Here is a 224,821-nt window from a genome sequence, read left to right as displayed (position 1 = left end):
GGCTGCATTACCACCTTTGGTGTGCATTATTTTTCTAATAATTCAACAACTCGATGTCAATTATTCTGCTTATACTACAGTTATCATGCCTCAAGGCGTTTTTGGGGGTATTTATTTCAATACATTTTTCAGGTTTTGTCGCTGAAATGCTCTTGCATGTAGGACTAATTTCTATCTTCTATCTTATCTCACGGCATTTTATCTCATTTAATTTTAGAGTTTCCATACATACTTCTAACTTAATTCAATTTCTAGGTTGTCTTCACAACAAATAATATCTATACCTTATTTTTATTTTTTATTTTTTGGAGTAATATCTCATGTATAGTTCAGGTGTAGGTATATACTGGCAGAATTAAAGGCAAAATTAAATGACTGGAACGATGTTAACATTGGTTAATCAGATTTGCATATAGTCTTTGGCATACATTAAATAAAGTGTCTAATATGTAATGTCTGTCTTGCACTAATATGTTATGTTATGTTACGTGTTATTGGCAAACTCCTTACTTTGATATATTAAAGAGGTATGCAAGAAACATTTTGACAATGGCATATGTATTACAAGACAAAGTGGTAATTAAGCTCCACAAAGAGTTGCAATTGTTTTTTTACTTTCTATAAGTAATTATCAGAATAGCTACTTTATAGTTCAATTAAAAATTCTAGTAGTTGACCATTGGAATGCAGCTAACGTCTAATAAATAGAAACAAGTGCATATTTTATAAGTACTAAGAATACTGGATAAGACCTAGGCTATTTTAAAAGTTACCAATAAGTAAAGAATGATTACTCGCACATAATGTATAGTTCTTAGTAAAACTGCAATTAGTATCAGCAGCAAGTGGAATGCATAACATTCAAAAGGCAAAAATGTGATGTTTTTGACTAACAATTGAATCGTTTCTTGCCACTATTGGAATAGTCAGCAACAGTGAAGGAAAAATACTAGCATCTAAAAATTAAAAAATAAATAAAAAACAATATTAAAGAAACTGAAAAATTTTATGGCTAGTACATTAGAAGATAAAGTAAGAAAAAATGAACGCGGCTTGCCATAGGGGCGTGACCTGATATGTGGGCGAACTAAAATATAGAGGGGAATTCCCAGTCAGTACTCTTCTGTGTTGAAGAAGAGTTACTGTATATCTGTTCAGCAGTTCAGAGCTCGGACGTAAAACCTAAGACAAGGGTGTTCGCATAACATGGATGGTGAGTGTCAGTATTTATTACATTAATCAAGTAACTGTCTTTTTCCTTTTCCCTTTCTTGCTTTTTCCTTTCTTGTATTAAATTATGCGGACAGTTCAAGTCAGATAGTCGATTCAAAACAGCACTGTTGTTTTAATGAGTTGTTTAGAGAGCCAATTAAAGATACTTAATGTACCAACTCATAATTATTAACATATAGAATCTTCTCAATAATAACGACTTTCTATGCTATTTTTTGGTGTGTTTGTAAATCTTGACAATGTAAATTGTAATCTTACAGTATACCATGTTCCGCATTTTCTAATCTGATTCTATTTGAGAAAAAAACATACAGGCTTGTCGTTTTATATATTACAGGGAATAAAACGCAGAGTTTTCTTTGTGGAAGTGTACAATTACAGAAAACACTTGCGAAACAAAAGCATTAACTGAAAACAAAGTTCTTAAGACCTCTAAACTCTAGATAAATCATATGTAAACTAAACAAATCAAATGAGTTGTCAGTACAATACACGAGGAACAAAGTAACACCAGGAAATAAAAATGAGGAACTTTTAAAAGCTGTTTCAACTCTGTTATTCTAATCTGCACTTTTGTTAATTCTTGTACAATGTATTATGCATTATAACACGTATTCATCTATGTTCTTCTATTCATGCTTTTCCGTACAGTGCATACCCTCTCAATGCACAGGGACCCCAATCTAAGTAAGTACATTAAATTCATCTGTGCCAAGTGTAAAACGTATTCTGTCGTTGCTAGTAACATGTTTTGAGTCAAGTGTAGGGTGGATCATAAACTTTGCCTAATTACTCAAGTATGTTTAAACGTCACGCAGTTGCCCTTGTAAAAACGATGTAATGTTCAGATTTCCTTACATTACTTCCTCTTTTGTTTGATGAAGATATGACTTCCTGTAAGTGACAAGTCTCTTGAGCAGGCTGTAGTGAGTGACATCTGTACACTTTACTAAATTATACATTGGCTCTATTTCATGCATTATAACCGTTTTCCCCAGCTTATGACATTTCACAGAGTAAGAATGCATAGGCAAATAAATCTCATCTGTGCCTGGCAATGTCAGACGCAAGTGTGTTAAAAACAACCAAATATATTGCATGCCAAATGCAGCTGTTTGTGCAGGTGTTTGAAAAAGTTATGATATGCTTAGTATAATGGCACCTGGATGAGCTGGTAAAGTTCTGTGCCCACAGGTGCAGAGCGCGGGAAATTATTTACTGGCAGGCTGCGTTGTTTGTGGTCAGGTTCTGTGAAAGACGCATGATGTTGTTTCTGCAGGTGTTTCGAGGCCATTGTCTTCTTCTTATGCATCTTCAATGCTGGAGTTTTAATAAATAATAAGATGACATGCTTTTTACTCTAATCATTTTGAATATTTTGAAATGAATGATATTCAAATCTCTGACGTCATTTTGCTGCTCTGTGCAGTGGGAGAGCCCGGTGTTCAGATCTTCGAGCAGCCAAAACAGAGAGGCATGCGCTTCAGGTACAAATGTGAGGGCCGTTCAGCAGGCAGCATACCTGGAGAAAGAAGCTCAGACAATAACAGGACCTACCCAAGCATTCAGGTACCTGCTTTTAAAGTCTTGCACCACTGAAGAAAGAATTCACTGTATAATTAAACTTTAAAGAAAATGTGATTACTAAACGGCATCTCTCTTTATATATCTCCCTGTTAGATTCTAAATGTTACCGTGAAAGGAAAAGTACGTGTTACCCTGGTGACCAAAAGTGAGCCATATAAACCGCATCCCCATGACTTGGTGGGTAAGGACTGCAAGGATGGATATTATGAGGCAGAATTTGGACCTGAACGAAGAGTCATCGCGTAAGTTGGTGCTTTTAATGTCAAAATAATTTGAATGTTACTTAAATACGGGAGATTAAAAACCTTTTGATTGCAGATATGTTATCTGCATATTTTGCTCTAATCTCGTTTTTGTCCTGTTACCATTTTCCTCCTAATGAAATGAAACATATCTGTGCCCCACATCAAAGCCATTCCAATGTGCTTTCCGTATTACTCCAGCCCACACACTACCACAGTTCTCTTCCGAAAGGCTGTCCATTCTTCTTCTTTTTATTTTTTTTTTAAAGAAGCATGTTGTTTCAGAGTAGGGAGCCATGCAGGGGATTCCCCTGATATGCAAAATGAGAGCCTTAGAGCTCCAGTCTGCCCTCAATTTTAAACAGTATGTCAGTATGGTTAGTTTTAACCTCACTCTTCCTGTTAGCTTTAGTCTTTGGGATCAGTGTTCAGGATGGACAATACATAGAACTAAACACATCTGACCGCTCAAAACCAGGCGGCACAGTTTAACAGATTGTTTCTTTGTTTTTTCCAGGTTTCAGAATCTGGGTATCCAGTGTGTGCGAAGAAGAGAAGTGAGAGATGCCATAATGCAGAGGATTGCGCGAAGAATCAACCCCTTCAATGGTGAGAACAAATGCCACTTTTTGTCTCTATGCCCAAATAGAATCTGCATACACAGAAAGGTCCTCAAAGTAAAATTATTTTTAAAATGTCTACACTTGCCCCAACTAATTTGTTTTATTATATTTATTTGTATTAATTTAGCTTTTATGCATAGATTAATTCATAGATTTATCAGCTTTATCCTCAAATTTTGCACGGAAAACATCTGCAAATTCCATCTGGGCCTTCTAATCGCCTCTCTTACCTCTTATCATTATTACTGACCCAGTTTCTTTCACTTTCTCTTGTTATCAGAAATTGTGTGTTTAGATGATGGCCAATGTTAAAATCACGAAAGCTTACACATTTCTCTCTTTCCTGTCTTCAATACTGTATGACACAAACTGTCATCTGACAATGCAGTTAGGGTAGGAAAAAATCACTTCTCTTTATTTAGTGAAGGTCCAGTTGCACAAATGGCTGCGGTATTGAGTGGCATATGATCAGGGGGAATTTATTTAGAGAGGGAGGAATGTCAGGAGGAACTGTAAACTATACGTTTTTGTGTAACTGACAACTTTGGCTTATTCTGCCTCGAGTATGCAAACAGCCAAATACTTCAGGAATTCCATGCAAATTATTGTGTGGGAGGAAATTACAGCAGGGTCAACATTTTGAAAGCAGCTCTTCTAGGTAATTTTCTTTTTAAAGTTTCAGATTGTGTCTTGCCACCACCAGCAGTGTTTTTGGGATAAACAAGTCTGACTAGCTTACCCACAGAGTGAGTAACTTTTGGAAATGCTTGCGCTTTAATGTTGAGGATATTCTTAAAGGTTTTATATATGAAGTGATTCAACAAGCATGTCACATTATGTTAGCAGGTGGTGTAGAATCATCATGTAGTGTCATACCGCTGTCTAGCCAAATGATATTTGAGAAATTATGAACAGGACTATTGCAACAGGACTTTACACAACATGGTTAGTGAACATAGGGAATGCTAGATTGTGAACTTGCTTCCTCATGCTTGTTCTGCTGTTCTCTGTGGTGACTGGTTGTGTGAGGGACTGCTCTCGCTTCTGCTGTGATACCCAAATAAAGATCTCTCTCTTTGGCTGCGTAACACTGACAGTCCCCTGAAATTAGGTAGATTAGTCATGGTGGCAGTTGTAATGAGATTAGTTTTGATATTACTTTTGGTCATGTGTTGAAGGGATGACCTGCCAGAGGTGACCTCATTTGCACTGACGTTATCCAACAATGATTGAACTGATGACGCATGCATATACAGTGTATGCTGCCATTCATTTCATTTATTGATTAGGTAATCAAATGTTTTTTTGCGAGGAGGTATTCGTTTTGTGGTTAGGGCTGTCACAAACATGAAAGGATAGCTGAGAATTAAATGTCATACCAGTAATTGTGATTAATTATGTAATTGTTTCATGTTCTGCTTAATACTTCTACAATGAAAAAAAAGTTTTCACTCCAACGTCGCTAGTAAATTTAAAAACAGAGAAACCGCAAGTAACACACTATATAATTTAGTAGAAAGACTGAAATAGTTTATTCACTTTGGACCTGAAGTCATTCTCTAAAATATAGTATTACCTGTCATGCTTTATGATGTGAATAATAATATAAAAATATATATATATATATATATATATATATATGCCATGGTCTGTCTGAATACTCAATTCTGATTGGCTGGCAGGTGTTGATTAAATTCGTTGAACTGCACAGGTACTTCCAGGTCAATTTAATCACGTTCTATATTAATGCGCTTCCTATAAACATTGGTAACCATAGTAACATACAGTTACAGTTGAATAATAATACAGACGAAAATAACCGTCATTTTTATCATTCCGGTCAAATATTGCAGCACAAATATTGTTAACATCTTTAATATGTGAATGCTGGGAAATGACAATGGCATAAACGGGATAATCAACGGCTAGCTGTGCATTAAACGATTTGAATGCATTTCGCGGAGGCAACCACCCTTGTTGCAAGACGTGGAGGTTCTTCGCCTCCACGTCATGCATTCAAATCGTTTAATGCACAGCTAGCTGTTGATTATCCCTTACATTATATATATTACAATATAATATAACATTAGAATATTTTGCAAGTAATATATTTGTTTTAGTAATTAATTTTGTCATTTTCATGCATTAATGTGATCCGAACAGTAACATCCTAAAATATTTGACATTACATAGCACTACGTGTTCATGTTAAAACCTGAGGGTTTGAGGGTTCAAATTATGCATAACTGCACATCAAAAAATGCATTTCATGACATTTCTACATTTGATTACAATGCCCTTATTTGGCTGGTAATATGTGACTGTTCACAATAACTCGAAATAACAACTAGTTTAATCAGTAGGCATACGTCTCATGTTGGCGAAAAAGTATGTAGCTGTAAAAACGCGTGGCGTCTGTGAGGCTGCCCATAGTTGGATTTGCCGTGATGAGTGCTGAGTGGGTGTTGAGCGCACAGTATGGTGTTAGATGTCATAGATGGTGGGTTCAGGTGACGAGAGATGAGTGTCAAGCTTGGGAATGGTGGTTTGCCCACAGAATGGAGAATCTTCACCTGCCTGCCCCCATTTCTTTCTACAACTCGAACACTTTGCTTCACCTTCCAACAGCCCACGCTAACCTAAATCGTCCCCCACCTGCGACTGCTGTCCACTTGCTTCTCTTGCTCTCTGACTTCACTAAATGCAGAACCAGAGGCGCACATATACGCAAATAAACATGACCACACCACGGCTCGCAGTTGCCTTTCTCACACTCCGCCTCTTGCTATCTTCCGCACCCACTCATCTCCTCCCACCTTATCTCTGCTTCTTCTTGTCTGTTTTACATCTGTCTGCTGTGCTCCTCGCTGCTCAGCTTCCATCTCCATCCTCCTTTCCCACTTCTGGGCTTGTGGTCTGGACAGAGGTGTCTCTTCACGTCAGGAGGCCGCCCCCTTTGCTGCAGAGTCGTCAGTGATACTCTGTCACTCAAGCTCTCTTTCTCTATTTCCACCTGCTGTGACCTCAGAGTGCTCAAAGCTCGTCATTGCTGTGGGCAGGATAACCGTGGGGCGAAAAGAGGCAGACTCCTGAGAGTAAGAGTGTGGGCGGAGGTGCACACACTAAGAGATGTCTACACCAGCAGAGTGTGGGCGGTTGTGCATTCGTAGGCTGTGTCAGTGGCATTTCTGGTGATGCTTCTGGGTGAACTCTGCAAGTGCACTGCATGCTGCTTGCTTTTCTGACTTGGACAACAACTACGCTTTGTATTAATGCTGCCTTTAAATGCATCTTGGTCAGGCGTTCATTATTACATCATGCGTTTCAGTCCAAAATATGACTTGGAAGCAGTTTAAACAAAATAAAGGAATTATATTGTGAGCAGTAATGCCATATTCGAAATATTCATTTATATCACTTATCTATATGTGGTATCACAACAAAAGTTGAAGTAAATCATGCACAATGGCTCAGATAGTCAAGTATTGTTTAGTCAAAAAATTACTGTAAAATTTATTAAATGTCTAAAATGATGATATATAATTTATTTATATTTTATATTATGATATATCATATATTTATCTTTCATTTTTAAATATGTATATATAAACGTATATATTTTGCATAAATTACCAATATTACAATAATTTACTGTAAAAAGTACAAAACAATACTGTATTATGTTCCAAGTTCTTTGTAATGTACTCATTATATACACATTAAATATGTGTATATATAAATATGTATATTTTTGAATAAATTATCAACATTACAAAAAGTACGAAAAATACTATATTATATTAAAGTAAAAAAGTTAATTTATTTAAATCATCAAACAAAGGCAATACAGGAAAATAAATAAATACATTCATTTTAAAATAATATTATTTATTTAATTGTTTATTCATATTTTGCAGAACTGTGGTAAGCATGCTTTTTTAACACAAGAAAGAATTCTCATGTTAAAAAAAATCTAAAACTGTCAATGCTGCTACTACTGCTCTCAAAAATCAATTTATTAAAATCATAACAACATTTAGGTCTTCGTCAGGCAAAGTTGTGTCACAAGTGTGTCAGCTAGTTTTAAACAAACTGGCCTGGTTTTCGTTCTCGTGCCTGTTTCATTTTCTTCTCTCTCTTCCTCTTTCCTCTTCATTCACCTCATTCACACGACTCTGTAAATCTTCTGCTCTGTTTTGACACACAAATTACATCTGGGATTAATGTGTTATGTTTTTTGTGCGCACTGCAACTTTGAACGTATGTTTTGTGTCCACAGTTCCCCGGGAACAGCTGCTGCAGACTGAGGAATATGATCTGAACGTGGTGCGTCTTTGCTTCCAAGTTTTCCTGCAAGATGAGACTGGCATGTACAACACGGCACTGCCTCCCATCGTCTCCAACCCAATCTATGACAACAGTGAGTTCACACAAATAAAAAGAACACACTGCCATTTCTGCATGGCAACAAACGGAGTTGAAAACTGTTTGTTTGACTGCATACCAACACTGACTCAGCCAGTGACAGGGTCACTAGTGCAAATGTTGAAATAGAATACAATATTTATTACTCACCATGTTAGTTATAGTTATATTTACTGTAATGATTTTTATATGAGTATAAAAAATAAGTAATGAGCATTTTTTCAGTAATGTAAATTTCAAACTAAAAACTAAATTTGATATTTATTAGTGGTTAAAAACATTTTGTGGAGTTTTATATCATTTTCAAGTATAGAACTTGTTCAAGTATTTGTTCTATATCATGTTCTATAAATTATAATCAATGAAAATTATCAAAAATTGGTTTTCAATATCTCCTATATTTTATAGTATTTTGTTTTAGATTGAGGAAAAACATGGTATAGCGATACCCTTCAGCACACAACTTTTGACTGATTTACTGATGCAAGTCACTGCAGCCACAGTGCATGAAGCTGTGGCAATGCATTGCTTAGGTGACAGATCTGTCAGTGGCCACATCCCACACTACAGGAAGTGAGCATGGTCCATTTCAACACTTCCTCACGTGATGGTGCTCTACAGCACGAGCAGAACAGCAGTGCTTGCAGAGTGTTTTTGTGTGGCTGTGAGATGCTAAAAAAACAAAAAACAAAAAAAAACAAGCTCGGGTCATGACTTGGTTAAACCCTTTCATCTGCTTGTAGATGCTGATTCTCAAGTCTTTAATGTTGTTCTCATGACAATGCAGTAAAACTAGCCAGTATTAATATGGCAAGCTGTTCTTTGCCATCACAGAAATCAGTCTCGTACAACCCAGAAAAGAGGAAGCAATAAACCACCCCGCCCTTACTTTGTAAATCATGACAGGTTTGGCTGCTTTTTGAGTCTCGGAACATAATGTTTGCAAGTGCAGCTGTGCCTGCAGATACTCTGATAAAGTCAAAGAATGTGAAAAATGATTTCCTACTGCTCATAGCTGTGCATGTCTGCGTTTCAAATTTAAGATTTTCTAATCTTCAATCTCAATGGCCTGTGCTTGTTCCAGGGGCCCCGAATACAGCCGAACTGCGAATCTGCCGGGTGAACAAGAACAGTGGCAGTGTGAAGGGAGGTGATGAGATCTTCCTCCTCTGCGATAAAGTGCAGAAAGGTACGGGAACATTTTAATTATTTGAAAAAAAAATTCAAAGTATTATCGATTTCAGCCATTTTGCTAATTGAAACAGATCTGAAATTCATGTTGGTATTTATTCAGTGAATCAATCAATCTCATATGTCCTTTTCTTTTATTCATCATCCATTCATTTTATTTTATGGAAATTACCTATCCATCTCCCATTACTAGTTTTTTAAAGGCATTCTTTTATTTAATACCATCACATCACCTTTCTCTAGATGACATTGAGGTGAGGTTCTTCACTCAGACCTGGGAGGCCAAAGGCTCCTTCTCTCAGGCAGACGTACACAGGCAAGTGGCCATAGTGTTCAAGACACCCGCCTACTGTGACACCACCATCACAGCCCCTGTCACAGTGCGCATGCAGCTGCGCCGGCCCACAGACCAGGAGGTCAGTGAGCCCATGGAGTTCCGCTATCTGCCCGATGACAAAGGTAAAAGATCACCCTGCAGATTTATGACACCCACATCATGGATTGCTTTGTCCCATGTCTTCTTTGTTGTTACAAATGGGTCAATGATAAATAAGACTATCCACAATAAAATAAATGCATGTGGAAATATACTTTATGTAGTCATGTCAGTCTCAATTGGTTTTGAAAATCTTTTTATTCAAAATATCACATTTTTGGGCAGTTGCACCACATGACCTCTTTTAAAATTCTGTGTACACACCATCATTATTATTTAAAAAATGTAAAAATATATTTTTCAAAGTAAAAATTATTTCTTTTACAGATATCTTTAAATGATTAATTACCATAAATACCATTTTTTTGAGGAGTTGCCCCTCAACCTGTACTAACCCTGCCTTGTTAAAAATAGGGCAACAGATATTAATATAATGTACCGTTTTATGTCACTTTATTTTGCTAGTAGATTAGAAAGACAAACATGAGTGTAATGTCCCTTTTCTTTTTCAGATCCATATGGCTGTCAAGAGAAGAAACGTAAAATTGAAAGCCAGATGAAATCCTTCTCTGGCTTCTCCCAAGGAGCCATGAGCTTCATGAACAGACCAAAAGCAGTGCCTTCAACAGGTTTGATGAACCAGAGAATCAAAATGGGTAAGATGCAAGGCACTATTCATGTAAGCCATACTAACTAGCAATATAGCAAAATCTTCTATATATATGTACTTATATACGTATTCTTTTTACAGAGCCAACAAATTATTATCGTCCATCAAACCATGGGGTGATGCGCCAAAATCCAACAGGCTATTATAACAAAGTCCCTCAGTCCTGCCCCATGATGCCACCCCTAACAGAAACCCCACCATCAGGAACACACAGTCAAGCATGGTCCAGTCCAATCGCCAACACCACCAGTAATGGAGTGGGCCTTCAGCAGGTGAACCCAAGTCCCAGCATGCCCACCACAGGGGAAAGTGGAAACAGCCTTCCTCTACTGACCGATAGGGATCTGGAGTTTCTTCACTCTAATGGCCCAACCAGCAGCCAGCCTCGACAGGACCAACGGAACCAGCAGAACCAGCAGGTCCAGCAATGCCAACAGCCACCTCAAAGGCAAGGAGTAGAAGGAGCCCATAACTGGTATAACTATGGCCAACAACAGCCTCAAAGCACCCAGAATGGGGCAACGTGCACCGGTGGGTCAATGGGAACAGGCTACTTGTATACAGGCAACATAGATGATGATTTATTTCAAAACCTCATCGGCAATCATCAGCCACTGAAACAGGAAGCTCAAGGGTCAAGCAACATGGCTGTGCTGGGGCCCAGCTCGGACTGTGCGCAGTCCTTTACCGCGCTCCTGAACTCCACCACCCCCAATGGAAGTACCGCAGAGACCATGAGACAAATGGAAGCTAGTGGGCCCAATCAGAGGGTCTCGCAGATTTCCTACCCTGCCAGCGGCATGGGGCAGGAGAGCCATCTTGATTCTTTCACCTGGCAGTACTTCCCCGAATAGAGACGAATTCCATAAGTGTTCAAGATGTTCATGATTTTGTTCTTTAAATGTAGACTCAGATTCATGTTCACTGAATGTATTTTCTGAAAATCAGAAGGGCTCGTTGTCCTGGAAATACTGTAAGATGCTGCGACCAATTAGGTAAAGCAGTGAGATTTTATGAAATGTTTATGTACATAAGTCTAATGGTCATATTGGAGAAGTTTGGGACCAATTGTCCTCAAACGCTCACTTGTGACAAGTTAATTGTGTTCCTTAAATTGGGAACTAGCAGGGAATTGTCCCTGGGTAATGGCTATGTCATTTTAAACATGCTTCTTATCCTAGGTTCTCAAATGTAGTTTAAACAAAGGTTTTTGTTCTGTTTTTACTTTATTCAACATACACAAGCTTTTACATAGCATTTTCTATGGGGTTTTTAGTTTTTTATACAACTGAACATGGATTTTGTGATTTCTTATATGCCATGTTTGATACATTCTGAGCTGATTTGTGGCTACATTACTGATATGTGGAGATGGCCAATGCTTGTTTTCATTCATACTGGTAATTTGAATGCATCATCTGTTTCTGTTTCACATTCCAAAGTTCAGGTAAATAAAGGATTGAACTCTCTAATTTGGTGTACATATGTCTTTTCATATAACATTCAGTTATAAAAATTAAGAAGAGACTGGCTTTCCTATTTCTGAACCTGTTATGCTCCTAACAATGGAAATATGAAAACCAGTGAATCGGTCATTGTGTCATTCAAGTGGTTTCAACACCCAACAGGGTTATATATATAATGCTTAGAAACACATTATTGTTATGCTGCTGAGTTACTCAATTGATTTTGAAACGTTGGAATTTTTTACTTCCTAATGAAATTTTTTGATTCACTTTTTTCAACAATTTGGAAATATACTCTTTGACTTTTTGTTTCTCTTTTTATGTCATTTCAATACTGGGCTATTTTAAAATAATGATCATTTTTATATTTTGTACATACAGGGATATTGCATACACCATCAGTTAAACAAACTGCATTAATGATCAATTAGAAATGACCTACATGGGTAAACTCACTATCATATAAATTACCAACACCCTCCTGAGATAGAAGTTATATGACTCTGTAAAAATATAAACTACCATTCAAAAGTTTGGGGTCGATAAATTTGTTTCTGAAAGAAGATTTGGTCCCACTTTATAAATTGTTTTTTATTTTAATAAATAATATTTATTTATTTATTAGGTGGCCTTAACTACTATGTATTTACATCAAAGAATAAGTACAATTTACTTATTGTGTTCATATTGTATTGCAAAACACTTTTACTGCTATTGAGGTGGGATACGGGACAGGTTTGGTGGTCTGGGTAGGTTTAAGGGTGGGTTAAGGTATAAGGAATGTGTCAACGGTGTAATTAAAAATGTAATTACATAAATTAATTACAGATGTAATTACATGCAGGGATTTTTAAAAATATAAGTACAATGTAAAAACATGTATGTACACAATAATTGCATTGTATCAAATGATTAATTTAAATGTAAGTACATAGTAGTTAAGGCCACCTAATATAAAGTGGGACCGAAGATTCTTACATTCACCAAAGCTGCATTTATTCGATCAAAAATACAGTAAAACCAGTAATAATGTTATTTAAATTGAAAATAACTCTTAAATATATTTTAAAATGTAATTTATTCCTGTGATCGCAAAGCTGAATTTTCAGCAGCCATTACTCTAAATCATACTATAAATCAAACTGATTTGCTACTCAAGTAACATTATTATTTCTTATATTATTAATGTTGAAAACATTTGACTGCTTAATATTTTTGTGAAAAGCAGAATATTTTTTTCCATATTCTATGATAGATAGAAAGTTCAAAATAACAAATTACAATGACAAATGTCTTTACTGTCACTTGATCACTTAAATGGTGAATAAAAGTATTAATTAAATAATAATAATAATAATAATAATAATAATAATAATAAAAAGTCTTCCTTATCAGATACATCAGAACAAGTCAATTTTAGGTAATAATGTCACCTTTCACACAGTTTACACAGTTTAGAGATACAATCAGTTTTAAAGAATCTTGTAGAAACAGCCCAGAATGGATGATGCAACACCTACAACCTCTCAAGACATCTCTGTCAAGTACTCTATCAACATAGAGATCATAATGGACTTCTCACGAATGTTAGCTTCATTTGGCAGCCTTCAGCACTAACAAAAGCCAAACCATTGAATTGTGTTCATTCAACAGTGTGATTAATACATTAAAGGAATACATTAAAGAATAGTTTGCCCAAAAATGAAAATACTCACCCTCATGCCATCCAAAATGTAGATGAGTTTGTTTCTTCGTCAGAACAGATTTGGAGATTTAGCATTGCTTCATCTTCTGATGCAAAAGCTGCATGTTTGAAAGAAACAAATCCATCATTAAGACGTTTCACCATCAAGTCCATCTCCTGTTGTCCACTCACATCTAAATACACCACACTCTCAGAAATAAAAGTACAAAAGCTGTCACTGGGGCGGTACCTTTTCAAAAGGTACATGTTTGTACCTAAAGGGTCCATTTTGGTTCCTTAAAGGTACATATTAGTACTTAAAGTGTACATATTTAAACCTAATAGGTACAAAAGTGTACCTTTTGGAAAGGTATCGCCCTAGTGACAGCTTTTGTACCTTTATTTCTGAGAGTGCAACATATTTGTTTAGAATTGTTTTGACTGGGGTTTTTTTTTCTTCGTTTTTTTTCTGTTATTTCTCTCCTGATTCAGGCAAGACAACTTTTACTGGAGAAATCGATATTTTGGTTACAGGATTATAGTCCGAAGCAAAGTTTTTAAGTTAAAAGCATTTTAGTGATGGATATGTTTATTACAAACACGCAGTTTGTGGATTACTTAAATCACTTGTGAATTATTAAGATGTTTTCATCAATTGTTTGGACTCATTTCTGACGACATCCATTCAATGCAGTGTATCTCCAAATCTGTTCTCATCTATGTCTTGGATGGCCTGAGGGTAAGTTTTCAGAATTTTCTTTTTAAGCGTCAAAGAAAATGCTTTCGGATCCTGTACATAAACACAGGAACAATCACAGGCCTTCAAGCCAAAGGTGTGAGTCATTCATTTTTTAGGTAAACATTTATAGTAAAGACGTCACTACATGGATTTTTTAAACAATCTCTTTCTATATTCTGATAAAGCTCACAAGATTTCTTGAAATTGTGTGGTTTATAGCCAGTATGAACTAGAGCTGCTTTCCCCAGAGACGTCAATACCTGTGAATACAGGACACACTTGAAGACAGACTCCTCTTATGGTCTTATCTAGAAGATATGCCGTTTAAAATCGTGGCTTCCTGTCTGTCTGTAGCAAACCACAATGCAGCTCCTAAACAGAAACGACAATTCATACGCAGGTACAGTACAAGCATTACTGTGGGATTTTAGTAAGTTGTGTTTCATTAGAAAAAGTTGGCAGTTATGGATGTTAATGAGGGCAAAGGTAACAGGTTAATGACGCAACAGAGTTCTTTTGATCATATCAGATCATAAGTCTTAATGTTGTCATAACTACCATCATGAGGTAATAATCGCACAGATCTTGGTGGAAAATACTTGAGCAGATGTCAGTGAATAAAATAAGTGACGTTTGTTTGTTTTACCTTCCTGGAGCTAATGAAGAAAATGAAAATAAAAACCACTCACAGTTAAAAAACAACTAATATTTGCACATCATATTGATCAAAAATAAGCGGCAATTCTGGAAAACACAAGGTGTTGGGACAAACAAACAAAAAATTGTGACCACAGTGATGCAGTTGCTGTATAATCCTAATACACTCCTACTTATTTTCCAGTATATGCATTGTCATATCTATAAGTGCTTCTGTGTTTAACATGAGTTGGCTCCCAGCCAAAGCATATAAACCTTTAGCACAATACCATTATCTTGTTACCAGCATTCAACGCTGTGCTGAAAAGGGATTCCTAAGTCTTTTGTCATTTGCACGTCTACATTAGAATGATACATGTTCGGTCAGAGCATTTCTGCCCTGGAACAAAGCCAGGGCAAAACACAACAGAGCCAAACTTCTCAGTTCCAGTCAAGCTCCTCCCCCTGTCCTCCGTCATGAGCACACACACATATCGTTGTGTGATGGGAAATGGATGACACGCCTCACAGAACTGCCTTTTCTTGTGCGCTGCTCTCACCAGGAGAATGAGGAAGTTCACAAGGAAAGATCACATTACTTTAGTCTAATAATGTACTGTGTTTATGAATGGTGATTGAATGAAAGCTGCAATGCCAAGCTTTGCTATCTGGCGCCGGTGAGAGACAGTGATTTCTTTGCTATAAAGAAAGGCAATTCGGAAAAGGACTGATACAAAATTTCCCCCCAAAAACAAAAAGGTAGACTCCTATACACTAAAATTTGAAAATAAAGTTGTAAATAAAAAGGATTATTGGAGTATATTTAATAAGAAAATACTAGGCCTGCTTCAAAACTGCATGATCTGCATGATTTTTGGTTTTTCCAGTGCAGCATGTGCCTGTTTATAATAGATAATAAATCATTAATTTCCACAGAGCTGTAAGTACTTAGATGTTTGTTAACATTTACTAACAGTGTGTAGTAAATGTTAATATTATTTAGGGAAGTTTAAATTAGTGGATCTTTTAAGGCTGCTTTATTTAATTCGTGTAGTTCCTTAGTGCCAAGCTTAAACTGCAAATCAAGAATTTATGTAACGTATCTCATTTGTGCATTAATAGCTCTTAAGTTGATTCCTCTCCCTTCAGACGCAGTGATGCATGTGTGCTAAAAAGGTGGGCTTTATTGATGGATCCGATATAAACCAATTTCAAATTATGTGAAAATCCTTAAATATTAAGGAAAATCAGTGAAACCGATTATCGGTCAATCTCTAGTTGAATTCAATGTGTTACTATTTGACTATCGATTTCTTAGTGAAAATTGCATATGCACCTTTTTTTTTTTTCCAGTGTAGAAACATTAATGTTTGAATCTGAAAATCCTGCTTAATATGTTTTATATAAGCTACACAAAATTATTTGAGTAGCAGATGAATCATGCCACTTTCACACTATTCTGATCTAAAGGTCACAAAGCCCATTCAGAATCGCTTCAGCAAGCAAATCTACCTCACACAACTGCAAATTCAGGGGTACTCATTAAACAGTTTTGCTTGGAGAAAGAGAGGCGTGTGTAAGTGTCCTGAAGGTCTGTCTAATTACATATTGCCTGTGTGTTTGACTGAAAGGCTTACCTCATGTGCCATGAATCTCAGATTTCAGCAGAGAGGGAAAATCCCTATAACCCTACAGAGAGACCTGCATTAGAACAGTCTGTGCTTGAAAATGATCTGACTCAGATCTGAGCTAAAATCGATACATACTGAACTTATCACTATTCCATTCATAAATTCCATTCATACTTAATGTATTTTCTTCATTCAGTGCCACACCTCCTAACACTTTCACTCTCATACACACTCTTATACTTACTTTGAAAACAGTATATAACACGAGCTAAAACACATAGACTTACAGTACAGACTAGGTTACATACACCAGATGTAACCAGAAAATTTTGAGAATGAGAGTGAAAGAGTTTGTCAGACACTTTTGCAAAATCAACATACAATGCATTTAAAGGTTAGCCTATATTGTAAAAGTTACATTTTAAACTTTTACAATTTTAAACTTAGTTGAAGCTAATTAATTAGCTTAATAAGATAAAATAATAATTTATTAAAAGGTATTTTACGTAAAATATATCCAGTGTTACAAAATAAGACAAAAGAAAAAAACATTTAAACTCTTACACATGAATTAATTGCATAAATTGGTTATAACAACAATAATATGTGTGTGTGTGTGTGTGTGTGTGTGTATTTAATGAAATACTATAAAAATGTGTGGCATTAATGACCATTTTGATTTCAATTTAATAAAATTTTTACAAACATTTATTTACTTATTTATTGATTAATTGGTTGAAATATTTTGCAAAATATTTATGAAATAGAATATTATATTAAAATTTACATTTAAAAAATATACTTTTATCTTAATTTAAGTAATTTAATTATATTAATAAGATTATGATTTTATTAAAAAAACATAGTTTTTTAGTTTGTTTACAGCTGAATTAATTGCTTAGCTAAATCTTTAGCTAAGCCTTGCATTGTATTAAATACCTTTTATATTTTATTTATTTTTTTTATTTATTTCTTTTTTTTTAATTGATTGATTTATTTATTTTTTTGTACCGACAATATATGTCCTGCCCCCATCTCCCTCTGTATCTGACCACTGAGCACCTGCTCGTACTGTTGGTCAAACCCAACTGCGTCAGTCTGTGGGTTGGAGAGGGAGAAGGTGTTAACAGCTCAAAATGTCACCGTTGGCCCCCGTACTCAACAAAACGACGCCCCCCCAATCTCGCTCTCCCGCATGACGTCTTCTGACAACATACTCCTGAGCTCCAACTCTCATTATTGAACTGAGTCCCACACAATGACATCACAAGACACCTTTCTAGCTCTGCTCATGATACATTTGAGGGGTACCAGGGGCAGAGGGGCCTCAGCACTAACCACAGGACTGAAACACAACATAAAGTCATACTTTCACCAACTTGTACTGATAGTTTCAGGTCACATGCTTTACTTCTGCTTTTCAACAGAGCTCACAGTCAAAGAGGAACAACATTAATACCGTGTCTTTAAAAAGAACAGCATAGGGAACTTAGAAATTCTCTATCTTTATATTGTTGTCTCATGCAAACACTAAAATATTCATTTTTTTAGAAGGCGTGCTAAACACCGTGTTTCAGCTTGGTGTGATGTAGGTACACTCTCTAGAAGACTAAAATAAACTTCGTGAACTTCAGTGGTGTTTTGATCTCGCGCTCAAACGCTTTAATTATTGAGGTCGAACGCAAACATTATCATTTGAGAACGAGCAGTGTGTTTGTGGTTCTGTCGTTCACAGTGCTGTCATCACGGAAAAAATAAGTGGAAACGAAAACAACACTTAGACATTTCAAAACTGCCCGTATGTTTGAGTGCGAAGGGTTGAGGATGACCTCTGTTGGTCATGGGTTTACAGCACATTTGATTTACGCACTTCAACTCAGAGCTCGTACGCACATTACGCACCGGTGGTGCCGCCAACAGGCTTCTTCAGTGTTAACAGGCTGTAGCCTTCAACTTTTAATGGAAAGAGAAATTTTAAATTCTGTTAGGGATTAAGGAAAATTTTCAGTTTGGTTCTCTTTTTTTTTTTTTTTTATACAAAGAGGCCAAATTTCTACTTATAGATTTATTACATAAAATTTTTTTAAAGTAATTTTAACTTATTATTTAACTTAACTTTAATTTTAAATTATTTTTATTTTAATAAGATAAAATAATGACTGTATGCAAAGTATTATGTGTATTGGTGTAAAGTACTCCTTTTTATTTAATTTTATTGCTTTTCTTTTTTTTTTTTTTTTTTTTTTACTTCAAAGTTACCTTTTAGTTTTTAATAAAGGAAAATCTTTAATCCGGTTCTCTGATGTTTATACAAAGAGGCCAAATTTCTACTAATAGATTTATTACATAAAACATTTTTTTAAGTAGCCTAATTTTAACTTTAAGTAATTATTTTTATTTTAATAAGATAAAATAATGATTTAATGCAAAATATGTGTATTAGTGTAAAATATTCCTTTACTTTAAAGTTACTTTTTAGTTTTTAATAAAGGAAAATATTTAATCTGATTCTCTGATGTTTATATAAAGAGGCCAAATTTCTATTTATAGGCTTTAATCTTAATTGAAGTAATTCTTTTTATTTTAATAAGACAAATTAATGATTTAATACAAAGTATTGGGCCAATGATATTAAAATCTATCCAGTGTAATAAATGTAAAAATGTATGGTGTCAGGAGACAGACAAAGAGAGAGATTTATTTTTAAAAATTGTATTCAATTGTTGCTTTTTATTTATTTATTTATATTGCTATTTTCTTTTCTCTGTAGCTACTTTATTTTGTACTTATATTTCATTTTATTTGTTCATTATTTATTTATTTTACATTATTTAACATTTCACAACATCTCATTGCAAGCAAACACTATACACTTTGTTACACTTTGGGTTGACTGGAAATGCATGTATGTATATATGTATAATTGACTGATAGATAGATAGATAGATAGATAGATAGATAGATAGATAGATAGATAGATAGATAGATAGATTGATTGATTGATTGATTGAATATATTTTATCTGCATTAAATTACACACAAAGTCAACACTGATTTGCTGTGGTTTCTAATGCAATTTGTTATTGATATTTCCTAGTTTACTCTCTCTCTCTCTCTCTCTATATATATATATAGATATACATATTAGTGCTGTCGAACGATCAATCGCAATTAATCGCATCCAAAAAAGTTTTTGTTTACATAATATATGAGTGTGTACTGTGTATATTTACATTTACATTTAGTCGTTTAGCAGACGCTTTTATCCAAAGCAACTTACAAATGAGGACAATAGAAGCAATCAAAACCAACAAAAGAGCAACAACATGCAAGTGCTATGATAAGTCTCCGTTAGCCTAACGCAGTACACATAGCAAGGTTTATTTTAGGTTTTTTTTAGATAGATAGAATATATCTATTTTTAGGAAGCTATAAAAGCTATACATACATCCATAAGTCTCTTGAGAACATGTGTACTTACTATGTGTATATTATAGAAATATGTATGTATAATGTATATTGTGTACAACTGTATATTGTTTATTGTATACTGTGCAAATGTGTATATTGTGTAAAGTGTGTATATTGTTGTATATTCTTGTTTATGTATATTGTAAATTTTCATATCTTGTTGCTTGTACTGCCATGGCACAGAGTCTGCACCTAAGAATTTCACCATTGGTACACTTGTGTACATGATGTGTGACAATAAAGAGATTTGATTTGATTTGATATATTAGGGGTGGGAATCACCAGTGGCCCCACCATAAGATATTATCTTGATATTTGTGTCAAGATACAATATTATTGCGATTTATTACCTTTTTCCAACTTCAAATTATGTCCTCAAAAGAAAACTTTGGCAACATCTGTTTTAACTATAAAGAAACATTTCTCAGTTTGTTTATCTCACTTCAATTTTATTGCTGCAGTGAAAAAATGGGATTATCAAGCAGACAACCTGACCAACACTTTCATGAAAACCTGTCATAAATGTTGTATGCACCTGGCAAACTCAATTATTCATATAACAGTCTAATCTAGTCCACCTTAATTAAATGTAAACAGGTATGCACTATTACAGGTATTTTGAACAATGAAACTTGAACTTGTACAAAAAAGTTGTGCATACCCTTCAGTAAGTGGGGCTTTTGAAAGTAAATTACTGTTAAATTTTAAATAAATAAAACAGGATTGCATCCGATTTAAACGCAGACGGGTCTTTCCTGATAACTTTCCGCAATGCCGCGCCGCCATCTTTATTTTACTAAAGCCCGGCTCACAATGTGCGATTTTGGCCACGATTTGGTCGTCTGGGACAAATTTTGAAAATCCTAAAAGATTCCTATAATCCTAGGCTAAAATCCGTAGTCTTTGATCGCTGGTTTGACATGTTCACCGACAGCCGATTAATGGCTGTTGCGATCAAATTTCACCTCCGACGAAATTCTGGCAGTGTCAGAAGATTTGGCAAACAGTCCTGCAGTGTGACTACCCCTACGATGGATGTCAATCTGTCTCCGTTTTTCAAGGCAAGCTATGAGCAGAATTAATGATAGAGAATTATTCTCTCAGCCATAAACTCCGGCGCTCCCGTCCTCCGCTCACGGAATTCATCTGATGGTTGCGCCGCTGTTTTCATCTGCGTGTGTATGAATACATACACTATTCTTCTTAAACACGCCGGTATTACCGCCGTTCGTACACTTTTCATGACAGCCAACATTTCGGTCCCGCATGCAGTGCAGTTCGCGGTCACTGGACGTGTATGGGTTGATAATGTAAAACTCCGGACAAGTTTTCTTGCGCGCAGCCGTTTTTAACGTGTCTTGACTGTCGTACAGTCTGACATTAATGACAACTGAGATCCCACAGTGTGACATGATCATCATGTTCGTTCAGTCTGACAAGTACAGTCCCAAAGGATTTTTAAAAAATCGCACAGTGTGAGCCCGGCTTAATTTACCTCAAAGACTATAGAATAAGAGACTTTGCCTACGTCATGCTGAAGGTGACCCAGCTGACCTCACCAGAAAAAAAAATCAACACTGCCATCTAGTGGACTGTAAAGAAATTGATTTTATTATTCTACCAAATAGTAAAAGATCGATACTTGGCGTCCGTGTATACAGTATTGCCGCGGAAAATATCGCGATACTGCTGTGATTCCCCCCACATATATATATATATATATATACATATACTTTATTTTATTTAATTCTACTTTTTTGGCACAATTTCTCTTTGCAAATGGGTTTGCTAATGGTTTTATCAGACTGTGACGATGTATTTCTGCAATAAATCAATTAGTAGCCTAAATTTAGCTTTATTTGTGTGTTATGCTAGCATTAATTTACAAAAAGAAATGTCAACACTGCTGTCGTGAAGTCTCTAGGCTAGTTTTTGAGGGTGTAACTGATTGTTTGACATATTTCTCTCCTCTTTGCCATAGTTTCTCACTCTCTCTCTCTTTTGAAAAGTCATGGGAATGCAAATGTTGAGCAAATGTAAATCCCAAAATTATATAGGCTATATGGTCTACTTTTTACCTCTTTAGGAATTTATCCTGCTACAAACCCGAAAATGTGAAAAAGGTCCATAAAGCACATTGAAATCGAAATTGTATGATCTCCTTCTGGATCTCCTTTTTGATCTCCATTCATCAACGTTTTGTTAATACCTGAAACTGTTACTGACAGACTTTAGGACCCCTTTAAATTTACAGGCAGGTGTGATGTGATCAGGGTTAAACTCTGCGGGGGTGTAACCGAGTAAGAAGTTAAGAATGTTCAGTTCAGTCAGTGTTCCCCATGACATTCTAACTGCATCCGGCATAGTTACACAGATAAGCCCCTGGCTCTATATATAACTTGCCAACTCAGAATCCTTATCTGTTTACTAACCATTATTTTGCTTGGGAAACAGAACATTTTTAAAGTGAAAGAAATTAAGATAGGAGGAAGTTGTTTGTAATACAGCCCCTGGACAAAGGCAGTTCATCTGAAAAAGTTTGAGTGAAATGTCTTAGCATGTTAAAAACTGACTTGAAGAGCACATGAAATGTCCTTCTCATTATTTCAAATGCTCATAAAATCATGTGGCAGCCTGTCTTTACTTGTACTGAAGGCCGTTCTGTGGAGGTGCTACTGATCTTTATTAAGTTTATACAACTTTATAGCCTTTAATGTAAATCAAATATTTACATTGTGCTTCCGCGTTGCCTGTTTTGTCTCCACTTGTTCCACTTTTTGGGAATGCTGAGAATGTGATCCATAGCCTGGAAAGCATATATCTTGCGCGAGCCCTCCTTGCCAGGAATCCGACTGGATTTGGGAGTGGCACATACCAAATCTTAGGATTTGGCTCTTCCATACATGGTAAACTTCAATATAAGATGACGTAACGGTCCACCCCTAAACAAACATAGGAAATAAGCTCTTATCAGCACAGAGACCTGACATTATTCGCTCACTTCTGAGGAAGCTCCGCCCAGGTATGGTCTCTTCAACGTGAACGCCCTGTCCCGCTACAGTTAAGCTACTCCAAACTGCAGAGTTCATAGCACAGTTTACACTTCACTAATTCAGTATATCCAGCCATTTAGGCTACGTGTTGGAAGTATAATGCCTTTACGAGTTGTTTTACAAGGTCCCGGACCGTGGGGCTTCCGTCTGGTCGGGGGAAAAGATTTCGAACAACCTCTGACTATCTCGAGGGTAAGGAATTAACTTTGGATTTGTTAATCATTTAGCACAGAGGGAACATAGCTTTCATAGACATTACTAGGCCAACATATTATACTCCACAGACTGGTTAAACTTTATGAAAAACGTGTCACGCCTGCATGCAGCAGCATCCATCAGAAACGCACGTGAACGCGACCATATAGATCTGAACTTCAGTGTCGCAATGTGTCGAGCACTTGGAATAAAATGTTCAGGAGTCAGTCTCGTAGAACAAATTAGCGAATAACTAGCTCATCCTGAGGCAAAATCAGTTTCTTTCGCAAACTAGTTCTGTGGGTGATTCCATATGGTTTCGCAGATTAGTTTCAGTCATCTAAGCTTATTCATTTAAAAACATTACAAGTATTCATGGCATGAAAGCATGTTATTATGGTAATGTGACACTCAAGCGTGCGTTTCAAACTTGTACCTTCAACCGCAACAAGATGCCGTTCATCTCTTAAAGGGGCCCTGAATATTTTGGATAAACCTAAAGAAACACTACTTTAAAAAAAAAAAAAAAAAAAATATTAAAATGTTGTTCACTTGCATTAGTATCCCGTCATCAGACTACTAGAATAAGCTACTTTATTTTACATAGAGTGGGTCTCCCTTTCATGGGTGCCACCATTTTGAGATCACATGACCAAGTGTAGTTTGTTTCATAGCACATCCTGCCAACGCTCAATGTAAAAATTAAGGCCTGATCACACCAAGAACGATAACTATAATAAATATATTAGTGTCCACAACAATGCACACATGTTCTGTTTATTGTAAGTGCGTACTGAAGTTGTCATCTGTGATTCTACTGGTACCGTTACTCTGTGTCATTATCATTACAGTCGTGGTGTGGACTTTCCTATTCTTATAGAATTAGAATGATTAATTTAACTTTATAGTTACAGTTATCAATATAGTTACCATCCTTGATGTGAAAGGCCCTGTAGTTAGGGTTGGATCCAAGAGTGTCCAGAAAATAAATAAACAGTTTGTGTGAAGTGGAAGCAGTTCATAAACAAACATCTTGTGTTCTATTTGATATAAATCAAGCTTTCTGAGTGCATGTTTAACCATAACGTTTTTCTCAGAAACAAGGTGCACACCCTGACACTTTATAGAGGAAGTCATCATGTAACAACTAAAAGATACATCAAAGAGAAGTTATTTTCAAAATGATGCCATATTCTTTTAAGTTTATATTTGGGCAAGAAAAACTACACAATTTTATTCTAAAGCCTTTTAGGTTATGATGATGACCAGTTTTGATTTTTTTTCAGGTGACCCCAGGAAGCAAAGCGGCTCAAGCTGACCTTTGTATGGGGGACATGATCCTGGCCATAGATGGAGAGTCAACAGAGGGCATGACTCACCTGGAAGCACAGAATAAAATCAAAGCTTGCATTGAGGAAATGGTTCTTTCCATTGACAGGTGGGGCATTACTTTGCAAAGGCGAACATGCAGTGGTTTGTCTGAATATATTGTTAGCTGAGAGTATGTAGAGCACCCAGAAAATGAAACATCTTCCAAAAACAAACAGAAATGTAGGCTTTTATTAAATTCTTCCAGACATTGTATATTTGATATAATTAACCATTAAGGTGCCATTACTCCACTGGTCCTTGTACTGAGGTCATCTCTTACGTTTTAGTGCATTGTTTACATAAAAAAAGCACTGAATCCTGAGTTAGAGGTTGGCAGTTTTTTTTCCCACTGGTCAGGTAATTTGTACCAGAAAAAGTTCTTTAAAAGTGACAAACATCACTAAGGTTTTAGTTAGATAATGGCATACAGTGTAAATTGTTGCTGGGTCTATTTTTCAGCTCTTTTTTTTTTTTACTGAAGTCTGTAACAAGTCATTCTCACAATTTCAACATATCCTTATCTGTGTCAGTCAGCTAGATAACGTCACCTGGGTGACAAGTCTAAATCAGCAGAATTTGCAACAATGGTGTTCAATATATGACAGACAACCCAATGTGTTTTTATGCATGCAAACTTATGTAATACATGATCAGTACAACTGCATCAACGTGCCTGAAACTCACACTGGGCCCAGGCTTTTTTTTTATTGTTGAGCCATGATGGTTTTATATTTTTACTTTAATCATTTACTGATTCACTGTATGAAAGTTTTTAATTTTTTGCTTTTTATAGATCAGAGTCGAAAATGTGGTCTCCACTGGTCACTGAAGAAGGAAAGGCCAATCCATACAAGATGAATCTGGCCAATAAAGAAACACAGGTGTGTTTTAACTCTGCTTATCTGGGAGCTGAGGGATTTTTAAACGGACCCTTGATAATTTTCAATGAGCTTTAAAGGCCTTCATGGTGTCATACATAAGACTGTCATACATAACAGAACCATAGCCGCTAAACAAATAAAGGCACGGCACCATAGGCTGCCAAAGTGAAGTCATTGTTTATGTCCTAACAAGCCTTATCCATGGAGACCAGTAGGTTTATCAGCCAAAACCATGACGCAAGACCCACATCCTGTAGGCTATGTTGGAAATTTAGGGTCAGAATGTGAATGATCATAGGAAGTGTGTGGAGTTTGACTACATAGTTTGGGTGTTATAAATGTTTCCTAATTTAAGCAGAGAGAGAAACATAATAAGAAACAACTGTTAAATATGTTGTTAACAGAGGAAAGTTTCACAATGTCATTAAAACCTTAGTCATTAGTGTCGAAAAACTTTTCCGCGTCTGTTTTTGTCCTGTTGTTAAATGGTCTGTTCACATCAACTTGGTTATAATATCTACAGTTATAAAAAAAAAAGTTATGATTGATTCTCAAACCTTTTTTTCTGGTCTGAATAGTTCTTCAATTCTTATGTCTTTGGCTTTGCTTTTGTGTCATTCCAAATCTTTATGACTGTATTTCTTTTGTGAAAAACAAATGAAGATATTTTGAAGAATGATTTTCTTCATACAGTGAAAGTTAGTGGAGTCCAAAGCAACATTAGAGTTCACAGAATTTTTTCATTGTATGGACAAAAAAGAAGAAAGTAATTCATACAGGTTTGGAATGACATGAGGGTGAGTAAATGATCAAATATTTTTTTGGGGTGAAATAACCTTTTAAAGTTACTTTTCTGTTTGACGTGTTTTTGAGATTTGTACACTCATAGTACCTGCTCTTTTTCTCTGTAGGATGTGAAACAAATAGGCTCTGCTCATAACAGGAGCGCCATGCCTTTCAGTTCTGGCAGTCCAAGGGTGGTCACCAACATGTACAATAACCCCTCTGGCCTGTATTCCTCTGAGAACATTAAGAGTTTCAACAGTGCAGTGGATGACGTTCAGACTTCTGCTGCCTCCATTGAAGCCAATAAGAAGTATGAAACACACCTCACTGACATACTTGTCACAAAGTTATGTGGTACAACCAACAAGCAGAAAAAAAAACATAAAACGGGAAATTATATTACAGAGAGTCCTCTAGGTAACCTCCAGACCTTCATGACTGATAATGATGATCTGACATGACGAGGCAAAGTTAGTTCAGATTGCATCTCCCCAAAAATCTTATGTTTTTATTAATTAATAATATAATATAATTATACATTTTTATTAAAAAACATATTTTTAACCTTGAAATATACACTACTATTCAAAAACTTGGGATTGAGAATTTAAAAAAATAAAAATCTTTGAAAGACGTTTCCTATATTCACCAAATACACCATGATACATTTTTTTTTTTTTAGGAATCTTCTATAAGTACATGCATTAAAAATATCTGGATGGCTACACCACATGACATTTAAATTTTAAACTTTGTAGTTTTTCAAAAGTTTTTCATAGGGGTCCTCCGATTGATCAGCTACCAATCACTGTCGGCCGATAATCGCGTTGAGATGTTTGATCGGGGGTCTCTATATAGGCCGATCTCAAGCTGATGACTCGCCAGCAGTGAGAGGTTTAGCATGACATGCAGCAGCACCGTCTCAGTCTCTGTCCGGCGCGGGTAAAATGCAGTAATTATAATGCTGGAGGTGAGGTACAATTCATATTTCTTCATTAAATAACTTAGAAAGTATTTTGAAAACTTTCTGTGAGACGTAATTTCACAAACAGCGTGAGTGTTTAGATAAACAACAAGGCAATAATAGATGGCACTCGTGGAGGTAGGAAAAGAAAATTTATTAACCGCAGGATTGCTTGAAATAAAGATTTAAATGCAAAAGAAAAGGCAGTAGAGCTGACTGTTTCTGTCAGTGGTAAGTTTTAATGTTTGTGATGATGCAAGAAAAGTAGTTTAAATGTTTTGCCACTTGCTTGAGCAACTTAATATGTAAATCTAGATGTAAAAGTAAAAAGCATTGAATAATGTGTTTCTTATATTTATTGCATTTAAACACATATGAAAGACTGTATTACTGTACTGTGTAAAAAAAAGTTTTCTTTTTTTTCATAATGCGGAAAAAGTATTTTCAGTAACAATTTGAAATCAAAATAACGGGTAAATGTTGTGTTTGTGGTAAACAGTCATGGATCAGTAGCGGACTCTGTTCTGCTTCTGCACCGCTTGCGTACTGCACATGGACTGCATATGCACTGCAGATGGAGTATGTATGAACCTGCCGTAAACCTAGCACATACAGTTCATGAAATCAGGCTTGTGCTGTGTGTAAGCTATTGTGCAACAAGTGCATGATTGAAAAAGATAAAAATGCGTTGCATGATCAAACATGATCTCCACCCCTCAAGTAAAAAAAAAAAAAAAAAAAGTCCCCTCTCACAAGAGTCACCTAAGAGGGGAATTCATTTTCAAAAATGAAATTCAGGCCCTGAATAAATGTCTAAAAATCTTTATTGGATCATCACTATAAATAATTCTAGATCGGTATCTGTGATCGTATCGGCAAAAATCCTGATCGGAGCACCCCTAGTTTTTCAACTAGATTTCTAAAAGATGTTTTTTTTTTTTCAACTTGTCATGATCCATTGTACATCATTATGTGCTACACTCATTCCATTTCTGTGCTATATTAGTATAGTTATTTGAATTTGTCTGTCAGGGACAAAACTAGGCAGTTGGGATTGAGTTGAATAATATAATAATTTTGAGATAACATTGTTTGTCTTGTGGATGTCATCAATGTGACCTATTGCATATTTTATAGCCCAGATCCCTGTATACCTGGCCAGCCAAAGCCTGCGTTAGCTGCAGACTCTGAGGTGTACAAAATGCTGCAGGAGAATCAAGAATTAAATGAGCCTCCTCGCCAGTCTGCCTCTTTTAAAGTTCTGCAGGAGATCCTGGAAACCGGTATAATCTCATACACACCTTGTATACCGTACTACATTATGTCTGAATTACCCATAGGTCACCAGGCCTCAACTTCTGTTGACAAAATTGGTGTCTGTGATTCTGGTCATTCGTAATCATCAGTTTCTAAAGCCATGTCTGTTGCTACAGCTGTGAAACACATTTTGAGTCAGATATTTGGGCTTATAAAAGAAAGCCTCCGCATTAAATGGATTTCTGTGCCTTTGTGTCAGGTGATACAGAGAAACCCTCAGGCTTCAGAAGTGTCAAGGCTCCCAGCACAAAAATTGGAGCCTCGCTTGGGAATCCTGAAAAGCTCTCTCTTTGTGACAAATGTGGTTCAGGGATTGTGTAAGTTTCACTTTATTGGTTTATCTTTCTAGGAAACATTTTAAAGAAATGCATCTTGGAACATTTGCTTGTACTCTGCTGTATAGTGCAGTTGTGGTGTTATGCCATCTAGTGGAACATTTTGGAACTCAATCTTTTTATAATGCCTGTGGATTCTGCTGTAATTATTTCACTATAATTGTAGGATTTTTTTTTTTTTTGCAAACATGTGTTTCTAAATAACTTTGTTTCTCTTTATTTGGCTATAAAGAGGAATGACGGTCAAACTTCGAGATAAGTTTCGCCACCCAGAATGCTACGTCTGCACAGACTGCGGGATCAATCTTAAGCAAAAAGGACACTTTTTTGTCGAGGACAAGATTTACTGCGAGAAACACGCACGTGAGCGCTTCACTCCTCCAGAGGGTTATGATGTCGTCACCGTTTTTCCTAAGTAGAATGTTTCCCACGTTCTACTATAAAACTGCACATTCCCTTATGTGGGGAATTCCTTTGGAAATCTGTAACACTTTATTTGAATAGTCTTCCAGCGGGGCTGCTTTGTTGCCAATATGAATGTTTGTCAAAACTCTTACATACTCCGAAGTGCATAGATTATAAATGGACTTTGGCAACAGTAATCAGGAAATTGTGATTAGACATCACCTGAATATGTGAATATAGAGTCTATCCCAATTAAGTGCTATTGTTATCATACATTCCAATGTCTTCTTCATTCCATACATTTATCTCATTGTATAAAGGCTCATTTTATTGGTGCTAGGGTATCTTAAGGCCACTTACTGAATTTGCAGATTTTCATAAAAGGTTTTAAATTGATGATAATTAAAGTGTATGTAATCATGGTTGTATTCCCCACGCACACCAGTATGTAAAATCTATTCCATGTTTGTATATTGTCTTTTGGAATCTCCATATTTTTGTATGAAAATAACATGTTCAGCCTTGCTAGAAAAATAAAATGTTGCATATCCATTGTTCAGCTTCTGTATGGTTTATTTCTTTGAAAATGTTTGTAGGGTTTTGTTTTGTTTTGTGTTAGGAATGTTTATTATTTTGAATCATGCTGGCCTTCCAATAAAAGCCTTTCTGCAAAAGCATTATAATTATAACTAATACATTTTACAAAATTCTATAGTGTTGTGTTGTAAGCATCAACCCACACCTACTTCAGTCAAAGTCAAATATAGTATTGACCAACATAGCTAATTAACAGAACATGCATTACATTACAACATATGCAATACATGAACACCAAACTAAATAATAATAGGTAAAATCATCTAGATCTACTTAACGAAATTTATATATATTGAACAACATTGTTAACATTGATCAACCGTCTACCCTATTTTGAGCAACTATTTACCTGTTGCTCTGGGAAGCGCAGCTGAAGTAGAGCGCATGCGCAGAAAGCGAAACGTTTCATAAACAGGACAAGAGTTAAAGCTTCTTAACTAAAGTAGATTCGATATTAATTTGTGATTTTTACAATTTCTAATCTACGTGTGCACACGAATGAAAATGGATTAAAAAAAAGTGTTTTTCATTTATTTGCTTGAATTAAAAAGAAGGAAATAACACACACTATAAGTCATAAACTATTATATTTCAGTGTTAAGAAGTTTTAAAAAAGGAGCTATTTTGCGTTTAAACTTCCATTGCTTATTGGCATAAACGAAAAAATAACATTTCTACACTTATGACATGCCCAATGTGTCAGATTCGTGGTCTTTGCAAAAAAAGTCATCTTTTGCCAGATTTGCGTTGCTACTCGCAGATTAGATTAAATGTCAGATTGTCCTGAAAATTGCTGTTAAATTCCTCTAGTAATAAATCAGAGTAGTAGCCTTGAGCTTCTTGGCAATTTGATGAGTTTGTAGAGTGCCACTTGGACGCGCATGCGCTGGACGCGCTATAGCGCACATCCAAGCAAGCGCTTGGCACGGCGAGGTTCTCCTGATCCCGATCGTGATTTGAAATTTGTCGAACATGGTCTGCAATTCTCAATGTTTCTGACAATGCCCAAATGTAATTGTGCGCGAATCTCAAAGTCTCGATTTTAGTCAGTTTCGCGTCATCGGGAAAAGTTGGAAGCACGCTTCTCAGAGTATCCAGGGCGGAGTTCAGCTTATGCATGCGGTGCCTTTCTCTGTCGTTTGCCTTCACTCTGCGATTCCCACGTTGTCTTCTTGCTGATTTAACTGTCATCTTTTTCTTTATTCTTTTATTTCTTGTGTTCTCTTCGTTGAAGGTAGATGCGCAGTCTTTAGTCGCTGAGTCTATGCTGCCAAGCTCTAATTCTCTGTTGCATTTGATTTTTTGGCACTTGGTAATGTCTGTGGATCCAGACTTGAAATCTAATGCTGAACTCCAGTTAGATTTAAAGGTCCCATCCCTTCCTACCGAAGTGCACGTGGATCTTGGAGTCATTCTGTACATAAAAACATAGCAGAACATCTTCAGCCCAAGGTCTTGGATAACAACCTATAAGAAACCTATCATAATTCAGATGCTTACCTCTTGGCTTGCAGACTGGCTCAGTGAAACCGAGGTTCCGTGAGGGTGTTGGTCTACAGCACTGTCCACCAGTGAGCAACATGCAGTCTCTTATTCATTCCCTTAATATATAAATCAAAGGGACAATAGAGGGTGATGCGCCCAATCGTCATTTATGTCCCTTTATCCTATCTGCGCTCTAGGACAAACAAATGGAATCAAGTGGCCAATCAGAGACGGCCCTTTCAGAAATTTACCTTCGGGTTTAAGAAATAAACTAAGAGAAGATTTTAAAAACAGGGTAGAATATGTCAGGTGAAGTTTTCTATAGCTGTCTGTTGTTGTTGTTGTTTTATAGTAGCCTAGCAATCATGCATTCATCTATCTAATCTATAATAATTAAATCTATTTCATCAAGAGAAACAGCTTATTGCAAATATAGTGTCTTATAAGCATTTATTTTGCACAGTGAATTCTATAATTTATCATTATCGAATTATAATAATTTTACTCTATATGCATGACGTTTTCTCAAACATCAACTTCTAGGAGATAGAATAAGTTCACGTATCTGTAGAAGGAATAATCTTCTGTGATTTGCATTGACAGAAATCATGTATGTATTGAACATACATTATGGACGTTTTATTGGCACTTAACATGACAGTTTCAACAATTATTAGAAACTGAAAAGAATTACTGATAAACAATATTATTTTAGTGTCATTACCGTTGTGCGCTTTTTAGCGATATTCCTGTGCGTAAATTGTGCTGTAGTGCACAAAACCCTGGGGCAAATAATATTTTATCGAAGAAAATGTGGAATAACTTAAATTTGTGTCCAGCAGCAGTTTCACAGTGCAACGAAAACACAGAATATTATGCAAAAAAACATTTGCATAAAAAATTGAATGCGTGCGCACTGGTGTCTCCAAACGGAGTCCTATATTAAGAACATCAAGTGCGCGTCGTAAATATGGTCGCGGTTGCAAACAAAAGACTTTCAACATGGTGGGGTAGCACAAGTTTACACTTGCCCCCAAGTCTTGATAAATCTTCATTTATTGGAGAGACCAAGAGCACTGTAATGGGCGCAAAATATTTACCGTGGTGCCAAAGTGTCCACAAAGGCACTCATCGCCAGTCTAACTAAATATGTATTTTGTAGGACATCTGATAACCATATGCTTTCAATAAAATGGACAAATAAAGCAAGGAGATAGGGAATGTTGTCGTGCTGTTATAAAGGCCTCGAAATAATCCAAAGTAAACCAAAAATTACCGCTTTACAAATAACTTTTGATGCCAGATCCATGTTGGGATATCGCGGGACAGGTGTGGGTTTGGGACTGTCAGATTTGTCCCCCGATTTTTTATCAGTGCCTAGTAATATCTTGCTTGTTATGCAAAGTATGGGCAAACATAGGCGACCTGTTGCTGTGGAAATCATAGATATCGCAAAGAACCTGTTTTAACAATAAATGCGTCTTACTGAAGAGCAGGTGATACCTGGCCTCGCTGTCTTGACTGATACTTTTTCAACTGCTGCACTTTACAATCTGTTGTAATTATTTATGAAACGAAATCTATTTCTTATTATTTTAGCAAACAGAAGTACCAGGTGGGGCTTTATTTTCATCCCAAGCCTTTGTTTGAAGGGCATCTGAAGAAGGCAATCAAGGACTAAAACTCGCTGACCAGCTTTTTGCCATCCATTTGTCCCAAACTGGCAGAAAAGCTATTTAATTCTTCTCTCTTGTTCAGACGCGGAAAAGGCTGCACATAAAGAAGAAAAGGAAACTTCACTGCGAAGACAAAAACAACAACTTAAAAACATTTAATTACAACCCGGATGCCATATGTACACCTCTTGTTAAAACTCAAACAATGTCAACTCTTTTGTGTGGTAAAACGTGCACCTTTGGAGACGTGTGCGCTTTTGGAACGGTGTGCGCATCGAGACCAGAAAGATCTTGAGTACACTTCTTGGAAGAAGTAATGCAGTTTTAATGTGCTGTTGAGGTTCCTTTTAGAGTCCACCCATTGTGCTAAAACGCATATGCTTGTTATGACCGAATACACCAATTATAATTGAATAGCCAAGAGCTTCTTGCTAAAACTCTATTTGGTTTGAGCAATCGGGGGTCACCCTCAATAATTAAGCTTTGGTGCTGCTCTGAATGCCTGGGTTCAACTGCAGCTTTTCTCTACATAGTGCCCACATTCAGTGGCGCACACAGACTTGAATCGAATTTATCTTTCTAACTTGCCAGTTTTGGGGTGGAAAGCCATTTTTTTCATGGGAATGATGAAAATAGAGGGGACAAAATAGTAAGAGTTATAAATAATTTTGATAAACTAGCTATTAACACTTAATAAATAAATTTGCAGGATTATTTAAAAAAAATAAAAAATAAAAAATAAAAATAAACATCTCTAAATGTAGCCCCTTTTCCATTTCGTAATGCACTTTTATGTCCCAGGGATATTGTTTTTCTTTTTATAAAATTAATAAACTTTTTTTTTGCTATATGAAGGTGACATTGAAATTGTCTCAGAAATGCCTTCATCATTTATTTTCGATACTTTTCAAATGCATTTCTGTTTATGTTATTTTATCCTTGTCCCAGACCAGTTTTTTAAAACTATTAAAATATTAGGATTTTTCATCATTTAGTGTAGCCTATAGCCTATAATTGGTTAACAAGGAGACGACAATGTCAGTAAAAGGGCGTTGGAGTGGAAACTTGACAAAATGACAGAATTCCACGTGATATACGTGTATACACTCGTTGACATTCATCTGGTACATTTAATAAATTAGTTAAAGTGTGTAAAGTATTTTTAAGCGAGTTCATTTTCTGCCCACAGAATAAACACCAATATTTTACAAAGTAGTTTTAAATTAGCCCAAATTATTATTTTTAAGAAGAAAAGAAAAGAAATGTAATGAGATGATTTATTTGCTTGCTTTTTACAATCACACACAAGCATTTAACACAACGTTACATATTATAGTTGTAAAACTGTTTTTAAACAATGAAACCTAATGTTACTGTTTGTGTAAGCCTACTCACGAACATGAATGAAAATGTTCACTCTATATAAGAGAATATACTATAAAAGCAGTTGAAATAATACAAGAACCTGACCATTTTATCAAAATACGTCTGTCCTTCAAAAACTAATAGCGCCATCAAGCGACCGTGCAAAGCATTGCCTGTTCAACGAACCTGTGAAGTATAAAACCAACACAAAAAGAAAAAGAAAAAAACAAGGCAGCCCAACTCAGTAAATCATTTACTGTAAATAGCCTATGATGAAATGTTTTTAATGCACTGAATATGAATCAAGTTTCCCATGTTGCCCTTTCTTTACTAGTTAAAAAACCTTAATTGTGGTGCTTTCTGATTATTAAAACTTTTAATTATTATAAAATGAAAATAAAGGCTGCATAAATAATGAAATAGGCTATGCATCATCAACAACAACAGTAATAATCCATAAAAATAATAATCCGTAAAAGTAATAATAATAATACAATTAACTTAGAACTCTCTAAGTCACTACAAGATTTATCAAAAAGGAAACTCTACACTGACCTCCCTGAAAAATATCATGTAACTGTGGCGAATCTGCGAATCGTCAGGACGTTGTGAGGTTCACATCACATCTACTAACAGCATGTGTGCTGGACTAATCGCTGTGATGAAGGACGCGTGCAGTGTTTGAAGATCAGCGAACGCGGTGACACGCCTGAACGCAAATCGCGTCCCCTTTTACTCACACTGCACTTCCTGATATAAGCTTGCGCCTCTGATTGTGTCATGCAACGGGGCATTCGCTCTCACAACAAGCCGAACAAAGATCTTTCTGGCTGTCTTCCCTGTTTCCCCCAGAGCTGTTGAAGAAGCGACTTTTTCAGACAGGGTGTAACCTTGGCAAACAAAATGGACTACAGGGTGAGTGGGCATAATGTCAATTAGAAATCAGCTGTGCTTTAAATGTAACGTTAATATGTTCCAGTTATCCAAACATGATGCAGTTATGTCACAAAGAAAGCATCTCGTATTTTGTTCCTTTGTTTTGTTAGTCAACATACTTCATTTACACTGTAGAGCTGTAACAGTGTTTCAGTGTATCAGACCTATAAGCGACACTTTTATCTGATATAACAAGTTTCCCTTGCAGTGCTGGGTATTCAGGTGATTTTATTGTTATTGTCCTGCTATGTCAAATTTTGTGAAGCCTGTCTTCTGTGATGTGTCAAAGGAGACTTTAAAGTGATATAGGTGAGAGCTATTCTACAACTGTTTTTCCTTCATGTAATTCTCTGTAATAGTCGTTCATCTTTGTGCAACAACCAGGTGCACAGAGGGAAATTTTATGTTTCATTGTGTATGTGTTCATCAGAAGACTTCCTGTGACAGTCTCAAACACAGAGGAAGTACTATTCTTAACAAGGGGGTGTACAATGGGGCCAGATCTGTTTTGACTGCTGTCCAGCAGCATCTGTTGGGGCTGTATTTTGGCTAGTCTGATGCTCATGTGATGTGCTGAGAGATTTAATGTGTGTGAATGAACTGTTAAAGGGATAGTTAATCCAAAATTTTTAATTAAAAAGTCATCATATACTCACCCTTATGTCATTCCCTACCTGCAGGACTTTATTTTTTCTGTGGAACTCAAAGGATATATTAGAAGGATTGAAAGCCTCAGTCACCATTCACTTTCACTGTGACTTGGATGACTTTTTAATTATATCCAGTGTAACATATTTCTGTAATATTCACTATTACACTACTATACACTTCTTTTGCTATACACTTGTTTTTTTTTTATTTATTTATTTTTTAAGTGTCTTATGCTTGTAAGTCTCAGAATGCATGTATTTGATTAAAAAATATAGTAAATATTATTACAATTTAAAATAACTGTTTTCTATTTTGCTATATTTTCAAGTGTAATTTATTCCTGTGATTGCAAATCTGAATTTTCAGCAGCTATTACTCCAGTCTTCAGTGTCACGTGATCCTAATATGCTGATTTGGTGTTGCTCAGGAAACATTTATTATTATCGTCAATGATTTAAAAAAAAAAAAAAAAAAAAAACAGTTGTGCTGCTTTAATATTTTTTTGTACAAACTGTGATACATTTTATTTTTAAATTTTTTTTCAGAATTATTAGATGAATAGAAAATTCAGAAGAACAGCATTTATTTAAAATGTTGTTGTTTTTTTTATATGAATTTATAAACTGATCAGTTTAAAGCATATTTTGCTGAATAAATGTATTAATTTCTTTAAAAAAATGATCCAAAACATTTGAATTGTAGTGAATACATTGATAAAAGCAGTTGTATATACTTTTAGCTGTTTGGATCAAAATCAAACCAAAATTTTTTTGTCATGTGCGCCAAACTTTTATTTACTAAAACCTTTATCATAGTCATATGTTACAGGATACATAATGGAAGATCTTGAGTGTTTTAAAATATGGACTTAGCTGCTATAGCACTTTCAGTCTGATCCAGCTTTAGACATCTAAACATTTCTGTTGGAAACATGAGCTCTTTGACTCAACAATGAAGAAATAATCAAAGCTCAGCTAGAGAGGGTGTGAATGTCTCCAGTACACTAGGAGCTGAAATGAAGCAGTTTGCGGTGACTTCCTATTTTATAGAAACTTTTACCACGGTCATGTTATCTGTCAGGTTGAGAAGATGTGTTTTACAACATTGCAGACATGCACGTCTGTTCATCTCTTTTGCAATGTGTCTCTGCTCTTGCCTTTTGCCCCTTTTACAAGATAACATAATCTCAGCATTTTATGGCACGCTATGCACTGAGAAGTTGTCTGTAGTTATTGTTACATAATTGACTGATAGGGATGCTGCCTTTAAAGATCTTGTTTCAGCACAGTCAAGTTCCACATTTCACACTGTTGTTATATTTGGATCCTGAACGTGTGATGCACCTCAGTCCTGGTCAAAGTTTTACTTGCTCACTCACATGACCTGTTTACCTGCTCCTCTGAATCTGCTGTATTTGGCAAACCCTGCTAAACCTGTCGGAGAGCTTGTCATGGACTTGGAACTCCGTTTAGGGGGTGTTGTTTAGCTCCTGCCTGATTCATTCATTATCTCCTTGACAAAATGATTGAAAATGAAAATATAAATACCTTTTTAAGTTTATTTTTTTAATTACACCTCATTTATTGTGCTACATTCAAGGTAAAGTATGGTTCTTAGTATAACTAGTACGTTTGACATGCTCGGAGTAAACAAAATGTAAATTATAGCTTTTAGTCAGGCTTTTGAAGACTAACTTAGAAGCTCATTCATTGTAGATGACGAGGAGTTGACATGCTCATGAATATGGTTAGCTAAGACTTTGTTCAGCTGACCTCCAGATTTCCTGTGTGGTGTTATGGGGATGCTATTGGGACACAATCTGCGCTGTTATCAAGAAAAACCACATTGTGCTGTAATAAATGGCGATTGTGAAAAGCATCTACCAGATATGCTTTTTACTGCCTTTTTAAATGACACAAACTAACCATTTAGTCCATTAAATATGGACTTTTGTGCTGGTAGCCTTTGAGTTTTGTATGGCCAGTTTTTTCTCATAATGAATAAGGTGTGGCCAGTAGGAACAGTATCTCATTGAGTGAAAGTTATCTACTAAGCTCTCCTTGTTTCTTGTGGCTGAAGTGTCATTAGTGAATCCAAGCTCCTGAGATAATCAAGTATGACTCAGTCTGCTATAGTAAGTATTTAATTGTGATTTTGAATTGTTCTTTTTATTAATGTTTTTTTGCTACTAGCTGTCATTGTGCTAATCTGGGTATAGATAGCCAACATTTTTGTGCTTATTTTTCAAATGGTGCCTAACCCTGAAGAATTTTAGTAGTAGGGTGTTTGTTGAATCTTCTGTCAATGTTTGTTGATTGATTTATGCCTGTTGCTTGTAATTACAGGTAAGCAGCCAGTTCTTGCTTTCTGTATATGTTGTTTTCTGCTTAGGTTTTCTAGCTGTTAACTGAAATGAGAAGTTAGATTGGGGTTATTTCTGTAACATTTCTCCTTTTTTCATGCAGAGTGCCTTGGAGGTGTATAAGGAGATGATGCTGCTGTACATAGAGGAGGCTCGGCGCTTTGTGAATTCTCAGTGTGCTGGTCTGGAGCCATGGCAGATCATTGCGGCCACTTTGCTGTCCACACTTGGTGCAGTGTGGCTAAAGGGCCTCCTTTTCCAACAAGAGAGTAAGTGCTACTGATAACTCGTGTTTTTTTGTTTGTTTGTTTTTTTAAATATCTTGATATGTTGATTAGTTTGAGGTCGGTTTTTTATTTGATAAAAATAAAGTAAAAGAGTAATATTGTGAAAAATCAATACTATTTAATATAACTATTTTTAATATACAGTATCTCACAGAAGTGAGTACACACCTCACATTTTTGTAAATATTTTATTATATCTTTTCATGTGACAACACTGAAGAAAGGACACTTTGCTACAATGTAAAGTAGTGAGTGTACAGCTTGTATAACAGTGTAAATTTGCTGTCCCCTCAAAATAACTCAACACACAGCCTCAACTCAACAAAAGTGAGTACACCCCTAAGTGAAAATGTCCAAATTGGGCCCAATTAGCCATTTTCTCTCCCCGGTGTCATGTGACTCATTAGTGTTACAAGGTCTCAGGTGTGAATGGGGAGCAGGTGTGTTAAATTTGGTGTTATCGCTTTCACTCTCTCATACTGGTCACTGGAAGTTCAACATGGCACCTCATGGCAAAGAACTCTCTGAGGATCTGAAAAAAAGAATAGTTGCTCTACATAAAGATGGCGTAGGCTATAAGAAGATTGCCAAGACCCTGAAACTGAGCTGCAGCACGGTGGACCATACAGCGGTTTAACAGGACAGGTTCCACTCAGAACAGGCCTCGCCATGGTCGACCAAAGAAGTTGAGTGCATGTGCTCAGCGTCATATCAAGAGGTTGTGTTTGGGAAATAGACGTATGAGTGCTGCCAGCATTGCTGCAGAGGTTGAAGGGGTGGGGGGTCAGCCTGTCAGTGCTCAGACTGCTCAAATTGGTCTGCATGGCTGTCATCCCAGAAGGAAGCCTCTTCTAAAGATGATGCACAAGAAAGCCCGCAAACAGTTTGCTGAAGACAAGCAGACTAAGGGCATGGATTACTGGAACCATGTCCTGTGGTCAGATGAGACCAAACTTATTTGGTTCAGATGGTGAGGTGAGGAGTACAAAGACAATTGTGTCTTGCCTACAGTCAAGCATGGTGGTGGGAGTGTCATGGTCTGGGGCTGCATGAGTGCTGCCGGCACTGGGGAGCTACAGTTCAGTGAGGGAACCATGAATGCCAACATGTACTGTGACATAATGAAGCAGAGCATGATCCCCCTCCCTTCGGAGACTGGGCCGCAGGGCAGTATTCCAACATGATAACGACCCCAAACACACCTCCAAGATGACCACTGCCTTGCTAAAGAAGCTGAAGGTAAAGGTGATGGACTGGCCAAGCATGTCTCCAGACCTAAACCCTATTGAGCATCTGTGGGGCATCCTCAAACGGAAGGTGGAGGAGTGCAAGGTCTCTAACATCCACCAGCTCCGTGATGTCGACTCCAGTGGCAACCTGTGAAGCTCTGATGAACTCCATGCCCAAGAGGGTTAAGGCAGTTCTGGAAAATAATGGTGGCCACACAAAATATTGACACTTTGGGCCCAATTTGGACATTTTCACTTAGGGGTGTACTCACTTTTGTGGCCAGAGGTTTAGACATTAATGGCTGTGTGTTGAGTTATTTTGAGGGGACAGCAAATTTACACTGTTATACAAGCTGTTCACTCACTACTTTACATTGTAGCAAAGTGTCATTTCTTCAGTGTTGTCACATGAAAAGATATAATAAAATATTTACAAAAATGTGAGAGGTGTACTCACTTCTGTATATTTAGCGCAACTGTGCTTGGCTTGTGGCAACCCGAGTTCAAATCCCATCTCGAGGTCCTTTGCCGCTCCTGTTCCTCTCTCTGCCCAATGCTTTCCTGTCACCTCTTTACTGTCCTATCACATTAAAGGCATTAAAAAGCCCATAAATACAACTTCAGAAATCATTCTAATATACTGATTTGTTGCTTAAGAAGTTATCGCATCCCAAGTTAAATGCATCCCTGCTGAATAAAAGCAATAATTTCTTGATTTTTCTTTTTTAAAATGGTAGTGCACATAATCTTGAAGGTATCAAGAAAGGAAAAAATTATGTAATTGTTGAAAAAGTATAATGGGTTATCAACTTTTCACAGTCATAAGCTACTTGTTTTCTTTGCCACTGTGAAACAATATGAAACCCTGCATTATGTTGCAAATTAATTGTAAGTAAATAGTGATGTTGTCCTTTCTTGCTATTCATCAGTCAGGAAGTCTTAAAACAAAGTTGCAAAATGTCAAGGCCTCTTGAACAATAACAAAGTCTTTGGCACTTGTAAGCTTCATACGCTACCGGTGACCTAGACACCATTTTTTTTTTTTTATTTATCGTTGCATGTTATGGTTGAGTCATCATCCAGAAACAATGGTTTCACATGAGCTGAGGGAGGAAAACCCAGACATTTACACTGAGGTCTCTCAATTGTTTAATTTTACATGGCAAACTTTAGATTTTGTACATTTCTCTGTTGAAAATAAAAGATTGTTTGAAAGTCTCAAGCAGTCACATGCTTTTGAATGTTTTTCACAACAACTCAAATTTAGAAAAATGTCATGCCATGTAGACATTTCATGTCAATGTCTTCACTACTGTTTTCTAGGTCTGACGTCAAGGGTAAAGAAGCAGTTCTTTAAAATCATCAGAAAAATCCCATTTATTGGAGCAACAGTAAGCATCTAGTGGTTTTCTAGTTCCCTTTCTTCCTTCAGACTTCTCTTTCTGACTCATTGATCGATGATTAAGTCACCACTGTCATGCTGAAGGGGAAATTAAGCCTTTAACATACTTTCACATTATGGCCCTGTGATTATTCCAGGGTTTACCTTGTGTCATTAACCTGAACAAGGTGCAACATGTCTGGTTCAAGTCAGAACCGACTGGAGGGTGATTTTAATCTCTTTGTCTTTTACAATTTTTATTAGAATGCAACTAACCATCTTAACGTTACAAATTACAACCTAAACACCCATCAGAAAGGGATCTTTTTGACTTAAAGGCCTCCATTGTCCAACACAATATTCAAAGGCTGCTCCTATAAACTGTAATATTTCCTCTGGTATGTTGTTCTGTAGTTATGCTAAAGCTGCTTGTTTTCAAACTTTTTTTGCAATAAAAATTAAGAAAATAAGAAAATACTCATTTTACACCATGATGTATTTTTAGCATTTTAATCAAGTTTGGCTATTTTAAAATAATTTAAATTAAGTCATCCTGCAGCTCCCTTAGAAGTTTGCCGAGGCCCCCTAGTGGGCCCCCGAACCAGTGATTGAGAATCACTTCCTTAGAGCATTGGTAGTCATTAAAAGATATCCTTTTGAACATGCAAATGGATTATTATATCAACAATGCAGTAATTAATTGTTTTTATTTTCCCCTCAACTCCTCTATTCCCTGTATCTTTTGTATTAATTAAATATTCAGAGGTTTTTATGACTTTTTTTGTTTTCTTTCCCTCATCAGATTCAGAATCAGCTCAACAAGGCATTGGATGACATGTCAGTGAGTCTATGCACACTGAAGGAAGGCATGAGCTACACCAAACTCCTGCCTGCACAGGGCCTCACCCACAAAGAGCTCCTTGAGAAGATCAGGGAGTATGAGACACTGAGTGAGTCACCTGCAGCCTGTCCTAACTCCCATTTGTTATAATGAGGGATAGCTCAAAGGCTTTGAGCATAAGTCAGATCTCTTAAAGTTTCAGCCAGATGTTCTCAGACTGAATTTGCCCTACAGTGTGGGTGCAGTTTGTTTACTAGGGTATAATGCCACTGGTTTATATGGTATTAGAAGTCAGTGTCCCACCATTGCTCTGTCCTCAATATTTTTTTTTATGATACATAACAACATACTTATGATTTCAGGTGAGGTAGACTGGGCAAAAGGCAAAGTATCAGGTGCAGTCTACTGGGGGGATGAGAAGCTCACAGATCTCCTGGTGAAGGTATAGTGGCCTTGTAAAGCAAAAATTGTGTTTTGATCAAATACACAATATTTGTGCTAGTCTTCGTACGTTGTTAACTCGGTTAGCTGGATTTGATTGTTGACGTTTTGTTCTTGATCTTGGATCATTTGGTTCTTCGAAGCTTATCCTGGCCTTGCTGTCATACCAGCAGGTCCGTAAGCTTAAACCTGCTCGGGAGCAGGCTTATTTCATGTAAACAGGATTAGATCGCATCTTTTTAAGCAGAATTGATACTTGAAATCTGTCCCAGCCACCGCTACTTTATTACAAGAGTAGCCTACTGATCCAGGGACAATCATTTAAAATAATAATTTGAAAATAATATAATAAATGTTGTGTAGTCTATAATACTATAGACACAGCCACTTTTACTCATTGAAAGATTTATTAGTGATTTAAATAATTACTTTATAATTGTATTAGAGTCTTACACACATGCTATACAGTTAATCTGAGCCATGCATTAATTTGAGTGGTGACAGCTATTATGGGAGTGGCTTGATGGATTGCAGGAGAGGCAGATAACATGATCTTGACCCTTAAGAAACTTAAGAATTAATGCTGTCACATAACAAATCTGCTTCAAAGATAAAATTAAATGAATTGCTAATTACTACATTGAAATAAAAATGTAAAGCCTGTACAAATACTAGAAATCGTGAATATAAATAATTGGGAATCATGTAAAGAAAATACAAATAAATGAAAAACGGTGCACATTTCATTTATCTATTATAACATTTATGTAGTTTTGTTAGTTTCCTTATCAAGGTCCAGAAATTTGTAATTATTATTATTTTTATTTTTTTTCATCCGGTATCTTTTTTTATTTTTTGTATTATGTGACATCATTATGTTGCTGTCTTGCCGCCAGCCAATCGCTGAATTGCTGATCATGGTTTCGAGTATCGATAGATCTGCCCTTTTCGGGGAACACGACAACGCGCAGTAATCTTAGACGACTTAATCCAGATATTTTAATCAAATAAGCAAATTCGTTTGAAGAACCAAATTAGCCAGAGGTCAGTTATCAGGATTAGAAGATCTGGAATCTTTCAAATCAGATGTAATAAGCGATGTACGAAGAACGGGGCCCCTGGTGTGTTTTTGATTCACCCACAGTATTGATTTTCTTAAAAAAAAAAAAAGTGACTTTAATAAAATGATGATGATGATGATGATGATATTAACAATCAAAAATTATACTGGTAATTATTAAATTAGATAAATTAGGATAACAAGTTAGATAATTATCCAGAATAACATCTAATTTAATAAAATACACAGTACCGTTCAAAAGGTTGGGGTCGGTAAGGTTTTTTTAACTTTAAAAGAAGTATCTTATGTTCACTAATTCTGCATTTGGTTGGTTCGATGAAAAAAAATATTATTACAGCACAATAACTGTTTTCTACTTTAGGATTCTTTGATTAATAGATAGTTCAAAACAGCATTTATTTGAAATAGAAATCTTTTGCAACATTATAAATGCATTTGCTGTCGCTTTTGATTAAGTGAAGGCATCCTTGCTGAATAAAATAATTTTTCAAAAGAAATGTACCGTTGTTGAAGTGCTCTTGATTGGGGTTGTGGGTTGATACATATGACAAACAAGGTTGGGAAACACTTGCTTTGATTTTCACTTTACCTTTGAATCAAGCAGAGACTTGGATTTTGTTTTGTGTTCCTCTGATTTGCAGGTATATGGGGAATTTGCCTGGACCAACCCCCTCCACCCAGACCTGTTCCCTGGGGTTAGGAAGATGGAGGCAGAAGTTGTGCGGATGGCGTGTGCCCTCTTTAATGGAGGCCCAGACTCCTGTGGCACAGTCAGTACTTCTCACTGTCTTCCCTGAGGGAACAATGTAGATGTGTGAAGTTCCAAAAATGTATCAAAAGTCATATTATTCCAAAAATGATGTAAAATACTCATGGTTTCCCTCTCACTTAGCTCATTTGAAAAAAGGGTTTGTTGCATATTATTAATAATTGTTTGCACTTGATTTGATAGCTGAATGTTGAAAAATATCATCTTAACAGAATCTGAGGAAAGCTATGAGAGTCGCTTACATTGGCAACATTCACACAGCAGCAGAATTAAGTTGTGTTTTTACGTCTACTGTGACAATAGAAGAGCGGCTCGACTTCAGTATTTCATTCATCTAGACAGTTTTTGATACACTCCTGTAAGCTGTTGAACAGTATGTTTGGGACAATTGGAGAGTTGCTCCGATCAATACCAAACAAATCTCCATTTGCTCATTTATCAGTCCATTGTTTAAAAATCTGAAGATTGTATTGTATAACAAAAAGTTTCTTCTGTTCACTCAAACAGAACCATTTATTTTGTGTGTTCCTTTAATGAAAAGGTTACTTCAGGTGGAACAGAAAGCATCCTGATGGCATGCAAGGCATACAGAGACATGGCTCATGAACGTGGCATTAAACACCCAGAAATGTATGTACTATCTCAGTCTAGTAAAAACATTCAGCCTCTGCAGTCATAATACTCTGTTTAGGTCAATTTACAGCAGTTGTCAACCCACATTGTAAACAATATAAACGTGTAAGTGGTTTGCTATGGATGGTTACTTATTTACAAAGGATGTATAAACAGTGCAGCATTATATTTAAGTGCGCTCAGTTTTTACTGCATTTACAGTTTTATTTTACTTGATAGAATTGGTGCTCATTACTGCACCTTAAAGGCAGTTGTTTTATTCAATCCCATTGTGTAATTCGTTTTTTTTTTTTTTTCCCCTCATCATTTTATTTTGTCTATGCACTAGTATTGCACCAGTGAGTGTCCATGCAGCGTTTGACAAAGCAGCACATTATTTTGGGATGAAGCTCATTCACATACCCCTGGACAAGAAGACAATGAAAGTCGATGTGAAGGTACTTCTGTCTGGATTACCCAAAACAAACAGGCACACTTTTGTGAATATTGATCAGCTTGATATCTACCCAATTTTTTTTTTTTCTTATGGTCATAGGCAATGAAGAGGGCCATCTCTAGAAACACAGCAATGCTGGTGTGTTCAACTCCTCAGTTCCCCCATGGAATTATGGACCCTGTAGTAGAAGTGGCGAAGGTAATATTTGCTTATTCAGATGAGCATGTAATCCAATAATTTTGTATTGTGGTATAAATTAATCTGCAATATATTCTGTATTCAAATATAATTAAATATCATTTATTCTTTTAGCTTGCAGTAAAATACAACATCCCATTCCATGTGGATGCTTGCTTGGGTGGGTTCCTAATAGTTTTTATGGAAAAGGCGGGTTTCAAACTTGATCCCTTTGATTTCCGGGTCAAAGGTGTGACCAGTATCTCAGCTGATACACATAAGGTGAGAACCTGATAGTGTGAAAAAAAAAAAAAAAAATTTATGAATCAAAAATAAATGGACTACTACTAAAAAAGTTTGGGGTCAGTAAAATTTTTATTTTTAAATAAGTTTAATAAAACCCAACTGTAAACAACAGCATATTAGATTGATTTCTGAAGGGTCATGTGACACTGAAGACTGGAGTAATGGCTGCTGAAAATTATGCTCCCTCCCATTTTTACTGTATTTTTCATCAAATATACTAATTTTATTATCTGACCAGATGTCATCTTAAAAGGTTAAATGCAACATCTTTGTCTCTACAGTATGGTTATGCTCCCAAAGGTTCCTCAGTGGTGCTCTACAGTGACAAGAAATTTCGCCACTACCAGTATTTCGTAGCACCTGATTGGCAGGGAGGAATTTATGCATCTCCATCCATTGCTGGCTCTCGGCCTGGAGGCATAATTGCTGCTTGTTGGGCTACTATGATGTATATTGGTGAGAAGGGATATGTTGAGGCCACCAAGAAAGTTGTTGAGACAGCCCGCAAAATCAAAGCAGGGTCAGTATTAATATTAATATAATAATGTGATTCTATAACACATGAAGGACATGGGCAAGGTATTGATTTGAATGTATATAAACTGTGGTAAATGTAAATTTGCATGGCAAGGTAACATTTACTTGCCAAGAAAGGCACTGTACACGGAAACATCTTAAAAAAAAAAAAACACTCTTTTTTTCCCCACAGAATCCGTCAAATAGATGGGATGTTCGTATTTGGGGACCCAGAAGTGTCTGTGGTGGCACTAGGCTCCGATGTTTTTGATATCTTTCGCTTATCCAATGCACTGACTTCAGAGGGCTGGAATCTCAACACTCTGCAGTTCCCATCTAGGTATGGTCAAAAAAACTAAATGTGTACAATGTGGAATGTGCAGGTTATGCAAACTAGTGTGAAGGCATCCATGCATCAATTTTAGGCTCTGGTTAGAAAAATTGTTCCTTGTTGTTGCCTTTCAGCATCCATATTTGTGTCACAATGCTACACACACAGCCTGGTGTAGCTGAGCAGTTCATTAGCGATGTGAAGAGAGAAGTAGCCATTATCATGAAGAATCCTAAAGAGAAAACCACAGGAATGGTGAGTTTCTTTTTCATTAGACATGCCATTCACTTCATATTTTACTCATAAGTTTGGCTTACAATAAGAGTCTACAATACTGTTTAAAAGTTTGGGGTCAAACTTCTAACATGCTGATTTGGTGCTCAACAACCATTTCTTATTACCAATATAAAAAAATGTGCTGTTTAATAGTTTGGTGGAACTTTAATTTTTCAGGATTCATTGAATAGAAAGTTCAAATGTAAAGGTCTTACTGTCACTTTTGATCAGTTTAATGCATACTTGCTTGAATAGAAGTATTAATTTCATAAAAATCTTACTCACCCCATACTGTATTCCTACATGCTGACAAAATTCACCTACAGTACAACAGTACAAATTTAAACTGATTTTTATCCAATCAAATTCTGTCTAGTCTTTAGGTATGACTGCTTTGGTACGTCTCTGTTGAACTTCACATTTCAAGTTTATATATAGCCATTTTTTTTCTGGCAATTGTGTAAGAACACGGATGAGTGAAATCTTCACTTGGCACTCCAGTCCCCTTCAGTCTGTTTGTACATGTATAATCCCATCTGATAAACCATAATGAAATAACCCTGAATTAACTTTCCCCTTTATGTTTGTAGGGAGCTATCTATGGCATGGCCCAGTCCATTCCTGACCGATCGATGGTGACTGAGGTCTCGCAGGGCTTTTTGGACTGCCTCTATAGCACTGAGGTGCCCAAGATACAGAGCAAGCACCACAAAAACCATAAGAACCACTTGAATGGCAACTCCAAAGCGCACTGAGATTGACTGTTGGGGTCTCCACCCTTAGCTGGCTGAAGGGATGTTCACCACAATCATCTAATCATTCATTTACTTCATTATGTCATCTATTTACAACTAACTATTTTATGTATAAGCCATAGTCACCTGACATTTTGGGATTTGTGACTACGGAGCGACAGTCCGTAAGGCTATAGAGACGGCTGCACAAATATCTATGAGTCTGTGAAGGGTCTGGGACTTATTCATTTAATTTTGGTGACCAGTGAGTGCAGTTTTACTTGTTTAATTTCTTATTTTTATGACCAGTGCACACCATATGTATTTGATTTGCATTTCCACTATTATCTTTGGAAGTGTTTTCTGCCACTTAAACCTCAGGACCACATCACATTGATTTTACATGTTATTGAAAAGCTGTTTCCAGGAATTAAATAGTGCAGATTAGACCATGGGTGTTAGTATTTTAAATATTCCCAATATCTCCTTCACAATAGAAACTTGAAAACATTACAGACCATTTTAGGATGGGAGTACTGCTCAGGTGAACCTGTATAGCAAAAGTTTTATTTTATTTATTTTAAATTCCCCATAACCAGGATAGATTTCATGATCCAGTCTTAAAACATTCATCTTATTTAAGAGAAAATATCTCTCAGTTTTTAAGTTACCTATGGAAAATTACATCAGGGCAAAATTTAACAAATCCACCCACCAGGTTGTGTAGCTCAACCATATTTCCAGGTTCAAATACCCATCCATTTGGGTTTTCAATGATCACATTTCACCCTATCTACCTCAGATCTAAAATAATTGTACACGTAATCATTAATTGTTTCCCTTAAGTCCAAATCCTGAAAAATGTCACGTAAGTGGGCATTTTGATCATCAGTCAATGTCATGCTCCAGGTTATGGTTCTCACTGACAACGGTTTTCAGAGAGTCAAAGACCCCCTTGATTCATGAGACTTTCTTTTGTGTGTTCAACTGAATGATAGCTAAGGCCTGGAACAGCAAGAAGGGAAATTAATTTTGTGCATGAAGTCTGTGATATGAGGAAGTGATGACATGGTACCACAGAAACATCACACCAGATCTTGTCAGCAGTGTAATCCCTTAAGCACTCATAATATTTGTGACCACTGTGTGTGTTTTTATATTTTAAATCACTAATATACTGTCTCATATTTCAGTGTGTGTGTGTGTTTTTAATTCAGTAATTTCCATGTACTTTTTTAAACCTCTTTTTGGGGTGCTTCAAGTAGGAGGTAGGACAGTTTTCTTCTGTATGATACCACTGTAGTACAGTGTAGTCTCAAGAACTGTAACATGCCTTAGGCTAGGACATAGATGTGGATATTTGTCTTTCAAACAGTTACTCTTCTTGCCTAAATGAAGCATTTCAATGTCTTTATGCAATAATCTGTAATTACTGTAACTACTGAAACTGAGGCACCTTGATCTGAATTTTTGAAGCATTACATGACCTTAACCGTTATGGTTGTATAAAGCACAAAACTAACAGCATTCACCTAAATGCCTTCCACTGACGTCAGGGTGTGTGTCTATTAGGTTAACACATCAGCCTCAGGGACTAGGCCTTTACCACATCTGCAGTCCATTTAAATTTTGTCCTGTGTTTTTGTTGTTCCTATATAAATCAATAAACTCTGTCTTGAAATAAATATGCTGGTCAGCTATAGATTTACTTTTCACTGTTTTACTGAATAAGGGGCTGTTCACTCAGAACTCGTTTTTGCCTTCATTGCACTGCTTTCCATTATTTTGCTATGTAAAAGTGCTTGACAGACATGTTGAGCTTGTGTCTTTTGCAGCGTTATAAAAACATGGCACTCAATTTAACTGATCTTTATCTGAACTATACATTTATCTTTATACATTTACTTTTTTCTGAACTATATACAGTGAGGAAAATAAGTATTTGAACACCCTGCTATTTTGCAAATTCTCCCACTTAGAAATCATGGAGGGGTCTGAAATTGTCGTCGTAGGTGCATGTCCACTGTGAGAGACATAATCTAAAAAAAAAAAAAATTTATTTGTATGATACAGCTGCAAATAAGTATTTGAACACCTGAGAAAATCGATGTTAATATTTGGTACAGTAGCCTTTGTTTGCAATTACAGAGGTCAAACGTTTCCTGTAGTTTTTCACCAGGTTTGCACACACTGCAGGAGGGATTTTGGCCCACCCTCCACACAGATCTTCTCTAGATCAGTCAGGTTTCTGGCCTGTCGCTGAGAAACACGGAGTTTGAGCTCCTCCAAAGATTCTCTATTGGGTTTAGGTCTGAGACTGGCTAGGCCACGCCAGAACCTTGATATGCTTCTTACAGAGCCACTCCTTGGTTATCCTGGCTGTGTGCTTGGTCACTGTCATGTTGGAAGACCCAGCCTCGACCCATCTTCAATGCTCTAACTGAGGGAAGGAGGTTGTTCCCCAAAATCTCACAATACATGGCCCCGGTCATCCTCTCCTTAATACAGTGCAGTCACCCTGTCCCATGTGCAGAAAAACACCCCAAAGCATGATGCTACCACCCCATGCTTCACAGTAGGGATGGTGTTCTTGGATGGTACTCATCATTCTTCTTCCTCCAAACACGTTTAGTGGAATTATGACCAAAAGTTCTATTTTGGTCTCATCTGACCACATGACTTTCTCCCATGACTCCTCTGGATCATCCAAATGGTCATTGGCAAACTTAAGTCGGCCTGGACATGTGCTGGTTTAAGCAGGGGAACCTTCCGTGCCATGCATGATTTCAAACCATGACGTCTTAGTTTATTACCAACAGTAACCTTGGAAACGGTGGTCCCAGCTCTTTTCAGGTCATTGACCAGCTCCTCCCGTGTAGTTCTGGGCTGATTTCTCACCTTTCTTAGGATCATTGAGATCCCACGAGGTGAGATCTTGCATGGAGCCCCAGTCCGAGGGAGATTGACAGTCATGTTTAGCTTCTTCCATTTTCTAATGATTGCTCCAACAGTGGACCTTTTTCACCAAGCTGCTTGGCAATTTCCCCGTAGCCCTTTCCAGCCTTGTGGAGGTGTACAATTTTGTCTCTAGTGTCTTTGGACAGCTCTTTGGTCTTGGCCATGTTAGTAGTTGGATTCTTACTGATTGTATGGGGTGGACAGGTGTCTTTATGCAGCTAACGACCTGAAACAGGTGCATCTAATTTAGGATAATAAATGGAGTGGAGGTGGACATTTTAAAGGCAGACTAACAGGTCTTTGAGGGTCAGAATTCTAGCTGATAGACAGGTGTTCAAATACTTATTTACAGCTGTATCATGTCTCTCACAGTGGACATGCACCTACGATGACAATTTCAGACCCCTCCATGATTTCTAAGTGGGAGAACTTGCAAAATAGCAGGGTGTTCAAATACTTATTTTCCTCACTGTATCTGTAATATCTATATCTTTCTACTTTTAAAAAGCTTTAAAAAAAACATTCCACTGCCCTGCATCTAACTTCTATAAAAACAGCGTATCAAAACAATGTGATGCTCAAATTAACATTACAAAAAAAAAAAATGTGTATTTGTTGGCGCCGATAGCCTTGAGGGCAGCGTGCTGACAAACAGAGCCGCTGCACTACAGGCATCCTTAGTTTGAATCCCATCTCATGGACATTTCCCGCTCCCACTTCGCTTCCTGTCATTACACTGTCCTATATAAGGCAAAAATTATATTTAGAAAAAAAGTGTATATTTTTATTCCTTTGCGTCTCATGTTTTTACATGCAAAAACGTGACCGTCGTTCACACAAAACAGCACTACAAAATGGAAAAGAATGCAATGCCTTGAGACGGGTTTTAAAATTTGAACGTTGCATGTAATTAGGCGCAACCATCACTCTTGAGCACATTTACAAAAACATGTTCCATGTAAACCAGCCCTTATGTTTACATAAGTTCAACATGTTTTGAGGCGCTGCTGTGTTCTTTTTGCATTTTTTTTCCCCAGAGCTGATGATACATTGATTTCACAGTGCCAAAGTTGCCAAATATTCAGTTTAATACAATTCACTGAGGCACTATGTCATCGCTGGATCACATCAAATGGAAATAAAGGCACCATTACTTAAAACTTTTTTTTAAAGCCATAGAACACAGTAAGGTAATAGTGCTTGACCGGTCTCTTTAGTGTGCTAGCAATTCTTATCTCTGATCTATAGTACGTTTATGTACTGTGTGAATGTAAAATGATGTAAAAGATTACATTTCTCCTGACTGTTCCATTAATACTTATTGGGAAAGGATTAAGCGTAACAGGCAGACTACACACAGTCAAAACTTATAGGGTGATAACTGTGGTAAATGAAGTTTCACAATATTTTTGGTCCAGTTTCACAGGCTACAGAGGTCGAATGACAAGCTGTCAAGTAACAGGGTCCATTCAAAGGACAGAGGCCTGATCTATAAAGGTTGCGAGTGTGATGTCACGCTGTGAGAGTCCTCCACATTCATGAGTACTGAGGGTGATCTGAACCTACCAGAGAGAAAACAAGCAGACAGTCAATAGAATTCAATTAATACACATTCCTTATTGACAATTAACCAGTGCATGTTTTTTCCAACTAAAAAAAAAAAAAAAACATCAAAATGTAATTAGTTTCTTCTCTGAAACTTTGTCTCTTGACTTTGGTATTTGTAAAAAAACAACAACAACATTTTTCTAAATTATACAATATAATTATTTTCTGAATTATATTTTTACAAGAATACTAAATATTAATCATTTATAATTAATATTTTAAAAATTAAACTACTGCAATCACAGCCATGACCCTCAATGTATTAAAAAAAAATGGTACACTAATGAGCGGTATTATCCATTTACCTTATTATACACGTTAAACCATTCAGGGTGATGATCCATTTTCTCAGCCTGTAGTGCTACTCTGGACATAAACCCAAAGGCCTAAAGGGGAAAGAGCATGTCCTAACATTGTGCACACAGTACATAAAAGTATGATGCAAGCTGTATGTATATGAACTGTGAAGTATATGTATATATATATATATATATGAAGTAGATAACTTGGAAGAGGTTATTACCTGATTGAAGTCTTTGAAGATGAATTCCTTGTAAATGGCATCTCTCCCCACCACCTCCACCCACTGAGCGTTCCTCATCATGGGCAGGAGGTGCTCCCTCTCCTCCATGGAAAGAGTCTGGATCTTCCCAGTCTGAGTGTTTAAAACAGTTCTCGTTAGAAAATATCCTTTAATTCCATGTATGTGGGTTTTGTGTGCTTTGTAAAAATGTTACAAATCATGCCAGCTCTGTGAGTAAAATGTAGTGTGTGCGCGTGTATACAGTAAAAAAAATAAATAAATACAGTAAAAACTAATAATGTCAAAGGTTTTGTTTACAATTTGTGTTCAGTTATGTTATCTAATGTTACTTAAAATAGCTTACAATAAAATTAATAATAATTTCACTTTAATAATTAGTGTGTGCATGAATATTTAAATAATATTTAAATATTATTTAAATAAGTATTATAATAATTATATTGAACTTACTTAATTGTTAATAGAACATAACATTTAAACAGTTTTGCAAACACTCATACTCTTAAGCAACCATTTCAAGGGGGATGTTTCGGAAAAAAGCGCTGTGATTGGTTGTTGTGAACCCCATATGGAAACAATGATGACTTGCATTTTCAATTTTAAGAGCTTCCACCATATTCCTGTGGTGGTTGGAGTAATGAAATTCCTCAGCTACTTAACTCTTCCTCTTGCCCTTTCAGTAAAGATCACATGAGCTTCAAACACATGTCTGTTACAAGAAGACATTAAAATATACATTTGTAAAAAGGTAACTGTCCTGAAAATATAGACTTTCTATATAGGCTTGTGCTAAACTTTGTTAGAAATTTTGTGCACTTTTAATTGAATGAAAGGAAAATGAAGTTGATTTGTGTCAGCATTTTCTTTTGTACTATACACACACTATTGTCCCTGACTTAACCATCAGTATATTGCGCCAGAGTGGCTGTGCAAACACGTCAGTCATAATGAAGCTCCAACACTGATAAAGCTGGCTGACATCAACAGGTCTCTTAGCAACAGTCTAATCTGCTGAACTAATGCTGCTGCACGAACAGACACGGATCGAAAAGAAAGCGAAGTAAAACCACGAAAGCTTTATGATTGTTCTATTAAATGATTAACAGTGATGAACATGCGCACTATAGAACGTGCTTTTAAAATCTACCAGAACAGTATGGCAAAATCCTGAATCGGCAAAAAATCCTTTACTCGATTATGTCTAAAAAAAAAAAAAAAAAAAAAAAGACAGTTAATGGAAATCGTGTAATAGGACAACAAAACCTCAGATTTTAAACATGAATGCAAAAATAAAAATAACACCATACCTGCCCAGCCATTTCCAATATATTTAAAGCATTTTGTGTAATGCTTTTATTTGCAACTTTGAGAGTTTTGCACAAAGTGATTGTTAGTCCGCGTGCGATAAGAATAATACAATTAAAAAGGTTTTTATATGTTTTTCTTACCATGTTGTGGGTGCTGTGCGTGTTGCGCTGATATGGTCTCGTGCAAGCAGCTGGATTTCAACCTGTTTCCACAGCGTTTACCAATCCTACTACGGTGAAGGGACGTCTTATGATTATTAACTAAGTTGCGTGATTGGACGCTCTTGAAAAGTCACCAGGAAACGTCAGTACGCACTATTGAATATTAATATATGGGCCCTCTTGCTGCTGCGGCTGCCCTGCCAAAAGCCTGAACGAAGTAGGAAATTAGGAATGTGTTTGAGACTGAGAATCCAGACAGTGAGAGCTAGAGAATATGAACAAGCTGGACACAGAAGAAAGGACTTCATGCAGGTCGTCAACTGACAAAAACAGATAAAAAAACAAACAAACAATGACTTCTAATAGCAAAGGCTTGTTCAGGAAAAAAAGCGTGTCATTTAATGTTAATGTGCCTGACTGGATGTGGCAAAACGGGAAATTATCCCTCTTGAAATAAAAGATCCATCCAGGGTCACACAGACACTCACCTAACATGACAGAGAGTGCAAGTCCTCATTTTCCCTCATCTCTTTGCTTTTTCTCCTGAGATAAGATAAGATAAGATTAATTTGAGCAAGATCATTTCTGTTATTCTTTTTTCTACATTTATACAATAAACATAACATGTTTTGGATACAGATAATTGTGATTTGTGTCATTCTTACTGTTTTTAGCTGTGTTCTTTATTCTTTTTACCTAGCACGTGCTACTCCCTAGTCAATTATCCTTCCTATCTTCATTGGTCAATCTTCTTTTGGTGTCTTCTAGTAATAAAATTGTCCAACACATCTCAAAGATCACATGTAATCACATGTAGCCTACAGTACAGTGATCTTTGAGCGCTCTTTATTTTCATATGCTAAAAGATACAGCAGATTTGGGATTAACAATGAAGACAATCAATATCATGCAAGTTTTCTCTTTTTTCACTCTTCTCTCAGCAGGGCTGTGTGAGAGACGCCATAATGGTAAGTCATGGGTATGATATTGAAGTTTTTAAAATATGTATAAATGAGCATATTCACTGTATTCATAGGATACTGCAATTTCTGTCCTTTTTTAGTTTACAAGCTGAAAATGGATGAGGCATTGCTAATATTCCATAGCGAACTTCCGTACATCGTTAGTGTTTACTACACCTCAGATTACTGTTTTAAGGTATTTCAACATTTTTTTGTCTTGATAGTGGCTTGTACAGAGAGAGAGAATTGTACAGGTTGAACTTTTATGCATTAAATGTTATGTGAGCATTATAAACCTTTATTTAATATCTAATAATATAAAAATATATAATAATATGTATGTAACAAACCCGTATGCCTGCTTTAATGGTCAAAAAAGGCATTATGTTAAGTGAATATTAAATAAATACTACTAAATGACAGCAATCTACCTCTTCGACAGTGTCTTTATCAGCCCCTTGCCACAGTTGGGAATGGGCAGAGCAATATTTCTGTGGTGGTGAGCACACATTTCACACTGACTCTAAAAATCACACCTGTGGATGGAAACGGCACTCTTTGCAGGTAAGAATCACCTTGAACTACACCTCAACTTGCTACATTAATTAACCTCATCCTAAATAATGATCCTTTTCAATAACCCTGTTAAAAAAAATCAGGTACAGAAGGACCTTACATAGGCTAGATAATAGCCCTAATAGCAGTCAATTGCGTTTGCAGTCACTGAGACTATTTATGACCATGTGTTTGAATGTGACCTGGCTTTAGTGCTGCCCATTGGAGGAATACCTCACTATGTATTGATTGCACTGCATTTTGGGGTTAACAAGCTGACATTGGAATAATGATGAAAAAGACCATTAAAACATCCAAGCTTGGGGGCCTCTCACAAACCCCAGCTGGGATGTTGGAAGGAGGAAACCGTAGCAATATTTACAAACAACTTGGGCCTCAAACAGTCATCAAGGTTTGGGCTGTTTTCAAGTAGGTTGTCAGGAGTGTCTGATTTCATAAGACAAGTCACAGTATCTCTCCCACCGTACGGCTGGGGTCTAGTCCTGGGCTTCTTTAAGATCGATACCGAGGTCCCTTTCCAGACTGAGCCATTATCGATTTACTTTCTCCCCCAAAGAACGTGCCGGGCACTATGTCATTCCCAGGTCGATCAATAAAGGCTTATAGTGCACATTTTGGGGGATGAAAAAGGTGAAATGGGTTCAAATGTTGCAGTTCTCCCTGTTGCCCTCTAGATGGCCCCCTTCAGCCTTTTCTATGTCTTTGTTTTGTTATTTTCAACTCCATTTATATATACAATACAATCATAAAATACAAAAAATTTGGTGATGAACTATATAAATCAACTTGTTTTTTGTAAATGTAAGGTGAAAGTTGATTTTTGGACTACTTTAGTTTAACAGTTACATGACAGGTTGCTTACATCAGTCAGCAAACAATTTATGGTTAACAAGAAACCAACAAATTCATAAATCTGAAAATGTTGGTGATGATGTGTAACAGAAATTGTAAATAATGTTTAAAAAGAGGAAAGCTTTTTAAACAAAACATTAAAAATTCAATAACCATCATCACGACTATAACGATGTGATAGATGGATCAGTGTTTTATTACATGTTGATGACATTATTTCTCCTCCCTAGTCTGAGTCAGACATTTGAGGAAGCTGGCCATTATTCTCTCTGGATGAGGCAGTCTGGATTGCTAAATGATGTAACCTGTTCTCTCACTGTGGATAGGAGTCCGAATAACACATACCTGCGTAAGTATGCATGTTGTGTAATTAAAAACATTAAATAAGTCATCAAAAAGACATATACTGAGTTCCAAAGTTCAGAAGGAAAGCGCCTCTCTCATATCCCAGGAGTCAGATGAGATTGTATTGATCCGCTAAACTGCTCGTTTCTTGAAAAAACAGCTCAAAGAAAAGCTTTTCTTCCATGTTTGTTTTGGAAGATGCCCCGGGAGGGGAGCATTGTGGGAAATACATTAGAGGAGCGTGAAGGATTAAAGCATAATGGGGTTTTGAAAGCACCACGCTCCATAATGCGCCGTCTACTTTGCAATAGTGCAGATTATGTTGTAGATCAGACTTTTAAGGGCAAGTAGCCATTATCTGTCAGATATATGGCCAGTGTGACTAAACTCCCGGCTATATGATGAGCTTCCATTAGCCGGACTGGCTGGTGATTACACTCCAGCTCCAAAGGGCTCTCACAACTTAAGTGATGGTGCTAGTGATCAGCAGATGTTAAGAAGAACTGATGAGGGGACAGCGAAAAAACAAAACAAAACCCAGTCTGTTTTCAATTGAATTGCACTACCCAGAGTGATCACGTTAGTGTGTTTTTTTTTTCTCCAGACTGATATTTTAAGGCTGTCTTGGACTGAAAAATATAAACTCTGACCTCAGTCTTGAGTCTGTGATGACTACAAGCAGTAAATTATACAAACATACACTAATTGGTCTGCTTAACCTTAAACACTAATTAACATTTGGACTGAACTGCGCAAATTAGAGTAACTTTAAGTGTTTCAGATTTTCAACTTAAGCAATTAGTGATACATAATTTACTGTGAAATAAGAGTAGAATAATTTACTGAGGATTGAGGATAATTAGACAGTGATGATCAACATTAACTGTATTACCTTTATTATAAGTGTATTACTACAAATAAACACATGACAGCAATTGTCCTCAAAGCTTGTTTTCAAAGGAAGCTTGGTAGCTTTTGATTACAGTAAGAGTTTTCAAACATTTTGATGCCATGGACCCTCAAAAATTATTACCGCTTTTTAAAATAAAAAGGGATTTATATATTTTCAGGTATACAGACTGATTTTACTATGCATGTAAAATGTGTGATATTATAAAGATGACATGCCTCTGAAATTAAATAATTAGCTTTTATATTGTGCTAAAGAAAACTGTACATTCCTGGAATGACCCCCATATCATATATGCAGATTAGTTTTTTCCTTACTGTACTGATTAAAAACTGTACTGTCAAATTTTATTTAAAAATTGTGTTAAATGTATTTTAATTATTAAACTAACTTTGTAAGCCCTAAAATATTTTGTACCTCACAAAACTATGTTCAGATTTTCTACACTGTTAAAACTGTATATAGATTAAAAAAAAATATTAATCTCATTATTTTCAACTTGTTTTTAGAGAAAGACAACAATCTAATAATATTAAACTGAATTTAAAAAAATGAATGCATTATTTTATTTAGGTTAACAAATTTTATTTGAATTAAATTATTTAGGGCTTATATATATACAGCCATGGCCAAAAATATCGGCACCCTTGGTAAATATGATCAAAGAAGGCTGTGAAAATTAATCTGCATTGTTAATCCTTTTGATCTTTTATTTAAGAATTCACAAAAATCTAACCTTTCATTGGATATTAAGCATTTAAAATGGGGGGAAATATCATTATGAAATAAATGTTTTCTCTAATACACATTGGCCACAATTAACGGCACCCTTTTATTCAATACTTTTGAAACCTCCATTTGCTGTATATATATATATATATATATATATATATATATATATATATATATATATATATAGACCCCAGTTTGAACACCCCTGGATTAAATTACCTGTTTTAGAATGTTGGTTTATTTTTACTCATTTTCTCACTAGCAACCAATTAGTTTCTCTTGCCTCTTAAGTTAAAGGCACAACAAACATGACATACTTAAGTGGGCACAGTGTTGGATGTGCATGCAGTGTTTATTTATCTCAGGGCCAGTTTGTCCAGGCTCCTGCACTCAGTCATCACTATAGTATCATCACAGCTTCACTGTTTCCCCTTGTGTCATCAAGTGTATTCACACTTTGATCAAATGGTCCTTTCTGTGTTTATTTTTCCACAAAAGGTCTCCATTGTCCAATTGAAAAGTAATGGCTTGAGATCACCGAGTACAGCATGTCCATTTGATTAGCCATGATATTCTGTTTTTGTCCATGTTTTGATTATAAAAGATGATAAATGGTGGGCTTCCAATTTAGGCCTTATGTAAGCATTATGTAACAATCTTGAACTCAGTTTAGTTTTATGGAAAAAGTATATCAAATCCTCCTGATCTCACTTCAGTCTGATTTTTAGTTTTATCTTGCAGTATACACAAACTCAATAAAGATGTCTGTACAGCTTCCAAATACTTGGAATATGATGCATTTTTGCTTCCTGTTTTACACCTTCCCTTAAGCAGTCAGTATCATGGAGGACGGCCTCTGACAGCCGATATGATCCATTCCATCATGCACTGTGAAAATATTGCCTCAGTACATGGCCTTATTGGAGACCCAAGGCTAGGGTTTCATAGATTGATTGTACGCCTATAGACTGGTTTCAGATAACATAAAAGGACACTGCTGGATTCTTGAGAGCTCCCTCGTGGCACAGCATGGGTGACAGAGGCTGTTCAGAGCAAAGGCTGAGAAAATTGTAGAAACTGAACATGTTTGTAACCCTTTACTTTTTAATTAGCCTACTGTAATGGTCTAAATGCTGTCTTCAAGAAGCATTTATACAATCCTTATTGATAAACAATAAAAATAAGTTCTCCTTGAAATAACCCCCAAAAACAAGACGCAGTAGAAGTTTGTATAACCATTGCTCTGATTTATTTGATATTGATTCCTCAGCGCTGTTGGCGGCATTCTTGATTCTGGCTTCTATCACTGTATTTTGGGCCTCTTTGCCTTATATACTCAGGTAATAATATTACCTGTTTTTTCCAATTACCCTGCTGTTCAAAAGTTTGGGGTCAGTTTTTAAGTAATGAATACTTTTATTCAGCTAGGATGCATTAAATTGATCAAAAGTGACAGTCAGGATGTTTATAATGTTGAAAAAGATTTATATTTAAAATTTTATTGAACTTTCTATTCGCCAAAAAATCCTGAAAAAAAAAAAGATCAACTGTTTTACATGAATAACAATAAGAAATGTTTCTTGAGCATCAAAGCAGTATATTAGAATGATTTCCGAAGGATAATGTGACGCTAAAGTCTGAAGTAATGGCTACTGAAAATTCAGTTTTGACATCACAAGAATAAGTTACATTTTAAAATACATCAGTTTAAAGAAATCAGTTGTTTTAAATTGCATTATTATTTCATAAAATTACTGCTTTTACTCTATATTTAGTTTGAATAAATGCAGCCTTGGTGAGCATAAGAGACTTCTTCCAAACTTCTGAACAGTATATAAACATTTTTTTTTTTTTAAAGTTGATTTCAAAATAAAAAAATTATTTTATACCACTACAGATGCAGCTGTACACAGAGGCTAAAGAACCGTATCTACCGTCGCGGATCTCAAAACTCCATAGAACTGGTGAGGGCAAAACGGTTTATACATGATACAATAGGAACAGATGTTATGCATCATACACTGTGCATTTGTTTATGCTTAGTTTATAGCAACTGTAATCTGCAATTTCCAGGATGATCACATCTAAAAAGCAAACAGCTGATAGAGATATACAAGGAGCCTTGTAGCGGATACCGTTTAATTTTCTGAGATCTTGTTTGATTGTCCTGGTCTGAATGTTTGATTAGCTTTGTCTGCGGACTTTCATCCAGTTGTGTGGAGAGCCAGAGCAGGAAGAGGGTAATGCTAATTCCTTTGTGATGGATCTCACTGCCATCACAAGACCATATGGTGAATGGGAACATATTTCTTTGGAAATGAGAGAAACTATTCATGCTTCCCAAACATGTGCTAGGCTGCTCATGCTCCACAAACAAGGCCAAAGCAACGACTGATTTTGAACATTTATTTATAGTATGCTCATTTGACAAACTATCATCAATATTTTTCCTGACAAAACAGTGTTTTTCTAAAACTGTAAATGCTTTATGATATAAATTTCATGTGTATTTATATATATTCATATATATATATATATATATATATATATGTGTGTGTGTGTGTGTGTGTGTGTGTGTGTATGTATATATATATATATAAGTACCAGTAATATTTAAATTTAATATTTAAAATATTTATTTTTTATTTAAAATTAAAATATTTAAAATAAATACATTATATGTGTGCGTGTGTGTGTGTGTGTGTGTATATATATATATATATATATATAATATTATATACAGTGTCTTGCAAAAGTATTCATACTCCATCATTTTTTCACGTTTTATGTTGCTGCCTTATGTTAAACTGCTTTAAATTACGTTTTTTTCCACGTCAATCTACACAAATGTGCATCTGCCCACATCCAACCTGACAGAGCTTGAGAGGAGAAGAGATGAGGAGAAGAATGGCAGATAATTGCCAAATTCTGATGAGCAAAGCTTGTCGCATCAAACAAAAAAGACTTGAGACTGTAAAGGTGCTTCAGCTAAATATTTAGTTAAGGGTATGAATACTTATTCAATGTACTTATTTCAGTTTTTTATTTTTAATAAATTTACGAAATTTTGACAATTCTGTTTTTGCTTTGTCGGTATGGTGTATGGAGTGTAGATTGATGTGGGAAAAAAAGTAATTTGAAGCATTTTAACATAAGGCAGCAACATAACAAAATGTGAAAACAATTAAGGGGTATGAATACTTATATATATACAGTGCCCTCCAAAAGTATTAGAACAGTAAAGACAAAATTGCTCTGTTGGCTGTGGAGTCAAGACATTTACAAATATGATTAAAAGATGAATATAAGACAAAACTACAGAATGTCACATTTTATTATTAGACGTTTCAACACATATATGTTTTACCAAATAAAAAGAACAGCACTTTTAGAGTTCATCCCACTCATTGATGTGAGCATAAGTATTGGGACAGTTGAACATAAGGCAGATATAAAAGATTAAAAGCTATTATTTAGTTGCAGATCCCTTGCGCACAATCACAGCAGTGAGTCTGTGACCCATAGACATCACCAGACTCTTGCTCTCATCCTTTGAAATGCTTTTCCCAGCCTTTAATGCAGCCAATTCCAATTGTTGCTTGTTTTGGGGAGTTTCTGCCTTTACTCTCCTCTTCAGCAGGTGAAATTCATGTTCAATTGGATTTAAATCTGGAGATTGACTTGAGTAATCTAAGACGTTCTATTTCTTTGCCCTTATAAATTCCTTGACTGAACTGGCAGGGTGTTTTGGGTCATTGTCCTGATGCAATATGAAGCACTTCCCAGTGAATCTGGTGGCATTTTCTTGAATATTGGTAGGCAAGATGGTTTTGTACCCTTCCAAATTCATTCTGGTACTGTCATCATACATTAAGTCATCAGTAAAGTTGAGAGGGCCAGCCATGCATGCCCATGCCATGACACCACCTCCACCATGCTTTAAAGATGCATGTATGCTTGGGATCATTGCAGTTCCCTTTTTTTCTCCACATTTTTGCTTTCCCATCACTTCGATAAAGGTTCATCTTTGTCTCATCTGTCCGTAAACACAGTTCCAAAACTCTTCTGGCTCACCTTTGTGCTTTTTTGAAAACTCTAATCTTGCCTTTCTATTTTTGGAGCTGATCAGAGGTTTGTGTCTTGCTGTGTAGCATCTGTAATTCTGTGTCAAAGTCTCCTGAGGACAGTAGATTGTCAGAGCATCACCCCAGCTTTCTGGAAGTTGTTGGTGATTTTACAGACACGTCTTTTAGGGTTCATTTTCACAGCTTTTATGATTTGTCTGTCATCAACTACTGTTGTTTTCTCAGCCGATCAGGTAGTTGTTGGTTGCTGGTGTCGCTGGTGGTTTCCAAACTCTTGATTTCTCCATGCCCTTTGTTTTTGCTAGAGCTCTAACTGACTTCCTCTTTTCTTTTAGCATTCAAATTGCTTGCTTTTCTCTCAAAGTCAGCTCCCTCATCTTCATCCTGGTTTGTGTGTGTCATCATCGAATGCAAGATTCAGAATGCAGAAGTAATGGATATATAACTGATACGACATATTCCCTGCTTTTAATATCTGAAGAATTAATGCAACAGGACACAGCTGATCACTTAGAAAGACCTGTGAGGCAACTGTTCCAATACTTATGCTCACATTAGATAGGGGGATGGAACTCTAAAAGTGCTGAACTTCTTAGCTGGTAAAACATCTATGTGTTGAATCACCCAACCTTTACTGTTCCAATACTTTTGGAGGGCACTGTATATATAGCTTCAATTATGTTCATGCAAATATGTCGCTCCTATGTTTCAAAGCTAATGAAGAATATATATATATATAAAAAATCCTAGTAGATATGAAGGCCTATTTACAAATACACCTTTGTAATCTTAGAACTGACCTTTTTTAATGTCATACTGAATTGATTATTTATGCTTTTTTAGGATGAGGTGAATAATGAACATTCTGTGGACAAAAGAAAATCAAAGTCAACAAGGCTGAAGTCACTGGACACATTTCGAGGGTATGTGCCAAAAAATGACTTTTCAGTTATTTGGCCTAAAATGGTATCTTAATTTTGAACGTGTTGAACTCTCTAAATTCTATGAACCTATTAATACCTATCAATTGTCATTGGCTTGACAGCCGCATTCGCTCAGAGAATGCATTGTGGGACTAAAGAGATTGTAAGGGGTCACAAGCTGGACATACACTCACTCGAGCCATTGTTTACAGAGGTTGCTCTAGGCATCATCTCTAATATATTTTGCCTCTGTGGTGGGGAACAGTGGATTGCTGTTGAGCAAGGGTGATGTGATTTAATCGGGAAGCCCAGCAGGGCTTGATAGTGGCTCGGGGGCAAACGCAGAAGCACGCCTCACCCGAAACAGGAAGCTGCTACGGCTTTGACCTCTCACTTCCCAGTAATTGATGTAATAATACAAGGAGCATATCAGCACATATTCAGCGGGTTGTAGATCTGGAGCTGGAGAGGATATGACTTCCCAGATCAAGATTTGTGTAATGGATAATCCATGTGTGTTGCAAAAGTGCTTTTCAGATAGCAATCACCAGTGGCAATTTGTACTATCAATGGCAGTTAGAATAACCAAACTTTTATGGTTCTTAGAATTGCCATACGTTTTGTTCCAGCCTCTTTAGGTGAAACTTTTAGCGCAATTCATAAATGCTCCATTCACATTCGTAATCATATTCCTTGTAAACCGCAGTGCTGATAAAAACAGATGTTCCACTCAGTCTATACCTGCTTTTACTCTTGGATATGAAACAGTCCATTTCCTTGTTAAGCCTAATGGTTTTATCAGTGTGGCTGGAGACTTTGGTTCTTTGTTTCAACGTTTCCTTCATTTCAGCCTAAGTATTCTGTAATCTGGTACTAGAGTGCTGAATTTGAATATGATATAGACATCATCTCATACATATAGACTCAGAGGATGACATCACAGCTGGCTTGTCAGGTCCGTTGATTCATGATGCCGAGGTAATATTGGATTCTGCAGCAAAAGCATGATATTTCACAAGAGCTTTGCAGCTATTGTGGGTCCAAAACAAAATCAACACTACAAAATACACATGGGATCCCTGATTTGGCTATACACGGAACTTAATAATGTCAGTGGATATCTTTGGCTCTTTGTGAGGATATCAACCTAGAGAAAGCCTGTAGTGTTGCAACTCCCTTGCTGTATAACATGAAATATGGCCTGTCCAGCAACGAGTCAAAACTTTTCACTGAAGACAGAAGCATCTGTCATCTGCCCACCGCCCTGGTGAATTTGTTGCGGCTACGGTTTTTCTCAGAGCTGAAGAACAGCACCCTCAATTCATCAGTTGCCATCAACATGATATATAGTATAACTGTAGACTTTGTTTGCATTTTAATTTTTTAAAAAGGATTTGGTTTTTAATCTCGCCAGCCAAAAGCCTGCAGCCAGTTTCCTCATATTTGTGATTACAAATTGACGCTGGTGGTTTTGTGATGATAAGTTACGCTAACAGCAAATGTACTTCAAAATGTGCCCATTTAGTTAAATATACCCTGTATTTTCTAAGCAGGAAACAAGTCAGTTTGCTAACGTGCAACTCTTTCGTTTTGTTCTTGGCGACTGGAAGGATAGTTCAACCAAAAATGAAAGTTCTGTCATCATTTACTCACCTTCAAGTTGTTCCAAACCTGTACAAATTTCTTTTTTCTGCTTAGCACAAAAGAAGATATTTTGAAGAATGTGGGTAACTAAATAGTTGATGGTCCCCACTGACTTCCTCATTGATTTTTCCATACTGTGAAAGTCAATGGGGACCGTCATCTCTTTGGTTCCCCACATTCTTCAAAACATCTTCTTTTATGTTTAACAGAAAAAAGAAACTCATACAGGAATGGAACAACTTTAACTTTAATTATGTCATTTAATTTGAATGTTAATCATACTCCCATTGAAAGCCATGTTTTTCAACTCCTCGATTTTAATAGTTTGACATATTTAAGTATTTAAATTTTACCTGCACTAGTTTTATATGATATCTCAATCTTGTTACAGTGGAAACTGCTGTTTATATAAATCACAAATGTGTTTATATACATTACAAATCACAAATGATTAGCATCAACTACGTAATTTAATTTGAATGTAAATCATTTTCAGATTGTACTCCCATTGCAAGTCATGTTGTTCAACTCCTTATTTTAATAATTTAAGTATACAAGTGTTACCTGTACTAGTTTTATTTGAAATCTCAGGCTTTTTGAAAAGTGAAAACTGCAGTATGTATAAATTACAAATGTGCTCACTCAGGAATTACAAAGAGCTATAGCTCTGGGATAAAATGACAATGATAAATATACACTGGGAGTAACTGCCAAAATTCACTTTGTACTTGTTAACAACAGTTGTTAATAAGAGGCAACACAAAGACACAACATTGTTTTAGTGTCTGTTGTGGTTTTTTGATAACTTTCAGGTTATGACAGAAAGACAAAGAAAGCTTAAAGCAATAAAATACTTAATTTGTTTTGGAAGGTTTTTTTTTAAGAGAGTCAAAGCCTCCCAAACACTGAGGGGTTTTTAATTAAAATGACTGGCTATAACATGCTATATTGCAAACATTGTGCTATAGTCTCATCTTGAAAATGACTTAACCTTTGTCATCGTTACTATGGATACTAATGGATGCAGTCGCAAAGTGTGTGTGAGAAAGACTGTGTGTGTAAAAGAGAGAGAGAAGAAAGACAAAGGCATGCTTACTTTAATAGTGCTCTTTAGAGGATGGCATGTGATTAAAATCTTGTATCAGCAGGTTAGGCCTAAAAGGAGCAGTAATGGTCTCTGTTCTGGTCTCCTAATTGAATTTGGTGAGGAAAAATTTAGATCGGTTAGATAGAATGAAGTTTATCTGAAGGTCCATGCAGTGCTTTGGTTTCTCAGTATGTTCTTATACAGAGAGCAAAGAGAACACTTCAACGCCACGATTCGAGTGTTGTCAGTTTAATAGCTGAGGTGTTGTCTCAGGGTTTGATCACAAAAATCAATTTCATGTCCACAGGTATATTTATGTTGTATAGTGCAAACATGCATTTTCTGACGTGCAATAAAAAGCATCTCCTGCTGTTGCTAATTCAATGTAGTGTTCCATCATGCACAGTAAGTTGCAGCTTGGCTTCCTTGCGCTAAGTTACACGTCTACAATAAATTACTGCAGAGGGCTTTAGTCAGCACTTCTGGGTGAGGCGATTCAGAGGACAACCGTTCATTTCCTGAGTGATTCATAATGCTTAGGTTGCATTACCTTACACAGCATTTCGTCTCTGATATATATATAAAATAAATGCCACACCTTCTGGCCTTATGATCCATAATACTGATACAGTTTACCCTTAAATGTACAAGTGACAGTTGAGGTACCAAAGGATATTGTAAAAATAACTTCTCATTTTTTCTTATTTGTTTTTACACAACTGTTCAAAAGTTTAGGGTTAGTGCAATGAAAGACGTCTCTTATGCTCATCAAAGCTCATCAAAAAATGTGAAGTCTTCAGGGTCACATGATTCTTCAGAAATCATTCTAATATGCTGATTTGCCACATTTCTTATTATCAATGTTGAAAACAATTGTGCTGCTTGATGCATTTTTTCAGGATTCTCTGATGAATAGAATGTTCAAAAGAACTGCATTTATTAGATAGATAGATAGATAGATAGATAGATAGATAGATAGATAGATAGATAGATAGATAGATAGATAGATAGATAGATAGATAGATAGATAGATAGAACGATAGATAGATAGATAGATAGATTGTCACTTTGATCAATTTAATACCTTGCTGAATGAATGTATTAATTTCTTTAAAACAATATCTTACTAACCCCAAACTTTTGAATGTTAATGTATGTTGTATGTTGTATAAACTGTAAGAATATTCTGAATCTCAATTGAACAAATGAAAAAGAGAAACAAATGAATTGAAAAAAAAAAAAGAATCAAAAAGGCAAAGAGTTTCTGACATCTTTTGTCAAAATCTTTTTTGAAATTCTGAAATTGTGCTTGTTAAAAATATTAATCATTAATAGTCTTAATATTTGCTTAATATTACTTTTAGATGATATATTTTCATTAAAAATACTCCATATTCTGATTACATTTTTTGTGTCATTTTGTTTACAGATTTTCTCTGACGGTCATGGTATTTGTGAACTATGGTGGAGGTGGTTACTGGTTTTTCCAACATGCACCTTGGAATGGTGAGTTATTTTGCTAATTGATTACATACAGTATACTTTGAGCTGGGATGATCTCTCTAATTGTTACTCTATACAGGGCTCCATATTGCAACTGACGAACGAGAATAATTCACTCATTGTCTTTTAATTTGTCAACTTAAATAATTTGCAGTCTGAATGATTCGTTTAAACATTTAATATTTTCAGCTCTTGTTGTTGTTGTTTTTATTTTTGGCTGGAACCGAGTTAGCAATATACACTTACAAATGTGTCCTAAAGTTATTAATTAGACATTTTTAGATCAGTACCACTAATTAAGTGCATCCAATAAGAAATAAAAGCTAAAATGATGCCCCATAAATCTTCACGGACTACCAAAGACATAATCTACTGATATCAGATACTTTCATTTAAAGTGCTGCTTTATCAAAGAGACACTTTAATTCAACATGCATTTTATACTTCACATCTACAGTATAGCTTTTGGATGAACATCCTCAAAGGACGCAGATGAGAAGGGGTTGCATGTTAAATTTTAATGGGGGTCTATTACAAAGCACATCTCCTGGAGTATTCACAGATGAACCCAATTTAAGGCTCATAATGGCCTCTTCATCATATCAGCAGAATTGTATTGATCATAAGGGAAAGCAGATGGATTTTCATATTACTGTGAGGCCTCCTCTGTCATGGCTGTATGAGCGTTTATAAATCATTTGCTGTCTGAAAATCGAAAAATAATGAGAAAACAATGTTTTTAAAGGCACACAATCTTTTATCATCAGTTGCTACGCTCTGAGTGACAGCATTAGTTTACAATTAAGTGTGATTATGAGGATAAAACTAATTTTGTCAGTCATTCAGCAAGAAGATAATGCATTTCCTACATGTCAATCAAACTTTCCAGCAACTGTATACAGACATGCACCAGATGTGTGTGTGTGCACGTGTTTTTGTGACAAATGAGGACAATGTATAATGACAAGAGTATGACACAGGTATTACAAGGAGAAGGTGACTTTTAAGGACATTACCCCATGTCCCCACTTTTCAAAACACTTATAAATCACACAGAATGGAGTGTATTGAAAATCTGAAACAGCACAAAGTTTCCTGTAAGGGGTAGGGTTAGGTGTAGGGTTGGTGTAGGGCAATAGCACATACAGTTTGTACAGTATAAAAACCATTACCCCAATGGGATGTCCCCACTTTTCACAAAAACAAACGTGTGTGTGTGTGTGTGTGTGTGTGTGTGTGTTTTCATGTGTGTGAATGTCTTTTTCCATGTACGTTACAGGTCTCACAGTAGCTGATCTTGTGATGCCTTGGTGAGCTGCCAGCATGTACTTAATGAATCGATGGAGAATTATTACTTTCCATTTTTGAAATTAATATGGAAAAGAGTGGGACTTCAGTCCAACAGTTTGGATCTGCCTTCAGAACCTTTCAGATTTAAGGCTTTTCCAGCCCACCACCATTTAAAATGCTTTGCCTAAGCTAATTAATCTTTCTTTCTCTGAGAGTACACATAAAGCTTGTAATACCCAGAGACTACTTTAATTCATGATGAATGGAATGCAGATTCCTCTATGTATAACCACCTTGAATTGTGGATTTGTTTGCTATGGAAAAAAACCATACGTACGCAATCTACCCCTCATTTGACATACACATATCAGAATTACTAAAAATCTTGAATTAACCAATGCAAATATATCCCAAAAGCATACATATGTAGTGATGTACAGTATGTTATGTACAATAATACTATCTTTAATTCTTTGGCAAGGTTTGTGTTCATCATAGGTGCTTCTGTAGTGCTAGCATTCTCCTCGATGCATAGGAAAGGTGTCCCGTTGCTACAGCTTCTTCGCAAGGTTACATGGAGAACCATCGTCCTGATACTCATCGGTTTCTGCTTCATGAACTACAGCCCAAGAGATGGATATTGTGAGTAGGCTATACAAAGTTTCCAGTCCTTTTCTACAACAGTCATATCATAACTTTTATTTAATATTTTATTTTTGAAGGGCACCAGTGGTGGTGCTGGCTCACATGGTGGCCTTTTAGTTACAATTTTTTTTTTTTTTTCTATAAATGTAAGATGGGATAGTCAAGTTAGGTTTTTTTTTTTTTTAAAGAAATAAAGGGGATTAATTTTCAATAATAATTTAGTTGCATCGACAGTCCACAAAAGTCAATTATGCACATGCCTCCTCTATTTGAATTGGCATGATGCTTCTGCTTGCAATGCATTGGATTTATCATGGTACAATATAAAGCTAGAAGACTCATTACAGTTGTTTTATTCTGACTAGCAGTGACTGATACCAGACAAAGAGTGACATGCACCCTTCAGTCTGCCTCCTTATTAACAAAGACTGTGAACTTTTTCTGAAGTAATACGAAAGCGTTACATATTCAAATCACCATATCCTCGCTTTGCAAATGAAGTCCATTAGCTTCTGTTAATGATGAAAGAAAGAAAGCCAAAATTTCTAATCCAGGGTCTCACAGCAGCACATTAGGACTGTCAGGGTAAAGCGAGGAGGGTAGGGAGAGTCGTCTGACAGGTCAGTGCAGAGCATTGCTCATACATTAGCCAAAGAAGCTTAGCTGTCTGGCAGGATGGATGTGTAACTAAGTTAATAAAAATATTGTGATACTTTCCAGTGATCCAGTGGCAATCATAATATCTGGAGCCGTTGAACAGAGGTGCACAGAGCAAAAACAAGCCTGGCGTTAATGGTCAATTATCACAGATAGGGTTTCATCATGCCAGCTGCACAGCGGATTTTATGGAACTTCGTGTAATGTAATTACAGCTTTTGCCCTAAACTGCGAAATTTACTCTCTCCATATCTGATACCTCAGCCTGTGAATCACTCAGAATGATGTTTAGAAACCATTTTCCCCCAATATACCTGCATTCAAATGCAACAAAATATATTACAATTCATTGAAAATCATTTGACTAAATTATCTATTTAAACATGGCACCAGTGAGGATTTTAGTTGGTCTGTCTCTGCTTGGCCACTGAAGCCATTATCATCCTTGGAACTTAAAGAACGTTAATCTTAGAAACATAATGCATTAATGCTTTTATCATTGCAAATCTACCAAAGCAGTCCCGCTTCTGCATAATAATTACCCTCTTTTCATAATTTAACTCACACTGAGCTACAGTGAACACAGGTAAACACTTCTTTAAAGCATTACGATGTTGATTGTAAACTAATCTTTTTGCAAAATTACTGACTGTCAATTCTTTGATTGATAAATTTGCACAGTGGATTTGCTCTAGAAAGTGTGTGCATATGAGATTTAATTGACAGATACCATTAGTCACCGAACCACTTCCTGTCTCCATGCGCAGAGGTGGAGTGTTTCCGCTTTTTATTTGATTTGTTGGATCAATGATCAGTATTATATTGTTTCTTGTGGCCCTTAGTACGTGCCACAAAGAGGTTTTCAATTAACTAATGTGCAGATTACCATCAATCTCTCGCTCTATATCACTCGCTCCCATCACCCTCCCCGCCAGCATCTCCTCAGATAAGCATTATTAGTCTCCGGCAGGGTAGATCACACCTCTAGAGTCCTGCAGTGAAAGACTTCTCACCTCAGCCTGGGCCTGTGTCAGCATAATCATCATTAGACTGTGTTATGGACGTTAATCTGCTCTTCAGTGAAAAACAACACAACACCTAGAAGTGTTCAGACCTTAGATGTACTATAAAATTCTTCAAAATAGTATTACAGCTTAAAAGAACAGTTTTTTATTTTAATATATTTTAAAATCTAATTTATTCATTTTATGGCAAAGCTGAATTTTCAACAGCCATTACTCCGAAATCATTCTAATATGCTGATATGATGCTCAAGGTTGAAAATAGTTGTTCTGTTTAATATTTTTGTGGAAACTGGTATTTTTTTCAGGATTCTTTGATCAGTAGAACTTCTTTTTTTTAAATCTATTAGGTTGTATAGTTATATGGATACACTTAAACTGTTTATATATCAGTTTAAGTAGTTTCTAACTCATGTTAGCTTTAAAAGTACATATATTAAATATAAAAGTGATATGTATTATTATGTATTGCAAATATTATATACTATTATCCAACAATATAGTGTATTTTTAGATCATTTATGTTATGACAAAATAGATTAGCCTGCACTGGTTTCATAGAAAAAGTTTTACTATAAGAAATTCCTGTTAAATCTTATAAAATCCTGACAGTATTTTGCAGTAATGTATCCAAAGAGGATATAAAATCTATAGATAAAGCACTTGTACAGCTAGAGAAACAAAAGCCCTCCACTGACTTGCTTGCTGACTTCTATTAAATGCAACCCTATTAAAAATACATTATATGTGAGTGTGTCTTTCCATGAATAGTCTGTAAGAGTAATCGTATGTTTATATTTGTGTGTGTGCATAAATGTGTTAGTATCCTGGTCCTGGCTACGGATACCCGGAGTGCTCCAGCGTTTGGGTTTCACCTATTTTGTCTTGGCACTGACGCAGACTTTCTCTCCCCACAGAGAGATCCCCTTGAGGGAGGTGGGTTAAACTCTATGGCTCACATTTCTCTCAGATCAGACTTCTGTACAGGAAGACACTTGTTCTGAAATAATGATTAATTGCTAGAGGTTACAGAAAGATGATGTCAATATGTTAATATGTCAAATAATTGTTTTTGATTAGCTTATTACCATTGAGTCTTATAATATATACATGCACGACTGAATGATTACTAACCCTGTTTGCTTTCTGCATGTTCTCCTCAGCATAACTGGTGGAACCCTATTCAAGATTTGGTTTTATACTGGCCTGAGTGGATCTTCATTGTGTTGCTGGAGACCATGTGGTTGTGTCTCACTTTCTTACTGCCTGTTCCAAACTGCCCCACGTGAGTTCATATTAGCGTCAAGCTTTGACCGTACACATTTGTGAAGAAGATTAACTATCACAGTCAACAATACAAACACAATAATATCGAATATAAATCCTGTGCATTCAATAATTAATGTGTAATGCATCTGTCGAGCCTGATTTAACTGCAGTTCATCCCTTTATTAACATAATAATAATGTCATTCATACATCAAGCTAATTCCTTGGGTGACATATATGTTGGCATTATTACACAAGCACGCCTCTGAGAATATATACGGGATGGAGGTTATGTTGTACATTTACATCACGAATGCGCATATATTTTCATTGCAATATGGTCATTTGTGTAGCGTTGTGTTTGTGAGTTGGTGAACGCACAAGGGTGCGTGCCGTACAAGCCCGTGTTGTGCGGCTCTTATGAGATCTGTGATTAATGAGTGTTTGGCGGCCGCTTCAGAGGGGATAATTAGCCAATCTCAGTCTGTCATGTGCACTAAAAGGAGGCAGGGAGAAAGGATTCATCTTCCTTTCTCTGCCTCTCTCCCTTTTTCTTCTCGTATCCGCTCAACCTTCCATTTACGTCCTCCTTCTCCTCTCCTTCAAGATTTTTTTCAATGTGTCTGACCCATCATGACATTGACGATCACATGCAGAGCGCTGATAACTCTGCTTGAATAAAAAACATTTTGACCTCGCAGTCATTGTCCTTGTGTTTTGCTACCAACAAACACACTCCATTCTAAATAATTAAACCAAAGACTTTTCAATATATGTTTTTCTTGTCACTGTCGCCTTTGGCTGTTTCTTTGCAAAGCTGTTTTGGAACAATATGTGCTTTGAACAGCGCTATCAAAATTAACTGAATAATGAATTGTTACATTTCTATAATATATTCATTTGAATGACGAGAAACTCATACATTACCCTTCAAATGTTTGGGGTCAGTAAAAATAAATTTAAAAAAGTGAATTTTATTCAGCAAGGACGCATTAAATTGATTAAATGTGACATTAAGACTTTTACATTGTTACAATAAAATTGTATTTCAAATAAATGCAATTTTTTTAGCTTTCTATTCATTAAAGAATCTTGAAAAAATGTTTCATGGTTTCCACAAAATTATTGACCATCACAACTGTTTTTAACATTAACAATAATAAGAAATCTTTCTTGATCTTAATATCAGCATATTAGAATTTTCTAAAGGATCATGTGACACTAAAGAAAATTCTGCGCTGCCATCACAGGAATAAATTACATTTTAAAATATTTAAAATTTTGAAATATTGTAATAATATTTCACAATATTACTGTTTTACTGTATTTTCATTCAAATAAATGCAGCCTTGGTGAGCTTATAAGAGACTTTCAAAAACATAAAAAATAAAAAATCATACCAACCCCAAACTTTTGATTTGAAAGGTAGTGAATATTACATTGTTTCCTCTGCTAGTGGTTATTTAGGAGCTGGTGGTATTGGAGATGATGGTTTATACCCCAACTGCACAGGAGGAGCAGCCGCGTATATAGACAGGTGGTTATTTGGGGACAACCTCTTCTGGTATCCAACATGCAAGGTGTGAATCATTTACGGTCATCTTTAACCAGTTCAATGCAGTAAATATCTGACACTGAATACTTGATTCTGATTGATCAGTTGGCTTTGTTATGTATTATAAGAGCAAAAATGTATATTTGACCATTGCCCCTGGCAACCAATTTCCTGTACTGTGATATCATTGTGTCTCTTGTATCACTCCATGGTTTCGCAAATCAATATGTCCATTTATTGACTTAGTTAGTGACTAGTCATGTAGGAAGCTTCACGCAGGGGAATATTTGCAATAATGGCCGATCTGATTGTACATTATCACTCTCTTAAGTGAAATCACGCTGTAGTTATAGCTTTTATATTGGGATTGTATGGATTACATTACAGAAAATGTATCTTTTCTGTTTCTGTAGGTCTTGTATCGTACAACCGAGCCTTTCGACCCAGAGGGTGTTCTGGGTACAATTAATTCCATAGTCATGGGATTCTTTGGCATGCAGGTAATTGAAGATACAGTATTTAAGCAATATCTAAAAAAATGTGACCCTGGACCACAAAACCAGTCATAAGGGTCAATTTTTTCGAAATTTAGATGTATACATCATCTGAAAGCTGAATAAATAAACTTTCCATTGATGTATGGTTTATTAGGATCTGACAATATTTGGCTGAGATACAAGTATTTGAAAATCTGGAATCTGAGGGTGCAAAAAAATCAAAATATTGAGAAAATTGCCTTTAAAACTGTCCAAATGAAGTCCTTAGCAATGCATATTACTAATCAAAAAGTAAGTTTTAATATATTTATGGTAGGAAATTTACAAAATATCTTCATGGAACATTATCTTTACTTAATATCCTAATGATTTTTTGACATAAATGAAAAATCGATAATTTTGACCCATACAATGTATTTTTGGCTATTGCTACAAATATACCCATGCTACTTAAGACTGTTTTGTGGTCCAGGGTCACAAATATTGGCGTTAACATCAATAGTTCTATAAACAATAAGTTAATCTATAAGAGTAATCTACATTTTATGTACAATATGCACAGTTATTTTGTTGTTTTAATGAATAGTGCAGAATAGTTCCAATGCAATGCAATCCAACATAAATGAAGAAAAAGACAACAAAGACAACAATGCAGCAAAGACAACTCCACAAAAGTGATCCAGTGACAAATGAGAGAGAAAGCCTAAAACTAATCCAAAGCCCAACTTATCCAAACCGTGTATTTCACAGACTATAGATCATTGACTTTTCAGCATGTTCCCTTCTTGTCTCTCTGATTAATTTCACTTTTAGTTCACCGAACAATCAAATCTATAATATTGGACTGGATTTGCTGGCAGCTCTCTTAGACAAACAGCTGTTCTGTCTCAGTGGTCCTTGCTGCTGTGGACACATGTGTGCGTCTCTGGCAAAGGTCAGAAAAGTTTCTCACCCTTTGATGGTGACAGTGCCCCGGTGACCGGTGAGAACTAGACGTGCAAACTCAGTTGCATTGCTGAAATCCCTGTGGGCGGAGGCAAAAAACAGTTAGCGCCAAGCCCGTCAATCAACATGTCTTTGAGAACACGGCAGGTGTCGGCCTCTCCGTCTGTGTCCGTCCGCTCCAGCATCCTCGGCTGAGGCTCATTCGTCATCACCGAATTAATCAGTGAGCGCGGCCAACTTCACAGCCGTGCATGGCTGCATGGGGAGCGTTGAAACTTGAGCTCTTTTTCAGGGCCACAACCACTGCTCACATCCTCTCTCTCTGTGCGGACACGATATCAGTATGATGTATGATAAGCATTATTGTCCAGCAGTCTATTTGCTATTAATTATTTTTGTTTACTTAGAGGATTATGACCTATTTGGCCTAAAGTGCAGGCTTAACATGCATCATTTTGCTATGAAAATAGTCAAACGTTTAAGTATTTAGTCTAACACTGGAATTAATCTTTGTGTCCACAGGCTGGAAAGATTCTTCTGTTTTTTCGTAAAAAGACTAAAAGTATCCTGGTTCGATTCCTGATTTGGGCCCTCATCCTGGTACGTGCACACACACTTGTAAAATGTTAAATTGCTTGTAGTTGTAGACAGTTTATGAAATAGGTAGGCGTCATATGATATGTGTATATATGCACTGAATGAATTCCAAGGCAGAGATTGCTATCACACCCCTCTTGGGACTGAACTGGATTGGTTGTTGAACTCACGGATGTCTGATGGTTTTTGAATCTGGAGTTTTACAACTATTATTGCATATTAATTTCCACTGGTTCTTTCTGTCATGCATGACAGAAAAAAAGTTTTAATTCAAGTATTATTTAGCATGTTTTATACCTTAAGCCATGTTTCATAACTTAAAAAAACATACTTTAAAGAATATATATATATATATATATATATATATATATTTAATAGAAATGCTTTAGATGTCCTAAACGTAACATTAAAGCATTATTACTTTACATTACGATTTAAAAGTTTGGGCTTAGTACTTTTTTTTTTTTTTGAAAGAAGCATCTTATGTTAACAAAGACTTGTTATTTGTTATTATCACAATTGTGATCACAATATCACAGTTGTGTTGTTTAATATTTTTGTGAAAACTGTTTTTTTTTTATCAGAATTAGAATAGAAATATGAATAGAAAGTTCAAAAGAACACCATTTATTTGAAATTGAAATATGTTATATAACATTATAATGCATTATTATAAATGTCTTTACTGTCACTTTTGTTCAATTTAATGCATATTTACTGAAGAGTAGTAATTATTTAAAAAAAAATTACTGACTCCAAGTTTTAAATGATATACTGTAGTATAAGTATATAGTATAAGTTTTGGCTCTCAGAATTATTTTTTATTTTTTTTAAATTAATTATTTTTACACATACAGCTTTGATGTCTCTGGGACCCCAAACATGTAAAATCTCAAAAAGTCAATAATTGCAGAACACGAGCGTTAAACTAAACTATGACCTCTGTGCTACAGGTTGGCGATGAGATTTGAGTTTATAAAACAAAAAAGTGATTAGATCTTAGATTGAGATGACAATAGTGAACGGCTGGCAGATTTGCGGATTAAGTGCTCCATTTGGGTGGTCCCACAGACAAAAGGAGCAGAAGCTGGGCAGGGTGGGAAGTGCATGAGGATGTTTAAACCCCTGTCTCAGGGGAAATGGCCATGTGCTACTAGAAATGTTTTCCAGGGACAGCACAGTTCACTTACTGCTGTCCTTCGCTTGCAGAAAGGCTTTTTTATTGCACCATGTGGGGTGAATTAACCCTCTCTGCATTACCACTCTGTATTTTTCGGTCTTTGTCAGTTTTAATGAGCATGACGAGTTAAGCGAGCTCAAGTTATATGGTGTGTTTAATCTAAAGCGAATTGTGTATTCATTTATTCAAGGTTATTAAGCGAGAATCATGTTTCTGCACAAAGCAGCGTATGTTGATCACAGAATCTACACAGAAAGGGAGTTTGCAGGCTTCTCTTCCATGAAAGACCTTGCCTCTGTGTTTTGTTTTGGACTTCTGGAGGCAGAGCTGCTGGAATGCCCTCTCTAGAGACAACAGGTGCTGATGGAGGGCTTTTGTCTGGCAAACTCTGGACATAAAGCTGTGGATGACGGGGGCAAATGACCTGCATTTCTCAGCAATGGCTTCTCTTATGGTCATTTCTTGCACGGCTCATTATTAATATGAGCAAGAATGTTGCAGCTTAGCAAAGCTTGTATCTCATTTGTTTTTATATATTAAGGACTAAATATTTGATGTTGGGCCATTTATATGAGTGTGCAAGTTTTTTCTAAATGTCCTTTTCATACGACATCTGTTTTATGAGTCTGATTCATTAAATTATGACAGACAAATGTTACCCTCAGCTCCTCCAGAAAGCTGACACAATGTCCTGTTTTTACTCAAAGGATCTTTCACTTGTGCCAAGATATATATCCTTTTGCTTCCTAGGGAACTTGTTTTTTCAGAGCACATTTGTTTTTTCTTAAGGTGTGTAATTATTTGATGTTTGAATACTTATCCCAGCTTAAAATGTAGAGAAACTATCATTAAGCCATTGGTAGGTTGACTTTTTCAGAAAACACTTTCAAAACATTGCTTTGTTTGTTTGACCTGCCCAACAACAGCAACACTCATTCAATGGCGTGAATTTGGGGCAGGGCTATCTGTTTATCCAACCAATGAGAGACAGAGGGAATGTTGGGGAAACCTGTTTGAAAACAGTGACTTTAATATTTTATGTACATTTTTGTAGTCTAGTCATTTACTATGTAGCCTTATGTTTGTGGAATTGCGAGAAACGCAAGGTCTTGAGAAACATTTTTTTTAAATTTGAACTTTTTTTGACTTGAGTGCTGCTTTTAGAACAGCGTGTCATGCACGTGTGAGTGAAATGGTCAAAAACGTCTCTGTCGTGCATTTTACATAGGAAAACAATGTAAAAGTAGTGCAGTGGAATGAAAAAAACACAAGTTACTATAAATCTAACATCATTTAGTGAGGTTTATACTTAAAACAAAAAATAAGTAAAAAAACAATTAATTAAAAATTAAAGTGAAAATGTAAGTTAAGTTTTTCTTTTTTATAATTAGGTTTTTACCTTTTTTTCATACCCTGTTGTTAAATTATTTTGTATTTGCGTATTATATTTGAAGGATATTTATATACGTAGATATTTATATACTGCTTTACATACATTTATTTAGTATGTACCCTAATCACAGTCCTCCTCTTCTTCTCACAGTGAAGCATTTTGAGTGTGCTTTTTGTGAACCCAGACCCACAGTACGCAGATGCCTGATCCCAGTATTTTAAATTTCATTATTCCCAAGCCCTATGACAAATCGGGCCATTATAGCTGTATGTTGAATCATATTGGCCAGCGTTATGGGGCCACACTGCTCGGGGTGCTGAAATAAATGAACAGAGATCTATTTCACTTTACCTAGAGGCACAGCATGATAAAATAAACTAGCCAACAGCAAAAAATTATGCCACCGCTATTCACACACTGCCTCTGATTGTGCAACACAAAGATGGTTTATGTATAATATAGCACTTGCATAATATTTAAATAAATTTTCCTTTTTTTTATTCAGATTTAGTGATAAGCCATCATGTTTTCCGAAGGTGGGGAAAGATTCCTTATTTGTATATGCTGTAAAGCATCTGTTGATGTTTTATTCCTTTCCTCTCAACTTTTCCTCAATGCTGCATCCCTACGTTGACGTCAAAGAAAATATAGATTGTGGATTGGACCACAAAGCATATAACTAAGGATTTAGGCTACCAACAAGACCGTTACAGGCTTCATGCTTCTCGATAAACACTACGCATCTCATAGCACAAGCAAACAATCAATTATCATTGACATCTCTGGAGAGCTCTGAGGTCTGAGAATGTTTTAAGCAGCACATCTCCAACAGCCTCTTGTGCTGTTAATGTGCTCTTCACACATGTTATCCTGGTTAAACAAAAATGACCTCCCACCACATCAACAGTCATAAAACGCTGTGCGTCTAGAGGGAGAGGTTGTCTTGTCATCATTTGCATGAGTCCTTTGTCAGATTGTGGGATGATTTGAAGCTGTTTGTGCTTCACCGTGCCAATAAACAAGGACCCTGAGTTAATTAAAGTTCAACGATCACTACTCCGCAGTTTGAGATTGAAATTGAGCGATTGCCCCACATAGCAATGATTGTCCCACATCCTGCCTGCATAGCCTGGAGACTCAATCTAGAGCCAGCCAGGCTATTTCCACACCATTGATTCTGTCATCTATACAAATGATGGATATCCTCCTAACAAGCAGGTTTGGATGCTGAACTGTCTATCCTCACAAAAGCACACTATTCCTTTAAATGAGCCCGATTTAAACTTTTTCAGATATTATGCTTTTAAGGCAAAACACAGCAGTCAAAAACAGTTTTTCATGAACTGGTCAGTTTTTAAATTTTGGCCTACACTCTTACAAATAAAGGTGCTTCAAAAGGTTCATCAAGCCATGCCATAGAAGAACCATTTTTGGTTCCACAAAGAACCATTCAGTCAAAGGTTCTTTAAAGAACCATCTCTTTCTTACCTTTTTTATAATCTGAAGAACCTTCTTTCACCACAAAGAACCTTTTGTGAAACAGAAAGGTTCTTCAGATGTTAAAGATTCTTTATAGAACCATTTAGACAAAAAGGTTCTTCTATGGCATCGTGAAGCACCAAAAAACATCCAAAATAATTGTTTAAGTGTTTATTGCACATTATCTATTGTTTGTAGATTTCATTAAAAATAATACAGATATTTACAGGCTGCTTTCTCAAAATGAGTTTTTCCCCATGCATTGAGCCAGAAATCCCTACTTGAGTAGCACTTATATACTCTAAACTTTACAGTTTTATGCCTATCTGTATTTGGAAGGTTTTTACAGAGGGGTCTGTTCAAATATCATTTGATTGATTTTATATGTTTTATTCCTAAAAAGATGATAATTTTGGTCATTTGAACAGTATTTTCTGATTTATAGAATGATAAAGAGATATTCAAAGAAAATCCCCTCTGCAAAAACCTTTAATATGTCAACAAAATAAAAACAAGCGTTTTGAACCTGGCTTTATCCAATGTACAGATTTCTGTTTTGGAAATGTATGTGAATTAGTGGATATTGAATTATATAATGCCTCATTTGCATATTTAAACATATTTAAGAAAACTTGTAATACAGAAAATGTTTGCAATTCCTAATGTAATCAATAAACTGGGAAAGTATAGAGATATCGATGAGCTAAGTTTGTACCCAATTACCTAGGGTGTTAATTTAAAAAAAATTGTAATGTAGAAATGTGACGCTTGAGAAGAGAGCTTTTGCGTAAGACATGAGGAGATGGATCTGTGTTGCGTGCGTTAGTTGGAGGGGCTTCACCTCCCGGGAGCGTTAGCTAATCTGCTTGATTCTTTATAGCGGTGCTGCATTTGGGTTGTCTGATAGTGCTTGCTTTACAGGTCTGCATTGATTTGAAATCTGTTTTATTCTGATCCTCAGGGAATCTCTGCAGCCATCCTTTCTAAGTGCACAAGAGACGAAGGATTTATACCTGTCAATAAAAACCTTTGGTAAGTGCTTCCTGACCCTCTAAATCCAGCTACTTCTCCATCCACAAAAGAAGGGATGAGACTCCAACAGGCACAAATCAGAGGCTGCTAAAACACGCGTTTACTTACCTCTAACGACAGAACGTCCTGTAAATAATCACCCCCACTGGCACAGGAGTGAGACGCGGCGGGTGATACATCCACTGTCCAACTAGATCACTCTTCTTTACAGCCAAGAGAGAGTGAGCAGTTTTATTTTCCCAACCATATATCTTGCCGAACTCTGGCTTATCTCATCCGCCTGTTGTGAAATTGAGCAGGATGAGGTCAGCCCTACATCTTCAGAATGTGCACATTAAATTATTTGTCATCTAACACCTCAGAATAAATAATGGCATGTAACCGAAATGTTCAGTGGACAGTCATACGATTGTTCATCTCTACATGCAAAAAAAGAAAGAAAAAAACAACAAAAAGGATTTGTGAGGTTTGCGGTATGGGGAAAAAAAACTGGGGGGTATGGGGAAAAATTTTAATTTAAATAATTAAAAAAATTAATAAAATACATTTTGGTATTATTTATGCTATTTATATACTACTATATAATATATTGCATTATTTAAATACTATTATAGGATTTTCTGTTTTAATTTTAGTTTGAGTTTCAGTAATGTTATGTGCTTTTATATTATATTTATTTGTTATTATTTTAGTTTTATTATGTTATTTTTAAAATTTCTCTTTAGTTTTAATATTTCTATTTATTTTTCAGTTTTAGTAATTTTAGTACTTCAACTTTAACTGAATTTAATTTCACTTCACATCATTTTTATTTAAAGTTTATTTAATATTTCATATATTTTTGTTTAATTTCATCATTTTAATTCATTTGAATTTAATCTCTTTTTTTATTTTTACAATTTTAATGGTTTTAGTTTACTCTAACAACATTGTTTTGAGAATATTTAAACTGGGAAACAAAGCAAAAACACTGATAATTTTTTTCTATATGAGACCTGCGTTAAGGTTTTTACATTAAATTTGACCTCTGCTGTAGCTTTTGCTGTATGCACTCTGTCTCTGTGACCCTACTGTACCTGTTTGAGTACAGACATACCTGCTTGAATTTATATGGGCAGTTCATCATGCCAGCTTATTGAGCCCCTGAGTATGTCTGTCTTCATCCCTAAAAGTAATTAACTCCCAGCCAAGAGTTTTTTTTTTGGCTCAACTTCAGCTGACATAAACGATGCTCTGGGACGCAGCCATTTTACATTAGATAAAATTCCATCGAGCATCCTGGCACTTAGGAACACAGAGGCACATGACTTATTGACATAGTTGTACTGAGCAGGTGCCAACCCTTCACTTTGGACGCTTATGTTTCTTATTGGCTTACTCTAAGCACAGAAACTACTATACGTCCATCCATTATTTAGTCCCTGGTTCTGCACTGTGTTGTCCTCTCTGTTACAAGAAATGTTTTGCAAAGCACAGTGCACCTCTAAAGGTCGTTTTTGATATTTTTTGTGGACTGATATGTCTTGTTTGCACTATATGTTTTCCTATATGTTATGCTGTCTTTTTCAGGTCCCTGTCATTTGTTACTTGCATGGGCTGCATGTCCTTTGTGCTGCTGGGTCTGATGTATTTCGTTGTAGACATTAAGGAATGGTGGGGCGGACAACCTTTCATTTATCCTGGTATGATAAAATATTTGCTGAAAATGGACTTACCCTCAGACCATCCAATTTGTGCATGAGTTTGTTTCTTCTTTCAAAAATTCACCAATGGATCCTCTGCAGTGAATGGGTGCCGTCAGAATGAGAGTCCAAACAGCTGATAAAAACATCACAATAATCCACAAGTAATCCACACAACTCCAGTCCATCAGTTAACATCTTTATCCAATGAAAAAGTCATCTAGTCTGTATCAGGAGAGAAATATGCACAGATCAAGCACTGTTTACAAGTGGAAACAGTCCAAAACAGTTCTACACATATATATGTGCATATATGTCGGTAGATTCTGATATGAGAGGACAACAGAGAGAAGTGTTATTATGGATTATTAAATTGATGGTTTTGTTTCTTACAAACACACGGCATTTCACTTCACAAGATGTAAATTAATGCACTGGAGTTACTTGTGGATTATTGTGATGTTTTTTATCAGCTGTTTAGACTCATATTCTGACGGCACCCATTCACTGCAGAGGATGCATTGGTGAGCAAATGATGCAAATCTGCTCTGATGAAGAAACATGAAGAAGAGAGATGAAGAAAGTTGAAGAAGCTTATCTACATCTTGGATGGCCAGAGAGTGAATACATTTTCAGCACATTTTCATTTTTGGTGAACTATTCCTTCAAAGCATAATTTTATCAGCCAGCCCAATCCAGAAAAGCTTACTGTGCATTTGTTTGCAGGGATGAACTCTATATTTGTCTACGTTGGACACTCTCTGCTGGGATTTTACTTTCCTTTCAGCTGGGAGATGCGTTTTCAGGACAGTCACTGGGAACAGCTTTTCCAGAATATATGGGGTACTGCACTTTGGGTCTTCATTGCCTACCTGCTCTACCGCAAAAAATTCTACCTCAAAATCTGATGCTGCTGATATTTTTGTCTCATAAAAGTCCTTGTATTTCTCTTTCATTTAAGTTACAGGCTAAAATAAAGTTTTAATTAGGAAATTTTTAAATAAGTGCAACTTTCTGTTTAGGTATTTCATATTGTGCATGTTATTTAATGAGTATTAAATTTTATATTTAAAAACAGGACTGTCTTGGATCCAAATTCATGTCTGTAAAACTAAATTTGGTGTATTCCTATGTTCAATTAGTTAATAGGCATAAGAACCGAGACCAGAGGATCAGATTTACTGTCTTCCATGGACACCTGCAGTGTTTTATTTGATGTCAGTTGTGTTAAGACCTGAACGTAGTGATTAAATCAAATTCGCTGAAGTGGTACTTAACAAATTAGAACAAGCGATTCTACCACTTGAGGGGTAGCCATTATGTATCGGTTGCCATGGCCACCCCCCCTCGGTGCTGTGAGACAGAGAGTGGGTACCATCTGCTCTTCAACTGACAGCCCTTTAATAGGGGTCAAGCTGGATGGCTCACTGAGGAGTGTTTCTGGGGCCAGCACTTTTCATGCTCATACTAATGCAAAATCAGGGAAATTACACCAGCAGATCTCATGCACATACGGAAATGACTGCGTTACACAAAAATCCCTGATGTTTTCTGTCAAGTCATATTCATGAGATCGAATAAAGTCACAAACACGACCTCTGGAAGCTCTGCGGCAGTGGTTTTCGGTTGGTTTTGAATTGAGATATTAATTTTAGTAGAAAACCAAGATTTGTTAGTAGGAATGTGTGGAAAATTCCCAAAAGAACCTGATGTCTTAAAGGAATAGGTCACCCTAAAATTTTAATTCTGTCATCATGTATTCATCCTCATGCCCTTCCAAATACAAATGTCCCAGACAAATGGTGTCCCGTCCTCAAGATGCTATTTTTTGTTATCCTTATTATGATTGTTCAATCACCATCTGTGCTAAGAATACACTTCTGTTACTAAGCAGATAATATTAGATTTTATTGTTAGTGCAAATATTTCCCAAATTTAGATTAGTTCTCTTCAGCAGTGTATTATATACACTCCTAAAAATAATATTGTTAACCCTAGCTATCGATATATGTATGCATTTTTTTTTAAATCAAACATGTTTTGTTAGATTTTATCCTTTATTTGAACTCTGTTTTGATTTATTTTATTAAATCAATAATTTGTCTGCACAAACCATGTTTATTCATTTTGGAAGAGACAACATATTTTTCAAATATGAGGGCATCTGTGTAAATTTGAGAAGTGTCAAATTACAGATAAATTTGCACCAAAATACTGTAGAGTTTGATTCGGTTGAAGTCAACAACACAATATATTAATGTTTTCTGCTCCTTTTTAAAAGTGTGACAAGCTTATTTATTTTGTATTCTTAACTATGCATAGCAAATTTGGTTAGCTGCATTTTATGATTTTCTTTTAGTTTCAAACAGACTTGCGACCCTTTTTTGGGTCATGATCCACCTGTTCAGAACCACTGATCAACTAATAAATTCGCTCAGAAATTAGCCATTGTGTGACTCCAGTAATATAATAGTAGAGGTTATAAGAGTCCAAGAGTATCACTAAATTTGGCTGTAAGTGTTCAGAAGATGAGAATCTGTCAGGATGCAAAGATTTTATCTCAGAGAGTTCTCGGAAATGCTCTGCACTGACCTCTCACTTATAAACAACTTGTGAACAAACAGACTATGTTATCATCACAGCAGCAGTGTTTAATTTCTGTTTGGAAGCATAAAAACAAATATAATGTACAGTTTATGTACAGCTTTTGTGTTATTTTCAATCTAGTGCACCAGATCTCTGGATTTGTAGGATATTTATGATCTACTGAAGTGGCTGAAACATGTGAACCTGTTCACTCTGCATGGAATTCAATTGAACCCTTTCTCTCTGTTAGTTAATGAGAAAGCTTTTCATTTTGAGGATCATATTACCCATTTAAACTAAGTAGAGCCTATGAGTGAAGCAAACTGGTCAACTGATTTTGGGAATGGACTAATGACTAGTGTTGCGCTACTGCATTTCCCAGTGGGAATATGGACTTTGTTCAAGAGCTGTAGCTTTATAAGCACTTTTTGAATTAATATTTTATTAATAAAGTTCTTATCGTCGTTATTATTTAATGCAAGGTATATAGATGCAAAGCTCTATTAGCAAAATACCACTGAGAATAGCTCCACCATGTTTGATGCAAATGCTTTTCTATACTAATGAAAATCCAAAAATTGTGATTGTATCTACTATAAGACAAGCTTTCATCTGAAAATGATCTTGTCAAGCAACCACATTCAAAAGGAACTGATGCGATGGTAAATGTCATGAATCTGCCTATGCATTCCCTTATCTATATTGGTTTACATTGACCATATATCTGAAAATACCACCGTGTGACTGGTTTAGAGCAGTGGTTCTCAACCTTTTTTTACTTTTTTACAAAAAAAATTGTATTCTAGTGTTATTACCTTTTAATTCCATGTAATTATTTTTAAGCTAAACAAATTCAAGATTGGCTTAAACATAGTCTTGTATATCACTGCAGATATTCTTTACAATTTAAAAGTACTTGAAAGTATGTGAAGCTAGATTATACAGTAACGTTAACAAATAAGCACAAGTCAACCTGCCATACCAAAAAAAAAAAAAAACAAAAGACCACAGGGAGACAGAAGCCCCTCACTGCAGAACACGAGATCCAGGGGGCATGGTTGGATCCACATCTAGGGGGTGGAGATTGGTATGTTTGGGGGTGGAGACGGGTAGGTTTAGGTAAGGTGGGAGGAGTTGGATCTGGATCCAACCACGCCCCCTGGATCTTGCGTTCTGCAGTGAGGACCATCTCCAGGACGAGATGCATGTAGCCACTATACGGATCTATTCAGAATAACTAAACACACCAAAATGCAAATGAAAAATGAAACCATGCTAAATTTGTGGAAACTCAGCGATCTGAAGGCGGCTGGATGTCATCAGTCATCAGTCAACAGACAGGTCCTCTGTCAGAACAAGCTTTTTGGAGCGTCTGATACCCATATGTACATAAACCACCACTGATTCTCACAAACTTCCCCAAAACACACTTCTTCGGCTAGCATCCGTTATAAAACACTCGCTGTACATTAATTTTGACAGCAATGTGAATATACTGAACCGTGTTCAAGCAGAAATACGATGTTTTAGATGTGCCAAGAGCGCACATACGGTTTGTTTGCGCATCAGTAATAACGGGTAAACGCGCGCCTAATGCACGACTGTTGTATGTCACTATAATCGTCTTTACCTTGATTACAATCGTCATTCATCCAAACCTTGCTAGTGCAACACTGGCTTCTTTTATACAACTGAGAGCTGTAGTTTGCGTATCATATGCTCATGCAGCGGTCATGAGCTTTTTTAATCCGCATCATGTAATGTATATGGTGATGAGCCTACATGCTGCTATGTAAACAAAACCATCCTGTGGCTAATATGCAGAGTAAGTGAAATATTTATACGGCATAACAAATATCGTAATGAACAAAAAGGTGGAGCTTGAAACAGCGCCTCTGCATGCATGCCATGGTTATAGTTGTTATGTATTGTTCACATTTGACCCCCATCATTTATGTGCATTTAAAATACATAAACAGTATGAGGGCAGAGTTACTGTGACCCACTGACAAGAAGTTATATCTTTCTAAAAAAAAAAAAAAGTATTAATATAATTCCGCAATTCCAATTCTGTACTGTCATTGAAATCATTTAACTTAAACAGTTATAAAATAATTGTTGTTTATATAAAATATTATAATAATCATTATTTATATAGAAAATGTTTAATAAATAATATACTCAAATATTAAAATTTATTATACAGTATATAATTTTTATATAAATAAATGTATAAATCTTTAAACACAGTATTAGTTAAATTTTTGATTCCTGGAAAATATGGATTTAATTCAAGTAATAAGTATATCATTACACTTAATTAATTATGGAATATATTTATTACTTGAATTGAATCCATATTTTCCAGGAAAATGTATATTCCATACTGTCTGGCTCTCTGCTTTTTTATTTCATATTTTATTTTATAAAAAAGAATAGCCTTTTTTCCTATTTCCATACTCCTGCACTCCCAATTTTGAGGGTTTTATGAATGGAAAATACCTCAATAACTCTTTTGGATCTTTAGAAACAGAGAATTAATTTTGTTACCAAAGCATCTTTGCTTGGCCTCTTTCTCTTATGTATGCTTAATTTGAGGTCTCCACTATAGTTTGATTTGGCATCCATCAGGGCAGACGTTGATTGGAGTGATTGCCCTGTGATGCACTGGTGGTTCGCCCTAGAGGCAGAGTAATGCATCATGCTTACCCCTCTTCACAGAGAGCTAAGCAGTCATCTGGTCCAAGAGCAGCCCAGTGCAGACAGAGACTGGCTTACACACTGCCAAAACGGGCCGACACCATCTTGAACTCACAACAACTCTCTTAAACCTTGGCCTTTACTGACAGTATTGAATTCTCTACAGAACTGTTGTTTTGGATGTTTCGGAGGATGTGAGGAACAATAGGCTTGGGTGTGGTTTGTCCTTAAAATGCCATGTGGCGCTGTTTGTTGATCATTGTGCCTGTGCACCTGATTCTTATTAAACACTATTTTGGGGAGCAAATAAAATGTTCCTGCAATAGTTTATTTACTTTCATTTATTTGTTTTATTGTGATTTTTTGTCAAAACTTATTTTGTTCATACTTTTGCCCTTCACCTCTGTTTGACATACAACTGGACCTGTTCATTTCGAAATGCATGTATGTATTACACAGTTCAAGCTAATATAAAGAGGAAACTGGGACTAGTTGTCATACGTTTTACTCTTGTGAACCTTTTTTTCAATATTTAAAGTCAATTTATGTATCGACATTAATGTCTTGGCTACAAAAAAGAAGCTAATTTACACTCTTACTGACAAGGAAAAATGATGAGATCACAAAGCAGTTCATTACTCCAAACTAACACTTATGAAATTGCCATTGTTTTTTTGAGGAAGTTATTTACTTTTTGAACTGTTTGAAACTAACACAGATAATTAATACTGTAACAAAATAATAATAATAATAATAAATAAAAGCATGCATGTAGCTGGAATTTTTTTAGTTAGGCCTACTGAGATGATTACCCCTATGGCAATTTCCCCATGTGACAACTAGCCCCGGTGTTCTCCTCAACACAGATATCTGTAAATGTATCTGTAGGCTACTCTTTAATTTTATACTGAGTCACTAAACTGTGTGGGCTGTGCCTGCACTGCATATTTAAACGGACAAAGCCTGGAAAATTTGTTTGTTTATAAAAACTATCAATAATTAATAATATAGGCTAATGCATAACGTAGTTGAAAACCATAAAGTCATATTGTCCAGTTACCTGTTCCAATTTACGCACATATTATTCGCATGCCCCCAAAATGTAGATTTATGTCATTAGGAACTCTTTGGCTCATTGGACAGCCACTGATGTGATTCAGGACGGAAACACACATCTGAGGAAATTGGCTGGATGTGATGTGAACCTCCCCCTGCTGCGCTCTGTGTGTGTGTGTGTGTGTGTGTGAGAGAGAGTGCGCGCGCGCTGACGGTCCAGCAGCTCGCGCTGCAGTCACCCGTCAATGGGACACTCACGTTAAGGACTTTTGTGGCTCCTTCGCGCGAATCGTAAGCACTGTAAAGTTCTATATTTTAGGAATCAAATCACTTTTGCCTGTTCACTGTGAAATTACACTTATGATTGACAAGTATGGGAACTACGCGTGGAATCGTTTGGGGAGACATCGCGGTGCTCCTGCTTCTTCTGTCTGAAGGTAAGGATTTACTCATTATAACAGTCTGATGTCACCTCGCGCTAAGTGTACGCTATTTAGCCCTCTTTGTTTGGGGCAAATAACTGTGTTGAGAGCTAGAATGGGTGAATTTCTATTCAGAGGCTGTGCTTGAGCATTACACTTGTCGTATTTTAACTTAAATAGAATTGTCGCCTCTAGAGTGCATCCTTCAGTGACAACACAGGGGCTGTGTCTCAAAACCTAGATAGCTGTCTACCTAGACTGCGTTTTGAGCAAAGTCTTACGTTGCTCAAAAACATTTTTATTCCATTGTTCTTTAGAAAGCATCCTACAACCCAGATCATAAGAACCTGTAATGTGGCATCATAAACTTTTTTAAATAACAAAAGAACCATAGTGTACATTTTTAGTTGGGTTAAGAGGGTTATTTGCAGAACCTAAGATCCTGAAAAACAACCTGTTTTAAGGTTGTAGGTAGTTTGCTCACAAGGTTTTGAAACAAAACCCTGCTCCACGCAATGGTATCATAACATAATGTAAAGTAACTGGTTTTATATATCATTAAATATAAATTATGAGACCTCTTAATTTATATGAATAGATCTATACATATTGAAACACAGTAAGCTATGCAGAACCTTTGAAAATTGTGTTCTCGTGTTCAGGTTTTCTCAAGGAAGTTTTTGATTTATGGAAAACATTTACTTTGGTTTATTTGTTGAAAAATCTATTATTATTCTGTTTGTTGAAAAGTATATTATATTATTATTATCATTATTATTAAGTGTATTATATAAAAACAGCAAAGGTATCAGTCAGTTTTGCTTTCTGGAAATTATTAATTTAATTCAAGTAAAGAAGAGATAAGATTTTATGGTAAATCCTAAATTTTGTGAAATACATTTTATTTGTCATTTTACTTACATTTAGTTTTATTTTGAATCCTCTTTTCTATGTAACTATATGCTGGCTCCGAACAACAGACAATACATCTGTATATCCAGGGGGTCTGCATCTGCCCCCATTCACAGACCACTGAATGCTACCAGAGAGATTTACCAGGCAGATTCGTAGAGGCAATCTGGTGCTGAAACCAAAATATGTACAACCCTAATGTACCACATGGTTCCTGCAAGCAATACGCATGTCTCTATACGTCATTATATTGTAATCCCATTTAAAACCCCTCTGCCCAACTGTACTAACACACCTCTCTCAAAATAACTGGAGTTAACTAGAGTCGAACTTGTTCCTGAATAGATCTTAAATCACAGTGTGTGGCCAGTTGCATTAAAAAGGAATGGTCACATCGCAACAGCTTGAATACAGACCAAAGTGGAACATGGCAGAGGTTTCACAGCTATTCTGGTCATTCGGAAGACATTTGGCAGTGTGTGAATGCAAAAGTGTTGCATTTGTCTTCACTCAGTAGTGGTTCCTGAATGGTGTTGATGGTGGTGAGGTTATTTAATGATGACTGAATGAACATTATTTAAAGAGTCAAAAGTGACAAAAGAACCATAGATGCATTCTGATGTTAACTGAATCTCTCAGTCTAGATTATGACGGGAAATTGCATTTTAATGGTCTCGTTGACTCATGAAGTATTCATCTGTCCAATAAACTGCCAGGAATTGCACAGTCAAAGCTAAATTTCCTGAAATACAAGTAAAATCAGCAATGATATGGTCTGTTGGAATCAGTTTATTCTTAACTTTTTCAAATGAGCTGTGTGCATGTTGTCATGCAAGTTTTTGTGTAGCATGATTATACTGACGGGGAATTGTGATGATTATTAAATAACTTGTAATAAAGCATTTTATTAAAGTAATAAAGTAAACTAACTATATAAAACTTGTTAGTACACAGAAAAAACAGGCATGTTTTTGTTTTAATATGATATTCTTATGAATCTTTTTATTTATTAATTGGCATTATTTGTCATTTTCAGAAAGGCTTGACTTTATATATATTGAAGTTTGCATGTACGAGTCTGTTTATTTATTTAATGTCTGTTTATTTTCTCTGGGGGCAGTGATGTCGTATTTTTCAGTGCAAGTTTACATTTTAATTAATAATTCTCAACGTGACACTTCTTGAATTTACCTTAAATAAACATTTCAATGAAATTTTGCTTTGATAATCACCAGGTGGTAAATATGAACAATATGATTAGATTTCATCCTACTGAACGGCTCCTGTTTTAACCTTTGTTAGAGATGATGCGGAAGCACCTTGATTCTTTGCCGTGAGGAAAAACAAAAGCCTGATGCCGAGAGGTGGTCAGAGGGCAGGTGTGCAGCAGGTGTGCTTAGCTCTGGGCAAACACAATGTGTTTGTCTTCCGAAAGGAAAATACAGCCAGTAAAATAATAGAGTACACAGCTATGATAACAGATGAGGCTTAAAACCCCTCATTAAAGACACAGGATGGTTGGCAGCGCCTCTTGCAAAATGGATCTCATCTATTTTATGACAAGCCATCCCATGAAAATGGATGATGATAAAAGCGCAATGGGTTTTGTCCATGCTGGGGAGACATGTAATCACGTATCTCTGTCTGGTGTCACCACACTTTGATTGTTTGACATATAAACAACATCTTTTTGGCAGTATTAAACAGTTGTTTGTCCTTGAATACAGTGTAAAGAGCACAAGCTCTTGTTTGCTGTTGATTAGACATCAAGTTTACTTTCTTAGCATAATTTTTTTCTTTATTTCCTATTAACCTTTAAAAATAAACGTTCCAAAAGGGGGTTTTCACAGTGATGCCATAGATACACCATTTTTGTTTCCCCAAAGTTTTTATTTGTTTTCTTATTCTGAAGAACATTTTAAAAATCTTCAGAACCTTTTGAACACTGGAAAGGTTACATGGATGTTAAATGTTATTTATGGAACCAGATGCCAACAAAGAACCTTTAGAACCATCTCTTTAGAAGAACAATTTTTGGTTTCCCAGTGAACTTTTGAGTAAACCATTTTCTTCTTAGTGTGAAAAACATTTTAAAAATCCAAAGAATTGTTTACCACTATATAGAACCTTTTGCGCAATGGAAAGGTTCCATGGATTCCAAGGTTCCAGTTAATCATTTTTTGTCAATATCATCTGTGCATACTGTTTACTTTCAGCAGTGAATGTTGCATGTGTAAATGAATGAACGACTAATAAGGTGATGAGCTTCTTTAATGAAGGAGAGTATGTGCGATTGATAATCAAATATATCATTTGACCTCTAAAGTCACACAGCTGTCCATAGCTTTCCATCACACTAGTTGTTTGCATAAAATAAGTCCAGACCCCATGTCATGTATTGTGTGCGAGACATTGATTTGTGGATACACAGCTTTGACCCTGTTACTTTATCTGTTGGAGTGCCATGGCTTCTGACCTCTAAAACCCTCACCCAAGAAGTATTGCCTGATGATCAGGCCACAGGAGATCAACCATCCGATGGGAAGTAACATTAGGGAATCAAGTTCAGACCACATCACAATCCTTCCTGCATCAGCACAATCATTTTCATCATCTGTCGTTGCAGACCGATAAATCTCATTTGATACATTACAATGTTTTATTTTGAACTTAATTGCATTAAATGATTTAGTTTGGTTTGTGTCTTGAGCAGTGTATATAAATCCTGCCAATTTCCCCTTCGTCATCTCTACTTTTAGCATGATTGGAAAAACAGATTTGATGTCGGTAGTTACTTATTCTCTATGTAGATTGTTCATACCCTAAAGAAAAGGATAAAATCTCGGCCAAATCTTTCATTTCATTGAAATCTTTAATGAAGCTCAATGACCTGCTATTTTCAAATTTTAGCTCAATTTTAAACTGTATTTTTAAAAGCATATTATTTAAGGTTGTAAAGGTATTCATTAAACAGTTCAATATAAACCATAAGATGTATTGTATTGTTCACATTGAATTATACTGATGAATCTAATTAAATTAAGTCAAAAATATTATTTATCTGAACAATTAACTATGATTTATCACTGAATCATTCTAAATGCACTAGAATACACCATCAAAAGTAAACTGCAGGGTTAGATCAGGTAGAAATAGTGCCTTAAGTGTGGTTTCAGTGCACTAGTGCCATTTCTTGATTCTGTGTCATAATAAAGGCTGTTGTCCTCATGATAATCCATTGTGCATGGACATTAATGAATCTACCAGAAACCACATTTGGACTAATTGCCCAGCTTTTGTACCTATTGGAGTCGTAGCCCAGATCCTTCAGTTAGTTATGGGTCACATTTCCACCCCGTGCATCAGTGGAATCTAATTTGCTTTGGTGGAAGGACAAGAAGACATTGATTGAAATTGTGTCCCAAGGGCGTTTGGGGCTCTCGATTTCTACATGGGTCTTTACGTGTTATTTGCTAGTGGTCATCGATGCATGGTGTGTTTGACTGATCATTTACAACAATGAGGACTTAGGACTTAACTGTCCTCGTTTGGTCTTTGGTGGTGTGTTTGGAGGGGGAAGGGCATTTTGAGATTCATTCATTACCTGGAAATGAGTCGGTGGAGTCTCAACTTTAAAATGCAGATACAACCTTGGCATTAATACTGGAATCCCTTTCACTGAAACATTGGTAATTTGCTTATTCATGCCTGATCTAATCTTTAAATTCAGTTTGGTTGGTGTATCAAATATATTTAGTTTGTTTCAGCGATGTTAAATAATATTCTGACTCGAATAAAATCAATTCATTTACATTTTAGGTTACATGGTTGGTTTTACATTGCACTTTTAAAATGCAAGACTTAGCATTTAGGAAATGCCAGCTCTTGATGACCTAACAGCTCAAACTCACTAGTCCATGTAAATTCACCCACTGGCCCATTTCAACCATCCACTGTGAATTTTAAGACTCAGCAGGTAAAAGTCATAAAATTTGTGAGTATGTGTTTGAAGCAGTGAAGGGGAACACTGAGGAACATACTGAGTCGTGAATCACACTGGAGGTTATTTCAATATACTGTCCAAAAAAACGTAAGAGGAGTGGAAAAAAAGGCCTCCAGGTTTCGTTTCGGTGTTTAGTCTAATCTTGATTGTTGTTTTGTCTCTGTCTCAGGCTTGTATTATAACATTAAGTGAATAATGTTGGTAATTGCTTATCATAATGATACCATCCAAGAGAACATGTTGTTCAAAGGTCCCTCATTTATGAGCTCTAATGTCCCATCCAATCCCAAAAGAGATTATAAAGTAAATACAAACATACTGCCTTTTCCCACAGGAGATATGAAATTAGATTACTTAATGACAAACGTCCATTCCGTGCTTACATTGATGGGATGCTGAATTACATTTCTGACATTGCATTTCTGATGATGATCGATAATATTGTAGTTGTTTGATAACAGCTTTAGATATACACTTTAGATATGTCTAATTGTACTCTTTTCTGATTCTATTATAGAAATCTACCATGCTGCATTTGGCTAATACAATAATTGTACGATTCTTGTCTTTTAAAACACTCTTCCATTTTAAATCTTCTCAGTGTCGCATACTGAAGAAAAGAGACCCATGCACATTAGAATGAGGGGAATTTAACCATAATAATCAATAATAATAGTTCCGTATTGAATTATAGCGTAATTGGCAGCCTTTTAGTTAATTAAATCGTTGTGGTCACAGAGTAATGATTCTCATTACTATATTATAGAGATGGAGTCTTAATAATTTTGCTTAGTAATTAAGTATGTTTACTTTGATTAGTCCTCTTACATCCATAGTGTCTCATATGGATCTGAATTTAGGGAAAAAGATGGAACATTCTGCTTTTTTGTATTTGTTATGATTTATTAGACACACATTTAGATGAATTTTAATGTGAAAAAGTTTTATTGTTGTTATTATAAATAATAATATAATTCTTCTTCTTCTTATAATTATTATTAATATAGCTTATCATTTTTGATTTTTAATCATGAATATGTCCATTTATGGATGCTGCTACTAAAGTACTATATTCAGGCTGGACATTTATTTAACATATATGCAACATGAGAGCATGCGGCATCCTTTACATACGCATCCTTACATGTGCTTAATGCAGGACGGTTATCGGCTGAATGTGCTTGGCTGTTGATTAATATCGCTATTGATTGGCCTGCTACTTCTCAGTTTGGTCATCACTGGGGACAGACGCTCTGCACATTGACCTTGGCCGAAAGGGCAGGGGCCAAGAGGCAGACATCAGCATGCTTTATGATGATCCCAAAAAAAAGAAGTTCTGATTGTCAGACTGAATCATTATCAAGATTACACTACAGTGATATTTACAGCCGTTGTAGCTGCAGACATGAAGCTAGATGGGAATCCTAGTGATTGCAACAAATACATTCTTGTGTTTACATACAGCATGTCATGAATGGAGCCCTTTGAGGAGTAAGTGGATTATGGAAAGTGGATTGCTCTGACTGCTAGCTTGTTTCCGCCTTTTGACGAGTTCAAGGAAATGGCAAGAAAGACCCATGCACTCTTCCAGCTCCCATGATCTCATAGATGGTACATTTCTGCGGCGGTGTGCATGTTGAGCTAATTGAGTTCCTGTCTTTGAGCAGCCCGGTCCAGAGGTCGTCTATCCATTAACCTGTTCTCTCGCTGAGAGATCTTGCTTGAAAACATGCAGGCCACACCATCTCAGAGATTGACGCTAATTCAGGTCATCACATATGTCTGTTTGATTTCAAATGAATGCTCTGCAATGACCGTGGATTTATTTATATTCAGAACTGATTGGTCTCTTCTTGTCATTTGATTAGATTGTTGCATCATCAGAAATGTTTCAAGTAGCAGACTCAAGAGTCACTCTAGGTTACGATGAAGAGAGCTGGCACACCTTCTTTTGACCCATAACAACACTGAATGAATCGCTGATGGAAATTAAGTGCAGATGTTTCATATAATGTCTAATTTAAAATTAATATGACACGTGATTTGGGTTGTTAAGCTTTTCCTGTCTCGTTTGTGCGTATATGCACGTTAGGTTCAAAGTCAATTTGCCTGTGAGCTGAAATCAATATGTCAGATTGCATCATAGTGTTTACAATCATGATCCATGATGTGGCTGTGAGAGGTCAGAGCAGTGAGCCCAATCTGATCAAGTGATCAGTCATAACTCCAAACATCTGCCCTTCTGCCGTCACCTTAATACTCGCATAATGCTCATCCACGTGTCACATCCCGTTATACTTGACTCACTGAATACTTCATGTCAATCTTGTGATGTCACAGCATCATTCTTGCTGTGTACTGCTTTTGATTCTGTGAGTTAATTAGCTTGATATAAACTGCTTTCTGTTGGCTTCCGGCCTGGAAATAAATTGAATTTGGAATGATTCAAATCAGTTGGATAGCTGTAGTTTGCAGCTGCCACACCACAAAAGTTTAGAACTCAAATGACTTGAAGTTTGCTTAAGATTATTTCTTACCTTGGCTAGGACCACCAAAACACTGATTATTGAGCTTAAAAGTTTTTTGGAAAGTGTAACAATTTGAAAGTTAATGGTTTTCTTTAAATGCTTAATGTGAAACGAATGTACATACTGTACACACACTGACAAAGACCAACATATTTAAACTTTACTTTGTTCTTCATTACATTTAATCACACAACATTTACGTGGATAATTAAGGAGAGACACTGATCAATACATTGAAATTGCAGTTGCTACAGTGTTGTTACAGCAATTTTTGCTTGTTGTATCCTTGTCTACGTTTGGTCATTAATCACTGCAAACATTTGGTTTTGGCCAGCACTTTTTACTTCTCTCTCTTCAGATTGGAAGAGTAGCTTGATACTTACTGAATACTCTGTTTACAATTGGCATGATCATGCGTTTACATTTGTCTCCATAAAGTAGCTTCTGTATCCAGATAACAGGCCAGATCTCCTTTCCCTGCATAATTAGTGCTGCAAAATAATAATAAAAAAAAATAATAATGCAATTTTGATTTTGGCTGCTGTGATTAACAGTATTTAGATGTACTCAAACTCTGTTAAAAGTTTTCATTTACAACATTTTTTTTTCCCCCCGCACTGAAATTTGTTGCCAATCACAGCTGTTTGTATAGCCATAATGGAATGGCCAATCAGAGCAGATCTCGCTCACAACCAGTTTTGTTCAGCGCATGCTTTACTCTCGCAAATGCTCTCATTATAACCAATATATTGTATACACAACATAAACAAGACAACTTAGACATTTTTAACTGAAATTATCGGGAAAGTGCTCTCACTGAACTGAAGTGCACGTACTTTTTCTTTTCATGTGAAATGTTAACGTTTCTTTCAAAAACAGAAATATCAGAAATATACAGTTGTTAAGTCTGATGTCATCGTTTCTGGGTCCAAATGGCAAAGACCAAAAGTAAATAACAAGTGGTGCTAATAGCCCTAACCCTTACTGTTGTTACATGTCTGCTATGTTTCATTGCGTTTTGAGTTTTGTCTTCCTTGCATTGTGACCTGAGTTGTCTGATTAGTTATCCTGTCCACCTGGTGTCTATTTGTTAAGTCATTAGTACCCTTTATTTGTCCTGTGTATAAAAAACCTGAGTCCTCCCTCTTCCTCTGTTCATCCTCATTTGAAATAGTGTGTGGTAATGTTTCCTTGAGTGTTTATTATTAAAAGACGTCTCCTGTATGTTCTCCTTTGTCATGCGCTTTCACATTCTGTGACAATTGTATCTCCATAGTGAAAGCTCAGTTGCCCATAGAGCTATTCATCTTTTCTGAATCGTGAAAATATTGTTTTTAAGAGTTTTTAAGCTTAAAGGTGTGCCATAAATGAATCCTGACAAACAGCTGTAGAAAAAGCATTCTCACTTGAAACGCAGTGAAGGCTTGGACCCAGAAACAATATTTGTTATGTCATGACTTAACACATGGATGATAACTAGATTACACTGATGATTTAGATTGTATTGATATCCAATCACAATGCATCCTCAACTACCTTAGGACCAGAACAAGCATATATCAAAACATTCCATTTGCAACTGCATTTACGCTTGCATTTTCAGTGCATATCTGGATGACATCCAGATGAAAGTATAGTTAATGCAAATGTAAACGGACCACTGTATACTTACTCTTCTTGAAAAGTAGTATGTGGAACAGAATCTATTTTTCACATTATAAAGTGGTTGTCTACATTGTTGCCACATGCCTTCATCACATTGCATATTTAATTCATCAAGTTATCAAGTTGGAAATAAAAATGATTTCATTTAGGATGCACTGTTATTTACATTTTGGCTGATATACTGATAATCCAATAATCATTTTCTAGCTAATAACCAATAAATGGCTGATACTAAAATTCTGTATAATTTATTCTAAATAATTTGTTTAAAAAAAATGGCTTCACAACATTATAATGTACAGTACAGTATTAAAAATGGATATTTATTTAGAGATCTGCTAAAGATGACAGTGTCTTTAAATTATTAGTGTTTTTGAAAATGAACTTTATGAGGGTAATGTAAAAATAGAGGAAATTACTGTAGCGTGCACAATTAAATAGCTATCCAATATGTACATTTAGAGCAACCAATAATAATAAATTAAATCTTTAATGCTGACTGATAATTTATATGGCCCTGAGTTTTATTGCATTTTTAATCCACTTCATTGGAAAATGTATAACAATGTCAACTCTCGGCTGTCTGATTAAATCATTTTAAAAATCATGGCTGTAATTACTTATGGTTTATTCATCACACAGAAAATGCTGGGTCAAGTTAAAAGCATTGCATTGTGGCATGCGGTGTTCAAGTGTGCTTTGTTGCATATAGCACATGTTTAAAAGATATTCCACACATACAGAAAATATGCCTACTGTGCATAGTACACTGTGGTATATAGAAAAATGTGGATACGTGATCGCTCTTGCCTATATGCTTCTACAATTTGGGTAGTTTCCAGATGTAAAAAGCTGTCAGTCAAAATCCCTGAATTCTACAGTGGAACAACAAGGCAAAGGGTTTTGCTTGTATTACAATGTTCTTAGTCTGGGAATCCTTATCCCAGGAGGACCAAACAACTACTCCAATTTCATGTGTTTATTTAAGTACAAATGAAAGTAAATGCTATCAGTGCTGCTCTGAATCTTAGAGTGGCATAACGCTGCTAAGCACTCCACCTGATACACTGACACAGGATGATGAATGAGTGTCACAGCAAATCCAGTGGCTTGTTCAACACAGTATCTGCATCAGCTAAGATTAATGCTGCCATCCCTCAGCTCTCCTGCGGCTATGGTTTATGAACCAAGCACACAAGCCTTACTTTGTACTATCGACTTTCACTGAAAGACGCACCTGAAATACAACATGGATTTCACCTTCCACGGCTCAGACAGCTTCTTTTAAGGCAATGATTTTCAAATATTTTTTATTCAGGGCCTGGTCATGTCACACCTGTTACAGATTTATCACATCGTAGTCACTTTTTAAATGCATTTTTTATATGCATCATATTAAAAAATGTTTAAATGGCCTGTTGACTTCTTTCCTAGGTAGAAATATTTTGTACTGAGAGAGGAAAATAAGGTGGGACATATCCAAGAGTGTGTCCTTTTTTTTAGGCTATATCCTTTAACTGGAAGTTAGCATCCCTTGACAAAACAGGATCCCCAATTGGATTTTTTCATTGTTTTTGGATTGCCATTGCTTTTTGCTTCTTTCGAAGAAAATAAGCTCTGTGACCAACAAATGATTCCAAGTGAGTCCCATTTAGCTACTAAAGACATGTTGAAGCTTCAAAATATCACAAGGGTGAATTAGTAATGTATTTTATGTAATGGAATAAAAATGAAAATATGAGTTCGTTGTAACCACACACACTATTTCAGAGAACAAAAAAACATTGACAGAACGCTGGAACCGGAAGTGCTAATATGGCTGGGTTTTGGAGTACAAAACTACTTCATCCCTCAACACTTTATTGCTTTTGCTATTCAGGTGATATTAGGGGGTGGGGCATATCCGTTCTTCAAAGCGTTTGATTGGATACAAATTTGAGTGTGTGAGATGAGTCATCAACATTTTTTGTTCCATTTCCCTACATGATAAATGTAAATGTAGAAGTGTGTATCTGTATCTGTTAAGCTTTTTATCATGGCTTCAAAGCTAGAAATCCACTACAAACCGCAAAAGTTTAATTTTGAACACATGAGGTCTTCAAAGAATGTTTTATGTCTGCAAATGTGACTGGCGACCCCATAAATAGAGGAACACAAACCAGTTCTGTGTTGTCTTTGTGTCTTGACAAGGCATTTAATAAAAAGGGTTGTAGTGTTCCTGACTGCGTCTCCATCCTTCAGGAAGGTTGGCCACATTGTATCCATCAATCCGGCCTCCTGTCATCCCAGCACAGCTAAATTAAATCAATGTCTGAAACCAGAGACAAGGCTTCAACTGCAGCAACAGAAATAGAAAATCTAGTTTTGCTGTCTGCTAATGATATTAGTACGTTCCTAAGTGGCCGCCCACCGTCGTCGGACAGGAACACAGGAGAGATATAATTACAGCCTGAACACTTGCATCTCCATTTACTGGTAAAACACATGGGGATCTTACAGTGTTTTATAGATTACCCTTCCCCCCCACCTCCATCCACACTCGTCCTGCAGGTAATGATTCATTTCTAGGCAGTATTATGTTATCCACTGTAATTAAACTTCCCAAGGTGAAACCAAGGAGAATCGGAGACCGCATCATATTGACCATGTGAGAAATTCATTAAAAGACCAGTGTCAATGTCATATGAGACGCTGTTTCATTTTTCGATGACAGAGGAGCGAGGGCTATTTCAACAGAAAAGCGGATGTGTTTAATGAGTTCATTGTGTAACCTGTCTGCTTGCGTGGACGTTTCTGTTGTACAACAGATTTGAGATAGGAAGCAGATCAATAAAGGAAGATTTGATAGAGTTAATTGCAAACTATTGAGTGCATCGTGAGCGCCAGAGGTTAAATTTGTTTTTTTTTAATTGAATGTTTTTTATCATTTACAGAGAATCAACAATCCAGTGTTGCTTTACCAAATGCACAAAATACCTGTAAACATTACTTGAAGGACTTTTTTTCTTTTTCTTTTTTTGAAAAAGTAGCCTACAAAAAGAGGAAGGCGAAATTAAAGAAATATGCAATGATATGCAATTACCACAAAAACAATAATTTGACCTGTCTGTCATCTTCTTTAAAACAAAAAGAAAAAAATATTGATGAGGCAATAGAAGTGAAAGGGACCCATTTTTAATTTTTTGATTAAAAAAGATTATACTTATATAATTATTTTGTTAAAACTTATGTATTATTTGAGCTGAATCGTTTTTATGGTCATTTTAGAAGTAAAGTTTTAATGGCAACAAAGTTTGTAAGCAATTGAGTATATTATTATTTATTCTTTTCATGTCAAAATGAATTTTTATGCCACAAATGCTGTTGATTAACCTCAATTTGTATTGAACCCAAAATATTGCTTTAATGTTGATTAAATTGCTCACATTTGTTCATTTTTGATTGGTGTTTTGAGGATAAATGAATGAATGTCCACGATGCACGCGGTGTGACATTTCATGTGTGTTTTGGACAGGTTCACTTGGACTGTATTTTCCTCAAAGGCTGTACACAGAAAGCATCTATGTGGGTCAGCCACAGGGATCACTGGTCCTTCAGGTCCATTCATTGCGGGAAAGCACTACAGAGAGACCCTATTTTGCCCTGTGCTCCCATAGAGACACTTACGCATCATGGTTTCACATGGATGAGGCAACTGGGGTCCTTTCAATGAACAAAACCCTGGAGTGGAGCGACTTCAGTAGTATACGTGAGTTTAACACAGCTTTATTTTTTTGTATGTTTTCCTATATGCCAGTTTCATCCGTTTACATTTATATTCTCAAGTTTTAACTCTTGTAATGTTACTCAATATTTTGCTGATATATCACGTAATCTAGTATAGACCGTTATTTAAATGTAAGTGGTACTGTCTCCTGTATCACTGAAAGTTTTGTGCTTATATATTAAAGTAATATGAAAGTATTTAATATATTAAATATATTAAGGTTATTTGTATTTTTTCCTGTAATATCTAAACATGATTAAAACATACTTAATGATATATTTTAACTAAGAAAAATTAACCTGAGATCCAAAAAGATTTATTTCCAAGATTATGTCTTTATTTATTAAGTTTGCTAATTGTTTATTGTTTCTCATCTTTATGTGTATTTAGTTTATGCTTAAAACAATATAAACAATTTTCCAATAAGGTAACTTAATTTTATTTTTCAATGCAATTCTGTATATTTACAGACCATATTTCATAACAGTGTCTCAGTTGATTGATTATACATTGGTATAAATGACACTCTTGTTAAAGGACACATGTCTCCTGATGTCTGTCCTCCAGGCAGCAGCTCGGTCAGGTCTGTGAAGGATCTCAACCTGAAGGTCGGAGTCTCTCCAGTGCCCGTGCAGAAACAGTTGTGCCCGTTCCTTCCCGCAGTGGAGGTCAAACTGATGTTCATTAATGACACAGCGCCCTCCTGTGGTCAGGTCGAGCTGAAAACGTTGTGTTTCCCTGACAAAGTTTCAAAACCCCACATCACAGAGAACCGTATGCCAGGGGCCCTGCGGCAGCTCCGGCGCTTTACACGCATGAACATTTGCCCCAACTACACCATCAGTTATGGAGTGGAAGCAGGTACAAACCAAACCCAGTGTAAATGTCAAGGCAGCATGGTGAGATGAATTTTCTCTTATAACTTGTATTGAATTCAGTCTCTCCAGCTCCTTTTGCTGTCGACGGCTCCACTTCAGAACTGGTGGTCACGGCGCCCGTGGACCGTGAGGAGATGGAATCGTACCATCTGGATTTAGTGTGTATAATACGGACAGAAGAAAAGCTGGAGAAGTTCTTCAGTTCTCTGCATGTGGACATCTATGATGAGGACGATAATCCTCCTTACGTGAATGGGACTGACACTGAGGACATCAAAATAGAGTTTAACCGCAGTGAGGTTGGTATCAGGCAATGTAAACAACTGTCTCACATCTTAATAGCCTTCTTAGGATCATATACTGTAAAAGACATATGAAAGTATTGAATAATGGTAGTCTGTTTCTTTTGTAGGGTACTGTCTTTGGAACTCTGTTTGTATACGACAGGGACACAACGCCCGTTTATCCCACAAACCAAATTGAAAATAAATTAGAGGGCACCTTAATGACAAATGACTCCTGGATCAAAAACACTTTTACTATTGAACACAAATTTAGGGAAGAAAGAGCCATCTTTGGAAATGTCCGCGGGACAGTTCATGAATACAGTGAGTACAAAAAAATAACATATTACATATTTCTTGTCGTAAAGGTGCACAGAGTAATTTTTCCATAATAGAAAACTAATTTTTTATATGTAAATAATCATATACTGTACTCTCACATGAGTGATTACTGCACTGAATCTGTTGACAAACATGTTTGATATTTTGAGCCAACTGTAGAACATTTTTAGTTTTAATCTGTCATGCGTCAACAAGGCACATGTGTTTGGAACAAACTGAAAGTCTAGAAAGTCATTTAGTTTTTCTCTACATATAAAGCATATGATGCATATTGTTTTTGTTCAAATATCAAAAGTTCCAAAAGCTTTGAAACTGCTGCTGCTAAATAAATGTGACCTGTTAGTCCAAGACGACTGTCATATCGGCCAGTGAAACAATTACTGAGTGCACCATAAGTGAATAGCTTTTTTACATTATGTACTGAATTGTCCTTTATTCTGTTTTCTGCCCTCAGAGTTGAAACTCAGTCAGAATCTGTCTGTGACAGAGCAGCGCTCATTTCAGTTGGACTACCTGCTCAATGACACCACTTTCCCTGGCCCAGAGGGAACAGTGCTGTTACATTTCAATGTGACTATCCTGCCGGTTTCTATTCGCTTCTCCAATGTCACCTACTTCTTCACTGTGTCACTGAAAGCAACAACATACTCCCAGGTGCATTAATGATGTTTTTTAATCAATTTGAATCTATGCAAGCAGGATTAGTGAAGTTCTTTTGTAAATATAAAGAAATAGTTCATCTAAAAATGGAAATTTGCTGAAAATGTGCTCACCATTTGGCCATCCAAGATGTAGATGAGTTTGTGTCTTCATCAGATTTGGAGAAATTTAGCATTGCATCACTTGCTTACCAGTGGATCCTCTGTAGTGAATGGGTGCCATCAGAATGAGAGTTTAAGCAGCTGACAAAAACATAATAATCCACAAGTAATCCACATGACTCCAGTCGATCAATTAATGTCTGTGTTTATAAGAAACAAAGCCATCATTATCCACATAGTCATGTGGATTACTTTTGGATTATTGTGGTGGGTTTATCAGCTATTTAAACTCTCATTCTGACGGCACCCATTCGCTGCAGAGGACCCATTGATGAGCAAGTGATGCAATGCCAAATTTCTTCAAATCTGTTCTGATGAATAAATAAACTCATCTACAACTTGGATGGCCTGAGGTTGAGTACATTTTCAGCAAATTTTCATTTTGGGGTGAACTATTTATTTAAAAATAAAAAAAAGATAAACGATTCCTGAAGAAATGACCAGTCTTTGCAAAAGAACTCTTTTTAATGTAATGAAAAGAAGCATTTTAGGCCTCAAAGCTGTTGTTACGACACTGAACACGCAGTGTCTTGCTTTCTATAATACAAACACGATTAGATTTGTTGACTCTATTGCTGTGTGAAATAGCTATAGGTGGTTAAATAAGAAATTAAATTTTCTTTTTTCCACTAAGAAAAACTAAAACCATCACAATTCACAAATATCAATACATTTCTATGTACTGTTTGCAAGTGCGTAATGTGGAATTACAGCATTTTATTGTTTCTGTTGCTGTCTTTTTATTTGAAATTTCTCATATGATAAAAGAAATTGCAATTTCCGTGACAGATTACTCCAGAGGATTGACATTAATGTGTCTTTTATGTCTTTTTTAGATTGGAAGTGTCTGTGTGGACAACTGTCTGAAGTTTAAGGGCATTGATGTCACGTATCAGTTAGAGATCGCAGACAGAAACATATCTGCTGATGCTCAGTCATGTTATAGGGCAGTTGGCCTTGCCCAGAACCCAAATGAGAAGACCGGTGTGCTCTATGTGAACGACACTGAGGTGTTACGCAGACCGCAGTGCCAAGAGCTGCAATATGTAGTTATTGCAGAGGAGCAGCAGAACAAGTTTCAGGCCAAGACGCAGCTTGTTGTTATTTTTGAGGGTGAAGGTAAGGACATTAGCTCACAGGACTTTATCCAGAAAGGCAGTGGTGAATGCAACAGCTCTTGATCCAGGTTTTTCCTAACTGATTGTGCCATATAGCAGACCTCATGAGGCTGGACGAGCAGCGGGTTTTGGCTTGTGCAGAAAAGAGACAGCAAAGGGAGTGTGAGGCGTCTCGAGGCCTGGCAGCCCCAACGGGCAGATGCCAGTGGAGACAAAGCAGAGATACAGGTTACCCACAATGCCCTTGAATCCAATACACTGCACTTACCATATTACTGTGGAGCTGCTTCTATCATTTGAAAGGACAAATTGTGTCATTGTATTACCTTTGCAGGAATATCTCCAAATTACTCCACCTGTTCCCCTGACCTCCGCACGTGTCCAGATGGTTACTGTGATGCCATTGAGAGCAAAAACATATCCATATGTCCTCAGGATTGCTCCAGTGAGAGAAATTAGAGTTTTTATTGTTTTGTTTTTTTTTGTGGCTTGTGCCATTTAGTATTATTTAGTTAGACCAGCATGATTCTGCTTTTAGAAAGTGCAGCAACTATGACAATGTGTCTTTTTGTCAGGTCAACCTGTAATCGGGGGTTACGAGAGGGAACTGTATGGAATCAGAGCTGGACATGGGACCTGCTACTGTTTTCCAGAAAGGTGCTTCTGTGAAAAGGATGAATTAGAAGGTGAGCTGATGATTTTTTTTGCCCTTCAGAAGCATGTAGAAATACATAATGTATTTACAAGGTTCCCAGAAGAGAAAATAAGTACAATTTACCCCAACCATCCAATTCAAAAACTTTGCACCCTGCTGCTCTTAATGGATTGTGTTTCCTTCTTGAGCATCAGTGAATATTTTCACCTATTGTAATAGTTGTGTTTGAGTCCCTCAGTTGTCCTCATTTTAAAAAGATGTACCTCAAAATCATAGTCACTGTTATAAAGGGTTGGGAAAGTCACATTTATAGAATATGTTAGAAAAACAAAGAATGTACAGGACATGGAGGATTTTTCTGAAGAACAGCAGGCAGTTTAACTGCTCATGACAAACAAAGGACACATGAACAACTATCACAAAACATAAAAACAGTCATTGATCATCCAGGTAACAACACAGAGTATTAAAGGTGACACTTTTTCTGTGTTAATGCATCTACCAACCCAGAAAACGCGAAAAAGAACAACCCAGTAAATTTTTTGGTAAGCCTTTCTCTGCAAGCTTGTGAAAAAATGAGCTGCTCAGATTTTGCTCCCCTTGTGATGTAGAAACGGGATCTTATTATAAAATTACCGCCCCTTAATCTGTAGGTTTCCACCCACGGCGCCACCATTCTGTTTTCGCAAGCGACAACGGTGTACCAGTACTAATGCCATGGCGAAAGTTCAAGCAAAGCATGCTAACTGTTCTGTCTTTGGCTGCACTGACGAGCACAGAACAATATTTAGAGTCCCAGCCTCAGAGGAGACAAGACAGGAGTGAATTTATTAATTTATTTACTGTATATTACGCTGCTGCCACACAGATCTAATATATACATGTGATTTCTTTCCCAGGTCTTTTCCTTCACAGACATAACCGACTGTTTTTGTTTATGTGTGTCCAACTTATGTGTGTTTTTAACATAAACTTGTGTGTATTTGATAGTTTAAGCGCAATAAGACATGAAAGAGCTTTAGTACTCACCGCTTTCTGCGCACGTGCTTCGGATGTGTGCTCTCAGAAAACCGTATATCAGAAGTTTAAACTAATATAGTTTAAAATGCATGATTTCAGCGGGATAGACATGATAATCAAAAGATGTTTTTTAGCAGAGTATCTTAGGCACGAGCTGTAAAGGCACAGCCCTTTTCTCGAAAAAGGGAGCAGGGAGCAGCAGCTCATTTGCATTTAAAGAGATATGCACGAAAACAGTGTGTTTCTTCCTCCACTCAAAATAGGCAATTTCAAAATGATCTGTGTGGTATTTTAAGCTGAAACTTACAGACACATTCTGGGGACACCTGAGATTTATATTACATATTGTGGAAATGGGCATAATAGGTCTCCTTTAAGAATTAAGGGTATGTACATTTTTGAACTGGTTCATTAAAATAAATTTAGTTATTTTTTTCTTGAGGACAATATGTAAACATCTGTAGAATACAGTTGTTAAAATGCAAACAAAATTAATTTGCTAAAGAAAATGCTATAAATCCATTGCTTTGTTTGTAATTGTTTTTTCAGAGGCCATTTGTGATGAGATGTGTAAGACCATCATTGCAACTGGCATCCTCCTCTCCTTCATTGTCTCCATTATTCTGTCCTCGTATTTTTTCCACCGTTATCACAAGAGCACACCTAAGCCTCCCATCGCCTCAGCTGAAATGACTTTCCGACGACCAGCCCAATCCTACCCAATCAGTTACTCAGCCAATAATGTTCGTCGAGCTTCTCTAGACTCCATGGAGAATCAGGTGGCCATTGAAACCTTCAAAATACCCGTGAGTCTTGCTCAACTTACTTAGTTAATTCATGCATGTCGATGTTTTGGTATAAATTGGAACTGATTAATGAAATTATTATTAATGAGATTGTTTGATGTGTAATGATTTTTAACATTACTGTTAACAGGAAGATCCAAAGTGGGAGTTCCCACGAAAGAACCTAGTGCTGGGTAAGACTCTTGGAGAGGGAGAGTTTGGCAAGGTTGTGAAGGCCACGGCTTTCCGCCTCAAAGGAAAAGCTGGATACACTACAGTTGCTGTAAAGATGTTGAAAGGTATGCAACATAAAATCAGATTTGGAGGCAGATTTGATCAATCACTAAAAACTGGATTAGTTTTAAAAAGTTTAATGCATTCATTTTTTTTTTTTACCACAGAAAATGCATCTCACAGTGAGCTTCGAGACCTCCTGTCTGAGTTCACATTGCTCAAGCAGGTTAATCACCCTCATGTAATAAAAATGTATGGAGCTTGCAGCCAGGATGGTAAGACATTTTAGTAAAAAAAAAAAACTATGTTTAATGCAGCATGCATTTGTGTTTGCTGTTTGCCCTGTGTACTTATTCAAGCTCATCTGTTCAGGTCCATTGTACTTAATCGTTGAATACGCCAAGTACGGCTCACTGCGGAACTTCTTGAGGGAGAGCCGGAAAGTTGGACCCAGCTACATGGGCAATGATGCCAACCGCAACTCCAGCTACTTAGAAAACCCAGATGAGAGAGCTCTGACCATGGGCGACCTCATCTCCTTTGCATGGCAGATCTCCAGAGGAATGCAATACCTGGCTGAAATGAAGGTGTCAGCAGTTTAGGCAATATCCATTACAGAATATATAACGTTTTAAAGAATGATGTTATAATGAGAGAAAAAATGTTTAGCTTGTTCACAGAGACCTGGCTGCCAGGAATGTGCTAGTGGCAGAGGGAAGGAAGATGAAAATATCCGACTTTGGTTTATCTCGAGATGTTTATGAGGAAGATTCATATGTGAAGAGGAGCAAGGTGATATATTTTGTCTAATTTGTTTCGTTTTAACTAGTTACATCCTATGTTTTAAAAATGGTTGCATATTTGTATTCAAGAAAACTTTGGATGTCACACATGTAATGTAATTTTACATTTGTTAGGCTTTATACTATATATCATAATGTGCTCTCAATTTCTAGGGCCGTATTCCTGTGAAATGGATGGCTATAGAATCTTTGTTCGATCACATCTACACCACACAAAGTGATGTGTAAGTTATGCAACACATGCTTCCATACAGACAATCACCAATTTATATTTAGCATGTCTGAATACACTGAAATTGGGTTTATGATTTATTCAGAATTTGCTAGTAAATTTCACAAATAATTACAAATAAATGTTAAGTAATAAATTGATTTAAACATTAAATTATGAAGAACAAAAAAATAAATAAATAAAGTGAGGACTTATTCCATTACAGCTTTACAATCTCTCTCTGTTTTCTTGCATTAGCTGGTCTTTTGGTGTCCTCTTATGGGAGATTGTGACTTTGGGTGGAAACCCCTACCCAGGCATTGCTCCAGAACGGCTTTTCAACCTTCTGAAGACGGGCTACAGGATGGAGAAACCAGAAAACTGCACGGATGAAATGTGTGTTTAACAGTTGACATCAGTTGAATGTATTGCTGAATGAACAAATCATTTTCTAAAACTACCGTGTCATCCTGGCATATATATCATTTTAACATTTAAGTTAGCATATTTTGCATTATATGACTTTAGCATGTCTCATACGATATTATGGACACAACATTATATCAGTTATTTAGGTGTGACAGTCAGAGATGTTCTATTAAATCAGGTGATGAGTGCTCTGTTATGTAATGCAGGTACAATCTGATGCTTCGTTGTTGGAAACAAGAGCCAGATAAGCGTCCCACTTTCTCAGACATCAGCAAAGAACTTGAGAAGATGATGGTGAAAAGTCGAGTAAGAACACAACAAATTATTTCTCTCACATACAATCACATAGACACATATCCACACTTTTTTTTTAAGAAACTAGTACATTTATTCCACAAGGACACATTAAAATTAATCTAAAGTGACGGTAAAAGCTATTTCAAGTAAATACTTTCTATTCATCAAAGAATTCATCACAATTTCCACAAAAATATTAAGCAGCACAACTGTTTTCAACATTGATAACAATTATAAGTGTTTCTTGAGCACCAAATCAGCATATTAAAACAATGTCTGGCAATTTCTGAAGGTTCATGTGCCAATGAAGACTAAAGTAATGGCTGCTGAAATTCAGCTTTTCCATCACAGAAATCATCTTTTAATATATATTAAAATAAAAATATATAATAAAATATTTCACAATATTACTGTTTGTTTATTTATTTATTTATTTTACTGTATTTTCAATCAAATAAATGCAGCCTGGTTGAGCATAAATTATTTAAAAAATCTTACTGGCCCCAAAGTTTTGAATGGCAGTCTATGTTTATTCATTTATGTTGTCATAAAAATGAAAATTCTCCAAGATAAGTGACAATGTGAAATTAAAACAATGGATGAACACAGATGAACTGAAAAAAAAAATAATATATATATATATATATATATATATATATATATCAGAATAAATTAAATGTTAGAGTGGCCATATTTATACTTAAATGTACTGTCATTCATTTTGTTATGCTAACATTTAGCAACTAATGTTTTGACAGCCTGCTTTTGACAGCAAGGACGTTGACTAGTGAATCAAGAAAAATCTCATTCTCAAGAAACTTTTTTTCACATGAAATATGTGATGTTACACTGAAGAGTTAACACATAACTGTGTTTCCTCTCATCAGGACTACCTGGATCTCGCGGCCTCCACACCTGCAGACGCCCTGCTATATGACGACTCTCTCTCTGAAGAGGACACACCCTTAGTGGACTGTAGTAACACCCCTCTCCCTCGAACCCTCCCCTCCACTTGGATTGAAAACAAGCTCTATGGTAGAATTTCCCATGCATTTACTCGATTCTAATACAGGGAACAAAATCAGTTTATGTTTTTGCCTTCCATAGGAAGTGCTGTGATTGTGCTAACGGCATGGTTGCCACTGATTTATGAATACTGCTCGTGTTTTTATAGATTCAGTTAGTGCTGTAGTGTCTGGATCTAGGGATCAGATGTTTGATTTGGACCTGCTTCCGATGTACTCTACTATTTGAAATATTCATTTTAAAAAGCTTTATTGTTACTACTGATAAAAAATGAATCATTTTCATATATATACACACACACAACTTAACATGTATTATGTTCAGTGAGGGAAATATATTAAGATGTGTTTCATGATTTACATCATATGTGAATTTTCTATTGGTTTGCAGCACTTTAGGTTAAGTTTTACATTTGAAACAGGTCCCGTGTGCTCTGGATGTGCTCTCTCTGTAATATTCTGAACATATTACAGAAAATGAGTGTTTACAATAGATGGAGTCAGTTCTGAAAGCAGTAAGGCTTTTGAATTAAACTCTTCTTGTAGATCATATATCAAGATATGCAAGACTCTGTTAGCTCTCCCCAAACTGATGGCATTAATCGTAAGCAATAAAACAGCCAGCAGTAAGGCAGTTGCTATGCATAAGACTCCTTGATGTCAGTTATTTCCGGGAGTACACAAAAACCCTTTTAGTAGAGCACTGATTATCTATTTCATTTAAAAGCTTGTACATAAAATGGCAAAGACAACAGCAGTCACAATACTGATGTCACCACAGTGGAATATTGACATGAATGACCAAAAACACAATCAAAGGACCAAAGAATGATTTCATGCTTCTACCACAAGTCTTTTATGCTGTTAAATATTCAAAAGCTGAGCTGAGTTTTGTTTGAGAGCCTTACTGTCTGGACTTAATGCTTCCTCAGTGCAGAAAAAATGATATGTTCTCGTTTTTAGGCATGTCATACCCGAACTGGCCAGAGAAGAGCCCGGTACCGCTCAACAGACTCGATGCCACTAACCCTGTCTTTACAAGATATGCCAATGATAGTGTTTATGCAAACTGGATGGCTTTGCATTCTCCCGCAAAAATTGTGGACACGCTCGATAGCTAAAAACGCAAACCAAAATCAGTGGTGGAAAAGACGTGGGGGGTGGGGAGATGTGTATATTTATATGATACTGTATATATGTTGTTTGATGATAAAGTCGGTTCCCTTTTATTTCTGCTGTTGTGTAGAAGATGGGAGGATGGTAATAGATTTCAAATTGGCTGGAATTGCATAAAACATGCTTCAAGCAGCTCATAGGTGATTGTTACCACAAGGCCCTGTTGGCCGTGTTGTATCACTGCATGACTCTGTACAGTTTAATGTTCATGTTTAAGTGCCTGTGCCGCTTCTGTTAGAAAACACCAGTTATAAACGCATGACCGAGGCAATCTTGGTCCCACTCCAGGAATTAAAGGGAGCTTCTTTACCATCACCTACTGCAGATGTTCGCCACAAATATTGGACATGTTTATTTGGAAAAAAAAGCTGAGTTTGTTTCTTCTTGATCATGTGTCAAGATATAACAGAATTCAATTTACTTTTTGTTTTTTAAATATTGATATTTTGCTCTGTGGTAAATACGAATTATGAATATTGCCATAACAGAGTACTGATATGTTTAATTTAATGTCATATGGTGATTTAATTTTCATTCCTTGTAAAGACATTATTTGTGCAACAATAACTACAATACATAAAGCTGAGTGTGATTCCTCATTATGTTGTCAAAACATTACGTTTCAATCAATAAAACTGTTAGAATGATGTTAATTTCTGTGTTTTATGCTATTTCATTCTCAGCTCTAATTATATACACAAATAGATTCAAATGTGGTAACATTTGTTCATGCTGACATCCTAAGGTTTGAGGCATGGAAATCATAACACATTCTTTGACCACAAAAATGAATGAATTATGAAAAGGAAGTCCAAAGTACCCTGTGTAAACATGGACATTGGCATGAGATCAGTTAGTCCTTAATTAAATTAAACCATACATTTTAGGTTTCATACAATTTGTTGTTTTGCTCTATGAATGGGAAGATTTATTTAAGGGAAGATTTATTCGTGCAGCAGCACGAAGACAGAAAAAATACAAACCTATAAACACACGACATACCATTTTAAAGAAAGGAGATGGGTTAATCTTCAGATTTTGAAAAATGGCGTAATTTTTTTTAAACATAGATTTTAACGATTTGTAAAACATCTAGACGGCAGACGGGCTTTTATTTTGAAATTCTGCGTCTCATAGCGGAAGTAACATGCGTTTTTATTGTGCTTCCTTTTTTCGTTGCCCCGTGGCGTTCTCTTCCCACATTTATTATGCTCGGTATTCTATTGAACAGCTGCATAAAGAAGCGGTTACCGAAACCCTCATACAGTCACAACTACCGAGGTAAGTGTTGCACATTTCCATGTTTAGTTTTTTAAGAACAACTTCAACCTCGACGTTTTCTGTCACAAACTATATTGGTAACGTAGATTTTCCTTGTGCGAACAGCAACATTTTTCCATTATGTCTTTTCATCAGGCTGATGAATCAATCAGGCAGATGTTTCCCTGTGCGCATAAAGCTGTATTTCTTTGCTGATTTACAAACAAACTTAATTAGTATTATTCAGAGTGTAGGTGCTTGTTTAAGAATTATTGCGTTACACGTGCATTTTTATTTATTTATTTACTTTGATAAATATGAAATATTCCATGCAGTGTATGGGGTAATGTACAGTCAGTCGGCAAAATAAACACCAACAGCGTGATCTGGTCAGGAATCTGACCCCGCTTATTACACGGCTACTCGCCAAATTAATAAATATGTGTCTACTAATAAATATTGACTATGAACCGTTATCGTCTTATTTTCCAATTATTTAAAAGTTTAGATCCGAAGAACTATAGTCTTTTACTACGTAGTAGTCTGCAATCTGCCTAGCAACATTTTTACAACATTAATTATATGTATATGTATATGTGTGTGTGTGTGTGTGTGTGTGTGTGTCTGTACAATATATTTTTGTATCACAAATAGATAACACAGTAGAATATACATTATTAATTATGGATATATCTCTATTTATTTTACTAACTATTCTTGATATTTTTATCATATTGTCTAGTCTACTGTTTTTTTTTTCTGTTTTTTTTTTTTCTGTGCTTAGTCTAAATATATTGATAAAGAAAATATTAATTATTTTAATCTTAATTTTAGGTGAGTTATTTCTCTTAAAAGAGGAATACTGTGCAAGCAGGATGCCAGTCTGTCAACAGTGTATTCTTACATCTCTGAGGAATCTGAGCATGTTCAGTGTGCTGTAGTGTGAGAGGAGCATGATTACAAGAGAAATGTGACACTACCGCACTCCCTCCGCTTCACTTGGGAATGGATTAACGTGAAAGACTTCATCCTTCCTAAAGGTTACATCTTGTCAGGGTGGGAATGCAAAACAGTGGCTGGTAAAGAGCACCCTGCCTCTCAGATATGCCCAGACGGGGGCTTCCTCTGCAGGGGCGGGCACGCTGGCTTCTCCTGGGGATATTTTTGCTCTTGATACTGCTGCTGTTTGCTTACCTGCTGGAGTGTACGCCACCTGCAGATGTAAGCCAGGTGCTGCCTGGCCTTGGAGGAGATCCGTATGGAAAGGAGTATTACCAGGCCCTGCTGCAGGAACAGGAAGAGCGACATCTCAGCCGAGCAGCCAGCCTCAAGAGGCAGATTGCGCAGCTCAAACAAGAACTCCAAGAGATGAGCGAGAAACTGAGGGTACTTCAAGAAAAAAAGGTGGGTTCCGGGCCACAGAGCTTGATCGATGGCAGAGATCAAGAGCCTGGTGACCTCTTGGAGTATTTGCACTCACAAATCGACAAGGCGGAGGTGAATACTGGAGCGAGGCTGCCAAGCGAGTACGCACTGGTGCCCTTCGAGAGCTTCACCACCACAAAAGTGTACCAGCTGGAGATGGGCCTGACGCGCCATCCTGAGGAGAAGCCTGTGCGGAAGGACCGGAGGGATGAGTTGGTGGAGGTGATAGAAGCAGGTTTGGATATTATTAATAACCCAGAGGAAGATGACGGACAGGAGGACAACATCCCCATGCAGAGGCACATGTTCACAGAAAGCCATTTTTTTGAAGGTAAAAGCTGTTCAGAAGAAGTATACGCTACTTTATGTACTTAACGCACCATGTGGTTAGGGATTTGTGTGTACTTGACAGCTCTTGTTTGTATTTGAGAATAATAAAGGTGGTGTGACTGTGAACTTTGCACAGCACAAAATATTCAGTAATTCGAGCTGCTCTTGTGTACTTGCTATTCTTGGCAGGACTCTACAGGACCGAGAGGGACAAAGGCACACTGTATGAGCTCTACTTCGCTAAAGAGAATTCCCACGAGTACCGCCACGTCACCCTCTTTCGTCCGTTCGGGCCCCTCATGAAAGTGAGGAGCACGTCTGTAGACACCGCCAGCACCGTCATTAACATCATAGTGCCGCTGTCAGGCCGTACTGAAGCCTTTGTTCAGTTCTTGCACAACTTCAGGTGAGGCGGTCACTGTAGAATTTGTGGTAATTTTTTGTAGTAATGATGTTTTTTGTAGGCCAAACCGGAAGCTAGCATCACCAACAAAAAAAACAAATAGGGGTTTTCCATTAGCTTTTGTATTATTGTAGAAAACAAGCTGCATGACAGATAGAGGTTTATGATTCTTACACATTTTTTTCATCATAAAATTCTTCACAAATGAACACAACTTTATGAATTGTGAAGCTTAAGTACAATTGCCAGAAGTAGAACGCTAAATGTAGGCTATAAACAGGCTACACCACAGTCACGACTTCACTTCCACCATTAAGATTCTGACAACTCGCGTCTTTATTTAAAAAACATTTTCCCTGAAAGTTTGAGTTAGAATAGTTTGCTAGAATGTGATAATGAGGCTGTAAAAGCAGCTAGTGAGTAAATGAGTTTACCTGTGATGACATGTAATGTCCCCCAACATTATTAGCAACCGATTTAATTTTTCCAAGACAATTAAAAGCTTTAAAAATCACAAGGGACACTCTTGGGCCTGTGTTAACCACAGAACAGATTTAAAGCATTTTACCAAAAAACATTTTATAAAACTCCATTGACTTCAGGAAACTGAAACTGGAAGTTCTGAACTCATTTCTAGGTTTCGGCCTAAAAAAAATGCATTATGTCTGCAGCACCCTGCTAAAGAAATTTGGATGAAATTCCACAGCAAAAAGCTTAATGATGTATGAAGCACAGATTACACAGAACTCGCTTTCAAACAAAGTTGTCAAATTGCAACTTGAACTCGAGGCAAAATCTATGTGGGGAGATGTTTGATTTTTACCCATACATAACTCCTGATTGTGCAGATTCAAAAAAATTCTCACAGAGCATGTAAGAGAGATTCTGGGATCATATCTGAGAATGTGTGTCAGTGTGTTTTTGTGTGCTGTGGTAGCGGCAATACGGAGCCAGTTTTACAAGGGAATGTTTCCCAGTGTGGTTTTCCCTTTGGAAGTTTTGGAAACGTTGTGGTTAGACTGTGATTTCTGTGTGCAGGGAGGTTTGTATACAGCAGGACAAGCGGGTGCATCTCACAGTGGTGTATTTTGGGCAAGCGGGCTTGCAGGAGGTGAAGGCGTCTCTGAGGAAAATGTCCAGGTTTGAGCTTTGCAAATATTCTGACATTTTATTAGCGTTGTAGCGTTGACTGAAACATTCTCTGTTTGCCAACATCCTGAATGGAGAAACTAAAAGGAATTTGCTGTTTACCCATCTTAGTGGGGCAGTTGAAATGTACTTTTTAAACGTGGTAATTTTCTTGACTAGCAGGAAATATGCTTGCTTTTTCAAAATTATTGAGTAAGGCATGTAACCTGTTTTAAGTACACTACCAAGTTTGGGATCAGTACGGTTCATTTATTTTTTATTTTTTTAAGAAATTAATACTTTTTTATGCAGTATGCATTAAATCTATCAGTGACAGTAAAGACATTTGCAAATTTAAAATAATTGCTGGTCTTTTGAACTTTTGTGTCTAAAAATCTAAAAAGGATCTAAAAATCCTTAATAAAGTATCGGGGTTTCCACCCAAATATTAAGCAGCACAACCAATTTCAGCATTGTTTTTTTTTTTTTTCTTGAGCAGCTGATCAGCATATTGAAATGATTTCTGAAGGATCATGTGACCCCGAAGACTGGAGTAATGGTTGCTGAAAATTCAGCTTTACCACCACAGGAATAAATTACATTTTAAAATATATTCAAATAGAAAAGAGTTTTATTGTATCTTTGATCAAATTAATGCAGCCTTGTTGAGCATGAGATAATTTTTTTCAAATAATTAAAAAGACCTCTGGTGAAATTGTAAACACTGTTATTACAAAAATCTTCTAAACCTCATTTTGTTTCCTACACTGTTTTTATTCATGACCTTTTCCAGTGAGGAAAACTTCAGTAACTACACCCTGATCCCCGTGGATGAGGAGTTTTCACGTGGCCGTGGTCTAGACATCGGAGCTCACGCGTGGGAGAAAGCGGGTGATGTGTTGATGTTCTTCTGTGATGTTGACATCTACTTCACGCTGGAATTTCTGAGCACCTGTCGCCTCAACACAGCTCCAGGTCTGTCATCTCAACAAGCATTTATATCTGAAAATTCATAGACCCTTTACTAGATAAAACATCCATATTTCTTCCATTTTGCACTGTTGTTTGTTTGTACCATAGAGTGTAGTTTGTGTATGTGTGTGTAGCAAACAAATTTATGACTTGTTTTGCATGTTTGTGAGAATAGTAAAAATAAACTCATTATTTTTACATAAAAACATTTATATTAAAAATATAATTTTTCACAAAATTTTGTAATAAAAGTTTTTTTTTCCTCCCTTGAAGGAAAACGAGTTTTCTATCCAGTGGTTTTCAGTTTGTACAATCCAGCTATAGTTTATGGAAATCTTGAGTTTCCGCCTCCCATTGAGAATCAGCTGGTATGTAGCATAAAGATTTTTCTATGAAACTACATGTTTGTTGAATGTATGGCTTTCTACTGATACAAAAGTGAATAATGCAATTGTATGCTGTTTACAGATTCATAAAAAAGATGCCGGATTCTGGAGGGATTTTGGATTTGGCATGACTTGTCAGTATCGCTCTGATTTCCTCAGCATCGGTAAGTCAGTGTGTATTTAAATGTGGGAAAAGTTTTACATTTATAACAAAAATTCAGTAAAAGTAGACAAAAGAGCTGTTTCAAATATGTCAATATTTATTGTATTTTATTGTGGTAACTCTTCTTGTAAAATAAGATGAAATAAACCATGCATAATTTAAAATCAATGCATCAGATGCATCAAATTACAATGAAAAGATCTTTAGCTTGTTACATATAAATAAACTGAAGGTTCCTCTTTTCTAGGGGGATTTGATCTGGAAGTGAAAGGCTGGGGTGTAGAAGATGTGCACTTGTACAGGAAGTACCTACGGAGTGATCAGATTGTGATCCGCACCCCTGTATCAGGCCTCTTCCACCTGTGGCATGAGAAGCTATGCGCAGATGAACTGACCCCAGAACAGTACCGCATGTGCATCCAGTCCAAGGCTATGAATGAGGCATCACACTCTCACCTGGGCATGCTGGTGTTCAGGGAGGAGATTGAGACTCACCTTCGAAAGCAGGCCTACAAAACCCAGAGCAGACCAGCAGAATAAATCAACAACACAGAGCACAACATTGTTGATAACAGCAATGAAGAAATAGGTCAAACAGACATTTTTGGTATTAACTAAGTCAACTCTAAATAATCATCCATGGATTACTGAAGACCTTATGACAGCAAAAAAGACTAAGTATGGTGGGAGGATGGTACTGTTAGGTACTACGTAAACTGTTTACATCAATGAGACTTTAATCTACATTCTTGAATAGTTTGCTTTAATGCCAATTAAAATTTTAGGTGTTCTGCACTAGAAGGACTTTTTGGATTTATTAACTACATATGTGCATAATGTCCAGTCCCACTGGGGAAATGAGTTACTGAATATTAGCTGAAATGCAGAGGAATTTATAGGGCCTCATTCATGAAAAAGTGTGCAAACTATTTGTAGATTTAAGTTTTCTTAATGAATTGAATGCAACAGATTGCACAAATGATTTACACAGAAATGATTAATAATGGCCATCGAGAAGACATGCCATGTGTAAAGCATGTCTTTTTTTTATTTTGCAAATAATTGACAGAGCCATACGTTACATTTTTATATTATTTCTATTAGAAAATGTATGCGCTGTGACAAATTGAGATCTGTTGCAAAAGAGGGACAATCATCCACAGATGGATGTGGTTAAACTTGCCATGCTGGATTTGTACTGTAGGCAATGTCTCTGTTGGAGTAGTATTCAGACTCTGGGAAAAGTCTTCCACGTGTTTGGACCCGATATGCATTTTGATGCATGTGTCAAACTTTTACTTTGCACCATGTGTGAGGACACTGGTCAGTGCCATAGTGCTAACAGTCAGGGGTTTATGCTGCAGGCTCTGATATTTCAAGACATTGGCCTTTGCAACCACTTTGAAATGAATCTGTGGTATATAGTGAGTTACTGAGACAAAAAAAACAGAACACCCCACATCCCTAAAAGACGTTTCTGTGATTGAATGTACCACTTCTGATGAGGACATTATGTATTATTACAACTTTAAGCAGCAGGTAGATGAAAAATAACCATTGCTATCTGTTGTAGAGCCTAAAATTTGTCAGGATGTTGAATTCCATTGCTTTTTTTTGTTTGTTTTTTAAATAAAAGGAATACAACTAACCATTGTTATTGATTTTCATCCCCAAAATAAACCATGATGTGGTGCAGCAGTTTAACCTTGAAATGTAAACCTGTTATTTGATCCCCAGCATTTTGTCAAAGTTTGGGAGCTAAATCTATGTGCCAGCTGTTCTTAAATATCCCAATATATTGACGAGAACTGTAACATGATCTAACAAGCCAAATCGACAAAACAGCTCATAATAGTTCAATTTATTATGATTTGTTGGTTGTGGTTTTCACACAGCATAGTTATTTCTTCACTAACTATAGATAATAAAGTTTCCGTTAATACCATTTGTTTCAATTTGCAATTACACTCAAGCATTCACAATTATAATTTAACCTATAAAAATGGCATTTTAAACCATTGTGGTGGTATTGAAATCCACTTTGACTTTAATTTCTTAATTTAAGACACATGGAATAATACAAGTGTATTCATTTTAATATAGACTACAAGAATAAAAAATAAAGACAGTCCCAGATGAAAAGTTGAAAACGGTTTAAAATATTCTTTTATCTTCAAAGTAATGTGATTTGTGATGACTGAGGAGTTTTTGTGAGCCATTACATTAATGCACTGAATGATCTGGGTGTATGTTCATGGTCTTGTAAATTTCCTTGAGGAGAAGCAGAGCTGTATCTTCAGATTCCCTGAGGAAAAAGACAAAGAGTGCGTTTATAAAACACATGACAGTAATGCCATTACATAATGATATTGTTATGGAAGATCACATACCAGTAACACAGATGACTTTGGAGTGCAAACAAGTATTCATTGAAACTCTCAATGGGTTTCTCTTGCAGGACGTAGTCGATGCGATTCCCTCCATTCAGCATGCCCACTTTTATTTGTGTCTCCTCTTCCTTCTGGGGCTCAGGACTCTCAACCATCTTATTCTCCTCTGCAAACAAACAGTGAGATTCAGATTGTGATTGAGCTGAAGTGTGCACAGTGAACTAGAGAAATGAAATGAAAAAGGGTAAGAGTATATTAACTGCGGTTAACTTGCCTTCCCCTTGCTGCTTTTCCTCTTCTGCCTTGATTTGACTGGCGACCATGGCGAGCTGTTCATGCAGTTGAGCGGACGAGGTGTGAGCGCGGGCAAACTCATTCAGAGTCTGCCAAGCACTCTTCAGAGAGCTGATGAAGCCTTGCTTTAGGTCAGAGCCCATCCTGGATAAACTCTCTTTTAATTCTGGACACAGAGACACAAAAAATAAAGTATTATTAAATTATTAAAAATTTAGAATAATTAAAAAAAAAAAAAAAAAATGTCTAATACATACCGAGATGAAGCCTCTTTCTCCCTTTATGATGAGGGATCAAAACCGGCTCCAGCTCAACGTCTGGTAAGATCATGGGTTCAATTCTGTATGCAACTGGATCCAGCTGAGTGCACAATAACATTAATGCATTAGCTACATAGCTAACAGTGAGAATGTTAAAGTTCAAATTTGTGGTGTTCATTATTCTTCATTTACACTGACACTTTAGTCCTAAACCATTTTGGTTTCCAAAAGATCAGATGTCGCTGTATTAAAGCAGAAGACACCACTTACTGGATGGTAGATATTGAAGAACCCTTTGCAGGTGGGAAACTGGTAGGACTCTTCGATTTTCTCTACCCCACGTACTGTCAGAAACATCCCGATGGGAGAACCAAGAGCAAAGAAACTCACCGGTTCAAATACAAGAGCATGATATACCACCGATACCTGGAGAAGAACATCCAAGATTGTAGAGCATGTTCACATATCAGACCCACAATCATGTTCTAACAAAATACCTTCATTCAATCACCTTGATCCAGAGACCAATTTGGGAAGTATTACCTGTCCCGTGCCGATTTCAAAATAGTTGTAATCCACATGGATTGAGGACATGGCCCTTCCCACTGGCAGTTTGCTGACGGCAGGATCTGGTGTGGGCTCCGTCTGAGTGGGAGGTTGGGTCTCTTTCAGTTCCTCTTTTTCTACAGTCTTCTCTTTCACAGCCTTTCGGGCCGCCTGCCAAGAAAGAAATGTGTTTCACAGTGTCACATGAAACTGGACAAATAATAAGTGCAAACACTACCAGATGCAATACAAAGACGATTGAAAACTTGCCTGTTTTGCAGACTTCTCTTTGACAAAATTGGCAAGTTTTTTACGTGGCCCCAGGGGAATACTCATTTCCTTCAGATCATCTATTGTGCACATCAGCTGCAACAGAGATGGAGAAACAGCAGTGACGAGTTGCTTGCTCTGTTTTTAATTTGAAAAAAAGATGTAAAAAATACATTTACAAAGCTCTCACCAGAGACTCTACGTCAATCTTCTCAGTTTCAAAAGTGCTCAGATATTCAGACATCCCCAACATCTCCAGAACTGATGACAGGTTGCCAATTTCCTCCTCTTCCCCTTTAGACTCTTCCTCAGCAGCTGCTACAGCAGGCACTTCATTGGCCTGGATGACAGGACTTACCTACAGCAATTAAACAATTCAAATAAGGTTTATTATAAGTAATATTGAACATGTCATATTTTAATATGCTAGTTTAACTAATGTGGAGCCTTTTATGGTCCTCTTCAAAAATCAAAATGTACCGATACCTGTTTCACATTAGTCGGAGTATTTCCATTGGTCACTGGACCTGATGAAGGTGAGCCAGTCTTCTGATTGGACAGCAGATCAAAAAGTATCAAAGAGCCTACAGATCAGGGGTAATTAAAAGATAATTGTAATAAAAAATACCAATTTAGTTCAGTTCAGTACATGGTGTTTTTTACACACTATTAGTGAGCTCTTATAGACGCTCAAGGTTTGTCATCAAGGTTTGTTATGTAAAAGCAAAGGATTCTCACCCAAGCTGTGTCCAGCCACAGACACTCTGCCTTTGAAGTCTGGGTTTCTTTGCATGAATAGTGCATGTAAGCGGTTGATCTCAAAAGCCACGGTGTCCATGATGGTCTGGCAGTAGGTTGGGCTGTTGTAGAAGAGAACATCTAAGAGGGTTTCATTAGTGAAGTGACGCAAACGACCTGTGCTGGGCAGAGTAATCTTCTTTATCCTCCTAGATGACAAAAAAAAATACAAAAGATGTTTATGATAATACAGACAACATGAATTTAGGCAGAACAGTATGGAGATTTCAAGTTCATAGCAGCAACAACATTTTTTTTTTCAGTAACCTTAACAAAACAAGTTCCTTAAGAAAGAGTACATTTTGGGAAAAAAAGCAAAAATGGAAACACTAGTTTTAGGCCTCATATACAGCATTCAAGTAAACCCTCTCTTGAATGTTGTGTCTCTACCTGTCAACCCCTGTAGCATCACCATGCAGAGCTGTGTGCCAGTGCACAGGCAGAAACTCCACACGACTGATCAGATGATCATCACGGGCCTTCTTGAAATGACTCTGCAACAACTTCAAGGACACGCTGCGGAAGTCATCCACTGTGAATACAAACACAGTAACAGTAATTAAGATTTTATAACTTAAATTTTCAAAGCCAGTTTTTATCTGGACACTAAACTAGTGTAACATACCACACTCCACCATGCTCCTAAACCTCAGGTCACAGACGGGGCCTATGCCATGCACCATAAACACTAGATGATCCACCTGAGCCATCTCACCTACACGGGAAAACACAATATTCCTCAATAATTCTGGCATGTTATGCATTCTCCTTTAAATAATACCTAATAATCTTGAGGTTGAGGGCTGTTTGACAGTTTGTATTTCAAACATTTTAAAACTTAGTTTGGCTGAATAAATCAGAAATGAGAACTTTGAGGTTAAAAGACGCATTTACCATCAGGAACTTCATCCTGATCATCGTCCACACCCCTCTTGACGACCCGAGGTCGGGTCTGACCGTCCTGTGTCGTGCCCCATTCATCAGGCATGGCAGACGACTGAAACTGCACAATCACCTGAGGAGGAACCATTCAGATTTATGCTACAAAAACTGTGATTCCTGTCTAGATTCTATTCTTACCAAAAACATTTAATAATGTCATACCTTTGGATTGTGCATTACGATAGTCTCACCAGAAGGGAATTCCAGTCGGCGGTGCCACTGATTAGTGGTAACAGCTTTCTTATATTCTGCCTGTTTAACATTGAGCAGTTAAAAGTTGCCTTCTAATAGTCAATTTTATGAATACTGTTGAGAAAAATGTATAGGGGAGCACAAACCTCCAGCTTCTCACTGAAGTCTTCTGAATAGGGGACGAAGCGACTGTCTGCGTCTCCTTTGTAGAACCAGGTACAGCGGCGGACCTCAGTGGGCTCTTCCTCCCAGTACACGGAAGTCCGTGTGCGGTCATACAGCTGCACGTCATAGCGCCCTCCGTCCGTACACACTATCACATTCTCTGGATCTGGCTGAACTGAAGCAACAGATTGTGAAATAGACTAAGAGTGGCCACATGTTCTTGGCATATATAGAAAAACACAATCCAGTTAATCTCAAACAAATTAAATTACAGTGACAGAGGCAGTTCCATTTAGCCTAACATTGCTCAAACTAAGTTATCCTAAAAGTAAACAGCGGGCTTCAAACATCAATAGCCTGAGAACTACTACCAAAATACTGGCAGAGCCTTGTAGAGTCATTCCTGCCAATGTAAGTGGGTTTGACGAAAACACTTTCTGTCTTACCAGAGTTAAATGTTTCTTCCAAGCGAATGGAATCCAGAATACTAAAGGGAAGCCAGACCATCTTTGACTCCACTTGTTTGCAGTAGAACCAGTGAGGTTGAACAGGTTCATAAACATTGTATGCATATGGCACCATTGAGTTGGCAGGGACTAATGGTCCGGTCATGCTGGCTGTTGTAGGGGGTGGTGGAATCTGTGTTGGGGGAGACTGAAAAATAGCAAAACACTATAATGACAGAATACAATTCCTTTTTAAAACGGTTACAAAATATGCCAGTTTTCTTAAACATGTTTAAAAAGACACTTGATTGCTTAAACTGGTATTTATCTATCTATCTATCTATATATATTATATATATATATATATACACACACACACATATACACACACACATATATATATATATATATATATATATATATATATATATTTTTTTTTAGGGTTGCACCAGTATTACATATTACAGTTTATATAAATCTGATTATTAAAAGAAATAGAAATAAAGCTAAAATAAAATAAATGATATGTGAAATGAAAATGTTTAAGTGAAATAAGTTGAAGTACTAAAATGACTAAATTAAAGTTATATCTTAATATTAAAAGAAATAAAATAGAAATAAAATAAAAAACATGACAAAAGAACAAAATACTAAATTACTATAACAAACTACAATCAAAACTTAAAATATAAGAACCTAATTCAAAATATTACTAAATACTCTAATAGCACACAAATACTAAAATAGCACTGTATTTTTCAATATGAAACTTTTGTGAGTATTATATCTACAAAGCAGGAAATGAGTAGGAACAAAATATCCACTACTGGCCAATATAAATTAAATATAAACTAATACCAATAATAATAAAAAAAAAGTCTAATAATTTAAATTTACAGATAACCGATATGGTAGAATATATAATGCACCCTCAAGATTATATCCGAAGTCAGTCTCTGTAGACCTTAAACAGCTCTAATAGTGGCAGCAGACAATATTTTAAATATGACAGAGCCAGTAAAATCCCTCTTATTTCCAACTATAAATTTAAGCGCATAGTGATTAAAAGACAAATATGACATTACATGACCAACCTTGGTGAACGCTGTGGGTGGAGTCTGGAACGAGGGAGCAGGTGTGGCCTGAGAATAGGGGTTTAGATGCTGGGGTGTTTGGCTGGGGGGCTGCTGCTGTAATTCAGGAGCCATTAGATATGGATTAGCTTTGCTACTGGCAGCTGTGTGACGGTATGGATTATAGGACTGCTGGGGGCTCTGGGTAGGAAGAGGAGGAGTCGGTGCATTGGGCGGATGAGTGTATGTACTCATAGGGGTTTGATTGGTAACACTGCCATACTGCTGAATGGGGTTCATGTGAGATATTGGTGGGTTTAGAGGCAGGTTAGTTGCAGTGGATGCAAGCGACGGGCCTGTTGTTGATGGAATGACGGTGGCGGCTGGAGGCGGGCATGGCTGCTGCCCTATAGATGCAAACGGGTCGCTGCTGTTAGTCGTGTTGGAAAAATAATTGAACGTGGAGGCTTGAGGAGCTGCTGATGACGTCTGACCAAGAAAACTGTCTTCTTCTCCAACTTCACTGGCATCATCTTTACAGATGACATGAAAGAAATGCACAGAAAATTAGTCTTAAATATAATTGTTTTGTCAGAATAGAATAAATAAAAACAGATGGCATTAAAAAGTTATAAGCATTTGATTTTCTTTATTAAAAAATGTAGAAAACAATACAAAAGGGTGCATTTAGGCTGTAATATTGCCCAAGATTTAATTAAACATCATACAAAAATAGAAAATAAATAAATAAATCTACTAAATTCATCCAGAGTTGCAATGTTTTTAAATTCATCAGAGGTGAAATATGAAAAAGGAGCTTCAAGATAAAGACCGACTTTGATATTTCCTGATTGTATAAATGTTTTCATAAATATCTGACAGCTATGGCATACTGCATTTTTAAAACAAACCTCTTCCTTTTGTCAGGAAATAGCAGTAATTGTTCTTTAAAAGATACATATGATACTTCTGTATTTCTACAATATGTATTGTAATTAAATGAAGTTACGGTTTGATGACAGGTGGTTTTGGGAAGAGTAAGTGATAATGTAATCTCATCATTTTGATAAAGAGAAAAGGCACGTTTGAGTAGTGATCTCTGATTAATTGCACAGCGTAAATGCTAACATTACCGGTTATGACATATTTTGCCACGTATATAAATGCATGTAAAAACTTCAACTGTTCTCCTTTACTAATCAAGCAAATAAAATCAATGCAAAATTCGCAAAATATTTGACAACAGTAAAAATGCTCGTTTATGTTTACTGAATATCAGAGTAAAATAATCTTACAGAAAGCAAAAGCTTATTATGATAAAGAGAAAAGACCTTTGAGCTGAAAATAGAGGGACGCTAACATCACTAGCCACTAAAGCAGCTCATTTGAAGAATTTCTAAGCTCACCTCCGGATAAAACCGCGGGGCCCGTGGCCTGACTGACAGGTATGAACGGCAGGCTGAAGTTGAACTCCGGAGCCGCTGAAAACAGCAGATTTGCGCTGCTGCTGGGGATGTTATTGGTTTTCCTATCAGCCATTTTCAATCAAATATTACACGTAGCTTGTCCTCCAGTCGGAACAGGCAGAGCTGTTTTTTTTTTTTTTTACAACACTTCCTGGTTCGTCACGGCAGAGATAAAACGGCTTTTCACAGATTTTCACTTCATTGATAGTCTGAAAGGTTCATACAATAATCTTCTCTGATTTATAGCACATGATATACAGATTTGCGTGACGTTGACGTACCAAGGCTAAAGTAATCAATGACACACAACATCGATACTGCAATTTCTTTCGTTTTTCTTTTAAAAACATTTGAGAAAATAAAAACACTTCCAAACAAAAACACTTTCACTTTCAAGCGCTAATCAATTTTAACTTCAAATGTGTACAAACGAACTTCTTACTTAATTTCAAATAATGTCAAACGTTTTAGGCATTTTATGGAAACTCTTGAAATCATCAATCATTTTCCTTCTTTGAACACAAATATCTTCTTATTAATGTTATTATTAACATATTATAATTTCGTATAACTTATTTAATAATAATAATAATAATACATTTATATGTAAATGTATATATAAATGTATTATATATAAATTATATATGTAATATATATATATATATATATATATATATATATATATATATATATATATATATTATGTATTATATATATATTATATACATGTAAATTATATATAAATGTATATATATTGTTTTTGATAGAGCCATTGTACATATCGGTGAACTACCGTCTAGTCTTGACAGGGCAGTGCGCTCTGGTCACATGGTAGTTTTTATGACGCAATTTTCCCGCCACGGTGTATTGTACCCTGCTGAACTCTGGAACGTGCTTGTTACAGTACGTGTCAAAGGAGTATTCGTTTTAAATTTTGTGTGTTTCAAAATCCTGCAGCGATGCCTACGGTTCATGACTGGATCAATAACCCACTGGGTGTTGTTGATGGGCTGTTTGGTAAGACACAGCAGTCAAAATATGTTCTTTGACACTAATGCATGTAGTTCACAGAGGAGCATGTGATCGTCGTGATTTGCAACGCTTTGTAAATCAGTTTACATGTACTGGCCAGCATTACACTGCAAATAACCATGTATGAACTACTTTTCTAACATGTGACTATGCTTTGTGTTCCTACAGCCCAGAGTAACTCCAGTCCAGACTGGGAGAAAAAAGTTGTGGAGTTTTTCAAAGAGAAACTGAAACTAAACGACACTCATACATGGGTAGCTGTTAAAATCTTATCTCTTGTGATATTTTTAGTATATTGACACACATGAATGGTTTTATGCGGTTTTCTTGCAGAAAGAAATGAATCTGTGTGCTTATGTTTAGGATAGTGGCTAGTCCACTGTGTGTAGATATGAGGAGTTGTTTGTTTTGACAGATGATATCAATGTTATGCAATAAGCCGGTTCTTTTGCCATGAAAACTGACGTGGGTGTAATCTAGCATGTTATTTTTACAGCTGTGGACAGTTAAATATGGGGTTGTGATGATTGTCTTAATCATTATCCAGAAAATGAATGGTTTTAGTGAGAGATCAGTCCTCAAGCTGACCTGTTTGAATTTGGTGTCATTCTTTTTTTCTGGTTTTTCCAGGTTCCATCTCTGAATGATGTTCCCCTGCACTACCTGAAGCCTAATAGCCTCGTGAAATTTCGTTGCATGATCCAGGATATGTTTGATCCAGAATTTTTCATGGGTGTTTATGAGATGAATGATCCCACATCCAACTCTAAAGTATGTACTTCTAAGCCTGCCTAATAGAAGTGCATTTGCCCCATTATTGTTTGAATCATTTCTAAACTTGTCCTTACAGCAGGTGAAATGTGGAAAATACAAAGATATCACAGAGGGTGGGGTGAGTAAATATTTGCCTTTTTAACATGTAAACATACAGAACAGACTAGTGTATTTATATACTAAGTCTGGAGAAGCTGTATTATATTTATTTCAGATCAAATTTATAGGTGTGTTAAAAGCGTGTTATATTATTTTCAAAACTGGGGTACAGTTTTTATGGCTGGGGTTGATTGAATAGAATTAATTAAATCACAATATGAAAAACAAACCAAAAAAAACAGGTAAAACAGCAAACATTGAACATTAATACTTCTCACATATTACAAAAAATAAACATGAGATCATATGATTTTTAAAGCAGTAACGCATATTTTATTTGTTCATAAACTTTGAATATTAGAAACGCTAACTTAAAATGTTTCTTTGAATAAAAGCATCTGCCAAATGCATAAATGCAAATACCTCATTTTGAAAAATTAGCAAAACAATATAACAACACCAAAGAAAATTGTTTTAATGTTGGAGCTGTGCAGCTGACACTTAACACTGACCTGCAAATTTCATAATTGTAAAATAAATATTTTACCCACATTTTACAGGTGACACTAAATGAGTCACAAAATTTTAAGAACATCATAGGTTAACGTGTATTCAAAAATATGTTAATATGAAATATGTCAGATTGACCTGCAGTATAATATAAGAGTTAAACAGACATAAGCAACTGGACTTTTTATATCAGCAGGTGGACTTCAACTCAAGAAACACAGTTACTTCAGAGAGACAGACCTTTTATTGTGTCCCCATCCCAGGAGAATCTCAATGGGCCAAAGAAATATCCTTTATATTGAGCCAGAAACTATCGTGTTTACTTAAAGTAAGTTTTCACATGCAGTATATGATTATACTAGTTAGTTTCCCTTGTTCATATTGGCCTATTTGGAAGTTAAGCTATCTTTAACGGCTCAGAACAGCTACGCATGTACAAGTCAGGCACGAGTGGTGCCATCCACTTCTTACGTTCCAGACAGGCATAAGCGCAGCTATGAAGAAGACGATGAGATGGACACGCAGCCCCAACAGATGAAAGATGTTAGTCGAGGTAAGAAGGAAAAATTAAGTTCATCAGTCTGAAGAATGCAGTTCCAGTATGCAGACATTTTTTCATCTATCTTTTGTTCAAGATTAGATTAGTTTCAAAATGAACAATGATTTACATTTGTCTCGACAGGAGCTCAGAGCTCTGCAGAGTCTCATGGCAACACCGAGCCGAAGCGTCAAGAGAAAGAAGCTCCCAGCCACGACTCGTCTCCGTCACACTGCACATCCAGTCTGGACCTCAACTTCCCTTTGCCTGGAGAAAAGGGCCCAGCCTGTCTTGTTAAGGTTTAACCGTTCCTTCATCTTAAACCATCATCTTGACACGCACTCAATTAAATCATTTTTTTTCTTAGATTGTCATTTTTAATGCATACTTTTTAGACTAACACTATAATCAAGTTGTCTTGAGCAGGCACATGTTAACATTGTAATTTTCTTGCAAATAATATGATGGTTCGCTCCATTGAATTGTTCCCCATCTACATAGACAGCCATGTAACTCGGCCATCCTCTATAATTGGCAGGTGTATGAAAACTTGGACAGTTTCAAACTGAATGACATGTTGGAAGTATTTGGCATCCTTTCTGTGGACCCTGCCTTGAGCATGATTGCAGATGAGAGGTAATCTGAGTGTCATTTTGGGATGGTGTAATTGCAATAAGAGGTTCTCTAAAGTTGAACTGTAATATATTGTTTGTTTCATGTCTTCAGAGAGACGTCTTCGCTGCTGGACCCCACAGAAGGCATGGAGACTGTGGAGGAGCAAAGAGTTCACAGTCCGCCAGCATCCCTCGTACCACGAGTGCATATGCTGTATGCCCAGCCTCTAGTGCACAACAACCCACTACTGCCCTCTAGTGCACCGGAGAATAACAGTGACCGTAAGACATCTCTTTTAAGCATCTGTGATAAGGACCTTTTTTTAATTATTATTATTATATATTCAGTTGTAATTTTAAGTTTCAGTAATTTTATGTTCATTTGTCATTTATATATATTTTTTAAATTTTCATTTAGTTCATATACTAGTTTTAGTTATTTCAATTTTGTCATTTTATTACTTCAACTTTAGTATCTGTTAGCTGCCAAGGCAGCATTTCTAATTTTTTCAATTTTCAGTTAAGTTCAAATTATTTTTAATTTCATGTCATTTTTAAATAATTTTATTTCAGCTTTGTTTCAGTAAATCAGAATGATTTTTTTTTACATTAACGCAATAAATAGTTAAATAAAAAAATAAATAGAGGTGCTACAGTCTATTATGTCATTAATATTAAACAAAAGTATTCATGATGATTAAAAAAAAAAAGAAATCACTGTTCTTAATTGACTATTTATTTGTACAAGTAGTAAGTACTAATACATTTTTAATGAAATATTAAAAAGTATTTACAAATGTAAAAGTGTTTTTTTTTTTTTTTGCTGTGGTATCAAATTTATTTAGAATCAAACTTATTAGTATTGGCATCAACTATTGAACTTTTGTATTATGTCAACCCTGCTGTTCAAACAGTTGTATGTTGTTGTATGTCTGTGTATGCTGTCTTCAGATTTAAACAGTGTTCTTGGGGAGCTGGCTTCAGTCCGAGCAGAGCTGCTCACCTACCTCACACATGTCCTGATGGGGGATTCACTCGCTGCAGAGTACCTCATTCTCCATCTCATCTCCAATGTGTACGTCTCTCATTTTAACATTGAGTGACTTCAAAGAGTGTGACATGTTTCATATGCAAACATAATTATTCATAGTCCTTCAGACTACACATCATAAAGTTTACACTGTGTTTTTATTGTAGATACAGCAGACGGGATGTTCTTCCTTTGGGCAAATTCGCCTTGAATCTCAGTGGCTGTCCTCACAGCTCTCCATACACTGAGCATTTCTACAAAGTCATCCAACAGCTTGTGCCATCTGTAAGTCATCTAAGTTGTGCTTTTCTAGATCTTAAAGTTATATTACTCTAATAGTAGTAGCAGCCATTACTACTACTTTGAAAGTTGATTCCCCTTTCTTGCTAGTCATACCGGCTATGCATGAGCCTGCATAACATGAACAACCAGAGGATGGTGCCCCGGAAAGATTACACAGCTAACCGTCTGGTGAGTGGGACTCTTCAGCTGGCCAACAACACGTCATTGTTTCTGGATGAGACACAGCTGGAGCAGGGCCAACTGGATGCCACAGGTGAGAGCACTGATTATAGCAGGGAAAAGTACTGTGCTGACCAGAAGTACAGTAGGAGCCCAACAGTCTGACACCACTTTGGCTACATATACATGCAACCTAATAATCTATTTTTAATCATAATCATGGCTCAGTTGGTCTGAAAAGACTTAACCTAAACACCACAATCAATCCATTTGAGCTCAGTCTGAATGAAATTTCAATTTTGAGGTTCTTGCTTCCATTAAAGCTCAAAATGATCTATGGATCCTTCTCTTGTCATGCTGGAGCACATGATCATCAGTTTTTAGACTTTACACAAACCTGTTGAGTTCATGCAGCTTGATTGCTGTTGTCAGTGGCAAAAGAGAGACATTCTGAAATTCATGTTAATTTTTCACTCAGATTAAGTGTATTGCTGATTAAATAATTTGTAATGTAAAAAGTTTGTACTCAATATTCATTTCAAGAAATGGTCATCTCTCACTTTTGGACTCTACCATATGAGCAGTAAGTCTAGTGTTTGACAGGAAGTGGCTGATGTGGTTTTGACATTTATGTATTTCTAAAAAAAACAAAGAAAAATCAAACAAACCCATCTTTTATTTATACTGAGATGTGCATTGACCTTATTGGTGTTATGCCAAATTTACACTGCAGAGGTGGCACAGAATTACTTCTGAAGTGGCATATAGGTGTCTTCACGTGGACTGTTTAGTGCTGCTCAGAGGTGGCATGAATGCATCTACAGAGGAATTACCACTGTATATTTTGATACTTTGATATTATGAGGTGGATCAGAGCAGGCATAATTTAGTCTGGTTTTTATACGGCATTGTGCATAGAGCAGTCCTAACTTGGCTTGCCTTTTCAATTGAGAGTCGCCATCAATAACTTTGACATTCTGTATTAATATCAGTACACTTATCTAATCTCTGGCAGAGACAGTTGCGTGCCTAAAGGAAGTGTAAACATCCTTTTCTGCAGCAGCAGGCATTTCGTTTCGGACTGTATTGCTCTATGTTGTTCAGTCATTGTATTTATCTTACATGTTGTTCATAGAGACACAATTCTTTGTGTTCTGTCTGTCCTGGGTGTAGGTGTGCGAAACATCACCGCGCTGGGGAACCTGATCTCCTGGCAGAAGGTTGATTACGACTTCAACTACCACCAGATGGAATTCCCCTGCAATATTAACGTGCTTATCGCATCTGAGGGCCGATCTCTCCTCCCGGTAAGAACATCAGGCCTGAGTCTCTTCAGTGTTTTATTATTAAAATATTACCCACATGTATTTGGCATCTTAATTTCCAACAGGTGAAAATGACTTGGGTTGAATGCCTCTCCCATGGGAGTTGGTTCCATCGGGCAGTTGTAAAAACGGCCTAATATTTCCATTACAGTCCACAGGGTTGTCGTCAGCTCCCTGGCTGGGCTCTAATCGTGGCTTTGCCGTGATGCTAACAGCCTGTGGAATGTGCTGTGCTATTCCTGTACGTCAGCTCTCCAGTTGCCATGGTGGCAACTCTACCACAAGGACATTAGAGGGAGAGGCCATGACAGGCCACTTATTTAATGGCACAAAGCTCAGATACACAATTTTATACAAAGTTTAAAAAGGCACTGAACGTTTATTAGGAGTACTTTCATAACTCCTTAATGGCTTCTGACATTTCTACAAATGAGAACTTGAAATACCAGAGCTCAGTCATTTTAAAATGAGGCACATTATAAAATGCAAGTTCTTGCAGTGATTTTCTTCTTTCCTTTCTTAGTCTGACTGTCAGGTTCACCTGCGGCCCACCCTGAACCCACCTAACCTGGAGGAGTACCTGAGCGCCGTGCAGGTGGCACAGGTTCCATCTCAGCTCAACAAGTATCGCATCTATCTGAGTGTGGCACGTTCCCTGAACTACACTATTTCGGATGAGATCACAAAGGTCAGGATTTTGTCAAGTCACCTTTATTTCTATAGAGCTTTATACAATACAGATTGTTTCGAAGCAGCTTCACAGTAATAAGACAGTAACAATTTAAAGTTCTTCAATTGTGAAATGAATACACCCAATTTCACCCAAAAATGAAAATTCTGTCATTAATTACTCAACCTAATGTCGTTCCAAACCCATAAGACATTTGTTCATCTTCGGAACACAAATCTAGATTTTGATGAAATCCGAGAGCTTTCTGACCTTGCATAGACTGCAATGCTACTACCACGTTCAAGACATAGAAAGGTAGTAAGGACATTGTTAAAATATCCATGTGACATCAGTGGTTCAACCATAATTTTGTGAAGCTAGAATACTTTTTGTGTGCGTAGAAAACAAAAATAACAACACATGCATTGTGGTACTCTCATGAACGTGTGGCGAAGATTGACACTGAGGAGAAGAAATTGTTGAATAAAGTCATTATTATTGTTTTCTTTGCGCACAAAAAGTATTCTTGTAGCTTCATAAAATTTAAGGTTGAACCCCTGATGTCACATGGACTATTTTAACGATTGCTATCTATGCAGGATTCGAAAGCTCTCGGATTTCATCAGAAATATCTTAATTTATGTTTCAGAGATGAACGAAGGTTTTATGGGTTTGGAATGACATGAAGGTGAGTAATTAATGACAGAATTCATTTTTGGGTGAGCTTTTCTATAAATGAAACTATATAAGTTTCATTTAAATAACTCAACATGCTATTTCATGTTTACACTGTTACACTGATTCTCATGTTAAACATGGCCAAAGTTTCAAAAAACGATTTGGACGTATAACAGTATTTCTGTGACAAATAAACACTTCCAGGTTTCTTAAAGTTTCGGAAAGTTTTTTTTCAATTGTTGCTCTTCATGACGTAATGAAGGGCGGAACTCCTTATATGAGCATTTCTCCTGGAAGAACGCACCCGTGCACACATCGACCAGAGCGAGAGCAAGAGTGCGCCTATCAACATGCTTCATTCGGCAGCGCTGCTCGGGAAGAATGTCTCCAAAGAAGTGCGTTTTTGGTTGTGAGGGAAAGATAACCTTGTTCAGCTTCCCGAAGTACCCAGCGTTACATGAACAGTGGATGCAGTTTGTTTTTCGGGGCAGCAACGGAGTTTCACAAGTGTGTTTGTTGACGAACGTTTTATAAACAAGGCCCAGTTTGACGCTGGATTTGCACATCGTTTGATACTGAGAGATGGAGCGGTCCCAGCTATAAAAGATCCTGGTCATGATTCGGAACTGCAGACATTAAGTGAAACGCCATCAAATGTCTTTTTCGTCTGTCTCCGCGGCGCGACTCCAGGAGCTCAACTGTTTTCGAAGAGAATCATAAAGCTGTATCTTTCTTTTATAAATATGATAAAGCTAAAGACTTTTTGGAGATATGACGGATGCAATACTACTCTATAGGTACTCAAGATTAACACGAGATTAGGTGAAACTGTGTGTGTTATGTCCCCTTTAAACTCCAAACCAAAGGCAACAGTGGCAAAGGAACCAAAACAAAAAAAAATGTAATGATTGTTTGGATGTTTATCGTGATGAAATTTCTTGCCTCATGGTTGGCACTCTTGATCTGTAGGCAGTAGAAGACGACTTTGTAGAGATGCGAAAAGATGACCCTCAAAGTATGTCTGCGGAAGACCTCCATAGGCTGCTGGTTGTTGCGAGGTTAGTTCTGAATTGTGCTTTTACAGCTAATCTAGTTATTTTAACCATAATTAGCCAATTAAATACTAATTTGGGTTCTGTTTCAGGTTGCTCTCATTAAGTCACGGGCAGAACACACTCTCCAGAGATGGCTGGATGAAAGCCAAGCAGCTAGAGGCCTTGAGAATAAGTCGAACACAGCAGCAGAAGTGTATGAATGGAAATGAGCCTTAAAATATATTACTATTTACATATACTTCAACAGTTACCATACTTGTTTATATTTTGGATTAAAATGTAATGTTTTCATATGGCATAGGACAACTTGTACAGTTCAGTTTTTTACTTCGTTTTAAACGTGGGAAAACTTACAGGCACTGGTGAAGATTATTTTCAATGTTTGCATTGTTAAATTTTGGTTTTGATACTTGCATTTTGTATTAACATTTATATGCAGATGCAAATATGTGGCAAAGTATAACTGCCTTACCATTTGAAATGTTGGATACCCTGATTCACTTCACAAGTTTTCATTTGTTAACTACTTTAGTTAACATGAACTAACAATGAAAAGTACAAAGATGAATAAATACTGTAACGAATGCATTGCTTATTTTTAGTTAATTAATGCATTAACTAATGGGACCTAGTTGTAATGTTACAAATTATGGGAATGTCAATTGGCAATAGCAATATATTTTAACACTTAAGGACCTTGTTCTGATATGTTACAATGAATTAAAATCATGCAGTTAAAAAAGCTTTACAAGAAGGTTCGTCAGCATGTTTAGAGTTTAAAATAGCAAGGGCCTGAAAGTGCCAGTGCTGACATGTTCATGTTGAATGTCTTGGGCAATGCAGCACCAGGCTATTATCTATTATAACATGACTGAAGGAGTCACAAACCTCTCAGACTGCATCTGAATGCAAAGAATGTTTTACAGTGTAGCTCTGGGCAATTAAGAGGTCTTCACTTGGAAGAGCCACATTCTGACACTGTAAGGAGAGGTTACAGTGAGATCTGTGAGTTGAGTGCTAAAAAAAAAAACATTCCTCAAGTGATATCTGCAGAGTATGGTGAGAAAAGACTCTCCAACTGTTTCTGTAATTAAAGCTGAAAAAAAATCAAAATGACATTTTTTGTTTAAATATTTACTTAAAAATCCTCCCAGGCACATCCCATTACATTTTAAAATACAGCAGTTTACATTGTTATTAACATAGGAAAATACTGGGGAATAAGCTTGAGAACATGAATTTTGAATAAATACTCTGCAATAAAATGTTGGGTACAATGGATGAAAACAATTCACAAACATCTATGGAGGACAACGTTCTCTCAAATGTGAAGAAGCTGCACATGATTTACAAGACTGTTAGACAAAATGTTATATGATACATGTCAGTTCAGGTCAGTTACAAACATTGAAAATAAAAAGTGGATTCAAAAGCACTTTGTGACAAATTGCAACAAATTGCAAGATGTTCGGGGAACAACCACAAAGGACAGTGCAAGTCTTTATGCATAGAAAATTAAAAATTCATACATAATCAAAAACATAAATCTACCCCACCTCCAAAAATGAGAGGAATGTTTGTCAAGATCCTCAGCATAAACCTCTGCCAAAGAACAACATTTTAAATTTAAAGCAAAGAACAGAGTGCAGTCCAGTGCATGTCATCTTAAATAGTAAAAAAAAAAAAAAAAGTCAGCTTGCCACCAAATCTACTGCGCTTGTATTTATCACTGTTGCATAACAGCCACCATATATTAAAACTCAAGACAGTTTCAATCTCGGAAGCTTATCAAAACCACGTACCAGCTCCAGGAATGTCAAGAACATTGTGTAACAGCACAGCACTCTATGCTACAGTACTTCTGAGAGAAAGACAAGTAAGAAATGACGTGTGAGAAACAAAGCTCATGGTGGGTTTAAAGAGCTAACTGTGGCCCAAAGAACTGATAAACCAGCTCTAAAAGCCAATATAACGTTCTCATTGATGTTCACATGAGATCACAGTGTCTTATTCAGACCTTTTGATATTATTTAGCCCATAAGATATTGAACTATTTCAGCGTCTCTTGATACACAAAGATCAATCCCACAGGATCTGCACTTAAACAACAGTAATTAATGCATAATTAAACTAGGATCCACTAGATATCACCCAGTAAGGCTTGAAATAGTTTTTTCCAAATCTACAATATATAGGGTAAGGCTTCAAAAGATGATCTAATCACTTCTCAATTTTAAAGCAAATGCCTTCAAGCCAACGTGAATCTAAAGACATGGCATAGATACTACAGACAGAAATAAATGTAAACTGAATGAAAACAGATTTATAGGTAGACTTGTCAAAAACCTGTATTTAGCAATTTGATATGGCTTGCTCTTGCCATTTAATGAGTGCAAAACATTGATAATCGAGGGTACCTTGCATCAGACCTATGTCAAATACCAGTCAAAAGTCATTATATATGCATACGGAGGTCCAGCAACTGCAAACAATTAATTTGAGGTTTTTACAGGTACTTAAAACCAGTCATATCTGCATATGAACGTCCCCCAATGAACAAGCAGAGCATTTTAAGATATCAGCAGACCACCGTTACATTATCCCATCACATACAACTGAAAAATAAGACATGGATGTTAAATTTTAAGACATAAGCCTTTCTCAAAATAAACTTGTGACAATAAATAGTTGTTTGAGTCATCTGCTAATGCTATGAAACGAACGTTTTGTTTGACAGAATGATTTAGTTGCATGATCGGATCAACAGAGGCGTCTTGTTTCCATCAGCTATGATTATGAACTTAAGAGCATGTAAATATAATTCTCTGTCTATAAACATCTTAATTAGAGAGTTCTAAAGGAAACTGCTACAGTACTTACATACAATACTTTTTTACAGTTGAATAATATAATTTGACCATAGACCCTACACAACTACTCTGGTCCTATTTTGGTATATTTTTATGACAAACACCACATCAAAGATATCCATATAACTGTACTGTCTGGTTGTCTAACGTGAAATATTAAGCCACCCACTGATAGATATTCCAATCAGGAAAGGTTTTAGTTACAGCTACGACAGCCAGTGAAATTTACTGCACAAATGGGGTTACATGACATATCTAGGTCTTGGGTCTCGACATGCAATAAAACTTGCCTGTCCTAATCTACCTCAGGGTTACTTCTTAACATGCAAACCAGCAATATAAAGATGTTTAGGATTCGACTTGGTCGAGTTAATCGTACTACTTACTACTCAACACTGGCTGTAAACTTTGGTTCTGTTAACTGGAGAGACAAATAGGAGTGTGGCTTGACTTTTGTGAGCTTATGCTAAAGTTACTGTACTGGAAGTCACGATCAAACGCTAAAAACACATCCGCTAAGCACGCTATATCTGAATGATCCTGGTCTGGCACTGTGTAAACATCGCTCGCAATTCATTCTCTTGGGTTTCGTTGACAGCGTCTGGTTCTGGGCTTTTCTGTACTTTTGCTACAGCAAAGTTGATGCCTTGGGTAAGTCCAGCTTGGGTTAAACTAGCCACCTGCACCATGGAGCTCCTGATCTTTGCGAAGGGCGACACAACCCGGCTTCCGTTGCTGTCTGCGGGGGAGGGTCCTGTGACACCTTCCAGGCTCTTTTGTGACCCGCATGATGTGGCAGGCTGAACAGTCAGAAGATTTGCCCCATGGACGGAGGACTCTACCTCAAGCTGGGATGGGCGAGGAAGCTGCTGTTGGGAATGTGAAGACCCCAGCTTTGCGTCTGGAGCTGAGGGGGCTTGAGGCGCTTGCGGTTTGGGTGCTGGAGCCACATCCTCAAACACCTCTATTGGTTTGATCTTGGCATCCTGGACAAATTGGTGGCAGTAAGCATCGATAGGTGTCCCGAAGTCAATCAGAATGGCTTCCTCAGCCACCGAGGCGGACCCGGGAGACTGGCCATCCAGGCCAACTGACAAGCTATCTGCTGTCTTGTCATCACATCCTGTGACTCGGATGACAGAGGGCACCGCAAGCTCGACGCTGCCAATTGACTGCGAACGACTGCCAAGTCGTGGTGCAGATGCTACAATTCCACAGCTAGGAAGCACGTAGTCTACGTTTTCCCGAGAGCCTGAACGAGGCTGCTCGTCAGAGTTGTATGAATCAGAATCAGAGGAAATCTCCTCTGAATGTTCGTCATTAAGGACTTTCAGGGCTGCTGAACCCGTATTGCCATCATGAGTCTCTAAACTGCTGTCTGATTTCCAGAGGTTCATATGCAAGTTTGGCTTGAGGAAGTTCACTTTTACCTCAGGCTTCGAGAAGGTCCCTAGTTTCCCCAAGGGCTTGAAGTTTCCAATGTTCACGTTAGTCTTTGTCTGCTTCACTTTCTGGTTTAGTGTTGAAAACTTGTTCAAAAGGAAACTTTTGCCTTGAGCCAAACCAGACCCAAGGACTTGGTCCACGGCTTTCCCTTGTATTCCCATTATATCCTCATGTGGTTTGCTGTGTCTCCTGAAACAAAGCAATTAAAGAAAGATTAATCAAGAACTAACAATTCAGCACAATTTGGCTTTGTTCAAAAAGACAGAAAAAAACCCAACAGATTTGACTGAAATTGGTTTAGTTTTTTGTAGTCTTAATATGAAAAAAAAAAAAAACACATTAAAGGGTTAGTTCACCCAAAAATTTAATTTAGCCTGTGATTTACCCACCCTCAAGCCATCCTAGGTGTATATGACTTTCTTCTTTCAGACGAATCCAATCTGAGTTATATTAAAAATTGTCCTGGCTATTCCAAGCGTTATCATTGCAGTGGGCGGGTGTTTTTGTTCAACAGTCCAAAAAACGCCAAATAAAGCATGCATATCCATAATAAAAGTGCCTCACACTGCTCCAGAGCCTGAATAAAGGCATCCTGCAGCAAATCCATGTGTTTTTGTAAAATAAATATCCATATTTCAAACGTAATAAACACTTCTCTCTCACTTCATCTAACTGTGGTACGCGGAAGCCGTTCCGGGCAGATGACGTAGGACGTCGATGTAGCATGATTACTGACGAATGCGGAGAGAGAACAAAACAAAATGGCGGTCATGAATTAGAAGTACAAACTGAGGATTTGTAAAGAAAAATGTTGAGACGGCAGTCTCAAAACAGTTGTGATTTGGCGTCCCGTGTTCGAATCCCGGCTTGCGGACCTATCCCGATCCCGTCCCCCCCTCTATCTCTCAAACTTCACTTCCTTTTGCTAAAGTAAGGAAACTTTGCTTCCTTTGCTCCTGCCTCGGCCAGATGTGCCTCACATGTCCTGATTCTCCTGAAAAGTGATCGCCCCCTGGTGGCTGGCTGCAGTACAGGTCATAAACCCCTCCCTCTCCATGTAAACGAATGGGACTTGAGTCAAAATAAAAAAATCAATTACACTTCCAATACAATTTTCCAAAATATGGTTTTGGTCATTTAAGGTAGTTGTTATCACGCTGATATATGTTCAATTGTTCATTTTTGTGATAAGTTTCATTTTAGCTAGTAATTTGGTGCTATAAAAACAGGGCGTGTCGTTATGGTTGATTGGGTCTGCGGGAGTTTGGGCAGGAGTTTGATTCTGCGGTTCCACCTCACGACACTACTGCGCAGACTCTGGCTCCAAACTAATCTCTACTGCGCAGACTCGGACTGCAAATGACGTCATTTTCTCAAGATGGCAACGGCCATATTGAGATCCTTTGGCTTCACTTTTCTATAGTGGAAGGAAGCGGAGACGCGTCGTCCATCTTTTTTTTACAGTCTATGGTCTCGATGCATACGTCCTACGACATCTGCCGGAACGGCTTCCGTGTATGACAGAAAGCGGAAGTGAGAGAAAAGTGTTTATTACGTTTGAAATATGGATATTTTTGGATATGGATAAATATGGATTTGCTATAGGAGGCTTTTATCCACGCCCCAGAGCCGTGTGAGCTACATTTTATTATGGATGCGCACGCTTTATTTGGCGTGGTTTGGACTGTTGAACAGAAACACCCACCCACTGCAATGATAACGCTTGGAATAGCCAGGACAATTTTTAATATAACTCAGATTGGATTTGTCTGAAAGAATAAAGTCATATACACCTAGGATGCCTCGAGGGTGATTAAATCACAGGCTAATTTTTATTTTTGGGTGAACTAACCCTTTAAATCAGAGGTTCACAAGCCTGGTTCACCTTCATTAAAGAATTATATTTTTTGTTAATGTGTTTCAGGCTAATTGATCAAATCGAGTTTCATGTTTTTGCATTCGTTAATTACTGTGAAGCAAGTTTAAACACCCAATACTAAAGTTTCACAGGAACCTACACAAGTTTCTAGCAAACAATTGCAGAAATGATCATATCCAGCCACATACCTGTATATATTTTTATACAACAGTCTGCACAAAACAAAATATTTAAGTTAAAAAAATTAAATTTAGAAAACAGATTCAAGACCAAAATCCCCTGCAGTGTGAGCAAACTTGTGTCCTTAGTAAATCAGGTAAAAACTATCTACTAGAAGCTCACAAAAGTTTTTTTTTTTTCCTTTTACCTCTCTAGTTTCTTCTCAACAACCTGGACGTCAAGCCCCATAGCTTGCTTTGTAATACGAAGCATTTCCGCAATGCACTGGAGTGTGTCTGAAATGCAAACAATCCAACAAGTGCAGAGGAAAGGATAAATTATTTAGCACAAACACAAAACCCTTCAAGCTACATCAGTATTCAGACAGCCAAGTTATATCTTTTACCAACTTAACCCATAATGTCAATCACCGAATTACACAATACAGAACTAGAGGTACAAAAAATCATGGTATCCCAGTACAAACCTTTTCCATCATCTTCTGGATTTCGTGTGACAGCCCTCAGTGTATGGAAGTAACCACTCATCTCCCCGTTCTTATAGTGTAGCCGCATGCAGCAGTATTTAGGCTTTCCGAAAAGAGTCGGTTCTGGACCTAAAAAGACCAACATTGGCAAACTGTCATGATAAGTACATTTTATTTATTAGGACAAAAATTACACCCACACATTTATCAAAAGCTCTTACCAATTTCGATCTTTTCAAGTCCTTCTAAACTTAGTCTCTGATACTGGTTGACTTTGTCCGCCTCCTCATCATAGCTAAATAGCAACAGCAAAATGGAGTGGCATTACTAAACCAATGCCAAGAAAAAGGATTTCTTATTTTAAAAACACAAACATTGGGAGAAATTTCGCTTACTAGGCCACATAATATGCACAGTTGGACAACAGCAGAAGAACATCAACATCTTTGTGAGTGGCATCTATAAGACTATAAGAGGAAAAAGGTCAATATCTTGAAAGAGAGGCCGATAAATAGTACCAGTAAACACTGGGCATACAGGAAAAAGAGAAAAGAAAATGGACAATGCCTTGCAAAATGCATGAAATTTTACTAGAATTTGACTCTGACCATAATATATCATGCTTATTTGAGTATATCCTGTGTGAAACTTACCTCAAATAAGCATTACATATGGACAGAGTTAACCTTGTTTAATTTACAAAGACTTAAGATGATTCCAACCCAATCAGTAACAGTTTTCAGACATCTTTCACCATGACCTACCACCAAAAAAATGCTCAAAAGAGAGGAGGAAATTTGGCTCCCGCCCCCAAACAATTATTATACAACCAAACAGGAAAAAAAAAAACAGTATGTACAAATACCTCTGAGCCACTGACAATAAACTGTAGGAGGAAGAGTAAACTAACAATATAAATTTTTTAATCAAGCTTTATAACAGATCTTTAATAATACATCTCTAGCATTATTACCTTAGTTTTATTTTATTATTGTAATTAATTTTATTCTTAAATTCTAATAAATATTTCCAAATAAAGGGGGAAAAAAGAAAAGAAGATTACACAATTAAGGGACTGTTAAGACAGAATGCATTTTTACATTCCACTGTGCTGCCTTGCTTTAAAAAAAAAAAAATAAAGCTATTCAAAACCCTGTTCTTTTCATTCCACTGACCTGTGTCTTGCATTTTTTTTAAACACAAAAACGCATTCTGTGTGAACAGCCCCTTAATTTTCTGAAACAGCATAATAGAATTTGCTTGAAATGAGAACTCTCTCCAAAGCACTGCATGATGATGTGGAGGGCTCTCACCTTGGATCACAGTCGATAAGTGCCCATCCACCGTGAAACTTCTCATCATCAGGCAGCAGCAGCTGCATGTATGTCTGCAGCAGGAGGCTGACCTGCTCCTGAGCTCCTCTTTGGCTCTCCCTCTCTTTCTCCTCCTGCTCTTTCTCTTTGCTGAAGATGGAGTACAGGTCTTCCGTTACTGGAAGGCCCATCATGAGGTCTAGAAGGACCAGAGATACAGTACATAGCAGTTGAGGCACCAAGCTGGGCTTTTAGCATTGTGTACCTAATATTGAGAATTTTTTATACTGACCAATGACGGCCTGTCGGTAGGCATCTCTGAAACGGTTCAGATAGTAACGATTAGCTGAGTTCACACCATCCTTCATCACCCCCGCTAACTTTCGCTCTCCTGTTCGTGTGAAATCTCCCTACACAACAGATCGCACACATTAAAATAAGCTGACAAACTCTTTGGGTGGTCATCACTGTCCTACATCAGTTATGTTATAAAACCAAAAGCTTTCTCAGTTTTTACTCCTTAAAAAGATGCTGAAGTCCCTCAAAACAAACAACAAAACAATATGGCTATACATGTCAAACTATTAAAAAAATGTGTATTGTTTATATAAAGAGATTGAGAAAAAATTATATAAATATATATAATTGTGAGTAAAATGTATTTAAATTAATGTTTTTAGTGTGGATGGATGGATAAGATAACTAGTTAAAAGATTGACTTGTCAATCTGCAAACTAGATACTACATGCTGACAGATGGTGGTGTAAATGGGCAGTGGGGACAGCATAAAATCAATGGCAGGCATTTAGTCTATTTACCTTTAGGGCAGCTGTGCCAGCATACTGACGGCTAATGGTGTCTCCATTGTTGGCCCACATCACCTGATAGATCCTGTAACACTTGAGGGGCAGTGGCTGCTCGGGTGGCATTACACCAAGTTTTTTCAGCTGGAACCAAACAGATCAAAAGACTCTTTGAAATGTACCAGCATACTGAGAGCAGCTGAGTGAGGCAAAGACACTACATTGTTCTGTGGGTGCAATATGGCAGCGTTCCTAGAAGCCACAGTTTTATTTACACCTTAAGGCATTTAACACATGATCTTATCCAAAAACAACTTTCATTTTTATGTGTGAATTTATCTGTGTGCGTGTTCCAATCTCAAAGGTGAAGTTAAATACCTGCTGTTCCATGACCACGCGGCCGATAGCTGCCTGTACCACATTAGTCCTGTCCAAGCAATCCATGCAGTTAACCCGGAAGATGCCTTCTTGTTGGCAGATGACTCCTGCTTGGTCCACCCTGTTTGAAAATAAAAGTAGATGGATATTATATTGGACATTATATTAACTAACTCACAGAAGCAGAATTAGGGCTTAAGAGCAAATGAAAGACCCACCAGGCCCATCTCATGTCTGTGATAATGTCAGAGATGGCATCAGTGAGAGTCTGCACATTCTCAAACTTCATCCCTCGACTGGGAAGTGACAAAGGAGAAAATCTGTTGTTGAGATTTGACCATAACATGTTCTTTTGTAAAAATCACAAGAATGAGCTGATTTTTAGATCATCACATGTCGAGTTTCTTACCAGTGCTCATGGAAATCGAATGAAACATATGTTAGGTTGGAATTATTGTAAAGCAGAACTTGTTTGAGGTAAGCATCACCAATCATCTTCTCGCGTCCATTTTGGTCCACTAAATTAATAATCACCTGATGGGGGAAAAAAAATATTTGGTTTTAAATCTATAGGAGGTGCCGTACAAATTTCAAGGTCTACTGATAATGCTTCTCTTGCAGCAGAGTCTGCTTCCTTATTTCCTTTGATTCCACAGTGTGCCAAGGCACCCAACAAAATCAGATATTAAAATTACGATCCTCTAGTTCCAGCAGTTTGTAAAAAAATCATTATAAGTGCTGGGTGATCATTTTTAAGGGATAAAATTGTAATTATAAGAACATTTCTCTGTTCCACAGTCTTTATGTAGTCCAATGCCAAAACAATAGCATTTGCTTCTGCTGTAAAAACTGGACTATATTTGGGGGAAGACTGGAGATATAGCTGCTGAAATCTCAGCTTTGCTATAACAGGAATAAATTACATTTTGAGATCTATTAAAATAGAAAAGTTGTAATAATATTTTACAATATTACTGTTATTACTGTATTTTTTATCAAATAAATGCAGCCTTGGTGAGCATAAGGACCTCAATTTAGTGTCATTATATATTTCACTATGAATGTCATCCACACATGCCAGTAATACACATATTTGTAGTCTAAAGGAATGGAATGCATTAACTATGAAGAAAATTGTGAGATTAATCATGTTTAAACATTTAAATTGATTAACAGCTCTACTTTTTAATACTACTATAAAAAATATTAGGACTTCACTCGCTGAAATTTTAAACACATCTTACCAGTTTTTTGTGAATCTGAACTTGCTGTTCAAAGTGAGAAGCAAAATAAGGCATAGTTTCCCTCTCGCCTGCAACAAAACACATCTGTGAGATGAAATCATGTAGGAAACAGCGCTGCAGGAGGATCGCAGTAAAGCTCTGAATTTTCACCACTGAGCCACAACATTTCCTCCGAGCACTGTTCAATCACGAAACCATGAAAGCATGCCAATTCCACACTTGACGCCATTCACAGGACAAAACATTTCCAAACAATGCTATAGCTAGTCTATAAAGAGAAGTGCTAGACTGTGCTGTGAGTTAGATCTCATTTATGATTTGAAGAGAGAATCGATTACTCAGATACACCCCACCTTTCTCTATCCGAGGTCTGGGGTTGTAGCGATACCCAGCTTGGCTCCAAAACACAGGGACAGAGCCTCGCGTTTGTACAAAGGACAGCGTGTGACTGTGCACATGGATCAGCTGCTCCGTTTCCACATAGTTGGCCACGTGTCCGTCAGTATCCACGCCCCTCCGCTTGTAGCGCATTCCTTCAGTGGAAATCATAATGATATTATTACACTGACGGCACGGTGAGTAAATATGAATCACCTGATTGTATTAATTAGTGCACCTGCACGGTGACGGCTTCGTCTGGAGATTAGAGCCACAGTGAAGCGTGGGTGAATATCATCCACACAGGTGGGCTCCTGCAGAGGTGTCTCCGGGCTACTCCTCTCTTCATCAGAGCTCTCGTTATAGTTCACCACCAGCTCCTCCACCTGCACGAAGCCTTGGATGATAGGAATCACCCAAAAGTCCACTTGAGGCACCTGCAAAACAGGACATCTTGTATTATCACCATTCAGAGCTGGTATGGAAGCGTGTTTACTCCAATGAATGTCCGTTACACGTTACATGCACTTACTATTATAATAACTATAAATAATGCATAATTACATTCAAGTAACCCTAATCCTAATACTAATCATATAGTAAGTAAATGTGAAGTATACACTCCCATTCGCAAGCTTAAAAAGACACAATTACATTATTATATTGGCAAAAACAAGATTTCATAGGTTTGCATATTCAAATATTTACAAATAAAAATTCAGGAAAATGAGAGAAAAACTGTTTTGCACCTGCAAGTCAATGAGGTCTTTGATCATGTGCTTGTTCCAGAAAAATCTATCATCCACCTAAAAGGGGAAAAGAAATATTATGTGGATCAGTATTCTGTGTGTTTGTCAGATATCAAGTATGTTTAAAAGTTTTATTTTAGTATTATTTACAGATTATTATAGTATTTTCTAATATTTAAAATATATTTAAAATGCGCTTTTATTTTAATATTTTCAGTTTTCATTTCAATTTAAGGTTAAGTTTTAGTAGTTTTGTTACATGCTTTTGTCATTTTTATTCATTTGTTTTATTTATATTTCAGTTTTAGTTTTAGTCATTTCAGTATATCAGTGTAATTTTTCATCTAATATTTATATGTACAGTTTATTTCAGCTCTATTTCAATTACCAAAAACAATTTTATTAGTTTTAGTTTGAATTAACAATAACAACACTGTGGTGACTCATTCCCTACCACTACCTCCGTTCTGTCTTTGTTCATTGTTTTAATTTATCTGCATCTTCAGAAACAGCAGATACTAATTTATTAGTACTTGACTATTTATATAGGAAGTGTCTAAAGATAATGATCTATTCTTTAAGAAATGACAAATGAAGCTTGGCTATAAATGCATTTTTGCATCCTGTATGTGTGGAACGAGTGTAAAAGAGTGAGCCACATTGTCACTCAAATAAACCCAACGGTTTATTGCTCTCTGAAGTATTTACTTAACTGTCACCAATTTAAATAATAACAGACATTTTAAATATATTATTATTCTTAAGTCATTCTTTCTTCATCTGTTGCTCACTGAAAAAATGGAAGTTAATAAATGTCTTATTACCACAACCTTAAAAACTCTCACTGTAGACATGTAGGCATAACTTTTAATATATGTAACACAATAACTCAGCCCCTCACCTTTTTCCACAAGGGCTGATCTGACTTGCCTAACTCTCCCTGTCGCTGGACCGTATTGGTGAGGTCATAGGTCAGACTATAGTAAAATGAATCCGAGTCCATGAATATCTTATAGAGCTCATCAAGCAGCCGTCTCTCCAGACGTTCCTTCTCTTTATTCTCTTTGACCTGAAAGGCAGGGGAATACTGGATGGGAGTGAACAAACAAAATGAGGTTAAAGAGACAATACTAAGTTAAAAAAGATGTCAATTTATGGAGGAATCAGGAGGTTCTGTTTTTACATCAAGCATACTAACATGTCAAAGAACAAACAGATTAAGTAAAAATGGTTAGAGTTAGTCTCAAAATGATTGGTATTGATATCAATGATTTCAAACGACCCATCAACCTTTTTCTTCATGGGAACGGCAACATTAGATTTGATCTGACTCAGGGTCTTCAACAGGAACTTGGACTCGTCCGGTGACTGGGTGATTTTCTCTGGTTTGTTGATTCCAAAATGATGCTTTTTACAGAGCTGAACGTGAAAGAGAGCAAAAGAATAGTTGACCATTTTGTTAATGCTAACTATCTGCTGTCATTACTAACAAAGCTAAATAGTTCAATTTGTACCTAGGTGACAAATCTACAACCATCTCTGTTTCCCTGCTCAAAGTCCATCTGAAAAAAAGCTGCTACATTAATTCCTGTAATTAAAACCGGAAGTGTGCCAAGAAGTGCATTAAGACTAGCCTGATGCTGATGCCAGAGCAAATTCATGTGCCCATAAAACAGAAAGAACAGCTAAAATCAAACTACACAGACAGGCTGCTATGCCAAAGTAATAGAGGGCAATTATTTTGTGATAAACTACTGAAGTAGAGATAGTGCGCCAGGAGAATGGATTATAGTGGTCTCTGACTGTTTCACTTACATGGTTAAACATCTCTCAATCCCAGAGGCTCTGCTGAAAGACTGACTTCTTAGAAACATCATGCTTCCTCTGGAACCCCTTAGAAACACACACCACTACTCTTGCACTAATTGTACGTCAACCATTTACTACAAAAGAGGGCTGAAATACCTAAAGTCTTGGCCTACGTGTCAACTGGGCGCACTAACAAGTTGGGAATTTGGGAAGAAGTTCTGTAAATTCTATCAGGATCCAATAAATTAATTGGATTTAAAATTCTACCAACTAGGATAATGACAAGACATAACTGTTTAAATGTTAGAGCAACGTGATGAAATGTAATGGTTAATGTACCCAAGTTCATTATTATAACTTTTGTCTTATATACCAAGTTTAATCAAATCCAGCATGGAGAACATTTGAACAAAACAGTCAGCATTAATCACCTCTAATTCCAGATCCTGTGGTTCATCCTCTGAGAGTGGAATGACTACGATCTTAGTAATCTTGTAGACTTTATGGTCTCCTGGCAACTGGCCCACCAGTGCTTTCTGGCGAATCAGAATCAGGCCCAGAGGAAGATCTGCCCAAAGGGGTGGAGTGTGTCATGAGTACAGAGTTCCACACCTCATTTTCCTGCTCTATCCGGCATGATTCATTCCTATGGCAAACATTCTCATAACAATGACTTCAAAGACATTTGCTTTGAAGCGCGATGCAGTCATACTTTCACTGACAAGTTAATGTAAATCAATAGATAAAAGCGTACTGTGCAGGAGACAACTCTAAGATGTTTGGGTGGAAAATTCAATAAGAACAGCCTGGGCTCTTTGTAGGAATGGTGCAAGGAAATATCAGGTTCGCCCATTGGATTAGGTTACAACGTAAATCTTGTACAATACGTAGCTACAAACTCATGTGGCTCATTTATCGGTGCTGTTTGATCTGAAAAACTGCAACCAAGCATAAAAGGCCAACCAATTATTTTATCCATCAATAACAGTACAAAATGCACCATGCATATAGACTTCACCGGAGGTTTCTCTAAAAAAGGAAGAGAGACCGATATTATAATAACATTATTCATATAAAGTGAACCTGTTAACAACGGACAGAGGTTGACTTCTCATATCAGCCACTGAATGGTGAAATGAAAGTATGATGCATGCCATCAATTTCACTTCTGTGGAAAAAATCCCTCAAGACCTTCCTTTTTATGTAGTGAAAAGCATTTGTTTAGTTAACTGGTCTGTATGGAAATGGATGTCTATGAGGATCATTTATGAATCCACAACATTTTTTTAATGAGGTACGCTGTAAATACCATGGTATGTAAATATGGCAATCATTTAACACCACTGTATTTAACCTGCTAAAGCTACATCACAACAGCTGAGCAACAAAGCACTGAAAGACATTTAGCAATAACAAAACAATAAGAAACCAAATTAAGCTGACATTTCTGGTGCAGGAGCTGCCTTTCATTATGTTAATCATTATGAGTCTCTGGTACCCAGTTTCTTCCTGCTACAAAGTGAATTACAATAAAAACAAATGGAAGCAATCGTATCTTTTATTAAATCAATTAAATATGAATGGTATTTTACAACATTAGAAGTCTGTTTTAATTCAAGAGTCACCAAATTTATTGCAAACATTACAGTGTAATATGGTATTTTCATCCTTGATAAATATACTAGGTCTGATGATTAGACTTACCGGCATGAAGCTGTATTTTTCCAATAATACCTTCTACAAGGCCCAGACAGACAGGATTCCATGCTAGCAGCAGGTCAGTCGCTGAAAGGAGAATGAAAATTAAAGTATAAGTGTTCACAATATTTTTTTTCAGTTCCTAATATATATCTTTATTTATAATTATTACACATACACATTAACTTTATTGTATATTTATTATTTTAACCCACAAATTTGTATTTGTCTTTTCAGTACTGCATCTGGGACATCTCAGAACTCTCAGAGATTCATTTGACTTTCCAAGGTTATGTGGCTGCTCACAATTAATCGCAAAAACTTTCCAAAGCATATCTGAACCAGGATCCTAACAATGCGGACTTGAGTCACCAACTTGTTGAGTAGCTCCTCTTAAAAGCTGATTGATTGGCATCACATGCATTGTTAGGAGTGATGTGCGGCGTCTGAAATGTCATGTACAAAGACAGCATTTTTTCTGGAGCGTCTGAGAGTATGGTTGCTTTATGGCTCCAACGATGATCTGACAGAAATTCAGTTTGGAAGCAGATGCTCTCTGTATTGTTACCGCTGTCCTGCACTCAACCATCAGATGTTCACAGCCTGATGATGGAGGGGTGGAAGCTGGATGAGCTGCATCATGAAGTTGCCAAAAACCCTCCATAATGACCATGAGCTTGGTACTGGAGATCAATCCAGTCAGAGGGAAGATCTACTAGGCCATGAAAGCTGGTGCATCCATGGAGTTGAATTATGTCTTGGTACGAGGGAATGACTTAATGTGAGCTAACAACAAATACTAAGAATTTCTGTAATTACAATTTGAAAATACATCAATGTAATCTTACATGTGTCTCTACTAGAAGTTTGAAGAGGATACCTTTTAATTTGACATTAAGAAGTGGTTTTGAGTGATTTTGGATTATAGATAGATTTGTGTCTTACAAACACACAGCTGTTCACTTCACAAGCCATTAATTGATGGACTGGAGTCGTGTGGATTATTTGTGGATTATTGTGATGTTATATCAGCTGTCCGGACTTTCATTCTGACATCACCCTTTCCCTGCAGAGGATCCATTGGCGAGCAAGTGAAACTACAAAATGTTCATTTTTGTTTGAACTATTCTTTAATCTGACACACTAAACCAACTGGGACTGAATAATAAACACAGCAGTAAGTATTGTAGTGGTATAACCTCACCCAACCACGCTGGCAACTGTGGCATGATGCATATTGTTAGGAATTCATTCAAAAGAACCGAGACTGTATGCATCATGCATACAGTGGAAACCCTTATCCAGTTAAATAATGGAACAGCACTGCAACCTAAACCCGATCAGCCTGGCTGCACGCACGTGGGTAAAAACAGCTAGAACTCATCCAAATCTTCACAGGCTGCAGTGTTCCTGCCACTCTGAGAGATGGACTACCTGCCTATCAAGATCTAGGCTTGACAAGACATAAAAGTGGTGTAGATAGGTAAATATTTTAAAGGTTAGATGAACAAAAGTGTAACAAAGGTTGCTGTGTGAGTGTAAAACACCTGTCATGGTTGAGCATGCAAATCTTTTGGTTTAAAAAAAACTAAAATATATATACAAGACACATAAATCATTTCTGGTAAAATGCACACAATGCATTCAATACACAGGAGAAATGTCAAAATTGTGTCGGTGCCAAGTAAATTAATGTTTTAAAGCCTGGGCAGAAAATTCTCATTTGACTATCTACAGTGCCTGCATTTTCTCTCCAGAAGAACAGTCACATGTCTGACCCTTACTTTAACCATCGCCATTTAACAGTGTAACTATATAGGCCTAATTCCCCGGTGCGGTATCTGACAGCAATAGCACTGGCCAGCATATTTATAAATACATCAACGATGGACATTTAAATATTTATTTACTACTGACATTTCATTTCTGTTTAATTAAGGCCATTTGGCGGTCATTTGTAGGCCCTGTAAACTGATTAAATATTATTATTATTATTATTATTATTATTATTCACAGATTGTAGCCTTCACCATTGGGAAAGCATAATGGCAAACTGGGCCCAAAGATTATCACAATATCAAACAAATAAATTTTGCTGCAAAAATAAACAAAATATATGTTATAAAACATACTATACAAAAATATGCATTTTTATGTTATTATTTTACTCACAATTGAAAATTCTGTCATCGTTTACTCACTCTCATGTTGTATGACTTTCTTCCTTGGAACAAGAAAGGAGATGTTGGGCAGAATTTTAGAGAATAAAAGGCTTTCACTATTCACTTTCATTATGTGGGAAAAAAGATGAAATGGAAGTAGTCATAACGGAGTCTGACAGTGCCTAGCATTCAAACATCTCCTGAGGAAAGTCAGTCATACAGATTTGGTGAGTAAATAATGACAGAATTCTCATTTTTATGTGAACTATCCCTTTAAGATTCCCAAACTGACATCTAAACGCCCTTGACCAAAACATACAAACCCTCGAACCCCAAATTATGTAGTAAGAAAAAGGGTTTTTAGGCAAGACATCCGACCAAAACATCATCTGAGGTTTGCACTGACACGCATGTCATGCAAGCGCCGCTGCTTTGAAAGTAGGGCAATGAAAACACAACAACTGGGCATCTTTAAGACAGCCGCCTCGCTCGACAAATATGAAACTGACATTTTCATCTCTTGAACATCTATACAACTTCACAATGATTTTGAAGAACCAACTTCTCCTGAAAGGAGCATAAATTCCTCATTTTAATCTGTTTTGGACCAGCATCAACTATTATGCACGAGATATGGCAACAATGTAGACAGTGAAAACGGAAACATTGAAACACATGTACACTGTATAAGAAAGTGATGGAGTTACAATGCAAGCATTACCCGGTCTCACGGCCATAGATCCATCCTTCCTGCTGCACCACAGCGCGTTATCTCCGCTCTGGAGAATATAATGATCTTTAGCTTGAAATAGCTCCATGTTCACCAAAACATACGAGCTTCCCGACACCACACCGCTGGATTTGTTCCCGATCCGAGAAACGAGGAAATGAAGCAGCTCGCTCTTCGTCCACTGGCAATCCCAATAGACGCCAGCTAACCTGCTAGCTGTGTACCAGTGTAAACGTTTATAATAATCTGATAAAGCATCGTGCCTCTATGGTAGCTACTGGCAGATCATCGAAAATGAATCGTCGGTGCATTTAATGTCCGTTTAATAAGGGCGATACTGTGGTTCGGAAATGTGCCGGTCGGTCTAATATTTTCCACTGAGGGGAGCAGCAACGACTGAAACAATTTCCTCCAGTTATACACACACGTGACTTCCTCCGTCACACCGAACATCATAGTTCATCTGTGACTGAGATGCCCCACCTGCAGTACTTGTTTTGATGTATTGTTTTATGTTAGATCGTTACTTTGCAGTTCTATTTTGGAGACCCTTATATAACTGATGACATGATTCAATAATATAATACTGATGCCATGTTTGAATGGTTGTAATAGTTGGCATTATTTTAGATAAATTAGTTCTGTGGGTCTAAATAAGTGAAACTAATGAATCAGTACTATGTCGAGCAGTGTGCCAAATGAACTGTGTTCTTTAGAATCATTATTGTGCATCAAATGATTGAATGAATGAAAGTTCCAACTTAAACTGTAAATCTTGGGGGCTTTGGAGCACAGACTTCATTCTGGTGTCCTTTTAAAGACCACACGTGGCAGATTATTGCTTAAATGAAAAAAAAAGTATAAAAAGTGAAACTGTAGTGTTAAATAAAAGTGAGTTACAGAAGTTTAAGTTTACTGTTATGAAAAATGCACAAAAATACTATTTTCAAATTTTGTATGAAATATAAACTTTGAAAATCAAAGCCAATACATCTAAACAAGTTGTGTTCCAAATGTGAGGTTGATATCACACAAAAAAGAGCATTCATCATGATTTTTTTGGACGCAGTACCAAACGTTTCCACTAGATGAAATTTGTGTCCCATTCGTTTCCAGTGTCATTTTTGACTCAGAGAAGTTTGGCTTTTTTTCACGACCTTTTAACCTTTTCGAATCATGTTCATGATATTTTTTGTGTTCACATTGCAAGTGCCAAAACCTTTGCCAAGTTTCGTGCCATTTCAGTGAAGTAAATAATAATAATAATAATAATAATAATACAGGCCTTAACTAACTTTTGAAATGTTGGGGAAAACTCGCTAAAACACTGTTTTAGTGATTTGGTGGTTGATTCAAAAGAAATTGTACAATCTCATCCATACATTTTTCCTACTTTTATACCACTCATTGGCGCCATACATGTCTGACTCTAAAAAAAACTTTTTTAGTGTACATTTTAATGTGCCACCCCAGGATTTTTAGTGTGCCTCTCTGGTTACCCCATTAAAAATTTCCTGGAGGCACCACTTGCCCCATTGATTGTAAGGTTTGAGATGGGATGGACCTTAAAACATTTTTTTTTTTTTTTTTTTCAAAAAATTTATCTTTCCATAGGATTCATATCATACAAATTCATATGAAATAACCACATAGTAAAATAGTTACATTTTCTCTTGAAATCTGCTTGAAACCAAAATGTAGACCTTATAAACATGCTTTTATAAGACCACCAACCTTTTTGTTTTGACTTTCATTTTTTTATTAATAGTAATATAATATAGACTATATTAATTTATAGTCTTTGAAACAATCCGAGAAATGCAGTAGTCAGTGGTCAGTCAAGCATTGTTCGCTGTCTGACTGGTGTAAGATGTATCTGGTAGTAGGCGTCTTTCCACAACGCCTTTGTACATTATAGCTTTTGAAGCCTATCCTAAAAGGAATTAAATGCTATCTAGATGTAATATTATCCCCAATTGATTACATAATGCCGTGGTCTCATTTTAGCTTTCAAGAAACTTTTCTTCTGCAAACATGCCTAATAGGACTCAATTTTTTACTCTCATTATTCTTTTCTTGACTTTTCTAAGATGAATAGCTCACCTTTTTAATCACTGTGATTCAGGCTGACCTACGTGTGGAGCTATACCTCTTTCTTATAACTGGGAATTCATAATTTGTTTGTAAATATTGTTTATTATAATTCTTAAAAACAGATAATATTACATTATTCTTATTTTTATACTGACAAAGTCTTAATACTGTAAACACTGTAGAATAATATCTTATAAGACACTGGATGGTCCAAACGGTAGTTATCCTGTTTGTTTCTTCATAAAGTTTGTACATTAAAAAAAAAAAAAAGTATGCAACTTCATGTAAGCAAAGTGCTTTATTATATTGTATTTGCAGTCATGCTTATGTCACCATATCATGTCGACATTTTAACAAACTGCAAATAACCAAGCTGTGAACACTGAACATTGCATACCATTTCACAAAACATACTTAGAAACCAGTTTTGTTCGCAGTATTAGTACGATATCAGAGTCAGTAACAGGTCATTAAGATAAAAAAGGCTCACAACAGTCATGTGAGACATAGCACTTTGTTTTAAACTGAATTGAGTTGACACATTATACAAAGTCATTTTTGGTACACTGATTTCTAGTCCCTTAGAGCAAGTGTTTAAGTTGCCTTCATCAAGGGCACAATGTTAATAAAATGGGATGATTTTGGTACCTTTCGAGTTCATAGATCACCGTAACTTTGGACTGACCCTGGCTGTTTTAACAAACCAGCCCCTTAATCATAAGGTGACTATATATTCAGTGAGGTTTTATTTTTTTAGATTCGACATTTGAACATTCTTAAGTGAACATTCTTAATACTGGAAATGTTTATTTTGGCACAGAAAAATAGAATAAAAATATATCATCATTTGTATCACTGTCATTCAACAAATAATAATATTGACAAGCATTCAAACCATCATAGGGAATTCTGTCAGCAAAGCTCACTTTCAACAATGAATTATTCTCCTGCATGATGTTCAAATGGTTATATTTTTATATTTAAAAGGCATGAATATATATATATATATATATATATATATACACACCTTCCCATATGCCAAAATTAAAATGAATGCCTTTATATTTTTTTTTGTAGCCCACACATGAAAATTTTTCAAAATCAAATAAAAGTTTTCACTATGACACCCCACTACTTCATTAACAACTTCTTAAGGAATATTCAAAAACGTTTTATCATTCATTCATTCAACATGGTACAAAAGATACTTTTTGAACGTTAAAATACTTTCTTCTGGTTCAAGGCCTCATTTTCATGTGTTTTTGAATATAACTTGTCACCACTATGTCTTTTGCTACAAGACACTGGCATGGTGAGATTCAACAACAGCAGCATCACATAACAGCACACATGATTGCACTCAGTAAACAAATCACGTTAGATCATTTCCAACAGAAAACTTCAATTATTCATGCATGCAACTTATAATAATTGCACAAGTAAAAACAAGAAAGGGGATTTGATTAGTGTTCTTCTCAAATTTGTGCCTTCTTTGTGCAATTATAAAACCTCCTTGACCTTCTCTGTGTTTGCCTGGTCAATCAGCCCTTCCGTCGGCTCTCCAAACACCTCCAGTTCATCTAGAATGGTTTGAACTCTGCGGACGCCATCCCTCCGAGCCTGACGCACATCTGGGCGACCTTCAGGGTCTACCGAGTCCAGAGCCAGAAGTTCTTTGGTCAACATCTCTTCCAGCATCAAGTATCTTTTATCATTCTTCTTCCCATCGAAACTTCTCACATCTTGTGCCAGTTTCTCCACACGTTCCACTATCTGCTGCACTTTGATCAGTCCTGGGTGGCTCAGATCTTGTTCTAGAATCTCCTCAGGCTGGACTTGTGGGGGTAGGACCTCTTGAGGTGTTTGAGGGGCAGTGGTTTCCTGGGGTTCTGGTGCAGGAGGAAATTGTATGGTAATATTGGATGTCTCTGATACCTGCGGTGACTGGGGTACGGGGTGTTGTGCTTTTGGCTGAGGTGCTTGTGTAGGTTGTTGTTGTTGTGGTTGTACTGGCTGATGATGTATTTGCTGAGGAACATCACTAACTCTTTGAATGGGAATCTCAAATGCAGGCGCTCTGACAATTTCTTCAACTGGTTGTTCAGCTTTAGGTGACATTGCTGCATGACCAATGTGTTGCTGGACCTGGCAATAGTAACATATTCTCTTTAGTTTAATTTCATACAATAATTCTGAACACTTTAGTAATGCGAACACTAAATGTTACATAAATAAGCATCAATGGCTTGAGGTTAAGTAAATCAGTACCTATTAATAAATAACACGCGTACCTGGGGTCTCTCTCCCATGATCTGAGACATGACTGGTGACTGGGCCAGTAAGGGGACCGAGATGGGACCGGCAGCTCGATTCTGTTGGATCTGAATGGGCACTTGTTCACGGTAGATTGGCATTTTTTCTCGCGTGGGGTGTGAACTTTGGCTAGGTTGGGATTGTGAGGCGCCCCCTACACCCTCGTGGATCACCGGAATAGGGATGTAGCCCACCCGGAGACCTGTATTGCTGGGTCGGGGCTGTTGATGAAGGCCACTCATTTGTTGGTGTGTGCCCTGTGGTTGATGAACCTGATGCAAATAAAAATACAGTTTGATTTTGGAAATAGTCAAAAATGTATATAATAGCATTCAAAGGTTTGGGATAAGTAAGATTTTTTTTTTAATAAGCAAGCAATAATTTGATCAAAAATGACAGTAAAGATATATATATATATATATATATATATATATATATATATATATAAAATAATAATAATAATAATCTATTTCAAGTATTACTACTATTGTTGGCTCTATGACGAGTTGCTTTGCTCCTCCTTTGTAAGTCACTTTAGATAAAAATATTGCACAATATTTCTGCTTTTACTGCATTTTTGATCAAATAGAAATAAAATAAACATAAAAAATAAACAAAAATACACAATAAAACACTATTAAATAAACGTATATTGAAAATTCACATTGTGGGCAAGGGTCGACAAACCAACGTGAAATGCCACAGTAAATACAGGCACAATACAATTCAGCAATAATGTGTTTATAATCGCAATAATGTGTTTATAATCGCAACTTTTAGCAGCCATCATTTTTCAGCAACCTATTAAACTCAATTTTTTAAAAGAAAACACAGGGCCCAAGTAAAACTTATAAATAAAACCTCTAGAAGCAAAGTACATGAATTCATGCAATTCTTTAACAATGAATCCATAGCCTGACAGAGACTGCCATGTCTAATAGAGATATCTGATTCCTAATGGTCTTACCTCAGGCCCGTGTGAAGCAGGTGAGCAAGACAAACATGCTTCCGATGGGGCCTGCACTGGAGATCTAGGCCGACAGTGGGATGCTGGGGTTGGGGAAGGCGTACGTCCATCTGTTCTCAAACTTTGCTGCACTGCTGGGTGGATGTAGGAGAAACTCGGATACTGCTGCAGCCTGGGTTCAGTGTTTTCATGGGAGACTGGGATGGGGATGTACCCCTGGCGTAGCATTGGTTGTCTCATCTCTTGAATAAAGGATTTGTGCATGTCCTGAGGAGACTCAGGGGACATAGAGGGGCCATTTGAAAAAATCTGAAAAAAGAAAAAAAAAGGATGGTTGAAAGATCCATTCAAAATGATCTCATTATTTGTATTCATAATAGCTGTATCCTCAAGTAATGATAAGACAAAATGTTCTGCATCATAAGTCCGATCAACAACATCACTTCTGATGAGGCTCTTCAGTCTGGTTTTGCTGAAGTATGTAGTAGCTATATGCTAAATTGTTTTGCAGGAGAAGGCAAATAACTAAAGCATGTGGTTGGCTGGGTTATTGAAAAAGCTCCAATTATCAACAATGGCATTACAGACAGCATAAACAAAATATTTTGACTTGCACCAATGACTTGGCTATGGCCAAAAATATTAAAAACAACCCAGAGTTAATAGTACATAGATGTTTTTTTGTAAAATAATCCCATAAAATCAGTAGCTAGATCATCATTCTCATGATTAATCATCTGAACTGTTAAAGGAAGTAATGGTATTGTTAAACAGTATAAATCACAGTCAGCCACAATGGGGACAAACTTTTGGGAGTTAAACTTGGACAATAAGGAGTGAAATGGAACATTACTAACAAGCACAATGTCTAATATTCAAACTCCTGTATTATCAGTTATGACGATACACATTTTTTGAAACAAAAGTCACTCTTCCATTAGACATAGATACTCTAGATGGCACATTATGTGATGATTAACGGCATTTTACACCTGCTACATTTTTCCTATTAGCGTCACATCACTGTCAAATTGTAGGCTTTTACGACTGGTCATACTCAGTCATATGCGAATTCCGCCTGTTGTAAATCTGTCTAATGTAAAAATGATATTATACGTTATTGCAGGCAACCAACCAACATGCTAGAGGATTCAGTCACTGCTTCAATTCAATGCATAAATGTAACACTCAATTCGAACGCGTCTCGCGTCTTCTCTCCTCATCTGTTTGACACACAAAGGTCAGTCCGCCCTCTCTCAATGACGAGGCAGTCCAGGAACAAACATGAAACATGAGTGGGTAAAAACTCACTGTGCACAGCAACTGTTAAGCAATGGCATTGGTTTACAGGATATACCCTGTATGCTGTCGACTCTAATGCCATGACTCACTCCATGTAGCATTTTTCAATGGGTTCCTGTGCTGTTGACACTGTGTCTTAAAATACTCTTTGTGAGGGGGAGGGCCTCCCTTACTCAATGTAAATCAGAGTTGCACAGACACAACAAACATCAAAAGAGATAAAATCCCTAACAAATCATCTCAAAACACCTATTCTGATGTTGAAACAGCAGAGCAGCGACATAATTTAAGACAGGGGTATTCAACAGGGAGGCAATTATTCTTGAATGAAGAGATGGTCACATCTAATGTTGGCTCAGCGAAAAAATTTCACAAGCGAAATCCAGTCATTTCAACTGGAATTTCATGAAACTACGGCGAAAAAGCTCCCCACGCAGATTTTGCTCATGATCAGTTTGGTCACGTGATCATTGTGTTGACCAACAGAAAGCCGCTTGGTATGAAAGCGACAGCTTCATTCATCGCTACACTACTGCCAGTTGACAATAGAATTTTTTGCTCAGGAAATTCCACTGAAATGTCACTAATGTAAGCTAAACTTATACTAAATGCTAAAGTTAAGAAGATAAAGTTTCATTGTGCTTCCCAAATTAAAATATGTCTTGTACAGGTCTAAATAAACAAGCACATTCATATAGCAATATAAGCATGTTATTAAAGTCCAAGCTTAAAAGGCAACACATCTGATTAATTTCTCTAGAAGTCCTGGGCCTGAAAAAGGTCAAAGATGGATGGTTTAAGGTTTACAATGTTATGAAATGATGATAGTTGTGTAGTTTTAATTAAAAAAAAAAACAACAAGATGCTAAACAGAGAGAATAGTGACTGGTTAGCATATATGACCTCATGCCCTCTGCTTTTTTTGACACAGACGCCAAGAGTAGCGCTCAGTTTATCTCCTGGCAGCTGTGTCTTTCCAGCAGATTCTTAGTGACACTAACTTCGGACAAGTGTTGATCTATCTAATGAAAGATGCCAACTGGCAAGCCCTCGTGTTCCCCCCCCACACACATTTTTGACTCCCAGAACCTGATGTGCGGAGAACAGTTTGACACTTCCAGTTTGTAACTTTCAAGCCCATTCATTGGGAATGACAGAATCGGTGAGTGGGTGGATCTTACTGAAATCCCATTTAAGGAAAACTTTAAGGGACGCGTTAGTGCGGTGCGGTTCCAGGGATGTGGAGAACAAGCGCAGTGTGCGTAGTTCTCGAGGCTTTAAATAAACATTGTGGAGTCCTTCTAACACTCTCACATACGACTGCAGTGCGTCACACACTAATCACTTCAGCTGAGATCATCACACTAATATATTTCGCCCGTGTACATGCCGTCAGGCCGTTCAAATGCACGCGAAGCGCTATTTCCACAGAGGTGACTGCGATTCACGCGCGAGCTTCGGCGAATATCAAGTGCGTGGCTCCTCTACCCTAGACAGTCAGTGTCTGATCAAGTACGTTGTGGATGTACTGAGTGGGATCGTAGCCTACGCACTCAACAAAACTGTCTTTTTCGATGAAACACCCTCTAAATTGCCACACTGGCCAAAGACATCTATAAAACACCCGTCGTCATATGTTGATCTGCATTTGTAAGATCGCCTGAAAAACGCTCGCGTTTGACAGCGCAACTTCCAAAAGCAAAATCAACATCTATCTTACCTTTTTCGTGTCATGCCTCGGATCATTCCACGTCGTTGTGCGATTGTTGTGATCCACAAAAAACGGCCAACCTGTCTGCGGGTCAATTTTGATCTCCCACCCAGGTGGTAGAGGATCGTTAGTTGCCATCGTTTCGACTGGAGACAGTGTTTTCATACTCTGATATTGCTTCGCTCCTGAATATTGTGCCATTACAGCCGCTACAGACGCTTTAAAGGGTCCGTTTGATGACGTACAGTAAACGGGGACGGGTTTCTCGAAGCAGCAAGGTCTCTCTGAAGAAGACTACCGAGAAAGTTCTAGCTGAGGGTTCACTGTGACGCCCACGTGTGTGACCAAAAATTATTTATTACCCCTTGACCGTCCACACACAGATCCTCACTGACACTTTAATCGCCTCCCCCTACGGTTTATTAGACCGAGCACACTTGTTGCTCTTTTAACGTAAAGACAGACGGTATTGATACATTTCAAGGAAAACCTGTCTGATCTCTGTCATAGACTACTCTTCTTTCCATTTGCTTCTACAATCTGAAATTATTTGGGAGGCAGCATAATCCCTGGGTCGTATCTATAGCCTGTAGGCTATAAAATACAGTAATCTGTTATTTTTATTACAATGAAATAATTAAATTATTAATAGCTACAAAACATTTTTGGGACTGAAACCAGGTTTGTGGCATTGTTAAAAGTCAAATTCCTGGATATTTCTATAGCCTATGTGAAATATAATAATTTTTAAATACTAAAAATAAAATATTTAGCAGATGTGCGGGCGCGCAAACACACATATCCTTGAATATTAATTAACAAAACATTGCAACCATTTTAAATGTCTATCACAATACACATGGGGGAAAATACATGTTCATGCAGTGTGATCAGTACACTAATAATCTCTAAAATATTATCTGGGTTCAGTGCGTCTCTATATCTGCGTGCCCTGAAAATTACTATTGGCAAAAGACTAAAGGCATTCATTGGATCTCTAACAAGTGGTCACTGAAAACAAATAAAATAGGCTGAATGAAAGCATACAAATAAATACATAACCTGCAAGATCACATAGTCGAGTAAGATACCTGTGATACATGATATATTCACACCTGCATTTACACAAACACGGTGATTTTGTCAAACTCCCCTTTCCTGTCAGATCCATTGCCCTCCAAAACCGGCTGCTTCTGCACATGCGCAGTGACTGTCTTCCTGACTACCCGGGATCCGCCATTTTCTACTCAAGATTGAAAGTAACACCAGTCCAGTATTGTTCATCCTAAAAATAAACCACATCTGAGATACTGAAAACACGTTTTGTTAGTACTCCTTCCGGCATTCAAGAATGGAAGACGAGAGCCACCCCAAAACCCTGTAAGTAGCTGAAAACACAAACCCTGTCAAGAGTTCAGTGAATAACCGCTCAATCTACAGCACCACTGACACTTATATCTAACAGCTTGCTCCAAAAACGACGTCCTACCAGCGTTTTTTTACATCATATGTCGTTAGTAATCACTGCTTATAATAGGTAGAGTTTCGGTCAGTCATTATTTCACCTTCCTTGCAGCAGAAAGATCGAAAAGCTTTAATCGTTTTCCGGCGATTGTGGAAAACATTTGTAGCCGTAACGTTAGCATGCTTAAGCTAAGCTAGCGGCTAATTAGTCAAACCGGCTATTCATCAAAACAATTAAATGCAAGGCAAATATAATGAGCATAGCTAAATTTGAATTGTATTTCATAAGTTATGGTATATGGGTTTAATATGTACACCAATAAACTATCACATTCAGTGTCAATGTGTTTGAACGAGTATGTCATTGTCTGCTGTTTTAGGAAAGGCCTGTTATCTAATCTCAGGCCTGCTGTCTTTTCTAGAAGTATGAATTTTGTGTTTGGTACAACAATGTAGGATAAAAAATTCTCGTGAAATAACTCTTTGTTTAACTGTCAGACATAGTTTCAGTTGTTGAGTATTGTGGGTAATGCGTGTTCCCGACTTCCCGTCCTCCTGAGGTCATTTGGGCATAAAAGGGCTGTCAGATCTATGCCTGGCTCATGTGTATATATATATATATCTTTCTTTTTTCTTAAGTAGATGATCTGATTAAAATGCAAAATAATTTTATGTGATATGCTCTTGAATTATGTGGGCAATCTGTTATTACCGTTTATATCTTTTTAATATGTTTTATCTGCATTTTCAGCTATGTGGGGAATCTTTCAAGAGATGTAACAGAGAACTTGATCCTTCAGTTGTTTACTCAGATTGGGCCATGTAAAAGTTGTAAAATGATAACAGAGGTAAACATCCATCTCAAATTACACTTTTTCAAATGTTCCCTGAAATGTTCTTTAGTTGTTCAGTGTAAATGGGTTTGTGTGGAAATGCCTGTCAAACTCTATATTAGCTTTTATATTTGGAATAAATTAGCTTATAAAATGATCCTAGAACAGCTATATCATAACTTCTTACATTTTCTTAAAATCACACCAAATGACGACAATATTAAACAGTCTTCCACACAATACCCATGACTTTGCAATAATATATTTTCCTGGCTTTTCTTCTCAGCAATCCGATAGCAGCAGGAAGGTGAACTCTATTGGATTTTCTGTTTTGCAGCATACTAGCAATGATCCGTATTGCTTTGTGGAGTTCTTTGAACACAGAGATGCCGCAGCTGCTTTGGCCGCCATGAATGGAAGGAAGATTTTGGGAAAGGTATACCTTGTGGCATTGTTTCATTAGACAAGTATAACAAGATGAGTGTGGTTTGAGGTGGTTTGAGGCATTGCACCCTGAATATCATGTTTCCAAAGATAGTGCCTTCAAGTAGTGTATCTTATTAACAGGAAGTCAAGGTAAATTGGGCGACCACTCCTAGCAGTCAGAAGAAAGACACATCCAGTAAGTTATTTTGTATATAGTGGTTGTTTCTTCAGGTTAGATTTTCGTAAATGTAGTTACATGTTACATGTCATTCTTCTGCAGATCACTTTCATGTTTTTGTGGGAGATTTGAGCCCTGAGATCACAACCGATGACATCAGAGCTGCATTTGCACCCTTTGGGAAAATCTCGTAAGTTCCCAGAAGTCACACCCTTTAGTGGAATGTATTTTGTCTGAATAATGTCAAGTGGTGGTTACTTTGAGACAGATGATCTCAATATATTATTTTTTAAACCCTGATTTCTTAAAACCATGGAAACCATTTCAAAGATTTTTATTTATTTTAAAAATATTTTTGTTGTTGGTAGTTCTTAAGATATTTATTAATTTTGCTAAGAAATTGAGTCAAAGATAAACATTTACTTTACATTTGTCATTTGTGCTGGGATTAGCACATTTTGTCACATTTCTGTCAGTAATGAAACCTTTATGTAAAACACTTACATGTCTACAGGTTTGTCACAGCAGTTGAGAATAGGGTGGGTTGCACCATTAAGGATTAAGCTTAAATCTAGATTAAATCAAAGGTTATCTAATAATTCTGTTGCACCAAACTTTAAACCTTGTTTAAAAATAAGCAGGTTTACATTTAAACCATCATTTTGATCCTGGATTTATTTTATATTTAAAATAGATTAACTTTAATCCTGCTCCATAACTTTAAACTCATATTTAAATCTCAATTAGCTTAATTAGATTAACTTTAAATTTACAGGTGAGGTTTAAATCAAATAAGGTGCCCCTATAGTTACAATATGTGGCTGATTGAACAAAGACTGAAAAAGTGGATGTCGTCAGGTCTCAGAGAGGTGTTTATTATAAATAAAAATGAGGGTCGTGGCAGCCCATAGTGAACTTCTGCTATCAAGTCTGGGATGTGAATCCATAACTTATCTCGGTGTACGACAAAGAAAAGAAGACGGGATTGCGGCCGCGCCTCTCATTTCTCACAGGCGCTCCACACATGTTCTGGACGGCAATTAAACGGACAGTGCGGCACTGTCACGAGCGGAGGTAGTCACTCCGCGAATCATGCCAGTTGTTTTCTCTTTTATATATATATATATATATATATATATTATATATATATAATATTATAGATCAGTGACTATACTCCATTAATTGATAATATGAATATATTTCCAAGATTATGAAATCCGTATGCACTGCCTCAGAGTTTTCATTGCTTGCTTGCTTGATCAGTTGTTTGATCAACGGTTTCTCTACGTACGTAGTGGTTTATAAAGACGGCGGACCTTTTACAAGTTTATTTCCTTTATCGACAAAAGCAATTTATATCAAAGACGGAGGATAAGGAATATTAACATTGTTGCTGTTTAATTCCATGACGAATCCATCATGGAGGTTTTACTCGCAGGTTAGAATTCTAATCACCGATTTGTTCATCTAGGTTTAAAATTTAGTGGTGCAACACGACTTGATTTAAAATAAAACCCAGATCAGCAAATCCTTGATTAGCTGTAAACTTTGCTTAATTTAATCTTTGTTGGTGCAACACACCCATAGTGTTTTAGAAACCATAATTTTGGTTTAAATTTAATATTTAATTGCAATGATGATTTTAATAGTCACATAATGGTAATTATCAGCAAGCACAAGGCAGTATAGTCAATATTGTGTCTCCGGATCGATCTGTTGTAAAGTGCACCTTAAAAAATTTTCATCACTAATCTCCACTGCTTTTCCGAAATTGGTAAGTAGTTTTGATTTACCTAAAAAGTAACATTTTTAGTTCTCAACACAAAAAACATGATACTCTGCAAAATTTTCAGAGTGTCCTTTAGCTCTGAGTGTCAGTTAATAGAGCTCTGGTTATTTTACAGAAATGCTCATAGGATTGGACAGGAGCTTGAAGGCTAACAGCAAGGAACTGTGCACTCTGGGAACTCAGATGTAGATTTTTTTCTATTTACTCTTTGCTTTTCATATTTGTATACTGCAGTATTTTCCTATTAACGCTGACGTAGTGTAGACTTTTAACAAATCTCAGATAATTCTTGAATATTTGCTTGTAAAAATTGTTTTATGATGGTTTTCCTAGTTGTGTTGATAGTTTGATTCTCCTAAAATTCTGAAAATGTTAATTTCTCGAAATTTGCAGCTTCCCAAACTCCATATTGGTGGTAAAGAATTGACCAGGAAAAATAAAGAAATCTGTTAACAGGCCATGTATGCCGTTTAATTCCTTTTTCTCTTTTGATATTTCTATGTACTCTTGAGTAGAATTAGAAACAGCTGTTGAAGTTAGGAATGCATGGTAATGACATTGATGATATGAGAGATTAAGTACTAGTGATTAAGATGAAGATTGGATCATTATGTTGTGTCACAGGAAAAGTTGAAATCTTTGCAGGAGCTTTTAAATATACATGCAGTAGTGTAGGTTGCATGACTTTGTACTTGTTTTTTATTTCATATATTTTTTTTAAAGTACCAGTAATCGAGAGAATATTATGCAGAAGTTGTTAGTGTAAAGATTTTTTTAGAGTAACTTAGGATATTATAACAGTGTCTCTCAGGACAGTACAGTGTGTGTGTGGTTCCTTTCTATTTGAGATCCTCTATCAAGCCGTCAGCGGATTGACTTTTCCGTCGTTACGTTTTTCTTGCAGGGATGCACGAGTGGTGAAGGATATGACAACAGGGAAATCAAAGGGGTATGGATTTGTGTCCTTCTATAACAAACTGGTAAGGCTCCAGTACAGGAACACAGAGTGAAGGTTATTCTATTTCTGTTTACTACATTTCATATTATAGCTGTAGTATTACAGATATTCAACCTACTGAAACTGTTAGAGTTGTTTTCTGTTTGAGTGTAAGATTTTAGTCAGTTTAGTAGTAGTAATTAAATGCAAACTAGGACATTTATGTGGGTAGTTCCTAATTATACAGAGGAACTAATAAAAGACTAGAAGTGTTGCTGCGAGATTATATTTTTGTTTTGCTTTAAGTTTACAGTTGTTTGTTAAATCTGTCGTTTCTTCTTTTCTAGGATGCTGAGAATGCCATAGTACACATGGGGGGTCAGTGGCTTGGTGGGCGGCAAATCCGGACTAACTGGGCAACTCGGAAACCTCCAGCCCCCAAGAGTGTGCAAGACAGTAAGCCAGATTTTGATCCACTCTCTTTTATTTGCTTACCACCTTTAGAGTTGAGCTGAATTAACATGACTGAATTGGGAACATTTCAGACAGCTCCAAGCAGCTGAGATTTGATGAGGTGGTGAACCAGTCGAGTCCTCAGAACTGCACGGTGTACTGCGGTGGCATTCAGTCAGGTCTCACAGGTGTGTCTGCACTTACCCTTTTACTTTCCCCTTCCGAGTATGAGTATGCACGCTCACTCTTAGTGCATTGTCATGTGACTTATACTGTTCTCTTCAAACAGAACACCTTATGCGACAGACGTTTTCTCCTTTCGGGCAGATAATGGAGATCAGAGTTTTTCCAGAGAAGGGTTATTCTTTTATCAGGTATCATTCAGCTATTCCTGTTTTTAGTTTTCTTATATTTAGACAGTTTGTCCACAGTCTATGTGTAATGTAAAATATTGTGGAAGTACCATATTGCAAGACATTAATGGTTTCTAGTAAGGGCTGATGTCTAGAGAGCAGAGTGGCTAATGACTACTTATACCATTTGTACATCATAATAGTAAAAATGTTAGTAATGGAAAATGCAAAATACCAAAATCGAAAATGCCTAATATTTCACTGTTCACTCAACAGGGGGCAGCATAAAATGATGCAGAAAAGAATTTCAGCCTCTTAGCCTTGTTACACATCTAAGGCTTTGAGAATTTTTTTTTTTTTACAGAGCAAAGACACATTAAATTGATCAGATGTATAATGTTACTAAAGATTTACATTTTAAGTAAATTATGTTCTTTTGACCTTTCTATTCAAGGACACTGAAAAAAGTATCAGTTTCTTTAAAAATATTAAGCAGCACAACTGTTTTTACACTGTTAATAATAAGAAATCTTTCTAGTTTCTGTTTAGGTTTAATTAGCCACATGGTGATAAAGTCAGTCCTTCTGATTTTTGTTTTTTATTTTTTGTAAACAATAGGATTATGTTCTTCACTTTTCTTCATAAACCAGCATAATTTTCTCTCAGGTTCTCCTCTCATGAAAGTGCTGCTCATGCTATCGTCTCAGTGAATGGTACCACCATTGAAGGTCATGTTGTGAAGTGCTACTGGGGCAAAGAGTCACCTGACATGGCCAAAAATGTTCAGCCGGTAATTCTTGTGAATTTGCTTTATAATTACCATAATCTAATTTTAATGTGTTATTAAATCCTTCCCATACAGACATTGTTTAAATCAGGCCAGTGTGTTTTTCACCTAGACACACAAGTTAAGCTCAAGTTCTTGGTGTTGCATTCACAGATGGAATACGGTCAGTGGGGACACTGGAATCAAATGTACAGCAATCCTCAACAATACGGTCAGTACATGACGAACGGCTGGCAAGTGCCATCCTATGGAATGTACGGGCAAACATGGAATCAGCAAGGATTTGGTGTAGAGTGAGTTTTCATGTATATCTGTATGTGTAATGTATCATGTTGTACCTATGCAGAACTTGTGGGTATGTTTACACCCACTTTTTGTTGTTCCAGACAATCACAGTCCCCGGCCTGGGTGGGAGGTTTTGGGACGCAACCCTCTCAGGCTCAGCCTGGCCAAGTGATGAACCAGGCTAACTTTGGCATGGCTGGATACCAGACACAGTGATCTGACCTTGGTTCTTCATAACACACGGCTCTCACTTCTTTAGATCCTGCTCTCATAGGGAGGGTTGCTAAAGACTAATAGGTGCACATCATCTTTTTCCCTACTTTTTTAAGCTTTGGATCTGAAGCAGGAATTGCTTTATTGTAAAGATTCAAATTTAGATTATAGCGGCATTTGAGATGAGCGCCTTTAATGGAAATCTGAATTCATTCACAAGATTTGTTCCTGTTTTAGTGGAATTGGAGAAGATGTATTGTATCTCTTGCCCCCCACCATTTTTTACTGCATATCTTGAGGAAAACTGCTGATTTTCCCTTAAATCCCAGCTTCAGGAACTTCACAGGTACATTGCAGAAAGCCCGGGGTGTAAATTGTTTTTGGAACTAAGTATTTTCTTTTTGTTTTTTCTCTTCCTAAATAGCTGATCATGCATTTGCTTGTTCATTACAGTATGGACTTTGAATTTTGTACAAAAAAACCCTTTCATTCTGCATTTTGACTTGGCAAACAAATGTAAGTAAAGGCACTTTTTGGGGGTTCATTGGACCCGTGTCTTGTAAATGTTGACGTGTAAATGAATTTCTATGTGCAGTGGTGTATATTTAATCCACATTAGCTCCCCGTTCTCCTCCGATTCTAGAGCTCTTTGATACTGTGTGTATAATGTATCTTTTTACTCCAATTTACAGACAGTGAAATCTCTCGCGTTCACTATGGAGAAAGGGTCATAATGGCCATACCTGTAAATATCTTTTGATATCTTGGCCTGGAATAAGGGTTTCAAAGCATGCGCTCTATTTTTTTTTTTTTTTTTTCCAGAGCTAACGCAGCGTATGTTAGACAAACGTTACATGTGTGACTGATATTTACAAGCAAGCCTTAATTTTTGCTCAGTCACACATTTCAGTTGAACACTTTGAGACCCTCATAGAGAGCTGTATGATTTATTTTAGAGCCTACTGTAAATTTGTCCCTTTGCTGTTTTAACAAATATGCGTGCCATTTTTGAGTAGCCAGAAAAAAAGGATTGGATTTTTTTTTTCCCCCAAGGGATGTTAAGGAATTGCATGTTTCAAACCATAATATTGAGGTTGCTCAAAGCATTGAATGTAAAAGGCAGAAATGTTTGAATACAATTTAGCATTTCGAGTTTTCTTTTTAGTCTAAATGAGTCTCAATAAATGAACCATTGGACAAGAAACATGTTTTCTTCTCTTTTTTTTTTTCTAAACTGAATTACGGTCTTGTTTCAACAGAGCAAGTAACAACCATTTGTTTTGCCATTTCAGTTATTTATTTGCTTCTGATTAATATCAACTAGGAAAGAAGAAAGAGATAAATATTACGTAAATATAAATATCTTTTAAAATATACAAGCAATATTGTTCCAAGATTAATGTATAAACTACACTAGTTTGTGTATCCACTGATATGCTTCACACTTTAAGATACATTTACAAGAGTTTCATATCAAAGTAAAGAAAGCGATTAAGGAAATCATCTTTAAAAGTATATATTAACTTTCCAAAGACTGAAATACACATTGCACTGATGACTTTTCATAACAATATGTCAAATGTAACACAGTGACTCTATTCTCACTAAATTTAGCTCCCAGCAAAGTTTCCTTACTGTATGATTGGAAAGAACCTGTTAGTCATGAGATAACAGGAGAATTTATTTCATAAGAACTAATAGTAGTCATCAAATTGAATTCTTCAATAGGAAAGAAGGTCCGAAGAATAGTTATCATTAGCCTGATAGTTGAAGCCATTAGTTGAAACTCCCAGAAACTCGAAGGAATGTATTTTAGACACCACAATACATCAATTACACTGCTTAACATTAATCAAGCTTTAAAGTGGAAGATATTCAGACTGCCAATCATATTCCCTCTTATAAATGCCACAGTAACTGCACATGTTAAACAGTCAGTATGGAGAACAGATACATTTTTGTGCCGCTGGTAATGGAGTACTACGTCTATTCTACAGTAATACCTTCTTCTCTACGGTCACATTCTGAGTCTGTTTATCCACAGACCAGGCTTAAATGAAGCCAATTATTAGTCAGTTTGAAGCTCAGGTTTTGATGAATCAGTGACGTGCAGAACTACTGTTCTCAGTGACAACTGGCCATCCGACATCTGGGTACAAACGATTCCTCATAGTCCCCATCGGGCCAGCTAATGACCAGGATGCTGGTCCCTGAGCCAAGGCTCTTTCCAGGTTTACCTGAATATTCCCTCCTGAAGCCGGTCTTGATTCCTGTCACAATACAAAAGCATGGCTTTATATATTTTCTACAATATATGACTCTGTTTGTAAATTTAAAAATTGTATATCTTGAATCATTTAAAGTATGATCTCATAATTTCTATAGATCTAAAAACTCACATCATCTCTAGTCATCTGCCTATCCATGTCTTTGTTGTCTGTGTTGAATGTTTGAAGTCTCATTTTCTCCACGATAACATCCAGTTTGGACAATATAATGATCACAGCATTTTCAAGCTGAGCAACTTTGTGAACCAGCCTGCAATGGAAAGGCAAAAATAACCAGAAGACATCAAGTCAGAAATGCACTTACAGCCTGAGAATTATGTACATCTAAAGTCATGCAAATGAAACATGCTACTGTTAACTTAAAATTAAACTAAAAACTGGAATAAAATATACATTAATTTAAAAAAAAAAAAAAAACCTTGGAAATGGATGAGAAACCCAATGATTCTGAACACAAACCTCTGAAAGACCTCTGGAGAACTGTCTTCTCTCTGTGGTCCTCTGCCGATTCAACACTGTTTTCAAGATTACGAAGCTCTTCACTGAGTGCGTCCTAATAAAAAAATGACTCCATATTAGATTAATCTCACAATGAAGGAACATGAACTTGCCAAAAACAGCCCAAGTGAAATAAAAACCAAACACACCCTTTTTTCCTCCAGCTCTTGTTTCATTCTCTCCTGCTCCTGCTTGTCCAAAGTCTGATTCCCATCTTGGTCAAATCTTGAGAAAGCAGCTGAGATCTCATGGTCAGCATGACCCATTCTGACATGTGGGACACACAACAAAATATATGAGTTCTTCCACACTGTTGTTGCTATACTGTACGAGAATGTGTTAGTGTTTCACCCGAGACTTACTCTTTCAAAGCATCCCTGAAATCTTTAAACTGCAGCTCACTTGAACCTGAATCCAGGGCTTTCTGAACATCAGAGATCTTTTCCTTTTTAAGTTTCAGTTTCATGAAGGTTTTCTCATAACTCTGAAATTAAAGCATCGTTTTCCACATGCATTTAAACAATCAAATCACGACAGTGTTGTTTTTGTAGTGGTTACACAACTTTCCAAACATAAATGTAGCAGATTTGTAGACGTATCTACTGCATGCACTGGGATGACTCACCTGTTTGATGAGATCTGAAATCTGGAACTCGTCTTTCTGAGAAGCGAGTTCTGACTTCACCTCAGAGTATGTGTCATTGATGATGGCCAGAAACATGTTCTGTTCAATTCAATTCAATTTATCAGGTTAACTGACAAACAAGCGCTTAGAACAAACAATTATTTCATCACATGCACATAAAGAACTTACCAGTAACACAAAGAAGACAAAGAACACATAGGAGAAAAAGTATATTGGTCCAAGTACTCTGTTTGCCCTGTCAATGGCGTCATAATCAAAATCTCCAAGGATGATTCGAAACTGTGTGAAACTGCAGAGAGGAGAAATAAAAGATTCTGATTGACCTAATAAACACAAAAAATCATTAAAAGAATTGTTTTATGTTTCACCCTTACATGCACTTGTTAAACGTGCTGAATGTTTCAACTTCCATTCCAAAGAGCAGGTAACCCAGCTGAGCATATGCAAAGAACACAATGAAGAACATAATGGCGAATCCGAAGATGTCTAATGCACAGCGAGCCAGGGTGGACGTAAGCTGGGTCATCGTCTTATTGAAACTGATGTACTTGAAGATCTGGAAATATTGAAGCCATCAAAATATCAAAATGGGTCACTTTAGTTGTATATTTGAAACTTCACCTTACAGTATGTATATATAATTACCTTAATCCAAGCAAAAAACAAATTTACTGCATTCATGTTGTTGTATTGGGTTTGCCAAAATGCCAGAAACTCAAAATCAGCATAGATGTCAGGTTGTTCTAGAAGGTTTCCAAGTAACTCATCCACTTTGATGGTTCGAAACGCACTGAAGACTATTGCCACCACAGCAAGCTGTTAAAAAAGCAAAGTTCCTGTTAGAGTCTGCTTTGTCGAATAATGTTTACCAAACTACAGTATACTATGATTTGTTGATTATTATGGGCAGAATATTTGATACTGATATGATCTGTTTTCTTCCTACCAGTATGACCACTATATCTAGTATGTTCCAGATGCTGTTGAAATGGGACAGTTTGTGAATTCGGAATTCCAGAATCTCCTCAACAATGTAATAGAGTATGAAGACACAGAACAAGATCTCGCAGCCGATGATGAAGAAATCCCACGTGGTGACGTAACGAATCAGCTTTACAGTACGGATCTGGTAGGATGGAATTGCTCCACCGGTAGCTGGAAATTCAACCACTAATCTGAACGAAGAAGAATTACATTTTTTAAAAATGTAATCAAATATAAAACAAATTTTACATTATTTATTATTTTATGCATTTCATATTTATTGGTTTATTTAAATTATAATAAATATATAAATGTAATAACTAATTAAATTAAATAATCCTAGGTAATCAGAAATAAAGTATTTTTGGTCTGCCTTGTACATTAAAAAGGACACTTTATGTTAAATAACAAATGTAGAAATATAATTATTATTAATATTATTGACTAACCTACACTGTAAAAAGTGATAAGTTGACTTAACTTAAAAAAAGTTATTAAGTACATAATAATAAAAAAAAAAAAAAAGTTAAGTGAACTTGATAATTCAATTAACTTATTTTTTTAATTATCATTTACTTAAAAACCAAAACAAATCCCGCACACTATATATGCAAAAAATATCAAAATATTTATTAACAACGACGTTTCGGTCGCATGACCTTCATCAGGAATGTTTTTCTTTTCAAACATGACAATCACAAAGTGAACCACATTTAAAAACAAATTCATGACCAATCTCTGTAGAGATCCATTGATTAGTAACGACCCACCCTGGGTACATCATTAACAACATTAATCCATATACATATGCACATAAACACATCCTGTACATACATACATACTAACACACATATTAAGAACAAATTACATTATAACATCACATTAAATAGAGCTTCATCATTCATGCCATTAGGTGATAATGTCTGAAGGGTAAAAATCCAAAACGGCTCACGTTGCTGTAAAAGCAATTCAATATCGCCACCTCTAGGTGGCACATTAACCCTTTCAATACCACAAAAACGTAACGTAGAAACATCGTGATTCAAGGCATGAAAATGAGCTGCAACTGGATAGTTCAAATCTTTTTTCCTAATAGAACTCTTGTGTTCACTAATTCTTTTGTTTAAGTTTTGTCATCCAAGAACCGGTAAGAAATATAGAATTAATTCTGTTATTACTTGTGTTTCTGCGTATGTTGTTTATTTGATTCGTTGTCCTTGTGGTTTAGCTTATGTTGGAAAAACATCACGTCAACTTAAACAAAGAATTAGTGAACACAAGAGTTCTATTAGGAGAAAAGATTTGAACTATCCAGTTGCAGCTCATTTTCATGCCTCGAATCACGATGTTTCTACGTTACGTTTTTGTGGTATTGAAAGGGTTAATGTGCCACCTAGAGGTGGCGATATTGAATTGCTTTTACAGCAACGTGAGCTGTTTTGGATTTTTACCCTTCAGACATTATCACCTAATGGCATGAATGATGAAGCTCTATTTAATGTGATGTTATAATTAGGGGGCAAGCCCAGAATGGGCTGTAGCCCCTTATTGTAATTGTATGATTTTATTTTCGTCCAATGGGAGTCTATGGCAGCCCTATGAAGGGAACATAGGAAAATGATGAAATTTGGCACACTTGTAGTGATGGCCAAGAATTGTGATCTGACGAACTTTGGGGTCTCTAGGACCAACTCTATAGCGCCACGACCAGTTAAAAAATTCAACATTAAAATGGTAATAACTCCTGAACCCCTAATTCTAGAAAAATGAAACATGATTACTCTCTTCATGCTGATCACATTCAATAGCTTACATTAAGACTCCACCCATTACAGTAGCACTCATTTTAAAAAGTACAGTATTCTTTGTTTTCGCTACTCCTCCTTCAAAATCTGTCCAATTCTTCCCAAAATTGGCTCAGATGATCTTTGGACTGAGCTGCACAGAAATGACTGAACAGATTTTTTTTATTCATCTTTGTTCAAAAGTTATGATGATGTGAACTTAACAAAGTCAACCCAAAATTGGTTCAGAGGCTGTATCTCGTCCAAACTTTGATCAATCGAAACGAAACTTGGTTCGCTTCATCAACACCATGATCTGAGGATCCATGCCAAAGTTGGGAACAGCGCCACCTATGGGTCGTGACATACCAAAAATTCACATTTTCGCTCAGAAAAATATAATATTTGTGTCTATGGATTCCTTGGGTCATGCCGAATCAAATTATATCAATTTTGCCAGGATTGGCTGAACCACGTGTCCAACATTTTGAAATTTGTCATAAATTGCTATATCTTTTGAACCATTTGACATATCTGCACAAAAATCGGTAGGGATCATGAACACGATGTCCTTGAGGTACACCGGAAAAATGACAACAGCGCCACCTAGTGCTCCAGAGCTATAACAATTATTGCAAAAGCACTTTTGAGGCTTTTGAACTTTTGAAAATGTTGTCCAAAATGTGTAATTTTTATGTCGTTTTGTTCCCTGGATTATGCCGATTGTGACGATGTCTCATTTGTAATTTTCCATTAATGTACCTGTCAGCCATATTGAATTAAATGAAAAACAGTTTTATTGCTACTCCTCCTTCAAAATCTGTCCAATTCTTCCCAAACTTGGCTCAGATGATCTTTAGACTGAGCTGCACAGAAATGACTGAACAGATTGTTTTGACCATCTAGTGAAAAAAAAGTTATTTTGCTGTGAAGTTAACGAGGTCGACCCAAAATTGTTTCAGGGGCTGTATCTCGACTAAAGTTTGATCAATTGACACAAAACTTGGTACGCTTCATCGACACCATGAACTGAGGAAATATGCCAAAGTTGGGAACAGCGCCACCTATGGGTCTTGAGATACCAAAAATGCACAAATATGCTTATAACTTTCGATTACTTTTGTAGTGATAGCCATGAATAGAGATCTGACCAACTTTGGGGTTTCTAGAACCAACTCTATAGCGCCACCACAAGTTCAAAAATTCAACATTGAAATGGTAATAACTCATGAACCCCTTGTTCTAGAAAAATGAAACTTAGTACACCTGATTACTCTCTTCATGCTGATCAAATTCAATAGCTTACATTAAGACTCCACCCATTACAGTAGCGGCCATTTTGAAAAGTACAGTATTCTTTCTTTTTGCTACTACTCTTTCAAAATTTATCCAATTCTTCTGAAAATTTGCTCAGATAATCTTTGGACTGAGCTGAACAGAAATGATTGAACAGAATTTTTTAAGAACTAGTGAAAAAAAAAGTTATGATATTGTGAACGTAACAAGGTTGACCCAAAATTGGTTCAGAGGCTGTATCTCAGCCAAACTTTGATTAATCGAAACGAAACTTGGTACACTTCATCAACACCATGATCTTAGGGTCCATGCCAAAGTTGGGAACAGCGCCACCTATGGGTCGTGAGTTACCAAAAATTCACATTTTTGCTTATAACGTTCTATTAGTTTGTTGTTATGGTCGTGAATAGTCATCTGACCAACTTTGGGGTCTTTAGAACTGACTCTATAGCGCCACCACCAGTTCAAAAATTCTCATTCTCACACCTTAACCTGTCCACGGTAAGCTATCACACCGCAACGACCGAGTGGCGTGCTCTGCTAAGCCACTCTCCCTAAACCTATCAGGTCATGGGTTTGAATCCAGGGTGGAACGTGCACAGACCCCAAGAGGTACTGTGGCCAGAAGCGGTGCAGACGTTGCTTTTGTTCCAGACGTCGCATCTTCCGTGCGCATTCGTCTTGAATCAGAAACGCGCACTTGTTCGTTCTCGTCTGAACTTCTGTTCATTTTTGAACTTCTGCGCTTCCGAACCTATCTGCTTTTTCAACGTATTGTTCCGTTTCTGCCGTTTTTGTTCTTCCCGCTCTGCGCCGCGCTACAGCCCATTCACGGGCTTGGCCCCACAATCGCTGCTTGCAGCTATATTGTAATTTGTTCTTGATATGTGTGTTAGTATGTATGTATGTACAGGATGTGTTTATGTGCATATGTATATGGATTAATGTTGTTAATGATGTACCCAGGGTGGGTCGTTACTAATCAATGGATCTCTACAGAGATTGGTCATGAATTTGTTTTTAAATGTGGTTCACTTTGTGATTGTCATGTTTGAAAAGAAAAACATTCCTGATGAAGGTCATGCGACCGAAACGTCGTTGTTAATAAATATTTTGATATTTTTTGCATATAGTGTGCGGGATTTGTTTTGTTTTTTTAGTTTTTTGACCTGGCTGGTCTTTGTTTCCAACGCACCTATTTATTGCCGTCAGGTGTGCGGAGGTTTTGTTAATTGAATTATCATTTACTTAAAAATTTTAAGGCAACGGGTTTCCTCAATTTTTTTAAGTTAAGTCAACTTATCACTTTTTACAGTGTAGCAAACCAGAGCAAATATATAATTTTGGACATGCAGAACAAGAGCAAAACATGCTTATTGACTGATACTGATTTAGGTCAAGTACCTTATAACGCAGAAGAGATTGATGTTGGCATTGTATGCAGTGAAGTCAATGAAAAGAACCCGAGTTCCACGATCGAGCCACAGGTTGTCTTTGAGGTCCGTCAGGATAGCAGCGCTCTCTTCCTTGGTCTTTGCCAGGTCATGATAATATCCTGCTCCACTGTATGTGGTCAGTAACCCCCAGTGATTCGACCCTTTGATCTCCTTTTCTGAGTGGTACTGCCAGCTGAAGAATAATGAGATTATATTTAATAAATAAACACATTCCAACCCCTGAAGAGAGAAATTTGACTGTTGCTAATCATAAATGTAACTCACGCTGTTCCGTTGATCAGTCCAAACATGCTGTCATCCTCTTTCTTGTCGCTGTACACATCAAAACACTCCGCGATCTCCTGCTGGAAGTCTTTATGCACCTTGCAGGAGTTGTTCTTCACTTTGAGCTGTCGAATGCGAGGGACTCCTAACAACATGTTCTCGTAGTAAATGAAGGATTGATTTCCATTCGGAAGAGGCTCATCATTATACCACTTTGTCCAGTACAGGCTGTCAAGTAATGGGCCCTCCATGTACTGCAAAGATTATCAGAACTGATAGTCAGAGGGACTGTGATGTGTACCATGAATAGAAAAGCATTATGATGATGTTTTTAATACTAAATAAACATACTAAAAACTACACAAATATTATATAAATAAAATAAAACAAAACTTTAAAATACTTATATAAATATTACATTATTTACATAAAACAGTTTGCATTTTTATATAATATATTATTATATAAAGAATTTCAGCAACACCCAAAACATAAAAGTTATTTTGCCATTTTGTTTTTAAAGCTACTACTAAAAATGGCAAAAACACGCAACAAAATTAAAACGGTTTCAAAATATTGATAAAAGCTATTAGGTTTTTATCAATATTTTGAAACTGTTTTAATTTTGTTTGTGCTTTTTGAGTTTATATATATATATATATATATATATATATATACGTAATCAAACTAAATTAAAATCAGAAATTCTACTAGCTGAATTAATAGTGGGTTTTTTTCAGTTAATGTTTATTTTATTAACAAATAAGGCATTTTTTATGGTTTTAATTTCATAAAAATTAGCCAATATGTCCAGGCAAAGACAAAAATGTATTATTAAAAGTAGTTGATACTTAAAACAAGTATATTTAAAACATTAAATATGAATTATTAATGAATTACGTAAATATTCATTAATAACATAAAAATATCATAAACAACATTAGCAACATCTAAAATGTGGAATTTGTGTTGGAATAAATTGCACTTTAAAAAATTCCAGGAAAAATGTATTATTAAAATTACTTAATACTTATAAAGATAAATATATTTTCATTCACATCTGAATAGGACAAGCAGTTAAAACTCACTGTCCAGACATCATTCATGGTGCCAATGGAGGAAAAGCTGATTCCACTGTCACCCGGTGAGTTTACAAAGAGATCGGTCATAGCTTTCGTGTAATAGTAGGTGGCGCTGCAGGTCATGCCATAAGTCACTGCATGAGAACAGGATTACAGTCAGTCAACAAACACATCACTTATTGAGCTTTGCACAGACGTGCTACACCATTCACCATCGCACAGATAAAGGACATCAATTCATTCAAGTTTGATCCATTAGCAGTGCTCACGTCATGAAAGCTGCAGAGGGTTATTTGTTTGAGTACACAAATAGCCTCCTTGAACAATGTGACTCCAGCACAGACAAAGCCGCAATTGCCTGACCAGAGCTCTTATCAGCAGGGTCCTACTTGTGTTCCTTTCAGGCCTAATTTTTCATTGAACAATGCAGGGGACATTTTATAACATGCACTTAGGCTGATACACATCTCTGGATCATAATGGAGCGCAATATAATGGAAAGCCATGGGATCACATAAAGTACAATCAAAAAGACAAAAGAGCAAGTTAATGACACTATAACAATTTTACATTTATACATGTTATAATGGATCTATCTGATCTTAATATTCACAGTTCTATAGTTATCCATTATCAATAATCCACACAGTGGTTTCAAACTTCAAACAGGTGTTTGTGCAACAGGTAACCATTCATAAAAACACATAATTCAGACAGGGAAAGCAGGTCTATAAATATATCATACAATCAACACCATACTTACACAGGCACAAATCCACTAGGAAAACAATGTAGATGAGCAGTTCTTTGAGATTTGCTTTAACATTGAGCTCAGGATTCTCCTTTGTGTCCTTTCTGAGAGCTGTTCCCCACAGTCCTACCAAACCAAAACAAACACTTTTAAAAATATATTTATATTTATTTATTTATTAACTTTAAATAATAATATAGAAAGAATTTAATTGTCATTAGAAATTTTAAACTAGTAAATTATTAATGTAATAAAATGTGCAAGAAAAATTTAATAATATTGAAATAATGAAATATAGCATTACTGTAATATGAAATAATAACAACATCATAAAATATTATTTAAAGTATTATTTACTATAAATAAATCATAGAAAGTTAAAGGTTTAAAGCTGAAGTAAAACATATCATGGAAAAATGAAAATGCATGGATCTTCCCTTACCTTTGACGGCTCTCAAGAGAAAAGAGCAGCATCCAGACTTCTTCTTCTCTGAGGGGTTTGTTCGCACTTTATCCTGAGCCAGATAGGGGTTAGGCAGATTCAGCTGGTTTATGTTCTCCGAAGAGCTGTGGAACATGGACTGAGGGTTGTAGACGGTGCTGATGGGGCTGGGGCGTCTGATGGGTGCAGGAGAGCCACTGTAGGCCTGATTCACCCAGCCTCCTTTCCCAAAGTTGTCCATCTCGCATGCCACTGTGCTGCCCAGCTGATTCTCTGCCTGGTTATTGAGGTGTTGCATTGTGGTGAACGGAGAGGTGGATTTAACAGGAATTGCTCAAGTGCAGCTTTTGGCTGAGGATAGTCTCCACCTGTATTTATACCTTTCCTGTTGAATCCCATAAAATAGAGCAAAGCGGAAGGAGGGGCGCGTCTTTTGTTCACAGATCCATTAAAAACACAATCCTGCCATTAAAGGAAACTGAGCCACAAGCTAGAGATTCTAGAACAGCGTTATTGACAATACAGACATAATGTGAATTTGCGGCACATTGTTATAGACGTGCTGAAAAACAGAGATCAATGCCTTCATAATAAAGATGCACAGAAATGGTAATTAAATTATTACCAGAATTAAATGATTATAGCTTTTATTTGTCATTGTACTAGATCAAAAACCATTGATTGAAATATTATCTGAAAATATGTACTTTATATTTAGATAACAGTGTCTGTTTATTCTGTATTTGTAGCCTAAAAAATATTTTACTCAGTATTGGAATATAAGAAATAGGATATATATAATAAGATAAATGTTACAATGTAAAATAGTAATTTATTTGTGAATCTGCATATAAAGGCAAAGACTGTTATTTAAAGATGCGTTTATTTTGCAAGTAGGGGAGATATACATTTTTTTAATTTTTTTATTTTTTCATTTGAGACTCTAAAATTTTCCGAGATCACCTAGCACCCCTCTGTGGCACCTCCGGAGTTTATAAATGGCAAGGAAACATGAGACCTGTAGCCTATTCAAGCACCATGGGGACTGTTTCTCATTCAAATGTTAATATTTGAGAGATTTATTAATATGGTAGCACGATGAAGGATTTTTGTTGAAAATAAAATGAGCAATGTCTTGACCTCAAGCGGCCTATATTAGTAACAAAATGCAAGGAAGTGTCTTTGACTGAGATTAGTTTATAGTGTTCATGACAGGATGATTGGTCATAATGACAGCTGAGGCTAAACGGATTAAGATGGGTGTTTCTAGCTTCATGTAGCCTACACGCTTTCGGTCGAGCACTGGCCGTTCACGCCTCATTAGCACTGAAAGGACACGTTATACACAGCCATTGGACAGCAAAGAGTTTAATCTCCTCTCTAAATTAGGAGTGGCTATGAGGACTGCCCTAGTCAAGTTTGAGCCACTCTGTCTGTAAATATACGTTGTCTTCTTTCCCCTGGTGATCTTAAACTCTGAATACTGCACCTTTTGTTGATTTAAACCAAAATTAAATGATCTGAATATTTGGTTATTTAAATAATAAGTGAATCTAATTGTCTTTCCTCTTATAAAGTGGCTTTGTAAACAGCGCAATTCAAGCGTGACGTCATTCAGTCCTTTAAACATTATTTATTGGCTACCTTCACTGAACTGTCATTTGTTTGGTGCCGTCTTATCTTGGGACACAGAGGCCTTCACTGAAATGTGTTTATCTGTACCTGGGCTTCAATTTTTATTTTATTTTTATAGTAAATCTGCTGTAAAATTGAGGAAAATGTGTGCATATCATTACAGATGATCTTTTTTTCCCTGTAGATTACAATGTAGGATATAAATAAAAGTGTTACTCAAAGACTATATATATATTAAAAAAAAATATATATATATATATATATATATATGAAGAGTTTATTTGCAAAACAGATAACTCGTTTTGTAAAACGTTTTTATAAATTTTCATAAATCATGTTTTAATACTATTTTATTATGTTTTATTATTATTTAATCAAAACAACCCAACCCATATTTATTGATATTAACTGAAAAGCAGGATAAAAAAAAAAACATGATTTTTGAACATTTTTTAAAACTGAGTTATCTGTTTTTGCAATTGAACTCTTCCTATATATATATATATATATATATATATATATACATACACACACACACACATATATATATATATATTTTGAACAGTAGGTGAAGTGTTTTGAGCTGTAGTTTACCCTGTGATTAAACATGTATTTGTTTATAATGCAGTTAATCAGTACAAAAGTAAACACAAAGACTTTTGAGTCATGTTTCACATACTAAATATTAATTTATAAATTATTTTTAAATAATTGTATAAAAAAGTATTTTATAAAAACAATCCGACTTTAAAATATAAAAATAAAACACCTTTGAAGAGTAAAAATAGGGAGAAAGTGTTACTTTAACATTACTGTACTTTTACCCTTTTAATCTTAGAGTATATATATATATATATATATATATATATATTAGTGCCGTCAAACGACTAATCACGATTAATCGCATCCAAAATAAAAGTTTTTGTTTACATATGTGTGTGTACTGTGTATATTTATTATGTATATATAAATACACACATGTATGTATATATTTAAGAAAAATGTGTTACGTTTATATATTAAATATATTTATATATGATATAATTTATATGAAAATAAATGTTTACATGTAAAAACATGTAAATATTTTCAAAATATATGCTGTATGTGTGTGTCTTTATATATACATAATAAATATACACAGTACACACACATATATTATGTAAACAAAAACTTTTATTTTGGATGCGATTAATCGTTTGACAGCACTAATATATATATATACACTCTAAGATTAAAAGGGTAAAAGTACAGTAATGTTAAAGTAACACTTTTCTCCCTATTTTTACTCTTCAAAGGTGTTTTATTTTATATTTTAAAGTTGGATTGTTTTTATAAAATACTTTTTTATACAATTATTTAAAAAGAATTTATAAATTAATATTTAGTATGTAAAATATTTGAAAGAAATGTTTAAAATGAAGTAAAAATTAAACTGACTCAAAAGTCTTTGTGTTTACTTTTGTACTGATTAACTGCATTATAAACAAATACATGTTTAATCACAGGGTAAACTACAGCTCAAAACACTTCACCTACTGTTCAAAACATTGTATAATTGTTGTTGTTATTACTATTATTTTTATTTTATTTTATTATTATTATTATTATCGTTATATATATTATTATTATCCTTTTTTTTAGTACCAAATAACAATGAAAAAAATGGAACAACAATTTAGGATGCCATTTTGGCAAAATAAGATCAGTGTATTTTTTTGAATGATTTCAGCTTTGACTGAACACACTATACACAAAGATTTGATACAAAACAATGAAAAATTCAAACATCTGACTTAAAGATGAATTTACAAATGTGATTTTATCGAGTCATCATTTACAACATGTCTGATGAAAGATTTTCTACAATTGCACAGAAAAACATGTCCTTTTTTGCAACAATTAAAGCAACTCTACTCCTAGAATGAGTCAGACTCTAATGAAGCTAATCATTTGATTTCCAGAACCAAAAACATAAAATATTACACAGTAATACAAACATATTTACTGACTGCTGTATCTATGTTAAAAAAGATACAAGTGAACGCACCATTGCTTATCAGTCAGCGAGAGCTTAGAGGCTTTCGTAGTGATAGGAGAAGGAGGAGTGCATACAGTCATTTTCCACAGGAGAGTTATAGCGCATAAAGCAAGAATAGGTCTCTGGCTGTAGGCCGTCAAACTGTAGATTCAGCCAGTCTTTCTGAGGAGCTGCGTGTCTGCTGGCATCAGTCAGGATTCGGTTGAGGGCCATAATGTAGCTCAGGGCCATCTGCAGCGTCTCATATTTGGAGAGTTTCTTGTCCTGACCCCACTGAGGAACCACTTTGCGGAGGCGGTCGAATGCGGTGTTCAGGCCCTGCATCCTCTTCCTCTCTCGAGCGTTGGCCGCCATCCTCCGCCGCATGGCACTCTCAAACTTCTCTGGGTCTCTGGAGTCCGACTCCGACCCTGAATCTGCACAGCTCGGGCTGCGGGGCTTCATGACTCCTGGGCCAAAGGTCCTCAAAGGCCAACGCTGGTCTTGTAAACGGATCCTCTGAGGTGGAAAATTTCCTCAGACGCAATGTTCCTCTTGTTGTCCGTGTAGTGAAGTAAATCCAGATAGTTGTGCTTCTGCTCTGCCATAAGAATGGCTGATGCTTATATAGAGTTTTAACAGGTGGCAGCAGGTGGAGCCCCACCCTTATTGCTTCATCCAAACATCCATTATTATTAATGAAACACACATATCCAACAGCAGGACTAGAGCACTCAAACTAGCTCCCTAGCCCACCCCCCATTAACTCAAACTTTAATGACATTCCAATTAACTTTGGCTGGTCTATCACTGAAACCATGCGTTAAAAACATAGATAACTTACCATCTGGCCAGGGCCACTGCATCAACCAGGGGTGGATGACAAGGACCATTACCTAATTAAAAGTGCATGCATCTTTAAGCAAACATGACATCTTTGCATTTCTTAGATGAGAAAATTGTTTGCAAGTAATTGCCTGTATTGATTTTGCCATTAAATTCTAGCTCTCAAAATGTGCATTTATTTTTTTTATGTCTTATGAAGACTTTAACATTTTAATATAATCATTAATACTAATTAATAATGTAATATTCTTTCTATAAATATATTATATACTGTATGTTAGTTGTATTAAAGTGATATTTAAATATTACAATGATTATATTTGATATAGCTAGATAAATAAAAAAATAAATGAAAACAAATTGAATATTTAAGTTAATATAATAAAACATTCTTATATTATATATAAACATCAATATATAAACTTGTGAAAATGAAGTTTGTATGTTTAGTAGATTGGATTTTAAACTACTGAAGTAAACTAATGACAATACCATATGAAAAACATTTCTAGGACAATAAATAATTGATTTAAGTGTCTTAATGGGACTGAGATAGACAGAAGTCTTCGGCAAGCTGTCTATCTCAATCTGTTCAACGTGAATCATATAAAACGGGTAGATTCAGTCACAGTTTCACCCTAAAGCCTGTTGAGCAATAAACTCATCATCATTGCTACCTTTAATAGTTCAGTGGGAAGATTTTTTTCTTAATTAATATTAAAGACATGTTTTTAGATTAATATATTAATTAAAAACGGCAAATCTGTCTTTGACACTGACTGAATAAAAAAACATACATTTTGCAGCTTTATCCAGTATAAATAAAAATAAAATGCACAATATAATATTAATTATATACATTATATTAATAAAATACATTAAGTAAAATCATTGTATAAAAATACAGTATTTCTCTTTCAATATTTTCCTACAAGCATAAAGTAGCATTCTATGTTAAATATGTGCTCTAAATACGTATATCAGTACATCAGTTTTGTGTACTAAAGATCTTGTACATAATTCATGTGGTTCAAGCCATATAAGCTCATGCTGTCAGGTCATTTTGCATTGGACAAGTAATTTTGCTGTTCAATTGGGCATATAAACCCAATCCACTGGTTTGATTTCATTGATTGCAGATTGGCATGGCTGGCCAGCTGCTGCTTGTCTTGTTTAAAGGGCTTGGTCCAGACATGTAGAACAGCCTTGTTTTTCACTCATTCACATGATGGGCTTGTCTGGAGACAGAGGCTGTCCTATGCAAAAAGGCCATATGTTACAAGCTAGGCCTGTAATTTTGAGACAATGTTGAGCAGATTATAGATTTACTCAGTCTTGAAGAGGGGAAAGTGAGAAGGTATATTACCAGTTTAACAGCTTAAGCCAGGATTTAGTAAATCTGATTTTCATTTAAAGCGTGAAGCAGTTACCATTGATTCCAGAGGAGAAAATGTTCCTAAAAATCGAATGTGTAATCCTCCAAACACAAGGAAAAGTGACAATCTATTGCGATGATTAAACTCCTTAACAGCCAAACCACAGGCCTAAAACAGAGAATGAGTCTGCATCAATACTGCTAATGAAAACTAATATTATTAATTTTATTAGTGTGTTCTGAGCTCTGAGCTACGAGTAAACTGTATCAAACAAACAACCGCTGACAAGAAGATAATGCTAAGCTAAGGTTCACTTCTATCTGGAGAACAGTTTGAGGTTTGCAGACTTCAAACACAGACATTTAAAGATATTTTTGATCAAATTTATAGAAAAATCATATTGACCAATGAGGTCATAGAGAAAAGTGAGGCATATTGTGCAAACACCGACCCCTATAGAAGATGAGAATTTAACCCCCACCCCACCAACACCATCAAAATAGGGCATCTGGTGAGACGAGGCTAGTCACTGTAATTAGGTCAAGCAAGGTGCTTGTAATTTCATGCCTATTTGAACCTTTTTTTCCCTTCTAGTTATGTTTAATCTTAACTGGTCAATGAAGCAACGTCTTATTGTAGCTAGTCAGTTAGACAAAAGAATCAATTTATATTAAATTATTATTATTTATGGAAACATATGTACATGTTGTTTTCTTTTTTCTTTAAGTATTGTATATTTATTTGATGCAATGTACATATTAACAGATTTAAATAATCAGAAATATGTTTCAGATTTCATAAAATGCAAAACAAAAGGCAAAAGAAAATGTTACTTTAGCAGCACTGTTTAATCATAACAGCCTTACAGAGTTGTCGTTTTTAATTTGTTTAACATTCAGATATCGCAATTTTTTTTTTTTTTTTTTACTCTAGGACAATTAAAGATTTGCACTGCATAATAATAACAGCAAAGAACCTAGATAGGAAAAAAAAACATTTGTCATTAATCAAAATTAACACATTTAATTAATAATTTATAATTATTATCATAAAAATCATACAAGCAAGCTGTAGTTGTGCTTGGTTACAAAAATGAATATGTGTAATGTGTATGTACTGCATATATAATAATTATAATTATTATATATGTGTGTGTGTGTGTGTGTGTGTGTGTGTGTGTGTGTGTGTGTGTGTAAATGTACGAGGCTACTCACAAATAATTTTCATTATCACTTTGCAGCAGTTTGGTTTCAGTTTGAAATACAGAAAAATGACAGCAATGGCAGCATAAGTGACCAGAAGACACTGGAACCAAAATCTATTTTAAGTATGCTATGTATGCTGGCAGTGACATCCACAATAACAGGACTTTGTTTTCAAACCACCACTACATATACAGTAGTTTACAGATCTGTATAAGGAAACGTGTTGGTTTTAAAATAAAGCAATTTCCAGATAAAAGTTAGATTATATCAGGATAATGTTATAGAACATATAGCTGTCTTGATAAACTGAAATGCACTAATTAAAAGTACATTCCTTCTTCCTGTAATGGTGTGAATTAAAATATTTGGCAATCTCTGTAAACTGGTGTTGGCTCCCAGCATCATATGGCCCCCCATGGTCCTGCTGTCAGATAAAACACATGCATATTGTTCTATAATTAGTTACTTCCTTCCTTCTTTTAAATTTTCATCAGATTTAATGTTTCCCACTATGCAACCCAGTAAATTTCGCTGTTAGGCTATATAAAAATTGGGATGCAGCAATGCAGCTGAGAGAGGTTTGAGATGACTGTGCTCAAAACACTCATCTTTATTCAACCCATGTGACACATCTAAAAAAAAAAAACACTTTATATAGACTTAATACATAATCAGTGGAAATACTCGATTAGCGATTAGGTGTGGATATTGATAAGCAATAGTCCTTCTTATTCGTGTTCTGTTGCAGTCTTTGTTTACATTACTTTATGATAAATATCGACACCATCCATATAAAAACACCGCAAACTACCAAAGTTACTAAAACATTAGGATCTTCTTCAAAGAGCGAACGAGGCTGCTGGTTTCGTTTGTTTTGGATGACATAAGTAATACAAATTTAAGAGTTTTATTGCCGAAACATTCTTTTAAGTAACTGTTTTCATGTTATTGTAATTATAGCCTACGTGATGAGTGACAAGTAGATGGTTTTGTGGTTTTGTAGATCGGCTAATCGTTTTGTGGTTATTGTAAAAGTTATTTTTTAGAACAATTTTTGGATGATATTCTCATTTCTTTTTGTTCGGAAGATTCTTCTAAAAATAAACACAAAATACTTCATTTTGTGTCTGATTTTATTTATTTTTTTCATTCTTTCCATGTCTACAGGTCTTATTTATGTATTTATTTGATAAATGCTTTAGAAATTTGATGAAGGTTTGCTGGCTGAATGTGGCCTATTGTCAGACATGATTCTGACCTCCAGGTGGTGCTCAGTACTCTCTTCAGCGTTTGTGAATGCATTTTCGCTGCTTTTAATTGTAAAACGTCGTAATCAAATGAAAACAAAAAGAGTAATGTACGCCCAAGAAAACACCCAAGTACACCATCTGTTACTAAAGGTAATTTGTTTTCATTTGCTTTAATTCATTTTACTACACAAACAAGATCTAATTTAATCATTTAGTGAAGTACATTTCTTCATTTCCTCCTTGATGTGATAAAAAATTCCCTCTTAAGTATTTATGCAGACAGGGGAAGGTTCTATGTTGAATATCCACAGGTAGTCAGAGGGATTCACAGTGTTCAGTGTGCAGTTTGTGCACCAGAAAGTGTTTCACAGCTGTGTGAGTCACTGGTAACATGTGGTTAGCTCACTGGTCTAGCTAGTGTAAATCATAGCATTGTTAGCACATGCTAATGTGTGTTTACAAAGCAAAGCCAGTAATTACGCATATAAAATGCTTATATCTTGACATAGCTGTGAAGCTAGTCTTGTGTATATTGGCAATATTTTATCTTGGCAAAGTGTCAGATATCCTCAAGTATATACTACCATATGTAAGCAAGAAAGTCACAGACAAAGAACAATAACATGCTTGTCCATCACTCAGAGAAAATCTCCCTGTGTTCCTCAGCTGCTTCTAGCAAGTTCATGGGTCAGAGAGATCATGAAAGCTCATCAGTGTAGCTTTTAGAATAACAAGACTTTCATCACTGTGTTTTGTAGATTATTGGACTAGGAATAAGCACAACAAATATGAAATTCAGAGCAATTCAAACAAGATAATTAAGTTATCCACAAGGCATGAGTTCCTATTTGTTGCTTTGCATTGAGTCATGGGGAATGTTCTAAGGATGGGATTTAAAGGGAAATGTACACAGTAAAATGCTGACGACATTAGGTTACACCAACGGGTCATTTCTAGAATTAGAAAGGTATCTTCAGTTTAGTACTGTTCCCTCTGAATATGAACAGAGATTTTTAAATGTTTTTGAAAGAAATCTCTTAGGCTCACCAAAGCATTACTTGTTTGATCAAAAATGCAGTAAAAACAGTAATACTGTGAAATATTAAATTCATTTTAAAAGTCTATTTTAATATATTTAAAAAAAAAAAAAAAATTTCAGGTTTATTTGATGAATAGGAAGTTCAAAAGAACAGTATTTATTTACAACAGAAATCTTTTGTACCATAATTGTATTAACAGCCACTTTTGTTCTATTTAATGAGCATCCTTGCTAAATAAAGTACTGCTTTCTTAAAAAAAAAAAAAAAAAAACATTACTGACCCCACACTTTTGAACAATATACATTGTGTGTATACAATATACATTATATACATAGACCTCATTTAAACATGTTCATCATATCTTTAAATGAGTCATTTGCAATTTATTGCTAACAATAAATTGCTAATATTGCTAATCCTTGGTGTTCTTAAGTAAAGAAGTTATCTATTTATGGAAATTAAAATTGTTTTACATAGTGAATGAACACAAAAACTTGTTCCATCACAGAAACTTTACATTTTATTGAGAGCAATGTACAGTACAAAACATCCACCTTAAATAACTCAAATTAAGCCAAATTTCATCCAATCTGACTCTGAGGCTTCTGAATTACAGCGTGAGTTCTCATCAAGACCATGAGCTCCCTTTAGCACTCAGAACACCTCCGTGACTCTAAACAAACACATTTATGAGTGTCAAACGTCAAAATATTGGCAAGAGTAAAATCTGATGAGCTCACTGAATCTTAAGGTCAGGAATCTGACCACTGAGCTGCTCATCACTTTGGGTTCTGTAACTGGGCCTTCCTAAACATGACTCTTTATGGTAGTAATAGTGACCATAGTCTCTCTTAGACGAAGACTACAAATTCACACATATTGCACAGTGTCAACTCAGACCTCATTTTTTGTGCAACTGTCCTGGTCTGAAAATTTGTCTGTTTGGAGTCCACAAGGCATCAATTTATCTTGCTGCAAGCTACATTATGACCAACAATACGGCACATCAGATCAGTTCCACTGGGAAAATCCCGCTTCCCCTCCCTCCCCCCATCTATGCAGGAGAAATCTGGTGATTGGTGGACAGGGGCAGTTGTTGTGTATTTGGGACTTGTCCGTCCGCCCGCCTGCCCCAGTGGTGTGGTGTTTTTTTAACGCTGTTCTTAGGTGTGTGAGAGCCTGCCTATCTCTGAGCAGCGACGTCCCTCTTCTGTCACACCTCCAGGGGGTTCTGGGGCCCTTCGGCCCCCTGCGGAGGATCTGGCTGGAGCCTGCAGATGGGCTTGTTGCACATGGGGCAGACGCTGCGAATTTCCAGCCACTTCACCAGACACCTGAGCAGGAGACAAAGTGAAAAGAGGAGAGACGGGTTTGTTATGCATCAGTTATCTATAGACTCAAGTGCTTTATGGCCACATCACAAGATGACAGGCTGAAACTGCAGGATGTTTTTGAATAACCAAAAGTCTGACAGGTGTTATTCAAGACCAATACTCATATTTAAGTTGCAGCTTAATTTGTGGTTCTTGTGTTTAGTGCCTCTAACAACATTCTGTGTCAGGAATCTACATGCTTGGATGTTTTTGAAGGAATGTGTTGTTTTAAATGTTCAAATTGTAAAGTATCAATCAGTGTTTACAGCATCCTGATGTTTTATTTTCAGAATACAGAAAGATAATGTGAAATGTTGGGTAATGTGACCAGATGGTAAAATATCGTACTTTTTGTGAAACGCATGAGAACAGGGGCAAACCCCTAGTTCATCCCGGCTTCGAAACTCTTCCAGGCAAACTGCACAGGTCTGCTGAAGAGTGAAAAAGAATGGATGAAAAAACAGAGACAGCCAGAGCCAGAGGTCTAATTTTCTAATTTATTTATATTTTATTTAAATATTTATATTTTCTATTTTAAACAATTGTAATAGTTCCAAACATTGTTAATACAATAATGTAGATAGTTGGCTAAAAATCTAAATTCTTACTCACTCTGTCATCCCAAACCTTGCTGGAACAAAAAATTATGCAGCAGAATGATCAAGCTGCTTTTTTTAATATAAGGAATATGAGAGTTGATGGATAGTCCCAAAATCAGCTTGGATATTCAGCCTAAATTCTTTTGTGTTCAACGGAAGAAAGTAAGTCATACAGATTTGAAATGACATGAGGGTGAGTAAATTATAGCAATGTCAGAGTTTTACATTGAACTAAAGGTATTGTTTTAGCAGTTTCTTACTCCAAGAAGACTCAGTTTTTTCCCTGGACCTTTTAGAATGACCTGTAAGAAGAAAATATTTTATTTAATAATATTATTTATAATTAGCATATGCATGTGCGTATAAATAAATTAAATAAATAAATTACCTCATTATATCCATATTGTTCTTGTGTGCCCTGTCGCCTCAGTCTGAAATATAAAAATGTAGCATTACATACATTAAAAAATGATCTGTTTTCCTTCACATTCTTTCACTACAGCAGTTTGATGTATTAATGCATTCAGCTTATTAAATTTTTTCCCCTTTGTTTTAAATTTCATTTCTCTGTTTTTCCTTTTTCATAATTTGAAATGGACTTTTATTATATTTTTACTTACTTTATTATTTCCTATGGAAAGGACTATGAATTACCATTGTCTATGAAATAAAATGCTACATAAATACAGTTGCTATGTGATGCTTAATACAGCTATTTATCTTCATTTTGTGTAAATACCCACAGCACTTTCACTCTTGAAACTACTAACTGCTGATACCTGAACAAGTAGCAACAGAAGATCATGCTCAACATGAAGATGAAGAGGCCTATCCCAAGAATGATGACATAGACATTGAGTGGAAGACGACCGGTGATGTCTGTGGTCATTTTGCAGAATTTGACTATAATCTGTTAATCTGCGTCACATAGGCATGCTGCAAGAGAACAAACAAAACCATGATTTTTGTCAACAATATTTGTTAGTGTTTATAGTGGGAGTCATGGGAGCTCAAGACTGCTTAGGATTTATTTTTGCTCATCCTTTTTTTAATCAGTAAAATGAATACACAATTGAAATGGAATAAAAGCATAGACATTGTGAATCTGTTATGCGAGTGGGTCGGATATTTCTTTTTGTCAGACCCTTGAAAGACAACACACATCACTGTGATTCTCGTGTGCGCTTCTCAGTGGCCCCTGCATGCATATTGCATACTGTGAGCCTGCGGACTGTCCTCGTGTTTCTCAACTCCATGTAACACTGCTCTCATTGTTGGACCTCGCTGAGCAGCATGAACTTTTCACTGTAATACATCTTTTAAAACTGAAAAACAAGAGATGTCACAGTGGTGTCGGATGATGTGTTCAACAGATAAGTGCAATAGCTTATGTTTTAAAGTTTATTATTTACTGTACAGTTTATTATAGATTGCACCTGGGTTCTGTCCCTCATAAAAGTTATGAGGGTAAAAATTCAACTTAAAATGTCTAAAAACAGTATGTCAATACATTTTATTATGTCATTTTTAAATCACAGCAAAATACAGCTGTTAATGTGCACATACAAAATTCAACCGAATTTTCATGCAGTGTATTGATGTAACCATACTATGTCTTTGTCTTTGTTGTGATGGAAAAAAACGTGTCATCTTGTGTTTTTATTAAGCTGGCTAGCTAGCTGTTTATTTACTTAATCAAGTCTTGAAGAAGTCCTCCAAAAGTCCTTGCTAAGTGTACCATGTTGACTTTTGGGTTCAAGCTATTTCATCACACATTGGAGAATTTCCAGAGCAGTGAACATTATTTAGACAACAATGGTTTAACCTATATCCTAAGGCAATACAAGTAAATAGCAACACAAAACCAGTCAGCATGACGTTACAATGCTTTTAGTTGTATCTTTGAATCCAAAACGGATCAGTTGCCTCTATAATTTGGTAGAGAGAATATTCCTCTGGGCTCTCTGACAAAATATAAATGTTTTCTGTAACATGTCGGTCAGTATTTTCAAACTGCCATAGACCCAAACACTATTAGCATAAAGAATAGACATCCACACTTCACTGCACTGTGCTTGCCGACTGAAACAAAAGCAGACAAGAAATGCTCCATTGTGCTGAAGTGCAGCGACAGTAGAAAAAGAATGCTGTTGTTGTGATTGGCTACAAAAAATAACATTTATTAATTCAGTGTGTAAATTATATATATTTGGCAGTAGAAAAGGAATGCTGTTGTTGTGCTTGGCTACAAAAATACAATTAATTAAATGTATAAATTATATATATTTGGCAGTAGAAAAAGAATGCTGTTGTGCTTGGCTATATATACACAAGCTCTTCGGTATGTTTTAATAAATTAAAACTGTATTTATTTAGTGCAATCTGCAGTTACTCAAACATCTCAGTGCTCTTTTTGAAAGCGGAGTTAAAGAAAAGGTAAAAAGACACTCAAATTTAGCTGTATCAATCAACTACAACTGAAAACAGAAATAAATGGTGCTTGAGGGCCAGTAGATCCTAATGGGGTGACAATGTACTACATGAATGAATTTCAAGCCTTTTAAATGCAAGTTATGGATTTAATGTCTTATTATTCAACCATTAACCATCAATTTTCTTACTGTATACAGATTTGCATTTTCAAAAGAAAGAGCAAGAGAGCGTTTGGCAACGAGAGTGAAGCCTGGCCAAGTCTGTGCAGAAAGACAAACACTAGTGGTGCAGCCTTTCTGCCATAAAGCCACCATCTGGTCTTTCTGTGAGGGGTTGAGGGGGAGGCAAGAAATCTGAAGGCCTCACCAACCCAGCCAGGAAGCACCATTTGGGGGAAAACAATAATAACTGACCTCAGGGTCGAACGCTGCCAAACAACCACACAATATTGTGTCTCACAAAACAGATACAGACACATAGTGTGTCTCTCTAGGCTGCGCACAAGTTCAGGTCTTGGAAGAGAGTGTGCCAACCGGGAGAAAGGTAAAAAGGCTTGGGTTTTCAGGTGAAGGAGGGGGTGGAAGTAATATAAGGAGGATTTTAGTTAAACATTGATAGAAAGCCAGTGGGAGGGTCGGGGCTCTGTGAATAACACATGATTATGGAGCTGTCCAGATTATGTAGCCACTAGAAATGAAGGGAAGAGGAGGAGGAGGAGGGGGTTATGATTCATACTCACCGTTACACCACTGGATAGGTGCTAGATTGCTCCACTATACCAAACGATCCAGTAACTTGTGTCCAAGGAGACAATGTTGAAACCGGGCCAAAGGAGTGGGCTGATCCCCTCACTCAAAACCAGATGAATAATACAAGTTTTACACTCCCAAAACTCCTACCACAAAAACACGGCTTTGAATCTTCAGTGCCTCTGGTTAACACATTACGATCACCCACCAGCTCCTCACTGGCGTATGGAGGAAGGCAGGGCGATTTTGTTTTCTTTGTGTTGAAACATTTACAAAGCCAAGTCAGTCATTGTTGAAACCTGTGTCAACACGGCAACAAACATCAACACCTACTTCTTGGTATCTAAAAGGTTTCGTTCAACCACAGGCAAGTTAAAAGAACACCATGCGCTCTTTTTTTCCAGCATCATGATCCAAAACCAGATTTGCAATGTGTCTTTGACATCGATAATGGATCACCATCTACCTCCGCTTGACGTGAAGTTGTTGTCACTGGCTTTTTTCATTTTTATTTTTTTTTTTACCTCTCTGTAGAGTCACGATAACAAAACAGTGAGAGAGACAATGTACATTACAGAGAGTCACAGATTTCTTTGTCTATTTTCAAAACATTGTCACAAGGCTCACCCCTTCTTGCCGTCAGCCACTTTCCTCTAGTCTTCTCGCTCAAGATTATCACCCTCACGTTACAATCAAGCGTTTTCCCTGGTAACAAAGGAAGAGGAAGAGCGGTGGCACACAGCCGTCAGAGCAAGAGCTTGTGAATGCAGCCCATTCAAAGCTGTGTCTTCCTCACACCATCTGGTCTGGCTTCTCTGCTACAGAGACACAAAGGATAAAATGCATTTTCCAGACAAAGTGATGAGATTCCTGTTCGTTTCCTGTGCCTTTTCCAGCAGCCCTGCCTCCACGTAATGGTGCCGATGACTTCTCTCCTGCTCAGTTTGTAAACAGATCTCTGCTCATGTGATTCGCTGTCTGGATCACAGCTCTCCTTTCACCCGCCCCCTCCTCGCTCTCCCCCTCTCCCTTTCTATCCTATGCTCTCTCTCTTCATCCTATTTCTCTCCAGCTGAAGGCTATTAGGAGGTGACAGTGGCCAGGCGAGCAGACAGGCAGGCCGAGTCAGACTCTCCCTGATGACTCTGTGTAAGACAAGGCTGGGAGGGGAACGAGGGTTGATTCACTTTGCTCGACTGGCAATCACCAAAACAGCAAGAGACTACAGAGGGAAAACAGTGAGAGTGTGAAGCAAGAGGAAAAATATAGAATAGAATAGAATAGAATAGAATAGAATAGAATAGAATAGAATAGAAGGATACTCTGAGAGCAACCCTACCGTATAGCAAAAAATGAAAAAAGAACATGTGACAGAAGCAGTGACGCCAGTCATTTCGTCACTGCAAAAATAAATAAATAAACAAACAAATAAACAAAACACAGCTAATTACACAGTTTAAGTCAACTGATTTAGTGAGTGTTTTTAACTCAGGATATATACAACTGGTGATTCATGTTGCACAATATCAGAGTGTTATGTAAAAGGTGCTTTTGTTAAATTTCCTTGAAGATGTCAAGTTAAGCTCAATCGATAGAATTTGTGGCATAATGTCGACTGACAAAAATGTTTGGCCTTGTTGTCTTTAATTTAAAAAAAAAAAGTGTTGAGGCACTTTGACCTTTTTTTCACAATTAAAGTGAAACGGGGCAAACATTTGGAAGATTTTAAAGAAATGTGAAGCTTGTAATTTTATGAAACCACTTAAATTATTATTAATTTAAAGAATTAACTGAATCCTTCTTAGAAATTCTTTGGTTTTGAGTATTATTTGTGCTTAAAGGTGTTTAGACCATTTTTGTTTATGACAATGCATTTTCATGCCAACAAAGTTGCAAAAATGGCAAAGCAATTTTCAAAAAAATCATGTTAACATATTGTTTGAACCTTGTGGTTAACTAACTTGAACTAAATTCAGCCAGGAATATTTCTTAAACCTATGAAAATAAAATCTTTTATTTTCTTCTCTTCTCTGAGCAAATTATGCAGTCATGTGAGCTTTTTGATGCACATTTAAGAATTGAATTGGTAAAGTTGCTTCTAATGCACTGGATGTAAACCCAGCAACTGTGAACCAACAAATCTTTCTTAGCTTCAGTTAACTGGGCCCATGATCAGATATCATGAAAGGACTTCACCTCATCAACAACCCCACTGAACAAAGATCCCCGTACACCAAATCAGTTACCATGTGATCACCTCTCATGGCTTCTGTTAAACTGGCAATTTCATTTAAACAATGCTCTATTGATCCTCTCTTTTCCTACCCTCTGACAACCAGGTACCCTCACAAATCACTGCATGCTTGGCAATCATCTCTGCCTGGATGAACGTCCATCATTTGAAGCTGAAATGATCAAAAACCAAGCTGTTGTTCCTTCAAGCCAAGAAACACCCTTGCCAAGACCTTGTCAATTCAATAGACAATTCGACCATCTTACCCATACAGAAAACCAAGAACCTTGGTGTCACACTGGACAATGAGCTGTCAACTGCAACCCCCATACTAACAACAGTCATATCGTGCAGATTCCTCCTGCAAAACATAATGTCAGACTGTGGTATAGGCCCCAATCTGCTGTCGTCTCAGCTACTGCAATGACTCCTGGCCAACCTCCCAGTGTGTGCAATCAAACCTCTGCAGTTCATGCAGAATACTGCAGCCCGGCTGATATTCAACCTTCCCAAGTACTCCCATGTCACATCTTTGCTGCGCTGCCTCCATGGCTTCCCATCCCTGCTCAAATCAAGTTCAAAACACCGTTCTAGCTTTCAAGGCAATCAAAGATCCTGTACCCTCCCACAGTTTCAGTAAACAGTTCTTAATATGACCATTTTGTGATTAACATTTTAATATAAAGATTTTTTTCCACTACAAAGAACCTAATGTGCAATGAAAGGTTAATGCTTTTGGTAAAAACTTTTAATTAAACTTTATTTGGAGTACCACTTGTGCACAATGCACATTTCTTAATATTGAGCCTAAAATGTTTTTTAATGTCAATACAGATGAGGATTGTATGATCTTTGAATAATTTCGACCTTTAAATGCAAGATATTTAAAGTGTACCTGAAGTATACTTGCAATAGTTCCACTTTAGCACAATCAAAATATACTTCAGTGTATCTTTAGTTGGACTTTAGTACTTCTGCACAATTAAAGTGCATTAAGTACAAAATTAGTTGTTCCAAATTAGCACACTTTAAGTATACCAGTTTAGTATGCCAAAAGGGTATTGCAGGGTATTTTTAATAAGTATATAAATATGTAGTATACTTAGCATGAAATAAATGTATTTCAAATACATTTTAGTATATTTGTTTTCACTAGGGAGCACTTGTTTGTATTTGTACAGGAAGCATTTCTTTAATTGTAGATAGCATTACAAATGCATGCTTGCCGTCTGTTTATCACAATGGTTTCATATGTGATGGTGCTAATGCACTTTTGTAGGTCATTCTGTATAAGAGCATCTGCTAACTCTCTTAAATGACATAAATTACATGTCAGTATTAGTTAATAACATCATCTAAACAGTTTTTTCCCCCCATCTTTATGGAAAAGCATATTTTTATTCTGTTTTGTTATAGCAAATATGTTTTAGTGGGCATTATTATTAATTCATTAGACACTAATTTGTCAGATGCACTTTATTGCTTAGCAAAGTATAACAAGAGGTCATCTCAACCTGAGAGTACATCATGTCTCTTAAAACAGATGCTAAATAGTTCATTGTGCGTTAACACTTTTAAATACAACAATTTAAGCTGCCAATCACCTCTCTACTAAGATCATATTATCCTTAAAAAGGAAGAAACTGAACACCCTGAATTACAGCCTTCAGTGACAAATATCAACATAATACTCAAGCATGTTTACCACGAAGGAACAACAACAACAACAAAAGCAATAAAAAACAAACAATAAATGAAAAATTCTGAATGTATAAAACGGATATTTAAAAGAGAACACACAAAATGTTTTTCATTCACCTAACAGTTGTTCTCTTTTGTATACATGTCCCATTTGTTTAAGCGGCTGTACACCGGAGTGTCTTCAATCTCTCTGTACATGTAAACCCCAGTGACACGGTTCCACTCCGTTCTGGGAATGACACTCTTGATTCCCTTGCAGTCTTCTAGTAGCTGCTTCTCCTGATCTTCCAAAGCCACAAAGCCAAAGAAGTTCTTGACACATTCGGCTGCATGGTATTTAGAATGAACTTCAGCTGTACGCTGGAACAGAGTTTGTTCGTTGGAACGATACTGGGTCCAGTACGCCTCCTGCTGATAGCCAAGCGTAGAGCAGCAGTGTTTCATACAGAGGAGCAGAAAAACAGAGAGGGAGATGATTCCCACCATCAACCAGCCCAACAACTAGATAAAAAAGAAGAGGTTATACATTTCAGTAAATGCCCAATGAAATTAGAAGTGTATTTAATTAAGGACTATAACAAGACTATATTACAGTGATAAATACCTGTGATTCATACTTTAGCTGGCGTTCAATCACTCTTGAGTAGTTCATAAATGGAGCAGGTACGTCCTTACATGGAAACCGGGCCATGATCTCCGGAGTCTTTGTTGTAGGAGGGAAATGATCCAAAGAAGAGGGGTCTACAAACTCACTTAAAGCACAGACATATGCCTCTCCTCTCAGGAGGGAAATAACTGACCAAGTGATGGGAGCAACAACTGCTCTCCCCAAAATGGAGCCCAACAAAGCAAAAGCAGCAGACAGTGATAATTTCCGACATTTTCTGGTGCGGCACTCTGACACAACGTCCCAGGTATTTCTATTGAGCATCACCCCAATGACAAAGAAAGCCAGAGCTGGCACACCAATAGCTGCCAGGCCATACAGGTAATTCTTCTTTGGTGAACACGGACAGTTAAATGCTAAAATATTGTATGCTGTCTGACTGGCTACTGTCCCTAAACCTATAAGGCCATTGAAGATCATGACATCTTTACTCTTGAAGAAGAGCGCAACAAATTTGAAGTTTTCTGAGATGAGTGCAGCCATCTTGTCCTGATTTTCTCAATGTGAATTAATGCAGATTAAACTTTCAGAGAGTCTCTGTAAAGTAAACCTAAAACACCGACAAAGACAGAAGAGTGAAGAGTCCTCCTTTGTTATCTGACACGATTATACAGAAAAGCAGAAACAGACTCTAAAAACTAGAGAAACGTAGATACATAAACAATATGCATGTGTACAAATCAGAAGATTATGAGATAAACATTCAATTCAAAGACCGATTTCATGCAGAAAAGCGCTCTAAACAAAGACCCTTTGGGCAAGTCTCAGCACGACACTGAGCCTGAATTAGAAACTAAAAACTATTTAGAAACGGAGAGACTTACATTCCATTGCAATGAGGTACAAATGGTCTCCCTAAACAGCCATAAAGTTTTACAAATATGTACAAACAAATGCAGTCAGCAACAGAAGTCCTTAAAACAAATGAGTTTTCTGTAGGTAGCTCATGTTGGTTGTGTTGAAGTAGTGAGGTCTTTCCTTCGCTCTGTCTGTTGTGTGCATGCAGCACTGAATCATCAGCAGGAACTACATCTGGTTCCAGCCCCAGTGGAAAGTATGAGCATTTAACTAAAACAAGCTGGGCAACGTCATAAATCAAATCACCTCCCCACATTAAGCAAAGCATGTCTTTTAAATTAATTCCCCCTATAATTATTGCATATTGGGAGATAAAACAAAAATGAAAACAAGGTATTATTACTGATAGTATACTGGCAACAAATATGTGTTAACACAAAATGGCTCTTCAAAATGCACTAGACTGAAACTTTTTTCTGGTCCTCAAGTGTTATGACAATTAAAAATAGATTTTAAAATAGTATAAAATATAATTTACTCCAACTCTGGGTCAAAATATTAGGGAGCCCCTTAAGGGATGTGGTGGAAAAAATACAGGATGGGAGGAATGTTGCATCCTGTGTCGAATTGTGCCTTATTAGTAAATGAATCCACGATAAAATGAAGTGAACAAAAGACAGAGTTCTTACTGATGCGGTCTGAAACCTCATTCAAAATAAAGTTCATCCACTCTTTCCTATCGTTGGTATCAGAAGGCACTGTACTTGGCACTGTACAGCATCCTGTTGTCTTCGGAGCCATCTTTATCGTTTGATTTCTGCATAGACCTGCGTGTTCGCCTCTCTCGTTATCTACACTATATGTGCGAATTGGTGGGCGGGGCTAAACAGGTAGTGATGTAGAAGCAAGCGTTGATTATCTTCCGAGAAGGCCATGTTTAGCGACACTATTATGTCATAAAGAGGCACATTCCACAACCTGTCGTTTTGGCAGATTAGTTTCAATATAAGCTGTTTTAGACTAACAAGAAATTTTTGAGTTCTGAAACATATAGGATGTTTTACAGTATATGATCTCTTTCATTTCAATTCAATTTCAATTCAATTTTTCTTTATTGTTGGAATTTCTTCCAAATATTGTCTCGCATCCCATAGCGTTTACTGTCTAACATTAATTCACAGCAGTACATATTACACAATACAATACACACACACAAAAGTACACATTGATGCACATCCATCTGCAGTGCAAAAAACTTAAGTATCTTCCATTCCTCAGAATCTTGCTGCCTACTTAGAACCCCTATTCTGATTAATTAATTTTACTGACTGATGAAAAAAAGATTTACGTAATCTGTTCAATCTGGCATATGGTACTCTCAGTCTTCTATTCAATGGCAAAAGTTGATATTCCTCATACAGAATATGGGAAGAATCAGACAATTTTACCTGTCAGGGACAACATTTTCTTCTTGTACAACTCATGAAAACTTGGCTCAAGACTTTTAGAACAATCTTAGAACAGTTAGATATCAATCTCGCCAGTCGAGCTTTGAGTTGAACGTGCAGAGAGACAGCTATACAAGCATATATGCCATATAGTACAACACTCTGTATTACAGATTGAAAAAACATGAGCAAAATCTGTTTGTTTGCTCCAAAAGACCTTAGTCTCCTGAGGAAATAAATACGCTGTTGTACTTTACAACAAACATACTCTATATGTGCACTCCATGATAAAGCAGTGTGAACATAGACACCCAAGTATTTATATGCAGACACTATTTCAATCGGTGTATTATGTATAGTCACTCCAAAGATAATTTCCTTTGTCTTCTTTTCATTTATAACAAGTGAATTCCTCTCACACCACTCCACTCCACTAATCTATCTGTACAATACTGATGCATACTGAGATCATCTTCACTCCCCAATAAAGACAATAACACTGTGTCATCCGAGAACTTCAGTATGTATGTGTTTACACTGTCAGATTTACAATCATCTGTATACAAAGTAAAAAGAAAAGGTCAACTCACACACCCCTGGGGCACTCCTGAATAAGTAACTATTGAATTCAAATATGTCTGAGTAACTCTAACTATCTGTGTTCTACCTATCAAAAATGAATAATACCAATGGATCAAATAAGGATTTACTTTCATTTGAATCATTTTTGTCAGTAGAAGCTCTGGCTGTATTGTATTGTATTGTAGACATGAAGTCCAAAAAGAGGGCCCGAGCTATAGTTTTAGGCTTATCCAGATGTTTCAGGATCAAATGTAACAATGTTACTACTGCATCTTCAGTACTACGATTTTGCTTATATGCAAACTGATAGGTACAAAACAGATTTCAGTACTTCAATAGGTTGGTATATTAACATTATATCAGTTAATGATATTACGGTATTTAACTGTAAATTTAAGTTAAAACCGTAAAACCTAAAATGTTGCTACCGTATTTTTTACGGTTGAATTCTGGCAACCACAGCTGCCGTTTTTTTTACCATAAATTTTATGGAATTTTTTTTACAGTGTATGGGCCGAAAATCAGCTAATTCCTCTGCCCCAGATTTCTTTGGAAGAGATATTACATGTGAAGTCTTCCACATATCAGGGATAACATGAGTATTTAAGGACCTCTGGAAAAATAAGCTGCCATACAGGTGCAAGCTCATCTGCCAAATTTTTCATGAAGATTATCTGGTCCTGTAGCCTTCCTCTGGTTTAATTGTTTAAAAATACTCCTCACCTGTTCAACTGTAAGATCAATTCTGTCTGAACACTCTGGTCTGACCGAATTAATAATACTCATACTCCAATCTAATTTCCCTTTTTCATACCTGTAGAAAAATGTATTCAACTGATTTGCAAACTCAATCTCATCATCTACTACTAATGACTTCTGTGTATCTGATAATCCAGACATTCCCTTCATGGTATCCCATACCTGTCTCGCACAATTACTTTTAAAAGAGAGCCATCTTTACCTCTCGTATTTTCCTTATCTAGACACTTTATTTGTTTTGTATCCTTCTTCTTAAAGGCAATCTTTCTCAAATTCATCACCTGCTTAACATCTTTAGTTATATACATCTTATAATTTGGATAGATTTTTATCTCCTTAGTTGGTATCACTGATTGCACACAGAAATCTATATAGTCTGTTATTACTGTAGATATTTCATTTAGGGAGCCATGGTAAAACACCTCCCACATAGTACAGTCAAAACATGCTCAAAACATTTCTCAGTTCATGACCCCTTTAAGCCATGTTAAGCATTTTCTAGACTATATAATGGTTTAACACAAAAGTTTTGTAAAATATTTTTTCTCCCATCCCTTATTTTTTTCACCACTTAAGGGACTTTGTTAAATACCTCTAGCGACAGAAGTGTTACAGTGACAAATTGAGCCTTTTTGTATTATTTTATTTTTACTACAGTATGGTGTATATTTTGGAGCTACATATTGGCCATATACATATTCCTTCATACTTCACAACAAATATTTTCCTTCCCAGTCATAAAAACAATTAGTTGCACTAAAAATGGAAACAGAATCGCAAAACGCTACAGTAAAAACACTTTAATTGGTTATGCATATTATTAGAATTTCTCTTAAAATGTAATGTACAATAGTTACTTTTTCTCAGCGAATCAAATTGATTTTATTTATATATTTTTTTTATTTTGATGTTCAGGACAAAACAGAATTGCACAATGACAAAACCATAACATTAATATAAAAAAATAGCCAAAAAGAGCCATTAACTCGTTACAAACATAAATCTTGCTGTGTGAGCTGGTAAATTTTCATTAAAAAAATATTATATTTTTTATAATATTTCACTGGACAATTACTCAGTGATACCTTTCAGGAAGCAGCATTTTCTGCAGATCATTACAGATCATTTTCTGCATACTATTTAGTAAAAATAGCATTTGTAACACTTAGTTTGAAGCTGGCGGTTAGTAAATAAAACTGCACGTGCCTTGCAGAAGAACATGTTTTGGTTGTGCTTTACAACTTTACAAGTCAGATGAGCCTCTGTGGAAGAAACGCAACCAAAACACAGGCACAAGAAATAACCAGTCTACACTAAATGCGTCGCAAATTGACAAATCTGAACATTGTTAATTTAGCTAATCAATATGTTTATAATTTACACGGTCCATCCTTGAAAATAACTATCACAGCATGCACTATACAGCAAACCATAATGAAATGACTCCGTTCAATAGATACTACTGAACTCCCGCTGTTGGAGAGCTATATTGCTATCTGTTGGTTAAATAACATATCTTACCTGTTGAGTAAGAAACAAGCCATGAGTCGGTTTAAAAAATGTTCAAATCAGAGTTCTCTCCAGGTCTAAAAAAGTCCAAGCCTACTTATTTATTTATTTTTTTTATTTGCTGTTTTGCATGTTTCATCATGGTCAATATTTTTATGCTATGTTCTAAGCTGTGTAACCTCCACTGTCACTCCCAACTCGTCACATATTGACGCTTGGTCAGGACCCTTTGGTGTCACTTTTGGGCGCACAGGGTACCCCTTTAGCGTCAATACCCTTGCCGTCAATATGCCGACACGAAAGGCACTGGGAATTTTATCGTCATGATTAAATTATATATTGGGTAATAATATTGCCATTATTGCATATATGTTGGGGTGTAATTTTTCAACCCAACAGTTTTATTTACATTACACTATTTACACATTTACAAGCACGTAACCCAACCCCTGCCCCTAAACCAACCATTTGTCAACAAAACACAAGATATAACAGGCAGATACAGCTACAGTCATAATTTATTCAAAAAATATGAATATTCCAAGTCTTCCGAGGCAAAAAATATTTCCACATATTTCCAGGATTAAAGTACAATACAAACCAATGGGCCGCTGTCCCTGCATTATGGGCAAGTCCTTGGCAAGAAATCAAAAAAAGAAAAAAAAAAGGGGCCAGATTGCCAATTCAGCCCTAATATAAATGTAAATCATTTCAGAAAAAAAAAAGTCATATCTAAAACTACATAAATACAATTATTTTATAATTCAATGTCCATTATAGTGTTGGTCTCAATGTCCAGTATAGCACCGCAAACTGTACACTATACTCTAAAACTTATATATTTCTGTAGAATTCCTCCTGCAAATCTTCACCAAAACTGAAATTAACAAATGGACAAAATATCCATTTGATATTGAAAATCAGATATGAAATATCTCAGCAATGCATAGACTGTGTTTTGACATTCAACTTGATGTCTGTTTAGAAAAAAGCCAAAGTTGTGGATTGTGGACTGAACTTATTTTTGAAAGGTAGCAGGTTTGAATGTTCCAACAGCCATCATCAATACAGCCTTTAACAAGACTCAATAGAGCATTGTCCAGAAATATATTATTTGTTTCTTTGTTTACTATTAAGTTTTTAATGATTTTTTTTTTTACATTATTATTATAATCATTTAGCTTTGTGCTTCTAACATTGATATTCAAAATAGATAACATTTATTTTTTTCTCTGATTTCTTAAAAAAACAACATATTTGCACTAGAAATTAAAATAATCACAAGCTTTTTGTATTTCATTTACTGTACATAACAGTTATTTGTTGTGTAACTTTTTTTTCCCTTTATGGTCTGTGTGGCACACATTTCTTGGGTGTTTCTTGATTCCAAAGATATTCGTTTTTGGGTGTGTAGTATTATTCATTAATTAGACACTAATTTGTCAGACTCAAAGCATAAAATGTCCATTTCTTTGTCAATTACTTAACAGTCATGTTCAGTTGTGTACATGGCCCATTTGTTTAAGCGGCTATAGATGGGAGTGTTATCACTCTCTCTGTACATGTAAACCCCTGTGACACGGTTCCACTCCATTCTGGGAATGACGCTCTTGATTCCCTTGCAGTCTGCTAAAAGCTGCTTCTCCTGATTTTCCAAGGCCACAAAGCCAAAGAAACTCTTGACATTTTCAGCCGCATGGTATTTAGCATGTACTTCAGCTGTACGCTGGAACAGAGCTTGTTCGCTGGAGCAGTACTGGGACCAGTACGCCTCCTGATGGTAGCCAAGTGGAGAGCAGCAGTTTTTCAAACAGAGGAGCAGAAAGACAGCGAGGGAGATGATTCCCACCAGCAACCAGCCCAAAAGCTAGATGAAGAATGGAAAAAATGAAGTTTGTACATATCACTAGTGTTGACGCAATTAGGGACTGTAACAACACTATGAAAAATGATAAGTACCTGGGATTCATACTTTAATTTGCGTTCAACCTCTACTGAGTAGTTCAAAAATGGAGCAGGTACATCTTTACATGGAAACTGGGCCATGATCTCTGGACCAGGTGTAGTTGAAAAGAAGTCGTCCAAAGATGAGGGGTTCATGAACTCACTGAAAGCACAGACATACGCCTCTCCTCTAAGGAGGGAAATTACAGTCCAGGTGACAGGGGCAACGACTGCTCTGCCCACAATGGAGCCCAACAGAGCAAAAGCAGCAGTCACTGACAATTTCCTGCATCTTCTGCTCCGACACTCTGACACAACGTCCCAGGTATTTTGATTCAGCATCACCCCAATGACAAAGAAAGCCAGGGCTGGTACACCAATGGCAGCCAGGCCATACAGGTAATTCTTCTTTGGTAAACATGGACAGTGAAAAGCTAAGATGTTGTATGCTGTCTGACCAAGCACTGTTCCTAAACCAATGAGGCCATTGAAAACCATGACATCCTTACTCTTGAAGTAAAGTGCTATAAATTTGATGTATTCTGAGAGGAAAGCAGACATCTTATTTTGATATAGGAGTTTCTTTTTCTCCGCTTCTTAACGCTGACGATGATTATTGTCTCTGTAAATTAAACCTAAAACCTGACAAAGATAGATGTGCAAGTAAGTCCTTTATGGTTGACACAGTTATACATGAAAAGAGGGGCAAAACAGAAACAGCTTCATTATACAATTTCTAATTTAATGATGTAGTCATACATTCAGTTCATATAAAATCAATCAATTGGGCAAAGTTTCCTCAAGCCTCTATGTGCCACTCAAATTAATTACCAAAAACCAAATATCAACTGAAAAACCACATAATTTCTGAAAGGAAGACTTACATTTCATCACCAGGGAGTACAAATGGTCTTGCTGAACATCCACAAAGTTTTAAAATTATGTACAAGCAGAAGCAGATTGTAAAAACAAAACAAAGACCTGCCTGTATGTAGCTGTATTTGTTGTGGTCAAGAAGTGAGATCATTCCTTCGCTCTGTCTATTATGTACATACAGCAGTGAATCACCAACAGCAATTACAATCTGGTTTCAGCCCCAGTGGAACTAACAAGCATTTAACTAAAACAGGTTGGGCTAAAGTAAATGAGAGTGATCATACACATGCACACAAAAAAAAAAAAAACATCTTTCTCTCTCTCTCTTTCTCTCTCTCCTTCTCTCTCTCTATATAAATGTCATCCAACAGTACTGTTCAACATGCCTCCTGAGACCCAGTAAAAAATGGATATGACAGTGGTTCCTAAGTTACAGTTGCATTTTTTGCAATTATCTGACACTCCTTTCGCAGGTCTTGAAATTAAACTAGGTGTGTTTAATTATGGAGACATACAAAATAGGAACATTGAAGTGCACAGAACATCTCAGAATGAAGAGATCATCTTGGAAACAATGTCATGAATGTCATGAAACGGATTCTGTGAGTGAGTTCTGAAGTGACACCCATTGTGGTTCTCAACCTTTTTGACTACATCCACTGTCCAAAATAATATTCAAAGCCAATTTACAGAAATTGGGATAGTAATTAAACAACAAATGTATTGATTTTTGTTTGTTTTACCTCATTATCAAATTATTTTTGTCTTATTTTAAATAATTTTTATTAATCTTGAGGCCCTCTTGTAAGTTTGCTGAAGCTTCCTATAGGGCCCTGGACCCCGAAATTCACTGCTTTAAGATATCTTAAAATATCCTAAAATCATATATATAATCAATTATGAGTTAGTAATAAATACTGCTGCTTTAAACTGAAGAGCATAACTAACTAACAGGTGATGGCGATTTACTACTAATCACGGAACCGGCTTTACTGACGAGATGCGCATGATAATCGAATTCGATTAATTGCACAGCCCTAATAAATACTGTAAAAATGACCTCTGGAGTGACGTTAGCAGCTGCTGATATGTCCTTGATATCCTATGACTGATTACATTAATAAACTCCTCCTGAATTTAAATTTAGCTATAACTTAATTTTAGTAAATCTTAATTTGTTGCATAAGAAGAGAAAAAGAGTAACATTCCTTATTAACATCGTCATCATCATTATATTATTATTGCCATATTGGTCACACCAGCGTGTTGCTTTGCATTATCACAGAAAAGCCCATATTATCCTATTATTTATGTTCTCATTTATTTATAGTAAGAAACAACACATGTTTACAACAGTGGCTCGATTGAATGACTGCTGAGTCTCAGGAGGATATCAAATAAGAATGGCATGCAATAAATAGAAATGAGAAATGAGTACTGCTAAACCAGACTAAGATTAAACCATGAAGTCAGACTTTGGAGTAGTATGCCACAGCTGTGTTTTTCATAGGTGTTTGAGTGTAGAGCTCATCTGAGAGACTGAGTGTATCCAAATGCGCATGTCCATTCATATTCATATCTTCAGCGTGTTTGTTCAGAAATAGTGCGGGTTTACATGTATGCCAGTTCCACAGGACTTTATTCATGTCTTCTTCTTTACGGATCCCAAGAAGCTTCTCCTCGTCACTCTTCTGTTTTTCCCCATCATCATCTTTATTGCCTTTCCCTTTCTTTGTGGGTAGCTGGAATTGTGGAACAATTTCACCACTGATGCTCTCGAAGTATTGCTGTATGCAGACCTTAGCGAAGCTCTTGGCATGCTCTTTGCATGTTTCATCGAATAGTTTACGCTCTGTATCAATGTAGTGCGACCAATATTTGGTTTTAAGAAAAGCGGCTTGTGTAAAACAAGGTCTTATCGCCCTTATCAAGAAGGCTGCTATAGTTATCACCATTAAAAAGGTCCATCCACAGGCCTAAAAAAAATTGCAACAGATTAATTTAAAAATAAAACAATATATTGTTTTATATATATTTTTAATATAATATATAGCCTAGCCTAATATAGACAATTTAGGCCTATAGTCTACATATTATCAAACTGAATGTCATAGCCATTTACATTTACGCATTTAGCAGACGCTTTAAGCGACTTACATTGCATTCAAGTTACAGTTTTTACATTTTATCAGCTCTTGCTTTCCCTGGGAATCAAACCTATGATCTTGGCGTTGCTAGCGCCACGCTCTACTATTTGAGCTACAGGAAAGCCATCATTTCTCATCTATAGGCCCAATAGCCTACTTTTAAATCCGTGGTCTATAGGCTACTAGTTTACCTGGGTTCATAATTAGCCTAATCCTGGACCTGTCGTGTTTTAGTAGCTATACCTCTTGTAGGCTCTCTGTGAAAATTTATTTTCAAATCGTATGAAACGCACAAACAGAAAAATAAATTCTAATTTCTTCTCAATTGTTTGTCTCTCCACGCATTTGACGTTTTCATTTTCTCTCAGGGCGTCGAAGTTTCTATAGGCGCATGAATATTTAATGAGGTATGCACTAAAGCATTTTATGGTTGGTTGTTTGTTGATAAACAACTTTAACACCGCATCTCTTCACGCCTGACACTATAATTAATAACATCCCAAGTGTGTGCTACAGTCTTTTAAAATTACTTTTGCCAAATTTTACAAAATGACAAATATTGCTTTACCCAGCGTTAATAGTAATAGGTAAGATCATTTAGAAACCCCCATTTCATCACTAAGTTGTGAAATAATGTCATTACCTGTGACAAACAGCGAATATACCTAATGGCCGCTTCTCTGGAAATAATCTCATACCCATCAAATACGTCTTTGCATGGAATCCTTGCTTGTAATTTCAGAAGCTCCTTTTTGGATAGGCTGTGATGGCTCTCGTTGAGGAACTCGGATAAATCCGTCGTGGGGCTGAAAGCACACAAAAAGCTCTTGCCATCCATTAAAGTCACGGCTACCCATACAGCCGGAGCGATGAGAGCGCGCTGCGTCATGGAGCTGAACATGTAGCGCAAAACCGCCGGATCTTTCCTGCGTTTTCCAACCGGTCTCTTCCATTCCTCAGTTAACACTGATATGTTGTTGTTAAGTACATATCCAAGTAAAAAGAACCATATTGGCGGAACGATTAGAATGCCGATTCCATACGCATAATTGTAGTCTGGAAGACAAGGACAGGTGAACTCAAAAGAGGAATACATCTGAGCACTTGCCAGAGCCATGATCCCACAGATGCCGTTCATGAACGACTCCTGGTTGGCTTGCAAAAACTGGACCATAATTCGAAACTTATCCATTTTTTTAAAATCAGTTCACCTTTTAGAGCAAAATAGGAGATCAAATTAATGCAGTTGAGCAAAAATAAATTCTAAATCTTATTATAATAATCAAAGATTTATTTTATATTGTCAGAGAGAAACACTGCTGGAGCGGAGTTGAATCCAAAGTGAACAAAGGTTCACCAGGTCGCATTAATGCATGGATGCACATGAGTGACAGGCCCCTCCTTTAGAGGCTCTAACACATCCTCAACTAAACAATTGGGTGTGATTTTTGTCCTCGCATTGTCCAGTGCTTAAACTGTTCACTGTCAAGCATAATACATAACTACAAGCCAAAATATCTCTTACTCAGGTGTATTGAAGGCAACTGTACATTTCAAAACATGGAAACACAGAACGCAGTGGTCTAACAGATAAACATATTTTTATTAATCAATATTATTAATACATACACAATATATACAGACAAATACATATACAACATATTTTTCAGGTGTTGCCAGGGTTCTGTAGTAATTTGCATCCAAGCCATATCCATGAGGTTGTTGTGTAATGTGTGTGGAAAGAGACATGCAAAAATACACAAACTAAATCCCAGCATATTCAAATGTACCAGCATGCAAGCGCTTGAGGAAGGTTAAAACAAGAGTTTCTGAACTGACAATAATCTGATAGTAACATTACAATTAAAAAATGTTTGGGTTCTACATTCTATGCAGATGAAAAATTCTCCATCCAGGTATCATTGCATCAGAATCCTATGGGGCCTGAAGGGCTCATTGCAACATTGTTGAAGACAGAAATTATACATAATTATTATGAATCCAGTGCACCAGCATGCAAGCTTTTTAAGTTTTGCTTCTGAATTAACATGAATTAGTCAATTAGGTCTCAAATTATTACATTTCTAGGGTCAACATTTTTCATTATCTTTATTAATATTTCACTTATTGACATTAATTCTGATTTAAGAGGTAAGATCCCCCAGTTTTACACTTCAGAGAACAATGCCTTTCCATTGATATCTTCCCAAGTGATACACACTTTGGACTTATAGGCCATCCTGGTCACGTCCAGCTCTGGTTTACACTCGTACCAGGTCTGCAGCAAGTGATCCACCTGATCTTGTCTGGTTATACCGTGCAGACGCTCCTCTTCTTCCTCTTCATATTCATTATGGATTGTGCTGGGTCTGAATGCACTTGAGAGGGGCATTCTCACAGTCACGTCTTCTCGCATACTCTCAAAGAACTGCACCACACATTTTCTGGCAAAATCTCTGGCATGAAGGACACAGGTCTCATCGAAGAGCTTCTGCTCAATGTCCAGGTAATTGCTCCAGTAGCGTGTCTGCAGAAAAGTGGCGTGATTGAAGCAAGGCTTTAGGACACGACCCACAGCGCCCAAAAAAATGAAGAAGAGGAGGATTGACCAGCCTATTGCCTTTAAGAAGAAGATAAATGATACAAGAAGAATAGATGAATCATCTGGTTATGCAAAGCATGAAAGGATTTTAACCACCTACAGATTTGCTAAAGGTCTGCTCCTGTCAACTTTGTACAACTCAATCTTACTTAGCAGCTATCAAGTCAAAAATGACACTGACATCACAGTTCTTTGACTAAAGACAATGTAAGCATTGAAAAAATGCGCCAAAAATGTGAGAAAACCCATTCACCTGAGAGTAACAACGCACATATCGTGAGACAGCTTTCCGAAAACTGCTGTTTTTGAAGATGACATCCTCTTTGCAAGGCACCTTAGCCATGATCTTGATCAGTTCTAGGCCAGTGCTGTTTGGTATTCCTGTAAAATATTTAGGGTCTACATTCATACTAAATGCACAGATGAAACATTTTCCATCCAAGAGTGTCATCAGAATCCAGACCATGGGTGCCAGAAGGGACCGTTGCAACATTGATGACAGCAAAAATCTAGAAGAAGGATAATATAAGTTTTTTGGTAGCACTTTATTTTACAGTCCTGTTCCTCATGTACGTATGTAGGCTACTTATTAATGCAATTACAATAGCTAGGTAATAACTGTCATAACCCTGAACCTACCCCTAAACCTAACCCTACCCCATTTAGTTACATTATTACCAGTACTTTCTTAGGTAGGCCAAAGTACATTGTAAGTACACGTACATACTGTAAAATAAAGTGCAACCATTATTTTTATATGATTAATATTAATAATAAATGAGTAGCCTTATTTATATTATTTAGCTTCAAACTTACTTTACCACTGCTGGATTTTTTGTCCTCTTGCCCAGGGGTCTGACCCACTCTTCCATCAGGACCCCAGTATGACGATTAACTAACACTCCCAAAAGGAACAATATAATTGGAGGAACGAACATGACCCCTAGTGCGTACATCTTATTGTATTGCGGTAAACAGGGGCAGTTGAAATCAAAACTTGTATACAACTTGACGCTTATCAGTGACAATATTATACAGATACCATTGGAGATGGACTCAGAATTTGACTGGAAATATTGCAGAACCAACTTTAAACGATCCATTAATTAGTTTAAGTTATCGCTATAAGAGGCTGCAGATAAGAGGCTACTTATCTGATATTTGACCGCCAAATGCTGTTCAAATCTGCGCTGTTCAAGTCTGCGAAAAAGACAAACGAAAAAACAAACTCACTTGAGAAATGGTTAATTTAATTTAAAAGTAATTGTATGGATCACGTGTAAATGAGTGTTTCACAGATTTCAACGCATCTCGCGAGCTCTGCGTGCTGAAGTGTGATGGGTTCACATGTAGGGCACGCGCACCTGCTTCCTTTGGCCACACCCGAATGTGCGCACGAACCTGGCTTTAAAACTAGTTAAAACGGGTTTGCTTTCTTCTTCCCTTTGAGTAGTCGGATGGTGAAAAACATGTATATTTACATTTTTCATATTTTTCTCTCAAAGCGCTCCTCCCGTGAGCCTAAAGAATATAGCCTAATCGGTTTGGAGAATGTAGCCTAACTTTTTCTCAATTACCGCATAGCGTGACCCCCAGGAAAATAACGTTAAAAAGAAAGCTTAAAACGATCCTATAAACGGATGGTTGCTTTGGGGTTTATTTGACAAACTCTCGTATCAAAGTGTTATGTAGGCTATAATAAGCTACTAAACTTTGGTGAGGTAGCGACCTCGTGTGGGTATAGCCTATTTGTCATCCGCCTATAGTCACTGCGCAGCTGCACATTCTTCAAAAAGCCGAAAAGAAAAGAAACAAAAAAATACAACATAAATGCCTTGTCGTAAAACCTCATTTGAATACCGCCGTTTGTAGATAGGCTATTATTCTCATCATATATTATATAACATTGATATATGATAAGCCATTCGATCGCTATGTAGCCTACATTTATTTTTGTAATTGCATGTACATCCACAGTTAACACTATAGGCAGATAATATTCACTGTAAGTATAACTTGTAAAAACTTTAATACTTTTTTCCTCAAAAAGTTAATGTTTCCATCACCCCCGGAGTGCGTGCGTGCGTGTGACATGATGTAGACTCAAGAGGGGAACTGACCCACGTGCTTATTATAGAGGAGCGAAAACGGCCCCATTGGTCACTTCCTGGATGTGAGAGCAGATGAGGAAACAGAGTAACGGTACTACAGCGCTTTCTCTTGTGTCGGTTCAGTATCGTTCTGAAACAATGAACAACGCTGGACTTTAACTCTTGGATTACAGTGTAAGTTACTATTCAGTTCTTGGTCTAAAACAAAGACTCAGCGCGAGTAGTGGCCATCTGTTGTTTCATAGATTATTTAAGACACCGTAATAGCTGTGATTAAAATGTAAAAAAAAAAAATAGTTTTGTAAACCACAGGAGTTAAAACGCCTTCAATAACGTCGTTAAGAAAATACGCAATTGTGTCGATTAAAAAGAGAAGTTGTTAGATGCTCTGCCTTTTACTCGTTAGTTTATTGCGTCACCGCTCTCTACACTACACGTTTCACTCGCCCTGTTGCTGATAAACTTACTTTCAGTCACGCGTAAACAAATATTTCCTCTGTAATAGTGTCTAACTATTTGTAGATTTCTCTCTGTGTAATGAGTAAATTGTTGTTGTTGTCTACACTCCGCCCTTTCGTGTTTGTAGACTGTGGGAATCTTTGTAGCGCCAAGCAAATTTCTCAATTATCGTCTTAACTGGAGCTCAGCCATTATTAGTCAACTACCTATCATTATGCTCTCTATTTAAAAACTATTTTTTGTTATTTTGTTGCAGTTTAACTTGGGATATGATGCAGTTCCACTAATGTACACTAATAAAAATAGGGCCTAAACTGAATATAAGTAGTAGAACATTGAAACACCTTTCAGCTGGAAAAGGGGGAGGTAGTTAACTTTCAGAAAACTTGTTGAGATCAAAGCATCAAAGTAAAATTTCAGCCATTTAATTATTTTCTTTTTATTCTCTATATGGTTTAATTTACAAAAAAAAAAAAAAAAAACTGTTTGGTCACGCTTTATATTAGGTGGCCTTAACTACTATGTACTTACATAAAAAAAATAAGTACAATGTACTTATTGTGTTCATATTGTATTGCAAAACACTTTTACTGCTATTGAGGTGGGATAAGGGTAAGGTTAGGGACAGGTTTGGTGGTCTGGGTAGGTTTAAGGGTGGGTTAAGGTGTGAGGGATGGGTCAACAGTGTAATTATAAATGTAATTACAGAAATTAATTACAAATGTAATTACATATAGGTATTTTTAAAAATATAAGTACAATGTAAAAACGTGTATGTACACAATAAGTGCATTGTACCAAATTATTAATTTAAATAGAAGTACATATTAGTTAAGGCCACCTAATATAAAGTGGGGCCAAATGTTTAAATGCAGTTTAAACACTGAAATGTTTGAAAAGAAAAAAACGGCCAAACCTTTCAAATTTATTAAAGATCCATTTTTCTTATAATAACTAGTATGGTTAAGCTTGATGAAGTCTATAAACAGAAAATGAGACTGAATGAGAATATTTGCTTGCCTTCTCATCATGGTGTATAAAGAGTCCAAATAAATCACACAACTGATAAATAAAATTAGACGAGTACATTTTTTACTACTATGAATTGCATATCACTTCAAAAGATTGACAAAAGTTGTGTCTAATGCTTTAAAAAAATCACGGGACACCAAAGTGTACCGTATTCATGGAATGTGCCAGTAGCCAGTAGATTGTATAAATAAGGAATTTTATCTGCCTCATTCCAAGAATCACACAGACTCCAAGTGCCACACTATAAATAAACCTATTACTCATATACACTGAGGAGGCTCAGTGTATATGAGGTTCCTTCCAAAGCATCAGTCAAGGCTAAATGACAAAATACTTTAAAAAGAGATGAGATGGTACCACAGTGTTTTTTTATTTTATTTTATTATTTTTTTCAGTGGATACTTTTATCTGGAGACAGTTATCTTGCTGGTTTAATTTATGACATTTAACAGAGGTTATCTGACTTCCTTCCCCAGTGCAGGACAGTCCTTTGTATTACAGTTCAAAAATAACCATGAAGAATGACATGTTTTCTCAAAAGTTAGAAGATGCATTTCCTTTCAAGAGGCTCACATTAATCGAGAAATGTGTGTTTTCCTAGACACACAGTGAAGGATGCAAGGTGCTTTTGCACGGGTTTGCATGGTGGTAGTAGCCGCTATCCTCAACCACCCGCTGCTCTTCCCTAATGAGAACACCACCATCCCTGAGCAAGATGACGAGCTCCTGACCCGGATGAAGGAGCACCAGGAGAAACTGGAGGCCGAACAGAAGCGCCTGGATCAGGAGATCTCACAAACAGAAACAGCTCTGATTGATGATCCAGACAGTTACAGCTGGTACTTTTGGAGCACTCTCTGCCTAGTCATTTTCTTCACGATTGAGGTGTGCAGGCAGGATATGATCCCTACTGAAATGCCAGACACCATGGAAGATGAAGATGGAGAATCCAGTGCCGAATATCTCATCGCTAAGACTGTAGCCCTAGATAAAGGTGTCCTGAGTAACTTCTGCAAGACCCACTTCCATCCTTTCATCCACGAGAGCGGGAGAGTGCGAGAGTTTATCGAAGGCTTTGCAGATGATCTGCTCGAGGCTTTGAGAAGTGTTTGCGTTCGAGATTCTGACCTGGAAGTCGAGGACTTTGTTGGCATAGGCAGCATGTTTGAGTCCTGGAGGGTGTCTAAACCTCCTACATGTGACCTCTTTGTGCCTTTTGCACCTCCACAGCCATTCAGGTTCCAGTCTCAGCTCTGGTGCGACCCCTCCACTGAAATTCCACTGGACTTGCAAGGATGTGGAAGGATTAAACTAATAAAACCAGGTGGAAATGGCACAGACTGTCTTTGTGGCTCAACCAATCTCGGTGATGATATGCTCTGTCTGCTTCACAATAGAAATGAGAGTGAAAAACTTGAGGAACACACACTGGTGGAGCTCCTCTGCGAGAAGAACACCTCATATTTGTCGAAAGATCAGATCATGAGATGGTTCCAGATCTCGGTGAGCAAAGCATGGGGCCAGATCTCTCACAAGTACGATTTTGAGCTGGCATTTCGGAACCTAGACTTCCCTGGAGCTCTGAAAATCAGATTTAGGTCTGGAAAGACTGTCATTCTTAACATTACCCCTGCCGTTCAGTTTGAGGACACGGATGCTTACCTCATCTCTCATTTCCCATCTGACACTAGTAACTCCTCAGACATTCACTGGCAACTCTCACTAACTGTTTATGAAAAGAACCTGCTTAAACATCTAGCAAAACGACTTCCTACAAATTCGTGTCATGTTCACTGTCTTCAGATAGTTTCTTTCTTGCACAAAAAGCAGACGGCTTTGACTGGGAGAAGCGCCTTTTCTAATTACCATATAAAGACGGCGCTTTTGCATCTGCTGTTGAGTAAACGTCCTGCGATGTGGCAGCCGCAGAATCTCAATCACAGATTAAGAGATCTGCTCCGCTTCCTGCAGCAAAGCCTAGAGGAAAAGAGACTCTATCACGTTGTTGTTGGGAACCCTCGCATCCCAGTGGAAATTCTGGTTCCCAAAATAATCCGTACTGCGGAACCGATAAACCTGTTTAGGCCTCTTGTATTGCAGAGGCACGTATATGCCAAAATGGAGGAGCATTTTCAAGAGATGGTCAAAAATACCTCTGTGCTTGTTCAAGAATATACCCCACACTTATCTAATGGTTACGTGAGACATGAATTTAGCTCAACAGATCAGACATAGACTTACTCACTGCTCTGGCTTTGAGTGCAAGGGATTTTTTACAGCCTAATTACATGATGACGTTATGCACCTCAAATGTAAACAACATGTTAAGCACTGACTGTTTCTGATGCTATGATGATATTTGGGTGTTTCTTTAACTATGGGTTTTTGGTTTGTTTTTTTGTCCCAGCGGCCAAATTTCAACTTTTACATTTTTGTTATATGTAGGTCACGTTAAAGTGAACTTGGAAACTTTTGTCTATTTTTTAGCATTTATTTTTGTTACTTTTCAAATGCCATTCATATATAATTTTATTGTTTTACTCTTGTCCCAGACTGAGACTTTCCATCTGAAAATATAAAATCCATCATAAAAATATGATACATTTTTTTAATTATCATAACAAACAGTGAATTAATATATTTATTTATATATATATATATAATGTGTACACTTTACTACTTCTCCTTAGTTTTGGTGTCATTTTCACAACAATAAACAAACTTTGCATCTAATAATAATAATAATAATAATAATAATCAAGCAAAAGTTACTGTTTTGTTTGTTTGTTTTTACCAAGGGGACAGTGTCAGTTTAGAGCATGATGGAGTTGAAATAAGATTTAATGTGTGAAGAAAATCAAGGTAAATATCACCTAATAACAGTTATTTTTATCATGCATTATTTCAAGCTATAATGTTGTTCAATGATGCAAAAAGTGAAAACAAGTGTGTATTTAAAATATCTAAAATGCTTGCTGTGAAATTGTCCTTAGCAAGATTTTCCGGAAAAAAAAGTTTAAAATGTAATTTCCACCACAGAATGTTACCAAACACAATACATAATTTGAGATGTGAATGACATGATGTTGCTGCTATAAAATAATAGGATTTTAAGAAAGTTTATTTTCCTAAAGTCCACAGGGCTAAAAGTGCACATGGTTGAAGAAACACCCACTTGCTATTCATCATCATTCTGGCAGCTGATTCAGAATCTCTGAACCATGAGTTATTACAAATGATGTTATATCATGTTAAGAATTTAAATTCTATAACATGAGAGTATTTAGCAGTATTATCAGTTTTGATCTTGTCTGTCAACATAAGGGATTGTTGAAATGTCTAAACAAAGTGTGAGCAGCAAGCACATCTAAAGAAATGGTGCACATGTACAGGCCCAAGCAGAAGCTGTTTCACAGGTTTGAAGAGGGCTTTTTAAAAAATATATCTTTTCTGTACAATGCACTGGTTTTACTCCTTGTAGTCTTTGTCTTAGATTTTTTTTTAAACAGAGATGCACTAAACAAACTTTTAAGTAGTATGCAGTTGTGCAGTTTCCCCTCCCAGGAAGCAATGTTGTTGTACAGCCTCATGACATGCAGTGCATGACTCAGTAGCATTTCACTTGTGACCAAAGAGGAAACTGGTCATATATATAGAGATTTATATTTACATTTATGCATTTTGCAAAAGCTTTTATCCAAAGCAAGTTACACTCAGGGGTTTTTCAAAGCAAAAAAAAAATCCTGAGCCTGAACTTTTTTGTGGGGATGGGATGGGGCGGGCCAGGGGGGTGCGGGTGTTGGATGGGGCAGCACATGCAAAGCATGCAATGACTGTGGCAACTTTAACATTTGAAAGGATACTATGGCAAAGTTACTGTTTTCCTTATTGTTTTCCTTATCCTTATTTTTTCATGAATATATGGTTCATGAAAGCAAATGAAAGTTATATCATACACTTGGAAAATTATGAGCTATATCACCGCTTATGAACACATTTATGTTTTATCAGTTCTTGATTTCCTTGGAAATCAAACCCATGACCTACCATGGAAAGATAAGTGATTAAAGGAATAACCACAAGGATATAAGATTTGCCCAAAATATGTTTATATTTTGTATGTTTGGTTTATTTATATTCATGTATGAAAGACATTGTAGCCATTTTTACATGGCCTTCTGGGATCTAGTCTAAGGTCTGAGGCTTAAAAGCACAATTGGTTATAAATTCGGTATAAAAATACTTAGACTATAAGAAAAGAGTTATGATAAAAAATTCCACACACAGATGAACAGATATCATCCCGTTGTACTCTATAAACCATGATCATAATTAGGATTTCCGTCCATGTAGGTGTTGAAGAACACTTTGTGATCCTCTGTGTTGAACATGGTGGCTTTGACCACTGGATCCTCGAACATGCATTCAATCCACTTCCTTAACTCAGGAGTGTTGGCCAAACAACTGAACCACAAATAGAGACACAGAACTATTAGGTTTACAAGCAAGCTATGCTTTGGTAATACATACATAGTAATACATACAAAAGATGGCTGCATGCACAAGAAGTTAACTTGTGAAGACATGTACTTGTGTGCATAAAGTTCACTGAACCAAAGTGCTTTTCAATTCAATTCAGCTGGAACCAGAGCCCTACCTTTACTAATCTCAGTCATTCATCGTTTTCATATCTGTTTAACTTAACCGCTATGACTCAGCACATTATTTCTCTTGCTGTCAGGTAAAATATGTACGTCTTTATCATGCATTCATTATATATTGCATATATGTAATATGCATGTATATACATGTATCTAATAAAAAAATAAAAAAACTTACTGCTTTACGCCCATCATCTCTGCCCTCTCAAACCATGGCCAGATCAAGTAGTCAATCATTGTGATTGAATCGCCCCCAAAATATTTGGTCTTCTTTTTCACCAGATACTGAAAAAAAGGTATAAAAAAGCAGTTGATAAATTGTTATGGTATACTTTCAGAAAGTGTAGGAATTTCAGCCCACCTCATTTAGTTGGGAGACTTTTTCAGTAAATTCAACTTCAGCTGCTGAGACGTCCTCTCCTCTTTTCTTGCCCATAGAGATCTTATAGAAGTATGGAATCACCTGAAATGAGGATGAATTTCCAAAAATGTATGCATAAATTCACTTCAATCAAAAAACAATGAAGATACATAAGGTACATGTTTCCAAATGACAAATTGCCTACCTTTGAATAATGATCCAGCAGCATTCTCTGTTGTGCCCTCTCAAACGGGTCAGATGGGAGCAGTTTCTTCACAGGGTAGGCCTCATCCAGGTACTCGCAGGTGATTGGTGACTCGTAGATCACCTGACCACTTGAAGTTTCTAATGCTGGCACTGTCCCTGAAGGATTCTTCTCCAGAAACCAATCAGGCTTATCCTTCAAGTTGATGTTGATAATTTCATGTCTATGTAAAAGGAATATAAAATCAATAGGCCCACTAGTTAGTGGATAGATATTTAAGAGAGTGATTGTCCTCACAACCACAACAAAAAATCGAATTTACGCTCTAAATATCACATGTACACATTAGGCACACCTCAACCCTCCATGTAACCCAATACTGCACAGCAGGTCAACATTAATACTCACTTAACTCCCTTGGCGGTGAGCACCAGTCTTGCTCTCTGAGCAAATGGACAAAATCTCATGCTGTAGAGACGAATAAGACCATTCGGCACTGCTCCGGGGACAGGACATGCTGTTACACCAATGAAACACATGGGGCACATTAGTGTAAATATTTACATACATATGAAAAAGTTACATAATATGGATGGAATTTCATCAGTAAAATAATGTGGATCACTAAACTGTCCTGGTTCTTAACTGTTTATGAATTACATTTAAAGAGTTTATAATCTGTTTTATCAGAAATATTTTTTTTAACTGATTATGCAACGTCATGGTCTGATAACATCTGGGAGAGTTTTCTGTAGTGAATAATGAAATTAGCTGAACATCTATGCAGATGAACGTGAATTCATATCTGGAAGTTTTTATGAATGCTTTTTCATTAACAAGTTATCGATCAAACAATGAAAGCTTTGTGAGAGAGTCTAATTTCCATGCTTTCTCTTACCTTTTCCTTGGCATTTTGGAGATGGAGCCATTATAAGAGTGTTCACTTAAAGAAGATGTTAAAAGAGGAAATGAAACAATCGATGGTGAGCCTACAAAAAATAGAAAAACATTAGCGTTTTATGCAACAATCAAAAACTGTATGTGTTACATAATGGAAGGAAGAAACAAAGGAAAAATACTTTCGAGGCTATCACAGATGCTTAATATGTTTTACTAAAAGCAAGCAAAAATTCATTCAACGTTTGCTTACCTGTTGAACCGGCTGAGCCGAATGAAGTAAACGATAGTTAGAAAGTTGAGTTTATATAGAAGAATAGGCGTGGCTGAAGATAATGACTCCTCCTCTTACATACATACTGTTAACTTACACCCATGTTACTTTCAAAATAAAGCTCTTCTACTTCTTCTTCTTCTAGTTCACTACAAAAGATTGTTAAATGTAGGCTACTTCTCATCGACTATAGATGATAAACCCCTCAGAAGCTTGCTATTATCTCCGGATGTGCTGATTTACTGTGCATTTCTCTAATTGTGCCTTGTTTCCTGTACAATCAACTACCAAACCAAAATAGTAACAGTCAGCTATGTTGCGGAAAAAACACATATTCCCCGTATCACTGCGCGCTCTTACAACTGCACGTTTTTTTCTGCCAGGGATTTTATCTTCTAGCGGAAGAATACAACTAAAGAATCTGTTAATAAAATAACGATTTAATAACAGTGCGTGTTCTTAATACTTGTAATATTTATTACACCGTTATACAACATAGCCTCCAAAAGCACAAACATAAAATATAATTTCTATAATTGAAAAGTGAATTAAAGTTACTGTTTATGAAATGAAAACATTAAATGAATTTAGAAAATAAACGTTATTAAGTCCTTTTGTATTTT

General features: G+C 36.5%; 22 protein-coding genes across 38 annotated transcripts; 9 read left to right on the top strand and 13 right to left on the bottom strand.

The window, feature by feature from the left end:
* Window positions 1–1,091: 1,091 nt before the first annotated feature.
* Window positions 1,092–11,879, top strand: rel (v-rel avian reticuloendotheliosis viral oncogene homolog). Of its 2 annotated transcripts, XM_058795801.1 has the most exons (10): window positions 1,092–1,213; window positions 1,885–1,920; window positions 2,663–2,802; window positions 2,914–3,062; window positions 3,580–3,671; window positions 7,965–8,105; window positions 9,195–9,299; window positions 9,545–9,760; window positions 10,250–10,393; window positions 10,489–11,879. In XM_058795801.1, exons 1-10 carry the CDS (start codon window positions 1,207–1,209, stop codon window positions 11,259–11,261), a joined length of 1,803 nt encoding a protein of 600 aa, XP_058651784.1. In that variant the 5' UTR covers window positions 1,092–1,206; the 3' UTR covers window positions 11,262–11,879. The 2 variants fall into 2 exon arrangements, with proteins under 2 accessions (XP_058651784.1, XP_058651782.1); XM_058795799.1 differs by lacking the exons at window positions 1,092–1,213; window positions 1,885–1,920 and having other exon boundaries at window positions 1,965–2,802.
* Window positions 11,880–23,024: 11,145 nt separating this feature from the next.
* Window positions 23,025–29,893, top strand: pdlim1 (PDZ and LIM domain 1 (elfin)). The gene is made up of 7 exons (XM_058795802.1): window positions 23,025–23,279; window positions 24,569–24,720; window positions 25,447–25,534; window positions 26,446–26,630; window positions 28,422–28,567; window positions 28,801–28,918; window positions 29,169–29,893. Exons 1-7 carry the CDS (start codon window positions 23,187–23,189, stop codon window positions 29,353–29,355), a joined length of 969 nt encoding a protein of 322 aa, XP_058651785.1. The 5' UTR covers window positions 23,025–23,186; the 3' UTR covers window positions 29,356–29,893.
* A 795-nt stretch (window positions 29,894–30,688) lies between these two features.
* Window positions 30,689–31,351, bottom strand: neurog3 (neurogenin 3). The gene has a single exon (XM_058795187.1). It carries the CDS (start codon window positions 31,349–31,351, stop codon window positions 30,689–30,691), a length of 663 nt encoding a protein of 220 aa, XP_058651170.1.
* A 3,790-nt stretch (window positions 31,352–35,141) lies between these two features.
* Window positions 35,142–49,043, top strand: sgpl1 (sphingosine-1-phosphate lyase 1). Its single transcript, XM_058796532.1, has 14 exons — window positions 35,142–35,379; window positions 38,517–38,682; window positions 41,253–41,320; window positions 42,113–42,260; window positions 42,514–42,593; window positions 44,315–44,443; window positions 44,984–45,072; window positions 45,404–45,512; window positions 45,611–45,709; window positions 45,824–45,970; window positions 46,276–46,514; window positions 46,704–46,850; window positions 46,976–47,096; window positions 47,708–49,043. The coding sequence occupies exons 1-14, from the start codon at window positions 35,368–35,370 to the stop codon at window positions 47,870–47,872; spliced, it is 1,719 nt and encodes a 572-aa protein (XP_058652515.1). The 5' UTR covers window positions 35,142–35,367; the 3' UTR covers window positions 47,873–49,043.
* Window positions 49,044–51,879: 2,836 nt separating this feature from the next.
* pcbd1 (pterin-4 alpha-carbinolamine dehydratase/dimerization cofactor of hepatocyte nuclear factor 1 alpha) lies at window positions 51,880–54,561 on the bottom strand. Its single transcript, XM_058796018.1, has 4 exons — window positions 54,410–54,561; window positions 52,941–53,072; window positions 52,723–52,803; window positions 51,880–52,371 (listed from the first exon to the last, which is right to left on the bottom strand). The coding sequence occupies exons 1-4, from the start codon at window positions 54,410–54,412 to the stop codon at window positions 52,279–52,281; spliced, it is 309 nt and encodes a 102-aa protein (XP_058652001.1). The 5' UTR covers window positions 54,413–54,561; the 3' UTR covers window positions 51,880–52,278.
* A 63-nt stretch (window positions 54,562–54,624) lies between these two features.
* si:dkey-192p21.6 (uncharacterized protein LOC565246 homolog) lies at window positions 54,625–84,361 on the top strand. Of its 2 annotated transcripts, XM_058796017.1 has the most exons (19): window positions 54,625–54,742; window positions 55,375–55,398; window positions 55,494–55,588; window positions 55,835–55,956; window positions 57,051–57,169; window positions 60,078–60,147; window positions 60,705–60,771; window positions 63,736–63,815; window positions 67,976–68,052; window positions 69,329–69,359; window positions 69,821–69,981; window positions 72,487–72,599; window positions 72,827–72,948; window positions 74,388–74,511; window positions 74,900–74,986; window positions 76,451–76,528; window positions 81,539–81,609; window positions 83,179–83,291; window positions 84,018–84,361. In XM_058796017.1, the coding sequence occupies exons 3-19, from the start codon at window positions 55,508–55,510 to the stop codon at window positions 84,197–84,199; spliced, it is 1,698 nt and encodes a 565-aa protein (XP_058652000.1). In that variant the 5' UTR covers window positions 54,625–54,742; window positions 55,375–55,398; window positions 55,494–55,507; the 3' UTR covers window positions 84,200–84,361. The 2 variants fall into 2 exon arrangements, with proteins under 2 accessions (XP_058652000.1, XP_058651999.1); XM_058796016.1 differs by lacking the exon at window positions 54,625–54,742 and having other exon boundaries at window positions 55,115–55,398.
* Window positions 84,362–89,830: 5,469 nt separating this feature from the next.
* Window positions 89,831–113,660, top strand: ret (ret proto-oncogene receptor tyrosine kinase). Of its 2 annotated transcripts, none has more exons than XM_058796015.1 (20): window positions 89,831–90,070; window positions 102,678–102,911; window positions 103,497–103,790; window positions 103,868–104,106; window positions 104,220–104,415; window positions 104,888–105,087; window positions 106,091–106,373; window positions 106,472–106,600; window positions 106,707–106,817; window positions 106,948–107,058; window positions 108,597–108,853; window positions 108,984–109,131; window positions 109,234–109,341; window positions 109,439–109,653; window positions 109,736–109,858; window positions 110,023–110,093; window positions 110,339–110,476; window positions 110,716–110,815; window positions 111,694–111,841; window positions 112,795–113,660. In XM_058796015.1, the coding sequence occupies exons 1-20, from the start codon at window positions 90,007–90,009 to the stop codon at window positions 112,950–112,952; spliced, it is 3,327 nt and encodes a 1,108-aa protein (XP_058651998.1). In that variant the 5' UTR covers window positions 89,831–90,006; the 3' UTR covers window positions 112,953–113,660. The 2 variants fall into 2 exon arrangements, with proteins under 2 accessions (XP_058651998.1, XP_058651997.1); XM_058796014.1 differs by having other exon boundaries at window positions 106,469–106,600.
* Window positions 113,661–114,169: 509 nt separating this feature from the next.
* csgalnact2 (chondroitin sulfate N-acetylgalactosaminyltransferase 2) lies at window positions 114,170–120,791 on the top strand. The gene is made up of 8 exons (XM_058796100.1): window positions 114,170–114,288; window positions 115,102–116,023; window positions 116,212–116,428; window positions 117,464–117,565; window positions 118,347–118,528; window positions 118,799–118,893; window positions 118,994–119,075; window positions 119,322–120,791. The coding sequence occupies exons 2-8, from the start codon at window positions 115,372–115,374 to the stop codon at window positions 119,612–119,614; spliced, it is 1,623 nt and encodes a 540-aa protein (XP_058652083.1). The 5' UTR covers window positions 114,170–114,288; window positions 115,102–115,371; the 3' UTR covers window positions 119,615–120,791.
* A 129-nt stretch (window positions 120,792–120,920) lies between these two features.
* Window positions 120,921–128,092, bottom strand: sec23ip (SEC23 interacting protein). The gene is made up of 18 exons (XM_058796098.1): window positions 127,857–128,092; window positions 126,472–126,983; window positions 125,378–125,585; window positions 124,913–125,106; window positions 124,737–124,826; window positions 124,527–124,647; window positions 124,258–124,347; window positions 124,023–124,164; window positions 123,573–123,781; window positions 123,321–123,418; window positions 123,025–123,192; window positions 122,835–122,930; window positions 122,562–122,735; window positions 122,289–122,444; window positions 122,016–122,118; window positions 121,739–121,924; window positions 121,465–121,630; window positions 120,921–121,379 (listed from the first exon to the last, which is right to left on the bottom strand). Exons 1-18 carry the CDS (start codon window positions 127,987–127,989, stop codon window positions 121,298–121,300), a joined length of 2,928 nt encoding a protein of 975 aa, XP_058652081.1. The 5' UTR covers window positions 127,990–128,092; the 3' UTR covers window positions 120,921–121,297.
* Window positions 128,093–128,751: 659 nt separating this feature from the next.
* mcmbp (minichromosome maintenance complex binding protein) lies at window positions 128,752–137,288 on the top strand. 2 transcript variants are annotated; one of them, XM_058795868.1, is made up of 16 exons: window positions 128,752–128,933; window positions 129,117–129,202; window positions 129,579–129,719; window positions 129,799–129,840; window positions 130,528–130,618; window positions 130,756–130,884; window positions 131,014–131,168; window positions 131,408–131,505; window positions 131,596–131,765; window positions 132,435–132,558; window positions 132,681–132,798; window positions 132,904–133,069; window positions 134,149–134,282; window positions 134,824–134,988; window positions 136,618–136,706; window positions 136,793–137,288. In XM_058795868.1, exons 1-16 carry the CDS (start codon window positions 128,876–128,878, stop codon window positions 136,917–136,919), a joined length of 1,893 nt encoding a protein of 630 aa, XP_058651851.1. In that variant the 5' UTR covers window positions 128,752–128,875; the 3' UTR covers window positions 136,920–137,288. The 2 variants fall into 2 exon arrangements, with proteins under 2 accessions (XP_058651851.1, XP_058651850.1); XM_058795867.1 differs by having other exon boundaries at window positions 128,754–128,933; window positions 130,525–130,618; window positions 136,793–137,286.
* A 547-nt stretch (window positions 137,289–137,835) lies between these two features.
* On the bottom strand, window positions 137,836–155,213 carry inpp5f (inositol polyphosphate-5-phosphatase F). Of its 2 annotated transcripts, none has more exons than XM_058795865.1 (20): window positions 154,800–155,213; window positions 151,923–152,003; window positions 150,650–150,786; window positions 149,700–149,828; window positions 149,311–149,496; window positions 148,410–148,466; window positions 147,899–148,097; window positions 147,636–147,815; window positions 147,283–147,350; window positions 146,448–146,572; window positions 146,257–146,334; window positions 146,039–146,159; window positions 145,676–145,804; window positions 145,150–145,267; window positions 144,858–145,056; window positions 143,940–144,011; window positions 143,766–143,839; window positions 143,545–143,673; window positions 143,266–143,353; window positions 137,836–141,208 (listed from the first exon to the last, which is right to left on the bottom strand). In XM_058795865.1, exons 1-20 carry the CDS (start codon window positions 154,894–154,896, stop codon window positions 140,098–140,100), a joined length of 3,378 nt encoding a protein of 1,125 aa, XP_058651848.1. In that variant the 5' UTR covers window positions 154,897–155,213; the 3' UTR covers window positions 137,836–140,097. The 2 variants fall into 2 exon arrangements, with proteins under 2 accessions (XP_058651848.1, XP_058651849.1); XM_058795866.1 differs by having other exon boundaries at window positions 149,311–149,478.
* A 2,844-nt stretch (window positions 155,214–158,057) lies between these two features.
* Window positions 158,058–164,435, bottom strand: bag3 (BCL2 associated athanogene 3). 2 transcript variants are annotated; one of them, XM_058795709.1, is made up of 4 exons: window positions 164,311–164,435; window positions 160,183–160,491; window positions 159,194–159,487; window positions 158,058–159,047 (listed from the first exon to the last, which is right to left on the bottom strand). In XM_058795709.1, exons 1-4 carry the CDS (start codon window positions 164,314–164,316, stop codon window positions 158,403–158,405), a joined length of 1,254 nt encoding a protein of 417 aa, XP_058651692.1. In that variant the 5' UTR covers window positions 164,317–164,435; the 3' UTR covers window positions 158,058–158,402. The 2 variants fall into 2 exon arrangements, with proteins under 2 accessions (XP_058651692.1, XP_058651691.1); XM_058795708.1 differs by lacking the exon at window positions 164,311–164,435 and adding an exon at window positions 163,205–163,623.
* Window positions 164,416–172,117, top strand: tial1 (TIA1 cytotoxic granule-associated RNA binding protein-like 1). 5 transcript variants are annotated; one of them, XM_058795712.1, is made up of 12 exons: window positions 164,416–164,575; window positions 165,411–165,507; window positions 165,830–165,928; window positions 166,060–166,114; window positions 166,199–166,286; window positions 168,790–168,865; window positions 169,170–169,278; window positions 169,368–169,463; window positions 169,565–169,649; window positions 170,295–170,418; window positions 170,569–170,708; window positions 170,802–172,117. In XM_058795712.1, the coding sequence occupies exons 1-12, from the start codon at window positions 164,547–164,549 to the stop codon at window positions 170,914–170,916; spliced, it is 1,113 nt and encodes a 370-aa protein (XP_058651695.1). In that variant the 5' UTR covers window positions 164,416–164,546; the 3' UTR covers window positions 170,917–172,117. The 5 variants fall into 5 exon arrangements, with proteins under 5 accessions (XP_058651695.1, XP_058651693.1, XP_058651696.1 ...); XM_058795710.1 differs by having other exon boundaries at window positions 165,779–165,928; XM_058795713.1 differs by lacking the exons at window positions 164,416–164,575; window positions 165,411–165,507 and adding an exon at window positions 168,001–168,070 and having other exon boundaries at window positions 165,844–165,928.
* Window positions 172,118–172,595: 478 nt separating this feature from the next.
* On the bottom strand, window positions 172,596–182,703 carry pkd2l1 (polycystic kidney disease 2-like 1). The gene is made up of 15 exons (XM_058796264.1): window positions 182,406–182,703; window positions 181,976–182,089; window positions 181,219–181,346; window positions 180,131–180,384; window positions 179,814–180,038; window positions 175,292–175,520; window positions 174,991–175,161; window positions 174,720–174,901; window positions 174,514–174,634; window positions 174,325–174,423; window positions 174,062–174,183; window positions 173,849–173,966; window positions 173,672–173,754; window positions 173,313–173,451; window positions 172,596–173,183 (listed from the first exon to the last, which is right to left on the bottom strand). Exons 1-15 carry the CDS (start codon window positions 182,701–182,703, stop codon window positions 173,013–173,015), a joined length of 2,454 nt encoding a protein of 817 aa, XP_058652247.1. The 3' UTR covers window positions 172,596–173,012.
* Window positions 182,704–186,114: 3,411 nt separating this feature from the next.
* On the bottom strand, window positions 186,115–186,525 carry atoh7 (atonal bHLH transcription factor 7). The gene has a single exon (XM_058796696.1). The coding sequence runs from the start codon at window positions 186,523–186,525 to the stop codon at window positions 186,115–186,117; it is 411 nt and encodes a 136-aa protein (XP_058652679.1).
* Window positions 186,526–192,282: 5,757 nt separating this feature from the next.
* On the bottom strand, window positions 192,283–197,933 carry si:dkey-51a16.9 (RING finger protein 122). Of its 4 annotated transcripts, XM_058796684.1 has the most exons (7): window positions 197,560–197,925; window positions 196,923–197,460; window positions 194,530–194,686; window positions 194,139–194,181; window positions 194,011–194,052; window positions 193,500–193,582; window positions 192,283–193,112 (listed from the first exon to the last, which is right to left on the bottom strand). In XM_058796684.1, exons 3-7 carry the CDS (start codon window positions 194,637–194,639, stop codon window positions 192,992–192,994), a joined length of 399 nt encoding a protein of 132 aa, XP_058652667.1. In that variant the 5' UTR covers window positions 194,640–194,686; window positions 196,923–197,460; window positions 197,560–197,925; the 3' UTR covers window positions 192,283–192,991. The 4 variants fall into 4 exon arrangements, with proteins under 4 accessions (XP_058652667.1, XP_058652669.1, XP_058652668.1 ...); XM_058796686.1 differs by having other exon boundaries at window positions 193,500–193,579; window positions 196,923–197,933; XM_058796685.1 differs by lacking the exon at window positions 196,923–197,460 and having other exon boundaries at window positions 197,560–197,930.
* A 2,702-nt stretch (window positions 197,934–200,635) lies between these two features.
* On the bottom strand, window positions 200,636–202,547 carry LOC131552495 (calcium homeostasis modulator protein 2-like). The gene is made up of 3 exons (XM_058796322.1): window positions 202,358–202,547; window positions 201,471–202,083; window positions 200,636–201,367 (listed from the first exon to the last, which is right to left on the bottom strand). The coding sequence occupies exons 2-3, from the start codon at window positions 202,014–202,016 to the stop codon at window positions 200,984–200,986; spliced, it is 930 nt and encodes a 309-aa protein (XP_058652305.1). The 5' UTR covers window positions 202,017–202,083; window positions 202,358–202,547; the 3' UTR covers window positions 200,636–200,983.
* Window positions 202,548–208,112: 5,565 nt separating this feature from the next.
* Window positions 208,113–209,134, bottom strand: LOC131551742 (calcium homeostasis modulator protein 2-like). The gene is made up of 2 exons (XM_058794835.1): window positions 208,589–209,134; window positions 208,113–208,496 (listed from the first exon to the last, which is right to left on the bottom strand). The coding sequence occupies exons 1-2, from the start codon at window positions 209,132–209,134 to the stop codon at window positions 208,113–208,115; spliced, it is 930 nt and encodes a 309-aa protein (XP_058650818.1).
* A 149-nt stretch (window positions 209,135–209,283) lies between these two features.
* On the bottom strand, window positions 209,284–212,788 carry calhm1a (calcium homeostasis modulator 1a). The gene is made up of 2 exons (XM_058796395.1): window positions 212,240–212,788; window positions 209,284–211,425 (listed from the first exon to the last, which is right to left on the bottom strand). The coding sequence occupies exons 1-2, from the start codon at window positions 212,786–212,788 to the stop codon at window positions 210,919–210,921; spliced, it is 1,056 nt and encodes a 351-aa protein (XP_058652378.1). The 3' UTR covers window positions 209,284–210,918.
* Window positions 212,789–213,762: 974 nt separating this feature from the next.
* Window positions 213,763–216,290, bottom strand: calhm3 (calcium homeostasis modulator 3). Of its 3 annotated transcripts, none has more exons than XM_058796539.1 (4): window positions 216,233–216,290; window positions 215,015–215,398; window positions 214,452–214,707; window positions 213,763–214,216 (listed from the first exon to the last, which is right to left on the bottom strand). In XM_058796539.1, the coding sequence occupies exons 2-4, from the start codon at window positions 215,299–215,301 to the stop codon at window positions 213,764–213,766; spliced, it is 996 nt and encodes a 331-aa protein (XP_058652522.1). In that variant the 5' UTR covers window positions 215,302–215,398; window positions 216,233–216,290; the 3' UTR covers window position 213,763. The 3 variants fall into 3 exon arrangements, with proteins under 3 accessions (XP_058652522.1, XP_058652521.1, XP_058652523.1); XM_058796538.1 differs by lacking the exon at window positions 216,233–216,290 and adding an exon at window positions 215,563–216,199; XM_058796540.1 differs by lacking the exon at window positions 216,233–216,290 and having other exon boundaries at window positions 214,452–214,579; window positions 215,015–215,145.
* Window positions 216,291–216,343: 53 nt separating this feature from the next.
* On the top strand, window positions 216,344–221,737 carry itprip (inositol 1,4,5-trisphosphate receptor interacting protein). 2 transcript variants are annotated; one of them, XM_058796535.1, is made up of 2 exons: window positions 216,344–216,483; window positions 218,402–221,737. In XM_058796535.1, exon 2 carries the CDS (start codon window positions 218,416–218,418, stop codon window positions 220,033–220,035), a length of 1,620 nt encoding a protein of 539 aa, XP_058652518.1. In that variant the 5' UTR covers window positions 216,344–216,483; window positions 218,402–218,415; the 3' UTR covers window positions 220,036–221,737. The 2 variants fall into 2 exon arrangements, with proteins under 2 accessions (XP_058652518.1, XP_058652519.1); XM_058796536.1 differs by having other exon boundaries at window positions 216,375–216,483; window positions 218,277–221,737.
* A 150-nt stretch (window positions 221,738–221,887) lies between these two features.
* LOC131552634 (glutathione S-transferase omega-1-like) lies at window positions 221,888–224,333 on the bottom strand. The gene is made up of 7 exons (XM_058796541.1): window positions 224,178–224,333; window positions 223,926–224,016; window positions 223,436–223,544; window positions 223,028–223,250; window positions 222,823–222,924; window positions 222,640–222,746; window positions 221,888–222,264 (listed from the first exon to the last, which is right to left on the bottom strand). The coding sequence occupies exons 2-7, from the start codon at window positions 223,954–223,956 to the stop codon at window positions 222,114–222,116; spliced, it is 723 nt and encodes a 240-aa protein (XP_058652524.1). The 5' UTR covers window positions 223,957–224,016; window positions 224,178–224,333; the 3' UTR covers window positions 221,888–222,113.
* Between the last annotated feature and the right edge of the window lie 488 nt (window positions 224,334–224,821).

The sequence above is a fragment of the Onychostoma macrolepis genome, chromosome 13 (genome assembly GCF_012432095.1).
Source record: "Onychostoma macrolepis isolate SWU-2019 chromosome 13, ASM1243209v1, whole genome shotgun sequence".
NCBI lineage: Eukaryota > Metazoa > Chordata > Actinopteri > Cypriniformes > Cyprinidae > Onychostoma > Onychostoma macrolepis.
Note: the sequence above shows the minus strand (reverse complement) of the source record. Positions and strands in the feature narration are given on the sequence as shown.

Bases quoted from the DNA above. Each gene is read 5' to 3' on its own strand.
- calhm3 (XM_058796539.1), bottom strand. From the start codon at position 215,301: ATGGATCGTTTAAAGTTGGTTCTGCAATATTTCCAGTCAAATTCTGAG. The intron at 214,708-215,014 runs GTAAGTTTGAAG...TCCTTCTTCTAG, and splicing joins AAAAATCCAGCAGTGGTAAA to ATTTTTGCTGTCATCAATGT. The intron at 214,217-214,451 runs GTGAATGGGTTT...TTCTTCTTAAAG, and splicing joins ATGTGCGTTGTTACTCTCAG to GCAATAGGCTGGTCAATCCT.
- sgpl1 (XM_058796532.1), top strand. The intron at 45,513-45,610 runs GTACTTCTGTCT...TTATGGTCATAG, and splicing joins CAATGAAAGTCGATGTGAAG to GCAATGAAGAGGGCCATCTC. The intron at 45,710-45,823 runs GTAATATTTGCT...TTATTCTTTTAG, and splicing joins CTGTAGTAGAAGTGGCGAAG to CTTGCAGTAAAATACAACAT.
- LOC131552495 (XM_058796322.1), bottom strand. From the start codon at position 202,016: ATGGCTGCACTCATCTCAGAAAACTTCAAATTTGTTGCGCTCTTCTTC. The intron at 201,368-201,470 runs GTATTTATCACT...TTTTTTATCTAG, and splicing joins AGCTAAAGTATGAATCACAG to TTGTTGGGCTGGTTGATGGT.
- LOC131552634 (XM_058796541.1), bottom strand. From the start codon at position 223,956: ATGGCTCCATCTCCAAAATGCCAAGGAAAAG. The intron at 222,925-223,027 runs GTAGGCAATTTG...TCCTCATTTCAG, and splicing joins TGCTGGATCATTATTCAAAG to GTGATTCCATACTTCTATAA. The intron at 222,265-222,639 runs GTAAGTTTTTTT...TTTGTGGTTCAG, and splicing joins GAGATGATGGGCGTAAAGCA to TTGTTTGGCCAACACTCCTG.
- bag3 (XM_058795708.1), bottom strand. From the start codon at position 163,396: ATGGCACAATATTCAGGAGCGAAGCAATATCAGAGTATGAAAACACTG. The intron at 160,492-163,204 runs GTAAGATAGATG...TTCTTTTTTCAG, and splicing joins CGAGGCATGACACGAAAAAG to ATTTTTTCAAATGGCCCCTC. The intron at 159,488-160,182 runs GTAAGACCATTA...TATTTGCATCAG, and splicing joins CTGCTTCACACGGGCCTGAG to GTTCATCAACCACAGGGCAC.
- csgalnact2 (XM_058796100.1), top strand. From the start codon at position 115,372: ATGCCCAGACGGGGGCTTCCTCTGCAGGGGCGGGCACGCTGGCTTCTC. The intron at 116,429-117,463 runs GTGAGGCGGTCA...TTCTGTGTGCAG, and splicing joins CAGTTCTTGCACAACTTCAG to GGAGGTTTGTATACAGCAGG. The intron at 117,566-118,346 runs GTTTGAGCTTTG...GACCTTTTCCAG, and splicing joins TCTCTGAGGAAAATGTCCAG to TGAGGAAAACTTCAGTAACT.
- rel (XM_058795799.1), top strand. From the start codon at position 2,617: ATGAATGATATTCAAATCTCTGACGTCATTTTGCTGCTCTGTGCAGTG. The intron at 3,063-3,579 runs GTAAGTTGGTGC...TGTTTTTTCCAG, and splicing joins CCTGAACGAAGAGTCATCGC to GTTTCAGAATCTGGGTATCC. The intron at 3,672-7,964 runs GTGAGAACAAAT...TTGTGTCCACAG, and splicing joins AAGAATCAACCCCTTCAATG to TTCCCCGGGAACAGCTGCTG.
- inpp5f (XM_058795865.1), bottom strand. From the start codon at position 154,896: ATGGAGCTATTTCAAGCTAAAGATCATTATATTCTCCAGAGCGGAGAT. The intron at 149,497-149,699 runs GTTGATGGGTCG...ACTCCCATCCAG, and splicing joins CCGTTCCCATGAAGAAAAAG to TATTCCCCTGCCTTTCAGGT. The intron at 148,098-148,409 runs GTGCAAAACAGT...CCTGTTTTGCAG, and splicing joins AAGACCTCATTGACTTGCAG to GTGCCTCAAGTGGACTTTTG.
- sec23ip (XM_058796098.1), bottom strand. From the start codon at position 127,989: ATGGCTGATAGGAAAACCAATAACATCCCCAGCAGCAGCGCAAATCTG. The intron at 124,827-124,912 runs GTTTGTGCTCCC...AATGTTAAACAG, and splicing joins ACTTCAGTGAGAAGCTGGAG to GCAGAATATAAGAAAGCTGT. The intron at 124,648-124,736 runs GTATGACATTAT...GTTCCTCCTCAG, and splicing joins TCGTAATGCACAATCCAAAG to GTGATTGTGCAGTTTCAGTC.
- pdlim1 (XM_058795802.1), top strand. From the start codon at position 23,187: ATGCCTTTACGAGTTGTTTTACAAGGTCCCGGACCGTGGGGCTTCCGT. The intron at 24,721-25,446 runs GTGGGGCATTAC...TGCTTTTTATAG, and splicing joins ATGGTTCTTTCCATTGACAG to ATCAGAGTCGAAAATGTGGT. The intron at 28,568-28,800 runs GTATAATCTCAT...CCTTTGTGTCAG, and splicing joins GCAGGAGATCCTGGAAACCG to GTGATACAGAGAAACCCTCA.
- atoh7 (XM_058796696.1), bottom strand. From the start codon at position 186,525: ATGAAGCCCCGCAGCCCGAGCTGTGCAGATTCAGGGTCGGAGTCGGAC.
- tial1 (XM_058795710.1), top strand. From the start codon at position 164,547: ATGGAAGACGAGAGCCACCCCAAAACCCT. The intron at 166,115-166,198 runs GTAAGTTATTTT...ATTCTTCTGCAG, and splicing joins TCAGAAGAAAGACACATCCA to ATCACTTTCATGTTTTTGTG. The intron at 169,650-170,294 runs GTATCATTCAGC...ATTTTCTCTCAG, and splicing joins AAGGGTTATTCTTTTATCAG to GTTCTCCTCTCATGAAAGTG.
- calhm1a (XM_058796395.1), bottom strand. From the start codon at position 212,788: ATGGATAAGTTTCGAATTATGGTCCAGTTTTTGCAAGCCAACCAGGAG. The intron at 211,426-212,239 runs GTAATGACATTA...AATTTTTTTTAG, and splicing joins ATATTCGCTGTTTGTCACAG to GCCTGTGGATGGACCTTTTT.
- mcmbp (XM_058795867.1), top strand. From the start codon at position 128,876: ATGCCTACGGTTCATGACTGGATCAATAACCCACTGGGTGTTGTTGAT. The intron at 129,203-129,578 runs GTAGCTGTTAAA...TGGTTTTTCCAG, and splicing joins TAAACGACACTCATACATGG to GTTCCATCTCTGAATGATGT. The intron at 131,506-131,595 runs GTAATCTGAGTG...TCATGTCTTCAG, and splicing joins AGCATGATTGCAGATGAGAG to AGAGACGTCTTCGCTGCTGG.
- si:dkey-192p21.6 (XM_058796016.1), top strand. From the start codon at position 55,287: ATGCTAAAAGATACAGCAGATTTGGGATTAACAATGAAGACAATCAAT. The intron at 69,360-69,820 runs GTGAGCTGCCAG...TTCTTTGGCAAG, and splicing joins GCTGATCTTGTGATGCCTTG to GTTTGTGTTCATCATAGGTG. The intron at 76,529-81,538 runs GTACGTGCACAC...TCTGATCCTCAG, and splicing joins TGATTTGGGCCCTCATCCTG to GGAATCTCTGCAGCCATCCT.
- pkd2l1 (XM_058796264.1), bottom strand. From the start codon at position 182,703: ATGCAACACCTCAATAACCAGGCAGAGAATCAGCTGGGCAGCACAGTG. The intron at 175,521-179,813 runs GTACTTGACCTA...TTCTTCGTTCAG, and splicing joins AATCTCTTCTGCGTTATAAG to ATTAGTGGTTGAATTTCCAG. The intron at 174,635-174,719 runs GTAAGGGTGAAA...TCCTCTCTGCAG, and splicing joins AGCACGTTTAACAAGTGCAT to TTTCACACAGTTTCGAATCA.
- neurog3 (XM_058795187.1), bottom strand. From the start codon at position 31,351: ATGACTCCAAGATCCACGTGCACTTCGGTAGGAAGGGATGGGACCTTT.
- ret (XM_058796014.1), top strand. From the start codon at position 90,007: ATGGGAACTACGCGTGGAATCGTTTGGGGAGACATCGCGGTGCTCCTG. The intron at 102,912-103,496 runs GTGAGTTTAACA...TCTGTCCTCCAG, and splicing joins GAGCGACTTCAGTAGTATAC to GCAGCAGCTCGGTCAGGTCT. The intron at 108,854-108,983 runs GTGAGTCTTGCT...TACTGTTAACAG, and splicing joins TTGAAACCTTCAAAATACCC to GAAGATCCAAAGTGGGAGTT.
- LOC131551742 (XM_058794835.1), bottom strand. From the start codon at position 209,134: ATGTCTGCTTTCCTCTCAGAATACATCAAATTTATAGCACTTTACTTC. The intron at 208,497-208,588 runs GTACTTATCATT...TTCTTCATCTAG, and splicing joins AATTAAAGTATGAATCCCAG to CTTTTGGGCTGGTTGCTGGT.
- si:dkey-51a16.9 (XM_058796685.1), bottom strand. From the start codon at position 194,639: ATGACCACAGACATCACCGGTCGTCTTCCACTCAATGTCTATGTCATC. The intron at 194,182-194,529 runs GTATCAGCAGTT...TTTATATTTCAG, and splicing joins TTCTGTTGCTACTTGTTCAG to ACTGAGGCGACAGGGCACAC. The intron at 193,583-194,010 runs GTAAGAAACTGC...TTCACTCTTCAG, and splicing joins AAAAACTGAGTCTTCTTGGA to CAGACCTGTGCAGTTTGCCT.
- itprip (XM_058796535.1), top strand. From the start codon at position 218,416: ATGCAAGGTGCTTTTGCACGGGTTTGCATGGTGGTAGTAGCCGCTATC.
- pcbd1 (XM_058796018.1), bottom strand. The intron at 52,804-52,940 runs GTAATAACCTCT...TTTCCCCTTTAG, and splicing joins TCTTCAAAGACTTCAATCAG to GCCTTTGGGTTTATGTCCAG. The intron at 52,372-52,722 runs GTAAATGGATAA...TCTCTCTGGTAG, and splicing joins GGTTTAACGTGTATAATAAG to GTTCAGATCACCCTCAGTAC.